The sequence below is a fragment of the Schistocerca americana genome, chromosome 6 (assembly GCF_021461395.2).
Source record: "Schistocerca americana isolate TAMUIC-IGC-003095 chromosome 6, iqSchAmer2.1, whole genome shotgun sequence".
NCBI classification, from domain to species: Eukaryota; Metazoa; Arthropoda; class Insecta; order Orthoptera; family Acrididae; genus Schistocerca; species Schistocerca americana.
Genome location: NC_060124.1, coordinates 320,478,278 through 320,705,035, shown reverse-complemented (window position 1 = coordinate 320,705,035; position 226,758 = coordinate 320,478,278). Strand labels below are relative to the sequence as shown.

At 43.2% G+C, this 226,758-nt stretch overlaps 1 protein-coding gene and 1 non-coding gene across 4 annotated transcripts; both read right to left on the bottom strand.

The window, feature by feature from the left end:
- Window positions 1-13,304: 13,304 nt before the first annotated feature.
- Window positions 13,305-225,325, bottom strand: LOC124619612 (sodium-coupled monocarboxylate transporter 1-like). Of its 3 annotated transcripts, none has more exons than XM_047146115.1 (15): window positions 225,208-225,325; window positions 168,905-169,173; window positions 156,105-156,264; window positions 151,766-151,831; window positions 140,467-140,518; window positions 123,961-124,028; window positions 115,258-115,412; window positions 92,316-92,456; window positions 88,201-88,309; window positions 66,991-67,100; window positions 64,607-64,796; window positions 52,164-52,250; window positions 39,421-39,605; window positions 34,521-34,719; window positions 13,305-13,675 (listed from the first exon to the last, which is right to left on the bottom strand). In XM_047146115.1, exons 2-15 carry the CDS (start codon window positions 169,093-169,095, stop codon window positions 13,613-13,615), a joined length of 1,776 nt encoding a protein of 591 aa, XP_047002071.1. In that variant the 5' UTR covers window positions 169,096-169,173; window positions 225,208-225,325; the 3' UTR covers window positions 13,305-13,612. The 3 variants fall into 3 exon arrangements, with proteins under 3 accessions (XP_047002071.1, XP_047002072.1, XP_047002073.1); XM_047146116.1 differs by having other exon boundaries at window positions 168,905-169,165; window positions 225,208-225,320; XM_047146117.1 differs by having other exon boundaries at window positions 168,905-169,130; window positions 225,208-225,240.
- On the bottom strand, window positions 175,539-175,613 carry Trnas-cga. The gene has a single exon. It is a non-coding gene; the product is annotated as a tRNA-Ser (tRNA).
- Window positions 225,326-226,758: the final 1,433 nt, after the last annotated feature.

The window sequence follows — 226,758 nt, the reverse complement described above, 5'->3', positions numbered from 1 at the left end:
ACTGCTGCAATCAGGGGAGTGGCCTGATCGGTTTATGCTAGCATAAAACGTTGTCCGAGAGGTTTCCACTCGAGTCTACATGCCGCGTTAGTCCACAGCACGTAGGTAGAGAGAGACCGATTCAGAGTCCAACACTCGTACGCTGTCACAGCATTCCAGGGTCCTAGGAGCGCTCTAATTGAAGTTACTGAAGCTTCTGATACAACCGGAAACTGCAGTTCCATGAGGCGGTTCAGCTTGCGTCAATGTCTCATTTACCACGGGATCAGATCACGTGATAAGAATAGAGCTCCGTCTGGTTGTGCCATGGCACTTCAGTTTCTCCGTTGTATCAATTAGTGTTCCGCTGCAGTGATTACCTCCGACTGGACGCCTTATGCCGAAAATCTTGTGAACTTCCGTCATTTCGCAATCAGCTTGCGAGTCGCTGTTACCTACGCTGGGTACAAGACCACCTGGTTAAAACAACGTCATTCGCTCTATCCTGTCAAATATTCAAAACGTCCAGCATTATTCTATGAAATTCTTACAGTTCTTGCTTTTTCCACGGACACAACAGAAGACCTTTGAACTAAACCCCTTCAGTCTGAACTCTTTCTCTTGAGGACCGAAAGGAGGTCAACACGTCTAGGTGACACAAGAAAGAATTTGTGACTAGGACACTCCTATTTATGTCATGTACTATCGTAGGAGACGATGAGTACATCGAATGTCAGCTAGAAGAAATGGAGGAAGTGGTCACTTAACTGGAGTACAGCTGGTCACTGGATGAAGTCAACTGACGAGTAAGTTTGAGTTTCTAACTGGTGCGTTCCCTTCGGCTATCTACAGCGCTATCACAGCAAAAAAGAGAAAGCTGAAAGGTGGAAGGAGTACACAGAGGGGAGATGAGGGCAATATTATAGAATGATGTTATGATTTAGATGAAGTTGACATAGGAGATATGACTCTACGAAAAGAATTTGACAGAGCATTCTACATCTACATCTACGTGATTACTCTGCTATTCACAATAAAGTGTCTGACAGAGAGTTCAATGAACCATCTTCAAGCTATCTCTACCGTTCCACTCTCGAACGGCACGCGGGGAAAACGAGCACTTAAATTTTTCTGTACGAGCCCTGATTTCTCTTATTTTATTATGATGATATTTTCTCCCTATGTAGGTGGGTGCCAACAGAATGTTTTAGCAATCCGAGGAGAAAACTGGTGACTGAAATTTCATGAGAAGATCCCGTCGCAACGAAAAACGCCTTTGTTTTAATGACTGCCACTCCAATTCACGTATCATGTCTGTGACACTATCTCCCATATTTCGCGCTAATACAAAACGAGCTGCCCTTCTTTGTACTTCTTCGATGTCATCCGTCAGTCAAACCTGACGCGGATCCCACACCGCACAGCAATACTCCAGAATAGGGCGGACAAGCGTGGTGTAAGCAGTCTCTTTAGTAGACCTGTTGCACCTTCTAAGTGTTCTGCCAATGAATCGCAGTCTTTGGTTTGCTCTACCCACAATATTATCTATGTGATCGTTCCAATTTAGGATATTTGTGATTGTAATCCCTAAGTATTTAGTTGAATTTACAGCATTCAGATTTGTGTGACTTATCGCGTAATCGAAATTTAGCTGATTTCTTTTAGTACTCATGTGAATAACTCCACACTTTTCCTTATTCAGAGTCAATTGCCACTTTTCGCAACATACAGATATCTTATCTAAATCATTTTGCAAGTCGTTTTGATCTTCTGATGACTTTACAAGACGGTAAATGGCAGCACCATCTGCAAACAATCTAAGACGGCTACTCAGATTATCTCCTATGTTGATAATATAGATCAGGAACAATAGAGGGTCTACAGCACTTCCTTGTGGAACGCCGGATATTACTTCTGTTTTACTCGATGACTTTCGTCTATTACTACGAACTGTGGTCTTTCTGACAGGATATCACGAATCCAGTCCCATAACTGAGGCAATGCTCCGCAGGCAAGCAGTTTGGTTAGAAGACGCTTGTGAGGAACGATGTCGAAAGCCTTCTGGAAATCTAAAAATATGGAATCAATTTGACATTCCATGTCGATAGCACTTATTACTTCATGAGTGTAAAGAGCTAGTTGTGTTTCACAAGAAAGATTTTTCTGAAGCCATGCTGACTATGTGTCAATCGTTTTCTTCGAGGTACTTCATAATGTTCCACTGCAGTATATTTTAAAAAACCCTACTACAAATCGACGTTAGTGATATAGGCCTGTAATTCAGAGAACTCCTTCTTCTCTTTTAGGGTATTGGTGTGACTTGAACAATTTTCCAGTCTTTAGGTACGGATCTTTCTGTGAGCGAGTGGTTGTATATAATTGCTAAATATGGAGCTATTTTATCAGCATACTCTGAGAGGAACCTGACTGGTATACAATCTGGACCGGAGGCCTTGCCTTTATTAAGTGATTTAAGCTGTTTCGTTACGCTGAGGATATCTATTTCTATGTTTCTCATCTTGGCTGTTGTTCTTGATTGGAATTCAGGAATACTTACTTCGTCTTCTTTGGTAAAGGAGTTTCCGAAATCTTGTTTAATAAGAATTAAATCGATACAAGGCCTCTGGAGTATACGACATTCCATTAGAAAAACTGATAGCCTTGGGAGAGGCAGCAGTGACAAAACTATTTCATCTGGTTCGGAATATGCATCAGACTTCAGACTTCAAGGAAAATGTAATAATTCCAGTTGCAAAGAAAGCAGGTGCTGGCAGGTGTGAATATTAGCGAACTACCACTTTAATAAGTCATGATTGCAAAGTACTATCACGAATATGTTACAGAAGAATGGAAAAGTCGGGGAAGGTCAGTTTGGATTCGGGAGGAGCGTAGGAACAAGAGAGGCAATACCGATATTACGGCTTCTCTTACAAAATGGGTTAAGGAAAGGCAAACCCAAATCTACAGCTTATGTATGCTAGCAGAAAGTTTTTGACAATGTTGACTGGAATACAATGTTTGAAATTCTGAAGGCAGCAGAAAAATAACTGATGATGGCTGAAGTCGAGAGGATATAAAATGTAGACTGACAATGGCAAGGAAAGCGTTTCTAAAGAAGAGAAATTTGCTAACGTCGAAGCCTACTTCAATGCAAAATTCTTTGATTTCGTCACGAAACTGAAAAATAAAATAAAATATAGTGGCCGATAGGCTATTTACAACTTATGCAGAAACTAGACGTCAGTTGCAAGACTCGAGGAGCACGAAGAGGAAGAAGTGGCAGGAAAGGGAGTGAGACAAAGTTGTAGCCTACTGCCGATGTTATTCTATCTGCACACTAAGCAAGCAATAAATGGAACGAAAGATAAATTGGGATTAGGAATTAAAGTTCACGGAGAGGAAATAAAAGCACTGAGCTTTGCTGATGTCGTTACAATTTTGTCAGAGATATTAAAGGCTTGGTAGAGCAGTTAAACGGAATGGTCAGTGCCTTGGCAGGAGGACATAAGATCATCATCAAAAAAAGCTACACAAGGCTAATGGAATGTAGACGAATCAAGGCAGATAATGATGGGGGAGTTAGATTAGGGAACGGAACACTAAAAGTAGTAGTGAAGTTTTACTATTTGGGCAGCAAAATATACTGATGGTGGCGGAAGAAGAGAGGATATAAAACGTAGACTGACTATGGCAAGAAAAGCGTTTTTAAAATCGAAGCCTATTTCAATGGAAATTTCCTTCGTTTCGGCACGAAACTGAAAATGCAAGTTGTACTCCATACTGATCTTGGAGTTTATCAAACGGAAAAGTGAATGGATGGTGTGAAGTAGCATCTCACTGATTTTATAAAATGTCATGATATGCATCTCTGTCAGCGCTTTGTACACATTTCGCTAGCCACTTATGTGACTGTTATTATGATAAAGAGAACAGGATGAGGCAATGTTCTTTTCTGATCTTTCTCATGACATTAATAGAATATCTAAAACAAACTTAAATTCAGACCTCAGACGATGCTGCTCTGCGCATGTCTGTTTCTTTCGTTGTGTGCCAGTGAGATGCGTATTGTAACCTCACCAGAGAAAATTGAAAGACAATAATTAAATGTTAACGAGAATAGAACCTAGTGTAACCTCCCAGTAAATAAAATAATTTATTGACAATGACAATTAAATGAGAAATAGCAATCTGAGCCAAATGTAAGCTGCCCACAAAGATGTAAGACAATTCAATGATAATGAAATCTCAGTGACAATGAAAACGCAAATAGACCGAAATGTCGATCTTAGGCCCTGTTCTTACCTCAGTAAAATTGCATCTGCTCTTATTTTTCGCCATAGCTTGGAGGAAATGCATCGCAAAAATTCTTTGAACTTAAGTAAATTTTTTCTTTAAGGAAATGCATGGGAAATTTTCTTTCAATAAAATGTTTGTTTTGTTAAAATGCTTGGTTTGAAAACAAAATTATTATTGGGGCGATTCTTGAACAAATTAATTACACTTAAGATGCATTACATTATCAGATGAGCGCAATGCTGCTTCATTACCTTATTTAAAACATATACCTCGTCCTGAATCTTGACCAGAGTCCCATGTCGACGCCCGTCGACTCCTCACACAGAACTGCGACTCTCTCTCGCGCGCTACTACATGCTCTCGCGACTCGCTACGTACAACTAAACTCTCTCGCAACTCGACCGCAACTGCAACTGCCGACTCCCTACATGCAACTGAACTCTCGCGCGGTCAAGCGCAGACTAGTAACGATAAATAACTCTCTGGTCAGAGATTCTGTCATGCCTCGCCATCGCTGTACTAAATACATACGCGTTTCAGTATTAAAATGCTTATTTTAAAAATTTCTTTATCTGAAGTTATATAATACCAGTAGATTTGCACAGCAAAAAAGACAAAAAATCCCTGTACCTATCCGCCATACTTCCGGCATGGTATGTGGCTGTATTACAAGGCCCAAGTCATGCTACATTGGTTTGAGGAAGTACATAGAGTATAGCACACTAAGGCATACAGCTATGACAATCGTGCAGTCCCCTACGTTAATGGGTGCCGTCGTATGTAGGGTGCAGCAGTTATGTATGAATAAAAAGATTTGCACATACACAAAATTGAATTATTTCAGCACAATATTCCCTGATTTCAACGAAAAATTTACTAATTTCGACACAGAATTGCGTGATTTCTATGCAGAATACTATGATTTCACCAGGAAATTTTCTGATTTCGATACAAACTCGTTCATTTCCATAAAAAATTCAATGTTTTCAAAGCGAGGTAAAACTGTTCGATGTCGAAACGAACATCGCCGATTTCGATTCTTAAGTCAATGATTTAATTGAAAAAATTGAAAAAAAGCAATCAAGTTGTACCAGCCCATTATCCTATTGAGAGATTCTGTCAGAGGATGAAGTGAACTACAACATTTCTTTGTCACATCTTCTATAACTGCAAGCAGCTTAGACAGAAGCCATGTCTTTCGTTACAATTTAAGGTAGGAATCACTTAAAATGTATGCCGAACACTAGATTGCTTTCTGTTTGGAGGATTGAGATTCAGAGTTTAACATAGTCTACATCAAGATCATTCGAGACAAAATGCTAGGTGACACTGATGAGAGTGTAAATCAGTAGTGATCTCGTTGAGGGAACCACACCAGTATTCGTCTTAAATGATTTAGAAATCCGATGTAAACGTTCGAGCTGGTGTACTTTCCTTGGAAGTATAAATTTGAATTCTGAGATTATACACTTTTATATAGACATACTGACCTGTTGTAATTCCAGTAGCCAGTCTGTAACTTCATTCGATAAATGCTATAATATATTTTTGATAATGGCAGCGAACCTGTGGGTGTGTGTTCTGGAATTGGTGGTATTGGCTTATATTTAGAGATGAATCACACTTTCCCAGTATCCTCCCAGTGTATGACATGTTTCAGTGCTTACTTCACGATGTTCTTATTAGAGTCGCGGGACGCCTCCATTTCACCAAAAAGAGAACTTGCCAGCAAACAGAACCTTACTCCACACTGGTCGATTACGAGCTCGAAAATCTTTTGCCGACAGAGGAGCAGAACATAAAACTCCCCTTTGATATGGCTACTGAGAAATGTCTTAATTTTTTCATAATGCGGGGCCGCAGTCACAATATATTTCTTTAAAGTCAGTACCGCCATTAGACTGTTTTTTACTTGCAGTGCTACATTTAGACGATCATGATTTCGGATTTAAAGTGCGAGTATGAAGTGTTTTAATGTTACACAGTGCCTAAGATGGCGTACTGTCGTATTTAAAATACACTGTGTCTAATAGTGTATTTTAAATACGACAGTATGCCATCTTAGGCACTGTATAACATTAAAACACTTGATAACGGCACTTGAAAGCCGAAATAATGACCGTGTAAACGTAACACTGCAAATAAAAAGCAGTCTAATGGCGGTACTGACTTTAAAGTGAGAAATTTCTATCGCACCAGAGCCTCCCTATGGAAAAAAAACCTTATTGGTTATAGAAACACATTTTCATATAACAGAAAGACTTGTTCATTGCAGTACAGCTAGTTGAATTAATCTATGAAGAGGTGTAGTACATCTGGGCGTCTGAGGAAGAATGCAGAGGATCAAATGGTTGAAATGGCTCTGAGCACTATGGGACTTAACATCTGAGGTCATCAGTCCCCTAGAACTTAGACCTACTTAAACCTAACTGACCTAAGGACATCACACACATCCCTGCCCGAGGTAGGATTTGAACCTGCAACCGTAGCGGTCGCGCGGTTCCAGACTGAAGCGCCTAGAACCGCTCGGCCACATCGGCCGGCAAGAATGCAGAGGAATGCGTCTACGGCGGCATGCTCGGTTGTGCCAGTGGCCAGCTGTCTAACGGTTTGCACAATCTGTAACGCCGCTTTCACACTATACGGTTTTGACCGTACGGCAAAAAGCCGTACGAGTTTTAGCCGTGCCTGTGTTGCTTTCACATTACACGGCTTTTTGACGTGACCAGTTGTTGGTGTCTATTCAGTTTGCTTATGTGTGTATCAAGATGAACCGTAAACGAGTTGTTGCTTTGTGGTTGCTTCATCGTCGCCGCAAAAGAAAAGGTCGTCTTTTGTGGGTACACCCCATTAACCAGAGAAGAGACGAAGTGGGTTTATTTTATACACTCTTTGAAGATTTGAGGAACGACGGAAATAAATTCTTTAACTATTTCCGAATGTCTATTACCTCGTTTGACGAATTACATAGAAAACTAAAGGATGTGTTACAACGACAAAACACACAATTCCGCAATTGCATCCAACCTGTTCAAATGCTGGCTATCACGTTAAGGTAATTTAATACATAAAAACTAGTTCTGTTTATTTACTTATTTATTTGTGTTTTACATTTTTATTACGCTCAGATTATGAAGTAGAAAAGTCAATATCAATATCAGCAGTTGAAACCAAAGAGTTTGTAGCAGGACTGACTGTACTGTCACTTTGTGGCGACAGGCTCTCTGCAAAAACGTTGTAGAACTGCGTTGTTGATGGTGGGCCTTCATGGCTACTTGTGGAAGGCGAAGGGTATGGTGGTGGCACTTTATTAATTCGTTGATAAGAACTGCGACCTTGAGAAGTCTGTAATGGTTGTTCGAGAAAAGTAGTTGGGTTTGGTGCAGCTGGAGGAGGACGAATCTGATGCGTATGGTAAGAGGATATTGGAGCAGCATTTTCCATAGGTGAATAAGAATAAGCTTGAAATCTATTATTATAGGGCATGGGAGGTGTGTAATGGGTAAATGGAGGAGGTTGAGCTGTCAATATATTTCTCCTTTCATATATATTTTCTATAACTTTGAGGACTCCCATCTGAAACTGAAGATAATCCTGTTCATCAAATTTTTCCAGATGAGGCTTCAGACTAAGTAAAAATGACATTTTGCTGCAAGGTTTGTCTTCTTCCAGAGCTCGTAATATTTTCATTTCGATTGCATCAGGTTTTCTATGTTTTCTGTTTGTATGGCACTCGCTTTTGGATGTTTGTTGTGTGGGTGCTGTATCAAATGGCCCAGAAACATTCTCAGTATTTTCGACGGAGCCCTGCGTTTCTATATCTTCTTCCAGTCTGGCGGTGCGTTCCGATTGAAAACTGTCCTCCGTCTCTCGAGCATCATACAGCTTTTTTAGAAACTGCAGCTGATCAGAATATACATACTTTTTCATTTTCTTTGCTGCTGAGCCACTTTTTTTCGCAGCTTGAATTTTTATGTTTGACTTCACAAAGGAGTCTCGTAGATTGGTCCACCTCCGTATTACTTCTATACCTACATCAAAAGAAAACAAAACTGTATGAAAACATTTTAATTTTGTATAGAAAAAAGCAAAACTGTAACAAAAAATGTCCACTGCAAACTAAATGTCACTGATTTTTTTTCGTTTTTTTCAGGTATCTGGCAAGCGGTTGTTCCTTCACTGACTTACATTTCCAGTACAGAATTGGGATTTCTACAGCAAGTAAAGTGGTTAATGATGTATGCACAGCAATTTGGTCATCACTGCGGGAAGAATGTATACAAAGACCGACCAAAGAGGTATGGGAATCAATAGCGGCTGGATTTGAACGTACTGCTAATTTCCCCCACTGCTTAGGAGCGGTGGATGGAAAACATATCCGTCTTACTGCCCCATTTAATAGCGGATCAATGTACTTCAATTACAAAGAATACTTTTCTGTGGTTCTGATGGCTGTAGCGGATTCCAACTACAGGTTCATTTATGTCGACGTAGGAAGTTATGGCAAAGACTGTGACTCTTCAGTGTTCAGACGGTCCAGTTTATGGAAGTCAATAGAAAGTAATTCCCTGGAATTTCCAGACGTCCAATGTCTGCCTGGTACGGAAGGTCCAAAAGTACCCTACTTCTTCGTGGGAGACGCAGCATTTGGCCTACACACGCATTTGCTCCGGCCTTTTGGGGGAACAAACTTGACAGTTGAGAAACGTGTATTTAATTACCGTTTGTGCAGAGCAAGGAGGTATGTGGAATGTGCTTTTGGCATCCTCACCAATAAGTGGCGGTTGTTTCACCGACCTTTAAATGTTCATCCAGATTTTGCAGTAAAAATGGTTAAAGCTTGCATTGTTTTACACAATTTTGTACGTCAGAGAGATGGATTTATAATTGAAGACACCACATCCTTCACTGGTTTGGAAGACTTAGCCCAAGATGCCAACATAAGAGGAGGACTGACAGCCAACGCCATAAGGAACACTCTTTGTAAATATTTTATGACAAATGCTGGAAGCGTGTCATGGCAGATGTCAAAGATATAAATTAACAAGCCTTTTCCTTTTTGTAGATTGTTTGTGAAAGCCTGCGACTGTATAGTAAATAGTTTTCTTTATAAATAAATTACTGCTACCACTCACGTTTTTAATCGTTTTGTTTATATTTTGTACGACGCGTTTCGGGAAATAATTCCGATCTTCAAGTGCGTTTTTTTCTCTAAGTTTTCATTATGTGTAGTGTTTTTTTATTTGTGAGGTCTTGTGCGTGTTTCTCTTATAAATTACAGTAAAGAAAACAGAATGCAAGACCTGACACATAAAAAGACACCACACATGATGAAAACTTAGAGAAAAACGCACTTAAGGATGGGAATTATTTCCCGAAACGCGTCGTGCAAAATATAAACAAAACAAAAAAAACGTGACTGGTAGCAGTAATTTACTTATAAACAAACGATTTACTTTTAGAATAAAATTTATAACGTTAAATAAAAACTGTTTAAAACGTATTAAATGTAATATTAATATATTAAATAAATACTTACCAAACGCATTTTTATCTTTGTCTTCCATCTCATCAAAATCTTGCTTCAGTGCTACGCAAACTTCCCGCCAAGCATTCTTTGTAGCAATACGATCTCTATACGCATCTAGAGTTTTGTCCCACAGAACAGGTCTTACTTCCACCAAGGTTATCAAAAGTTCAGTATCAATTTCATCCATTCTTCTACACTTTTCAGTAAACAAGAATAAACACAAATGAATAAAACGACACTACAACGAACTAGTCGACGCCGTACGGCTCAAAACCGTCCAGTGTGAAAGCATGCACTTAGTCACGTAGGCCACTGTTGTCGAACTTGCCGTACGGCGACCGTCTGTTGTAGTGGCAAGACACGGCTGCAGCACGGCACGGCAGCGGCATTTTGCCGTCGCCGTATAATGTGAAAGGCGCCATACATTTCTTCACACCTACAGCCGTACGGCTTTTTGCCGTACGGTCAAAACCGTATAGTGTGAAAGCGGCGTAACCCTCTGCAGTGAGATAGCGTCTGGGTATCGGCTGCTCGGATGTGCTGTGATCCTGCATTTGTGACATATTTCAATCTTAGGAGGCTGCAGAGGGCTAGGTTACAGACCGCTATTCTCATAGCAACACATTCTTTTTTCGTCGTCTCTTTTTGAAACTTATTTGATGGTGATGACTTAGCTGTCCGCTTCATATAAACACTTTTTTTTTCACAAATGGATGAGGTACATACCTGGTGCATGTAACTCTCGCGTGTTTTTACGATCTTGTGGCAGACTACTGACCATATCGGTTGGTGCTTGTTTAATAGCTGTTAAGCCATTCCGTACTTTAATTCCTGCTGACATTCAGCAGTTCAACTTCTCCCAGAGGACAGGGGTACTTGAATTTTTTGAATTTCCTTGAAAAACGTTTATGTGGGCCAGTGTGCAATTGACATAATTTTAACTTTAGGATACACTGAATGTCCCGCCATCTTCGATTTGGGTAAAAACAGAAGTGTGCTTCTTGCATTTTGAAAAATTCCCGCCATTTTGGCTTAGGTCTCAGCGGCTGCGATGTCAGAGTGGTTATGCAGGAGACAGCAGCGCCATCACAAATAGCACAGTGATGGCAAAAGATTGAACTACTAACTTGGCTTTTTGAAATTCCCACAATTTTTAACTTTTGGCAAGTGGGTTCGGGTTCTAAACTCTAGACTTGATGCCTTGGGTCAGTGGCAGGATGCCTGTTGTCTATGGCTAGCCTCCAACAAATGAGTAGCCCACTTACATTTTAAACTAGAATTTCCTACTAATTTATAATCGGCACAAGTAAACTCTTGGATTCTAAGCTTGTGACTAAGTTCTGATGGCTATGAATATGTGATGGTAGCTGGGAATTGTACGATGGTGTGCAGGTACAGTGACAGTGTGTGTACAAGGGTGGGCAGGTGGCATGGGGACTTTCCCACATTTGTCTAAAAAAACGATTGTTCCTGTCTCTGCCTACTGGAAATCTTTAAGCAGCACACCGTTTTAAACTTAAGTCAATTGGGCTCTTACCATAGGCATGTGGGGTAAGGAATGATTATTTAAACATGCAAGTTGTGTCAGAAAATCGTGTATCGGGTAGATGGAGGAAATTTTTTAAATTTGTGACAACAAGGCTACCACAATTGTAAACTGGGCTCTTGGATTTGATAAGTGACCTTGTTCCTCTGAGACATCGGGGGAAAATCTTGCGTTCTGAACTTAGCCAAGTGATAAGGCAGCCACATAGGCTGGCTTCATATCCCCTCGTCCGCCGTCTTGGATTCTATAATTAGAAAACGCAAACTACCAATTATACAGGCTGAACCTCCTGTCCATAGGTGACGTCAGAGGGATCAGGAAAGCCTTGTGACCATCTTGGTTTCTATATGTAGGACATGTGAGCTGGCAACAATACAGGTCTGCCATCTTTTATTTCCCACCACTGGGACAATTGTCCATGTTGGCTTTCTTTTAATTTCTCACTATTTTACACTTAGGACAAGCGGGCTCATAACACAAGTGGCCTGTGACATCATGGAAAACCATGGATTCTGTAATTTTCCTGTATTTTTTGAATTTACCACCAATTTGCACATAGGACAGTTGAGCGATGATGTCAAAGAAGGGGAGCAGGATTATGCAATTGTTGTATCTTTGATGTTGCCCCTCGTGCACTACCAGATTGCTGCTCTCTGCCTTCAAGTACTCTGTCACGTTATCTTTCAATAAGATAATGGAAAACCATGTGATACCTGTGTTGTCCTGATCTACTTTGGTATAGAGGCTGTTCGTCTGTTGCTCTGGTCAGCATCTTCTCCACGTTTCTCACCCGATGAAAATGTCTGGCTCCTGAGAGTCTTATGTGCTATCACCCGCCATTTTGATTCATGAACTCTTGCAGAGAGTTGAAGGAGTGTGAAATGTCGGAACTATATGTCATCCAAGCTCACGTCTGACACGTCGACCAACTACTTTAGAGCCATAGTTGCTGCCAGATCTGGGTACTATATTTTACACCCCGTATTTCCCACAATCATCTAAAAATTTAATTATGCATTCTTTCTACTATACTTTCTGACGCTGCAGTTTTGATGGACTGCACAGTATTTGTAGATGTAGATAATATTTTCGTCGCAGTTGTTTACAGGTATGATACTGGACACCGTATCATCCTATGATTCAGCGTGTATAGTGTGTTATTTGTTCGTTGTCAATCATATCACCTACTGAAACCGAGATTTCTATGCTCTTACGTCCAGTCCTTTAACATTTCGAATCAACAGAAACAATACACACAGACTTACGTTAAAATTGTTAGGTTTTTTAGGCAGTTAATAGAAATACGTTGCATATATGGGTTTACTTCTAGAGCCTGATTAGGCGAGAACCTCTGGGATATTGTTGCTCCAAGACGTAGCTCTAGATACCTTCGTGCCCTACATTTAATACATGTGAAAAGTCTCTTGGATTTACGTCACACGTAAGTGCTATGTTTACTTCCTGGACATTGCCCATTGTTTTATTTATAATGTTCTGTTAATAGAAGCTCAGTGACAGCCGCAAAAGCCTTGTCTGGCGATATCAAAATTGTACAATAAATTACCTTTTGTATAACTTCCTCAGTCCTGAGTTTAGATTTTAGGAATTAAAAGTTTGTACTGTAGTCAATTCACTGTTCTGGGACAAGATAAGACTACTATACCACATTTCAAAATTGATGTGGTACACCAGAATTTCGGGACATGAGCAAAGTGAATACTATTTGTGTTAAAAATTGCTGAATAAAGTGGAATGCTCAGAAAATTTAGTGTTAAATACCTAAAATTTTTGAAAACAATGCCACTGGAAAGTGCAACTCTAGGTCGTTGCCGAACCTAGTGCTACACTGAAAAAAAAAAATCACTATGTTGCTGTGATGAATTGAACACAATTATTTCATAGTGTAGGGTACCTCAGCATATTCTAAACACAAATTAGTTCAAAATTACTAAATACCATTAGAAATTACCTTTATTTCTTGAACACATGCTGACATTGCAACAATCAGCTTACTTCAAACAGATTTTGATACCCCATAAGAACATGACGGAACGAAAAGAAATGATGGACAGAAGACAAATGTTGTAAAGTATATGCCACAATCAGATACACAGAAAGTTTAGTTTATTCCCTGAGTTAGAAAAAAAAAGCTTGATGTGGCATATACTCTACATAAGGACACAGGAGGGTGATGGTGATGTTCTCGTTTGGGATAGCAAATATAAACACAGTACATTTCTAAGGAGATATAGCCCGTAACTTCATTCGACATGATTCGTTGTTCCCTTGTCTTCTTTCGCTTGTACTATCCGCAGCTCAACCACCTGGAAAAAAGAAAGATCGCTTTAACTCCACAATGAAAAGACGTGGGAAACTGGGTAAGAATACTCAAATGGTTGTTCCATCTCAAACTTTTGCATTGTCAAGTCACATTAATGTGAACGCCACCCATGTTCAACATCAACATGCAATAATCACTCATACAAAGCAAGTGGGAGCACTAGCAGTGGAGGGCACATGAAGAATGTCGGGGGGGATTCGCAAAACAGCGAAGTCGTTCTCATAACGCGGAAACGGAGCAATTTATCTGACGTCCAAATGGACATGACCATTGTCTTTTGAGCCAAGCATGGAAACATTTCCGGAACTACTAAGCTAGTAAACCGCTCACGTGCCGCCGTGGTTGAAGTACACCGTGGTGGGCAAAATGTTGCTATCCAAAACTCGCCCCAAGGCATCTGGTGCACCATGCGACATAGATGACAGGGGTGAACGACGGCTGTGGAGAAGTGTACGTGCGAGTAGACACGCAACTGGTGGGCAACAGATGGTCCAGATGAACCAAGAGGATACCTACACTGTCTCCTCAATAGTCTTTCAGTGAACAATGCTGCATGTGGGCCTCAGCAGCAGGTCCGTGTTTCTTGCTCTCATGCTGACTGTTGTTCACCAGTGGCGGAGGCTGGGATTTGCACGCCAATACCGCAGTTGGACGTCGACTGAGTGACGACAAGTGTCCTTTCAAGATGAATCACGTTTTATGCTCCATCAAACAGATGGCCGTTGGCATGTATGGCATGAAATGTCTGAATGCAACCGTAGGAAGGATTCAAGCTGGAAGACATTCCCTGTGTGATCTCCTCATTCCGAAGCAAATAATGTATCAAAGCCGGTATGCATCTATCCTTGAGGACCATGTCCACCCCTATATGCCATCTGCTTTTCCTCTGCATGTTGGCATCTACCAACAGGACAATGCAACCTAGCAGACGTCTCACAATGTACATGGGTGGTTCAGAGAGCACCAGGATGAAGTTTCCATACACCACCAGTCATCAGACTTCCCGGATTTAAATCCAGTCTAGAATCTGTGAGACCTTTTCGGCTGCATTGTTCGCACCATGGATCGTCAACCAAGAAACCTAGCGCAGCTGGTCATGGCATGGCTCCACAACCCTATTGGAGCTTTCCAGAACTTCACCAACTCTCTTCCTGCATGTCTCACAGCGGTCCGCGCTGTAGAAGGTAGTTATTGAGGTGTTTGAGAGGTGTTCATATTAATGTGGCTTGACACTGTACCAAGAAGACCGAGTAATGAATGCGAAGTTAACGATTCTCCTAGGTACACACATCTTTCTTTGAAATTTCCATCTCAAGCAATGATAGCGGAAATTAAGTTTCTTCTGGGAGACAGAAAAATGGTATTGTTATTTTTAATCGCTGTTGTATGTGTGAGTTGTTCCCAGTATGTTCCGTGTTTGATGTTCATTTTTCTCTGTAGGAACAATTTGCAATCAAGCGAATAGGCTTACAGTCAAAACGATAGACGTCAGCTCCGTGGACCAAGAACCTCAGGCTCCTGAGAAAGCAATGGATGTGGTAGCATTCAAAGCTCTCCCTGGGATCTCTGCTGTACCGCAACACAGCTAAGATTGGCGGCGACTGCTTTGCTACAAGCCAGCCACCGATAAATAAACATGGAATAGCTGACAGATGACTGTCGCTCCCACCGCTGGTACCATAAACATATTTATCGGTAGGCTTACAGAAAGTTCAGCACGACATGATGGCGCCAAAAGCGCCCTAGGAGACAACATGACCACAGAACTAATTTCCTACACTGATCACGAGCTATCTGGAAACTGATCGAGTAACCTTCCGCCAGGGAGGTAGTTATGCAGCCTCCAAGCACCTAGCTGGACACTTTCACCCAAAGCTGCCTCTGTCCTCCGACCAGCCAAGCCGTTGCCGAGCACCACTCACCACCGACCACTGGCTCGTCTAACTCAGCTTTTCAATGAACACATCAGAACTGAACACATCACTTTCACTGTGTGTTGATTGCGTGCGTTTATTGTACTTAGCATTGCCAGCTGTATCTGTGTGCTATTCGTTTCTGTTTAGTTTGTCCTGTGGTGGCTGTATGAACGAGGGCTATTCGGAAAATAAGGTCTGAAAGGTTGTGAAATGGAAACGACATTGAAAATCCGATTAAGCCTTGCACAGGTGTGTCTAATATTCCTCTTGATTGAGTCACGCCACTCTTTTCAGTTCTCAGCACACAGTGAGCACGTAAAGATGCCAAGAACAATAGTGTGCCGCGCCAAATATGATCGCCTGCTGCGAGGTTGTGCCTGATCTCATGCAGTTCCTTCTTCATGACAATTCTCAGCGGCGTACTGCGGAGGCAATAAGCATGTCCATGCAGCGTTATCAGTGGGAAGTGTTTGAACACCCACGATACAGCACAGACTTGCACCCTCTGATGTGCTACTGACATGAACCGCTGACTATGAAGGCATTTTGGCACAGACCTGCGTAGAGAAGTGGCGAAAAGCATAGGCGGCCGCCTCCTACGACGAAGGTGTTGAAAAGTTGAGCGCTAAAACAAATGTCTAAATCGGACTGGCAACTCTGTAGCGAAGTAGCTGGAAAGTGTGACAAACTATTCCAAATAAAATATTTTTGATTTTCACTGTGGTTTCCATTTCGCGGCCGATCGTACCTTACTTTACGAATAGTCTCGTTGTTTGATATTCGTTTCCTTGTTATGCGCAAAAGCTTGTAGTAGCAAAATAAAGTGAGCAAACTACGACCGGCAACCGAAGACCACGAGGCCGACGAGAACTAAGGACGAATAAAGAGAACACGAGTCACGAGACGTTGGTGTTCAACTGTTCTAAAAGTGAACTTTTGCGGCCAGGCGCCTGATTATCTGGCACAGTCAATAAGCCTCCCGTGAGACATGTTACGCTGCCGGCTACTTGCTAGAGCTGCGCAAGAAAGTGCAGCGTCGAAAGATGCTTATACACGTGCATAGTTCTTTGGATAGTGCTGGGGAGCGTCACGTTAATGTGCCAATGAAACTAGGTGAAAAGCAGACTCATTTCAAGGTCAATGTCAAGATACACATTTACGTTGCAAAAGTATAACAACAACAGCAATAAAAAGAAAATCGTGAAAGAATATGGTCATAAACACTTCTTTAAAATTCCATTTATGTCATCAAGCGTTCCAAATGGCCATCGCCGACTGCAGTACCCGTATGTAGTCACTGGTGGAAGGACTTCTCGACAGAGTGTTCAAAGCGGATAAATCTTAACTTCTTAGTGTTGTAATTTCTCCGAAGTGGGATTTGGACTCTATGTACAACTTCCTATTCGTTAGTTTTAGTGGCAACCTTCCCGTTGGACTTAATCGGTTAGTGATAGTTAACTACTCTGTGGAAACTGTCGAAACACTTGCCGTTTCATTTCCACTGTTGATCTCAGTTCAAGAATAATTTTGTACCTTGAATGATTCCTTATTACTGGCTTAAACTTAACTGTTGTTTGTGTTTGACTATACATTTAGTGACTTATAAAGTATTGTGGTTCCTTGCTGCCTGAGAATCTAAATTAAAGCGTGTTGCTCCCTTCGGTCCAACAAGTTTGCTATTTGCTTTTGTCGGAATATACGATAAAAATAGATGGTTTCCCTATAAACTACTGTCTTCATTATGTGGATGCAATAACATCCTAAATTTCATTGTAGTTGCATAAAACTTCTCAGCAAAAGCAACGAAATGAAAACAGATACTTCTGTGCTGCGACAACGACATCGCATGAAGAAAACAGGTTGGTGGAACTATTGTAACATTAATATGTCGTTCAAATGCGGGAAGATACAACAAGGCTCCTTATACGTTCTGCTGCCCCAGTGTAAAAGGAGATAGTTACGCCACCTTGACAAAGTTCCGAACACAAGCGAACGAGTAAAGAACGAGAGTTCTCTCTGGTGTAAGCGGTAGGCCAGTGCGAGCGAACTGCATTTAGTCGGTCCGCATTCGCTAGTGTCCGTTCGTATTGCACTGGCGATCAGTCTTCTAGCGAAACAGCAAAGGAAGTTCACGACTTCACAGCTTCGGCGCTACAGTACAGAATTCGCCGGTCAAATATCTTGTCTTGTTCACATGAGTTGGGTTTGGGTGAGCGATGGAATGGTGTGACCAGAATTCATCGTTGCTGGTAGTACAACATACACTGTCCAGTAGCATTAGTGGTGAGCTGTGGTAACATTTGCTGTTTTGAAGAGCGCGCTGCAGCACGTAGTGTAAAGCACTCGCCTTCCATTTCTGGCGGTGGCGCCACTGTGGCAATCGCAGCTTTGGTGACTCCCTCTGATGGGAAAGGTGAAAGGTTGCCTGTTCGCGTGCATTTAAGGGGCGCGATCAGCTCGCCGGTTTTGCCGTCTTGATCCCCCTCACCCCCTGATTGCTCCCCTCCTCTCCTGTCCCCTTCCCCTGCCACGCCTTCACTGTTGTGATCCTCCTACCCTCCATCTCCTTTCCCAAGGTGCTTCAGTCAACTCCCCCTCCTGGATGATGCCCTCTCTCCATCCATTTATCCCTCCTATCAACTCTCACCTAACCTCTCCATTCTCCCCCCCCCCCCCCCGAGTCCTTTTGTTTTCCTGCCCTCTGCCTTCCCCACTTCCTGTCGCATCTGCCCAGCACCCCCACCCCTCTTATGGGTCCTCATCCTCCATTGGCTCATTTCCCCCCTCCCCCCTTCGCTTTTCCTCATCTTAGCCCCTTTTTTATTTTCCCATCATCTGTCCAGTTCTCCCCCACCTGCTCCCGGCTGTGGTATGTCATATTTTCGTGCAGTGTTCCAGTGGATGTTCAGTATTGTTTCGTCTTTTCCCATGTTGCGAACAGAAACCATGCTGTCACTGGGTGTGTATTTTATGTCTTTTGCGAATAGAAACCAGACTGTCGCCGTGTTTGTTAATTGCCTGTCTATTATTTTACCTGTCTGCTTCATATGTATTTTATTCGTATCATCATCCCTTTGTTCTATGTTTTAAGTTCCACGATTTTTTTTCTCCGTGTTCCTATTTAAGTCTCCGATTTTATCGCCTGTTTTTGTTATTTATTCTCTTCATCTTTTTAAAACAAAGTCTGTAGGCTGAAGGGCGGCATACTAAGCTGCTGCCAGGCCGCCCCCTTTGGGGGGAATCGAAATTGAATAAAGAAAAAAAAACAAAAAAATTCACCGGTTGGTCAGTCGGAGTGACTCTGGGTTAGTCTGTCAGTCTCGGCGACTCTGGTTAGTTGGTCAGCCGGGTCAGTGTGAGGCAGTCAGTGTCTGTCTGTCGTCCGGAGTGCTAGTATGTGTTAGGCCGTAAGTCTGCTCGAGTTGATTCAGGCAATGGTCATTGGCGGTTGGATCGATCGGTTGGTCTGTCGCGCACTGGGACACAAGATGACTGGTCCGTCTTGAGCGTCGGCGCATGTGAGGTCGCCACTCCAGTCCAGTGGGCCGCGCCGTGTAGAGAGGGGTAGTGACTTCGCGGTCGACACGAGAGCAACAGGAGTCAAACCACGACATCGGTCTGGCCGCTGCAAGATACGACGCCGTGAGACAGGAGATCGGCGCACCTTCCTGCGTCCGTTGAAGCGGCTGGCAGCGGCCGGTTCTGGAGAGCGTTTTGGGGGTGCTACGCAGGTATTCGCCAGACATCGCAGTTTATTAGAAGTTAAGTGATTCGTGATATGTTGTTTCATTTCCTTGTTAAATTCTACTTGCTCTCTTGGTCAGTCTCTCGTCCCCAGCTTGCTCGTCTGTCTCCTGTCCGCATTTTGTTAGGCAGTTAGTGTCTGTCTGTCTGTCTGTCGGTCGGTCTGCCGTACGTTAATAGCTGCCTCTGTCATGTTTGTCAGACTCGGTGTTAACGAATTTATTGCTTAAGGTGTAAAGGCGGAATTCCTGAAAGATGTTTTTATCTTGCCTATCATCTTGCGAGGTGGTATATGTGTAATGTTGAGCATGTTTGTACATTTTATGTGAGACTGCATTTCATGGGTTTTTATTTAAATGGTCATTTTAGTATATAAAGATGCCACCCTTCCACCGTAAGAATTCTTTTAAAAACAAGTTGCACTTTCGGTGGCAAATAATTTTAATGTGAGTGTTTTGTACCATTTCTACCCCTCTTACGGGGTGCATAGTTTATGTGTTTGTGGGTTGTTAGATTTTTTAGTTTAAGGTAATCTGGTGTATTGCAGATTTGCACCAGTGTAGTCTTTCAGAGGTTGTTGTGAGCAGTCGTGACTACGTGTGTGTTAAAAGGGAGCAGCAAGGTTCTCAGCCCGGAAGCTCATACTTAAAAAAAAAAAAAAAACAAAAAAAAAAAAAAAAAAAAGTTATTTCTGCCTTCTGCCTCTGAATAAATTGTAACTTGATATTTACTGGGTGCTTTCTGATTATAGTTTTAAATCTGTTTCAAAAGAAAAAAAAAGAAAAGACGTTTAGGAATAAAATTTCCATTTATTAAAAAAAAATTAATTTGTTTCGTCAGTTACTATTGGCAACTGCTTCCAAGCTCACGTAGTGTGATTAAATGTGTTAATGTTCCTGATGAATCGCTAGTAAATAAAGTAAATTCTTAAGAAAAGGTTTTGAAAGTAAAATCACAGTTCATTACTGGACTTGTGGCCTAACACATACTCGCACTCCAGACGACAGACAGACAATAACTGCCCCACACTGACCTGGCTGACCAACTAACCAGAGTCGCCGAGACTGACCAACCGCCGAGCTGATAGCGCCCCTTAAATGCACGTGAACAGGCAACCTTTCCCCTTTCCCGCCAGAGGGAGGCACGAAAGCTGCGATTGCCACAGCGGCGCCACCGCCAGAAACGGAAGTCGAGTACTTTACACTACGCGCTGCGGCGAGCTCTTCAAAACAGCAAATTTTACCACAGCTCAAATGGTTCAAATGGCTCTAAGCGGTAAGGGACTCAATATCTGAGGTCATCAGTCCCCTAGAACTTAGTACTACTTAAACCTAACTAACCTAAAGGCATCCCACACATCCATGCCCGAGGCAGGATTCGAACCTGCGACCGTATCAACGGCGCGGTTCCGGACTGAAGCGCCTAGAACCGCTCGGCTGCAGCGGTCGGCAGTAGCTTTAATGTGGCCATCTGTCAAAAGCTTGAGTAACCACCTTTTACTGCGCGGACCCCTACCAGACTTACAGGAAGGGAGCCAATGAGGTTATGGACGGTGCCGAGAGCGATGTGGGGCCGTGCCCAGCTGCGCTAGGTTTTTCGGTTGAGGATGCGTGGCGCGAACAGTCATATGGGGGAGTCCTACAGATTCTTGATTGAGCTTAAATTTAGTAAGTTTGGTGGACAGGGGAGCACGGTAAACTCATCTTGGTGCTTTTCGAACCAAGAACGTACACTGTGAACTATGTGACACGTTGCATTGTCCTGCTGGTAGATGCCATCTTGCAGAGGAAACACAGACTGCATGCAGGGGTGGGCACGCTCCCCGAGAAGAGATGCATACTTGCGTTAATACACTGTGCCTTCCTGATGACAACATCGGCAGACCATATCGCATCTGTTTGCTTTCAGACGTTTCACGCTGTACACGTAAATGGCGATCTGTCCTATGAACCAGGCGCCTGCTGCAAAGGCCCATTCGCAGCAATGTACACTGAACTGTCGTTGAGGAGACACTGTACGTTCCCGTTGAGTCATCTGTGGAGTCAGGTGCTCAACAGCTGCGTATATGTCTAATCGCCCGTACACATCTCCGGAGTCATCATCCACCCTTCTCATCTATGGCCCTTGGTGCACCATAGTTGCCTCAGTGCCAGTTGGATTGCACGATTTTGCCATGCACGGTATACTTTTACCACGGCGGTACGCGGCCAGTTTACAAACTTAGCCGTTCAGGAAATGCTTCCACCCTTGACCCGAAAGACATGATCCTGTCCTTTCGGACGGCAGATAAATTGCTCCGTTTTCTTATTATGACAACGAATGCAGTGTTTCCTGTGTCCGCCCCTCCCCCCCTCCCGACTATTTTTACATACTCTCCACTGCTAGTGCCGCCAACTCCCGTCTGTGAGCGGTTATCGCACATTGACTTTAAAGATAGGCGGTGGTTACATTAATGTGGCTGGACCGTGCACGAACGGTGGTCAAAACCGTCCGGAAAGCTTGTGAGGTGTTGCACGGTAGTTTGTGCTAGGAAATACTATTTCAGGAAAAAATTCATACTTGCGCCGATTCCTACTTACTTAGCACTGTAGTTAGCCAATCAGTTCGCTGTGTACTCAAATTCGAGCAGCCTGCTAGATACAGTATCACCAAATTTGTTCTTCGTTTGCTTTCCTCAAACCGAATAATTCTAGCTTTTGCGCACCTAGCTTCATTTTATGACTACAGACAATGGCACATTTTAACTGGTGATGAGCCTTTGGACAAATAGCAACTTACGGAACCACAGATGTCTGTGCATTACCACATTTTAGTGCGAGCAAGTACTTGAATTTGAGCCTGAAGCCACCTGATTGGATAACGCAGATGATAATTACATCGGAAACCGCGCAAGGTGTCGAATTTTTTCTTAACAATTATTTCTTAGCACAACCTACCCTACAACACCCTTACAAGCTTTTCGCACTATTTCAGACCAACCTATATATCATAGGTGCTTCTGGTATCCAAGAGATCCACGCCACAAATTTCGAAGGAAAATAAATATGGAAAAATATGTATGTATTTTAATAATTAAATATGAAAACAAAGGACACACCTGATGATTTTCGTTGCTTTAGTTCATAGTAGGTGTAATTACGGTTGATGTCTCACAGTTGTAGCAGAGTTTTGATGGTAAATATGACTTACCCTGCCTTCTAGCAAACTATTAAGTAGCCGATGTCAGAGCTCCTATGTACCATATTTCACATTTCATTTTGTTGACATTACGCTGTTTAGACTTATTTTAATGAAACGCTTGACGTGTTTCGCACATGTCACTAGTGACATCGCTAAATATCTGAGACAGCAGCTATTGAAGTGCGAAATCATCACTGACGTAAACGTGTCCTGTTACTAAAAGCGGTAGTGTAAATAGTAGCCTTTTGTCAAGTTGAGTTGGTTGTTGGTACCAAAAGCAGTGATTTTAAATTTCTTTGTCAACTGTAATAAGAAGCCAGCGAAAAGCTTCGGTCGACGTATGTGCGGAAGACAGCTGTAGCTGCAATTCAGAGTTATGTGAACTAACTCTACGCATTTCACATTACGTACGAATTCAGACACATAAACTCTACTTTCGTATCCTATTTTGCTTACTTCGTTAAAAACTACCCGAAATATTCCTTTCTGTATTGTGCCACTAACATACAAGGTATTAGCTAATACGTGGGAAACCTCTGGGGAATGGATAGAGGACTTAAAAAGACGCAAAAAAAAAATCACTTGTGCATATGGTAAGTTCTTTTTACTTTGATAGTTACAGAACCTTTTTTGTTGTTACATTTTAGATTCGTTTCTGCCATTTTGTTTTCAAATTTCCAAGTGTATTCTACAGATCTTATTTCTTTTCAAATATTTTCTTCTGATGGCTAAACGAAAAGCTCAATAAGTCGACCAATAGCTTTAACACAGGCAACTAAACTCCGCAGCATGGAGTGATTGTCTTTCTGGTTCCCATATTTCAGGTGTCTGCTGTATCTGCTGCGATGCTTCTCGAATATGTTGACGAATGATGGCAACATTCGCAATAGGTCTTGAATATATTATGTGCTTTTAAAAGCTCCCAAAAATAAAAGTTCAATGCATTGAGAACAAGAGAACGAGCAGGCCTAGATGTTTCCGCACCACAGTAGAAATTATTAGTTTAAGTTTCGCTCTAGAGATAAAAATGAAAAAAATCCAAAGTAATGGTTATTAATCGCCAAATTCAACTTACAGGATGCTTAAAGGATGTGGAGGTAGTGAATGATTGTGTATATCTAGGGTCTCCGATCAATGACCCAAGAAAGTGTGATAAAGAAGTAAAACGAAGAATCGCATTTGGTCGATCTACAACGGTTTAACTCACTAATGTCTGGTAAAGCCGGGCAATAACGAAAACAACGAAGATGTACATGGTGGAGTCGTTGGTGTTTCCTGTGTTCTTGTACGGCTATGAGAACTGGACCGTGGAAGGTAGTAGCATCCAATTATCTGGGAAACGATTATTTAAAATTGTTTTTGCTTACAGAGAAAAGTGATGTAGTGCCCCATTGTGCATGAGCCACGTGTTCTGACGTAAGTGTAGTGGAATGTCTTCCAGCAGAACATTTAAACGTTCCATTAAAAATTCACTGTATAATGCTCCAGTCAGTGTCTTCTGGTAAATGAGAGGTCCAATTGAGCAGCCTCCAATTATGCAGGGTGCCATACATTAATGCTAAACTCAACATTTTTAATGTGTTTTCGTAGTTGCAAAAGAATTCTCACCTGCATATGTATGAGTGATTTGCCTACAGTCCTCGTAAATTTTGCATCATCTGTGGATAGCACAACAGTCGGAAAATTGTGATCTTGAGTATACATGACCCGTAACCAAGTACAAAAAGCTCGAAGTGGTACTCATCTCTGAAAATAGTTCACTAAAAATGAGATTCCAGACCGAAGAGGTGTCTGGGGACCCCCAGGACAGCGGTAGGATACCAGACTGACTGTCGCCCGCTATACGGCTCGACAACCAGGAGTGTTGGTCTGGGGCGCCATTTCCTTCATACCCGGACCCTATGGTTGTCATCCGCAGCACCCTCACAGCACAACAGTACGCCATCAGTACTCTACGCCCTGTTTTGTTGCCCTTCTATACAATCTATCGTCGATTTACATTTCAGCAAGATAATGGTCGCCCGCACACGGCGAGAGTGTTTACTACTGGTCTTTGTGCTTGCGAAATGCTTTCTTCAAAAAATGGTTCAAATGACTCTGAGCACTATGGGACTTAACATCTATGGTCATCAGCCCCCTAGAACTTAGAACTACTTAAACCTAACTAACCTAAGGACATCACACAACACCCAGTCCTCACGAGGCAGAGAAAATCCCTGACGCCGCCGGGAATCGAACCCGGGAACCCGGGCGCGGGAAGCGAGAACGCTACAGCACGACCACGAACTGCGGACGAAATGCTTTCTTGTTCAGTCCTATGTCTCGATAGTTCTGAAAGTTTGGAGGATTATGGGAAGGGCCCTCGAACCAGCAAGGGATTTTGAGGATCTAATGGCGCCCTTCAAGAGGACATCCAACAGCTCTATCAAACAATGCCAATCCGAATAACTGCTTGCATAAGAGCCAGTGCTGAACCAACACATCATTAACTTGCTCAATTTGTGAAGCTCTTTCTCTTGAATAAATCACCCAATCATTTGAATTTTCCTGGCAGATTAAAACTGTGTGCCGGACCGAGACTCGAACTTGATTGTACTGTGTAGTTAAATGACTAAAAATATATTTACTTGACAACAGGAACTCAACCAATGTTCATATCATTTAAGAAAATGAAGCCGAGCATCTGCTAGACCAGTACATGAAGTTGCATTCCAGACTCTTGTATGGACATGGATTGCGAAAATTCTTTATTTATATTCTACTACAGCTACCTCTCTCTGCATTGTGTCACTATTTCTGTGTACCATGTGTTTTGAAACCATGGCCAGATGCCCAAATTTAAACTTACTTCAAAATAACGAATCAGCTTTGGGTTGTAAGAGAGAGGTGATGGTTAGAATATGGGGCTCGTCCAGGATTTTCTGAAAGTAAAATGTGAATACTGTGTTTGACTATTTTTCTTGTTGCAGACTAAGAGTGTATATTTTGTGAAAATATTAAGTATGCAATTTATATGACCAATGAGCCAAGTATGAACCACAGCTGTAAAACAGCAACAATAATAGCTAAAGGAGATCACAATCAAGAAGAAAAACGGATTAAAAATAAAAAGTAGGGTGAACAGTTAAGAATGTCGACTTCCAACAACAAAATTAAGTACTGGAAATATATTTTTGTTTTCTTTCTCTTATTAGTCAAGTGTTTTATTGTGTAATCATTAACAATGACAGTTACTGAACGGGAACCTGCAACAGTGAGGGATAACACAGATATGGCAGACTTAAGTAGTGTCATAAAAGGACAGGAAAGCTTTATTGATGAAGCAGTGAAACAAGAAAAAGACCCTTATGAATTATGTAGACTATTAAAACAACAAGATAATAATATTGACATAAGTACCATATTGGTATTGTTAGTAAAAATGAATGCAGATAATAAAGTCCAGTTCGATCAAATTTATCAAATTATCAAAAGAAAATCGAAATTGTCAGCTCAAAAAATGTAAACAATAAAGTAAGGACCAATTCACAGAAATTGGTCATTAAAAAGGAGCTCGACTAAATGATATCAATCAAAAAATTGATAGGTTAGATGGTCCAGGAGAGTCTAATGTGTAGAAGATAAATCGAGCTTAAATGTAACACTGAAGTTAAGAATATCAAAGATGAAGTGCCTGAAGATATGGAAAAAGAAAACTCCTTTCGAAAAATTGTATTTGGAAATAAGTATTGTTGACAAAAACGTAAATAGTCGAATATTGACTTTGGTAACTAATGTTCATATTAAACTGGCAATTATTGAAAGTAGTTTTGTCAAACAGGTGAAGAGAATAGAGAATACAGTCACAGACAATGTAATATTAAGTAAGAACAAAACCAGCACCCTAAAATGAAGTGGTTCTCGTTCTTCACAAAAAAGGTGAAAAATTGTCCAGTGATGTGGTTAATAGAAATCTTGTTAACAATGTTGGTACCATGTTTTGCAACATTTCAGTGAAAAACTTTTCAGGTGAAGGTAGTTTACATCTTGTAAATATTCTGCAGCATTGCAGAGATAATTTTGTGTCTAATATGATTCATATTATGAAAATTAAGTTTGTTAAGAAATTTCTAAAAACTGAAACATTAAGTTGCACTATTCAGTGTACTAATGATGGTACAACCTATACATATTTTGAAAAGGATTTATATTTAGGTTTTGATCAGAGACTGAACAAACTAGAATAAAAATTGAATTTTTCAATGGACCAAATTACAGAGATGGAAATTTTAGCATGAAACACTTTTGCAAAAATCAGCTTACAAAATTATTTCATTTGAGCAAATCTTTTGATGAAATCACCAAAATAGATGCCTTAAAAAGGAAGTTACCAGCTGAGGTGCAGCGGGACCTAGTCTATGGGCCAAACAACATCATAGACTGATATTTGAAATATATGGGTAAATTTGAAAAAAAAACAGGGAAAAACAACCATAACAAGCACACAGATTTCGAAAGAGGCAGTGTTCAAAATTGGCACATTAATAGTCACAACAGGAGGGAACATAATAACCACAATGTTAACAATTATCAGCAGAAGGAACATAATAGAGCAGATGGCAATAATTTTCATTCTGGAGAGCAACATGGTAATAGTTGGAACAGAAATTGGAATAGAAACAATAACAACAATGCAACGAAACAGGATGGGGTATTAATTCACAAAACAGAAAACTAACATTGGCCCCACTGCCAGGCTGCAAGTCAGGGACTTATGTAACAAATAACAAATGGACGATAAATGTCATTAATACTGACACACAACAAAAATGCTCTAGTGAAGTGGTCAGTAGCTATTTTAAAGATGTGTGTGACTTGTTAACATTAGATCTCTTGAGAAAGAACTATGTTAACCAGGTAAGGCTAAACATGTAAGTAAGGTAGGTGAGCACAGAGAAACTGGGAAAGTGGGTACAGAAGTAATTAGTTTATCAGAATTCTATCATGTGGTAGTGACTTGTTATTTGTCAAATATTGAAGTAACTGATTTTTGTGATACTTTTGGAATTCAGAACCTAGTGGAAGAATGAGGTAAGAAAAAAATGAATACTGCATTAATTGACAACAAATTAAGTGAAACTGGGTATTTAAACAGTAATGCAGTAGGAAATGATGTTGGTAATACACGCTGTGATATTGATGATTTTTGTGGTAATATTGACGACAGTAAATATAATGAACTGAAAGCAAGTGATGGTGAGTATAGTAATGAAGAATAATAGTATTCTGTTTGTTTCAAAGAAGAATTGGGGTAACCTATTAGTGAGGAAATGTGCAGTAGTATCAACGCTGCTGTATAGGTACCCAAGGGCACTAATGGAAATATCACAGACAATGAAACTCTTGATTTAATAAATGATAAGGAGTCATATATAGATTATCATACTAATTTGGTTACCACTTAAGACATAGAAAAAGGCGTCATTTTGGAGCATTACATGCCTAGAGGGACCTCTGTCACCAGTGCATCATACACAAATCTCCTAAAAAATCATCTGCGGCCTGCAATCAAATCAAAACGACGTGGATTGCTGTCAGCAGGTGTCCTTTTGCAACATGACAATGCAAGGCCCCACACTGCCCTACAACAGTTGTAACACAGACCTGCATTTTGAGTGTCTTCCTCATCCACCATACTCACCAGACCTTGCCCCAAGTGATTTCCATATGTTTGGGCCACTCAAAGACGCAATGGAAGGAAAGAAGTTCCATTCTGATGAAGAGGTTCGCCACGCGGTGCATGAGTGGTTGCGCAGACTACCAAAAGAATTTTTTTCTAAACGAATTTATGAACTTTGTATGCGCTGGAGGACGTTAATAATATGAATGAAAGTGAATCTTTCTCATATAATGTATGGTTAAATAGTGATGCTATTGAGAAAGATGAAAGACTTAGAAAGATGATTAAAAATCTGTGTTCAACTTTATTTCTGACTAGTGGCATACAATTAAATATGTTATCATAAGACAACTTAAAGATAAGTGCTGTTCTATATGAAACAAGTATGTGTACTCGAATTGATGAAATTCTCAGTGACAGTGATAATGTCTGTATTAATTTAAGGGAAGTGTGCCAAGGTAGTCAAAATGGTAAGTGATTTGGAGGCTTTAGTTTTGAAGGGATAGAAGATGACATGTTATGTGAAGATGTTAAGACTCATTAAAGTATTGTTTGTTGTCCATTCCTTAAAGTTAGGATCATGGGAAGGTAGCCAAACATCAGCAGTGCCTGGATCCTTAAATAAAAATTAAAACATATTAAGTTACATGTATAAGTACCTTTAATTGAAGTATAGATTAAAGGTGCAACAGAGAAACCTAGTAAAGTGGTTAAAGTTAGGGTTTAATAACTTTCACAATCGAGGAAGTAACTTTTACACATGGATGCTTAATAATTCAAGTTCTCAGTGAGGATCTTATTCTCGACATGTCAAGGATAGCTGGTGTGAATGCAGATTATTGTATTGATTATCAATGTACCTTATGGAGATTTTATGTGTACTAATTTTATGAAGTCAACTGTATCTTATGAAAATGAATCGTATGCAATTGTTAAAAGACAGTGGATTTGTAGATAAAGATATGCCAGAATTAGACACAGATGAAGGAGAATTTAAAGGACTCGCAGACACTAAGCTTTCAGATGAAAAAGGGTTAACTGATAACCAGAAACATGCATTAGAACCTTTGTTGTGGGAGTATAGGAGTATAGCTATGCGTTTCGTAATATTCCAGGCAGATTGAGAGGATATCAGAGTACTTTACAACTAAAACCACTCCAGTTATTTTTCATAAAGCCATATTGTGTGCCCATAGCTAAGAGAGTTCCAGTTGACAAGGAGTAGCTTAAGACATCACTGAGACAAGTGTTACCCCATACAACAACCCATTAGTCATTGTTTCAAAAGGAGTGAAGGAGTCAGGTTGGTACTGATTTCTAGGCATCTCAACCAGTATTGTACTGAGGACCAGATCACTCTGAAAACAATGGTGAACTTTTACATAAATTTAAAAATATTCAGATTATGTCTAGTTTGGATTTAACTTCTGGATTTCATCAGGTACCTTTAGATCCTGAATCTCTTAAAAATACTGGCGCTCTTTAGAATGGTAGACGTTACCAATCTGTGTAGTACCTATTGATTTGAACTCATGTGTAGCTGAATTTACAAGAGCATCTGATTCTGTACTTGGTCCAGATTGGGTAGGGAAACTTATTGTTTATGTAGATGACGTTTTGGTAACTGGACAAAGTTTGGAAGGTTATTTTGAATTATAGAAGCAGGTATGTGAAAAACTTAGGCAAGAAAGAATGACTCTGAAACTCGAAAAATGTGAATTTGCTGAACCTGAATTAAAATTCTTTGATCATGTAATCACTAGGGAAGGAAACTCAGAACTTCCAGATATAATTAAAGCAACTTCAGATTTTCCATCACTATGTATCAGAAAACAATTGAAACCATTTTATGGATTCTGCAGATTTTATCGAAAATTTGTGAGTGGAAAAAATTTAAATGTATCCTGTTTAAGCAATTTACTTGAAAAGAATATTTCTTGGGTTTGGACCCAAAAATGTCAGGAGGCATTTGGAAACATTAAGAAAGAACTGAATCATGAAAATTTGTTACACAAACTGGCTTCCAGCCTACCATTTTGTTTACACACAGATAGCAGGAACTAAAGTTTGGGAGCTGAACTATTTCAGGAAAAAAAAATTAATGAGAACTCATACATTACACAATTCCTTTTACAAGTGTAATGCTGTTATAACATTAGAAATCTTACACAGTTACAGAAAAATATTTATAGCTGTTTACTGCACATTTACTAAATTCAGAACCTATTTGTTGGCACATAAAATATTTGTATATTGAGACCACAATGCATTAAGCTACCTACAGAAATGTACACTACATCAGAATAGACTTCCCAGATGATGAATGTATATGTAACAATATGATTATGGAATTAAATATTCTAAATGTTCAGAAAATGTTGTTGCAGCTGCTTTGTCAAGGATGCCACTGGATGGGAGTAATGAAAATTTTGATCAAAATGAGGAAAAAAGAGTTAAAAATCAGATATATGAAGGGTATACATAATGACAAAATTATTAGGGAATTGTGTAACAAAATTATGAGGAACCAAAACAATGGTTCAAACTGTAGGTTAGTAATGAATTGCTTAGGCAAAAGACATTATTAAAAATTGGACAGATATTACAAAGTATTTAAACACTTTTCAGGAGAACAGATGGGGCTCTGATGACTGGAAGTTACTGTTGGGCAGAAGAGGTAGCTGGGAACTTGACTAAGTATATACATGAGAGTTATGGAAAATGTGCTATTCAAAAATGTATACAAGATCTACAAGAAAGTATTTATTTCTGTAAGATAGCTAAAAATGTTAGGAAAGAACTGTCTACTTGTGACAAGTGTTGGAGGCTGAAGGTATGTAACATAACTTGTCAAGGTGAGATGCAAAATATAGTACTGGAGAAACCTATGTATTCAGTTGCTGTGGATTTTTATGGAAGTTTACCAGAAAGTAAAAACGGTTATTGTTATATTTTTGCTTTGGTTGATGTTGTCTCGAAATATATAAAATTATATCCTGTCAGAAAAGCTGGAAATATGGAGATAATTGCTGAAATTGAAAAGGATTACTTAAAAAATGTAGAAAAACCTAGAGTCATTCTGTCAGACAATGGATCAGTTTCTATCAAAGTTTTGGAAGTCATTCATAGAAAAATCTGAAATCAAACGCATTTTAATTTCAGTTTATGATCCTTCATCCAATACAGCAGAGAACATATGCGTGAAATTAGTCTTTATGTTGCACATACTGTAGCCACAACCATCCTACATGGAATGAACACATCAGTGAGAGGTGGGTGGAAGTGGTGGACAGTGAGGAGTGGGAGGAGGAGATCGACAGACAGAGAGGGGGATAGACAGAGATGGATACAGACAGGGGGAGAAGGAGATGGACAGAGAGGGGTGGGTGTAGGTGGTGTACAATGAGAAGGGGGAAGAGGAGATGGGTAGAGAGGGGGCAGGAGGAGATGGGTAGAGATGAGAGAGTAAGAGAGGGACAGAGACAGGGGGAGGAAGTGATGGATTAATAGAAGATTGAAATAAACATATAGCCAGACAGCACTGGGTACTCAGCTAGCATAAACATAAGAAGGCTTTTTCACTTCACAAAAAAAACAACATAGAAAAGAAAAATACCCATAGAACCAAGCTGAAAATCTGACAAGAAAAAGACAGAAATTAAATAAAAATGTAACAGCAAAAAGTCTGTACCTAAGAAAGTACGATGGTGAGTCAAATGAAAACCTTAAATATTTTTTAAAATATTATTTATTGTGCAGAAGTGGTACAAAGCTGTATCACTCTTGAACATAATCTCCCCCACGCTTAATGCAAGTCCTCCAGCGCATACAAAGTTCATAAATTCGTTTAGAAAAAAATTCTTTTGGTAGTCTGCGCAACCACTCATGCACCGCGTGGCGAACCTCTTCATCAGAACGGAACTTCTTTCCTTCCATTGCGTCTTTGAGTGGCCCAAACATATGGAAATCACTTGGGGCAAGGTCTGGTGAGTATGGTGGATGAGGAAGACACTCAAAATGCAGGTCTGTGTTACAACTGTTGTACGGGCAGCGTGGGGCCTTGCACTGTCATGTTGCAAAAGGACACCTACTGACAGCAATCCACGTCGTTTTGATTTGATTGCAGGCCGCAGATGATTTTTTAGGAGATTTGTGTATGATGCACTGGTGACAGAGGTCCCTCTAGGCATGTAATGCTCCAGAATGACGCCTTTTTCGTCCCAAAAGAGACTCAGCATAACCTTCCCTGCTGATGGTTCTGTGCGAAACTTCTTTGGTTTTGGTGATGAGAAATGGCGCCATTCCTTGCTCGCTCTCTTCGTTTCCGGTTGGTGGAAGTGAGCCCAGGTTTCGTCCCCAGTAACGATTCTTGCAAGGAAGCCATCACTTTCTCGTTCAAAGCACCGAAGAAGCTTCACAAGCATCAACACGTCGTTCTCTCATTTCAGGAGTCAGCAGCCGTGGCACCTATCTTGCAGACACTTTGTGAAACTGGAGCACATCATGCACAGTGTGCTGTGCTGACCCATGACTAATCTGTAAACATGCTGCAATGTCATTCAGTGTCACTCGTCGGGTTTCCTTCACTATTGATTCAACTGTGGAGTCACAACTCGTTGTGCCTGACCTGGACGAGGAGCATCCTCTACTGAAGTCACACCATTTGCGAACTTCCTACTCCATTCGTAGACTTGCTGCTGTGACAAACATGCATCACCGTATTGAACCTATATTCGTCGATGAATTTCAATAGATTTCACACCTTCACTAGGCAAAAACGGAATAAAAAAAAAATGGTTCAAATGGCCCTGAGCACTATGGGACTTAACATCTATGGTCATCAGTCCCCTAGAACTTAGAACTACTTAAACCTAACTAACCTAAGGACATCACACAACACCCAGTCATCACGAGAAAATCCCTGACCCCGCCGGGAATCGAACCCGGGAACCCAGGCGCGGGAAGCGAGAACGCTACCGCACGACCACGAGCTGCGGACACGGAATAACAGAATGCTGTTCTTCCCTGGCGCAAGTCGCAATTGGGGCGGCCATCTTTATACTGATACTGCGACGGTATGTGTGCATCTGCACTGTGCTGCCACCTACAGGCCATTCTGCACTGTTTGTAGCACTCTTACCAACTTACAGGAAAACGGCGCGAAATTTCGATTTGTTATTACAAATTTAAGGTTTTCATTTGATACACCCTCGTACAAAAAATTTACCACATGTATATATGAACGATTTCGATGCTTTTTAAGTATCTCTCCGTTCCACAGAGGTTTACTCCGTATTAGTCAACACCCTGATGTTGCATCATGAGTGCTGATTATTAGTGTAAGTAGACTATTTAGGTTATTATGTTCGTAACGCCACGTAGCGCTCTGTATGAAAATCACTGACTGTGCTGTGTGCAGTCTATGGCTGATTAGCATTGTTATAATATTCACTATTGTAGTGTTGGGCAGTTGGATGTTAACAGCGCGTAGCGTTCCGCAGTTGGAGGTGAGCCGTCAGCAGTGGTGGATGTGGGGAGATGGTGGATGTGGGGAGAGAGATGGCGGAGTTTTGAGAGCGGATGATCTGGACGTGTGTCCATCAGAGACAGTAAATTTGTAAGACTGGATGTCATGAACTGATATACATATTATGACTTTTGAACACTATTAAGGTAAATACATGGTTCGTTCTTTATCAAAATCTTTCATTTGCTAACTGTGCCTATCAGTAGTTAGTACCTTCAGTAGTTAGAATCGTTTATTTAGCTGGCAGTAGTGGCGCTCGCTGTATTGCAGTTGTTTGAGTAACGAAGATTTTTGTGAGGTAAGTGATTCATGAAAGGTTTAGGTTATTGTTAGTCAGGGCCATTCTTTTGTAGGGATTATTAAAAGTCAGATTGCGTTGCGCTAAAAATATTGTGTGTCAGTTTAGTGTTGATCGGAATAAGTAAAGAGAGTAATGTCTGAGTACGTTCAGTTTTGCTCAGCTGTTTGAAAAGCAAATAATGTAAGAAGTTTAATCAGCACAGTCATTCATAAATTTTTCTAAGGGGACGTTTCATTAGCACCAAAAGGACAATAACACAGCGTTCATAGGTTATGCTCGTTCTTTCGGTTCTCTTGCATTCTTTTCAGTGGCGAATTGTCTGTGGAGGCTCTTTCGCATATGTTTGCTTCCATTGGTTCCAGTATGCACCGGGCTTAAAGTGCTCTCCATGGTTATGCAGAGAATGGAAAGCCGCACTGCTACTTGTTAGCAGCACACAAAATCTTTAGTAGGATCCGGAACGTAGTAACGGGCGAGGTTAGAGGGGCGTTCAGCGCTCACCTTGTAGTCGCGGTGCGGTGGCCCTGCTGGCAGCCAGCGACGCACCAGCGGGCTGAGGAGGCGCGGCTGTGGCCAGTGGGCGCGGCTGCTGCCCCAGCCCCCGGTGGCGGCGCTCACCGCCAGAGACACGGCGAGCGCCAGCAGCCAGCCCAGCGCCGTGTACCACACGTGCGACACAGCGAACACCGGCCACACCCAGCTGTGGGCACGAGGCACCAGACTCCGTGACTATGCAGCCAAGCAGCAGGATCAGGGCGTGAGGGGGTGAGGTGACTGGGAACGTCAGATGCGGAACCAGGAGGAGGTCGGGGGTGTCGCAGTCAGGACCCTGCCTCTTCCCCCCAACCGCAAGCAATCGGCATTACTAATTGGCTGATGAAATCACTTGGTCACCTGACTCCAGATACAAGTTACAAACCTAACAGCGTCCAAAGGCAACAGAAATTTTATTTTTAGTACTTAATATGATTATTATGTATAATTTTACTTTAGATTAGATTTGCTTTCATTCCAATTGAACCGTAGTGAAGAGGTCCTCCAGGTTGTAGAACATGTCAGAAAAACAGCTCCATATGACAAATATTTACAACTCAAACAAATCAGCTAATGTACCATTCCACAGGTCCCAAGTGGAATGATCGTCATTTTTTAATGAACACTATATGAAAGGATCATTTTACAAATACTAATGCACTGGATTTAAAATAAAGTTTTTTTGAATATTTATAATGTAATAAACGTGTAATACAACTACTATAATACTTATTTACAATGAACACATTACTGCACTGAAATGGCGCAGAAGTTAGATTGTACTTACACACACACACACACACACACACACACACACACACACACACACACAAACACACTTATTTTCAATGAACACATTACTGCACTGAAATTGTGCAGAAGTTATATATATATATATATATATATATATATATATATATATATATGTGTGTGTGTGTGTAAGTACAATCTAACTTCTGCACCATTTCAGTGCAGTAATGTGTTCATTGTAAATAAGTATTATATATATATATATATATATATATATATATATATATATATATATATATCAGTTGGTTCTACTGAGAAATTCATCAATGAAGTAGAAGGAGTTGGCCACCAATAAATCTTTTAGGCTTCTCTTAAACTGAATTTCATTGGTTGTTAAGCCTTTTATGGCTGCTGGCAAGTTATTGAAAATGTGTGTTTCTGAATAATGCACACCTTTTAGTACAAGACTAAGTGACTTTAAATCCTTGTGAAGATTATTCTTATTTCTAGTCTTGATTCCATGACTTGAGATGATGGTTTGAAAAAGTGATATATTTTTAATGAAAAATTTCATTAAAGAATAAATGTATTGGGAAGCAGTAGTTAGTAGCCAATATGATTATTCTACTTAAAGTCTGTAACATTTCACCTGATTGTTATTAACAAGAATGAAGTTTAAGCCATTTTAACATTTCACCTGATTGTATAAACGAGTATGAAGTTTAAGCTGTTGTAACTTGTCAAAAATCGGGTTTATATGCCACCTGGAGTACATACACATGTATTCGACACCTCAAAACAAACACCTCCAAATCCTTTAAATAATTATTCTGTAATAATGTTGTTACGATGTATATTCCTTATACTTTGTGATTATGTCTTCTCTTCTGCTATACGAACCTTGCACCCAGCAGATTCCAAACGCCATATTTGTTTACAAATATGACAATATACACGTGATGTGTTACGACAGCGAAAGGAACATGTGACCACTTGAGGTACTCTATTTTACTTATTTTATGTTTACCGTTAGATATCAGTTTAATTTTTTGTCAGAAGAAACCCAAAACCGTGTTCTGAAATAATGTCTTGTTTCTCCACTAGACAGTGCCATAAGTTCCGCCAAAAAATCGTAACACAACACACACACAAATGTCATACTAACTAATATAAATCAACTCGATGATGGAAGTTTAAATCTTTGAAACGCGTCGTGGAAATAAATAAAACGGTGACTGGTAACAGTAAAGTTGTTGTTTCATTTAATGTCAATAACAGTCACGGTAAAGCCTAACCTAATCAGGCAATGACGCTAGGGGTGTAACACTACCACAGGCTACTGTAGACTGCCATAAGAATGTGTAGACTACGGTAGCTTTACTAATAGCTTAGGTCAGATAAGGTCATACACGTTACCTGTACGTTATGTGTGTTGCATATCTGTCAGGCATTATCTCATAACGATCGCTTTCTTTATATATGCGATCAGTGTCTTACTAGATATTCCTAAAAGCCAGAAACAGTGACCACCTAGAACCTGAGTGCGGATACATAAAAGGCCAGATAACCAAAGGAACATTCTCGTTCTACATAGTTATCTTACTGCTTGTTACTTAAATGTAACTAGTATTTGTAGCAAAATAGAATTGTAAATGTTTAATTCAGATTTTATTCGAAGTCTGTTAGTTTTTAACGTGAAACAGAGAATGCTATAGTAAAAATAAATAAAACAACACACACATACTATATAGCGCTTGAAAACGCTGTTCTCTCAGCAAAAATGTAAAATAAAAAGACACCATAAAACAAAAATATACCAAACACCGCTTCAATACTTCGTCAAAATTACGTAAAACATGATTCTGTTGTTTATACTCGTAAATAACAGGAACTCTTTACTTCGACCACGACCGTTATTTTTTATTCAGCAAAACCTTGATCATGATCAGTGTCAAGAGTTTCCTGTTATTATTGAAAAATGTGATTCAGTTTCTTTTCTGCAAGGATAGAAAATACACAATGAACTAATACTAAATGATGTACGATTGTAATTACGTGCAAAACAAATAACCAAACAAACAAAAAAAGAAAGAGAAGTCGTCGGCTCCCAGTTTCTCTATTACATATACATTTATGTTTCCCCTATCAATGCTATCATTACTGCCGGTAATCATACCATTTACTACGTTATTTGTGTAGTGTGCCAAAACCACCGAACTGAAATTTTGGCAGATCAACTCTAACTGACAAAATTTATTTGGAAAGGCGCAATTTCAGATTTGTTCATTTGGCTGCCTATCCGCAGGTGCAAAATACACTACTGGCCATTAAATTTGGTACACCAAGAAGAAATGCAGATGATAAACGGGTCTCCATTGGACAAATATATTATACTAGAACTGACATGTGATTACATTTTCACGCAATTTGGGTGCATAAATCCTGAGCAATCAGTCCCCAGAACAACCACCTCTGGCCGTAATAACGGCGTTGATACGCCTGGGCATTGAGTCAAACAGAGCTTGGATGGAGTGTAAGGTACAGCTACCCATACACCTTGAACATGATACCACAGTTCATCAGGAGTAGTGACTGGAGTATTGTGACGAGCCAGTTGCTCGGTCACCATTGACCAGACGTTTCCAATTGGTGCGGGATCTGGAGAATGTGCTGGCCATTTTCTGTATCCAGAAAGACCCGTACAGGACCTGCAACATGCGGTCGTGCATTATCCTGCTGAAATGTAGGGTTTCGCAGGGATCGAATGAAGGGCAGAGCCACGGGTCGTAACACACCTGAAATGTAACGTCCACTGTTCAAAGTGCCGGTTAAAGGCGCTTCAGTCTGGAACCGCGTGACTGCTATGGTCGCAGGTTCGAATCCTGCCTCGGGCATGGATGTGTGTGATGTCCTTAGGTTAGTTAGGTTTAATTAGTTCTAAGTTCTAGGCGACTGATGACCTCAGAAGTTAAGTCGCATAGTGCTCAGAACCATTTGAACCATTTTTTGTTCAAAGTGCCCTCAATGCGAACAAGATGTGAACGAGACGTGTAACCAATGGCACCCATACCATCACGCAGGGTGATACGCCAGTATGGTGATGACGAATACACGCTTCCAATGTGCGTTCACCGCGATGACGCCAAACACGGCTGCGACCATCATGACGCTGTAAACAGAACCTCGATTCATCCGAAAAAATGACATTTTGCCATTCGTGCACCCAGGTTCGTCGTTGAGTACACCATCGCAGGCACTCCTGTCTGTGATGCAACGTCAACGGTAACCGCAGCCATGGTCTCCTTGCTGATGGTCCATGCTGCTGCAAACGTCGTCGAACTGTTCGAGCAGATGGCTGGTGTCTTGCAAACATCCCCATCTGTTGACTCAGGGATCGAGACGTGGCTGCACGCCATGCGGATAAAATGCCTGTCATCTCGACTGCTAGTGATACGAGGCCGTTGAGATCCAGCACGGCGTTCCATATTACCCTCCTGAACCCACCGATTCCATATTCATCTAACAGTCATTGGATCTCGCCCAACGCGAGCAGCAAGGTCGCAATACGATAAACCGCAATCGCGATAGGCTACAATCCGACTTCTATCAAAGTCGGAAACGTGATGGTACGCATTTCTCCTCCTTACACAAGGCATCACAGCAACGTTTCACCAGGCAACGCCGGTCAACTGCTATTTGTGTATGAGAAATCGGTTGGAAACTTTCCTCATGTCAGAACGTTGTAGGTGTCGCCACCGGCTCAACCTTGTGTGAATGCTCTGAAAAGCTAATCATTTGCATATCACAGCATCTTCTTCCTGTCGGTTAAATTTCGCGTCTGTTGCACGTTATCTTCGTGGTGTAGCAATTTTAATGGCCAGTAGTGTAATTCGACTCGAGAACACGGAGCAGAGAGTTAACAAACGCGAAGACAGCACAATCTAGAGGCGCAGTCTAACCATTAACCGGCCTTCCTTTGCCAGTGAGAAATTGATATGTAGCAACAACATGCACGAAATTCCCTGTGGCTCTATGATTATCGTGGGAGACGCACGTTCCAATGCTAGGGAAGTGATTAGGAGTCTCTAAACGCAGTGGTTAGGAGACATGTTCTCACCTGCTGCGGTAATCCACAGGCACGGCGACGGAGCCGTTGTTGACGCGGTCGAACTCGTAGAGGCAGCCCTCGGTGGAGAAGGGCTTGGTGGCGAAGCGGATGTCCCCACTGGCCTGGTACGCCTGCGCGCCCAGGATCAGCCACGACATGAGTCCGGCACCACCCAACCCTCCCGCCAGCGCCCCCTGTGACAGACGATGCCCTTTCACTCATCGCGCACACATTCCGTCATCTTACTTCGACTCACATTCCGTTCAATAAACTAGTAAAGAAGTGGTGAGACAACGAGCACTTACCAACTTATTGTTAATTGTGATCCACCAACTAGTACCAACGCAACGTATTACACTCGAGGGCATTTGAAATGCACACTTACCAAGAGGCACCTAACACAGCCTTTGCCCTGAGGACCACAATGGAGCGTAATGGCATAGACTCAAAGAGAAACCCAAAATATTGCATCCATCCAGATCCATAACAGCTCATTGCACGCCCACAGCGACGATGCGTCCCTGTCTTATACACATCGCTGTAATGGCACAGATTCAATACTTAAAGGATCGAGTCTACTCTTAAGCTGTCGGTACATGGGAGGAGGCACTAACGTTGACGTGCACGCAGACGGGATGTCCAACGTCACGAGACACACCGCCGCCGGCACACGGGACGAGCTTGCTAACGTGATTTGGCACTGCCAGCGCTCTCTAGGCGAGCTGTCGGCTCTCAAACAATACAGTTTGTTCACGGAAATGGACGCCCGCAAAATTTGTACGTTAGCTCTATTAAAGCGCACGTCTCCTACCTTGTCCATATGCTAGTCGTGTTGTTCTGTGTGTAGTATACACAAATAAAAGCTTCAGTAATCTTGAACATGTAACAAGACGAAAAGGAAACATACATGTCCTGATCACTGGGGACTTCAGCTTATAAAAATTCACCAAATCTGACAAACTGACTGCTGAGAGAGAACGCACTAATACACTCCTGGAAATTGAAATAAGAACACCGTGAATTCATTGTCCCAGGAAGGGGAAACTTTATTGACACATTCCTGGGGTCAGATACATCACATGATCACACTGACAGAACCACAGGCACATAGACACATGCAACAGAGCATGCACAATGTCGGCACTAGTACAGTGTATATCCACCTTTCGCAGCAATGCAGGCTGCTATTCTCCCATGGAGACGATCGTAGAGATGCTGGATGTAGTCCTGTGGAACGGCTTGCCGTGCCATTTCCACCTGGCGCCTCAGTTGGACCAGCGTTCGTGCTGGACGTGCAGACCGCGTGAGACGACGCTTCATCCAGTCCCAAACACGCTCAATGGGGGACAGATCCGGAGATCTTGCTGGCCAGGGTAGTTGACTTACACCTTCTAGAGCACGTTGGGTGGCACGGGATACATGCGGACGTGCATTGTCCTGTTGGAACAGCAAGTTCCCTTGCCGGTCTAGGAATGGTAGAACGATGGGTTCGATGACGGTTTGGATGTACCGTGCACTATTCAGTGTCCCCTCGACGATCACCAGTGGTGTACGGCCAGTGTAGGAGATCGCTCCCCACACCATGATGCCGGGTGTTGGCCCTGTGTGCCTCGGTCGTATGCAGTCCTGATTGTGGCGCTCACCTGCACGGCGCCAAACACGCATACGACCATCATTGGCACCAAGGCAGAAGCGACTCTCATCGCTGAAGACGACACGTCTCCATTCGTCCCTCCATTCACGCCTGTCGCGACACCACTGGAGGCGGGCTGCACGATGTTGGGGCGTGAGCGGAAGACGGCCTAACGGTGTGCGGGACCGTAGCCCAGCTTCATGGAGACGGTTGCGAATGGTCCTCGCCGATACCCCAGGAGCAACAGTGTCCCTAATTTGCTGGGAAGTGGCGGTGCGGTCCCCTACGGCACTGCGTAGGATCCTACGGTCTTGGCGTGCATCCGTGCGTCGCTGCGGTCCGGTCCCAGGTCGACGGGCACGTGCACCTTCCGCCGACCACTGGCGACAACATCGATGTACTGTGGAGACCTCAAGCCCCACGTGTTGAGCAATTCGGCGGTACGTCCACCCGGCCTCCCGCATGCCCACTATACGCCCTCGCTCAAAGTCCGTCAACTGCACATACGGTTCACGTCCACGCTGTCGCGGTATGCTACCAGTGTTAAAGACTGCGATGGAGCTCCGTATGCCACGGCAAACTGGCTGACACTGACGGCGGCGGTGCACAAATGCTGCGCAGCTAGCGCCATTCGACGGCCAACACCGCGGTTCCTGGTGTGTCCGCTGTGCCGTGCGTGTGATCATTGCGTGTACAGCCCTCTCGCAGTGTCCGGAGCAAGTATGGTGGGTCTGACACACCGGTGTCAATGTGTTCTTTTTTCCATTTCCAGGAGTGTATTTACAAGTGGTTCAAATGGCTCTACGCACTATGGGACTTAACAAAAGGCCGGCCTGAGTGGCCGAGCGGATCTAGGCGCTACAGTCTGGAACCGAGCTTCCGCTACGGTTGCAGGTTCGAATCCTGCCTCGGGCATGGATGTGTGTGATGTCCTTAGGTTGGTTGGGTTTAAGTAGTTCTACGTTCTAGGGGACTGATGACCTTAGAAGTTAAGTCCAATAGTGCTCAGAGCCATTTGAACTATTTTTTGCGGAGGGAAGGGTTCAAATGGCTCTGAGCACTATGGGACTTAACTTCTGAGGTCATCAGTCCCCTAGAAATTAGAACTACTGAAACCTAACCAACCTAAGGACGTCACACACATCCATGCCCGAGGGAGGATTCGAACCTGCGACCGTAGAACCGCGTGGTTCCGGACTTAAGCGCCTAGAACCGCTCGGCCACCGCGGCCGGCCTGTTATTTACATAATGTTAAGTATTGCACAAATGATTTCTATTAATTTAGTAAGAAATTCCAACAACCTTTTCGAAAACGTAAGATGAAAAAGAAAAAATTAGATGTAACATAACCTGAACCTATATCGATCTAATCTCTGCACTACAATATAGGCTACGCTGTACCTCTGTCAGAAGAGACTTTGGAGTTTACTTATAGTCTCCTATAGGCTTTAGTCGACGTTTTGTTATCAACTTGCATTTATTTATAAGAATCATAAGAACCCATAAGAAGAACGACTCATTTTTCATAAACCTTTAATCTGCCGTTGCCTTAAAACTGCTTACTCTGGTAACACGCGAGTTATAACGTGATAATAACCAAATACGACAGTTTTTAAATCAGATTTCGCGTAGTCTCGTTACAACAAGTCGTACCAATAACGATTCGTTCTCGAGACATTTAGTGCGCTGGAGCTTAGAAACAGGGGATGTTAACGTGTGACACAGAAGCCACCGAATATGAGCTTCAACTGAACAAGACAAGTACAATATGGCGTCTTGCTTTCTGCGGGCATTAAGTTTTCTGCTTGTTACGTAGGGAGCGTTCTCGTTTCCTACTTGTTCTACTTTGCGTGACATTTCGCCGAAATATCGCAGAACTTACTTCGTGTTTCACGTGACGAAATGGCTTCTCAACTTGAACTGGAAGGCAGTGACGTCACAAAACTCGCAGAGCGTCACGTCAGCGTTAGCTAACTCGTCTCATGTGCCGACGGCCTTATGCTTCTTTCCCTCAGCGAAGCTACATCACCGACGGGGATGCCCCATTGTTCTAGAACGGTGCCTGGAGATGGTCTGTTGCGAAGGAGAGAGTCACTCAAACCGCTGCAAGGCAGATCCCTGGTGCTTGCGATTCCCGCAATCGCGTATAAAAGTGAAGTGTTTTTAGGAAAGATTGTACAAAGTCGCGCCAGACCCATCAAGCAAGTAGACGCATATGTGTGAGAACAAAGTGAGAATTTTGAAGCCCAGGATTAACTTCGTATCGTGTATCATGTATCGTGGCGATCGCACAGTAAAAAATCGGCAATTTAAACTCATACAAGCTCGCGACAGGTGAGTGACAGTAATTGTAATGTCAGTGCACTCGGAACAAGTAGGGACGTGACACTTGAATTTAAAGCGGAATAAATTAACTGTGCCATATGAAAATGTTCACATATTATAACCTCTTCATTACTATTGGAATATTTTGTAAAGGAATGAGTTATAGAACACTGTGGCACAAGGGACAGGGTATGTGTCGTAGTCTCGCGGTGAGGACCTTATTATCGGTGCATGTATCTTGGAAGTAAGTGCGTCATCGAAAATTGGTTGCTTATGACTGTCCCATGCTCAATTTTCCCAACAGCCAGATTATAGCAAGTAACAATCAACTAAAATTAATAAATAGAACGGGTGGCGGATTACACTGTCTGTTCAAAAAGTTCTGAGACTGATTTTTTACTTGGTGTATAAGGGACGTCAGAGCCGAATCACTTGCACAACTGTAAATAACAGCCGCGCGGGATTAGCCGAGCGGTCTGAGGCGCTTCAGTCATGGACTCTACCTCTGGTCCCAGCGGAGGTTCGAGTCCTCCCTCGGGCATGGGTGTGTGTGTTTGTCCTTAGGATAATTTAGGTTAAGTAGTGTGTAAGCTTAGGGACTGATGACCTTAGGAGTTAAGTCCCACAAGATTTCACACACATTTGAACATTTGTTTTGTAAGGAACAGACGTACGTTCGATTAAGCAAAGAAGGAAGATTTGAGTTTAACTATCCGTCGACATGGGGGTCATTAGAGTGGGAACACAAGCTCGAAATGTTTTAGGGATGGGAAAGGAAATCGGCCGTTCCTCTTCAGAGGAACCATCCCTGCACTTGACTGGAGCAATTTAGGGAAATGACGGGGAACCTAAATCTGGATGGCCGGACGCGGATTTGAACCTCGCCCTCTCGCGTGGGAGAGCAGTGTACTAATGACTGCGCCAACTCGCTCGGTCGTGGAGCTCAGCTGTTTTTTGGATTACAGTTCTCCGCGACCGCTGGCGCACTCTGTCGTCTTCGATCAGAACAAATCGTGGAGACGATGGGGTCCCTTGCATTGTCCGACTGGTTGCCACTGTCACGGTTCGTCAATCTTTCCGCCAGGCGTTTTTCCATAGATTCTTTATCAACGGAGAGCCAGAAAGATGCTGCTGTGGTCATAAGCATAGTTCCGCCATACTCCACCGAATGTTCAATTTAAGAGCTGTCTTTGGCAATAGCGGACTTGCTTGGTTGCAAAGGCAAGTGCAACGTTGATGAACAGTGCGGCCTTTTTTCACAGAGCATGTGGTCTGACCTCTGTAAGCCATACAATACTACAAGATATTTCGTAAATTCTGGCATTCCGCAATAACAAGTCGTCCTTCACTGATCTTAAAAGCTCTACAATTTCAGATGGTGGACGGAAAACAACTTTCGCCTGAAACTTACAGAGGATTCTTGCTACTTTAAACGACACGTGAACTTCCCCTTTGAAAATTATGAATGACTGTGCTGGTAAACTCCTACGTTATTTGATTTTCAAACAGCTGAGCGAAACTGAATGTAGACAGTTCTCACTTTACTTATTCTGATTATCACTAAACTGAGGCCGCCGGAGTGGCCGAGCGGTTCTGGGCGCTACAGTCTGGAACCGCGCGACCGCTACGGTCGCAGGTTCGAATCCTGCTTCGGGCATGGATGTGTCTGATGTCCTTAGCTTAGTTAGGTTTAAGTAGTTCTAACTTCTAGGGCACTGATGACCTCAGATTAAGTCCCATAGTGCTCAGAGCCATTTGAACCATTTGAACTAAACTGACACACAATATTTTTTAGCGCAACGCAATCTGACGTTCAATAACCCCTACAAAAGGAATGGCCCTAACAATAACCTGTACCTTTCATGAATCACTTACCTCACAAAAATCTTCGTTACTCGAACTACTGGTCCGCAGCTTGTGGTCTCGCGGTCGAGTTCTCGATTCCCGAGCCACAAGGTCCCGGGTTCGATTCCCGGCGGGGTCAGGGATTTTCACCTGCCTCTAGATGACTGGGTGTTTGTGTTGTCCTCATCATTTCATCATCATTCACGAAAGTGGCGAGTTTCGACTGAGCAAAGGTTGGGAATTTGTACGAACGCTGATAACCGCACAGTTGAGCGCCCCACAAACCAAACATCATCATCATAATCGAATTACTGCAATACAGCGACCGCCAATACTGCCACCTAAATAAAAAATGGCTCTGAGCACTATGCGACTTAACTTCTGAGGTTATCAGTCGCCTAGAACTTAGAACTAATTAAACCTAACTAACCTAAGGACATCACACACATCCATGCCCGAGGCAGGATTCGAACCTGCGACCGTAGTGGTCGCTCGGCTCCAGACTGTAGCGCCTAGAACCGGACGGCCACTCCGGCCGGCAGCTAAATAAAAGATCCTACCTACTGAAGGTACTAACTACTGATAGGCATAGTTAGCAAATGAAAGACTTTGATAGAGAACAAACAATGTATTTTATATATACAATTTTGTGACATCCAATTAAACAAATTTACTCTTTCTGGCGGACACACATCCAGATCGTTTGCTCAAAACTCTGGCATCTCTCTTCCCACATTCACCACTGCTGGCGGCTCACCTTCAACTGCCTGACACTAGGCGCTGTTCAACTCCAACTGCGCAACACTACACAATCGTATATACCAACAATGAGGCCAACCAGCCACATACTGCACACATCAGCGATTTTCATACAGACCATTACGTGGTGTTACCAACATAAAAAGCTAAACAGCCTACTTACACATTTTGCACACGAAATGAAGAAAAGCTAAAGATCTTGCCGGCATGTTCCCATTATTCACTTCGTGATTAATCACATCGACGAATATGCAAATGATTAGTGGTGCAATTCTCTGTGTCATATTCAACGGACACCAGAGTTAATTGGTGATATTCGTGTTTTTGTTGTTACCAAGCCTGGTAGGATAAATGCGCGGCATGGACTGCATCGGATTTTCAGTGGTCACTATGAAGGACACGGTAATACCGGGTACTAGTGTGGAACAGCACTATTAACACCTCACGTAGATAGAGAGGCGTCATTGTGGGTAGCTGGCAGGCTGGTCGAGTCGAGCAATATCCAGATATGTGGGGCATTCGGATGTGACAATGGCTCATTGTTGCACTGCATGAGAACGTGAGCTCAGGTTTCTTCAATTTTTCGGCGAATCACGTCGAACAACAAAATGAAGGATCGCGGTATTATGCACGAAGCTCATCAGAACCCCTTTACATCCACGCCTTTCATCCTCGACGAAGTAAGGGACTCCTTGCAACATTTCGTGCCATACCACACTATTGACTGAAGACCAGCACTAGCTAGAGAATAACCGTCCCACACGCAGGCTGTCGTTAACACGACAACACAAATGGCCGCTTTCAGAGTGTTGCCATGAACGGGAAGCATGGACTGCTGATGAACAGCGTCGCACTGTGCTCAGCAATGAATCACGGGTCTGGACTATACCGGGTGAGCATCTTCGGCGAGTATTTAGGCATTCAGGCGAAAGAGGTTCCATTCTTCCAATGCTTTGGCGTCATGGTGAAAGGAGCCGCCGTATATGACTTCAGGCTACGGCTGATAATGGTTGAGGGAATTTTCACAACATGTAAGGTGTCAGGCAAATCCAACACCTTCCATGAAAACCCTGACATGATAAGCAAATCCAGCAGTATGTCACATAGCTCCGAATAAATCGTGACATTAAATTAACCAAAGTAATACGAGTAACGAGTGAGCAAATGGAATACCACAGACTAACACAAGAATGCCTAAATGCAAGTCATTCCTTCCCACCGTGAGACAGACGCAGTTCCGAGGGGAGAAACGAGAACGGAAGCCGAGAGCAGAACCGTGTTAAGCTAGAAGGCCCTACGGTAAGAGACGGACACCCACGTCACCAGCCAGCCGCCAGGACCACCCGCCAGCCCATGTTAAATGATAGAGCCCTCCAGAAGAACAGTATAGATCTTACGATAACACGAAAAGGGCCACACCAGCTGCAAGTTTTAGCGTGAGACTTTTTCGCGTCTCTGTTACTTTGCAAACGTTAAAAACATTGCCCCACCACGAAAAGTATAACGTTTCTCATTGGATAGACAGAATTTTTGTAGGCAGAGCTTAAGGTTAACATTGAGACCCTGATTGGTCAGATGAAAACACAGCCAGATAGTTTTTTTTAAAACCAACTTCGGTAAATTGTAGTAAGGAAAAGTTAGGAGAGAGTCGCTTTCGAGACGGCGAGCTGTATGGAGCTGCGCCGCCCGCCGCTCCCTGACACTGCCTAACCAACGACAAGATAATGAACGCACGCGATGCCGCATAACAGCGCATAAAGCTTCACTCAGAACTGCAGAAGTCTCATCTGTTACACCCCCTTTTTGCGTAGTACTAGTGTCGATCGTCAATTAAAGCTCATGGTATTCACATTTGCTACGTAAGTTAAAATCTGAAACGCGATGATTTTTCTGTTATATAATTATTGAGAAGCCACATCAGCCACTGTAATTTACGACAAGTTATATAAGTAATTAAAGATAATTGAGGGTCACTGTAGACCATTTTGATAGTTTTCTCTTTTGTGAAACTTAATTTAAACCTAGATTATAGATGTGATATGGCATAGGTCATCCTTCGATCCATTGTAGAACTTGGAAACCCACTCAGGGAATATTCGTTCACATTTTTGTTGAACGCAGTTGGTTTTTATCGTCCTGTATCAAAATATTTCCTTTTATCAATAGTGCAATTTATAAACAATGTTTTGTGAGTAGAATAAAATTTCCAATGGTAAACGTAACTGCTTTTTCAACGTTATTTTACCAGCTAACTAAAAATAGGAAAGCCTTGAACTCCTTCCACTAAATTTAGTTAGTATTAAGATTCTAGCTAACTAAAAATAGGAAAGCCTTGAACCCCTTCCACTAAATTTAGTTAGTATTAAGATTCTTTTACAGGGAGTGCAGTGGAGCTGACGCTGAAATCATTAAGTATTTGATTATATCATCGCTAGTCTCACTGAACTCTTCTGAACTCTACATGTCATGTGTGGTCTGGCGTCTCCTTACCAGCAACAGGTCCCAGGTTCAAACTAGTCAATTCCCTAAAAAACACGCTCAGAGTGTCGTTGCGCGGAAGTGGTAGGGAGACACGACTTAGAAAAAATAGACACCAAGTAGAATGTTAGAAACACAACGGTGTGTTATGGACATCCTACATGTGCTATCTCTCAAGTGATATTATCGTGGTGCCATTTTCCAACATGACAATGCTTGTCCACACAGGACATGAATGAATGAAATGTCTACATGTTATTGAAGTATTCCCATAACAAGAACCCCAAATCTGTACCCAGTGGAACACATTGCAACCAGCTCGGACACCAACTTCGTCCCAGTGTCAGGATCCATCAAGGACCAGTCATCAAAGTCTTGGATCAGCTGGCAGAGGTACATTTCCCAGCCGAATTAGTGCATGAATATAGGCCAGAGGGGTTGCAACGTCATACTGATAAGTGTGCTGATACTGTCAATATGACTCGATTTTGCAATCAGTGAAATAACATCACGTACCCTCTCAACCCAAGAAAATTCATTGTTTTTCCTGCTCCCCTTCTGGTGCTTCACGTTTCTTCTCAGACATTCTGCAGTGGGTAACGGGTATAAGTACAGAATCAGGGTGTTGGTTGTTTTTCTCCACGTCGAACGGTCTTCCTGCAAACATGTCACATAATATAGTAGTGATGTTTTCACGCAATATACTACCTGGTGTTTCCTGCACGGTCATAACGCCTATTAGCATCCACACTTCAACACCTGACTTAGGGGAAAATAAAGATTATGGCTTGCTCTTGCCACACATACTTCGAGGTACTAACTAACCTAAAAGCATAGTACACCCAACAGCTGTAGTTATTAGTCTGCAAATTAAGTAAGTACTGATGTAATGTTCAGTACACCGTCCTCACTCATTTATAGAAATATCTGCACTTATACCTATCACAACATGTACATACATATCCGATCTTTGTCAAACGTTTTATTTCTGTGAACAGATTACAAAAATATAATGTAGCTGACTACTGTATTCGTATCTGTGCCCAATTTAGATTCATTAGAGGCAAGGGCAGATCATTTTTACTCCTGGTATTGCACTGGTGAATATCTCTATTACTCTTAAATTGCAGTGGATTGTTGACAACGCAATTTATAAGGTAATAAATATTCTGTAAGGTGTCTTCAATATTTTCAGTTGTTTAAATAGATATCTGGAAGATGTTTGTGTGCAAGCTGCGTGAATAATTGTAATTGGTTTCTTCTGGGTAATGAATACTTTTTGCCTAACTGATAAATTACCCAAGAATACTTTCCAGTGGGAGTGTAATGAGGCAAAATATGTAGAAAAGTCTAACGTACTGATTTCTAGCACCCTGCCATTGAGATGTATATATGTAAGTATATAGCTAACCATTAGAAGTGAGGTTTTTTGGTGATTCGAACGTGCAATTACAGAATTTCTGAGCTCGTGTAAATTCGCTCCAAGTATGAAAATCCAGCTAGGTTTGATAAGTGACTGACAAGGTAGTTTCCCTAGTCTGAAAACTGCCGGGGGCGTGTAGGAGAGCTTTCAGTGACGCCTGGCTTGTCTTACAATCCTCCTCAAATTCAATAAACAGTGCTACAAGTTTTTAAAGAAGTAAGTTTCCTATGTCAGACAATTTTTTTTTATTTTAAACAAAAATTAATTTCTATATACTTATATCGATATGACGTCTGTTCTTTCGGACATGACCTGCAACCATCTAAAAACGAAATTAGAATTATATGTTAATAACTTCAGCTGCTGACGGGTGTTGATATATATCAACGGGGACAGGTAAAATGTGTTCCCCGACCGGGACTCGAACGGATCTCCTGCTAACATGGGAGACGCTCTATCCATCTGAGGCACGGAGGGCACAGAGGATAGTACGACTGCAGGGACTATCTCGCGCATGCCTCCCGCGAGACCCATACTCTCATCTTACATGGCAACACACTACACTCGTAGTGTACCTACCCAACACACTCATTATTCGTGGAAGACATTCTTACCAAGTTCCGCGAGACGTTCTTCTTCTGTGCGGATGCCCACGTATTACCTGAACTCTTACGGGACTTGGTAAGAATGTCTTCCACGAGTAATGAATGTATAAGGTTCTCACCTTATAACCAGGTGGGTCTCGCGGGAGGCGTGCGCGAGATAGTCCCTGCAGTCGCACTATCCTCTGTGCCCTCGGTGGCTCAGATGGACTGCCGGTACGGTAGCTCAGCGTGTTCGGTCAGAGGGTTTAGCTATCCTCCGTAACAAAAAAAAAAAAAAACTGAGTGAACGGATCTACGAACAACCTCAACAAGTGTCATCGGACATCCGCCACGAATGAATTCAACGAACAATATAGAACAAAAAATAAGATCAACAAAAAAAGGTGGATAGAGCGTCTGCCATGTAAGCAGGAGATCCCGGGTTCAAGTACCGGTCGGGCACACATTTTCACCTGTCCCCGTTGATATATATCAAGGCCCGTCAGCAGCTGAAGGTATTAATATATAATTCTAAAAATTAATTTCAGTTGAAAATAGATAATTTTCCCCTCTGAGCGCTATCCGGTAACATTAAACAAAAACTAGTTCATACTTTTTCATTTGTTAGCATCTCATGGTCCGCACAGCATTGCGGAAGTGATCCACTTGCAGTGACGAAACAGCTTCTCCTCTCAACGGCGTAGTAACGTACAATCACAGATGTGAGGTTCCACATCTGGTATGAAAAACGAGCAACCTACCTAGTTGTTCCAAGAAGTTTGGGGGGTACATTACTAAAAAAATGGTTTTAACGGTTCACTTGGGTACAACGTCCAGAACGCTGGTATGACCCCTTCAAGCTGTCAGAAAAGAACATCTTTGGGATGTTGTTCAACTCACGCGTCATAATGGCTTCAATGTCGGTTATGTTGTCAAAGGGTTGACCCTTCATGTGGATTTCCGCAATTTGTTGTTTTGTATAGATTCGTATCATTCACACCACGTTTGTCTTGAACACTTGATTTAGAGATGTCGCTCCAATGCGATTCCTGGCACAATAACTACTGCCGCAAGTCTTTTTTTTAACGAAATTTCCTAAAAATAATTTTATAATTATTATGGTATTACAACAAAAATTAACACTTAGTAGTATAACACAAATTTTGTCTTATGAAGGATCTAGGGTTTCTTCCACCTCGTAAATGAAAACTCGACACTATGGAACACTACATTCTTAACCAGCTATTGTTCCAGCCTGCTAACTACAGCCTGGTCAAATGCATCCTCCCTTGTTTACAGCTGTTAGTTCAAGCTACCACCGCAGTTACTGCACTGAGGTCGCTTATACTCCCAGAGGAAGTCAGTCTCGGATCTTTACGGATGGTCGGTGTACTTACTGGTTTAGTCACCGTTCCAACACACGCAGCTCGTAGTACATTAAAGGTGGGCGGCATATGTTTGAAAATTTCAAAGCAGTACACGAAGTGGTTGACGACTACCATTTCAGGAACAGATCTGACTAAAAAGACTGCGTCTGTTTGCTCTTAGAAGACAGTGGACGCAGAAATAAAGCGAATTGAGTCAAGCTTTCAGCAGTCAGCTGTATGTGGTATTAAGACGAAAACTATTTGTATGTCTTGAATCAGGTGAACTACAAAGGCTTACTATCTGCTCTCATGTATAAAAATTTTTCATTTCTTCTTACCATCGTGTTAACCCATGGCAGGAACATCCCAGCGGTGAATAGTGCCAGTATTGGACCAGTGGTTATAGATCCAAATGAAATGGTGATCTGAAACAAAAAAGTAGGTGATTAAATTTAAAATTAAATAATACATGGATTAAACAAAGCAATATTTCGAGATACGTGTTTTCTAAGCGATACTGCATGCAGCTTTACTGTATGATTAAATGATGATGGCGTCCTCTTGGGTAAAATATTCTGGAGGTAAAATAGTCCCCATTCGGATCTCCAGGCGGGGACTACTCAAGAGGACGTCGTTGCCAGCAGAAAGAAAACTGGCACTCCACGGATCGGAGCGTGGAATGTCAGATCCCTTAATCGGGTAGGTAGGTTAGAAAATTTAAAAAGGGAAATGGATAGGTTAAAGTTAGATATAGTGGGAATTAGTGGCAGGAGGAACAAAACTTTTGGTCAGGTGAATACAGGGTTATGAATACAAAATCAAATAGGGGTAATGCAGGAGTAGGTTTAATAATGAATAAAAAAATAGGAGTGCGGGTAAGCTACTACAAATAGCATAGTGAACGCATTACTGTGGCCAAGACAGACACGAAGCCCACGCCTACTACAGTAGTACAAGTTTATATGCCAACTAGCTCTGCAGATGACGAAGTAATTGATGAAATGTATGATGAGATAGAAGAAATTATTCAGGTAGTGAAGGGAGACGAAAATTTAATAGTCGTGGCTGACTGGAATTCGATAGTAGGAAAAGAGAGAGAAGGAAACATAGTAGGTGAATATGGATTGGGGAGGAAGCCACCTGGTAGAATTTTGCACTGATCATAACTTAATCATAGCTAACACTTGGTTCAACAATCACGAAAGAAGGCTGTATACATGTATGAAGCCTGGAGATACTAGAAGGTATCAGATGGATTATATAATGGTAAGACAGAGATTTAGGAACCAGGTTTTAAATTGTAAGACATTTCCAGAGGCAGATGTGGACTCTGACCACAATCTCTTGGTTATGAACTGTAGATGGAAACTGAAGAAACTGCAAAAAGGTGGGAATTTAAGGAGATGGGACCTGGGTAAACTGACTAAATCAGAGGTTGTACAGAATTTCAGGGAGAGCATAAGGGAACAATTGACAGGAATGGGGGAAAGAAATACAGCAGAAGAAGAATGAGTAGCTTTGAGTGGTAAAGTAGTGAAGGCAGCAGAGGATCAAGTAGGTAAAAAGACGAGGGCTAGTAGAAATCCCTGGGTAACAGAAGATATATTGAATTTAATTGATGAAAGGAGAAAATATAAAAATGCAATAAATGAAGCAGGCAAAAAGGAATACAAACGTCTCAAAAATGAGATCCACAGGAAGTGCAAAATGGCTAAGCAGGGATGGCTAGAGGACAAATTTAAGGATGTATAGGATTATCCGACAAGGGGTAAGATAGATACTACCTACAGGAAAATTAAAGAGACCTTTGGAGAAAAGAGAACCACTTGTATGAATATCAAGATCTCAGATAGAAATCCAGTTCTAAGCAAAGAAGGGAAAGCAGAAAGGCGGAAGGAGTATATAGAGGGTCTATACAAGGGCGATGTTCTTGAGGACAATGTTGTCGAAATGGAAGAGAATGTAGATGAAGATGAAATAGGAGATCTGATACTGCGTGAAGAGTTTGACACAGCACTGAAAGAGGTGAGTAGAAACAAGGTCCCAGGAGTAGACAACATTCCATTAGAACTACTGACAGCCTTGGTAGAGCCAGCCCTGACAAATCTCTACCATCTGGTGAGCAAGATGTATGAGACAGGCGAAATACCCTCAGATTTCAATTAGAATATAATAATTCCAATCCCAAAGAAAGCAGGTGTTGACAGATGTGAAAATTACCGAACTACCAGTTTAATAAGTCACAGCTGCAAAATACTAAAGCGAATTCTTTACAGACGAATGGAAAAACTGGTAGAAGCCGACCTCGGGGAAGATCAGTTTGGATTCCGTAGAAATTTTGGAACACGTGAGGGAATACTGACCCTACGACGTATCTTAGAAGATAGATTAAGGAAAGGCAAACCTACGTTTCTAACATTTGTAGACTTAGAGAAAGCTTTTGACAATGTTGACTGGAATACTCTCTTTCAAATTCTGAAGGTGGCAGGGGTAAAATACAGGGAGCGAAAGGCTATTTACAATTTGTACAGAAACCAGATGGCAGTTGTAAGAGTCGAGTGGCATGAAAGGGAAGCAGTGGTCGGGAAGGGAGTGAGACAGGGTTGTAGCCTCTCCCTGATGTTATTCAATCTGTATATTGAGCAAGCAGTAAAGGAAACAAAAGAAAAATTCGGAGTAGGAATTAAAATTCATGAAGAAACAAAAACTTTGAGGTTCTCCGATGACATTGTAATTCCGTCAGAGACAGCAAAGGAGCAGTTGAGTAGCAAGAGCAGTTGAACGGAATGGACAGTGTCTTGAAAGGAGGATATAAGATGAACATCAACAAAAGCAAAACGAGGATAATGGGATGCAGTCGAATTAAGTCGGGTGATGTTGAGGGAATTAGTTTAGGAAATGAGACGCTTAAAGTAGTAAAGGAGTTTTGCTATTTGGGGAGCAAAATAACTGATGATCGAAGTAGAGAGGATATAAAATGTAGAGTGGCAATGGCAAGGAAAGCGTTTCTGAAGAAGAGAAATTTGTTAACGTTGACTATAGATTTAAGTGGCAGTAAGTCGTTTCTGAAAGTATTTGTATGGAGTGTAGCTATGTACGGAAGTGAAACATGGACGATAAATAGTTTAGACAAGAAGAAAATAGAAGCTTTCGAAATGTGGTGCTACAGAAGAATGCTGAAGATTGGATGGGTATATCACGTAACTAATGAGGAGGTATTGAATAGGGTTGGAGAGAAAGGGAGTTTGTGGTACAATTTGACTAGAAGAAGGAATCGGTTGGTAGGAGATGTTCTTAGGCATCAAGGGGTAACCAATTTAGTATTGGAGGGTAGCGTGGAGGGTAAAAATCGTAGAGGGAGACCAAGAGATGAATACACCAAGCAGATTCAGAAGGATGTAGGTTGCAGTAGATACTGGGAGATGAAGAGGGTTGCACAGGATGGAGTAGCATGGAGTGCTGCATGAAACCAGTCTCAGGACTGAAGACCACAACAACAACAACAAGCGATTCTGCATGTATGAGACATTGTCAAGAAACAAGGATATCAACGAACTGATGTACTGAAACTGGTGAGATGGTTCGTTTTACTTTCGTTAGTAAGGACTTGTTGCTGTCGACCAGTGTAGGCAGTTGAAATGTCTGCGCCAGTTAGAGCGGTGGTATATGTGATTGTGTTGGTTAATACATACCAGATTTTTTGAATGTAAGCCTTGTGATATTGTTTATCTGCTGAGTTTTATGCATAGAAGATTGAATTTATGCACAGAATAGATAACTAACCGACTATTGCATATTGGTATGCTTTTAACTGATAACAAAATATAATATTACATGAGGGAATTTTCGATTGTTCATAACAGACAATACTGACATCTTAACTTTACTTGTAATTTACGGATTTCAATGTTGCCAGACAGAATATATACATATACTCATGTGGATATAGCTGTAAAACAAATTGACATATATTTCCAGTTCTCTATTTTCAACACAGGGCAAATCGGACAAGTAATTGTCAAATATGTAAGCTGTGTACGTCTAACGCTATATTACGTTGGGGTTGTTTTGGGGGAGAAGACCAAACTGCGAGGTCATCGGTCTCATCGGATTAGGGAAGGATGGGTAAGGAAGTCGGCCGTGCCCTTTTCAAAGGAACTATCCCGTCATTTACCTGAAGAGATTTAGGGAAATCATGGAAAACCTCAATCAGGATGGCCGGACGCGGGATTGAACAGTCCAGTGTCTTGGCCACTGCGCCACCTCGCTCGGTGCTATATTATGCAAAACGGGCACAAGCTAAGACTAATATTTGCAACTATCGCAAGTAACTATTGAGCTCAAGATATTCCTGTAGTTGTGGCGTTTACTAGATTTATGACGCATTATGCATTAAAAATGTATTTTATCAGGACGCCGCAACGTGCCAAGCAGAGATTTGATCCTAGACAAGAAAAAAAGCACACACGTGAAGTAATTGTCGGGAGAATTAAACCTGATATGACAATCAATTGGCTGTGAAACAAGTAGAGAAACATGATTTCGCCCAACTACCATAAAGCCGATGTTACATTATTTTGCGGAATAAGAAGAGAGATAGACAAGACCATTTACAAGTAACGATCTTGAAACAAAGTGTCTTGTGGTTTGACTATGAGGTATTGCCGACCAAAATGTTATTCTATGTTTATTGCAGGTGAACTATGAAATGTCACTTGCTGTGTGATCTTAAGATATCACCACCTATAATTTGAAATAATTATGTAGCCACTTACATACAACAGCTGTCTTCCCTTATTCCCTTATTTTTTGGGGTAATTCATCACGCCAAGCTAAAGTTTTCCGGGCACAAAAACGTGCAGTAAGAGTTATATGTGGTGTGAACTCAAGAACATCCTGCAGAAGCCTGTTTAGGGAACTAGGGATACTAACTACTGCTTCCCAATATATTTACTCCTTAATGAAATTTGTCATTAAAAATATATCACTTTTTCAAACCAACAGCTCAATTCATGGAATCAATACTAGAAATAAGAATAATCTTCACAACGATTTAAAGTCACTTAGTCTTGTACAAAAAGGTGTATATTATTGAGGAACACACATTTTCAATAACTTGCCAGCAGCCATAAAAAGCTTAACAACCAATGAAATTCAGTTTAAGAGAAGCCTAAAGGATTTATTGGTGGCCAACTACTTCTACTCCATTGATGAATTTCTCAGTAAAATCAACTGATTTGTATATAAGTACAACATAACTTCTGCACAATTTCAGTGCAGTAATGTGTTCATTGAAAATTTGTTTGTGTGTGTGTGTGTGTGTGTGTGTGTGTGTGTGTGTGTGTGTGTGTAAGTATAATCTAACTTCTGCACCATTTCAGTGCAGTAATGTGTTCATTGTAAATAAGTATTACAGTAGTTGTATTACATGTTTATTACCTTATAAATAAATAAAAAACTTTTTTATTTTAAATTCAGTGCATTAGTATTTGTAAAATGACTCTTAGTGTTCATTAAAAAATGACGATCATTCATTGCGACCTGTGGAATGGTACATTAGCTTATTTGTTTTAGTTGTAAATATTTGTCACGTATTGTTGTTTTTCTGACATGTTCCACATCCTGGAGGACCTCCTCACTACGGATCAATTGGAATGAAGGTAAATCTAAACTAATCTAATCCCTCGTAGAATTTGATATTATTCATCAGATTTCAAATCGAAGTCCCAGCTATCAAGATGAAGTTTGTCAGGCAGTTTTTTTTTGTTTTGGTTTTTTGCTTTTGTGTTACTGTACTCTCCCCTTAACAAGGTTTCTACTGTTCCGAAATATCATGTTTTTCTGTCGCACATTTTGTCTTTTACGCCTCTCTCTTTCAAGTGGGATAAATTCAAGACATCTTGCTGCTCATATAACTCTTCTACAGATAGGAGTCACAGAAATATTTTGCAGACATTACTACAGCTAGAACTAATTATTACGTAAAAATAACGAAGTAACAGTTAGTTCCCCAGAAACACAACGAATGCTTCATTGGCTCATCAAATTACAGTAACTAGTATTTCAGTGCAGCAAGGCCCGAGTCACTTGTAGTAATGTGGCTACATCAGCCAGCAATTTTAGTCGTGGTTTTTTTTTGTGTCATGGGTAATCACATGTGTCGCGCATGTCATTCTTGCTTAATAATTCGTCCTTATTAATTTCGTTATTTTGTACATTGTGTATAACACCCAGCAAAGTATGATGGTTTTGCTGGAGCTTACCTGACGGCTTGTTATTAACGACTTGCTTGTCCATACTTGGTTCTCAACGCCAGGAAGTTCACTCCACTGTGCAATGTTTTCACATTTCTTCTAATACTTTAAATTTAACAAACGTTGTATGCGCTGTGGGGTCACATTGAAGTATGTCCGTGTGAATGCATGTACGCCGATGAATACTAGATAAAAACCTAAGAACTAAAAGCAAATTAAAATGGTTAGTGAAATATTGTTTTTTAAGGAAGGGCATTACATGGTTAAGGCGATATTGGATAAATGTTTCTGTTTAGCTCATATGCACCTTAGTAATATTGCTCCTTTTCCGTTTTTGACGTGGTTGGAAAGAAATTGGATGAGTGAATCAGTAGATAAGCAATGATCTTTAGATCACGGTTTGCTAATACATTTGCTAATCTTACGTGCATGAAAGTAAATGATCATAACAGACATGACATTAACTTAAAGCAACCCGTCAAAATCCAGTCAAATGCGTTGTTAAACAAATGACTCAAACATAATGTAAACCCTTCACTGAGCTCCTCCACATTAAGGTCGACATTGCACATTCAAAAGCAGCATTAGAGATTGCTAACCAGACAGTGGTAGCACGGAGTAGCTAACTTACAAAGGGTACCAACGTATCTGAATAGGTACTTTTGTTACACTATGCTACACATAATTTTCAATGAACACAACATTTATTGAAAATTGAAACACTGTAATTATCATCCGTGGTTGCGACTTATGTAATGTCTGCGCTTATGTCTAAGTTATTTGTCACAACTGTATCTATCACAATCGCTGTAAGATGCTTTCTGCGCAATTATCATTACTAACATACAAAGACAAGTCGTTGTTTAATGTTGTTATCAAAAATGTAGAAAAGTAATTGACCTGTTTACTTCAAATTTTTACACGATACTCTAATAAACGTTCGGACGGACATAGTCCACATATTTATCGCATTCCCAGAGAGAATTTCAAGCAATGCAGCTAGCAAATAAAGTGCTAATACACAAAAATTTCAGCTACACTAGACTTATTCGTATGTATTTTGCTGTTATGAATACAAATACAAGACTTTTCTCCTTAGTCCTCACATCCAATGTGTTTGTGGCCTCTGGTCCAAAGTCTAGCTTGATGCAGCGCTACAAGCACAGACGTTTTTTTAGAGAGAAATGCTCACTGTGATGGGAAAGGAAGGCTTATAACAAGTAATACAGTGAGGAAAACTGCTGAACTTCCGAAAGAATGTTCCAATTCCTCCTCACAAAAAGTAGCCTAACAGTTAGAGACGGCTCTACCTATCGGGGTATAGCATTAATATCGCATACCAGCTATGTCCTCCTGTACATAATGAATCAACACCTAAAGAAATTCCTTCAGTTTTAGATTTTTGGTAGAAGAAATAGGTATTGTTACAGGTTAAGGTATCCGAGAGGTAATCATGAAATTAAGACAGATATTTGAAAAAAAGGGAATTCTGTGTCTCTGCCTAGATTTGTTCCATAGATTATAAAAAGAACTTTGCGTCATGTGGGACAAGTTATGACATGTGCTCAATGAGTTTGAGGTTGCAAAACTCCTAGTATGACTACTAAAATGTCTTTATAACAGTCATGCTGCACCCATAAAAGTGGATAGTGAATATTCGGAGAGTTTTTCGATGCGGCAAATGGAGTCAGGCAAGCTTGTGTGCTGTCACCCCAGGTCTATAACACTTATGCAGAGCACATCATCAGGGATTCGCTGGATGGCCGGGATGGTGGAATTTCTGTTGGCGGCGAGAAACAACCTGTGCTTTGCAGATGATACTACGCTCATTGAAGGAAGTAAGGAAGAACATCTGGTTTCCACTAAGACCCCTCAGTTGAACCAATGAAAAGTGGTAGTTCAACTTTCGTTCTAGAGTAAAACATGGAAAAACCGAATTAATGGTTACTAATCGCCAACGTTTGGATCAAATCCAACTTACAGTATGCTTGAAGGATCTGAATACAGTGATGATTTTTTATATCTAGGATCTCCGATCAGTTACACAGAAAAGTACGGTGAAGGACCAAAACTACGAATCTTCCTTGGGAACGTTACAATGGTTGAACTCACTAAGATCTGCAGAAAATATAACAACGAAGATGGGATTGGTACAATTTGGCGTTGCCTCTATTCTTGTACGGCTGCAAAAAATAGTTCAAATGGCGCTGAGCACTATGGGACTTAACATCTGAGGTCATCAGTCCCCTAGAACTTAGAACTACTTAAACGTAACTAACCTAAGGACATCACACACATCCATACCCGAGGCAGGATTCGAACATGCGACCGTAGCAATCGCGTGGTTCCGGACTGAAGCGCCTAGAACCGCTCGGCCACCGCAGCCGGCGGCTGCGAAACCTGGACCGTGGAAAATAGTGACAAGAGCCTAATCGATGCCTTCGAGACGGAGGCAGAAGGTGTTATGCGTACCATGGACAGAAAGGAGAATCAATGCTTCCCTTATAGAAGATCTTATAGGCACATGAATGTGATCTTCGTGTGTCAGACGAAGATATTTCCAGTTCTTGGGGCATATTTTAAAAAGAGAAGTGGATAAGACCATCTTGCAAGCCAAAACCGAATGCAAAAGACCACGACGAAGATTACAGGCTTACCTCTTCAAATTATAATAAGAAGAGATGAAGATCACTGAGGATGGAGGCTTCTAGCCGAAGACTCAATTAGTTAAGAAATGAATGAAGTAACGAGGTCACGGCACTCAGCAGTGAGGAAACTGACTAATGGTGATGGTGATGACTGCCCACTGAACCTAACTGTGAATTCCACTATGCCATAGGAAGTGTCCTATCTACCGACTCCTTCCTTTAGTCAAGTTGCACCATGGATTTCTTTTCCCTTCAGCCAGATTCAGTACCTCCACGTTCATTATCCAATGAGCCTATGGAATATTTATAATTCTCGTGCAACACAACATTTTAAAAACTTATTCTTTTTCTGCCTGAACATTTTATCGTCCGCATTTACCTCCGTGCAAGGCTGCATTCCGTACCACCTTCAAACAAGTCTTCTGAACACTTCGACGTTACCAAATTTCTCCTTTTCAGAAACGCTTTTCTCGCTGTTGGCAGTCAGCAACTTTTATCCTCGCCCCTGCTCCCATCGTCAGTTATATTTCTGCCCAAATAAAACGACTCATATACTACTTACACTGTCTCGTTTCCTAATGCAATCCCCTCGGCACCGCCTGATTTAATTCGAATATTTTCCGTTACCGTTGTTTTACTTTTGTTGATGTTAATCTTATAACTTCTTTTCAAGTCCTACCAGTACACAATAATCCACCGACAGATCCTTCGAAATTTAGTATCCGTAAGTGTAAAATTTTCCTAGAGCGAAAATACTCGACAACAACTGTAGGCATACTTGCTCTCCTTCGACCAGCATCTGCCAAGGTTTGTTCAGGTTGCTGTAATACTACGGTACGGTAGGCAGAAGACAATAGTGTGGGATGGCTTTACATAATACTTTAAGATTTTAGCTCCAGTGACTTAATGAGCGAAACAGATAAGATTGAGCCATCAACTAACAGACACTTGTCATCCACGGTAACTAATTACAGAGCAAATAAAAACAGACGAGGACAAAAATATTTTGCGTATGATTTGTTTTCCCCTTGCATGAACTGTCAGTTACTTTTTCATCTACAGCTGTACCGCTCAAGCCACCTCATGGCGTATGAGAGAGGGTGTTTGTGGTATCAATGTCATTTCCCCCCATTTCTGTTCCATTTGGGAATAACGCGTGGGAATAACAACTGTCGATTTACCTATGTGTGCATTATTAGTTCCCAGATTTTCCCGCCGTGATGAATTTGAGATATGTATTTGAGAGGAAATAACTCACTATCCGATCAAGATCCCGGACACTTGTTAGTGGATCCTTCACTTTTACGACGGCTTGAAGGCTTCTGGGGACACTTTCAGTGAGACGTCCGAATGAAACTTTCTGGTAATCCGTGAGCTGAACCGAGAATCGAACTTGGGACCTTTGCCTTTCGCTGGCAAGTGTGTTACGGAAGCAAATTTCTCGGCCTGTCCTCATAGCTTTACGTCCACCAGTACCTCATCTCCTATCTTCCATGCTTCACGGAAATTCTCCTGGAACTTTGCAAGACAAGTGCTCCTGGAAGAAAGGATATTGGGGATTCATGGTTTAGCCACAGTCTGGTGAATGTTTCCAGAATGAAATTTTCACTCTGCAGCGGAGTGTGCGCTGACAGAGAACTTTCTAGCAGATAATAACTGTGTGCGGGGTCCGAGGTTCAAACTCTGGTCATTAAGGGCCCGCACACGGACTCCCCTAACCGCGAGATTTAGGACGAGCCACACAGTTCCGAGCGCAAGAACGCCTGTGTGAACGCAGTGTTATTAAAGAGTCAGGTGTTTGATCAAGCCTCCGGCCAGATGGCTCCCGTGCCTGCCCGCCAGCGCATTTAGACGTACACGCCCGCTGTGCGCTCTGTCGCAGATTCTTCTGTCAACTGCCTACAGTATGCTACACGACGACACGACTGTCGTGGACTCTTGGAGTCTTGCCAGTAATTTGCAGTGTGCGACACGGTCATAACGGATTCCCGTCGCTAGACCAAAGACCTTTCGACGGAATTTATATATCTGTACAAAGAAGAACAGTGCTTGTTGAAAGTGAGATCTAAAAACTATATAAATAAGAATTTAAAATCCGGGGCTTATGATAAACTGGCTACGTTTTTCAAAACAGTATTCCTCGTAGTGAACCGAGACTTTGTTTGAAACAATTACAGTGCTTATGGGGGTTCATTTAGAAAGGAACTGAAGAATGTATGCGACATTAAGGGCAGTGGCAGGTCACCTGATGGCACGGATGTACCAACTTTGTGGTACCACGAGTAGCTGTTATTTACTGCCGATCCAAAGGTGCAAAGTGCGAGTTGTTTGAAGATAGCTGTTTCCGTGGATGTGGGAAAAAATACTGTCTGACTGTGAGGATGATGACAGTGAAGCTGGTGGTACAATGGATGGTAGTAGTCAATACACTGAAGGGTAGTAAGTAGACAGCTATGTATTGCTCTTAGATATGTTATGGTTACAGCTTCCAGTGATTTTTCTCAAGCACTGGAAATGAAAATTAATAGATCTTATCAACTACCTATACATAATACATTTTATTTATTTGTGTGCTCTCCGTGTATTGTGTATTAAACCAGGGACCTAGAAACACAGAGAGGCTTCGTCCCGCCGTAGCTCTCAGTGGTTCACAACCCCACAACAGGCCACAGCAGTCCAAACACCCCACCGCCGACCCACACCGAACCCAGGGTTATTGTGCGGTTCGGTCCCCAGTGGACCGCCCCCCCCCCCCCTCTCCCCCCGGAACGTCTCATACCAGACGAGTGTAACCCCAAATGTTTGTGTGGTGGAGTAATTAGGGTGTACGCATATGTGGAGACAGTGCTTGCGCAGCAATCGCCGACATAGTGTACTTGAGTCGGAATAAGGAGAACCACCCCGCATTCGCCGAGGCTGATGGAAAACCTTCTTAAAAAACCATCCACAGACTAGCCGGCACACCGGACCTCGACACTAATCCGCTGGGCGGATTAGTGCCGGGGACCGGCATGCCTTCGTGCTCGGGAAGCAACGCGTTAGACCGCGCGGCTAGCCGGGCAGGCGTGCTCTCCATACACATCCAATTCTACTTCTCCCTGTGCTCTGACATCTAGTGAAGACCTTTCCTTTAGTACGTTCTTGTCACTCAGATATGGCTTTCGACAGTACGAAAGGCAAATGTATCCGCGCCCATCAGTCATGCTGAAGCACATCCATTTTAATTCCCGCCGGTCGGTGATACGGAAATAGAGCACATATGCGGTCAGTTCTCATGCGCCTACGGAGCTCTGAATTATTACTCGACAAAGCGAACTGTACACTTTGCCAGAGCAGGAACTTAGTCATGTGACTAGGTAGAGCCACGCTCCGCTTATAGTTAATGCAAGCACGGAAAGCGATCGCGGGTTCATACACATCACAGTGTGGATGAACACTGGTAAAATGACACTGGATGAAGTTGCCAGTCAAATTGTTGTGCATAGGTTTCGTTCCGAATTCACTGTTTGTGTTTGGCTCTAGAAGCAAAAGTTTTTGCAGTTTTCAGAGAGACTGAACAGCAGCAGCGTCCTCCTGAAGATGGTGGAGAAATGGATCGCCGAAATATTGAATCACGTTGATTTTAGGATGCGGCGGCGAAGGAGATTTGGAATGAGTACTCTCTTTTCCTTATTGTGGATCGCTGCTTTTCTACATGAACTATTTCGAATGTTTACGAATAACGCATTCCTGTTTAGCGACATGTTCTATATTCTTGAGAATCTCCTCATTATGGATCCATGGCGCAAAACGTATATCTGATCGAATCTGAGAGTTGACGGTTCCTAATTTTGCTTGATTTGCTATCACCACGCCTCCTTTTGTAGGAGCAGAGCGTACCTGCAGGACGGAGGCTCCGAGCCTCTCCACGGCGAACACGAGGCCGGTGCAGACGGCTCCCATCACGACGACCACCGCCTTCATCAGCAGGTCGGTCTGCCGCTCCGACAGCCGGCGGGACGGGAAGAAAGTTTTGAAGAAGTCCTCCAGCACCACAGCAGCCGTGGAATTCAGCGCCGTCGACATGGAACTGCGGGTACACCAAGTCATTTGTGTTACAGTAATGTCTCAAAGCAGAGGAAAGGCCGAAAGTAAGGCAAACCAATACGGCAGGCAGCCGTCAGATGCAAAGTTAATAACCACATACTACACTACGAGGCATTCCCCTCAGGCAGATGTAGTCCCACAACATACCCAAGGTTGACCTAGATGCAAAACAATACAGAAAATAGTCAACATATCAGAAAGCGTCACGTCGGAAAAATGAGAAATCATGAAATTGGGGAAAACCTTCTCTAACGAAACAGATTCCTGTGGTTTCCAACCTTCCTGAGATCAACACTTCTGTGAAAAATTAGACGCTAGCTAGTAACCCCACCACCAGCAACATCAACGCCTAACAGAACATTAGAATGAAGAGGAACTTTCTTAGAACATTTTAATTTTTAATATGACTAAAGATAAATGACATTTTGTTTATGTTGGTGTGTTAAGCCACGAGCTAATGAGTCAGTGAGAGATTTGGTACTGGTTATTTCTAACAGTATTCCTTTACAGAAAGACGAAGCAATTCTCAATGTACTGCGAGTGTCACCTGCAACAACTTCTCAGAAAACAAAGCTAACTGTGCACAGCGAGGGTGGTCACATCCCTCTGCAACACTTTCCCCCCACATGACGCCTCCTTCATCCACACTCTGCACACCCATTGAAAATTGACCAAGTTAAAATATGTAAACTATAATGACTACTTGTAATTCACTTGCCTGCTGGCTGCCTTACTTCTGAACTCAGAGAAACTGGAAGACTCCAAGCTGTAAATAATTTGTTTCTAGGGCCAGTTCGAGACACACAGGCGACTTATCATTTGGCTCTCCCTCTCCTCCTTCCCTCCCACCGAACCCTTTCACACTTCCAACCATGTCAGTTTTCGGTACTGAATGTAATATGCACTGTATAGATATGTAGCACTTCAGTGCCCTGGCACCTCTCTTAGATTGGCGCCACTAGTGGCTCCTAGTAAAAGTGATACATTCGGTATAGAAATATCACTGTTGTGGCACATCTGGTGTCCCTCTCAGTCACAGCTCAAAGTGGCAGCTTATATCTCAGAGTGTATATGTATGGGGTATCTTCCCAAGCCTCTGTTTTTGTACCGAAACAGCATGCCTCTCAAGTATAGGAGCAGGCATATGGGCAAACAGGTGTCTTTACAGCCCCTGGCCCTGAGGCTGCCCTGCATGACAGGCGTGTTGTGTTGGAACAGTATCATGCTGTAAATTCAACCAGCTTTGCAGGGAAGCCTACACGTCAGGGGCAAGACACAGTTTTCTGGGTTCTGACATGTAAGCTGCCGTATATGACAGATGTTTTATGTTGGAGTAATATCAGCTTGCTTTATCGACCTGCTTTGCATGGCAGCTTGTACATCAGAAGCAATAAATGATTTTCAGGAAGGAATGATGGGCAGTAGCAATATAAGAGAGAGAGAGAGAGAGAGAGAGAGAGAGAGAGAGAGAGAGAGAGAGTGAGAGGGAGGGAGGGAGACAATGACAGTGAGTGGTGACAGTATTAGTAGGAAAGAGCGAAGGAGACGGTTGCTGTGAGACAGGACACAATGACAGATAAACAGACACAAAGAGATAACGAGAATGGATTGGGCTGTGAGTGAATAAGTGAGAATGGGCAAGTAGGAGTGGATGGACATGAGCGACTTACAGCGGTGGACCAGCAGGAAGGAGCGTGTTACAGTTAGGGGAGATTGTGGGAGTGGGAGGTAAATTGCATGTTAAAAAGTACATGAATATGTTTGCATGCTAAAATTTTGGGAAAATTTTTAAAGACGGTGAGGAAGGTATTAAGAGGCAGTAGGTACCCCTTTTTTGAGTCTGAGTCTTTTAATAAACAGGAGCATATTCGCCTTCTCTGTGCTTTTTTCCGCTAGTATGAATATGTTTAAAGACTGAGTTTAGTTTCAAATACGTGGGCTACAGTAAAATTTAATTTGTATCTTCATAAAGATAACTATTTTAATTTACAAATTGGTTACTATTTTTAATGGATCAGATGACAACCGTTAGTTTAGCTGTCAGAATATCAGCGCAGCAGTGTCTCTAGGTTAATATTTACAATGTTTCTGTGGTTTCCCCAGTAGCGATGAGTTGTGACGCTCTGAAGTGGCAGAAGCCGTCAATCACAGGGGAGAACACGCGGCAGTGCACTTACCTGAGCGCCGCACTGAAGACGCTGGCCACGAACAGGCCCGGTAACCCTGGCAGGCCGCCCAAGGAGTCCACCACCAGCAGCGGCAGCAGCTGGTCCTTGGCGCTCGCCATCTGCACACACGGCACATGATAACGCTAAATACTGTACAATACGAGGAAAACTGGTGAATATCTAGTTTACTCAAAACAATAATCACCAATGTTCGGACACTTTGGCGTTAGCTGTGTCAGCCAAGCTGTACGCTGAAATTGCGGTTCTCTCTCTTTTGTTGCTCCCTCTAGCTCTGCCGCTAAAGCAGAATGTAACAGTTAACGTTCTTTAGTTCGTTTAAAGCCCACACCAACTACCAGCTATAAAGAATGGGAAAAAATTGTTTGTTTAGGAACGCCACACTCTACATACACTGCCCCATCATATTAATGTGACCCTCTGTGAGAAGCCCGTATAACCACCTTTTGCAGCGCGCACCACTGTGAGATGTGCAGGAAGAGGGTCAGTAATGTTCTGTAAGGTACCGACAGAGATGCACAGTCATATCGACTGCAGTGCTATGGCCAGCTGCGATACGTTTCTTGGCTGAGGATCCATTGCGAGAACAGCCCGATCGAGATCCCACAGATTCTCGATTGGGTTTATATACGGGGGGGTTTAGTGGCCAGGGGATTGCAGTAAACACGCTCAGGTGCTCTTCGAACCAAGTTCGTACATTGTGAACCGTGGGGCACATTGTCTTGCTGGTACATACCATGGTGGCGAGGAGAAGACAAACTGTACATGATCCCCAAAGATAGATGAATATATTACTTTCACAAGTTTCAGTGACCCTTGGCGCATAAAACGTGATTCATGTAAAAAGGCCACCTGTCACCACACAGGAGACGCAAATTCCCGCCTTCGTCGCCGATAAACAGCAGTCAGCATGCTGCAGAGGCCCATACTGAGCAACTTTCACTCAACGATCGTTGCGGAGACGCTGTCGGTAAGCTGTCGGTTCATCTGTGGGATGTCTTCCTCTTCCGTACACATCCCCCCAGTCATAATTCACTCCTGCCGTCTATGGCCCATGGTGCATCACAGTTGCCTCGGTGCACCAGTTTGCCATGAACCGTATACCTTAACCACAGTGGCACGACCGGCCGCTGTGGCCGAGCGGACCTAGGCGCTTCAGTCCGGAACCGCGCTGCTGCTACGATGGCAGGTTCGAATCCTGCCTCGGGCATGTATGTGTATGTTGTCCTTAGGTTAGTTAGGTTTAAGTAGTTCTATGTCTAGGGGACTGATGACCTCAGATGTTAAGTCCCAAGGTGCTTAGACCCATTTCAACCACAGTGGCACGCACAGTTAAACAACTTAGCCGATTCCGGAATGCTTCCTCCTTGGCAAAAAAGCCCTTTTGGATTCCAGATAAATCGTTCCGATCCTACATTACGACAATGACTGCGCTGTTATTCGAGTCCCTGGCACGCCTTATATGCCCTCCACTCCTAGTCCTGCCACATGTCGTCTATGACTATTGCACTTTAACGTCGAACACAGGCAGTAGTAACACTGATGTGACTGGGCTGTGTACCCGCACTGCACATAAAAAAAACCAGCATGTCCATGAGTGTTAAAAGGAAATCAGCAACCCGTGTATTTTCAGCAACAGCTGCAATATGTACCCTGACATTCACAGCACGATAAGAAAAAAAAGATTATTATGGGTGAAAAGATGTCTTTTACAGAGCCAATACTTTTTTCAAAATTTTCGAAGAATGAGTCAGGACACCTACTGATTCATACTGGATCTGTCAGAATTTAAGATGTACGGCACGATTCGTGGCAAGAATAATTTTGGTGTATAAACATCCACATTTCCAGCACCGTTTCTCTCTGGGGCTTCATGGGCACGTCTTTCTCGGCAGTATTAGGAATGGAGAGTTTCCATTTTCTTTTGAGAAGATGTGGACGTGAAAATGACTAAAAAATCGAATTTTTCTTCTATGTTCCATGAGATTAAGCAATTTCTTCACATTTCAAAAATGTATAGTATTCTAAAATTTCCACAGGTTGCTTGGTCTAGAAGAGGCATTGAATAAAAGACTATGCATGGGCCATGGCCATCTCAATTGAGCGATGACGCATGGAAAGAGTAAAAATTGATGTGTCTTGATTTCTGCCAGTCACATTGTCAGAATGTATTTACAGCTGAAGTCATAAACAGCAATAGACTTTATATAAGTCCTATTTTATTTTTTTATGTTATGAGTTAAAATCCGTTTGCATACGTCGGCCAAGCGCGACTTCGCTGTTCTCTGTTCGTAGTGTTCAAATTGCAATGAGTAAAGATATTTCATATTAAAGAAGGGTCTGTTGGTCCAGTGGCAAAGGGTGTGCATTGAAACCGAAAGATTACGGATTCGAATCCCGTTGGGAGCACATGACATTACAGACTGACTTTAATCTGGTCTTCACCTCTCAACAACGTGAAAATTCGCCAGAAATGACAAGTGGTACGGATTCCATTGTAGGCCCCATTGTCTGGTATGATTACTGGAGGTGGGTTAGGACACGCAAGTCACTGAGGACTTGCATCAGCCTACTGAACTACATGGAATTATTATTATTAAAACTGAACTTGAGTCTTAAATGAATCAATTTAAAATTGCATCATTTACCATGGACCTAATGGAAGATTTATTTCAGCGACAACACAAACACCCGGCAGTGCTTCCAAACGTAGCATTTTTACACTTGAAGAATGTTAAGACCGTGCCAGTATACGCTGACCAGCCAGAAAATTATGATTACCTACTTAATAGTCGGTATGTCAACCTTTGGCATGGATAACAGCGGTGATGCGTCGTGACGTGGAAGCAACGAGGCCTTGGTAGGTTGCTGGAGGGAGTTGGCACCACATCTGCACACACAAGTCCCTATTTCTCGTAAATTCCGGGGAGGGGGGCGATGAGCAGTCACGCCACGTTAAATCACATCCCAAATGTGTTCGATCGAGTTCAGGTATGCCGAGCTGGGGGGAAAGGGGGGGGGGGCACATCAATTGAAACTCGCCATTGTGTTACATGCACTACTCCATCACACTCATAGCCTTGTGACATCGCGCGTGCCACTGTCGTCGGAAACATGATCGTCAGGAAGGGAACTATATGGTCTGCAACCAGTTTACGATACTCCTTGGTCGTCATGGTGCCTTGCACGAGTTCCGCTGGAGCGTTGGTCGCCCACGCGTATGTTCCCTAGAGTATAATAAAGACGCCGCCAGTTTGTCTCCACCCCGCAGTATAGGTGTCACGAAGGTGTTGCCCTGGAACACGACGGATTCGCGCCATCCCATTGTCGTGATGATGAAGGTATTGGGATTCATCAGACCATGAAATGCTCTGCCACTGCGCCAAACGTTCAGTGCCGATGGTCACGTGCCTATTTCAGTCATAGTTGCCTATGTCGTGGTGTTAACACAGGCACATGCACGGGGGGAGGTCCATCATTATGGGTTGCACTGTGCACTGTGTTTTCAGATACACTTATACTCTGCGCAGAATTGAAGTCTGATGTTAGTTCCTCCACAGTTCGCCGCCTGTCTGTTCTACCTGTCTGCCAAGTCTATTCCGGCAGGCATCTTTATAAGGGGAGGCCGTCGAACTCCACGACGTCTGGTTTCAGCCTGGTTTCGCCACGTGTTGAAGACAGTCACCACAGCACTTCTCAAATACCCGAGAAATGGTGCAGTTTGCGAAATGCTTATACCGAGCCTCCGGGCCATCACAATCTGCCTTCGGTAAACCTTAGATAGATCGCGCGCCTTCCCTATTCTACACACGGACGGCCCGCTCGCTGATACTACGTACATGCACCGTGCATGTGTCTGACTAGCAGTAACTCCTCGCCAGGTGATGCTGCTATCGCCTGGACGTATCGATAGTAAGTCAGTGATCATAATGTTCCGGCTGGTCAGTGTATACAGTCCAGTCACATTAATGTGACCACCGTCAATAGTTGGTAGCACCAGTGGTGGTCCATTGATCGTGACCAGGACAAATAGCGTCAAAAGCATCAAACGAAAAAACTACAAAGAACGAAACTTGGCTAGCTTGAAGGGGGAAAGTAGATGGCGCTATGGTTGGCCCGCTAGATGGCGCTGCCATAGGTCAAACGGATATCAACTGCGTTTTATTTAAATGGGAAACCCCACTTTCATTACATATTCGTGTAGTACGTAAAGAAATATGAATGTTGGACACTTTTTTCGCTTTGTGATAGACGGCACTGTAATAGTCACAAACATATCGCTCACAATTTTAGACGAACAGTTGGTAACAGGTAGGTTTTTTAAAATTAAAATACAGAACGTAGGCACATTTGAACATTTTATTTCGGTTGTTCCAATGTGATAGATGTACCTTTGTGAACTTATCATTTCTGAGAACGCAGGCTGTTGCAGCGTGATTACCTGTAAATACCACATTAATGCAATTAATACTCAAAATGAAGTCCGTCTACCTCAATGCGTTTGGTAATACGTGTAACGACAATCACGATTGCAAATATCCTCCAACTTTCCCCACAGAAAGAAATCCGGGAACGTCAGATCGGGTGAACGTGCTGGCTTCGACGACCAATCTACCTGTTTTGAAATATGCTATACAATACCGCTTCAACCGCACTCGAGCTATGTGCCGTACATCCATCATGTAGTAACATCGGTAGAACATTACGTAGGAAAGCAGCAAACTTTGCACCATTTAGATTGCCATCGATAAAATGGGGGCCAATTATCCTTCCTCCCATAATGCAGCACCATACATTAACCCGACAAGGGGGCTGATGTTCCACTTGTCGCAGCCATTGTGGATTTTCCGTTGCCCAATAGTGTTATATTATGCCGGTTTACGTTACCGCTGTTGGTGAATGACGCTTCGTCGCTAAATAGAACGCGTACAAAAAATCTGTCATCGTCCCGTAATTTCTCTTGTGCCCAGTGGTAGAACTGTACACGACGTTCAAAGTCGTCGCCATGCAATTACTGGTGCGCAGAAATATGGTACGGGTGCAATCGATGTTGATGTAGCATTCTCAACACCGACGTTTTTGAGATTCCCGATTCTCGCGCAATTTGTCTGCTACTGATGTGCGGATTAGCCGCGAGAGCAGCTAAATCACCTACTTGCAGGTCGTGGTTGACGTTTCACATGTGGCTGAACACTTCCTGTTTCCTTAAATAACGTAACTATCCGGCGAACGCTCCGGACACCTGGATGATGTCGTCCAGGATACCGAGCAGCATACATAGCACACGCCCGTTGGGCATTTTGATCACAATAGCCATACATTAACGATATCGACCTTTTCCGCAATTGGTAAACGATCCATTTTAACACGGGTAATGTATCACGAAGCAAATACCGTCCGCACTGGCGGAATGTTACGTAACTTATACGTTTGCGACTATTACAGCGCCATCTATCACAAAGCGAAAAAAGCGGTCCAACTAAAACATTCACATTTCTTTACATACTATACGAATATTTAATAAAAAATGGGGGTTCCTATTTAAAAAAAAACGCAGTTGATATCCGTTCGACCTATGACAGCGCCATCTAGCGAGCCAACCACAGCGCCATCTGGTTTCCCCCTTCAAGCTAGAAGAGTTTCCTGATTTGCAGTTTTTTCGTTTGATTCCTATTTCGTGAGATATTTGGCCCGGTCACTATCAATGGACCACTTTGTATAAAGCGTGTCGGGGGCTCAGGATGAGAAGAGTCGTAATGCGGAACCGGAGTGATTTATCTGGCGTTCTACAGGGCATTGAGCTGTGCGTTGCTCGTGTTCGTGCCATCTCTTATTTAACACCCTCGTTATGTCAATTTTCAATTGCTGGTGTTACTGAGTTGCTACCTTGGCTGCCCGTGAGCGGCAGCAGCAGTGCTTATCCATATAGGCACTGCGGTATTATCTTTGCTGGACTGCTATTACTTCCTGGTTGTCGCGTGTCGTCCAACGGGTTGTAGGGCGCCAACTCTGCAGTTCGGACCGAGCAATGAAGGGGGTTGGAACGCGCCAGCAGTGGAGTTCGGACTTGGCAGTCGGACAGTTTGAACGTGGCAGAAATTCGGTCGCGTTGAGCGGCAGTGAGGTTCGGATAGCCGTGACTCGCCCGACCATTGCCGGCACACATGGCTTCAGTGGGTACGGTCTTGGTTGATCGTCGGTTGGTCGTCTTACCGGACGACGTGTATTTGCTCGCCGATTGCTTTTAGGTCGGCGGTGTGTGTCTCAACTTGGTTCGTCCTTGCGTTTGCACAGTCACTGCTGTAGCATTGATCGCATTCTTCGTCCAAGTGTTTGTGAAATGGTGTGTAGCCTGTGATGTCGATTGCCCAGTTATTTTAGTGTTGTCTCCGTGCTGATGTGTAGCAGTTGGTCTATTGGTGCAGTCACGTCGTAGCACCAGTGGGGCATGCAGCGCCTGGGAGGCGCGGATAGCCATCACTCGCCGATGATTACCAACACACGTGATTTGAGTGGGGGACGACTTTGGTTGATCGTCGGACGGTCGTCTTGTCGGACAACTTGTATTTGGCTGGCGATCGCTTATTTGTTGACTGTGTGTGCCGACTCATGATTCGTTCTTGTTACTGCACAGTCCCTGCCGTTGGCATCGTCTAGTTCTTCGTGAGAGTGTTCGTGAAACTGTGTGTAGTTTATGTGGTTTTGACTAACAAGTTAATTCAAATGTTGTCGGCGTACCGGCTCTGAATTGGCGGTTGGAGTGGAGTAGCGAGGAAGGACAGGATAGCCACCACTCGCCCGACGATTGCCGATACTCACATTTGAGTGGCAACGACCTTTCTTGGCCGTTTGGTCAATCTTCTGATTAGACAACGTATATTTAGGTCGTCCACCGCTTATTGATTGTCTGTTATCCGTTCTTGTTGTTGTTCGAGTCTCCGTTGTAAGCATCGTTTGAGTTTTGTTGCAAGTGTGGAGCGGAACTTGATCATAGGTCTGTTGACTATTTGTCGGTTGGGTTGCCGTCGGATTGAGAATGGTTGGCCCGGCTGCCTGTCTCACCTAAGCAAGCGTTAGCGTTTGAATTCCAGGCCGACCCTCGACCACATGAGCGCCGTTGGGTGTACTGCCCTTTTTTTTTTTAAATTTGTGCTTGTTGTTTGTACTTCTATGGCTTCTAGCCGATTTTTTTAAAAATGAAGTTTGTTTTGCTCTTCAGGCGTAAGATTCTTTAGGCCTTCAGCCTAATTTAAAGAACTGTTTCACGTAAGATCTTTGTCATTTTAAAGGTTTTAATCTTATTGAATTTTAAGTGTTGGGACTTCAGCCGATTTTGAGTTTGAGTAGTTTTGCTTTTAAGACCTTCAGCCTAGTTCAAGGAACTGTTTTACGTAATGCCTTTGGTATTTAAAAAAATTAATGTTAATGAATTTTAAGTGTTAGGCCTTCAGCCGATTTGAATTTAACTTTGCTCTTGAAGTGTCTGATTCTTTGGACCTTCAGCCTAACTAAGGAACTGTTTTAAGATAAGGCTTTGCCTTTTAAATTTCTGTTTTGCTTAAGTTTTACCTAATTAAGGACTGTTTTACGGAAGGTCTTGTTTTTTTTAAGAAATTTTTTTAAATGTTGTTTAGCCTTAAGACTTGGGCTTTCAGTCGATTTTGAATTCAAATTGTTTGCTCTGAAAATTTCAGATTATTTTGGGCCTGCAGCCTAAATAAACAACTGTTGTAAGATATGACTTGCCTTTTAAATTTCTGATATTGGCTTTCAGCCGTTTTTAAATTAAAGTGCCTTTTAAATTTCTGTCAGCACCTTATTTTGGCCCCTTTCCCGCGGGTATAGCGGGGCGTCTCAGGCATCATTGTTCACTTTTGGACCAAGGGTGGAAGCATTTCCGAAACGGCTAAGTTTGTAAACTGTTCCCTTGCTCCTGTGGTTAAAGTCTACTTTGCATGACGAAATCACGCTAGCCAAAAACGGCGCCGAGGTAACTGTGATGCAAAACGGGGTGAACGATGACTGCAGAGATGTGTGCGGCCGACAGATATGCAACTGTTGAGCAACTGATCGCCCAAGTGAACTAAGGGGCTACCAACAGTGTCTCCTCAACGACCATTCAGTGAACGTAGCAGCGAATGGGCCTCTGCAGCAGGCGTCTGGTTCACGTGCTCGTGCTGCCTGCTGTTCACCGGCGACGAAGACGGAAATTTTGACGCCAGTACCGCAACTGGACGTCCACTGAGTGGCGACAGGTCGCCTTTTAGATGAATCACATTTTATGTTCCATTGGACAGATGTCCGTTGGCGTGTACTGCGTGAAACGTCTGAAAACGGACTCTTGCAACAATCGTCGGAAGGGTCCATGCTGGAGGGAATTCCCTAGGTGATGTCGTCATTCTGGAAGGGACAATGGATCAACACAAGCATGCGTATATCCTTCGGGACGCATTACTTAACGTTTCTGGCATCACACCAGGTTACATTGAATCAATGAATACCGTGAATTGGTTGATGTGCAGCAAGCTACCAACATTAGTTAGTATTTTAAGTATGTGTCACCCTGATCACACCAGAGTGAGGAGGTGGACGTTCGGTGGGCCGCTAAGGTGCCGATAACAATAACTTCAGAGACTGATATGATTCCCATTAGTATATCTCTTTATCGGTATGCAAACCAGGCTTTTATATAGTTAATACTCGTACTAAGATCCACATAGTTTTTCCACTTGTTCCTGACTGTCACGTGTTTAAATAAAACGGAAACGCTAACCACCTGGACCACTAAAGACAGCCCTTCGTGGGCAGGACGGAAGATCCTACTTCACATCCTCTCTTAAGAATCAATATATCTCACAGGAGCGTGTCCAGCCGCTTGACAGTTTGAACCTACCGGCTGTATCAGGAGCTAGGATAGTGACAGCTATTTATGTCGTGGGTCGCTGATAATTTTAGTTTGAGTGTCATCTCACTAGTATTCAACACTTGTACTAGAAGTAAAAGCACTCTGTCTTCAGGCCACAAGTGGTCCATCTGGACCATCCGACCGCCGTGTCATCCTCAGATGAGAATGTGGATAGGAGGAGTGTGTGGTCAGCACACAATTCTCCCAGTCGCTATGATGGTTTTCTTTGACCGGAGCCGCTACTATTCGGTCGAGTACCTCCTCAATTAGAATCACGAGGCTGAATGCACCCCAAAAAATGGCAACAGCGCATGACGGCTAGGATGGTCACCCATCCAAGTGCCAGCCACGCCCGACAGCACTTAACTTCGGTGATCTGACGGGAACCGATGTACCAACTGCGGAAAGGCCGTTGCCTTGTACTAGCCGTAGCAGCTAGAATATTAATTTAAATGTAAGACAAATAGAAGCTGGCTATGATGTGACTGATGACATTTCTTTTATAGGTACACTAGACAAGTACCTGGTATTGCCTGGTTATGTGTTTATTCCAATCTTCTATTAGTCTACTTTTCTTTCCCCCCCTCTCTGTCCATCTCCTTCCCCTCTCTTTGTCTACCTCCTCCATCCTCCACCGCCCCTGTCTCCATCTCCTACTGCTCCCCTCTCTGTCTATGTACTCCTACTCCTCCCTCTATCTGCTCTCCCCCCCAACCCCTCTGTTGATCTGATGCTCCCCTGTCTGTCCATTTGCTCCTTCCCCCTCTGTCAATCTCCTTCTCCCCCACCTAGTCCACTTCCTCCTCCTCCCACTGTCCTCTCTCCTTTCCTCCCTCTTTCCTTTCTCTGTCCATCTCCTCCTCTCCTCTGTCTCTGTCCACTACCTCCTCTTTCCTTTCTCTGTCTGTTTCCCCCTGCCCTCCCTCTGTCCACCTCCTCCTTCTCCTATCTGCGTCCATCTTCTCTTTCCCCATCTTTGTCTATCCATCTCCTCCTAATCCTTCCCTCTCCATGTCATCACCCCCACCACAGTAGGAGGCTGGTGGTTCTTACCCTCACAGTATTTCTTTCCTGGATGGTAACTAATATCTGTACCAAATAAGGCTGATATCGTTGCAGGGGTTTAGGATAAGTTTTTTACTCGTCGATTTTCTCATCTACTCACATCTCAAATATACTTCACTTAGACTGAACATATTTCACACGTATTTGTACCCATATTTTCACCTGAACCTTAGCGGATTTGCCCCTGCACTTTCATAGTTCATGTAGTTCAATGTTTATGGCGTCGTATCCCCTGAACTATGTGTTGTACAAAGATATAATTTTGGAGGTCCAAACAGTGGTACACGTGACTACTGTACGCGTAATGCTTTGTGAATAGAGTTTGTCGTAGAGAACTAATAAATTGAAACGTCACACATAATGCTGCAGTTTTTCACGCCTGTCAGTTTTGACTTCTTATCTCCTGAATTATGTGTCTTACAATGATATAATTTTGCTGGTGCGTACAGTGGTATACGTGAATAGTCTGTAAAATGTATCGGAAATGCAGTTGGTACTAAAGAAGTAAAAAATTATAACGTCATGTTTCATGCGGCAATTATACTGCATGATCAACTAGAATATTGTAAGCGATACACTTTTTTCCTTTCATCATGTTGTGGGGGTTTTCAGTGAGAAAAAGTTTCGCAAGGTTTGATATTATGTGTAAAGTATGTTGCAAGTCCCTAAGTGCTTTTATTCTTAAATACTGGGTAAATAAAGTATGGATATTGGCGCGTCGTGTGCTATATTGCATTTCGATCTCCGCCACTTTGTTAGCTAGATAGGTCGTTCTTCCTATCACAGGGACTCTCTGCTGACAGTAAGTGAGATGTGTACCAAGTATGGTTGAAATCAGTCCAGTGGTTTAGGAGGAGATGTGGAACATATATACCCACACGAATACATACATAATACATACATACATTTTTAGAATATTTATTGATTGTTAATTCAGTACTATTGGGCATTGTGGACCAGTGTGGAAACAATAGTTTTAATAATATCCAAAGCAGAAAGAAACTTAGAGGTGCAGGTGACAGTGGTTAAAAGCTTAATTAAAGCAGGGCTATAATCACAGATAACAAAGGAACGAATTTTATAATTTCTGAAATGAGAGTGTCAAATTTAAGGCCACCACTTGTTTGCTATTCCCGTGCAGTAATATCCACAGCTAAAAATCATGAAAATCGATAGTGACCTTTACAACAACACTCACTTCATTCCCAATCGGGATTTTATTGAAAGAACTGGTGATAATCTTGCGATATCGTACTGGATATTAGATTTTTTGAAATAGCAGTTCGAAGCACCGAATTCTGCTAGAAAGACAAGCTTACTTATTAATTCTGATCAGCCGAGATAATAAATGCACTCAAGAGTGGTTAGCCATCTCAACAGTAATGGGATACTTAGTAAATCACAGTTCGAATTTCAGAAATGCTGTTCCACTGAGGCAGCAAATTTCACTGTCCACATAATAGAGTCTTTAAATAGTAAAATGTCACGAGTAGGAATATTCTGTGACATATCCAAAGCATTTGATTGTGTGAACCATGACATTATGTTAGAGAAATTACAATTCTATGGTATAAATGGAACAGCATATGAGTGGTTTAAGTCATATCTACAGAACAGGAAGCAAAAAGTCTCTTTATATGCTTCAAGTGATTCAAAGGAGTTTGCCACTTCATCTAACTGGGGTGAAATTACATTAGGTGTTCCACAAGGTTCGATCATGGGTCCCCTCCTGTTCTTGATATATGTGAATGACCTCCCTTCTTACGTGAAACAAGATGCTGAACTGACACTGTTTGCTGATGATACAAGCATAATTATTAATCCAGTAAAAGAAAGTCTGATAGAAAATTATACAAATAAGGTCTTTGGAAAAGTTATTAATTGGTTTTGTGCTAATGTGCTTGCTCTGAACTTTGAAAAAACACACTACATCCAATTTTCTGCTGCAAAAAGTATTCCTACAATAAACATAACACATCAAAAGAAGTCAGTAGCCTGGGTAGAGCATACTAAGTTTTTGGGTGTACATATTGATGAGAGTCTTAATAGGAAAATTCATATTTTGGATCTCGTGAAGCGATTAGGTTCAGCAAGTTCTGCAGTCAGAATAATTGCCAATTTTGAGGATGTAGAAATTAGTAAGCTAATATACTTTGCATACTTCCACTCTCTGATGTCATACAAAATAATATTCTGGGACAACTCAACACTTAAGCAAAAGGTATTCACTGCTCAAAAGAAAGTAGTTAGAATAATGTGTGGGGTTCATAGGTATCTGTCTAAAAAGTAAGGAATTCTTACAACTGTTTCACAGTATATTTACTCAGTAATGAAATTTGTTCTCAACAACATGGACCCGTTTAAAATCAACAGCGACATTCATGATTAGAATACCAGAAAAAATAAAAACGTACACTATCCTTTACTTAACCTATCTTTGGCACAGAAAGGGGTAAATATGATGCTATAAAACTTTTTGATAAATTACCAGATGAAATAAAATGTCTGACATACAGCAGTAATAGTTTCAAAAACAAATTGACAACTCCTTCTATACCACAGATGAATTCTTGAATATGAGTAAATAAATCTGGAGATATAATATATGCATTTTGTGCCATTTAAGGGAATGGGATAGATAATAGAAATATGGGATACATAATAGAAACACTCCCCCCCCCCCCTCCACCCATGAACCATGGACCTTGCCGTTTGTGGGGAGGCTTGCGTACAGATAGCCGTAGCGTAGGTGCAACCACAACGGAGGGGTATCTGTTGAGAGGCCAGACAAACGTGTGGTTCCTGAAGAGGGGCAGCAGCCTTTTCAGTAGTTGCAGGGGCAACAGTCTGGATGACTGACTGATCTGGCCTTGCAACACTAACCAAAACGGCCTTGCTGTGCCGGTACTGCGAACGGCTGAAAGCAAGGGGAAACTACAGCTGTAATTTTTCCCGAGGGCATGCAGCTTTACTGTACGGTTAAATGGTGATGGCGTTCTCTTGGGCACAATATTCCGGAGGTAAAGTAGTCCACCATTCGGATCTCTGGGCGGGGACTACTCAGGAGGACGTCGTTATCAGGAGAAAGAAAACTGGCACTCTACGGATCGGAGCTTGGAATGTCAGATCCCTTAATCGGGCAGGTAGGTTAGAAAATTTAAAAAGGGAAATGGATAGGTTAAAGTTAGATATAGTGGGAATTAGTGAAGTTCGGTGGCAGGAGGAACAAGACTTCTGGTCAGGTGAATACAGGGTTATAAATACAAAATCAAATAGGGATAATGCAGGAGTAGGTTTAATAATGAATAAAAAAATAGGAGTGCGGGTAAGCTACTACAAACAGCATAGTGACCGTATTACAGTGGCCAAGATACACACGAAGCCCATCCCTACTACAGTAGTACAAGTTTATATGCCAACTAGCTCTGCAGATGACGAAGAAATTGAAGAAATGTATGACGAGATAAAAGAAATTATTCAGGTATTGAAGGGAGACGAAAATTTAATAGTCATGGGTGACTGGAATTCGAGAGTAGGAAAAGGGAGAGAAGGAAACATAGTAGGTGAATATGGATTGGGGCTAAGAAATGAAAGAGGAAGCCGTCTGGTAGAATTTTGCACAGAGCATAAATTAATCATAGCTAACACTTGGTTCAAGAATCATAAAAGAAGGTTGTATACATGGAAGAACCCAGGAGATACTAAAAGGTATCAGATAGATCATATAATGGTAAGACAGAGATTTAGGAACCAGGTTTTAAATTGTAGGACATTTCCAGGGGCAGATGTGGACTCTGACCACAATCTATTGCTTATGAACTGTAGATTAAAACTGAAGAAATTGCAAAAAGGTGGGAATTTAAGGAGATGGGACCTGGATAAACTGACTAAACCAGAGGTTGTACAGAGATTCAGGGAGAGCATAAGGGAACAATTGACAGGAAGGGGAAAGAAATACAGTAGAAGACGAATGGGTAGATCTGAGGGATGAAGTAGTGAAGCCAGCAGAGGATCAAGTAGGTAAAAAGACGAGGGCTAGTAGAAATCCTTGGGTAACAGAAGAAATATTGAATTTAACTGATGAAAGGAGAAAATATAAAAATGCAGTAAATGAAGCAAGCAAAAAGGAATACAAACGTCTCAAAAATGATATTGACAGGAAGTGCAAAATGGCTACGCAGGCATGGCTAGAGGACAAATGTAAGGATGTAGTGGCTTATTTCTCTAGGGGTAAGATAGATACTGCCTACAGGAAAATTAAAGAGACCTTTGGAGAAATGAGAGCCACTTGAATGAATATCAAGAGCTCAGATGGTACCCAGTTCTAAGCAAAGAGGGGAAAGCAGGAAGGTGGAAGGAGTATATAGAGGGTCTATACAAGGGCGATGTACTTGAGGACAATATTATGGAAATGGAAGAGGATGTCAATGAAGATGAAATGGGAGATACGATACTGCGTGAAGAGTTTCACAGAGCACTGAAAGGCCTGAGTCGAAACAGGGCCCCGGGAGTAGACAACATTCCATTAGAACTACTGACGGCCTTGGGAGAGCCAGTCCTGACAAAGCTCTACCATCTGGTGAGCAAGATGTACGAGACAGGCGAAATACCCTCAGTCTTCAAGAAGAATATAATAATTCCAATCCCAAAGAAAGCAGGTGTTGACAGATGTGAAAATTACCGAACTGTCAGTTTAATAAGTCACAGCTGCAAAATTCTAACGAGAATTATTTGCAGACGAATGGAAAAACTGGAAGAAGTCGACCTCGGGGAAGATCAGTTTGGATTCCGTAGAAATGTTGGAACACGTGAGGCAATACTGACCTTACGACTTATCATAGAAGGAACATTAAGGAAAGGCAAACCTACGTTTCTAGCATTTGTAGACTTAGACAAAGGTTTTGACAATGTTGACTAGAATACTCTCTTTCAAATTCTAAAGTTGGCAGGGGTAAAACACAGGGAGCGAAAGGCTATTTACAATTTGTACAGAAACCAGATGGCAGTTATAAGAGTCGAGGGGCATGAAAGGGAAGCAGCGGTTGGGAAGGGAGTGAGACAGGGTTGTAGCCTCTCCCCCATGTTATTCAATCTGTATATTGAGCAAGCAGTATAGGAAACAAAAGAAAAATTTGGAGTAGGTCTTGAAATCCAGGTAGAAGGAATAAAAACTTTGAGGTTTGCCCATGACATTGTAATTCTGTCAGAGACAGCGAAGGACTTGGAAGAGCAGTTGAACGAAATGGGCAGTGTCTTGAAAGGAGGATATAAGATGAACATCAACAAAAGAGAGACGAGGATAATGGAATGTAGTCGAATTAAGTCGGGTGATGCTGAGGGAATTAGATTAGGAAATGAGACACTTAAAGTAGTAAAGGAGTTTTGCTATTTGGGGAGCAAAATAACTTATGATTGTCGAAGTAGAGAGGCTGTAAAATGTAGACTGGCAATGGCAAGGGAATCGTTTCTGAAGAAGAGAAATTTGTTAACGTCGAGTATAGATTTAAGTGTCGGTAAGTCGTTTCTGAAAGTATTTGTATGGAGTGTAGCTATGTACGGAAGTGAAACATGGACGATAAATAGTTTAGACAAGAAGAGAATAGAAACTTTCGAAATGTGGTGCTACAGAAGAATGCTGAAGATTAGATGGGTAGATCACGTAACTAATGAGGAGGTATTGAATAGGATTGGGGAGAAGAGGAGTTTGTGGCACAACTTGACTAGAAGAAGGGACCGGTTGCTAGGACATGTTCTGAGGCATCAAGGGGTCACAGATTTAGCATTGGAGAGCACCGTGGAGGGTAAAAATCGTAGAGGGAGACCAAGAGATGAATACACTAAGCAGGTTCAGAAGGATGTAGGTTGCAGTAGGTACTGGGAGATGAAGGAGCTTGCACAGGATAGATTAGCATGAAGAGCTGCATCAAACCAGTCTCAGGACTGAAGACCACAACAACAACAACAATAGAACTACTTAGATATAACACTATAATGAAAAAAAGCCTCGTTTCCTGTGCGCATTTCTTGTGCATTTGACACGTTCCACATCATAACGGTTTTCCGTGCTATTGATCAATGGAACACGTAACTAAGTAACATACAAATTTCCACCATTCGTGATCCGCCCTTATCACGACTATGTTGTATTTTTATATATTGCGCATTATGATTTTGTGATCACAAAGGAAAACGCATATCTAATGTTAATACTACTAAAGGATCGAAAGATCTACGAATAAATTATTATGATCATTGACTGTGGTGTTGTGTAACCTTCAGAGAATCTGGAAACTAAGAAAAGCAGCAGAGAACTGTGTAGCACCAAACGACTTTCTCAAAGCCATCTGTTCCGAAACATAATGATTTTTTAAATTTCTTATATTTAGATAGTAAGACGAAAACCAAATTTCCTGTGTATGAGTTTCTATTTGTTTCGACATCGGCCTCTGTCATGGTCTAATCTAAACCGACTTGAGTCCACGTAGCAGCGGGAGACATCATGTTTAGCTGGGAACCCGAACAACGGTCGAACACAGTGCTGTCTATTTGGCTTTACCAGAGGTGAAAGGCGTCTTTCAGCGTGTCAGGAGAGAATCTAAGGCGAAAGATTCAGAAACAGTGCGAGAATCAGTCTGCCAGACCACCCTCACCCACAAAAAAGGATACTATTTTGCAGTGTTGCTGTTTACAATGTACTACGCGATGTCCTTAAACACGCATGCAGACCTGTTGGAACAGACACTGCTACGATCTGCACCTTTGTGAAACAAGTAGGATTGGATTTCAGCTGCGCAGTTTATCAGTAACATATGAAAATCTGTGCCGGCTCGGACTTGGAACCGGATATCCTGCTTTACTCGAGCGGTTACATTAACAACTTCGGCTATTCGAGCACGCCTCCCGAACCGACTGAAACCCCCATATGTCGCGTTGTGTCTACGACCCGTACTCGCGCAGTTGCTCCGATTCCCGCACAGGGAGAGACTTGTACATTTCTGTTGCGGCCTATCCCCGTATGTAATACTATTTTGAAGTGTCTGTGTTTTACCGTGTACTATGCAATGTCCTTCAGAGATACATGTATTGTTTGAAGGAACAGACTCTGCTACAATTGAGCAGTGCGCGGCTCGCGGTCATGTCGTTTATTGCTCGTCATCTTGTTTTTGTGGTTCCGTCGCCTCGTTTTTCCTTTTAATTCGATTTGCTGGCGTCACTAGGTTGCTGGTTTGCTTGCCCGTGTGTGGCAGCAGCAGCGGTTTCGATGTGTGCACTGTCGTACCATCCCTGGAGTGACCGCTAGTACAGGGTGTTTCAAAAATGACCGGTATATTTGAAACGGCAATACACGAGCAGCGATAGAAATACACCGTTTGTTGCAATATGCTTGGGACAACAGTACATTTTCAGGCGGACAAACTTTCGAAATTACAGTAGTTACAATTTTCAACAACAGATGGCGCTGCAAGCGATGTGAAAGATATAGAAGACAACGCAGTCTGTGGGTGCGCCATTCTGTACGTCGTCTTTCTGCTGTAAGCGTGTGCTGTTCACAACGTGCAAGTGTGCTGTAGACAACATGGTTTATTCCTTAGAACAGAGGATTTTTCTGGTGTTGGAATTCCACCGCCTAGAACACAGTGTTGTTGCAACAAGACGAAGTTTTCAACGGAGGTTTAATGTAACCAAAGGACCGAAAAGCGATACAATAAAGGATCTGTTTGAAAAATTTCAACGGACTGGGAACGTGACGGATGAACGTGCTGGAAAGGTAGGGCGACTGCGTACGGCAACCACAGAGGGCAACGCGCAGCTAGTGCAGCAGGTGATCCAACAGCGGCATCCGGTTTCCGTTCGCCGTGTTGCAGCTGCGGTCCAAATGACGCCAACGTCCACGTATCGTCTCATGTGCCAGAGTTTACACCTCTATCCATACAAAATTCAAACGCGGCAACCCCTCAGCGCCGCTACCATTGCTGCACGAGAGACATTCGCTAACGATATAGTGCACAGGATTGATGACAGCGATATCCATGTGGGCAGCATTTGGTTTACTGACGAAGCTTATTTTTACCTGGACGGCTTCGTCAATAAACAGACCTGGCGCATATGGGGAACCGAAAAGCCCCATGTTGCGGTCCCATCGTCCCTGCATCCTCAAAAAGTACTGGTCTGGGCCGCCATTTCTTCCAAAGGAATCATTGGCCCATTTTTCAGATCCGAAACGATTACTGCATCTCGCTATCTGGACATTCTTCGTGAATTTGTGGCGGTACAAACTGCCTTAGACGACACTGCGAACACCTCGTGGTTTATGCAAGATGGTGCCCGGCCACATCGCATGGCCGACGTCTTTAATTTCCTGAATGAATATTTCGATGATCGTGTGATTGCTTTGGGCTATCCGAAACATACAGGAGGCGGCGTGGATTGGCCTCCCTATTCGCCAGACATGAACCCCTGTGACTTCTTTATGTGGGGACACGTGAAAGACCAGGTGTACCGCCAGAATCCAGAAACAACTGAACAGCTGAAGCAGTACATCTCATCTGCATGTGACACGTTGTCAAAGGTTTCGGGTAATTTCATTCAGAGACTACGCCATATTATTGCTACGCATGGTGGATATGTGGAAAATATCGTACTATAGAGTTTCCCAGACCGCAGCGCCATCTGTTGTTGAAAATTGTAACTACTGTAATTTCGAAAGTTTGTCTGCCTGAAAATGTACTGTTGTCCCAAGCATATTGCAACAAACGGTGTATTTCTATCGCTGTTCGTTTAGTTTGTATTGCCGTTTCAAATATACCGGTCATTTTTGAAACACCCTGTATTTCCGGGTCGTCGTCTGTGAGAGTTCCGTCCGGACGCAGCAGCAGTGAAGTCGGGGACGGAGCGCCAGTGTGGTGCGGCCGGCCGCTGGCGACACACATGAACTGTCCGACGGATGGAGACTGGAGCGGGACGACCGTTGGTCGGTCGTTCGGTTGGTCGTCTCATCGGGCGACGTGTATTGGGTCTTTTGACCGCTTCTGGGCCTCTACACTTGTTCATCCTGCCGGGCGTGGGTCGGTTCCTTCCTTGTGCAGAGATGTCGTGACCAATGGGCAAGAGTTACCTCTGAAAGGATGGGATCGAGCCAGGGTGCCCGGGTCGCCGTGTCTCCGAGTTCCGAACGGACATCGAGTTGAGTCGGGCTGGAGCTGCAGTCAGAGTCGGACAGCCAAGACTCGCCCGACCGATGCCGACACGCGTAACTTGAGTGGGAACGACCTGGGTTGGTCGTTCGGTCGGTCGTCTCACCAGACGATGTGTATTTGGTCGCCGACCGATTGTGGAAACTCTCTGTGCGTCGAATTGATTCTGTTATGTCCTAGCCAGTAATGCCACCCGAGCCCGCTGCCAAAAGGTTGGCAGCATCAAAGTCCGGACGCCGTCCGCATAAGCAGCGCCAGCGATACAGGAAATCGCCGCAAGTCTGCGCGCGCCGCCGCTGGCTTCTGGCTTCTTAAGCGCTGGAGTCGCGAGCGCTAGGACAGTTCTGGATTCGCCGCTCAGTTGTATACTCGCCACCGAATTGTGTACTTGCTAGGACAGTTCTGTATTCGCCGCTCAGTTGTATACTCGCCACCGAATTGTGTACTTGTTAGTCAGTTGTGTGTTCATCGCAGCAGAGTTGTTGTTTGTCGTCAGCCGACGCTGACCTAGCCGCTCCGACTCGAACTAGACAGATCTCTGTAGACGCAGAGTTCACTACTGTGTTTCTGTATCTTCATAAATAAAGATAAGTACCGACTTTTATTTAATCTGAGTGTTTGGGCTTTCATCTTTCTGTTCACTGTTCCAGCGGACCGGTCGGCCCGCTATTAAAAGTGTGGCGGTGACTTCGTAAGCCATTTCTACAGCCAAGTGTTTGTCGCTACGAACACCGCCACAAAAGATTCGTCCTTGTTGTTCCACAGTGATTGCTTTTACGATTGTTCAATTTCTTGTGTAAGTGTGTTTACGTGGAACTGCGCGTAGCTTCTGTGATTTCCACTTAGCAGATGAATGCTGTCTGCGTACTGAAATCCGCAGTTGGTCGGTTGCGGCAGAGGGAATCGATTAAGTTGTTGGTTGGTTGTTCAGCCGTCCCTAGGTCGTGTTGCAACCCGATTGTTTAGTGTTACGCTTGGCTGCCTGTCTCACCTAAACTGTGGTTAGAGTTTCCTGTCCAGTCCGACCCTTGGAACACTTCTGAGCACCACTGTTTGTTGTTTGTGATTGTCATTTTATTTGGTTGCAGGTACTGTGCCAGGCCTTCAGCCGTGCGTTAATACTCTCTGTTTTATGTTTAGTATACGGCCTTCAGCCGAATTTCATAATAACTTAAGATTAGGCCTTTAGCCGTGTTTCATTTAAAATTCTTGTTGCTCTGTATTTAGGCCTTCGGCCGCGTATGTTACAGAATCCGTGCCTTTAATATGTAAATCTTTTTCTGTAAGGTTTTTCTTTAATTATCTTGAATTCTTGGAACGCCTTCAGCCGTGTTCTGTAAATGTTTGTCTTCAGGTTAACTTTAATTATTCTTGAGTAATTGTTTGGGCCTTCAGCCGACAAGATGCCTCAAGTTTCTTAAGATGTTTTTCTGTTGTACAGTGCAAAAGCTTATTTTAAACCCTCTCTTTTATTATGTAAAGAAATTTTTTTATTTAGCTTTCAGCTGAAGAATTAACTTGAATTTTCCTTAATATGGCCTTTAGCCGGGATTTGTAAATGCTTGGCTTTTAAAGAATTTCCTTAGCTGTTCTGAAATATTATTTCGGCCTTTAGCCGAGAAGATATTGTAATTTTACTTAAGTAAGGCCTTCAGCCGTTACTCTGGTGTTTTAAAAGCAGTCATTTAAACTTATGCTAGAGAAGTTACTTGGGCCCTCAGCCGTGAACTGATCTTAGTTGTTTTTAAAGAGAAAACTGTGCATTGGTTTGAGGAATAAAGTTGTGTGTGTTCTTGACCTTAGCCCCTCTCCACAACCTGATCCGCTTTGTCCTGCGAAACCAGATTTCAACAATATACAGCTGTATGAAACAGAAGAAATGTGTTAGCAATTGCGAATACGATTAGACTTCAGCGGCACAGTTGATTGGTGACATATTAAAATTTGTGCCAAACTGGGACTGGAACCTGGATTCCCCGCTTGCCATGCGAAAAAAATGCGTAAATAAAGAAACAGAAGCAGATTTGTTGCTCATACCTTGGTGGTGAGTGGGTCGCAGTCGTAGTATCTGGCGAAGATGAGGAGGCCACTGTAAGTGCTTAGCAGGACCAAGCTCATGACTCCCACAGTGAAGACGGACAGAGCTCTGAAAGGAAACCAACTTACGAAAGTAGCTGAAACTCTAAATGAGACATTCAAGATTATGTAACACGAGACGAAATGTTTTAACATCCCAAATGGACACAAACTGATCGAGTGTCGGCCCAGTCACTATGACAAGACCGCTCCTTTACTGGCTGGTCGGAACCGAGCTGTGCTTGTAAGAAAGACCCAATACGATCTGGTGCAGATTACTCGTGAGTTTACCTCCAGTGTGTTTACGTTGTTACTTCTTTGACGTCCACTGTATTTCCTACTGGACATCGAGCTAGATTTTAGAAACCTTACTTCCAGATACTAGCCATTAGTGTGAGAACTATTACATGGGTCCATAACTGTGGTTACTCGTCAATTTGTTTGCGCTAACGAGCACTGTCCATGAAAGCCTTTCGTTGCCGTCAATTTGCCTTCTCATTAATTCTTTTCTTTTCATATACGTTGCCAGGATCAAGCTGGCCAACTGGGAGTTGGACTCGCGGCGTGAGAGTTCCATACAAATTATGTATACGTGCAGTTCATCCATACCAGCAATCGAAAATCTCGACGATTTTTGTCTGATATCGATACTGATACTGGCAAGATACCGGTCCCATGAACTCCAACACATCAAACGAGTTTTAAGTTTAATTTTTTTGGCGTAATTTAGTATTAGCTTTTGTAATTTTTGGTAGTTCAGCCAATTGGCTACGACATATTTGTAAATTGTACACATAAAATTTCCTCGTAAACAGTCTACTATTAAGAAAACCTTTACCAAGATCTGTACGGTAGTTACTGAGACTAGCACTGACATTCAAAAAGGAGCGAGCAGGGGTCTACCGTTTTGTGTGTGGAGAGGGAATATTTAATAATTTTATTTACTTACTAAAACATGGATACAACTTATATTTTATGTTTACTTGAAGGAATATTTCGCTGTTATGCTTTTGACGGATGATTAATACAATGTATGTTCTAATGCGAAATGATTTTTTAATTTGATATAGTTAAAATTTAACAGTTTTCGGTATTTTTTCCGTTATTTGAACTGTAAAACTTTGCTGCTTGCCAAATTTTATGATGCTACCTCAACGGGGAGTACCCTCTAGGCTTTAACGAGTGAGTTTTCGAATGTCAAAACATGTGACATAATCTTTTGGTCGCATTGGCTTTGTAAATTAAATATTTGACGCCGTGAATAGAGCGTAGACCTTAGTATGTGACATTAATTTGGACTTGATACGTCTACCTGTTACTGAAAAAAAAAAATTGGTCTTAACAGGCGACAGACAAACAGACGGGTAACAAATGTCAAAAAGAATTTTTTGTTGTATAATTATAAATAAACAATTTTCGAATTTCATCCTTTACTTTTACTGTCAAACCTTGCTTCTTGCCAAATTTCATAATTCTGGTGGAAGTGCCCTATAGCTTTCTATGAGGGAGTTTGCGAGTATCAAAATATGTAACATAAATGGCCTTATCTTTTGACTGAATTGACTTACAAGCTTGAATTTCTAACTCCGCCAAGGGTCCGTGGACCTTAGTATCTGACATAATTTTCAACTTTATACACCTACTAGCTCCTGAGAAAAAGGGGTCTTTACAGTCAGAGAGAGAGAGACAGAGAGACAGACGCACGACAATGTAATCCTTTGAGAGCACCATTTTTACCGACTGAGGGTAACGAGCAGATGAAGGCATTTTATGTACATACAGACAGCAGATCAGTTACTTTCTATGCTTATTGTGTACTATGAATAAATTGCTGTTAAGTGACTCATTGGAATTACTAATGTGAAGTTAATGAATGCCCGCCAGATTAGCCAAGAGCGCTAATGCGCTGCTTCCTGAACTCTGGTAGGACTGCCAGCCCGGTGGATTAACGACGAGGGTCAGTGTGCCGGCCAGCCTGGATGTGGTTTTTAGGCGGTTTTCCACATCCCACTAGGTGAATACCGAGCTGGTCCCCACGTCCTGCCTCAGTTACACGACTCGCAGATATCTGAAAAACGTTCGCACTGTTTCATGGCTTACACTAGATGCAACAGCAGGGGTACACTAATTTCCGTCCCAGGGGGTGCGGGTTGGTTACAGAATGGCCATCTGGACACCCTCTCACGCTATCATTGCCAAATTCTTAATAACAAGGCGGACCCCGCTTTGAAGTGGGATGAAAGCTCTAAGAAAATGGTGACTGTCAGGTTAACGAACATCTCCGTACTTATTAAATATGGTGCAAACCTAAGAATTCGAGAGATGCGCGGCTATAAGTCCATAGGCTATCACATGGCTTTTACGCGAAAAACTTACTCACCTACGCCTAGAGTAAGCAGCAGCAGCAGAGTCCTGGAGATCCAGTAAAATAAAGTTAGCTTTGAGCTCCTTTTTAATAAACTGCTTTTCCATATCACCCTTGGTGCTCAAAGCACATGAGACCTTAGACAAGAGCAGGCTGTTTGACCGAGTTACTCCAGTTGCTAGCTCTATTCCGTTAATAACGGCGACATTAAAATAGAACTCTGCAATACCGTCCAGTCGCATTGTTGTAACCGCCTGTCAAAAGCCTGATTAACCAACTTTTGCAATGAAGACCGCTGTGAGACGTGCAGCAAGAGAGTCAGTGAAGTTCAGAGGCAACCATTTTATCTCGAACGGTATACTTTAACCACGGCAGCATCCGAACAGTTTACAATCTTAGCCATTTCGGAAATGCTTCCACTCTCGGCCCGAAAGCCAATGATTGTGCCTCTTTGTACGTCGCGTAACTCGCTATGTTTCCTGATATGATAATGACTTCAGCGTTTTCTGTGTCCACCTGACACACTTTATATACCCTCCACTGCTAGTGTTGCCGCCTGCCGTCAGTGAGATATTACTGCACTTTAATATCAGACAAAAGCGGTGGTCTCATTAATGTGTCTGGACCTGTAAAGGGATGGTTTAATCCTAACAGGAACAGCAAGTGTGGCAGGTCGATATCATTCAATGTACAGAAATGGATTGTTATCTGATCTTATATCACTTGACCACTGCCACAGTTAGCGCGATATTTCAATCTGAAGTATATTTGTAACAAGCCCGCCCGGCTAGCCCTAGGTCTAAAGTGCTGCTTCCCGAGCGGGAAGGCGTGCCGATCCTCGGCACGAATCGCCTGGTGGATTAGTTTCGAGGTGTGGTGTGCCGGCCGGCCTGTGGATGGTTTTTAAGGCGGTTTTCCATCTGTCTCGGCGAATGCGAAAGGGTTCCCCTTATTCCGCATCTGTTACACCATGTCGACGACTGCTGCACAACCAGTCTTCATGTACGCATACACCATAATTACTCTACACTCCTCTGGTATGAGACGTTACCTCCTGTTCCCAGGGAGGGGGGGGGGGGGGGGGGGGTGGAAACTGTGCACAGTAACACTGGGTTCGGTGTGGGGCGGCGGTGAGTTGAGTGGACTGCTATAGCCTGTTGTCGGGTTGTGAACCACTGAGGGCTACGGCAGGGACGAAGCCTCTCCATCGTTTCTAGGTCCCCCGGTTCAATACACAATATTTGTAAGAGATTGAGATCGCCAGTTCTTTGATTTTTTGCGAACTTGTTGGATGTGGGCGTGACACGTAGAAAAAAGAATCTTGTTTTCGAGTATTCTAACAAATTCATCTTTTCCAAAATGGGCGCTGCGTCATGACCTTTGACCTCCATTGTTTTGGAAAATGGAAGAGAATGTACATAACTATTTCACATTATTTACTCTCGAGTGACTACCAACTGGCAGGATTAAGTTAGTGGAAATCAGTGCGTCGCAGCGTCTAGCCTCCCCTTGTAGACTGAAAACCTCCCTGACTACCTCGTTTCACAGCAAGAACTGCCGTCCCGCTGACGTATGGACAGTTGTCGCCAATACAGAGGAAGCAAGCGGATCATAGTGCATGCGGTATGTTTGCAACACTGCTGTAATGGAAAGGTTGTTAACTTCCTACTCAGCGATATAACTGGCCTGGAGAAAGGTGTGGCGTACTCACAGCCTGGCCCTGGCGAGCGTGGGCAGCGACAGGTAGCGCTGCATCATCATCTGGTCGACGCTGGCGATGGCCATCAAGTGCACGGTGCCGCCCACCAGCACGCTGGCCAGAGACAGCCGCGCCGTCGGGTTCCAGTCCAGCCTGCGGGCGAGAGCCACGCGTCATCAGCCGCATGTAGCGTCGCAGCCGATCGAAGCAACGCTGGATTCCGTTGCATTACATCATGTGTTTTATCATTGTCAAAAAAATGGCTCTGAGCACTATGGGACTTAACATCTGAGATCATCAGTCCCCTAGAACTTAGAACTACTTAAACCTAACTAACCTAAGTACATCACACACATCCATGCCCGAGGCAGGATTCGAACCTGCGACCGTAGTGGTCGCGCGGTTCCAGACTGAAGCGCCTAAAACCGCTCGGTCACAGCGGCCGGCTGTCATTGTCACAATGACAAGAATATTTAACAGTGTTTAATGTTGCGTTATACCGGTTTTATGAACTTACAAAATATAAGAATGATAATGTGATATTTTAGTTTGAGGAGTTCATTAATTTGGTACAACATACCAATGGGAGTAATAAAAGCTGTATTGACAATAGATGTAGCCACTGTTACTAAAACTACTATTTGATCATAACGTCCTGAACGAGGGTATCCCGACTATGGACTTGCAGAAGCCAACAGAAGTCAGCCGACTTTGGCCTACAGCACTAGGTGGCGGTGGCGGTGGCGGAAGTGTGGCTTTTTTCTACCCGTCCTTCTCCTACCGCCTCCCCCCCCCCCCCCAAGTTGCCAATGTTTTGGGAGTCAATGGGTGTACTCTGATTCCTCTCCTCCCCGCACCTCCCTTAGAATTCGTTCAGAATATTGTGAACAAATTGTATGAAAAGACTTCGTTGGCATTTGCGTGGATCTGGAGTCTTTACCTGGACATTCGCACAACTAGTGAGCAGGTGAGGGGAATCTGTGCGTTACCATATGTCTGTTTCTCTATTGTTAGGGACCCATGTGATTATAATTAAATGACAGTGTTCAGAGCGCTGCAGTGCAAGATATATGCATCGCAGAACACTGAAACATCATAGGTACGATCATTAATTGGTGCGCTGTCAGTGTATGGCGAAAAGCAATAGTTCCACTTCCTGCCACCACGTGAAAAATGGCGCTATAACAGAATGTGAAATGTGACTGTAGGCTTTCCCTGCGTAACCTATTGATGAAGAGTTCTCGGGTCTCCAGCCGGGTGGTAGAGTTGATATCTAGCGACGTTTCGGGAAGTGTCATACTACCCATCTTCTGGCGCCAGAAGATAGGTAGTATGACACTTCCCGAATCGTCGCAGGATATCAACGCTAGCACCCGGCTGGAGCCCCTAGAAATCTTCATCAAGAATGTGATATGTTTCCTGTTTCGACATCAGTATGCTTCTTGTTGCTTGGCGATTCATGTTGATTTCTTTTGTGAAGTGAGTGTCGGTGTAAAGGGTTTAGAAGGTTGAAGTTCTCCGTGTGAAATGCAATGGCTATTGAGAAGAAAGACCGTGTACTGCTGGTAAAGGTGCTTCATCCGAAAGGCAGCAGTAGTAGCACTGCATTGTGGGAGTGTCGCTGGTAGAAACAACTGCGAAGAGGACCCATGTCAATAAGTAGATTAAAGAATATGATCAAACAATTTGAAGAAACAGATGAATTAAATGATGTATCAGGGAGAGGGACGCGGCCCATTCCCACGGCAGTTGTTAATGAAGTTCCTGTTGTTACAGCCGAATGTGCATGATATTCCGCAAATTCTGCAGCCAGTGCTCGAGTCATGTCACGGGAATTGTCTCTCCCTTCGTCAACAGTTCAAAAGATTTTGCAGCGCATTTTACACTGGTATCCCTACAAGATTCAGAATGTGCACCAAATGAAGCCACAAGATAGGCTACAAAGCCTTGACTTTTCCCTTCGTTTTCTGGCGTGCATGGAAATGGATGAAACGTGGCCAGAGAATAATGGACGAGTATCGTTTTACTCTACACGGTGTTGCAAAAGCACAGGACTGTCATGTATGGGGCTCCTCTCTGCCACGGGTAGTGCAGGAACATCAGCTGCCCTCAGATTATGTGACTGTGTCGTGTGGATTCACAAGTTCCTTCATTTTCTATCCGTTTTTCTTCGAGGAGAGATGACACTTTGCGGGTCTGGTAGATGCACAGAGACATCTCCACATTATAAGGACCTCCTTGATGGGGCCACACAAAAAAAATCTATACGTGTCACTTTTCCTGCAGGAGACCCACGTTGTTTCCGTACCATGGTCTGCATTTAGCACTCTGGTTCAAAATGATAAAATCGTGTTTCATCTCTAGTGATGATCCATTACAATAAATTCTCCTTCATTAGCATGACGGCCCAGTAGCTGCTGGCAGATGCACTAGTGCTCTTCGTCGAGCTGTTTTCGGATCCGTCTTTCACCGATCTTATGATAGTTGAGCTCGATGACATCATATGCAGAACCACGGCTGAAATGCATTCGGTATGCCACTTCAACAGTCACTCGTCAGTTATTGAAGATCAGATCACGGCTTGTTAATATTGACATCAATAATGGATGTAATTGTAGGTCCTTCTCTTAGCTCTGCCATTACGCTTTTGAGCTGTTCAGTTTATTGCTAAGGACATGGCCGCGAGGAAACATTACCCTCGTCTTTGGTGAATTTCAGCTCCAGGTTCAACTTTAGACTACAAAATACGGATTACTAAACACTGTTCTTCATTGGCGCAAATCGAAAGTAGTTCAGCCACCTTTACGTCGCAAAACAGTGAAGAAAACTTATGTGACAACACTGAGACCCGTCACAAGTGATGAGAATGGCGCAATTTAGCGGCTGGCCAGCTCACGAAGCCATACTGCCAAACTAAAGGCGATTAGGACGAAAGTGCGTGTCAGTTAATAAAATAAACAGCCAATCAGTTGCCGGAAGTTTATTTATTTAAATTTCACCTAGGTTTCGATACTACTAGGAGTATCTTCCTCTTCTGTGTTACTCGATTACATTACATAAAAAGTGTTCGATGTTTTCCTTCATTCAAAAGCAACAGGTACTTCACTCTTACAATTTCAATGGACATTTTGGTTATAATTACTGTATGTGACTTCATGTGGTTCGTTTGTGATTAATGTAATAAGTTTTAATAAATGTGACCAAGTAGCACGACGTACTTCTTAAGAAGATACTCATAGCGTTATCAAAAGCTAAGTCGAGTTTATTTATTTAAACTTGCAGCAACTGATTAGCTGTTTACTTTATTAATCGAAGCTTACTTACAGTTGATGTTCGTACCACGTTCAAGATTGGGAAAGTGCTTATATTTGTTGACGTACCCTCACAGAACATCCAGTGAGCAGAAAACGAAAGAGTAATCGGCTTTTATCGCATACCTCCCCCCTTCCTCACTGTTGTGTTCTAACATTCTTGGCATATGAAACAAAAATTCCCCACCTGCAGCGGGTATTATGTTTAGTTTGATTTATTTTCCACGAAATGTGATTTATCAAAGTACGGAAGCGTGCTGAAAAGTAATGCCTCCTACCTTTCTTTAAGTGAAAATTCTTAAAGAAAGCAAATGTTGAAACTTTCTGGCAAATTAAAACTGTGTGACGGACCGAGACTCAAACTCGGGGCTTCTGCCTTTCGCGGGCAAGTGTTTTACCATCAGAGCTCTTCAAGCACGAGTCACGACCCGTCCTCACAGCTTCACTTCCACCAGTACCTCGTCTCCCACCTTCAAAACTTCACAGAAGTTCTCCTGCGAAATTTGCAGAACTAACACTCCTGGAAGAAAGGATATTGCGGAGACATGGTTTTGCCACGGCCTGGGAGATATTTCCAGAATAAGATTTTCACTCTGAAGCGGAGTGTGCGCTGATATGAAACTTCCTGGCAGATTAAAGCTGCGTGCTGAACCGAAACTCGAACTCGGGACCTTTGCCTTTCGCGGGCAAGTTCTCTACCATCGCAAAGGTCCCGAATTCGAGTCTCGATCCGGCACACAGCATTAATCTGCCAGGAAGTTTCATATCAGCGCACACTCCGCTGCAGAGTGAAAACTTCATTCTGAAAACAAACGTTATTAGCATTTTACATCTTTATTCTTCATGTCCTCATAATTGCAGCCCTTTGCTGCTAGAGGACTCCGGATTCAACCGTGCAACATGGCGGTATGTAACGTAATTACTCCGATGCGTGGGAATAGCGTGCTGTAATCAATTTTTGAATTCAAAGGGTTCATCCATACATTGTGCATCCTCTCCTTCAGCAGTAAAACGCCAGACCATGCACAAGTACTGCGACATCAGCGAGAATCCGACGTCTTGGTTTCACTGTCTTAGATCAACCCCAATACAGACCCGACTTGGGTCCATCCGACTTTCATATTTTTCCAAAACTTAAAGAACTTCTTCGAGGACTTCAATTTGATACTGATGAATCGGTGCAAGGAGAGGTCAGGATGTGGTCCTGTCAACGAAGTCAAACGTTCTACAATGACGGTATCATCATACTGAACTCTTGTTGGGAGCAATGTGTTCGCCGCCAGGGAGATTACGTTGAGAAATAAATATGTACATATGAACACTCAAGTTTGTTTTATTTAAAATGTTTTAAGGGTTTGCACATAAAAAATTTAGGACACTGCTTTCCAACACGTCCTCATGTTTATCAGAAATATTATAAAGTCTCGTTTACCAACGTTAAGCGTTTATTTTCATTTCTAGAGGAGAATGCTGGCTGTTTTGTGTGCTACGGATGTCAGTACATAACATTAGGTTAGTATTCGCATCATTTTACACAAAATTATGCCTTCTTTTTCTTCTTCTTCTTATTCTTCACTTCACGTATTAGGTAAACTGCCTGTTACGGTACTCTCTCTCTCGTATGGTCTTCCTACATTTCTTTTTCCAGTGCATTTATAACTGATAGCCTTTACCGGGAATCTTTCTCCACCAATACGATCTACATGCTCCTTCCATTTACCCTATTTTCTTTTATTTTTGTTTAGGTTATATATTCCTAAACCTTTCCTTTCATCTTCATTTCCTTTTCGATCTTTCATTGTACAGCTTTCCTCTCTTCTTAGAAGTTCCATTTCTTGGGCCTGTATTCTACTTTCTTGGCGTCTTATTGTTGCCCATGCTTCACTGCCACAAATAGGTGTTGGTACTGCTATTGTTTTACAAAAGCTTCAGCTTGGTTCCTTCTCTGGATTTATTCTACAAACTTTTTGCAATGGTTCCACATATGGAAGTAAATTTATTTAATTTTTGGTTCATGTCATGGTTATATTCGTAATTGATGTCGCATCCTAGATATTTAAAATATTTAACTTCCCCCAAGATTTAATGATTCGAGACTATTTTAGATTTTCTGACTATCTGCCACGAAATGCCATGACTTTCATTTTATCTACCGACAATGTTATGTTGTAATCTGAGGCTACCTGGTGCAACTCACTGACTCCCGTCTGGAGGTCATCTTCATTCTCTGTAATTAGAACTAGGTCTTCTGCGTGTAGAATAACATTTAGTCTATTGGCACGATCTAAAAGAATTCAATTTTTGTTTCAAAATTTTCCATTTGCTGATAACTTCATATGTATACAGGATGTTCAAAAACTACACTGATAAGCTACGAGGGGACGTAGAAGTCGTCTTCAGGAACAGTATGAGGATAGGAACCCGTTCCCGGAAACGTCATCCGAAGACGGTACAAAGTGTCGAAATTAAAGGCACCGGCGCCTGTGTAAGTATGTGTACACAGGACGATTGCACGATGATGATAAAGACTTCCAGGGATAATGGAGAAGAATAAATTCATCAATTTGAGGTAAGTGACTCTGGTCGGAAACGAAGTAGTCGAAAGTTATAAGCGAAAAACCTTCTGAAACTTCTGACGGTGGAGTATATGCACTGGTGCTATTGTTGCTAAGATTGTGGTGTAGACAACTTTCAGAGGTGGTAGTATGGACCGAGAAAAAAATGGATACTGTAAGGGTTGTGAGAACATATTCATTTCACTACAGTGAAACACCCGCCTTATTGAACAAGTATTACTTTCAAGATATGTATTGTAGAGCCCAAGTTTACTGGACATTTTTTGCTTCTTTGAGTCCATACAACCTCCACCCAAAATGTGGAACGCGGAAATTGTTGTAGAAGATCTTTCCACAGGCGCCGGCACGAATTACTTCGACGCTTTGTGGAGTCGTTGGATATTTCCGGATATTAGTTCCTAACCTCATTTTGTTCCTCAAGACACGTGCTACAGCTCCTTGAAGTTTGTCAGGTTGTTAATGTAATTTTGAAACACCCATTTCGTCTGTGTTAATCGGGTTTGTTGTTATATATTCCCATACATACAACAATTTTGATGTTTTTGCATATAGGCTTTTAATAGCATTTACAAGATGAAATGGATAGCCTCGTTCCTCCATAATATTGCACAGCATTTCAATATTCGCATTATCGACTGCTTGCTCAAAATCCACAAAAGTATGATGGGTTTTCACATCGAACTCTCGTGTCTTTTCTATAACCTGTTGCAGTGTAAAAACATTGTCAATAGTTCCTCGTCCTTTCCTGGAAACCTGATTACCCTTCAGACATTAGCTTTTCCATGATATTTTTAAATCCTGATTTCAAGATCTTGGCATTTCATTTATAGGCTGCATTCAGAAGGCTTATGTTTCGATTGTTATTACATTTATTTTTATCGTCCTTTTTAAAGATAGAAATTGCTTCGGATCTTAGCCAGTCTTTTGATACCCTCTTATTTTTCCAACATAGACTGAAAATTTGAAGAAGACTTACATGTAACAACAACTCTCTGTATTTCCACAGTTTCGTAGTAATACCATCTGAATCAGTGACTTTCCTATTTTTTTTTGTAGCTTTCAGAATTTCTGTCATTTCTTTCATATGTACAGTCTTAGACATAAAACCTGGCCGCCAGCCGGCCGCCACAGAGAGTGAGTACGAGTCGTTCACTTAAGGTGGCCAATAAAACTGACCGCCCCTGACAACTCTAAGTCCGGCCATCTGCACAATTCTGGCAACGCTGTAAGATGGGGAAGAGTCAAGAGGAAGTGTTGTCTACTTCCGAGGTGTTGTCGGATTGTGTGAGCCCGTGGTCTAAGTCGGCTCACAGCCGTGATACCGTGCGGACGGGCTCGGCGCGCCGGGCAGTGCTCCGCAGGTGGTGTTGTTTACCCGCTAGCGCGCGGTCGCGTCGTTGTATTGCCTTATAGTACCTGTACCGACCCGCCATGGCGTTCTCATATCGAAAAGCTACTATCAAACTAACGTTCAACGCATCATACACAAGACCGAAGGCCCATGAAATTGAACGGTTTCTACGAGACATCATGCACATAGAACCACAAGAACTGATAGGCATTCATCTGTCTATTGTAACCAGCACAGTGAGCCTCAAACTGATTGACGAAGCGGCCTGCAACAGATTACTCCAACGATCTGCAAACGGCTTTCGCTTCTGTCACGCAGACGGTAACGTGAGCGTGGTAGGAGTTGACCATGCTGGTCTGGGGGTGCGTACCGTGCGCATCTTTGAACTACCGTTCGAAGATCCTGCCAACCTAGTCGTTGATGCGCTACGGCCATACGGCACAGTTCTGAGCCACACAGAGGAGAAATGGAACACATTCGAAACATACCCTGTCCTTAACGGGGTACGACAAGTGCGCGTAGAACTTAAGAAGCACGTTCCATCATATATTTTCGTTGGTGGCTGCCGCGCAATTGTTATATATGATGGACAACCGAGGACCTGATCGGGCTGCGGCCAAGAGGGCCATGTTAGAACTGAGTGTCTGCAGCGCCGCCTCGTTCAGGTGCCCCGCAATGAACTTCCCCAACGATCCACTATGACCTCTCTCCCGCTAACATATGTGGAGGCGGCACGACATGATGTGATGGATGATCAAAACCTGCTACCTCCTCAAGCCGCTGCCAGCTCCGTTGGAGAGTCAGCGCCGTCGACGACGCCACAGCCCAACGGTGCAGAGGTTCCTACAGCCTCTACCCACCGCAGCGTCGTGGGCATCCAACCACCGTCACTGTCGGGATCGGACACAGGGGTTCCTAGCGACCGAGACTGTGTCGAACCCCGCCCTCCAGTGTATGTCGAATCTCGGACCCGAAAGCAAAAATCACAACAAGCAACACAAGAAGAGGCGATTGTCAGTTGAAGAACAGGACAGGGATGTGACGCCGGTGGAAGACATCGACTTCGTTGACTCGTCCACAACTGCAACGGACTCCAGTGGCATCATTCACCAGAAGGTGCCTGAAGACAAGGAACACTCTCCTAAATTTGGTGGCCCAGAAAACGAGGCGCATGGTGTCGACTCCCAAAATGTGGGCTCCTGTGAAAGCGACCAGCCACCAATGGCATCACAATCGTCTCTTGGTGATTGGGCAGACGATATGGAGGCAAATGATTCACAGCAAACATCGATATCTCCACCAGAGCCCATGGCTGACATTGAGCCCGAAGGAGTCTGCCAGTCAGGGACTCATACGGCACAGTAAAGCACAGCACTGTGGGCTTGCACCGGCACACTGCCTCCGCCACTTGATATGTCTCAGTCATACCGTGTGGGAACAGTCAATGTAAATGGTGTCCACTCCACTGTCAGGACCCGCATGTTACACGACATGATCAGAGCGGCAGACTTGGACATTGCCCTTCTCCAGGAGGTCCGTCCCGAGCTGCGTTTAGACCTATATGGCTACACCACCTACAGCCTACCCTTAGGTGATGGTGCAGGAGGAACGGCCATCCTTCTCCGAGATGGCATAGACGCGACGGACGCGACGTACTTGCCGAACGGGCGAGGCATCGCACTCACACTTGGCGCAGTGCGCCTCATTAACGTCTACGCTCCCTCCGGTAATTCGCACCGTGGTGACAGGCATGTCTTCTATTCGGAGGAGGTAGCCCCACTTTTGCAAGGCAATATGGACCATTACATAGTGGGCGGCGATTTTAACAGTGTTCTGCGGCCCGAGGACCATATACCGCATTACGTCCCATGCCCGGCTCTACAAGCATTGATACGTGACCTCGCGCTCCACGACACATGGCCCTTACATCATGGGACCCAGAGTGGATATACGCACTTTACCAGCCACTCTGCCAGTCATCTGGACCGGATATAAGTCTCGCGTGGCCTCCGCACATCAACCTGTGATGCAGAACTCTGGCCGACGGCCTTCACGGACCATCTCGCGTACATCTGCACTGTCACCTTACCTCGACAACTCACAAGACGCAGCAAGGGCCCGTGGACGCTGAACGTCTCCCTCCTTCGCGAGGAAGCGTGTCGGCGAGAAGTCACTGACACGTGGCGTCGATGTATCAGGCGCCTGCCCATGTATGCTTCCATGTTGCTGTGGTGGCTGGGATGTGTCAAACCTGCACTCCGAAAGACCTTGATGGCCTACGGGCGTGACAGATCGAACTGGTAAAGGGCAACATCGGAATTTTACTATACAGCGTTACGTGAGCTGGCGACGCAACCGCCGTCTCCCGAACGTCAGATGTCCGTACAACGCATCAAAGCTCGTCTACTCCGCATCAGGACAGAGCAGCTAGAAGGTGTCCGCATCCGTGCGCTAGTGCAAGACTGTATCCCCAACGAAACGGCATCAGTGTATCACATTGTGCGCGAGAGGCGCCACCGCAAACGTCAGCTCATTACGGCGGTAAACACGGAGGACGGCAGCCGCGCAGTGACACAAACGGACATCGCGCACACGTTTGCCAGACACTATGGGACCTTGTACATGGAAGATCCGCGAAATGTACGTGATTATGACGAGCTGTTGCACGATTTTCCCGCCCCTCGGGACGTGGCACCCGATGATAGTCTGCTGTTGCCCATTACACCCGAAGAGCTGACATCGGCCTTGGCACGTAGACCACCGAACAAGTCGCCTGGACCGGACGGTTTACCCCTGGAATTCTACCGCACTTTTTACGACCTTACGGGCGACAAGTGGCTCCAAATGTTTCAAGACCTGATCCGACCTGATTTCACTGTCCCCACAGAATTCACAGAAGGCATCTTGATCCCAGTGCCGAAACCGAATGGTGGTTGTAGGTGGCAGGACTTTCGTCCACTCACACTCCTCAACAACGACTACAAGATCTTCGCCCGTATCCTCCGCGCGCGTCTCCACACCGCTATCGGGAAAGCCATCCACACCGATCTGACATGTTTAGGTGGTGTCAGCAACATTCATACGGCGTTAGGAGCACACCGCGACGTAATTGCTTTGACGGCGGCCTGCAAAATACGAGGCGCCCTTGTCACCGTAGATTTTGACCACGCATTCGACCGCGTCAACCACGGCTTCTTACGAGCAGTTTTGCAACACATGGGCCTCTCTCCGGAGTCTGCACAGGTGGTCCTACGACTGGTCCATGGAGCGCGCTCCCGCATGATGGTCAACGGTTATCAGTCTGGTCACATTGTTGTTGGACGGTCAGTGCGACAAGGGTGCCCCCTGTCGGGTATATTATTTGCTGCAGCGCTTGAACCAGCTTTACATGGTCTACGGCAGCGATTAACTGGTATCTCCTTGCGGGTCGTGACCTTTCGTTGTGGTGCATTCGCCGATGACGTGGTGTTCCTGGCCAGATCAGAGGATGAAATGCATATGGCGCTTCAGTGGCTACGCCAGTACGGGGCGGTCGCTGGGAGCGTCATTAACGTAAAGAAGACAAAATACATGGAGGTCGGAGGGGGGCTTTCCCCCACAACGGTGGTGCCCTTTGACAAGGTGCCAGTACTCCAGTGTTTAGGAGTACAATTCTATAGCAATGTCCGCCGCACTGCGGCGGCTACGTACCGCCGGCTCCTACACCAGACACGCGCTCTGCTGCAGGACAACAAACTGCGTCGCTTGGCTATGCTCCTCAGAACACGTTATGTCAACACCTACCTTGTCTCAAAACTGAACTATTTTGCGCTTATCCTTCCCTTGACGGCTACGATGGCCGACAGATTTCAAGCAGCATATGGACATTTCATAAGCACCGGTCTGGTTTTTAAAGTCCAATACGCCACCCTGACACTGCCGCAGCGGGCGGGCGGTATCGGTTTAATTAATGTATATAACCGTGCGCGATCGCTTTATCTCAACACTATGCTTCGCAAGTGGACCTCTGCCCACGCCACTCTGACGGGCACCCTGATAGCGGCAGTGGCACCACACTCTCTGCATACCTCGGTTTCTGTAGGACACATTTCACCGGCACTCACCCACATCAATGAGTTCTTGACTGACCTCAGCTACTTACGGTCAGAACTTCCGACGACACGGAAGCCCAGCACGAAAGACTATTATCGCCTCTATCAACAGCAGCAACCTGTAAATACGGTCGCCCACAGACATCCTGCGGTTGCCTGGAACACGGAGTGGCGAGCGGTACACACGCCTTTTCTACCTACGACGGTGCGTTCATTGTGGTACGTGGTTGTGAATGGGAAGTTCGCTACTCGTCAGAGGCTACATTCCATACATCTGACAGACGATCCCTTGTGCCCGACATGCTCAGTCGTTGACTCGGATGCACACCGTCTGACTTGTGCCGCGACCAGCGAGTGCTGGTTACTGACGCAGCGCATGCTGGCGTTACTCTTGCGGCAATTGCCGGAGTCTATCTTCCCAGATGAGGTATTGCGCCCCGACGGCGTATACTTTCCATCAACCAGAACGAACGCCGTTAACTGGCTAAAAGGCATGGCCGTTTACTACATATTTTGCGATGCTCCCAAAGGCAAACTCGATTTTTGGTCCCTATTGATGACGACACATGCAGCTTTCAGCCGCCACCCGAAGTACAGAACTCGTTTCGCAAATTATTTAGGTTCATTATTTGCGGATCCTCCTGCTCACTGGGGCGTTCCGGGTATGAGACGCTGAAAATGAAGAAGAATCCTGGAGCATATTGATCCTCTATGGACGGAATAGGGGGGGAAACCCTCCCAACAGACGAGAAGACGACTCGGACGCTCGGCTACGGCAGTTGCAGGATCTTTCTTTGTAATGAAACACAAATAAATCTATAAATACAATACAAAATGAAAATTAAAAAAAAAGAAAATTCAAAATGTAGTAAAACTTAAATAAATAAAACAACATCGGCAAACCCACTACATCCCCTTCCTGATCCTTCGATCCTCGGAAAAAAAAGTGGAAACCGTCGTGCATTCTAAACTTATGGTCGCCTGTTCGCGTCCAACTGTATTTTCTTTTTTTTCTTTTTTTTTTTTTTTTACGTTTCGGCCCTCACCTAAAGTTATGAGTCTGATTGAACATCGAACATAATTCGCTTCACATTCTACCCACCAGTAACAACAAGAACTTCTACAAACAATTCCACAGGACAGCTCATGGCTCCGACGTGATCAGAACAGCTTACACTCGAGCGTTTCCTCGCTGTGCAACGGCTACCGGCCACCGGCCAGACGCCACCCGCCGCCTGAAATCCGGCGCCGTTCAGGTGAACGCGGCGCGACGCTGTCAGCGTATGTGTCAACTGTCATTTTCGAATTTGAAGCTCTAGTTATCATCTTACAGTTAAGCATTGGATTTTGCATACCTGAAAATCATGAACTACGGTTAAGCATTGTAAAATTGAGTCGCAAGTGGAAAAAGGTGTATTATCTGCAACACGATATATACTTTTGGTATAACAGAGGGGTGAATGCAGAGGAGACAGCTAGCAAGATTTGACTGTGTGTGGAGCGAGTGCTTTTGGGAAAAATACGCCAAAAAAGATATTCTTGTTTCAACAAAGATCGTTCTGGCATGAATGATTTTCCACATTAAGGAAGTCTCGACTACTGATATATGTGATGGTTTACCACTTAACCATGATGCGACATTTGCATTCAACAGGAAAAGTTCAGAAGTCCGGTGTAGGAGTACTGCCTGCTCTAATTCGAAACAAAAATCACCGGAGTGACTATTACTGAACGTCATCAGGTCGCTCATTGAGCATTCCTATGCAGTACTGTTACTGGTAACGAGTTATGATGCCTTTACCGTTAACTTTCTAAGCAGAAATGAAAGGCTGAGCCCCACCAAAAGACAAACTCGAGCAAAGGGTAGTGTGAACATAATAGTTTACATCTGATGGCACCAAAAATGTGTTTTGGGCTACGAATTCTGCTCCAAGAAGTGTGTGCATCACAGCAGGAATTTGTTGCCAACAACTGAGACACCTTTTGGTCGCAGTGTATGAAAATCGACCGACAAAACTACATAACCTGTCCTACTGTACGATAACGCACTATGTTGATTTGAGAAACAAAACTATGCAGGAGATTGATAGGAAAGTCGTCTTTCAAGCACTTGTATTGATAGGGAAGTCATCTCTCAAGCAGTTGTCCCTCTCGTCATATACTCGTAGAATTTTACGTTTCCCGCTCTTGATCGATCAACCGTCAAGAGAATTCATTTCTAGACGAAAATACTCTTCAAACCACACTGGTTTAATAACATCGTTGGAAGCAGTAGGTTTCCACGGGCGTGGAATTTGTAAACTACTTTAGCATTGTCAGATTGTTTTAGATATCGAGAAAGAAAATTCTGCTGCTGATTAATTTCTCTTTGATGATTACTGTTGCGTTCAGTAAACTAATGGAAAACGCAATTAAAATATTCACTGTACTAACACAAATTAAATTCAGCTCACTGCAGAAACATCACGACGGCAGTCTATCATAATAAAGCATCAAGTATCTGTAAGACGATTGCGCCTATTTTAACACTAATTAGTAGGATATTACCGACTTTTGACTTCAAAAAGGTCTGTATTTACTTCATTTTCTGTACCATTCCCCAGTATTATGAAAATGTGGTAGTTCATAGATAAAATTATGTATTCACAACAAAACGTATAATAACGGGTTCTTTTGCCTGTCGGAATACTCATATGGAAATTATCAGAGTGTACTTGCTAGAACGCTCAACTACCTTAATAACACGTCATTCTGGATCGAATACAACTCGGAAAGTGTCGTAAATTGGAAAGTGTCGTAAATTTGACGTTTCCGTCCATCTCCTGACGTCTTACTGAATGAAGTCTGAACTGCACGCACAGCTGTCTTGCCTGCCGCATGGATTCTGTGAAATGTTGTGGCAGTTGGCAGTCATTGCTGAATACAGACATGTGCAAATATCCTCACTGCTCTAGGGAAACTCGCCTTTGTTGCATTTTTCCCATACTGTAATTAGCACAATAACATAAGGCTTAGTCTGCTGAAGAACTTGATGCCCACAAGTCCTTAAATAAGAATCTCCGAGCGGTAGTAATGCATGAAAAGAAACATATTGTTGGACAAAAAAATGGACAGCACCCTGATTTTTGCTTTTCCCATAGCGCCTACGATAAGAATCTGGTGTCATATTATGCTTCAGAACCCTAAACTGTTTATTTTTACTTTATACTAAAACAAAAGCTATGATATGAGATGAGGAAATGACTTATATGCTTCCAGGAATTTTAGTTTTTCGTGTTTATTTTCTCACTTCATAATAAAACAAGGGCGTTGTTATGAGAAGAGGAAATGAAATATACGCTTCCAAAACATAATATTTCCTTATGTGCTACTACTGCGTGCATGGAAGCTCTGCAGTTAATTTTTGCGTCTTAGATAAATTTTGGTATCATCTCACATTACTTTGTGAGAATGTTCCCATATTTTTGTGATTCAAATAGAGTGGACATTTCATCACTGGTAAATATTCTGATGATACCCGTTGCAATTCCTCCATGGATCATGTGAGTAGAGTCTCACGTTTGCTACTATAAGAACATGGAGGTAGTGATGTCCGCTCACTGCAATCTGTGCCATGGTGATTTCTTTCTGTTTATGGCGAAGTGTCTGCTGCAGTGTCCACGCTCAGCCAACATAAACAAATCGCGGCAGCATTGGGCACTGCTAGTAGCTGCACTTACTCTAATGTTAATAGTATTGATTCAGATTGCGCGTAAACACGAAATCACACACACACACACACACACACACACACACACACACACACACACACACAAACAGTCATTGATTCCAGTGAGGGTGACGACTACTGTGTGTTGAACAACATTTGCTCCAATCAATTCCTCAGTTGGCGTCGAGTGGATGAGATTTTTCAATTACCTTGCATTGCAAGAATTGTAAGGAGGAGACTGAAAAGAAATGGATTTGTATGCTAAAGAGCTGCGACAAAACAAAACTTGACCGATTATCAGATAATTGCCCACATGGGTATTGTGGACAAGTATACTTTTAGTAACCAACCCACCCACCATCATTACCTAAGATGTATCGAAGGCGTAGGGGCATTGATTTCATTAAGTCATCGATAGTGTAGCGTCTTGGTTTACTTCCCACCATACGTTTTCTATATTCGTCCAAAGGTTGCTTGCATTTGTAGGTCCACATGACAATGACCTTGTTACCTCTGCCCACATATTCTCTATCTGGTTGATGTTCGGTGATCGTGTAACAAACGACAACAGATTGATCCTCTCTTGGCCCTGGAACCAATCTTGCACTGCTCTGGTATGATAGATTGGGCACTGTTCCTGTAAATAAACTGTTCTCTCGTTACTTCATATATTTATATTCAAATAACGTATTTGTAATAAGCACATTGTATTAGTATTTTCCATAGTGTTTAAGGATTCAGGCCCTGTCATAGATAAGTGATCGAGATTCAACAGTCCGATTAAGAATGTGGTTTACCCAGTCTATCGTGTATGATGAGAGCCGTAGTCGGATATCCACATTAAGACTAACTGGCTGATTCCGATTAGAACGATCTGGTATCGAAATGAAATTACAGAAATCGGAAAATTTGAACGTCTGCAATGCAACAATGATGGCACATAATTCCTTTGATGGAGTAACATTTAGCAACCGTCTAAGAAAAAGTGAGAAATATGTCCACTAGCAGCAATGCAACGTAATTATAACCCACATTTATGCGATGGAAATATTGAATCGAACAATACACGTCTACTTCAGTGATGGGAAGATACACCATATCCGATTTGCTGATGACATGATGATGATGATGATGATGATTATGGTAATCCTGTGTGGCGGATAGGGGAAAGCCTCCCACATATGGGTGGTAGCGAGGAAATCAAATACTTGGGCTGAACCAAATACTATCACAATTCTAAACGGCTACTCTATCCGTTGAAAACAAAATCCAGACACGTCTTGACTGAAAATCGCCGGTACTCTGGTCACCGTCTGTTAGCTCAATGAGCTCAGCTGAAAATATTTTCTTCCAAAAGGCTTCAGCACCCTCTGGTCCTGTCTGGTCCTGGTATCACCCAGGCCATACCAATGAAACAGAAACAAATATGAACTGTTCAAGCAAAGTCAACTTTACCCCAGGTGGTACACAACCCGCCCGTCGAAAGGCGGCAGCTGGATTTTCGCATTCTGGGGAGTCCAGGATAGCACGGCAGAGAATATCGGAGATCTCTGGTAAATTTCCCTACAAGCAGAAAACATGCATTTACAAACTAAACATCGATACATTGATCCAAACACGAAAACTATATAATCTCACATAGAAAAACGACCGACAAAAAATTCTCATGCTTGCTCTTCGAGAACAAAGACTAACTGACTTGCATTACGGGAACCATCGCATCTTGAAGAGCAAAACACAACAAAAGATAGCGAAATGCGCACCAATCTTCAGCATGGCATTTCTCGAACACAGATCTATCATCACCTCTGTCAAAGAAATCACACCCATCAACAATTGACTTATGACTATGCTCATTCAGAGCCCCAATAAAAAATATACACTCATCAATGCACATGCCCAGACGAATATCGAAAATAAGAAAAACACCGAAAATGTCGAAAAATTCTGTAACACACTCGAAAAACTATGAGCAAAATTCACCAAGAGACATGAAAATACTAATCTACATCTACATTTATACTCCGCAAGCCACCCAGTGGTGTGTGGCGTAAGGCACTTTACGTGACACTGTCTTTACCTCCCTTTCCTCCCAGCCCGCATCTCGTGGTCGTGCGGTAGCGTTCTCGCTTCCCACGCCCGGGTTCCCGGGTTCGATTCCCGGCGGGGTCAGGGATTTTCTCTGCCTCGTGATGGCTGGGTGTTGTGTGCTGTCCTTAGGTTAGTTAGGTTTAAGTACACTCCTGGAAATTGAAATAAGAACACCGTGAATTCATTGTCCCAGGAAGGGGAAACTTTATTGACACATTCCTGGGGTCAGATACATCACATGATCACACTGACAGAACCACAGGCACATAGACACAGGCAACAGAGCATGCACAATGTCGGCACTAGTACAGTGTATATCCACCTTTCGCAGCAATGCAGGCAGCTATTCTCCCATGGAGACGATCGTAGAGATGCTGGATGTAGTCCTGTGGAACGGCTTGCCATGCCATTTCCACCTGGCGCCTCAGTTGGACCAGCGTTCGTGCTGGACGTGCAGACCGCGTGAGACGACGCTTCATCCAGTCCCAAACATGCTCAATGGGGGACAGATCCGGAGATCTTGCTGGCCAGGGTAGTTGACTTACACCTTCTAGAGCACGTTGGGTGGCACGGGATACATGCGGACGTGCATTGTCCTGTTGGAACAGCAAGTTCCCTTGCCGGTCTAGGAATGGTAGAACGATGGGTTCGATGACGATTTGGATGTACCGTGCACTATTCAGTGTCCCCTCGACTATCACCAGTGGTGTACGGCCAGTGTAGGAGATCGCTCCCCACACCATGATGCCGGGTGTTGGCCCTGTGTGCCTCGGTCGTATGCAGTCCTGATTGTGGCGCTCACCTGCACGGCGCCAAACTCGCATACGACCATCATTGGCACCAAGGCAGAAGCGACTCTCATCGCTGAAGACGACACGTCTCCATTCGTCCCTCCATTCACGCCTGTCGCGACACCACTGGAGGTGGGCTGCACGATGTTGGGGCGTGAGCGGAAGACGGCCTAACGGTGTGCGGAACCGTAGCCCAGCTTCATGGAGACGGTTGCGAATGGTCCTCGCCGATACCCCAGGAGCAAAGGTGTCCCTAATTTGCTGGGAAGTGGCGGTGCGGTCCCCTACGGCACTGCGTAGGATCCTACGGTCTTGGCGTGCATCCGTGCGTCGCTGCGGTCCGGTCCCAGGTCGACGGGCACGTGCACCTTCCGCCGACCACTGGCGACAACATCGATGTACTGTGGAGACCTCACGCCCCACGTGCTGAGCAATTCGGCTGTACGTCCACCCGGCCTCCTGCATGCCCACTATACGCCCTCGCTCAAAGTCCGTCAACTGCACATACGGTTCACGTCCACGCTGTCGCGGCATGCTACCAGTGTTAAAGACTGCGATGGAGCTCCGTATGCCACGGCAAACTGGCTGACACTGACGGCGGCGGTGCACAAATGCTGCGCAGCTAGCGCCATTCGACGGCCAACACCGCGGTTCCTGGTGTGTCCGCTGTGCCGTGCGTGTGATCATTGCTTGTACAGCCTTCTCGCAGTGTCCGGAGCAAGTATGGTGGGTCTGACACACCGGTGTCAATGTGTTCTTTTTTCCATTTCCAGGAGTGTAGTTCTAAGTTCTAGGGGACTGATGACCATCGATGTTAAGTCCCATAGTGCTCAGATCCATTTGAACCTCCCTTTCCTGTTCCAGTCGCGTATGGTTCGCGGGAAGAACGACTGCCGGAAAGCCTCCGTGCGCGCTCGAATCTCTCTAATTTTACATTCGTGATCTCCTCGGGAGGTATAAGTAGGGGGAAGCAATATATTCGATACCCCATCCAGAAACGCACCCTCTCGAAACCTGGACAGCAAGCTACACCGCGATGCAGAGCGCCTCTCTTTCAGTCTTTCCGACTTGAGTTTGCTAAACATCTCCGTAACGCTATCACGCCTACCAAATAACCCTGTGACGAAACGCGCCGCGCCGCGCCGTTGCACCCGCCTTACCAACAATTAATTTTATATGATCATTCTACTTCAAATCGTTCCGCACGCATACTCCCAGATATTTTACAGAAGTAACTGCTACCAGTGTTTGTTCTGCTAACATATAATGATACAATAAAGGATCCTTCTTTCTATGAATTCGCAATACATTACATTTATCTACGTTAAGGGTCAGTTGCCACTCCCTGCACCAAGTGCCTATCCGCTGCAGATCTTCCTGCATTTCGCTACAATTTGCTAATGCTGCAACTTCTCTGTATACTACAGCATCATCCGCGAAAAGCCGCATGGAACATCCGACACTATTTACTAGGTCATTTATATATATTGTGAAAAGCAATGGTCCCATAACACTCCCCTGTGGCACGCCAAAGGTTACTGTAACGTCTGTAGACGTCTCTCCATTGAGAATAATATGCTGTGTTCTGTTTGCTAAAAACTGTTCAATCCAGCCACACAGCTGATCTGATATTCCGTAGGCTCTTTATTCGTTTATCAGGCGACAGTGCGGAACTGTATCGGACGCCTTCCGGAAGTCAAGGAAAATGGCATCTACCTGGGAGCCTGTATCTAATATTTTCTAGATCTCATGAGCAAATAAAGCGAGTTGGGTCTCACACGATCGCTGTTTCCAGAATCCATGTTGATTCCTACAGAGTAGATTCCGGGTTTCCAGAAATGACATGATACGCGAGCAGAAATCATGTTCTAAAATTCTACAACAGATCGATGCCAGAGATATAGGTCTATAGTTTTGCGCATCTGCTCGACGGCCCTTCTTGAAGACTGGGACTACCTGTGCTCTTTTCCAATCATTTGAAACCTTCCGTTCCTCTAGAGACTTGCGGTACACGGCTGTTATAAGGGAGGCAAGTTCTTTCGCGTACTCTGTGTAGAATCGAATTGGTATCCCGTCAGGTCCAGTGGACTTTCCTCTGTTGGGTGATTTTAGTTGCTTTTCTATTCCTTGGACACTTATTTCGATGTCAGCCATTTTTTCGTTTGTGCGAGGATTTAGAGAAGGAACTGCAATGCGGTCTTCCTCTGTAACACAGCTTGAGAGACTTCAACTCTGTATTTGGGACAGAAAACCCCTATAGAAAAATCATTGGTACAAATTCAACACACCGAAACACTTACACCAACGGCATATGTCTGACTGACATTTGCCAGCAATTCAACCTCAAAATGTTGTCTACCCACTTTAGGAAAAAAAACAGTTCTCAGGTAACATGCTTGGCTACCAGGTGCAAGCTGCTTTCGTTCGCCTTTCGAGACTCGCTTGGAAGCCAGATTTTTAATTCTTTTGTAGCAGAGCTACAAGCAGGCAGATACAAACTCAATAAGGGAATTGTAAGACAACGCTCGAGCAAAATTCGTCTTGCTACTTTTAGTACCTCTTAGTGTCAGAGAGAAAACCTTATGGTACTGCAAACTTCATAATGCCACTTTTGTTTTCAGCCGACATATTTTTTGTTGTGAATACATAATTTTATCTATGAACTACCACATTTTCATAATACTGGGGAATGGTACAGAAAATGAAGTAAATACAGACCTTTTTGAAGTCAAAAGTCGGTAATATCCTACTAATTAGTGTTAAAATAGGCGCAATCGTCTTACAGATACTTGATGCTTTATTATGATAGACTGCCGTCGTGATGTTTCTGCAGTGAGCTGAATTTAATTTGTGTTAGTACAGTGAATATTTTAATTGCGTTTTCCATTAGTTTACTGAACGCAACAGTAATCATCAAAGAGAAATTAATCAGCAGCAGAATTTTCTTTCTCGATATCTAAAACAATCTGACAATGCTAAAGTAGTTTACAAATTCCACGCCCGTGGAAACCTACTGCTTCCAACGATGTTATTAAACCAGTGTGGTTTGAAGAGTATTTTCGTCTAGAAATGAATTCTCTTGACGGTTGATCGATCAAGAGCGGGAAACGTAAAATTCTACGAGTATATGACGAGAGGGACAACTGCTTGAGAGATGACTTCCCTATCAATACAAGTGCTTGAAAGACGACTTTCCTATCAATCTCCTGCATAGTTTTGTTTCTCAAATCAACATAGTGCGTTATCGTACAGTAGGACAGGTTATGTAGTTTTGTCGGTCGATTTTCATACACTGCGACCAAAAGGTGTCTCAGTTGTTGGCAACAAATTCCTGCTGTGATGCACACACTTCTTGGAGCAGAATTCGTAGCCCAAAACACATTTTTGGTGCCATCAGATGTAAACTATTATGTTCACACTACCCTTTGCTCGAGTTTGTCTTTTGGTGGGGCTCAGCCTTTCATTTCTGCTTAGAAAGTTAACGGTAAAGGCATCATAACTCGTTACCAGTAACAGTACTGCATAGGAATGCTCAATGAGCGACCTGATGACGTTCAGTAATAGTCACTCCGGTGATTTTTGTTTCGAATTAGAGCAGGCAGTACTCCTACGCCGGACTTCTGAACTTTTCCTGTTGAATGCAAATGTCGCATCATGGTTAAGTGGTAAACCATCACATATATCAGTAGTCGAGACTTCCTTAATGTGGAAAATCATTCATGCCAGAACGATCTTTGTTGAAACAAGAATATCTTTTTTGGCGTATTTTTCCCAAAAGCACTCGCTCCACACACAGTCAAATCTTGCTAGCTGTCTCCTCTGCATTCACCCCTCTGTTATACCAAAAGTATATATCGTGTTGCAGATAATACACCTTTTTCCACTTGCGACTCAATTTTACAATGCTTAACCGTAGTTCATGATTTTCAGGTATGCAAAATCCAATGCTTAACTGTAAGATGATAACTAGAGCTTCAAATTCGAAAATGACAGTTGACACATACGCTGACAGCGTCGCGCCGCGTTCACCTGAACGGCGCCGGATTTCAGGCGGCGGGTGGCGTCTGGCCGGTGGCCGGTAGCCGTTGCACAGCGAGGAAACGCTCGAGTGTAAGCTGTTCTGATCACGTCGGAGCCATGAGCTGTCCTGCGGAATTGTTTGTAGAAGTTCTTGTTGTTACTGGTGGGTAGAATGTGAAGCGAATTATGATCGATGTTCAATCAGACTCATAACTTTAGGTGAGGGCCGAAACGTAAAAAAAAAAAAAAAAAAAAAAAAAAAAAAAAAAAAAAAAAAAAAAGAAAAGAAAATACAGTTGGACGCGAACAGGCGACCATAAGTTTAGAATGGACGACGGTTTCCACTTTTTTTTGCATTTTGTTCGTTATTGATCGTTGTGTTCGGTCGTTGCTGACGTCGCAAGACATCCTGTTCAAGTTCGGTGGTTGATACTTCCACTCAGTTTTTTATTACAGAGGCCAATCGGCTCTCTGACCGAACACGCTGAGCTACCGTGCCGGCTCCACTAGACCACGGGCTCACATAATCCGACAACACCTCGGAAGTAGATAACACTTCCTCTTGTCACTTCCCCATCTTACAGTGTTGCCTGATTGTGCAGATGGCCGGACTTAGTTGTCAGGGGCGGTCAGTTTTATTGGCCACCTTAAGTGAACGACTCGGACTTAATCTCTGTGGCGGCCGGCCGGCGGCCAGTTTTTAAGTCTAAGACTGTACAAACATAACTGTGGCACAACGGAATTAACAGCAATAAACGAGAAACATCATGCAGGCAGTCAGTGTGTTTTTTACTTTTATCACGTACATTGGATATGTTGTGTCAGTGCTAAGAGTGTCAATATAAGTAGACATTCATTTTAGTTTATTCAAGCTCAGTAAATGAACCATGATTGAATCAATATGGAATCTGCAATATGAGACTTCTAAATGTAGAGCGTACTGTGTGGGCAGTGTGGTAGCGATATGTGTCGTGTTCACTAGACGTGGTGGGGCAGAGGAGTCGACGTACTCACAGCGGCGGCTCGATGCGGCCAGAGTCCACGTTTCGGCTCCAGACGACGCCAAAGCCGCCGACGTCGAGCGTGCCCTTGACGACCACCAGCACCACCCCGCCGAACATGACCAGCGTCTGCACCGCGTCCGTCCACACCACCGCCCTCAGACCTCCCTGCAATGCCGTACCACCTTGTGTACCATATACCATATACTGGATCTCATATCTACATGTACTTCTACATCTACAGGGGCTGAACAAAAATATGGAAACTCCAAAAACGCAATACATTACTATGTCTAATACAGTGTAGGAAAACCGTTGGCATTTAAAGCCATTCTATTCGTCTCGGACGGGATAAATAGAGGTCCTGTACGGTTCTCAAGGGTCTCTTATATCATTCTTCCTGAAAAATAGTGACGAGTTCAGGTAACGATGCTGAGGCGGATAGCGATCATGCCTCCTTCTCTCCAAAGTAGCCGCGTGGGATTAGCCGAGGATCTTTGTCGCTGCAGTCGTGGACTGTACGGCTGGTCCCGGCGGAGGTTCGAGTCCTCCCTCGGGCATGGATGTGTGTGTTTGTCCTTAGGATAGTTTAGGTTAAGTAGTGTGTAAGCTTAGGGACTGATGACCTTAGCAGTTAAGTCCCTTAGGATTTCACACAAATTTAAATTTTCCAAAGTAGACCACAAAGGTTCATTAACATCTGGTGACCATCGTGTCCAGGGGAGGGGTGACAAATCGTCCTCGTGGTCACAAAGCCTATCCTGGACGATGTGATGTGTGTGGACAGGGGCCCTGTGTTCTTGGAACACAACATCATTATTGGGGAATAAACATTGTACCGTGGGATGGACCTGGTCAGTCAGACTGGTAGCATAATCCATGGCAGTAATGTAATGCAGCCCATGTAATACCTCGATACGGCTGCCGTAATCACCACCAATCTACCTCCCCCCCCCCCCCCCCCCCCAGGTATCACTCTTGGGATATAAACTCGACCAGACGTTGGAAACAGATCGAAGCAAGGTTCATCCGACCAAATGACTTTCTTTCATCGCTCCACAGTCCAGGTTTTATGGCTGCGGCATAACATTTCCCTGTCACTAGCATTTGTATCACTGATGAGTGGGCCGGCCGGTGTGGCCGTGCGGTTCTAGGCGCTTAAGTCCGGAACCACGTGGCTTCGACGGTCACAGGTTCGAATCCTGCCTCGGGCATGGATGTGTGTGATGTCCTTAGGTTAGTTAGGTTTAAATAGTTCTACGTTCTAGGGGACTGATGACCATAGATGTTAAGTCCCGTAGTGCTCAGAGCCATTAGAGCCAACTGATGAGTGGTTTTGGAATTCCATCTCGGGCTGCAGTTCCGTGCTTACAGGGGTCCCTTTATGTTGTTTAGGTGCTGGCAAGGTCGCGAGTGCTACTTTCACTTGTGCACTGACTTTTTCAGTTCTCTTTATCATATTTTTCCTCGGAATCCTCTTCAATCACCGTCAGTCACGGTCATTCATCACACATTTCTGTCCGCGTTGAGACTTAGCGGATGATGTTTTTCTTCTTTCCCTGTATGTGGTTAAATATTCGAGAGGGTACTGCTTGGAACACCAAACAGCTCGGCTCCCTTTGTTATAGAAGCACCCACCACACGAGAACCAACGATGCACTCACGTTTAAGTTCACTTAGTTGCGAATAAAAGCACTCGCACTTACACAGAACGTTGTTCTGACCACGTTTCACGCTTATGTCGTGCTGAGGGTGTTGCACAGGTGCTGTTCGTTGTAAAATACAACAACGCAACCTGGAGGCTTGGCTATCATCTGCATTTACCTTAGGGGAATGGTTCCTTTGAAAGAGCACGGCCGACTTCCTTCCCCGTTCTTCCCTAAGATGCATTTACCTTAAATCACGCATTTCTTGCGGTGTTTTCATATTTCTTTTTTTGCAACCCCTGTACATGTGAATCTACTTATTCCACAAGCAAATGCACAGTGTGTAACACAGGACACTTAAGACCACTACTAGTCATTTTCCATCCTGGTCGATTCCACAATGAGCGGGAATGCTTACTTGAATACCAATTTACGAACCATAATTCCGCTTATTTCGTTCTTACAGATTAACTTTGGAGGCATCAGAACCTTTAAGTATTCTGTGGCGAGTGCCGCTTCTAAAATCTTCGTCAATAACATTTTCGAATGATCGTCTTCTTCTGAAGACGACATCATGGAGCATTTACTTTACACTTCCTTCCAGATGGAGCCGACCAGTAACAACTCTGACCTCCTGGGGATGCCAAAAACTCCTGCAGTACACAAGAATGGCTCACACGAGTTTTCTGTGCATGATCTCCGACGTGTGTTGTTTACAGTTTCTCAGATCTTTCCCCATAAATTGCATCTGCCATTCGCGTTCTCTGTAACTAATCTTAAGGGCTCGTTCCATTACATGTCCTTTCGTGACGTTACGATTTGATGGTTAATCGATGTGACTGTGCCCGTCAGCATACAACTAATACTGCAATCGAACACGTACAGGAATTCTTCTGCTGCCAGTCCACACGACCTTACACTCTTCTACATTTAGAGTTAGTTGTCATTCACCACGCAATATAAGAATACCAAGTTATCCTCATCATCTACGGTCACGCAACGATGTAACGTTGCAGTACACAACAGCACCATGAATAAATGGCCTCAAATAGCTGTCCACACTATCCTACACAATGCTTGTGCACGTGGTGCAGGGGGAGCGGTCTTATCACACTTCCCTGACACCCTACAGATACCACCGTCTCTGAGGAAAACTCATCGTCTAGGACAAAATACCTGTATTTCTTACTGAAAAAGTCTTCGAGCAACTCAAATTTCTGAATAAATTCCTTCCGAATAGGCCATGAAAGCCCAACGGTACCGACCAGCCGCCGTATCATCCTCAGCCCATAGGTGTCACTGGATGCGGATATGGAGGGGCATGTGGTCAGCACACTGCTCTCCCGGCAGTATTTGAATTTCTGAGACCGGAGCCGCTACTTCACAGTCAAGTAGCTCCTCAGTTTGCCCCACAAGGGCTGAGTGCACCCCGATTGCCAACAGCGCTCGCCCATCCAAGTGCTAGCACAGCCCGACAGCGCTTAACTCTGGTAATCTGACGGGAATCAGTGTACCACTGCGGCAAGGCCGTTGACATCAATCTTTAGTAAGGCTCATATTAATGTGTTATGTCAACAATTACACTACTGGCCATTAAAATTGCTACACTAAGAAGAAATGCATATGATGAACGGGTATTCATTGGACAAATATATTATACTAGAAATGAACGTGATTATATTTTCACGCAATTTGGGCGCATAGATCCTGAGAAATCAGTACCCAGAACAACCACCTCTTGTCGTAATAACGGTCTTGATACGCCTGGGCATTGAGTCAAACAGAGCTTGGATGGCGTGTACAGGTACAGCTGCCCCTGCAGCTTCAACACGATACCACAGTTCATCAAGAGTAGTGACTGGCGTATTGTGACGAGCCAGTTGCTCGGCCACCATTGACCAGACGTTTTCAGTTGATGAGAGATCTGGAGAATGTGCTGGCCAGGGCAGCAGTTGAACATTTTCTGTATCCAGAAAGGCCCATACAGGATCTCCAACATGCGGTCGTGCATTATCCTGCTGAAATGTAGGGTTTCGCATGGATCGAATGAGGGGAAGAGCCACGGGTCGTAACACATCTGAAATCTAACGTCCACTGTGCAAGATGCCATCAGTGCGAACAAGAGGTGACCGAGACGTGTAACCAATGGCAACTCATACCATCACACCGGGTGATACACCAGTATGGCGATGACGAATACACGCTTCCAATGTGCGTTAACCGCGATGTCGCCAAACACGGATGCGACCATCATGATGCCGTAAACAGAACCCGGATTCATCTGAAAAAATGACGTTTTGCCATTCGTGCACCCAGGTTCGTCGTTGAGTACACCATCGCAGGCGGTCCTGTCTGTGATGCAGCGTCAAGGGTAACCGCAGCCATGGTCTCCGAGCTGATAGTCCATGCTGCTGCAAACGTCGTCGAACTGTTCGTGCAGATGGTTTTCGTCTTGCAAACGTCTCTATCTGTTGACTCAGGGATCGAGACGTGGCTGCACGATCCGTTCCAGCCATGCGGATAAGATGCCTGTCATCTCGACTGCTAGTGATACGAGGCCGTTGGGATCCAGCACGGCGTTCCGTATTACCCTCCTGAACCCACCGATTCCATATTCTACTAACAGTCATTGGGTCTCGACCAACGCGAGCAGCAATGTCGCGATACGGTAAACCGCAATCGCGATAGGCTACAATCCGACCTTTATCAAAGTCAGAAACGTGATGGTACGCATTTCTGCTCCTTACACGAGGCATCACAACAACATTTCACCAGGCAACGCCGGTCAACTGCTGTTTGTGTATGAGAAATCGGTTGGAAACTTTCCTCACGTCAGCACGTTGTAGGTGTCGCCACCGGTGTCAACGTTGTATGAATGCTCTGAAAAGCTAATCATATGCATATCACAGCTTCTCTTTCCTGTCGGTTAAATTTCGCGTCTGTAGCACGCCATCTTGGTGGTGTAGTAATTTTAATGGCCAGTAGTGTATGACAGGAAGGATATTAGTTGCTAATGACACACCATGTGCATCAGGAGGGTGACAGAAAATGAGAGTGCGGAGGTGCAGTGAGCAGCCTTCTAAGCGATGTAATTATATATTACACTTCATAATATGGACATCGCCGACATTTAAGAAATGTTCGAAACAGATCATTAACGCCGAATGAAAAATGGAACGAAACAGTGATGACAAAGGTTCGCACCATCAAGATTGAAAGCGAATTCCTTGTGAGCTTCAAACCGTGCAGGACGTTCAGCTAGGTATTCGTTCTTAAGGAATACGTATAGAATCATATTTGAAAACGGGAGGATAAGAACTGACGGAATGTGATGGTACGCAACTGAATAAGAAACAGTCTGTCGCAGAGATTATCGTGAAACTGGCTATCCCTCAAGGTGTAGCTGCAGATAGTGCGATAAAATGTGCGACAAGAGAAACGAACATCAGGAGACTAAATTTGTCCATTGGTTTCAGTTGATATGAACTGCAATGTCACACACTTTTCAAGAGGGACAGTTTGCTATAAACAAGTATCATTTTGATACGCAAGCCAGTAATCAAGCAAAAGCAAGTTATTTTGACATGCTATTGACCAAGAACAGTGCTCACGCCAGAGTTGTAGTTCTCTTACACCCGTTTCCCCACTCTTGCTTACTGTGACGTAACTATTCCTTCCTGCACTTGCGAGATCATGCACACGAAAAAGAATCGTAGTGGGAAGAGCACCTCCAACTTCTCGCAGCACAGGAAATAACTTTCCGGCCAATTTACCGTCCAAATTAACAGTCGGCATAATTGTATACAAATGCGTTAAGGCATTGATGTTGGTCTGTTTTGATACAACTCTCTTGGTATCTTTAGTTTCTAGGATTCCTTTCATGTGCATTCGCTCTTCACATCCCTATTTGTCGGAGTTAAACACAAATTCCTTACTAAACGATGGGACAGGTTTGTTTATCTCATCTACAAATTTTCGGACCGATTCCACACTTTGCTGTGCATCGTCAAGTTAATGCTTTATTTGAAGTTTCGTTGTCTTGCGTCTTCCAATTGTGTAGCACTGTTTGAAGTTATGCAACCTTCCACTGCTTCCCTTCAAATCACTGTAATCTATGTCGCACTCAATTTGATGTGCATAACGTAGTAGATCAATATCACACACATGCTCTAAATTGTATGGAGCATCCTTGAACTATGCAAACACCAGTTTTTGTAACAAGTGCTCCTTGTCCTCCCTTGTATATCCGTAGTTTTACTTGTGCGCTGCATGGTCATATTACTGCAGACTTATTCGAAATCTGTTCCTAAGTATTATTTCACTACCCTGCGGACGATCTTCCGTGTATGCGACTATGTTTAGTACCTGTTCCTTGGACGACGATTGTCCTCTAGTATGTTTAACTGGAGACGGGATTTGAGGCTCCCAGTCCGACAAGGACGGTGAGCTACATGGCTAGATACCTGCTTCAGTACCACTTTCATTTGTTAAGCACGTATCGTCATCATTGTATTAATATACGTTGTCTGCACACGTCGCCACACATTCGATTGTCTCATCTTGCAGAATAGCTAGTATTTTAACTGCCACTTCTTACTCTTTGCGTGAAATTTCTTGGGTTCCTTCCTGACGAAACCTCAACTCCGGCATGTTATTGTAGATACAATGCAATGTTTACTTTGTTCACAGACGCGTTTGCTCAGCTTTGTATCAACACCACTAGCTCTGAAGCGTTTCTGTGAGGTACTCATCGACTATGCAGTTCAAATGGTTCAAATGGCTCTGAGCACTATGAGACTTAACATCTGAGGTCATCAGTCCCCTAGAACTACTTAAACCTAACTAACCCAAGGACATCACACAATCCATGCGTTCGCGCGGTTCCAGACTGAAGCGCCTAGAACCGCTCGGCCACATCGGCCGGCTATGCAGTTCATGCTCCGTAGCCTCATGTTTTGCTCGCCATTGGATACCCCCACTTCCCTCTCCTGTTGTGATTCGTAGCCAGTATTGTGGCTGCATGGTAGACAATACGTGGGGCGTGGAATGTCGTAAACACCACTGGCCTTTTACGACCTTTCACTCAAGGGATTCCTTATGAGAACCTGTTCCGTATGTAAGGACTATTCATAACACAGTACAGAGTTGTAATGAGTTTAAAGCGTTCTGGGACTCCAGAAATATGGAATGTACCTGTTGGTCCTGTGCTCATGGTTCTCAGAACATCGTGTGCGGAAACGGGACTATGTGTTTCGCACAAGTAATGCTTTCCTACTTGCTTCTTACACGCAGAAGCATTCCATTATTTTTTCCACTTGTTTGGTCCGTCCCGATAGCTGTATGGTCAGGTGACGGACTGCCGTCCTAAGGGTCCCGGGTTCGATGACCGGCTGTGTCGGGGATTTTCTCCGCTCAGGGACTGGGTCTTGTCTTCATCATCATTTCACCCCCTTTCCGCGCGGCGACTGCCACATGTGGCTTCGAATGTAATAAGACCTGCGGCCGGACCTGTAGCGTGAGGGGCCTCCCGGCCAATGACGCCAAACGCTCATTTCCATTTTCCAGTTGCTTGTAACATGTTCTGATTGTAAGAGTTTCACCGCAAATCTGAGCTAAGAAAGGGGAAAATGCCGCAGAGTACTATTTTAGTGAAACCGGTCTGGAATCCCATCAGGACTTAGAGCATTTATTGTTCTCGCCTTGGTTCAGTTATTTTTTAATTTCAAGAATGCTTATTCCTATGCCAGCCACATGAGAATTTATGCGGTGATTAAACGATGGTAAGTCTGAACAATATTCCTGAGTGAATCTGATATGCACTAACCGCCTTAAATCCAGGTCTCCGCTATGGCCTATGTAGGCAGTTTGCAGAACTAAAATTCGTGATCAGTTATTTCAGAAACTGTTAAAGGTAGATGCTCTAGACAGTGGACAGCCAATTTAATTACTTTTACTAGTCTATTTTGTTAAGATGTACGTTATAGGAAATGAAATATTAGTTTTTAAAACAATGCTTAATTTTTACTTTATTTATATGTTTTGGTTTCTTAGACTGGAGCTGTACCAAATATATTTGTTATTCTAGATCAACAGGTTTCTATGAAACTTAGTTGCAACTACCAGAAACAGCTAAAATGAACGACCCATCATTTTAGTAATTATTATCTACTACACTGTCCAGATTTAACATACATATATTCAGAGATCTTTCCTCCTTGGTCCGATATTTAGTTTCTTTATCTCTGCTTGTGGTATACTCTGATTTTCCCAATCCTCAAGATCTTTACTTCTAATGTTCCCAGAATTTATGGTTCAAATGGCTCTAAGCACTATGGGACTTTACTTCTGAGGTCATCAGTCCCCTAGAACTTAGAACTACTTAAACCTAACTAACCTAAGGACATCACACACATCCATGCCCGAGGCAGGATTCGAAACTGCGACCGTAGCGGTCGCGCGGTTCCAGACTATAGCGCCTAGAATCGCTTGGCCAGACCGGCCGACCCAGAATTTATATTTTTTATTTATTTACATCACTAAAGTACTGATAGCATCATTTACCACAGACGTGAGTGCCTGATATCCAGCAAAAACGGTTTTGGATGTAATGACAAAATAACATTGCTGAAAGACTAATTGACATTTTTAGTTTTTACAGTTCACCAAAATCAATAAATTGACTTTATTACCTCTAAAGTAGCATTAGAAAAACTTTTTGTGAATGACCTGAACTCGAATTTCCATTTTCTAGGCTATTTCTATTTACACCCTCTACGTAGCATACTACGTCAATAGTACGCTTATCATTAGAACCTCTGTCAATATACACTCACCAGACAAATTATTAGCCCTACTCTCGGAATAAAGGGAGTAAGAAAGTGTTTACAGAATGTGGACTACGTTGAGTTCGTGTGTCTAACACTAAGAGACGGATCGGAACTATAACTCGGTCCCTGCCGTTCGCAGCAATATGTTCCAGTTATGCTGACCCAGTATGTGTCACGGTGCTACAACATAGGACTAGGTTTTCTCCATACCATCCAATATAATTATTACCATCTGATACTCACCACACACGTGTAGAAGATGCACACGAGGCAGACCACAGAGGACACGATGTGCATGTTCACACCAGTAACTGCAACATGAAATATGAAAACTGACATTTACTTCTGTGTGACACACAGTATAATTAATATAACATACCCTACACATGTTCATTCTTGCTGTATCTCGTACAGGATCGGTCTTAAAATAGAAAATATTGTGCTACATAAAAATAGTTCAATTCTGATCATTAATATGTGAAAGTCAATTTGAGGCAAATAATTTGACCGGCAATAACTACTGAAATGCTAGCTTATGAGAGGCAGTGAAATAAAAACCGAACACCAGCCACTACGGGACAATGGAATGGTCACCACCCGTCTTAAAACGTGTATCCCACTGGCAGAGGAGACTATCAACTCCTGTTTCGTAGAAAGCGGTCGGCCACTGAAGGATCCACACCGACTGAAACCGACGTCCACACATGTCTTTCTTGGGGTCGCCAAAAATGTGAAAATCACACGGTGACAGACCTGGGCTGTGTGGAGGATGTTGCAGTGTTTCCCAACCAAATCGCTGAAATGTTGCCTTCGTCAGATTGGCGGTGTGGGAGCGGGTGCTATCGTACAATAGAATGATTCCGCCCGACAGCATTCCGACAGTCCGAGGGCAAATGGCAAAGTCAGCAGCGGGATCGTCCCATGTCTCCCCACCAAAGAGATCCAAAGCTGTTCACAATATGGTTCGAATGGCTCTGAGCACTATGGGACTTAACATCTGAGGTCATCAGTCCCCTAGAACTTAGAATTACTTAAACGTAACTAACCTAAGGACATCACACACATCCATGCCCAAGGCAGGATTCGAACCTCCGACCGTAGCGGTCGCGCGGTTCCAGACTGAAGCGCCTAGAACCGCTCGGCCACACCGGATGGCTAAGCTGTTCACAAACGTTCCGCTAAGGTCATGATGACCTCCTCCTTTGACTGGAGTTCCTCAATCAATGCGCAGCCCTATGAAGTCATTTTTCAGAAACTGCGACGTGCCATACAGTCAAAACGCCCGGGAATGTTGTTGGACGGAATCTTCCTGTTGCATCATAACGCGCGACCCCGCACCGCCAGTAGGACGAAAGCTAGACTTAAGCGATTTGGTTCGAAACACTAGAACATCCTCCGTACAAGCCGGATTTTCCACCATGTGATTTTCACGTCGTTGGTGGCCTGAAGAAAGACATGCGCGGACGTCGGTTTCACTTGGACGAGTAGATGCAAGATGGTGTGCTGTTGTTAATCCATCAGTGGTCGACCGCCTTCTACGAAACAGGAACTGATTGTCTGTTCTGTCGGTGGGATACTTTAATGCGTGTGTTCATTACTTTTGAATGGAACCACTCCATGGAACCGTTGAGGCAGGTGTTCGGTTTTCATTTGACTACCGCTTACACATCAGCGATAAGCATTGCTGAAAGATAGGTCACTTCATTTTCCGCAGACGTTTACTTTCTATCCCAATACAGAGAATCGAATACCATTCGCAACCATGCAACGTGGTGTTAGAGTGCTGCTCGTAGAAAAGATCCTAAACGACAGGAACTAGACCCGAGTTGGAGGCAATCGGTTTCAAATCCAACAGGAATCGATCATGTAAGTGAATACAGGTCCGTATCAAACAGTTTCCGAGCGAACTAATAATTTAGATCATTTAGGTGTCTAGTTGCTGACATTAACAGTTGCAGCTGAGAAAATCTACCTGTTCATGAGGAACAAAATGGGTTGCCACGAACGACAGATGCACACACACACACACACACACACACACACACACGTACTTACACATACATGTACGAGTATACGCACAAAACACGAAAATACGAAACATAAATGCCGAAATCACAGTCTGTATATATATGTATTGTCTGATCCATGACTCCACTTTCTCCTTCATCTTTTTTGTTTTGTTTTTTTGTCCTTTTACTAAGGGGAGCTGTTGAGTTGGTAGAGCAAATGTTGCAATAGCATTTTTGCATCTTTAGTGGTAGCAAAGTGGATAAGTGTTGCCTGGTAGAATGAATCACGTTTCTTGTTCCTCCACGTCGATTTTCGTATCAGCATCTGCTCGAAACATCTGCAATCCAGGCAAACATCTGCTCGAAACATGCACCCGCCATGCCAGGCAGGTGGGGGCAGTATTACGCTGTGTTGGGACTACAGTTGCGCTCTACCGAAACTACGTGTCGGCAGAGTGCGTGAATGACGCAGTGAATGATAGGATTTCTTGCAGTATTGCTAACATTGGGAGGGGAACTGAGAGCCGTCCACTTCTCTTTGTCTTTCTTTGTTTTGCACGTAATTAGAACCGCAAATCATTCAGTTTCCTTACAAAGCATAAATTGCATTTTATAAGTAATAAAAATTATGTGCTCACGTTACTTCCAGCGTTTTTATGTCACCAAAACAATTACGTTTGATGCACCTACAGTCTATATGCACAAACACAAAAAGGTATAGAATTATTGCTGAAGAAGTATTGAAGTGATGTTTGATACTATCTTTAACTTTTGTTGAGGAAACTGCATTTTCTAGCGCTATATGAAAAATCTGTACTGTTTTCTTTTCCATTTGTACTACAACGTCCCTCTATTTTACGTTACAAATCAACAATTTTCCAATTAAACCTGATTTAAACATTAACAATTTCAGTTTTGCTGTAGACATTGTTTATTTATAAGTAACAGACAGCAGGATAACTATGTAGAACCAAAATGTTCCATACGTTACGTGGTCCTTTATACATCCTCACACAGTTTCTAAATGGTTCATTGCATCTGTTTTCTAGAGGAATCTATTAAGACACCTATCACATACATAAACAAAGGGATCGAAAAGAGGTAGCGCTCGACAGGTATCCACCATATCTAATGTACAGGTAAAGTGGATGCGATCTAAACTGATAGAGCAACTAGGGAAACTACCGTAGTCTCCACTTACGATACCCTACCGTAGTGTACAGTAGTTTAACAACTATGCATGCGGCGTTCACTTGGGTTTCCATGGCACCTGCGGCAGTAATCGAGGGCAATAGGGCAGCTGTGGACTAGGTATCATTGCTAATCATCTGCATCCTTTCATACCTGATGTCTTCCCCAATGGCGATGGCATCTTCCAGCATGATAATAGCCCGTATCAGAAGGCCAACATGTTGCCACGATGTTATGAGGAGCGTGATAGCAAATCTCACGGATGTGTTGGCTACCAAATTTTACTCATCTGAATCTTGTGGAATACATCTGGGGTGCTGTCGAGCGCCGGCGTCAGATCGACAAACCGTGGCCCATAATTTACGGGAACTGCGGGACCTGTGCAGTGCTACATACCTCTGCAACTTTACAAGAGCTTCTCGAATCCACACAACGTACAATCGCTGCTGTATTGCATTCCAAAGGTTTTCAACATGCTATTCAACAGATGGTCATAATATTTTGGCTCACATGTGCATGTCTTCAATCCCTATTCCTCTGATGTACACCAATGAGCCAAAATATTATGACCGCATGTTTAATAGTATGTTGTTCCACTTTTCAAACACAGTACAACATAGATTCTGCTGGATTGGATTTTATAAGTCCCGGGATTTCCCGCAAATTACGGGATAGTGGTTTAAGAGCATGCAGCTGGCGACCGATATGTGTTCCAATGAATACAGATCAGGCACGTTTGCTGGCAAAGACATCCATGTGAGTTCACTATAATCCTCCTCAAACGACGGTTGCACGATTCTGATCTTGCAGCACGCACAGTTACCCTGCTGGAAGATGACACCGCCGTAGGGGGAGACTTCAAGCATGAAGTAATGCAGGTGGTCCGCAACAACATTCACGTAGCTCACTGCAGTCATGATGCCTGCCATTACCACCCACAGCATAATTCTGCCCTCACTGGACTGCATATGTGGCGCGGTGCATGTTTTATGCAGCTGTTCAGATGGATAACAACGTGTAAGGACCAAACCATCGACCTAGCGTAACAAGAAATCAGATTCACTCGACATGCGACGTGCTTCTATTGATACTCGGTGAAAAGTCAGTGATGCTGTGCCTACTGCAATCATAACTGATGATGTCGTTGAATAGCACAGGAACATGTGGTGTGGATCTCCTGTTCAACAATGGCCTTTGAACGGTGTGCTCTGAAACACTTGCGCTCAATTTGTGATGTTATTTCTCTTGAATAAGTCATCCAATTTGCTGAAATTGTAATCATTTGTTTGTTTGTACGCTTACCTCATTCCATCCCATTAGGATAATTCCTTGGTGGTACGTCTCGTTTTTTTTTTTTTTTTTTTTTTTTTTTTTTTGTCTGAGGGGTGACATAGCAAACAACAGCTAAATGCTTTACAAAACATACAACAGAACGTGCAGCCCAAGCAATAATAGTAATATGGGACATCAAAAACATCTGACTACTGAGTCTAGAAACGGCCGTGAAATTATTCAACGCAGAAATCTTGCCAATCCTGGCCTACAGGATTGAGGTTACATGTGATCACCTGACAGAAAAAATTTAGAAACACTAGGAAAGGTAAAATCGACTTATCTAAATAGAGCACTAGATCTCTCAAAGACAACATGATCTAGACTAGTGTACCTGCTAGCGAGAGAGACATTCATTACCGGAGACATCAAACTTCGATATATGATGCCACACACGAAGGCTTCCACAAATTAACTGAAGATCATGAAGTATAAACGAGAACTGCAACATGTCATAACTAGATTGTCTATTCTCCTCTTCCATCATCTAATTTGCATTAACAAAAATTATCATCACGTAAACACAACATGTGCGACCGAACTGTGTAACGAAGTCTTTGAACGATATCACATAGAACTGTGCAGTAAAAAGGTGAAATATATGAATGAATATGCAAAAATGTAAAATGTAATATGTTAAGGAATGTAACTCTATATATGGCTATTTGGCTACAATTTTGTTAAATAAAAAAATAATTCTCATAAATTATAATTTGGCTGATGAAATGTTTGTAAAAACTTAATGATATCTTCTTTGACAGACAATTGTTAATTCCTGCATTTAAACCTAATTCTGAATTTGGTGGTCCAATAAATTATGAACCAAATCACCCTATAATTATTCCAATTTTTGATGCTATTCGAAATTTAGAAATAACTATAACTGATGAAAATGATACATTAATTTACTTTAATTGTGCTAATGTAACAGTAATTTTAAAAATGAATAATAAATTTTTCCCTTAATAGTTCATGAACCAAGTCAAAATTTACCAATTTTACTCATTTCCTGTTAATGAGAAAACAAAAAATAATTTAAATCTTCCTAACAAGGAAACCGAAATTTATATTAATATACTGATGTTGGATTCATCACTACTTTATATGACTTCCAATGTTATTCACACAGATGGAATTGATTATTTTGGATGTGTTGGAAAATCAATTATTGAAGTAATTGATAATTATGTTTGAAAATTGCATGATGTTATAAATAAAAAAGAAAATAATATTTTATCTAGAATAGATAATCTATTTATTACTTTTTCTGCTCTTATTCATTTAACTTCTTCGCTTTTGAGTGAATTAAATATAGGACATATTCTTAACAATGGAAAAATGAAAACCAAACAAATTGAAGTTCTGTACCCATTTTTTAAAGATTATAAAGATATTATGTTTGAAGGTGATGTAGCTGTAATTTTTACTATAGCTCGGGAAAAGTTCAAGAAGATCCAATTCTTTGTCAGACTACAGAAACTGAAATGCAACACTTCCAAAAGAAGGTAAAATTTTTGTAAAAAGTATGGATATTCGTGTTCCTGTTGTTAAACATGAAGCAGAATATTCACTTGAATTAGAAGAGGAAGGGAAAAAAATCCAAAAATTCCAATTTTTTTTCGAATTCCGAACAACTGCATTTGCTGGTTTACAAGGAAAAAGAAATTCTGAACTACATATTACTAATTTTGCAGGGAACACATAGTGCGTAGTGGGGCAATCACTCTGTTGTAGAAATAATTCAAAAGCCAAGATTGCTTAAATACTGTTTACTGGATAACCAGTTTCAACACACTAAAGGTGCCATCATCGGGTCTGTGAATATATATCATGACAGGTTTGAGGGAGGGCTTATATGAGTTACACTGTATACATTACTATTAGTACAGTACAACATACCTGAATGTAGATGCCCAGACAGGTAAAGCCCAGCATACAGGTTTTAATAACTCATCACATTGTATCTACGTCGTGTTATGAACAGTGTACTATGTGTATATTGCTGACTTCCATAGATGAATAAGGGTAAATTATAATATATAGTTATGTATGGCGCTAATATGGATAATGCCTGTGCTTCAGATGTTTTTACTCTGTGAGTGATGTACTTTATAGTAAGTATAGTATGTACAGTATGTATAGTATGCATAGCATATATAGTATGTACAGGAAGTGTATGCAAAAATGTTCTTTGCATGGGTATTTGATTAGCAGTAATAGTAAAGTTGAATTGTAGTAGTAATGAGTGGTTATACTGTGGGGCTGTTTGTGCACTGTTTGGACAGTGCTATCTAGCGGCCAGTTACAAACCACTAGAATCACAGGAGGTAAACCTGCGCAGAATATAGCAGTGTGATGCCGACTGTTCTTAGTTCAGTAGCAATCATGCACCAAATAGTTTTATTTTGTGACTTTGGTTTTTCCATATCTTATAGAAAAGAATGACCATGAGAGCAGTTGTTTTTTATTTTTTGTGACAATGATTTTATATCAGCTGGTCTGCCTCATGTATCATTACATCCAAATGGTTTATAAATGTTAATCTACGTTCAGGTATATGGTACTGAACTAATGGTAATGTATATAGTGTAACTCATGTAAGCCCTCCCTCAAACTTGTCATGTTATATCTTCACAGATCCAAGGATGGAACCTTTAATTTGTTGGAACTGGTTATCCAGTACACAGTATTTCAGCGATCATCCCTTTTGAATTATTTCTAAATATTACTAATTATTATAATTCTGCCAAATTTGATATGCCTTGCTTTATCGTCACTGTTTTCAAAACCAATCGAAAAAATAAACAATTACTTGATTCTTCTTTGTTTGATCACGTTAAATTTTTAGTATCTATTTTAAAACTGGAAGAAATGATGTTTTTCCACAAAAAATATAGAATCTTAAACCACCAAATAACTTCTTCAAACTTATGCTTCTCTAGAGATTTTAAAAGAATAACTCAATCAAATAACGATGTAAATGTAAGTCCATTCAGTTTTATTCAAAATTATCCAATTTATGTAATTAATATGTCTTGAAGAATGAATCTTCTAACTACTCAAAAACAACAATTAAATTATGTGCTTTCTTTAATAAAAATATCTTCAATTGATACAATTGAAAATGTTATTATGTATGGTAAAAAGGAAATTAACTTATGATTCATAACATAGATTGCTAACTGAAAACTTCTAATTATATAAATGAATGAAAAACTAGAAAAAATTAAAGAACCTTAACTTCATGTTTTTATTTCCTTTTGAATACTTCCAGAAAACTAGAGAAGATAAAAAATGAAAACTTTAGTTTTCCAAAAACTGAAATGTTCTCCAAACGTCTTCCAAACACTTTGATTCTTTAAACTTTTTTCCATGCAGATGAAAATGGACATGAATGTTAGCACCGACAGTTTTTTAACTGAACTTGACAATTATAGTAATGGTTGTTCAGAACTATTCATTAAATTATCAGAACTTAAAAATCTCAAATCTTATGTTGTTTTAAAAGCTGAATGTTTGCCTACTAAATTTGGAGATAAAGTTTTATCACTTTTAGATGATAAATATAAAATTACTTTTTGAGATCAATAAACTAAAATCTTTACAAATGATGGTAAATTAGATAAAACATTTTATTTATCGAGGTAAAGAAACAAGTCATGGTCATGCAATTCATGTTAATGATTTTGAATAAATTTTAGAGTTTTATGTAGTTTTCTTTTAATTAAATTATAATTTTCTTTACTATAATTTTTTAAGTTCTTAAATAACTCAACTTTGTTGGTCATTTTGTTTTTGTTGTATTTATGTGGAATTTGTTTGGGGAAAACTGCCAAATTAGATTCCAGGTTTACAATCTGGAATCTCTATTCGAAAATGTTCTTTGAGTCAGAACTCTCATCAATATACTACTGATGCTCACAAACACAACATTTTACCATAACCATATGACCTTGGAAGCAAAGAAGGAATCTGAAGACGTGGTTGATTAACATGCAGCAATACAGATGATCCAAAAGATTATGACCAACTGCTTAGTAGTATGTTGACTTTTCTTTTGGACACAAACAGCGACATTATAGCGAGGCATGTTCCAGAAAAGCCATTCATTTGTTTCTGGACATATGTGGTACCAAATCGATACAACATTCGCATAAATTTCGAGCACCAAGAGGGGTTCTGACAAAACACATGGTAACCTCAAAGAGTTGGAGAGTGGTCGTCAGTGAAATGTATTACAGAGACAGCAACACAGATCGCAGACCAGGAATAAGGTAGTAGTTATTGTTCTGGCAGGTGACTGCGATCTTCATTCAGTTATCATGTTAAGAGTGTCTTAGTCAGATGTGAAGGAGTCAGGAGAATGGATCACATTTCAGGATCATTTTAACCAGTGGAACGACATCAACGAACATCAGTTCTGAGTCTGACAGCTTGGAAGCTAAGAGATCATTTAATAACAGTACACAACACATGCAAAAACTCACAGCTCCATCCTGCAGCCCTTCACACAATTTAACCACGCCATAGAGGCCCACACTATCCAGAAGCCACTCCATCGCTAATTAATCGTTTTTAAACCTCTGGAATACGATGTTTTGTTGAAGTTACCACCATCTGTAGCGGAACAGAATTTTTAACAAACAATACAAAGAAGGATTTAGACTGCACTACAATGAGCGTCAAGTAAATCTAGTCTACAGGTTTCCGCAAGAGCTGTAGGATGAGCCACATCCGGTCCACAGCACTAACACAGCGTTCACCTGGTATGGGCTTGTTAATAGATGCAATGTCATAGCTCCCAGCCACATCATAGCAAGTCAAGTCAAATGACACACTGATGTCAGACAGTGACTGTGGTAGGTGGGATGAGAAATGAGGAAATGTGTTAGATCTGAATATTTATAGGAGTAGCAGCGAATTATATTAGGATTTCACTTGTTTAGTAATAGTTCATATCAACTACACTGTTTTTACATATTTTGAACAAGCTCTTAGTTTTAACCACTTGTCATTTGTCAACATCTGTTATCGGTTGTACTTACACTACGGGCCATTAAAATTGCTACACCACGAAGATGACGTCCTACAGACGCGAAATTTAACCGACAGGAAGAAGATGCTGTGATATGCAAATGATTAGCTTTTCAGAGCATTCACGAAATGTTGGCGCCGGTGGCGACACCCACAACGTGCTGACGTGAGGAAAGTTTCCAACCGATTTCTCATACACAAACAGCAGTTGACCGGCGTTGCCTGGTGAAACGTTATTGTCAAGCCTCACCAATTGAAAACGTCTGGTCAATGGTGGCCGAGCAACTAGCTCGTCACAATACGCCAGTCACTACTCTTGATGAACTGTGGTATCGTGTTGAAGCTGCATGGGCAGCTGTACCTGTACACGCCATTCAAGGTCTGTTTGACTCAATGCCCAGGCATATCAAGGCCATTATTACGGCCAGAGATGGTTGTTCTGGGTACTGATTTCTCAGGATCTATGCACCCAAATTGCGTGAAAATATAATCACATGTCAGTCCTAGTATAATGTATTTGTCCAATGAATACCCGTTTATCATCTGCATTTCTTCTTGGTGTAGCAATTTTAATGGCGAGTAGTGTATAAAATCCGTCTATTATTAGTCCTTATTGATAAAATTGCTGACCAAAACGATGAATGTGAGCTCCCTGGAAAGAATAGACGAGCCCAGGACAGTGACTTTTGACGTCTGAACTGAACAGTACACTTCAGGCATTTCCTACGTCATGAACAATAACGGAACTCAAGCTCATCCCGATCTGTCGAGCAAGTGGTTAGGTAAACTTGCGCACAGTGCTGACAGAATACCACAGTTTCTATCATAGTATCCAAATGGCTACTATTAGGGAGCTAAAAGTTTCACAAATAATTATAGAGGTTAGGTAAAGTAATACCTTTTCACTGGAGTGTAAATTCTGATTGCCTGTTACGCACAGACTTGGTCCTGTAGCTGTCAGTGCGTCCGCTACTGCTATGATGGGGTTAATAATCTGTAATATTAGACTTAGAATGAGGGCTAACTGTCAATAAGACAGGAGAGAATCATAAATGTTGAATGTTATAATACTGCGTCTACTGTTATAGTGACATTTCCCCAATGTCATCTGGTAAATGTAATACAGGAAAAATAAATAAGTTTATTTATGGACCTGGGTCTGAAGCAAAGAAGATTACGACTGATCCATGTCATGAAAGTGACCATTATGCTTAACATACATTCAGAGAACGAAAACAATGGGGGAGAAATTGAAGAAACCGTACATTCGTGGTAGTGCTAGTGCTGGTATTGCTAGACCTCTTATGAACCGGGCATATACTAAGAGAATGCCTCAATATCACTACAAGAATGTATGTCTGAGATAGGTTTGACGACTGAGATGTCGAAACAATACGTCTTCCCAGACTTGAGAAACGATCAGATGTGAATATTAACGAGCTATTCTGGTGTGCAATGTAATAGTAATGACTATTCTAACCATTTCTAAAGCAACTGGGATAGTTCCTTCACATGCAATGGTAAAAAAAATCAACATACAGCTAAGATCATTTCGAGCTCAATATTAGCTGTTCTATCTGCCACAGTTGGCTCTGCAGTTTATTGTGTAGGGGTTAATTTCATATTCTCCAACCATCATATATGCACTGTGTAAGGCTGATGTGTGTAATTTACAGTAAAAGGCAGTTTAAAATCGAATAGGATAGTTGAGTGGTATTTATTACATCCAGGAACAAAAAGTTTTAAGTTCGACTCCTGGAACACATCATCTCGTACTGGATGATCCCTCTCTAATGCTTCATTGCACATCTCCAGGTCGTAAAGACATTTCTATAATAGACATCAAACGATACATTAATTTTATTCGAGCTAAGGATCGTATCATTTTTTATGAAGCTGGTTGTTATCAGTATCAAAAACAAGAATGTTCATGTGCTTTATGACTGATAACAGGTTTCTCTGTTGCTAGTTGCTAAATGTCGAAACAACCACATTTATGTACAATTTGACCATGCTTTTTTTAAGCAGATCCAAAGGAAAATGGAGATGCATAACCAGAATTTTCGTAATGTAGTAATCGTCCTTGGATCCATTGTTTTTTTCGCTGATACTCCAATGTATGTCCAATTTTCATCAGTGTTTTACAGTAAATGCTGACACGTCAGTTATGTAACATCGGTAGTCAAATGGAGTATCATGAAAAATTAGAGAAGGGACTATCTGTCATGTTAAACAAGGAAATTATGTCGTGCATTTAACAGCTATCTAGGTGGTAAATTCTACAAGTTCATCTCTGTGAGAGACACCATGGAGGGAGAAACACCATTTCTCATACATGGGAGTGGCAGTGACAACAAGATAAACACTGGGTAAAGTCGGCAAGAAAGTATCTACAAACGCTCTGACTATACCATATAAAGTGGAATTACCTGCTGATGAAAAGGGCGTTCTGATGGGGCAACAATCAAGAATATCACAGTAGCTCTTGGTTCATTGATGTACAGGGTGAACTTTTCGGTAGCAGGATTACATATTTATCTTACCCTGTTTTAATCCGAGCACTTCTCTCTTGGACTTACATTCTTATGATTCTCTTTGGGTTCTTCTATGTGTTATTTATTACCAATATTTCCCTACAGCCTGTGCTTGTTTTTCTTAGAACTTCAAACATGTATTTGCTACCTCACTGGATATTCTACTCTCTTGATACCCGAATGTGTTGCGGACTTCTCTGACCATTGCATGAATGCTATAGAAGATGTCCGATAATGGTCAAATACTGGATGAAATATATGAAGCTGTAGCAGAAAATCTATGTCATACTTATTGTTTCAAGACCACACGCCGGCCATTGGTGGCCGTGTGGTTCTAGGCGCTTCAGTCTGGAGCCGCGCGACCTCTACGGTCGCAGGTTCGAATCCTGTCTCGGGCATGGATGTGTGTGGCGGGCTTAGGTTAGTTAGGTTTAAGTAGTTCTAAGTTATAGGGGACTGATGATCTGAGATGTTAAGTCCCATAGTGCTCAGAGCCATTTGAACTATTTTTGAACCAAGACCATACATATACTTCAACAGTTCTGGGTGTTCTTTATCAAAATTCTTAAAGATTTGTTCAATCACAGTACGAGACATGAATGGCAAAACACAGTTCTAGTTTACATGTTAGATTGCACTTGCAGATAACTAACATATGCTGTCATACAGTGGGAACTACGTAACAATATGATGAAACAGCATGCTGAACACTAGTAATGCATGTTTGTATAGGTAGGAAATCAGTATTGTCATACATTCAACTAACCACATTCAACTACTTTGCAGAGTCACCATAATGTTATAATGTCCCCATGCTAGGGTATTCATTTTATCTAGGTGTACAAAACTTTTGTGATGGTCTGCTGAGTTTGCTACCTTAATCGAACACACAGTGATGACTACATGACTGTTGTCCCCCTTCCCCAATACATTAACAGTTACAGCGAAATTGTAACTAACTGCCCGTGTTACAGCAAAACTGTAATAGAATGTCCCTGTTTCAGTAAAACCGTAACAAATTACTCCATGTTACAGCGAAATTTTGACAAATACCATTGATATGGGAAAAATCCTATAATCAAAAGTGTCAGACTCTCCCCAACACTGCAGGAATGCCACAGAAGAATACTCAACAATGTTCAGCTGTTGGATGAAAATGTGGGAAGGTGTACCAGAAAATCTATCTCTTGAAGCTTTCAGTTCATGGCCAAAGATTTACCACAACACTTTTGAGTTTTATTTATCTATTGGTGTAAATGCGATTATTTGTTCTGTATCATTACAAAAAACACACAGTGGTACTATTCATTTAACTTACTGGTTAAAGTGTACTTGACTAGAACAGAATCATGCTGTAGCATAGTGGAAACTATACAAAACTCTGATGAAATAGCGTGCTGATGGCTAATAATTCACACTTGTATTTGTCATAAATGAGGGTTGCTACGTTTTCAACTACACGTTTTCAAAGTAACCCAAACATTATAGTGACTCCTTGTTATGGTATTAGCTTTATATTGTAGAACAAAACATTTGTCATATTCTGCTGACAATTCTAACTTATGTAATTGCACCATTGTGACTACATGAGTCTCCCCACTCCACACAATATCATGTTACGAAAATTTGTTACTAAGTTCTCCATACATTTCTATGATACAACTGAACTGTAACAAATTGCCCCATGTTACAGCCACATTCCACATATCTTCTATACATCACTGTATACTGTCTGCAGTTCCTGTCCCAGAGTTTTCATTGACACCAACCTCTACATGCATTTCAAGCATATCTGACACGTTCAAAGCACGTAGGACAAAAGAAGAGTCGTAAATTTGGAGTAAACTTCACTGTATATACTGGGTGCGAACTGGGTATGGCAATTTTGTTTCGGTTGGATGTCTCGCTCCTGCAGGTGGTGTCTTCACATCCCTTTACCCAGCATAGATTACTAGAAGTACGAGGTGCATTCAAGTTCTAAGGCCTCCGATTTTTTTTTCTAATTAACTACTCACCCGAAATCGATGAAACTGACGTCACTTCTCGCCGTAATCGCCCTGCAGACGTATACATTTTTCACAACGCTGACGCCATGATTCCATGGCAGCGGCGAAGGCTTCTTTAGGAGTCTGTTTTGACCACTGAAAAATCGCTGAGGCAATAGCAGCACGGCTGGTGAATGTGCGGCCACGTAGAGTGTCTTTCATTGTTGGAAAAAGCCAAAAGTCACTAGGAGCCAGGTCAGGTGAGTAGGGAGCATGAGGAATCACTTCAAAGTTGTTATCGCGAAGAAACTGTTGCGTAACGTTAGCTCGAAGTGCGGGTGCATTGCCTTGGTGAAACAGCACACGCGCAGCTCTTCCCGGACGTTTTTGTTGCAGTGCAGGAAGGAATTTGTTCTTCTAGGATGCACCTGTTACCGTAGTCCCCTTTGGAACGTAATGGGTAAGGATTACGCCCTCGCTGTCCCAGAACATGGACACCATCATTTTTTCAGCACTGGCGGTTACCCGAAATTTTTTTGGTGGCGGTGAATCTGTGTGCTTCCATTGAGCTGACTGGCGCTTTGTTTCTGGATTGAAAAATGGCATCCACGTCTCATCCATTGTCACAACCGACAAAAAGAAAGTCCCATTCGTGCTGTCGTTGTGCGTCAACATTGCTTGGCAACATGCCACACGGGCAGCCATGTGGTCATCCGTCAGCATTCGTGGCACCCACCTGGATGACACTTTTCGCATTTTCAGGTCGTCATGCAGGATTGTGTGCACAGAACCCACAGAAATGCCAACTCTGGAGGCGATCTGTTCAACAGTCATTCGGCGATCCTCCAAAACAATTCTCTCCACTTTCTCGATCATGTCGTCAGACCGGCTTGTGTGAGCCCGTGGTTGTTTCGGTTTGTTGTCACATGATGTTCTGCCTTCATTAAACTATCGCACCCACGAACGCACTTTCGACCCATCCGTAACTCCATCACCACATGTCTCCTTCAACTGTCGATGAATTTCAATTGGTTTCACACCACGCAAATTCATAAAACGAATGATTGCACGCTGTCCAAGTAAGGGAAACGTCGGCATTTTAAGTATTTAAAACAGTTCTCATTCTCGCCGCTGGCGGTAAAATTCCATCTGCCGTACGGTGCTGCCATCTCTGGGATGTATTGACAATGAACGCGGCCTCATTTTAAAACAATGCGCATGTTTCTATCTCTTTCCAGTCCGGAGAAAAAAAATCGGAGGTCTTAGAACTTGAACGCACCTCGTACATCATCATTCTTCCCTGAAGTTTTGTTTAAATTCGCCGAGTTTTTCTTTTATAATTTTGTATTGGGCTGTGTTACGCCATTACTATACTGTTTGTCCTTGGTTTTATACAATTACTTACGATTCCCTGATGATGATGATGCTCTCCTTTTCACAATGACATTGTTACCTAACAAACCAATTATGGAACCGATCCCTCTAGAAGTGGAGGGGAAGGGGTAATGTGGCAACTGTGCATTTTGACACCATGGATGATATCATCGGAAATGTGGTAACAATGCAGCTTACTACTTACGTCTGTATTCCAAAGGCCCGTTTACAGTGTCTGGCAGAGGACAATTCTGGTACCTTACCACTAACATTTCTCTCCTTTTCCGTTGCATCAAACATCGTGTTTGGAAAGAACAGCTGACTGTGGGTCTCCGTATGAGCTCTAATTTATCACACTTTTCCGTTGTGTTAATTTCGTGTGATGGACGTATGAGGAAGCGATATGTTGACGTGCTCTTTTTGGAACGTATGCTCTCGAAATTTGAAGAGTAATCTACTCCACTGTGAATTACGTCTGTGTTGCAGCGATTATGAACTGAGTTTGTTGATTATCTTAGAAGCCCTCTTGTGCTTTCTAAACGAACCCACGATGAAATGCGCCCCTTTTTTTTGGTCTTGTCTCCCTTCTCGGATAATACGAGGTGTCAAGGACTCCACATTAACAATCAGTACTAATGAACTGGTCTAACGGATGTTTTATTTGTCACATCTTCTGCTAATTATTTATATTTTCTTAGAATACTCTAAATGAACCTCAGATTGCATGCGCTACTCCTAAACCTAGTTTTAAGCATCTTTCCGCGTTAGGTCGTGTCTGACATGGCGACATTAGGATGAGGTATTAATGTTGCTTGTGAATTCATTGAGTTGGTTAGCAACCTAAATTTGGCGTCCTTCTTGAGAATGAGGCTATGATAAAACAGGAATATTTAGACGCATATCTCACCATTTTCACAAGGTATTTTGACAGAAACCATGGAAAGATCAACTGCAGCACTCATATAACATATGGACACTGGAAACTATGTGGAACTACCATTTAAGTACAAGCTATCCACGTTATGTTGCTATTATACGTCCTGTTTCCTCTGAGTCTTCTGAGGCGAAGGATATGCCAGAAGAAGACAGAAGTCTATTGCGAATGAGGAAAGATTTATAAAAGTCTATATGTACATTTTGGGATCGAATTTAGGAAATTAAGAAATTTTGCGCTACGTACATGGTATGAAGGCAGAAACTGTGCGTTTCAACTGAAATCCATGTCATCCCTCCCCTATCTACTTTCACAGAACATTCCTTCTGAAATAAATAGATAGAACTATTCCATACCTTGGTTAAACGCTATCGCAGGAACGTAGACGACTATAGGAATCCAGGACGTCTGAAATAAAGAAAGAACTTGTTTTAGCTTATCAAAATTTGTGATTATATGAGTAATGTTAGTGCAAATTATTTCTTACATACGATAGAAGTGTTGATGAAGTAATGTATATTTTGGAATGTGATCGGATTACTACAGGGATACATGATCATCATCCTATTTGCTCAAATACTAACGCCACCTTTCGAAATTGGGGCGGTTGTTTCTCCATTTTAAATCCCTTCAGTTGATCCTTCGAGACAGGATGGAGACGTATCAGTCTAACCAGCAAAAAAGAATCTCTGGTGATACCAGATATCAAAAACACTCCTCCGAGAACGTACTCAGACAGTCTGATCCTCATAGAGGCGAACTAGAAAGACAAAGCAGGTTCGTTAAACGCAGTTCTATGGATAGCAGAGATACTTTTAATAGTAAGGACAATTGTTATTGTAATTACAGGTCAACTAACTTCTCTTACTACACTAAACAGAATACACAAAACAAACCGAAATAGTAATGAATTTTCATTAGAGGAGACTGATATAAAAATTTTGGTACCTTCATTTGACTGAATAAAGAGTGAACGACGTGGATAATGGTTGAAACTGTAGTTTTACACTTCATGATGATGATGTTAAATGTGGGGTGCTCAACAGCGTGGTCATCAGCGCCCTCAGGAGGCTCGTTGTGATGACTGGAAGAGGGAGAGGGGGGGGGGGGGGGATGGCTGTCCCCACAGGCAGAGTTGCTTCTAATGCATTAACATCTTTCTTTGTGAACGTGTGGGCATGTGTGTGCGTACGTGCGTGAGTGTGTGTCAGTGTCATGACTGCTTTGATGCAAATTGGTTCAAATGGCTCTGAGCACTGTGGGACTTAACATCTGTGGTCATCAGTCCCCTAGAACTGAGAACTACTTAAACCTAACTAACCTAAGGACATCACACACATCCATGCCCGAGGCAGGATTCGAACCTGCGACCGTAGCGGTCACGCGGTTCCAGACTGAAGCGCCTAGAACCGCACGCGCCTAGAACCTGCTTTGATGCAGCTCGCCACGAATTCCTCTCCTGTGACACCCTTTTCATCTTACAGTAGCGCTTTCACCCCGTGTCCTTAATTACTTATTCGATATACGTAGGTTGCCCAGAAAGTAATCACCGCATTTTTGTCTCCAACAATTCCTTATTGAACATAATCTACATCTACATTTATACTCCGCAAGCCACCCAACGGTGTCTGGTGGAGGGCACTTTACGTGCCACTGTCATTACCTCCCTTTTCTGTTCCAGTCGCGTACGGTTCGCGGGAAGAACGACTGTCTGAAAGCCTCCGTGCGCGCTCGAATCTCTCTAATTTTACATTCGTGATCTCCTCGGGAGGTGTAAGTAGGGGGAAGCAATATATTCGATACCTCATCCAGAAACGCACCCTCTCGAAACCTGGCGAGCAAGCTACACCGCGATGGAGAGCGCTTGTCTTGCAGAGTCTGCCACTTGAGTTTGCTAAACATCTCTGTAACGCTATCACGGTTACCAAATAACCCTGTGACGAAACGCGCCGCTCTTCTTTGGATCTTCTCTATCTCTTCCGTCAATCCGATCTGGTACGGATCCCACACTGATGAGCAATACTCAAGTATAGGTCGAACGAGTGTTTTGTAAGCCACATCCTTTGTTGATGGACTACATTTTCTAAGGACTCTCCCAATGAATCTCACCCTGGTACCCGCCTTACCAACAATTAATTTTATATGATCATTCCACTTCAAATCGTTCCGCACGCATACTCCCAGATATTTTAGAGAAGTAACTGCTACCAGTGTTTGTTCTGCTATCATGTAATCATACAATAAAGGATCCTTCTGTCTATGTATTCGCAATACATTACATTACATTTCATAATGAGAAGGACACAAACAAAAGAATGGTGTTTTATCCACAGACTCTATTTTCCACGTATTCTCCATCCCATTCTAACACCTACCTCCTTACAGCGCGAAATAAGGGCGTGCATGCCCTGTCGGTACCAATCCTTGTCTTGGTGGCGGAACCAGTGCTTCATTGTGTGAATCACCTCCTCATCGTCCTCAAAATGTCTTCCACGAATTGCACAAACACTTGAAAGTCCTGGGGGATTACGCCAGGGTTGTGGGGTGGATGGGGTAACAATGTCCAACCCTGTTTTGCAATGTGTTCAGGAGTCCTCAGACTTGTGTGGGGCCAAGTGTTATCGTGTTGCAGCAAAACATCTCCTGTGTTGCTGTGGCACCGAAGTCGCTGGAAGCGTCTTGAGTTTTGTTAATTTGTTGATACACTCCTGGAAATGGAAAAAAGAACACATTGACACCGGTGTGTCAGACCCACCATACTTGCTCCGGACACTGCGAGAGGGCTGTACAAGCAATGATCACACGCACGGCACAGCGGACACACCAGGAACCGCGGTGTTGGCCGTCGAATGGCGCTAGCTGCGCAGCATTTGTGCACCGCCGCCGTCAGTGTCAGCCAGTTTGCCGTGGCATACGGAGCTTCATCGCAGTCTTTAACACTGGTAGCATGCCGCGACAGCGTGGACGTGAACCGTATGTGCAGTTGATGGACTTTGAGCGAGGGCGTATGGTGGGCATGCGGGAGGCCGGGTGGACGTACCGCTGAATTGCTCAACACGTGGGGCGTGAGGTCTCCACAGTACATCGATGTTGTCGCCAGTGGTCGGCGGAAGGTGCACGTGCCCGTTGACCTGGGACCGGACCGCAGCGACACACGGATGCACGCCAAGACCGTAGGATCCTGCGCAGTGCCGTAGGGGACCGCACCGCCACTTCCCAGCAAATTAGGGACACTGTTGCTCCTGGGGTATCGGCGAGGACCATTCGCAACCGTCTCCATGAAGCTGGGCTACGGTCCCGCACACCGTTAGGCCGTCTTCCGCTCACGCCCCAACATCGTGCAGCCCGCCTCCAGTGGTGTCGCGACAGGCGTGAATGGAGGGACGAATGGAGACGTGTCGTCTTCAGCGATGAGAGTCACTTCTGCCTTGGTGCCAATGATGGTCGTATGCGTGTTTGGCGCCGTGCAGGTGAGCGCCACAATTAGGACTGCATACGACCGAGGCACTCAGGGCCAACACCCGGCATCATGGTGTGGGGAGCGATCTCCCACACTGGCCGTACACCACTGGTGATCGTCGAGGGGACACTGAATAGTGCACGGTACATCCAAACCGTCATCAAACCCATCGTTCTACCATTCCTAGACCGGCAAGGGAACTTGCTGTTCCAACAGGTCAATGCACATCCGCATGTATCCCGTGCCACCCAACATGCTCTAGAAGGTGTAAGTCAACTACGCTGGCCAGCAAGATCTCTGGATCTGTCCCCCATTGAGCATGTTTGGGACTGGATGAAGCTTCGTCTCGCGCGGTCTGCACGTCCAGCACGAACGCTGGTCCAACTGAGGCACCAGGTGGAAATGGCATGGCAAGCCGTTCCACAGGACCACATCCAGCATCTCTACGATCGTCTCCATGGGAGAATAGCAGCCTGCATTGCTGCGAAAGGTGGATATACACTGTACTAGTGCCGACATTGTGCATGCTCTGTTGCCTGTGTCTATGTGCCTGTGATTCTGTCAGTGTGATCATGTGATGTATCTGACCCCAGGAATGTGTCAATAAAGTTTCCCCTTCCTGGGACAATGAATTCACGGTGTTCTTATTTCAATTTCCAGGAGTGTATATGCTTCTGAATTAATGGTACCACCTCTCGGAACCACATCAATGATAATCACACCTTCGCAGTCCCAGAACACGGTGACCTTACTGGCGGAAGCAGTTGCTTTGAATTTTTTCTTCTGTGGGGAGTGGGAATGGCACCATTTCATCGACTGTCGTTTTGTTTCCAGCTCAAAATGCTGAACCCTGGTTTCATCACCTGTCACAATCTGTGCGATTTGTGATCTACCGTTAGACACTGCAGGACCCATCTTGCACACACTTTTCAATACCGAGGAGTGCAGATAATTGCATCCACACTGACTTTGCTGATTGACAGATGTAGGGCCAACTGCCGAATTGTAATGCGCCTGTCCTCGCGAATGATAACGTTAGCTCGCTGCAACATGTCAGGTATGACAGCCGCAGATGGTCTCCCGCTTCACCGATCCGCCTTCTGATGACCTCACCCTCCGTGCTCAGCAACTAACTGCACTTCTAAACGGTTCACTATCGGACTTAACATCTGAGATCATCAGTCCCCTAGAACTTAGAACAAACCTAATTAACCTAAGGACATCATACACATCCATGCCCGAGGCAGGATTCTAACCTGCGACAGTAGCGGTAGCGAGCTTCCAGACTGAAGCGCCTAGAACCGCTCCGGCACAACCGCCGGCAAACTGTAATTCTTTCGACAGCAGATTCTCCATAGATTTTGCACAAGCGGTTATGAATATTCCCCACAGTTTCATTCTCTGCAGTGAGAAATTCTATGACGGTACGTTGCTTGTAACGTACATCACCTAGGGACGCCATTTTGAAACTGTCCTGCAGCTACGCTATCTGTCGGAAGTTAAGAGAACTTGGCGGGCCCACTCAGGATTTAGGTTTTCCGTGATTTCCCTAAATCGCTCCAGGTAAATGCAGGAATGGTTCCTTTCAAAGGGCACGGCCGACTTCCTTCCCCGTCCGTCTCTAATCCGATGAGACCGATATGACTTCGCTGTCTGGTCTCCTCCCCCAAAACAACCGAACTTATCTCTATTTCTCCCTTCCTCCTTTCTGTTAAAAAATAAAAAATCGAAATGGAAACTGCTTAAAGAAAGCATGCAACCAAAAGGCGACGTTTCAAATCTCGAATGTACATTCTATAATTGTAGAATGGACAGTAACTAGTTGTTTGTCTTTTAAAATATAGAGTGCACCTCACTATAAAACCTTACCAGATGATTGTAGAGTACAACTGGTCGTCGCTGATAGAAAAATTCGTACAAATTTTTAGTTTTCTGAACATAGGTGATTAAAATCTTGTGAGTGTTCAATACTAGATTGGCAATGATCGTTAATAATTCATATTCTCATCCTGCAGTGTTTCACACTACAGCTAAACTCTCACAAACCCTGCAGACTTGCGATCGGGGCTTTGATGCCACCCAATAACTCTCATTTACTCGTGAAGGAAGACAGATATCAGTGTCACTACCATTTCAAACACTCTTTTGTACTTTTAGCTGTATTTCATTAACAGCTATGTATCGAACTGTAAGTTACACAGAGTCAGACTTTCTCAATATAATATTCGTATATCGAGTGCACGTGCTTGAGAAATAGCGATATTCCACAAAGGAATTATGAAAAGGTCAATGGTTTATTAAGAAGCAAAAATGCTACACTACCATCCGTACAAAAATCAGTTTCTTTAAACATACACATTCTGTAAAACCGACTGAGGAGCGTTTCAGAACTAAACAATCATGCGAAATGAAAAGCAGGCGTTTTATTTTTTTACAAAGAAAGTAAAGTTTCAAGATAAGCATAAAATGATGTGGCTTAGTCTTGTGTAACGTAAACAGCTTTTACAATGTGAAAATCGTAGAAGCGTATTTCACCCCTCCTCTCCGTCACGGCCCAGTATGCTCCGGACGGCAGCTTGGCCGCCTAGGCGAAGACCAGGCCAGTACATCCCAGACCTGCCCTTCCCGCCGTAGAGTGTAAATCGAAGCCTACCTCTCACTCTGTGTGGTTTTTTAGTTCCGTTACGCTTCTCAGTTGATATATAAGAAATTATATTCTTAAAAAATCTGATTTTTGTACTTGCGATAGTGTATCATCTTAACTTCTTATTAATCCAATGACTTTTTCATAATTCTCAACAGTCATTGTGAAATCAAGCTATTTGTCAAGAATGTGCACTTCAAATACAAATCTTGTATTGAAAAAGTCTGACAGGATGTGGCTTACTGTTCGGCACGTTTTAGACTATAAATCATTGCGAGTGAAATATAGCTAAAAATACAAAAGAAATTTGGAAAGGATAGCAACACGTAATTTTGTCTCTGTTCACAAGTAATTGTGAGTTATTGAGAGGATTCAATCCTGCGATCACAACCCCACAGTGTTGGTGTGGGTTTCTCATAGTGTGAAACACTGCAGGAAAGAAAAACTGATTACTAGCGATCGACGCAGGCCTAGTATCGGTCCCTCATCATCCATGTTTAGAAGACTCCAAAAATATACGGATATCTCTCTCGGCGATGATCGACTACACTGGTCAATCATTTGGTACTTTTTTACAACGGGCCACACTTAATATGACAAAAAAACAAGAAATTATTTATTGCCCACATTTTACAATTTGTGGAATCTACATTTTGTATTTGGAACTGGAAAGAAGGATAAACTAATCCAAGATGAAACTTTGCTGTTAATGGATTGGAGCCATGCGCGGCTCGTGTTCGTGCCGTTTATTGCTTGACATCTTGTCTTTGTGGTACTGCCGTCCGGTTTCTTATTCGATTTACTGGCGTCACTAAGTTGCTGGCCTGCCTGCCCATGAGTGGCAGCAGCAGCGCTATCGATAAGAGCACTGTCGTACTATCTTTGGGGCGACCGCGAGTATTCCCGGGTCGTGGTGTGCTGTGAGTTCAGTCGCGATGGAGCTCCAGTAAGATCTGCACAGCCAGTAGTTGCCCGACCGCTGGGGACACATATGCACTGTCCGACGGAAGGAGACTTGAGTAGGGTCCACCGTTGGTTGGTCGTTCGGTTGGCCGTCTCATCGGGCGACGTGTATTTGGTCTTTCGATCGCTTCTGGGCCCCTTCAATTGATCATCTTGCGGGACTTTGGTCGGTTCCTTCCTCGTGCAGAGGTGTCGGGTGGCCAATGGGCCGGTGTTCCCTCTGCATGGTTGGGTACGAGCTAGTGTCTCCGGAACGTGGTCCGTCCGAAGGGAGTCTCGACGGAGCAGCAGTGACGTGCGGACAGCGAAGACTCGGCCGATCGTTGCCGACACACATGATTTGAGTGTGAACGACCTGGGTTGGTCGTTCGGTCGGACGCCTCACCGGACGACGTGTATTTGGTCGCCGACCGTTTCTGGGTTCTCTGTGTGTGTCGACTTGGGATTCGTCCTTGTTGTTCCACAGTGACTGGTTTTAGTATTGTTCGAGTTGTTTGTGGAAGTGTTTTCGCGGAACGGTGTGTGGCTAGTGTGGTTTGACTGAGCAGTTATTTGAATGTTGTTTGTGTGCTAGTCGGTTGGTTGGGAGGCGCGGGGTCAGACCGAGGCTGTTGGCGGCGTGCAGGCGTGGTCGGATTTGTGAGGCGCTACCTGCGAGAGCTACAAAGTTCGTCGCCCACCGAATCTGGAGACTGAAATTGAGTGATCAGTTAACCTGTTATGAAACCTCAACAGCTGTGACATCTCTTCGTTCATTGCCGGTTGTTGCTTTCTGGGCCGCTCCCACATGCAGCAACGTATGATGTGTTGAAGTCGGCGAAATTTCGCAGCCATCTTCCTGTATGGTGTTTAACTGTTGAATTGGTTGATACTTATTAGTGAAATGCACCAGCGGTATCTTCTGCCTTGTGGTCGTTAACGTTCCAGTTACCTGCCCTGGTCGTTAGCGTAGTTTTCCGGCAGTGTGTTTTCCTCTCCGTGTTGTGCTGCCCGGCACGGCGAGTTGTTCGAAAGTCTTTGGTGTTGTTCATATTTTTGAGTGGTTATTGTGTCTTGACTGTGTTTAGACGCCAATTTTCAAGACATAATGCTCCTGGTATCTTCGTCCCCACTGATTTTTCCGTTGCCGTGCTCTTATTTTTCCGTTGCCGTGCTGTTGGTCGGGCAGAAGGGAATTGATTAGGTTGTTGGTCGGTCCTTCAGTCGTCCCTGGGTCGGGTTGCCATCCGATTATTTAGTATTAAGCTTGGCTGCCCGTCTCACCTAAACTTATGTTAGAGTTACCTTCTCAGGCCGACCCTTGGAGCACTTGTGAGCACCACTGTCCTGTTGTTTTGGATTGTGATTTTCTTTTAGTGTCAGGTACTGTGCGAGGCCTTCAGCCGTCTATTAATTTAGTTTGTTTTAATGTTAACACAAGGCCTTCAGCCGTCTTAAATTAAAATTTGAAAACTCACCTTTTTTAAAACATTGAAAATATTTTTCTCTATCTGAAATTCTTGTTATCCAGGCCTTAAGCCTTCAGCTCTTCTATCTCCAGTGTGTGGCCTTTAGCCGAGTTTTTTATGTAAAATTTTGTAACTAAGGCCTTCAGCCGTATGTATTCCTTAATGCAATTTTAATAACTTGTTTTCGGGCCTTGTGTTTCTGAATGCTTTTAAGGGCATGTGTGAGTAAGTGCTTTAGGAAATTACAGTTTGTATGTTTTGTGCAACTGACAGTAACTGATTTTGGCCCCTTTCCACAAATATTACGTGATCCGCTCTGTCCTGCGAAACCCGATTTCAGGACTGTAATAGAAACTTGCAACATTATACTTAATAGCTTTCTAGCTGGAGACACAAACGGCGGATGGCAAGCAGTAGAATTGTATTTATGGATTTATAGATTGTGGTGTGAAGGATATTCACCGGCCCAGCGGCTGGGCTGTATGCACAAGGCGGAGGGGTGGGGGGTCCCAGTTCGATTCCGGGCAGGCAGTGTCGGCCATATCGCGCCAGGCATCATGCAAGCGCGACCTGCGGGCCACGTGTAGGCCGATGTTCAGCCTGTCAGCCTGTCTCTGTTTTACTGGGGACTTTTTTTTTTTAATGGTTCAAATAGCTCTGAGCACTATGGGACTTAACATCTGAGGTCATCAGTCCCCTAGAACTTAGAACTACTTAAACCTAACTAACCTAAGGACATCACACACATCCACGCCCGAGGCAAGATTCAAACCTGCGACCGTAGCGGTCGCGCGGTTCCAGACTGAAACGCCTAGAACCGCTCGGCCACAACGGCCGGCCTGGGGACTTTCTCTGAAATACTCGGTACACCGCAACATTTCGTTTAACACTGCGGTGCGGCACCTTTTGTTCGGCACTTTCTTCAGTTCCGCAGAATTGTGGTGTCAGCGCTGACAGTGGAATAATGCCTGCCACTTCAGAAAATTTGCTATTCGTACCACCAATTTCATCACGTACTCCATGTCTCTAAAAGTAGCACGAAGTGCTTCTCGATGTACAGAACACTTAATCCCGTCTGTGGATCATTGTTATTCTTCGCTCTTTCACCGTCAATTAAGTTTTTAAATCCTTCCTGCATGGTGTTGTAATGCCGTTTGATAACAGATTTGTTACCCGTCAACAAGACGATAGTATATCGCATAATAAGTGTTGAGAATTCCTATCCTTCTCTTCTGTCTTCCCCATCTATTTTAAAAGCTTGTGACGATAGATCGCCAGACTGGTTCTTCTTCTGCATGCAGATACTCTTTCTTCAAAAAAAAAAAAAAAAAAAAAAAATGGTTCAAATGGCTCTGAGCACTATGGGACTTAACAGCTGTGGTCATCAGTCCCCTAGAACTTAGAACTACTTAAACCTAACTAACCTAAGGACATCACACACATCCATGCCCGAGGCAGGATTCGAACCTGCGACCGTAGCAATCGCGCGGCTCCGGACTGAGCGCCTAGAACCGCTAGACCACCGCGGCCGGCTTTCTTCACTGACACCCATTACTGAGCCACGGAAGAAGAAGCATGCTTGTGGAGTGATGCTAGATTTGAAGGTAGCCAGTTGGAGACCTGATATTGAATACATTTTCGTCGCCAGCAATTGACAGCAGGCGGGAGGATGTTGTGTTAGATTGTTATTGATCACCATATTTCGCACTAAAGTCTTGCGTTAAGTATCAAATACCTCCACAGGGTAGTCAAGTGCCATTGTTAATGATAACCCGCGTGTCGGATGGGACGTTAAGCTCGGCAGCCTCATTTGCGTTATTTTAGAACCGTCATCTATAAAATTAAAGCAATAACAGCCCTCGGTCGGAAAAATGAAGTCTTTTTGACCTAGGTTTCGGCCGCTACTAAGAGTGCCTTCATCAGAAATAAAACGTTTAAACTGGCCTATAACATAAGTACAAGAAGAAGCATGCTTGTGGAGTGATGCTAGAAGCTGATCACGATATCAACATTTTGCACACTGAGAAGAAAGGGCATAGATTAGATGTTCTCGAAGAATTAGAAATTTTTAAGCTTCTCGAAACGATGGTCTCATTCTTAATGAGCAGCTACAATTACGTAATAGAAGCTTATTAAGCGGTATAAAGCCATTACTTGATATTTGATTTCGTGTTCCCTCGTGCAGTTACCGAAATATTTTTTCTATCTAAGTCGATTCATAATTTTTTGTTCATTAAATGATTTATATTAACTACATTTCATGTTATACTGTTTTTCTAGTCGCTGAGTTATTCAGCTCCCTTTTTAATTCTGTAATGGCGTTTTCAGCCTTTAAACTGTTTCTTCTAAGTTCGTATGTAGACAAATTGTTACCAACAAGACTGAGAGCATCAGGAGACCTGCTCTTCGTGTTTATGTGAGACAGTCCATATCCGTCACTGTACTTCATCTGCTGTGGTCAAGTAGAACGACATTTAGAAGAGCTTGTCTAAAGAAACTAGTTTGGATTAGTGTGTTCTGTACTGTATGGTGATAGACCCCCACAAAACTTTTTGTTTGTAAATTTGTGTAACATTTTCCAGATTTTATTTTTCCACCGAAATGTTCTCGAAACACGTTAATGGGAAACTATCATTCAGGTCGATGGTGCGCGCCAGGAACACTGAGGCTGCTCAGATTGCCGCGGTCATCTGTTTTAACACCGAAGAGTCTCCCGTTGTATGGATACGTTAGCTATGTAGCACACGCTCTCACTTTGGAACATTAACTGACCGATTTTGATAAACAGCAACTTAGGTGTAGAGGAACGGATGAGGTGCCTGTGGTATGAAATCGTCTACGTTCTACACATTTTCAGTGATACCAAGAGTGCTTATGTGCAATATTTAAAAATCTATATGAACAGTATCAGTGTTCTGATGGCGAAAAAAAGCTAAATACACAGAAAAGTATTGTTTTCCAAAATAGTAACAGCGAACTTGTGAAGGTTGTTATCGTGGACAGTGTATCTTCTATGGATAATAGTAAATCAGCTTTATTTTTGCATAATACTTTTTAAACAAGACTATTTTATCAGTTTTCTGCATGGTGTACTTATAGATTATGCAGCACGTGTTACTAGAAAGGAAATCTGTACTCACCACACCAACCATAAAGAAGAAAGAGCCCAGCAGTCTCACACTCTTGCCAAACCGCATCTCCAAATACTGAGGAAGAAAAAAACGAGTGTGCTAGAGAAATACTGAGTTAATTGATTTATTAGAGAGAAATTTTATCAAATAAGTAAGGAGTCCTTAGATTATTATCAAGTTGGGTGAAACGGGTGAGGTTTAATATTTTTCTTGCTGTATTAACGGTGGCGATTTTATTTTTCGGCTACCTACAAGCGTGCCATGTGTTGTGTCTAACTTGCAACAAAGCAATAGAAAGAAATAAGAAAACACTACACCTTGCCAGTACATACACGCTTCTATTAAATTTTGTTCAGCAGGCTGTGGATAATGACGTGGGGTTGTAATTACAAATCCTCTTCATGACGAAAAAACGATTTTGAACGAAAATACCAATTCTTATTCGTAACAATCCAATACACAGTTGTCAGAATCCTAACTCCCTATCAGTTGAAGAATGAAAATCTCTGAAGTTTCTAAGACGTTTGCTCGCTGTGAAACGCTAACGATTGTAAGTATCCGAAATTTGTTGGTACTGAGACGCAGTTTTTATAGCACGGAACGGAATCCATGCGAAATGTTGCGAGTTGCACGCATGCAGTGTCAGTCACAATTATTTAAAATCCCGACTCGATGTGCCTGTAGAAAATTCGAAGTCAAGCACACCGACGAAAGTTTAAATTTTTCAGCGTAGTTCGCACAGAAAAACTGAATGCACTGTACTACTTTCCAAAACCAAAGTCCGAAATGCGCCATAAACTTGTAAAGTCTTTTCCTATACGTCATTGTTTGGCCTAAAAAATTTAATTCTGCACTTTTATCACTTTGTAATGTTCAAAAAATCAAGCGAGGTGTTTCGGCGTAACTGTACTGCCGCCTAAATCGACCCATAGACTGTCAATTATATCGACAGTACAGGATGTACATTAAGTCTGATAACACTTTCAATTATTTATTGCATAAGAACTAAACATAGTACAGATGTCATACATATTGCATTTTGGAGAGAAACTCTGAAAGTTCTTTTTTCAAACATTCGATATACGAACCATGGGTGACCTGGCAGACGTCAATACGGTAATCGAATTGTTGCCATATCCGTCCCAGCGTGGGATCGTCGACTGTGGCAGTTGCTTCCCGTATTCTCTCCCGGAGGTCTGCTACATCACGTGGTAGAGGCGGTACATACACCAGATCTTTAATGTGTCCCTACAGAAAAAAAGTCGCACGGAGTGACATCTGGTGATCGGTGTGATCCAACACACAAAAAGCTCGCTCCGCACCTGAACTCGCCATGTTTGCGACTAGCGCTGACTATCGGCAAATTAACAAACTACGCTGTGGCGGTATACATGAAAATTAACTTTCAGGGTTTCTCTTCAAAATGACATATGTACAATATCTGTACAATGTTTGGTTCTTGTGCAATAAATAATTGAAAGTGTTCCCAGACTTTATGTGATCCTTGTATTTCCCAGATGCGCTACAATATTGACAGTCTAGAAGTAAGATTCGCAGGCTGCGCAATAATATTAAGAATATTAAACATTTGGAAATATATTGTGCTGTCTGGAAATACTGTGCCGTCTGTGGGCAGTGTTGGTAATATTCTTGACAATCTGTTGCATACTACGCAGATCAAGGTATTTAAGTTAGGTTTGTGCATCGAAATACCGGTATATAAGTCATTGCCGGCACTGTGGGCTGTTAAGGTACATGAGTACAAAAACAGAAGTATTAAGTGTCATGAATCGTACGATTTGTTGCTCCGAAAATATAAGGAACGACCAAGAAGGAAGTTGTTTTTAAAAAAATTTAACTGATGCAAAATTATGAATAAAAGTTAATGTAGATGATTTTCTTTGTGCATACATTACTTAGCTGAATATAATTCTTTAATGCACGTATTATTGCATGACACGTTTGCATATCTATGTCTCAAATACTGTAAGGTGAATATGCATTTGTAAATTTTAAGTCTTCGAAAGAACTGCTAGCAGGAAGGTGTCGCAGCGTAATAGATAAGCGCTGACTTAATGGAACTGCGTCTCTGATCGTATTATTTTGTTGTTTGGTAATGGGGATTTGGGGTCCGCAGAGAACCCGTGGAGGTCGACAAAGTGACTATATTTTGACGCCAATGTATGGAGGGGACCCATTTACAGCTATGTATCAACTTTGGACCATCAGTACAAAAAAGGTATGATAATTTTTTTCTCATTCAACTCTAGTTCCCTCATTACGTTTTCACGATTGATCTCTGACGCTTCTTGTTCCAATTTTTCAGCCACCTTTTCTTTTCCCTTACAATAAAGTAGAACAATTATCACAGCAGCAGCATCTTATCGTCCATCAGTCCGAAGCACTGTGTTATTGCACAATATTACTGATCAGTCTAGGGAGACAATATTGCACAGTATTATTGTCGAACATAATGACCGTCCGGAGGCCAGTTTATTCTCCAAGGCGAGGCACAATCTGAACGGTCCGCGACCCATGTCGTTAAATAACGGGAACAGTAAAGTCTCATTCCTTAGATCTGAGCGAAAATGAGGGTTTACAAGACGTCAGGAGTATTGTGATTTGGTGTTGAGATTCTGATTGCGGTGTCGAGGGATTGAGGAACTTTAGAAGTCAAATGACGGTCCAGTACGATCCTGGGAATTTGTTTCGGGGATCTCGAGGGAATTGTCCACTTTACAATAGTGAAGAAGCCTGTAATATTCAACAACCAAAACACACTACACTGAGTAATGCAATGTTCTTCAGAGATGCAAAATTACTGCGATATGTTTACCGCCGCTGCTGTAACACCTCAGTGTAGCGTCTGTGTGCTGCTCTACCATTGGATTCAGTGAACTCCTACACAAAAAGTGTATCGGCCTACTATTCATCAGTAAACTAATCAGGTAGTAATACCGTCGAAATCTGTACCTTTGTGCACTATTTTCAGTGCAATACAGATACAAAGCTAATTGGGGCAAGAAACCAAGTGCAAGTATAACCTGATGTAAACTGTACTTTGTGACACATGGGCTTCCAACTACTGGCTACATGTGGTAATATTTATGTCCGCTTGTCACATGTTTCTCCTGACGGTACATCCAAAACTGTTCATAGTCATCATTAATGACAAGATGTGCTACACTTGTAAAACTTTTTATTTACTAGAGGATAAGCACAAGCCGGTTTCGGGACTTGTGTCCCATTTTCAGGTACATCTGCAAAGCTATAAGTAAATAAAACTCCGTCCGAACAGGCCATGAAGGCCCAACGGTACCGACCGGCCGCTGTGTCATCCTTAGCCCACAGGCATCACTGGATGCGGATACAGAGGGGCATGTGGTCAGCACAGCGCTCTCCCGGCCGTTGTCAGTTTTCGTGACCGGAAGCGCTACGTCTCAATCAAGTAGTTCCTCAGTTTGTGTCACAAGGGTTGAGTGCAGCCCGCTTGCCAACAGCACTGGACAGACCGGATGGTCACTCATCCAAGTGCTAGCCCAGCCCGACAGCGCTTAACTTCGGTGATCTGACGGGAACCGGTGTTACCATTTCGGCGAGACCGTTGGCTAGTAGTAAATAAAGTGAGCATTAAAAAAAAACTAAAACCGAAGTTATACTAAAATTTAAAAGAACAAACCCCCTATATGTATATAAAATGTGAGTCCATATAATTCGAATAACAGAAGTTAAATTAAGTTGAAATAGTGCATAAAACAAGAAATCCTCTCAATTCCTAGGACTGCCAAACAGTCTCTCGCAGAGAAGGATTCCAAATTAAAAGAGCAGAACCGTCACAAATAAAATCAAAATGTAAACTATTATACGATCCAAGATACCATATCCCCATTCCAGAACTTACGAAGATCCTGACTTGAGGGAGCGTCAAACATGGATCCGCATCAAGTTATACAGGTGGTCTTTCAATGAACAAAATAACATTACGATAACAGTCTCTTCCACCAGTATGTAAGAACAAAAAATTTTCCCATTCAACAGTTAACGAAAACACACCGAGGAAGGCCATTTGCAACAGTGGCCGAAACGTCTGAGAATTTTACACATTGACGATGCGGTCAGAAGCCAAGTAGAATTTTATTAACTGTGAAACGACTGCGGAAGCCTACGCTTGAATTGTTTTAAATATTTGGGTCAACTTTCTTTGTTATTTGGCTTCGCACGAGCGGTAACGTTCGTGTTGAGACACGTTGAGAGGCTGACTTGAACTGTAGTGTCACTGTGTCACCAATGATGGGAACAAAGAAAAAATGTCATGAAATGACTTAAGCTGCGGTGTCCTGTGACGTACCTCGTAGGCGGAAGTTATGCCCAGGTCGTGGAAGACGGGCAGGAAGGCGAAGGCGCTCACCACTCCACTGAGTAGCACCGCCAGGCAGATGTAGCTGTACTGGACGCCGTACAGGTAGGACTCCGTGGCCATTCCCAGCAGCGTGATGCCCGAGATGAAGCTACCAAGGGGAACCAGGTTAGTCTAAACCTCACATGCTGCTATTCAACTTTATTTATTTATTTAATTTATTTAATCTAAGAAGGGCCATATGGTTCTTTCTTACATCAGACCAGCTGTAGTGTCGCAAGTTGTTCCAAGCGAATGTTTGTTTTAGCATAGCTTGCTGTATGTAACTTCGGGGACTGACATCTAGCGGCCTACCCGGGAGACACACGTGCATCTGTCACTGCCTGCCATGGGAAAGCTATTCAGTGTCTCTTACTTAACGCGTACCAGATATAAGGCTCTAAATAAAGGATAGTAGCTTTTATTTATTTATTTAATCACTTTCAAAATTTGTATACTGCACTTTGTTATTAATAGAAAGGTGGTGTGAAAATCTCAGCTTTTTATTGGGCATATTTTCGGAGATAAAGAAAAATTTAAAGTTAGAAAAACTACACTTAAGAAAGGAAATTAACCCGGAAACATTTATGACTTGTTTCTGGTTGTCAATTGAAATACTCACCTGAAGTACCATAGTACAGAATTATTTAACTGAAATTTAATTTAAAAATTTCAAATACCTTAAATTTTCTAAGTATGAAATCTAGAAGAAGTTCAGAAGGAACTATTAAAATCAATATTTATTTTATTATGTGTTATGTGAGCCTGTGAGTAAATGAGAGTGTGCATGTGGGACATTCGTCAAATTTCAATATTGCATTATATACCGTCTTAAGTTGGTTGGTTGGTTTGTGGGATTGAAGGGACGAGACTACTAGGGCCATCAGTCCCTCCATCTTAAGTAACGTGCAAGAGTTACACATGCCTGTCGTGGAAAAATTATCCTAGGGGATTTACCCACTTTGCTGATGATGTATGTCTAGGTGTGTTTGCTGTTTTAACAGAGCAGCCATAAAACCAGCTGGAGTAAAATCTGTATCTAAAAAATATTTCCAGAATTACTGTCTTTTCGTTTTCGTTTATTAAACATTATTATAATATTTGCATGTCAGACTGACGTAAATGCGTCTGTGTATAAGGCTTGGTGCAGGCCAGTTTTGGCGTGAGTTTGATCATCAGCGAGCATTCTGATTGGCAGTCAGTATGGTCAGCCAATCAGAATTGAAACGGTTCCCACTCGTTACCTGATAATTATACCGGGAGAGAGGCTGGAAGAAGGATGTCGCTTGCTACCTTTGAACGCGGACAGTCATGTTACTAGTGCCAGTAAAAATAATGTTTAAGATGAAGAATTACTTAGTGTTTGAGTTATTGGTGAGCTAAGTCGATAGCAGTTGTTGTTGAGGACTGCTTGGCGAAATTTCAGAGTTTTTGACTAAACTTGACTTGGACAGATATTCGCGTGTGAAATATTGGCCTCCATGGAATCTACGTGCAGCATTTTTGGCGAGTAGTTTAGTTTTCAGAAATCCACAAGAAGGACCGAATGTAATAACTCATATTAGTGGTGAAATTAATGACTGTGAAAACGTTGTTTCATTTTGGGTCGGATTTGGACAGATTTCTGACTGCTGTGCATATGAAATGTGTGTATGAATCGTGAACTGGAAGTAAATAGCCAATAGTTTAAATGTGGACTGAACAGTACCTTTTCTTTGGTTATCAGGGACAAAATAAACATTATGGTGTGGATATTTCGGACATTATTTTTCAGAAGCCAATCCATTTTCTTACTCCCCGATAAAACTGGATGACAGTATTTATACAGAACTTTTTTTCATAACTAGAGTTGCGTGGCCCCAGTAATTGTAGATATTAGGTGGTGTTTTTATCAACGCTGCTTTTACATCAACTTGTAAGTATCTACGTTGCCGAGTGAAGGGACATTGAGCAGACGCCGTTCTGAGGTTGGTGAGTTTTAATTTTCAGCCTGCACAGTGACAACGACGGATAGATACGAGAAATTAAAGCCCGACCCACCGTACAGGGACTGACACATACAGTACCGTTTTACATCAAACTTCCGAAGAAATAGCAAGTTTAATATGACAAATAGAATTAAAGTCATTTGAATGATTGAAGTGGCAAAGAGAGAAAATAATACTGTCGATGCACTAATAAAGTTAATGCTGTGTAAATTGAGGATAGATAGGGAGAAAGGAAGGGACTGCTGACATCAGCTGCATCGGGATTATATGCAGAATTAGCGACGAGGAGTAAAATTGTGTGCCGGATCGAGATTCGTGCCTAGTCTCCTGTTTAATAGTTACCTGAGTTAACCACTGCTTCATCGAGGCACAGTGTTTATCGCAGTTGCGCGGACTATCTCGGCCGACCCACGTTTCCACATAGCGCCAACTATCCACAGTCCCCGTCCATGCCCTCTATGCTTGCTATTTTGAGATGTCCGGAAGAACAGACATCACGCATTCATGTAGTTCGTATAAAGTTAATGCTGGTTGCACTTGTACTACTGCAGATGCTGCCACCAATAGTGTTAATAGTACCAACAATAACAAAGACAATAGTAACTTTACTGACAGTAGCAGGTGTAAAAAGAATTTATAGATGTTTAAGATAGATGTTTTCCGATATAGTGAGTTCCGGGGAAAGGAAATTCAAAGAGACAGCACCACCTAAGAATACGGGGGAAGGGGGAAGATCTGCATAACGAGCGCGTCCGGGGACAATGATAACCCTTAGTATTGCTTCAGCAGATATGTCAGTCTTCTGAAGCTGATGATATTATTCCAAGTTGTGTTCCTGATACTGAGGACATATTCAACCCTAATGTAAACAAACGCCGCCTGCTCAGCACGAACAGTCATTGGTTGTCAGGCATTGTACATCTATTCCACATGCTGTGATGCAACTAGAGATAGGCCATAGTTATGCATCAGTTCTTTCGTTGATTCGATGCGAATCGGTCGACAGCCTTCATGTAATTAATAAACTTGTTTTTTTCCGCTCATGGATGTCAAATAATTTATTAACAAAATGGTTCAAATGGCTCTGAGCACTATGGGACGTAACATCTGACGTCATCAGTCCCCTAAAACTTAGAACTACTTAAACCTAACTAACCTAAGGACATCACACACATCCATGCCCGAGGCAGGACTAGAACCAGCGACCGTAGCGTCGCGCGGTTCCAGACTGAAGCCTCTCTAACCGCTCGGCCACACCGGCCGGCTAATTTATTAACTATTGACTCTTGTTTGTCCGTTTGGTGCTGGAGAGCCGCTCGGTCTAGGGCGCTGTGCCACGGTTCGCGCGGCCGCTCCCTCGGAGGTTCGAGTCCTCCCTCGGGTATGGGTGTGTGTGGTCCTTAGCGTAAGTTAGTTTAAGTTAGATTAAGTAGTGTGTAAGCCTACAGACCGATGGCTTCAGCAATTTGGTCCGATAGAAACATACTGCAAATTTCCAATCCACAAATGTTGATTTTAAACTAATTTCCTGATGAGCTAGAGACTTCAAATTTTAAACACAGCTCTGAAGTAGATGACAATGGAATATTATCTTGCTTTCTTGTAGATCTGTTCTGAGGGGTTAGGGGTGAGACAAAGTTCGTTAATGTCAGACATCTCAGCTGCTCTGCAGGATCAGTGAGCTGTGCAGACAGAACTGGAGTTTGTTCCAGGTAGTATGTGAGTGGATGGAGACAGCTGAGCAGACAGGGGGAGGGGGGTGAAGATATGAACGCAGAGAAGGGGAGGAGGAGATGCGTGCAATATATGTGAATACACGGACACAGGCGCAAGTCTACGTAAAAAGGTAGTGTACACGTATATAATTATTGAAATAAAAATATAACCTCATTAAAATATTTGAAATCGTTTGAGAAATTAGACATTAATAAGACTAAAAAGCAGAAAATAACTATTTATAAATATTTTTTTTTAACATAAAATGTTTTGGAATGAGACTAAATTTCTCTTAGCCCCATACAGATTCCTAAAGCCATAAATATATCACTGAAAATTTGTGCTTGCGAGTTTTTTTTTATAGATCTGACAATACTTCTAATATTTATAATGTGAAACGTGCACAAGGAATAGATAAAGTTAGGATGTGACCTATTCGCGCATCGGTTTCTCTGGAGTATCTGTTTGGGGTTGGATCTTTATAAGGCCAGGGGCAAATATTATATACATTTTAGTCCGATTTAAAAACGTGTTGAATTAAAAATTTATTTTTATCTGCATAATTATTTCTCATTTATTTGCAATTTCGAATATTACTCCTCATCTTTAGGCAGCTGGGAGCATACCACAAATCAGCCCATATGTCAGTTCACAAAAATTAGCGTTTGTTCTATATAAAATACAAAATCTGTGTGTAAGCTATATTTCAGTCTCAAATACATGTATCTATGCTGCCGCTGGTGATTATTCGAGTATCTTATGATATATGAATATAAGAAGTTGTGGGTATTTGCGGTTGAGACAAGTAGTGCTGGCGTGCAATTTTTTGCATTTTACACACAACAAACGCTTGTTTTTGTGAACTATCACATGAATTAATTTGTTGTATGTTTTCAGTTGCCTGAAAAAGTAATATTCGAAGCCGTAGTCGCAATAAACAAAAAATAAATTATTTAACACCTATAAGCAGAAATAAACAGGTTTAGTGGTAATGATTCTAGTATGAATGACGTAATCAGGCACAATAAGACATTCGAAGTCATCGGTATTTTCTCGGCCAGCATTTTAAATGTTTAATTCGTGTAGTGCTTGTTTCAAGTCTCAACGGACAGTCGATTTCTCTGTCCCGCGAGTTGTGCTCTTGTGGTACTTTCATTTGCGTGCACTGTGAAAACATGTGAAGTTCTTCGAGTTCTGCAGTGAATCATAGGCGCTGAAGGTTAAAAATAGGTGAGCGGCAGATTTTGCTTAGTGCCTTAGTGCCTAGTTTATAGAAATAATCCGTCGCTGCCGATACAGCAGTTTTCAGAAATCACAGCTGTGTTTTTAGCAGAGTCGAGTGTATTAGGTGCATACAAAGAAAAGCAGAGCAAAGCTAAACTGTCTAGTCCTGGTAAGACGAGAATCTCTTTCCAAGCATTTATCCCGACTTGCGGGTTCTGCTTTATAAGTACCGATTTGGCATGGATGCCCTTCCTGCCACCACCCCATAACCCCTGGGACGGAAACAGTGAACGCAAGCGTCTAGTGTAAATCATGTAACAGTGCGAATGTGTTTCGAATGTCTGTGAGTCGTGTAACTGAGGTGGGACGTGGGGACCAGCCCGGTCTTCACCTAGTACGATGTGGAAAACCGCCTAAAAACCACATCGAGGCTGGCCAGCACACTAGCCCTCGTCGTTAATCCGCTGGGAGAATTCGATCCGGGGCCAGCGCGCCTACCCGAGTCCAGGAAGCAGCGCGTTAGCGCTCTCAGCTACCCTGGCGGTTCCTAGCAAGACGAGAATGTGGGAATCTAAAAATATGACGGTTTTGTGCAAGACGCTGTACGGTCAAAGTTTCAGGCGTTTTTGTTCAGAACTAAAAGCCTACAATAAACAGGGTTCTTCAAGTGGTGATCTTAGAAATTGCATTAAGTGAAATTCGAAGTTATACTGTTCGCTTGCTGTACATCGTTTTTACAAGTTACATAATCAACGCCGACACGACTTCAAATTTCCTAACTGCCATCACGAAAATTTCAGCGAGCCTTCTTTCGTAACAACACAATGCACGAAGTGATTTAGGCTGCCGGCCGGAGTGGCCGAGCGGTTCTAGGCGCTACAGTCTGGAACCGCGCGACCGCTGCAGTCGCAGGTTCGAATCCTGCCTCGGGGATGGGTGTTTGTGATGTCCTTAGGTTAGTTAGGTTTAAGTAGTTCTAAGTTCTAGGGGACTGATGACCACAGCAATTAAGTCCCATAGTGCTCAGAGCCATTTGAATCATTTTTTGATTTAGGCTGTTCATTTCCTGGTGAATACATAAATGAGAGACCGTTTATACTTACAAAAATTTCTATTAGTCGTCTTTTTAACAAATAATTTGTAATGAAGTTGTAATTTTTGGTGCACAAGCAGTCAGAGCATAGCATCGCTCCGCTGGTCGAACGTCAGTTGCAAAAAGGCGACTACGAAATTATGGCTCCGTGTGCCACCTGCAGAGCATCCACTACTATTTTGGCACTACTGTGAAAATAACAGCTCTGCCTCAGCAGTTGTGAGAAGTGTTAAGCAGGTGGGAGCAGAAACACCGTCATGGCAGTTACGGAAACTGACCTGTGTATGCACCGCGAACTGAAACAGGTCGAGCATCGCCATACCAACGGCACAGCACAGCGATTTGTCTGTTCTGGGACTGGATGACCCGTTTTCTCACTTTCGAGCGACGGAATTCCCATAGCATGTATGCTTAGAAGCGGTACATCACCATAACAAATGAGCACCTCACCTGTAAACACTGAGGTGACAGGAGTCATGGGATGCCTCCTAATATCGTGTCGGACCTATGTTTTGCAAGGCGTAGTGCAGCAGCTCGATCTGGCATGGACTCAACAAATCGTTGGAAGTCCCAGGCAGAAATACGGAGCCAAGCTGCCTCTAAAGGCGTTCATAATTGCGAAAGTGTTGCCGGCGCAGAATTTTGTTCACGAACTGGTCTCTCTCTATTATGTCCCATAAATGTTCGATGGGGTTCATATGGCTAAATCATTCGCTCGAATTGTCCAGACCAATCGCGAGCAACGGTAGTGGCCTGGTGAAGTGGCGCATTGTCACCGGTAATAATTCCATCGTTGTTTGAGAAGATGAAGTCCATAAATGGCTGCAAATGGTCTCAAAGTAGTGAATGATCGGTCCAGCTGGACCAGAGGATCCAGTCCACCACCAGTTTACACAGCACTTTGTTGACAACTTGGGAGCGTGGCTTCGTGGAGCTAGAGCCGCACTCTGATCCTGCCATCAGCTTTTATAAACTAAAATACGGGTGCACCTGATCAGGCCACGGTTTTCCAGCCGTCTATGGTCCGGAATTTAAAAGAGCTTTGGAGGACTTCCGCCGGCCGAAGTGGCCGCGCGGTTCTGGCGCTGCAGTCTGGAACCGCGAGACCGCTACGGTCGCAGGTTCGAATCCTGCCTCGGGCGTGGATGTGTGTTATGTCCTTTGGTTAGTTAGGTTTAAGTAGTTCTAAGTTCTAGGGGACTAATGACCTCAGCAGTTGAGTCCCATAGTGCTCAGAGCCATTTGAACCATTTTTGAGGACTTACGGTCAAATAAGGCAGAAGGGATGGATAACATTCCATCAGAATTTCTAAAATCATTGGGGGAAGTGGCAACAGAACGACTATTCACGTTGGTGTGTAGAATATATGAGTCTGGCGATATACCATCTGACTTTCGGAAAAGCATCATCCACACAATTCCGAAGACGGCAAGAGCTGACAAGTGCGAGAATTATCGCACAATCAGCTTAACAGCTCATGCATCGAAGCTGCTTACAAGAATAATATACAGAAGAATGGAAAAGAAAATTGAGAATGCGCTAGGTGACGATCAGTTTGGCTTTAGGAAAAACTTAATGGACGAGAGAGGCAATTCTGACGTTACGGCTAATAATGGAAGCAAGGCTAAAGAAAAATCAAGACACTTTCATAGGATTTGTCGAACTGGAAAAAGCGTTCGACAATATAAAATGGTGCAAGCTGTTCGAGATTCTGAAAAAAGTAGGGGTAAGCTATAGGGAGAGACGGGTCATATACATTATGTACAACAACCGAGAGGGAATAATAAGAGTGGACGATCAAGAACGAAGTGCTCGTAATAAGGCTGTAGCCGTTCGCCCCTACTCTTCAATCTGTACATCGAGGAAGCAATGATGGAAATAAAAGAAAGGTTCACGAGTGGAATTAAAATACACTCCTGGAAATTGAAATAAGAACACCGTGAATTCATTGTCCAAGGAAGGGGAAACTTTATTGACACATTCCTGGGGTCAGATACATCACATGATCACACTGACAGAACCACAGGCACATAGACACAGGCAACAGAGCATGCACAATGTCGGCACTAGTACAGTGTATATCCACCTTTCGCAGCAATGCAGGCTGCTATTCTCCCATGGAGACGATCGTAGAGATGCTGGATGTAGTCCTGTGAAACGGCTTGCCATGCCATTCCCACCTGGCGCCTCAGTTGGACCAGCGTTCGTGCTGGACGTGCAGACCGCGTGAGACGACGCTTCATCCAGTCCCAAACATGCTCAATGGGGGACAGATCCGGAGATCTTGCTGGCCAGGGTAGTTGACTTACACCTTCTAGAGCACGTTGGGTGGCATGGGATACATGCGGACGTGCATTGTCCTGTTGGAACAGCAAGTTCCCTTGCCGGTCTAGGAATGGTAGAACGATGGGTTCGATGACGGTTTGGATGTACCGTGCACTATTCAGTGTCCCCTCGACGATCACCAGTGGTGTACGGCCAGTGTAGGAGATCGCTCCCCACACCATGATGCCGGGTGTTGGCCCTGTGTGCCTCGGTCGTATGCAGTCCTGATTGTGGCGCTCACCTGCACGGCGCCAAACACGCATACGACCATCATTGGCACCAAGGCAGAAGCGACTCTCATCGCTGAAGACGACACGTCTCCATTCGTCCCTCCATTCACGCCTGTCGCGACACCACTGGAGGCGGGCTGCACGATGTTGGGGCGTGAGCGGAAGACGGCCTAACGGTGTGCGGGACCGTAGCCCAGCTTCATGGAGACGGTTGCGAATGGTCCTCGCCGATACCCCAGGAGCAAAGGTGTCCCTAATTTGCTGGGAAGTGGCGGTGCGGTCCCCTACGGCACTGCGTAGGATCCTACGGTCTTGGCGTGCATCCGTGCGTCGCTGCGGTCCGGTCCCAGGTCGACGGGCACGTGCACCTTCCGCCGACCACTGGCGACAACATCGGTGTACTGTGGAGACCTCACGCCCCACGTGTTGAGCAATTCGGCGGTACGTCCACCCGGCCTCCCGCATGCCCACTATACGCCCTCGCTCAAAGTCCGTCAACTGCACATACGGTTCACGTCCACGCTGTCGCGGCATGCTACCAGTGTTAAAGACTGCGATGGAGCTCTGTATGCCACGGCAAACTGGCTGACACTGACGGCGGCGGTGCACAAATGCTGCGCAGCTAGCGCCATTCGACGGCCAACACCGCGGTTCCTGGTGTGTCCGCTGTGCCGTGCGTGTGATCATTGCTTGTACAGCCCTCTCGCAGTGTCCGGAGCAAGTATGGTGGGTCTGACACACCGGTGTCAATGTGTTCTTTTTTCCATTTCCAGGAGTGTACAAGGTGAAAGGATATCAATGATACGATTCGCTGATGACATTGCTATCCTGAGTGAAAGTGAAGAAGAATTAAATGATCTGCTAAACGGAATGAACAGTCTAATGAGTACACAGTATGGTTTGAGAGTAAATCGGAGAAAGACGAAGGTAATGAGAAGTAGTAGAAATGAGAACAGCGAGAAACTTAACATCAGGATTGATGGTCACGAAGTCAATGAAGTTAAGGAATTCTGCTACCTAGACAGTAAAATAACCAATGACGGACGGAGCAAGGAGGACATCAAAAGCAGACTCGCTATGGCAAAAAAGGCATTTCTGGCCAAGAGAAGTCTACTAATATCAAATACCGGCCTTAATTTGAGGAAGAAATTTCTGAGGATGTACGTCTGGAGTACAGCATTGTATGGTAGTGAAACATAGACTGTGGGAAAACCGGAACAGAAGAGAATCGAAGCATTTGAGATGTGGTGCTATAGACGAATGTTGAAAATTAGGTGGACTGATAAGGTAAGGAATGAGGAGGTTCTACGCAGAATCGGAGAGGAAAGGAATAAGTGGAAAACACTGATAAGGAGAAGGGACAGGATGATAGGACATCTGCTAAGACATGAGGGAATGACTTCCATGGTACTAGAGGGAGCTGCAGAGGGCAAAAACTGTAGAGGAAGACAGAGATTGGAATACGTCAAGCAAATAATTGAGGACGTAGGTTGCAAGTGCTACTCTGAGATGAAGAAGTTAGCACAGGAAAGGAATTCGTGGCGGCCCGCATCAAACCAGTCAGTAGACTGATGACCAAGAAAAAAAAATGGTCCGGCCGATTTGGTTACGAGCCCAGGAGAGACGCTGCAGGCAATGTCGTGATGTCAGCAATGGCACTCGGCTAGGTCGTCTGCTGCCATAGCCCCATTAAAGCCAAATTTCGTCACACTGTCCTAATGGATACATTAATCTCACACTGATTTGTGGGGTTATTTCACGCAGTGTTGCTTATACGTTAGTACTGAAAGCCCTACGCAAACGCCGCTGATGTCGGTCATTAAGTGTAGCCCGTCGGCCACTGCGTTGTCCGTGGTGAAAGAGAATGCCTGGAACGTATTTTCGACACACTCTTGACACGATGGATATCGGAATATTGAATTCCCTAACGACTTCCGAAACGTTATGTCCCATGCGTATAGCTCCAACTACCATTCCGCGTTCAAAGCCTGTTAATTCCCGTCGTGCGCCCTTAATCACCTCGGAAACCTTTTCACACGAATCACCTGAGTACAAATGACAGCTCCGTGAATGCAGTGTTGTTTCATATTTCGTGTACGCAATACTTCTGACGTCAGGATATGTGCGTGTCGCTATCGCATGACTTTCTCAGTGTATAAATACCCGTCATTAGGAGGGCTACACCAAGCAACGGGACTATATGGATCTGCTAGTACCTGTCACAATTTTGGGCCTTTACCATAATTTGGTAGGCGCCTTTATGCCAACTGACGTACCGCCAGTGACGCGATCCTATGCTCTAACTGCTTGTGCACCAAAACTTACAACTTCATTACACATTATTTGTTAAAAAGACGACAAATAGAAAATTTTGTAAGTATAAACGCTGTCTCATTTATGTAGTCACCAGGAAATGAACAGCCTGAATCGCTTCGTGCATTGTGTTGTTACGAAATTATCATCATGGCAGTTAGGAAATTTGAAGACGTGTAGGCACTGATTATGTGACTTCGAGAAACGATGTACAGCAAGCAAACAGTATAACTTCGAATTTCACTTAATGCTATTTCTAAGACGCCGATTGTTTTCAAAGTGGCGAAGTCGTCGGCGTTATTCACCACTTGAAGTACCCTGTTTATTGTAGGCTTTCAGTTCTCAATAAAAACGCATGCACAAAATCGTCACATTTTCATATTGTCACATTCTCGTCTTGCCAGGACCTGCCAGGGTAACTGAGAGCGCTAATGCGCTGCTTCCTGGACTCGGGTAGGTGCGCCGGCCCCAGATCGAATCTGCCCAGCGGATTAACGACGAGGGCTGGTGTGCCAGCCAGCCTGCCTGGGTGTCGTTTTTAGGTGGTTTTCCACATCCCATTAGGTGCATACTGGGCTGGTCCCCACGTCCCGCCTCAGTTACACGACTTGCAGACATGTGAAACACATTTGCATTATTACATGACGCCGCAGACGTTGACACTGAAACATCACCTTTGGAAAATTAATGAATTACTGTGCTGGTAAACCCCTTACGTTATTTGATTTTCAAACAGCTGAGCAGAACCGAACGTACTCAGACATTTCGCTCTTTTCTTATTCTGATCAACACTAAACTGACACACAATATTTTTAGCGCAACGCAATCTGACTTTCAATAATCCCTACAAAAGAATGGCCCTTACTAACAATGACCTATACCTTTCATGAATCACTTACCTCTACCGAGCGAGGTGGCGCAGTGGTTAGACACTGGACTCGCATTCGGGAGGACGACGGTTCAATCCCGCGTCCGGCCATCCTGATTTAGGTTTTCCGTGATTTCCCTAAATCATTCCAGGCAAATGCCGGGATGGTTCCTCTGAAAGGGCACGGCCGACTTTCTTCCCTAATCCGATGAGACCGATGACCACGCTGTCTGGTCTCCTTCCCCAAACAACCAACCAACCAATCACTTACCTCACAAATCTTCGTTACTCGAACTACTGCAATACAGCGAGCGCACATACTGCAAGCTAAATAAAAGATTCTAACTACTGAAGGCACTAACTACTGATAGGCATAGTTAGCAAATGAAAGGTTTTGATAGGGAACAAACAATGTATTTACCTTAATAGTGTTCAAAAGTCATATATATATATATATATATATATATATATATATATATATATATATATATATATATATAATCAGTTCATGACATCCAGTCTTACAAATTTACTCTCTCTGATGGACACACGTCCAGATCATCCGCTCTCAAAACTCCTCAATCTCTCTCCCCACATCCACCACTGCCGGCGACTCACCTCCAACTGCGCATCGCTACGCGCTGTTCACATCCAACTGCCCAACACTACTATAGCGAATATTTCAACAATGCCAACCTGCCACAGAGTGCACACAGCACAGCCAGTGATTTTCATACAGAGCGCTACGTGACGATACCAATATAAAAACCTAAACAGCCTACTTACAACACCATCTGCGAGAGCACTACGTAATTTCCAACCAATGAGAAGCCGTCTATGGGCTATATAAGGCCGCCACAGCAGCAGTGTTGACAGTCAAATGCTTCTGACGAAGACGATGGAGGTAATCGTCGAAAGCTCGAGGCTTTACTTTGAAGTGGCGCGGCAAAATATACGACAAGAAGTGCTTCTACGAGACGTCTAATGGACTGACCTGGCGATGAGTGACAGGGACACGGGGATGGTGCTCATGGAGCGGCCGCCCACCAGGTAGGCGTCGGCGCCGGAGGAGCGCGCGAAGAAGCCGTAGTAGACGCCGATGGCGGCGCTCACCAGCAGCATGCCGCCGAACACCGCGTAGTCCACCGCGCCCAGCACCGGCGCCGAACCCGTCGCCGCGTCCATCCTGGGCCGCGGTGCTCCGTCTTCTGATTCCTGGGCTGGCGTCGAAAACGGGCCGCACTGGTTGAGGTGCCTGGAGGACTTGGGAATAACGTTACGCGCGTGCGACTTTGAACATGGCTGACGTTTGCGGCAACCGTATACACAAATTTGAACAATATGTAAAAATCTGCCAACAGGTTGCATAGGTTTTCTATATACCTTGACCGGGTTTCGTCACCTCTAAGGATGACTTCATCAGAAGGTAAGGTAATTACATGAAGAACATATCGTCAATGATGTACAGTGATTTAAGAGCTGAGTTGCTCAAGTCATTCATTAAAATATAAGACATAATGTTCCTCACACCACACCGGCGTTACTTATGTATTGATGTTTGACTTTTTGAAGAACATTATGTCTTATATTTTAATGTATGACTTGAGCAACTCAGCTCTTAAATCACTGTACATCTTTGACGATATGTTCTTCATGTAATTACCTTACCTTCTGGTGGAGTCACCCATAGAGGTGACGAAACCTGGTCAAGGTATATAGAAAACCTATGCAACCGGTTGGCAGATTTTTACATATTAAAAAAAAAAATGTTACGCTCGAGATTTCTTTAAGCCTCAATCTTACGACAGGGAACTAGCACATACATACATCAAAAAAGGTTCTGCGTCACCTCAGTTAAATGTAGACCAGATGTGGCTCAAATTCAAAGATACAGTATCGACAGCAATAGTTAGTTTCATACCGGATAAATTAATAAGAGGCGAGACTGATCCACCATGGTACACAAAACACGTCAGAACGCTGTTGCAGAAGCAACGAAAAAAGCATGAAAAGTTCAGAAGAACACAAAATCCCCAAGACTAGCTAAGTTTCACGGAAGCTCGAAATTTAGTTTCCACAATGAAATATTGTCTCAAAATATGGTACAAAACCCAAAGAGATTGTGGTCGTATGTAAAGTACACCAGTGGCAAAAAACAGTCAATACCGTCACTGCGTGATAGCGATGAAAGTCTTACTGATGATGGTCCCACTAAAGTGGAGTTACTAAAAACAGTTTTCCGTAATTCCCTCGCGAAAGAAGATGAAGTAAATATTCCAGTATTCGAAACCAGAACAGCGGTTAGCACGAGTGACATAAAAGTAGATACCTTAGGTGTTGCGAAACAACTCAAATCACTTAAAGGCAAGTCTTCCGGTCCAGATGGTATACCAATCAGGTTACTTTTTTAGAGTATGCAGACACAATAGCGCCTTTCTTATCAATCATATACAAAAGTTCACTTGACGAAAGGTCTGTTCCTAAAGGCTGGTAAGTAGCACAGGTCACACCAATATTCAAGAAAGGAAATAGGAGTAACCCACTGAATTACAGACCCATATCACAGACCTCAATTTGCAGTAGGATTTTGGAGCATATACTGTACTCGAACATTATGGTTCAAATGGCTCTGAGCACTATGGGACTTAACATCTGTGGTCATCAGTCCCCTAGAACTTAGAACTACTTAAACCTAACTAACCTAAGGACATCACACACATCCATGCCCGAGGCAGGATTCGAACCTGCGACCGTAGCGGTCTTGTGGTTCCGGACTGAGCGCCTAGAACCGCTAGACCACCGCGGCCGTCACTCGAACATTATGAATCACCTCTATGAAAATGACTTATTGATTCATAACCAACATAGATTCAGAAAATATCGTTCTTGTGCAACACAGCTAGCTCTTTATTCCCAGAAGTAATGAGTGCTGTCGACAAGGGATCTCAGATCGATTCCATATTCCTAGATTTTGCAGAAGGTTTTTCACACCGTTCGCCGGCCGGAGTGGCCGAGCGGTTCTAAGCGCTTCAGTCTGGAACCGCGCGACCTCTACGGTAGCAGGTTCGAATCGTGCCTCTGCCATGGATGTGTGTGATGTCCTTAGGTTAGTTAGGTTTAAGTAGTTCTAAGTTCTAGGGGACTGATGACCGCAGATGTTAAATCCCATAGTGCTCAGAGCCATTTGAACAATTTTTTGATACCGTTCCTCACAAGCGACTATTAATCAAATTGCATACATCTGGAGTATCGTCTGATTTGTGTGACTGGATTCGTAATTTCCTCTCAGAAAGGTCACACTTCGAAGTGATAGACGGTAAATCATCGAGTAGAACAGAAGTGATATCTGGTGTTCCGCAAGATAGATTCATAGGCCCTCTGCTGTTCCTGATTTACATAAATGGTCTAGGTGATAATATGAGTAGCCCCCTTACATTGCTTGCAGATGACGCTGTAATTTACCGTCCAGTAAAATCATCAGATCAATTCCAATTACAAAATGATCTAGAGAGAATTTCTGTATGGTACGAAAAGTGGCAATTAGCACTAAACAAAGAAAAGTGCGGGGTCATCCATAAGGGTACTAAAGGAAATCCGATAAATTTTGGCTATATGATAAATCGCACGAATCTAAGGGCTGTCAATTCGACTAAATACCTAGGAATTATAATTACGAGCCACTCAAATTGGAAAGACCACATAGATAATATTGTGGGGAAGGCGAAACAAAGACTGCGCTTTGTTGGCCGAACACTTAGAAGATGCGACAAACCCACTAAAGAGACAGTCTACATTACACTTGTCCGTCCTCTGCTGGAATATTGCTGCGCGATATGGGATCCTTACCAGGTAGGATTGACGGAAGACATCGAGTAAGTGCAAAGAAGGGCAGCTTGTTCGTGTTATCGCGCCATAGGGGAGAGAGTGTCACTGATATACGCGAGTTGGGGTGGCAGTCACTGAAACAAAGACGGTTTTCTTTGCGGCAAGATCTATTTACGAAATTTCAATCACCAACTTTCTCTTCCGAATGGGACAATATTTTTTTGACGCCCATCTACGTAGGGAGGAATGATCATCATAATAAAATAAGAGAAATCAGAGCTCGAACGGAAAGATTTAGGTTTTCCTTTTTCCCACGTCCCATTCGAGAGTGGAATGGTAAAGAAATAGTATGAAAATGGTTCGATGAACCCTCTGCCAGGCACTTAAGTGTGAATTACAGAGTAACCATATAGATGTAGATGTAGTTCCAGGAGTTACGGAACCTGTACAGAAAACTGGAATAGAGATCAACATAAACATCATTTCCAACCTTTTTATTGCTGATGGAAACCACACATTACATGTCTTACCACCATACAGCGAGACCTTCAGAGATGATCCAGACTCTCTACACACCGGTACCTCTAATACCCAGTAGCCTGAATTCGTCGTGGCATGCTATCCACAAGCTCATCAAGGCACTGTTGGTCCGGATTGTCCCACTCCTCAACGGCGATTCGGCGTAGATCCCTTAGATTGGTTGGTGGGTCTCGTCGTCCATAACCAGCCCTTTTCAATCTATCCCACGCATGTGAGACCTGAGTTTCTCCTGGCGTATACAACTTTCAAATAACTTCCGGGAATTCAGCCAGGTAACACTTTCAGCGACCGCCGATATTTCGGCGGGAGAACACCCCGCCATTTTCAAGACAAACTGCAACGGACAGGCGGCGTACATGCAAATTTAAAACCTCGGTTCTCGGACTGAAGCAGGAAAGATAACACACAGTCCGAGAACCGAGGTTTTAAATTTGCATGTACGCCTCCTGTCCGTTGCAGTTTGCCTTGAAAATGGCGGGGTCTTCTCCCGCCGAAATATTGGCGGTCGCGAAAGTGTTACCTGGCTGAATTCCCGGAAGTTATTTGAATATCCTACGCATGTTCAATAGGATTCAAGTCTGTAGAACATCTGGCCACTCTAGTCGGGCGATGTCGTCATCCTGAGGGAAGTCATTCACAAGTTGTGCACGATGGGGGCGCGAATCGTCCTCCATGAAAACGAATGCCTCGTCAATATGCTGCCGATATGGTTGCTCTATCCGTTGGATGATGACATTCACTTATCGTACAGCCGCTACGGCGTCTTCAGTGATCACCAGCGGCGTAAGTTGGCCCCACATAATGCCACCCCAAAACAGCAGGGAACCTCCACCTTGCTGCATTCGCTGGACAATGTGACTAAGGCGTACAGCCTGACCGGGTTTCCTCCATATACGTCTCCAAAGATTGGTTGAAGGCATATGCGACATTCATCGGTGAGAGAACGTGATTCCAATCCTGAGCGGTCCATTCGGCATGTTGTTGGGCTCATCTGTACTGCGCTGCATTGGTGTCGAGGTTGCAAAGATGGACCTCGGCATGGACGTCGGGAGTGAAGTTGCGCATCATGCAGTCTACTGCGCACTGTTTGAGTCGTAACACGACGTCCTGTGGCTGCACGAAAAGCGTTATTCAAAATGTTGGCGTTGCCGTCAGGGTTCCTCCGAGCCATAATCCGTAGGTAGCGGTCATCAGCTGCAGTAGTAGCCCTTGGGCGTTCTAAGCGAGGCATGTCTTCAACAGTTCCAGGATCTCTGTATCTCCTGAACGTCCGAACAACAAATGTTTTTGTTCACTCCAAGACGTCTGGACACTTCGCTTGCTGCGCGGTGGCCATGCGGTTCTAGGCGCTGTAGTCCGGAACCGCGCGACTGCTACGGTCGCAGGTTCGAATCCTGCCTCGGGCATGGATGTGTGTGATGTCCTTAGGTTAGTTAGGTTTAAGTAGTTCTAAGTTCTAGGGGACTGATGATCTCAGATGTTAAGTCCCTTAGTGCTCAGAGCCATTTTAACCATTTTGAACTTCACTTGTTGAGAGCCCTTCCTGTCACAAAGTAACAATGCGGACGCGATCGAACCACGGTATTGACAGTCTAAGCATGGCTGAACTAGAGACAACACGAGCCGTGCACCTCCTTCCTGGTGGAGTGACTGGAACTGATCGGCTGTCGGACCCCCTCCGTCTAATAGGTGCTGCTTATGCATGGTTATTTACATCTTTGGGCAGTTTTAGTGACATCTCTGAACAGTCAAAGGGACTGTGTCTGTGATACAATATCCACAGTCAACGTCTATATTCAGGAGTTCTGGGAACTGGGGTGATGCAAAACTTGTTTTGTTGTGTGTAATACATACTGGATATCCGTATTATTAGACGGCTAATAAGGTCACACAGTCCCACTTGCAGATTGCAGCTCGCTATTATCAGATAATAGGGAGTTCATAATTAATCATTCATTCCTATAACTTTTTCTAAGACTGCTGTAAATCTATTTTTGATTTATCACCATTTGGAGACTACAGTCTCATGTCCCGTTTTCTTGCGCTTTGAATGACAATTGGCACAAGACTGCAGAAAAGTTGGGTGTTAGATCTACATTCATATTTTTTGGAGATAATGACACGAAGTACACACACAGCTTGTAAAAGAGTGCCTCCTCTATTGCTGACCTAATCAATAGCGCCGCATTATGTTCAGCGATGAATCACGGTCCTGCACTACCATGAGTGACCATCATCGGTGAGTATGGCAATCGGCGCTACCATGCACGCCAGGCTGTCGTTTGTGTTGTGGTGTTAACTGCAGCCTCCGCATGAGATGGTAATTCCGTAGTCGGACTGCTGCTTTTATGCGCTGTGTTTTGGAACATATTACTAACAGACTAACCTAATTCATGGTTCATGGTTCATAGATCGTCCGCTGAGGTGGCCGAGCTGTTCTAGGCGCTACAGTCTGGAACCGCGAGACCGCTACGATCACAGGTTCGAATCCTGCCTCGGGCATCGACGAGTGTGATGTCCTTAGGTTAGTTAGGTTTAAGTAGTTCTAAGTTATAGGGGACTGATGACCTCAGAAATTAAGTCCCATGGTGCTCAGAGCCATTTTCGGTTCATCGATCGTGAACTCAGTTGCAGATTGCCTATCTAATGGCTTCCAGGAGCAACAAAAATTTTATTTTCAGTATTTCCTGTAATTCGTGATTGAGTATAAATACTGTGATAATCCTATCATTAAGAAATGTAACGTTACATTAAAGGTTTCAACGCAATAATACATGTATCACAGTTAGAAAGTGTGTACAAGTCATGAGGAATTCTAGCTCACTGCAAGCAAATGATGCTGGGTATATTCATTCAGTATTTGGGAAGAGTGACTTCCAACAAACTTTAAACGCGATTTCAGAACTGTATGAACCCTTGCCGGCCGAAGTGGCCGTGCGGTTAAAGGCGCTGCAGTCTGGAACCGCAAGACCGCTACGGTCGCAGGTTCGAATCCTGCCTCGGGCATGGATGTCTGTGATGTCCTTAGGTTGGTTAGGTTTAACTAGTTCTAAGTTCTAGGGGACTAATGACCTCAGCAGTTGAGTCTTATAGTGCTCAGAGCCAATTTGTATGAACCTTTTCCTCGCTGACACCCCATGTGGTAAACGCCTCCCTCAGGAAGCATTTCCTTCCGTTAAAAAAAAAAAAAAAAAGAAAAAAAAAAAAGAAGGAAAAGCTCCAGAGTGAGATTTTCACTCTGCAGCGGAGTGTGTGCGCAGTGTGTGCCGGACCGAGACTTGAACTCGGGACCTTTGCCTTTCGAGGGCAAGTGCTCTACCAACTGAGCTACCCAAGCACGACTCACGCCCGTCCTCACAGCTTTACTTCTGCCAGTACCTCGTCTCCAACCTTCCACAGGTCCCGAGTTCGAGTCTCGGTCCGGTACACAGCTTTAATCTGCCAGGAAGTTTTATATCAGCACACACTCCGCTGCAGAGTGAAAATCTCATTCTGGAAACATCCCCAAGGCTATGGCTAAGCCATGTCTCCGCAATATCCTTTCTTTCAAGAATGCTAGTTCTGCAAGGGGAACTTCTGTAAAGTTTGGAATGTGGGAGACGAGGTAATGGCGGAAGTAAAGCTGTGAGAACGGGGCGTGAGTCGTGCTTGGGTAGCTCAGTTGGCATTCGCTGCTCGGCCGCCGAGCTGGACGGACGTGTGGCGGCAGCGCTAGGAGGGCTGGCGTAAACAGCGGCTGTGTGGCTGTTACGAAGGCCAGTAGAGCGCTTTCTTTACTTTGCATCTTTCAGTGATTTAAAATGACAGAATGAACGAAATTAACTGTGAAAGAAGAGATACGGTTAGATTCACTTTTGATTGGACCTGTAAAAGACTAAAGACTTTTGAGATAAAAAGGTAGCTTCCAGAAACAGTTAAGATCACAGGAGACGAAATTATTGGCGTTCATCTTTCTTTTGTTTCCAATTCTGTCTTTTTGAAATTGATTTCCTCTGATTTGTGCTCCTCGATAGTTGACAAATGTGGTGGCAAAATGAAATTTAATCATACAGACTGAACCGTTAGTGACGTTCTTGTTTCCCATGCTGGGCTAAGCATTCGAACAGTGAGAGTTTTCGAACTGCCGTTCGAGGTCCCTGCCGGAGCAATCAATGCTGCTCCTCAGCCCTATGGTAGGGTTATATCTAATATTGCAGAAAAATGGTCGGAGCAATATATGTTTCCGGTTTTGAATGGAGTTAGACAGATTAAGATTGAGCTCTTACCACATATCCCTTCTTACTTGAATATCTGTGGCCATCGCGCTCTCATAATGTATGATGGGCAGCCACGGACTTGTGCGTTATGTAACGCCACAGGGCACGTCAGAAGTGAGTGCAGTAGAAGGCGTGTTCCTCAGTTACCGACTAACGAGGCGGCTGTCCCAGGAGAAGTTGTAAGCATGCAAGTGACGTACGCTGCCGCGGCAGCTGGCCGGTCCCCCTATCAACAGGCGGGACCTTCCGACGCGCGCACGGAAACGGGAAGCACCGCGGAGTTGACTAACGATGACAATCAGAAACTGGCCAGTAATGACGTCACTGAGGGCGCACCGCACTTGCCTTCTGACAACTCTTCCCACGAGCGACAAGCTTCATCGATAATACCTGATGTAGACATGGTAGAGTACGAAGCGGTAGTTACACATGCATGGGCCAACATCCCAGAGGGAACTACAGTGGATTGACATAAAGAGGAAGTGATGCAACAAATAACTGACGACCACACAGATGACAGGACACTACAGATAGGTTCAGGAAACGTCAAAGGAAAATGGGGGGCGCAAGAAGACGAACAAATGACACCACCCATCTCACGTGTCGTAGAAACAGCAGCAACGGCTGACTCCGAAATTAACGGAGCTAAAAAATCTTCCACCACGAAGGCGGGACAGGTGACTTCTCCTCGACCTTCCATGGAATCGCCAGTAAGTTCACCACAGGTTTCACCGACGATTTCACCAAAATCATCAAAAAATAGAAAGAGACGAAAGCACATCAAGCTGCAGGGAACTTGGCCCCTACTTTAAGAGAGCGGCTGAGGAAGATACAGGAGACCGAAAAGAAGGACGAATATACACAAAAGGCAGCCGGTCGGCGAGTGTTCGGATGGGCACAAGAGAAAAAGAACGGACTGAAACGCCACACGGAACATTTGAACCCTTACATGACAATACGACATCAGCTATGGACAATGAAACCCGACTTGGACAAGGACATGGACACATCACCGCGACACGATTTAACTGTGCGGACGAAAAGGAGGATCAGACCGATGCAATGGAGGCGGAAGGTGCATTTGAGGAAGAATTTTTTTATTAAAAATTGTCACACTGAGCTCTAAGAAGAAAGAACAAAAAAAAGGAAAACCGTCATTGGAATAAAAGTAAAATGAAATAAACTATATGTATCTAAACAGAAGTTATTGTACGCGGCTCCAATAACGTGTCCTCTACTTACTGTCTTGTAGCGTCTCACAGTGGAACATACATATAACGTGACCACCCTAAACATAAATAAAATTCAGAGTCAAGCAAAGGCAGCTGCACTGAAGGACTTTCTGTATCAGTCAGATACAGATATCGCCTTGCTGCAGGAAGTTAATGTCAGAGAGTTGTATGTTTCAGGGAACAAAGAGGTGTTGAATGTGGCTCCAGAAAACGCGTGTGGGACAGCCATCCTAGCTATAGAAGGGATCGAGATGACAAACGTGTGTCTTTTAGAGTCGGGGAGGGGAATTAGCTGCAAAATTTTTAACACCACTTTTATAAACCTATACGCACCATCAGCCAACAATGCGAGACGAGAGAGGACAGCCTTTTTTAAAAGTGACATTTTATTTCTACTCCAAGAAAACCCCGCAGAAATTGTCATTGGTGGAAATTTTTATTGCGTTTTAAATAAAAAGGATCAGCCTCCAAATTTTAACTTCTCCTAAGAACTGCAGGGGTTGGTCACCAACATGAAGTGGTTTTTTTGATGCGTGGGAAATAAAATATCCGACGCTGGTTCGCTTCACATATATCACTGGTGCTACACGGAGTAGAATCGACAGAATATATGTCACCCCCAATTTAGACACCAAAGTCAGTAGTATCGAGGTGATACCAGCTGCCTTCTCTGACCACCTCGGAGTGAGGTGCAGCATCAAATTAACCAGGCAAGAGACATATTGGGGTCGCCCACTATGGAAGTTAGGTATCAATACCCTCTCTGAAAACGCTCTATCTTTAGAGATGCAAGAAACTAGGCAGTCAGTTTTAAGGATGCGTACTAAATATAGAAGGTACCCGTGGTCTAGGGGTAGCGTCTTTGATTCGTAATCAAAACGTCTTCGGTCCCGGGTTCGATCCCCGCCACTGCCTAAATTTTGATAAATAATCAGCATTGGCGGCCAAAGACTTCCAGCATAAGAAGTCAGCCTCATTCTGCCAACGGCCTTGTCAAAGAGGGTGGAGGAGCGGATAGAGGTTCAGGACACTCTCTTGTCCTAGGTGTGGGAAATTGCCCCTAAAGGCGGAAGAATCAGCAATGATCAACGACATGTGGATACAGAAGGCAATGGAAACCACTGCATTAAAGACACGTAACGTGTATCCACAGGACATGTGGCCTGTAATTGAAGAAGTGTCATGATGATCCCTCCATTGGCAAAAGATTCGGAATAGTCCCCCATTCGGATCCCCGGGAGGGGACTGCCAAGGGGGAGGTTACCATGAGAAAAAGATTGAATAATCGACGAAAGGATAACGTTCTAAGAGTCGGGGCATGGAATGTCAGAAGCTTGAAAGTGGTAGGGAAACTAGAAAATCTGAAAGTGGAAATGCAAAGGCTCAATCTAGATATAGTAGGGGTCAGTGAAGTGAAGTGGAACGAAGACAAGGATTTCTGGTCAGATGAGTATCGGGTAATATCAACAGCAGCAGAAAATGGTATAACAGGTGTAGGATTCGTTATGAATAGGAAGGTAGGGCAGAGGGTGTGTTACTGTGAACAGTTCAGTGACCGGTTTGTTCTGATCAGAATCGACAACAGACCAACACCGGCAACGATAGTTCAGGTATACATGCCGACGTCGCAAGCTGAAGATGAACAGATAGAGAAAGTGTATGAGGAAATTGAAAGGGTAATGCAGTATGTAAAGGGGGGCGAAAATCTAATAGTCATGGGCAACTGGAATGCAGTTGTAGGGGAAGGAGTAGAAGAAAAGGTTACAGGAGAATATGGGCTTGGGACAAGGAATGAAAGAGGAGAAAGACTAATTGAGTTCTGTAACAAGTTTCAGCTAGTAATAGCGAATACCCTGTCCAAGAATCACAAGAGGAGGAGGTATACTTGGAAAAGGCCGCGAGATACGGGAAGAATTCAATTACATTACATCATGGTCAGGCAGAGATTCCGACATCAGATACTGGATTGTAAGGCGTACCCAGGAGCAGATATAAACTCAGCTCACAATATAGTAGTGATGAAGAGTAGGCTGAAGTTCAAAACATTAGTCAGGAAGAATCAATACGCAAAGAAGTGGGATACGGAAGTACTAAGGAATGACGAGATACGTTTGAAGTTCTCTAACGCTATAGATACAGCAATAAGGAACAGCGCAATAGGCAGTACAGTTGAAGAGGAATGGACATCTCTAAAAAGGGCCATCACAGAAGTTGGGAAGGGAAACATAGGTACAAAAAAGGTAGCTGCGAAGAAACCATGGGTAACAGAAGAAATACTTCAGTTGATTGATGAAAGGAGGAAGTACAAACAACGTCCGGGAAAATCAGGAATACAGAAATACAAATCGCTGAGGAATGAAATAAATAGGAAGTGCAGGGAAGCTAAGACGAAATGGCTGCAGGAAAAATGTGAAGACATCGAAAAAGATATGATTGTTGGAAGGACAGACTCAGCATACAGGAAAGTCAAAACAACCTTTGGTGACATTAAAAGCAACGGTGGTAACATTAAGAGTGCAACGGGAATTCCACTGTTAAATGCTGAGGAGAGAGCAGATAGGTGGAAAGAATACATTGAAAGCCTCTATGAGGGTGAAGATTTGTCTGATGTGATAGAAGAAGAAACAGGAGTCGATTTAGAAGAGATAGGGGATCCAGTATTAGAATCGGAATTTAAAAGAGCTTTGGAGGACTTACGGTCAAATAAGGCAGAAGGGATAGATAACATTCAATCAGAATTTCTAAAATCATTGGGGGAAGTGGCAACAAAACGACTATTCACGTTGGTGTGTAGAATATATGAGTCTGGCGATATACTATCTGACTTTCGGAAAAGCATCATCCACACAATTCCGAAGACGGCAAGAGCTGACAAGTGCGAGAATTATCGCACAATCAGCTTAACAGCCCATGCATCGAAGCTGATTACAAGAATAATATACAGAAGAATGGAAAAGAAAATTGTGAATGCGCTAGGTGACGATCAGTTTGGCTTTAGGAAGTAAAGGGACGAGAGAGGCAATTCTGACGTTACGGCTAATAATGGAAGCAAGGCTAAAGAAAAATCAAGACACTTTCATAGGATTTGTCGACCTGGAAAAAGCGTTCGACAACATAAAATAGTGCAAGCTGTTCGATATTCTGAAAAAAGTAGGGGTAAGCTATAAGAAGAGACGGGTCATATACAATATGTACAACAACCGAGAGGGAATAATAAGAGTGGACGATCAAGAACGAAGTGCTCGTATTAAGAAGGGTGTAAAACAAGGCTGTAGCCTTTCGCCCCTACTCTTCAATCTGTACATCGAGGAAGCAATGATGGAAATAAAAGAAAGGTTCACGAGTGGAATTAAAATACAATGTGAAAGGATATCAGTGATACGATTCGCTGATGACATTGCTATCCTGAGTGAAAGTGAAGAAGAATTAAATGATCTGCTGAACGTAATGAACAGTCTAATGAGTACACAGTATGTTTTGGGAGTAAATCGGAGAAAAACGAAGGTAATGAGAAGTAGTAGAAATGAGAACAGCGAGAAACTTAACATCAGGATTGATGGTCACGAAGTCAATGAAGTTAAGGAATTCTGCTACCTAGGCAGTAAAATAACCAATGACGGACGGAGCAAGGAGGACATCAAAAGCAGACTCGCTATGGCAAAAAAGGCGTTTCTGGCCAAGAGAAGTCTACTAATATCAAATACCGGCCTTAATTTGAGGAAGAAATTTCTGAGGATGTACGTGTGGAGTACAGCGTTGTATGGTAGTGAAACATGGACTGTGGGAAAACCGGAACAGAAGAGAATCGAAGCATTTGAGATGTGGTGCTATAGACGAATGTTGAAAATTAGGTGGACTCATAACGTAAGGAATGAGGAGGTTCTACGCAGAATCGGAGAGGAAAGGAATATGTGGAAAACACTGATAAGGAGAAGGGACAGGATGATAGGACATCTGCTAAGACATGAGGGAATGACTTCCATGGTACTAGAGGTAGCTGTAGAGGGCAAAAACTGTAGATGAAGACAGAGATTGGAATACGTCAAGCAAATAACTGAGGACGTAGGTTGCAAGTGCTACTATGAGATGAAGAGGTTAGCACAGGAAAGGAATTCGTGGCGGGACGCATCAAACCAGTCAGTAGACTGATGACCAAAAAAAAAACTAAATATAGAACAACTATTGAATGGTGGACTATGGCCGCTAAGAAAAAGATAAGAGCAGCGCTGATATGTTACGCCAAAGAAAGGGCAATGTGGTGAGGACACACAATGGAGTTTTACTACTCTTGCGTAAGAGACCTTTACATCCAACCAATGTATCAAGACGTCTTTATCAATATTAAAAACGTTAAAGCCAAAATGATAAATATAAAGAGGGTACATTTGGAGGGATTACAAATCAAATCACACATAGAACGACGGTGGAGGCAGAAAACACCTCCATCTACCACTTGATACAACACACAAAAAACAGAAGAAGAAATTTTATTTCCAGCCTCAGAACGGAAGATAACAGAGTCCTAACAGAAAAAAGGGATATCTTAAATGAAGCACATAGATTTTTTCAGCAATTATATTCTGGAAATGCTACTGACGAAAACTCAGTACAAGAGTTTTTACAGAACTCCGGAATAGAGGCAGTTGTTGCAGAGGAGGAGAACAGATGTTTAACGTTGGAAATTACGAATGACGAGGTTTTTGATATACTCAAATCTTCACCTTCACGGAAGTCTCCCGACCCAGGCGTCCTGCCTGTGGAGTTTTATAGGACCTTTTGGCACCTAATAGGTTCCCAGTTCACGGAAGTAGTTAATGACGTCTTGAGGGGAGAGGATATTCCTGCTGCTTTCAAGGAAAGTGTAACTGTACTACTTCCAAAGGGAAGGAGTACGGACGCGAAAAATATTACTAAAATGAGGCCGATCAGTCTAATGAACTCAGATTACAAGGTAGTTGCACGTGTAATTAAAGAACGAATGGGACCGATTTTAGAAAAAGTCATTGGATGCCACCAGACGTGTCTCCCTCGACGTACCATTTTTAAGACTGTATGTGAATATCGAGACATTATTTCTATTTTCTCATCATCGTCAGCGAATGGAAGCATGGCCTTCATTGATTTTGCTAAAGCGTTTGACAGAGTCAACTATGGATATATGTTCCGAACCTTGAAACACACGGGTTTCAATGAAGGCAACTTAGCGGTTTTAATGAACATCGTCAGAGGCATACGAACCAAAATCTCGATGAATGGACAATATACTAATGAAGTATTGATATCTAGTGGAGTTCCTCAGGGAAGTCCCCTGGCCGTGTTGTTTTATGTGGTTTCTCTGGAACCCCTTTTACGGCTTTTGAACACAACCTTAGAAGGCATAACAATAGCTGGGCTGAAGACGGTTACAAATGCATACGCTGACGATGTGGGAGTTCTAGTAAGGAGCGATTATGACTGTGGCCAGCTAACGGACAAGTTATTGCTTTATAGCAGGGTAACTGGTGCGAGGATAAATGAAACGAAAAGTTTCTTTATAAATTTACAGGGTCTGGACAATGCGCAGCTACCGTGGGCAAACAGGATGGGCCGTCACACTGCTTTGGGCATAACTTTTTACAGTTGCCCATTAAGAAAAACGGCTGCTAATTGGAAACAGGTGTTAGGAAAAATCAGAGGCAGCTTAATACTGCATAAAACAAGAGACTTAAATATCAAGCAAAGAACTAAACTAATAAACTGTGCAGTTCTTTCGAAGACTGCATATGTCTCTCAGATTTTACCAACACCTCCAGACATAGTGAAATCTATAATGAGCACAATCTATCAATACGTCTGGAAAGGCCATATTTTTAGAGTAGCAGTAGGAACGACTACATCGAGACCCAAAAACGAAGGCCTAGGGCCGACAGACCTTCGGAGGAAAAACACTGCCCTTTTCATCAAAAGAACGCTAAAACTTACAGAGACGCAGCCGAACGGCATAACTGCCGCTCTATTTGACCTTCTTAAACCCGGAAGCATACAGCCGTCAGTAGATGTTCACAACATAAATTACAACCTAAAGCATATTAAGGATTTTTATGTAGAATTAAGCTACTTGACATGCATTTTAACTGACAAAAATAAGAGGACAAGTAAATATATACTAGGGAAGTTACAATCATGCGAAAACCAAAATAAAATGGAGCTGAAGTATCCCAACAAAACCTAGAAAAAAATATGGATTAATATAAATAACAAAACACTGACTACGGAAGTGCAAGCGTCATGGTACAGAGTTGTCAACAACATAATTAGCACCAACGAAAAACTGTATTCAATAGGACTACATGCAACCAATGTGTGCCAAAAATATCACAATTTGGACTCCTTAAAGCACCGCTTTATCTGTAATGGATACAAGAATATTTGGAATGACATTGTATTGCAAGTCGTTTTTCTCAAACGGACCGATGGGAGAGAAATCACACTACACGATATACTCTTCCCGGAAGAAGTTTCCTTTCCACCACAAAAAAACAATGTCATCTTGTGGCTATTCGGAAATTTTGTCAATTATGTTGTCAACAACAAAGGCAATGACAATCTACAAGAATATTGAGAATATATGAAAGACGAATACTTCAAAATATACCGATACAAAGACCATAAAAAGAAGTTCGGAAATATGATGCAAATTTTGTTTCAGAAACAAGGCATCGGTTAATACCTAAATAATATGAAATCGACGGAACAAGATAGACTGCCAAAGTAGGGGATTGCTGTTGAGGGTGAAGTACGGTGGTGACCTCGTGTGCCCCGAGGCCGATACGGTAGCTGTGAAGGCCTCAACAGAACCCCGAGAAAGTAAGTTTTACCAAAAAGTAACAGGAGTCATGCCACAGCACAAGAATAGTAGGGAAAAATTATTCTAATGCATAAGACGTGCATCACTGAAGAAGTTTAATTTCCTCTCTTAATTTTTACTTTTGCTTGTCTCACATTTTTGTTTCAATTCTAATGGAAGAATATTTTGCGTTCCGTTAATGCAGTCAACAGTATTATAGAGAGAGTTATTTTCACGGTAATCCATTCGGATTACAATTTTCTAACATTGTCTTCAAGATGCAATTCAGTTTCATAACCCATTAAAAAAAAGTGGCATTGAAGCTCGCCGAAGAAGGCGCATGAAGGAGAGCGAATGGAAGGGCTAGAAGGGGAGATGGGAGGCCCTTTAAAAAAAAAAAAAAAAGGGTTGGTAGAGCACTTTCCCGCAAAAGGCAAAGGTCCTGAGTTCGAGTCTCGGTCCGGCACACAGTTTTAATCTGTCAGGAAGTTGAAAAAAAAAGCTGTTTCAATAACTCGCTTAATATAATATTTAATGTTACTTTTTAAGTAATTGAAATTTTTACAGTCTAAGAAAGAACCAGTATTCTGATTCTATGCTTTTTGAAATTTTCACCTTGAGGAGAAAAGATAAAATGTGTAATAGTTAATGAAGTGTACGTTAGTGTTTACACTTTATGTAGTTACTAAAGGAAATATGATGCAATTTGGTGATACAGCAGGAGAAAATTGGGAGAACTGTTCTACTACTGCCTTTGGATTTCTTTCTTTCCGTTTCTCTCTTCTCATGTTTTTGTACGCATCATATAGGGTTCGCTCTGTATGCTGATTCAGCTGAATAATTACTATTCATGGGTGATACGAGAGTGCCGTGTGAGTTATTTCAATTCTATCGTCTATTGAGATCCTTCTCAAGCAGATATTATTCATTGTGGTTTCAGAGTTTTATTTCAGGCTTCAAATATGAGAGGCTGGTGACGGACTGTTGTACGGCGAACGATCGAAGGTCAGTCGCGTCCTCTCGTTGCTTATTTCTTTAAATGAAACTAAGGCGTTCCTGAGAAATATTGAACCGATAATTCTTCAATAGCTTACGCAATATTTTCCGTAAGAATTGTAGTAAGTTGATCGGTTACTCGCCGTCAAACGAGGTGTCAACCAGTTCGTTCACTGGTCTGATACATAGGAATCAGAAGAGGAAGGCTTTGAGGTAAAAATTATTAGATGAAAGTTATTTACCTCTTTCGTGCTGCACTGTAAGGTGTACTAAATAATATTCTGACCTCATCTTTATTGAGATTATTTTTTGTGTTGCAAGGAGTAGTTTAGTAAAGTCAGTTATCTCCGAAAATGCTGGTTCGGTTTGTGAGAGACTTCATTCATCAACACTTCTTTTCAGAAAGTAAACAAATATTTCAAAAGAGACCAAAAATGAGATACCGCGCCCCAGAAGTTAAGAACATTACCAACTAAATAAGTACCGCCTTCCGTACTATCACGGAGCGAGGTGGCACAATGGTTAGCAGACTGGACTTGCATTCGAGCCGACTGTTCAAATCCGAGTTCAGTCATCAAGATTCAAATTTTCCGTGATTTCCTTAAATCGCTCCAGGTAAATCATAGATGGTTCTTTTGAAAGGGAATATCCGAAAGAGCTGTTGACGATACACAGATGCACGAAATATTTTCGAAAATAATTCGCAGATTGAGTATTCCTTGACGTCAGCTGTATTAGGTACAGATCTATGATCTAATAGTGAGATCCGAATTTTTTTTAGAGATCTTGGGAGGCACACGACGAAATCAACATTGGTCTCGACTCCTAGTTGTTTAATTCTCTCCGTTGCGGGAATCCAAGTAATTTTGCGAGCGTTAGGTGACGAATTTAGTGGACTACGATATCAGGATGTAGACAGAGTGACCTCGGGGACGGTTAGGGGAGCGCGCCCAGATAGCCGAAGTGGCAGAGGCGACCACTTGCAATAAACAGGAAATCCGGGTTCGATTCCAGGTCCGACACGAATTTTCAGATGTCACTATTAGGTAGCAGATCTGCACCTAAAACAGCTGATGTCAAGAAATACTGTCAGTGAATTAATTCGGGGAATGAAGGAGGTTTTGGTGCTACAAAACAAGATCACACATTTAATTAAGTGGTTCAGTATCGAATAGAGGAGGAAAGTGCGTCAAGGCAAAACTTGACTATAAAAGGAAATCAGTTGATTGTGACACATGAGGATGCATCAAGGAATCATAAGTTTAATTATGGAGTGAAGTACGCTGACGAGAAGGGGAGACGGTGTGGGGAGGAGGGAGGCAGCGAATATGACTCGGCTTCAGTACAGTGAGTGAGTTCGAGTAGATATAGCTTGCAGTAGGTACGCGGAGATGAGGAGACTTACACAGAATAGACTAGAAAGGGGAGATGCATCGTACTAGTCTTCGGGCTTACATTCATCCGATAATCACTGTTAAACAGCAGTCCTCTCAACACTTCTCCATGCACACCAGTCTTCATCTATTCGCTTTCATATTTCCTTCTTTTTTTTAATCCACCAAAGATCTTCCTTGGTCTACCAACCGCACCTTAGCCTTTCTAAGTACCCTGCCGACGTCCACTTATTTTCCGTTAAAGCCGTAATTAGGTCTTCCTCTCGAGTTTGTGCTCTGATCAAGTATTATGCTAGTTCATGAAATGGTGAGATGGACAATCAACAAAAGATCTACAGTAAAATGGCCTGGTCAGCTACCGAAAAGCTAAACAGAGATTACAAACCAAAATTAGTCTGAAACCAAAGCACGATCTTTCAGTGCAAAAACTGCCCAACAACTAATCTCCCCTAGCCATGAAAAGATGGAGAATTTGGGAATTTCCGAGGCAGTCGGGAAAACACAAAACTGGATCACGGTACAAACTAGAGTACAAGGCGCTGATGTGCCAAACATTATGACCATCTGCTTAGTGCCGTGCTTGTCTACCACTGAAACGCAATGCAATAGCGACTTTCCAGTGCCTGGTAGGTTTCCGGAGCTGTGTGGTACCAGAGGCCACGCGACTGACGTACATTGTGGGTATAGAGCTGGCTCCCAGCAGCGCCGAGATGTCTTCCACAGGGTTCAGATCAGGCGAAATTTGTGACCAAGGCATAAAATTGAGTTCTTATCATGCTCCTCAAGCCACTGTAGCGTGATCCTTAGCTTGTGACAGGAAAAGTTATCTTGCTGCAATATGCTAATGCAGTCGGGGAGAACATCATGAATGGATGCAACTGGTCTGCAATAATACTCACGCAGGCTACAGCTGTCATGGTGCTCTCGATTACCACAGGTCCAATGGAAGCCAAGGCGAAATCCTCCATAGCACACACTGAGGTGACAGAAGTCATGGAATAGCGATACGCACACATTCAGATGACTGTACTATCGCAAACACAAGGTATAAAAGGGCAGCGCATTGGCGGAGCTGTCATTTGTCCTCAGGTGATTCACGTGAAAAGGATTCTGGTGCGATCATAACCGCAAGACGGAAATTAACACACTTTGAACACGGAATGGCAGTTGGAGCTAGACGCAAGGGTCATTCCATTTCGGAAATCGTTAGAGAATTCAATATTCCAAGGTCCACAATGTCCAGAGCGTACCAAGAATACCAAATTTCTGGCATTACCTCTAATCACGGACAATGCAGTGGCTGACGGCCTTCACTTAACGACTGAGAGGAGCGGCGTTTGCGTACAGTTTCAACGCTAACAAACAAGCAACACTGCGTGATATAACGCAGAAACCAATGTGGGACGTATGACGAACGCATCCGTTAGGACAGTGCGGCGAAATTTGGGATTAATGGTCTATGGCAGCAGACAATTTTCTGTGCTCGTGACCCTACCGGCTTGACCCTAGATGACTGGTAAACCGTGGCCTGGTCAGATGAGTCCCGATTTCAGTTATTAAGTGACGATGGTAGGGTTCGAGTATGGCGCAGACTTCACGAAGGCATAGATCCAAGTTTTCAACAAAGGAGTGCGGAAGTTGGTGGTGGCTCCATAATGGTGTGGGCTGTGTATACATGGAATGGACTGAGTCCTCTATTCCAACGGAAACGATCATTGTCTGGGAGTGGTTAGATTCAGGTAATTTATTGACTTCATGCTTCCAAACAACGATGGAATTTTTATGGCTGATAAGCTCTGTGGGCCGCGCGGGGTAGCCGCGCTGTCTGAGGCGTCTTTTCACAGTCCGCTTGGCTACCCCCCGTCCGAGGCTCGAGTCCTCCCTAGGGCATGAGTGTGTGTGTCGTCTTTAGCGTAAGTTAGTTTAAGTTAGATTCATTAATGTGTAAGCTTAGGGACCGATGACCTCAGCAGTTTGGTCCCATAAGGCCTTACCAAAAATTTCCAAATTTCCAGTGCGCTGTTCCACTGGGTCACAGCTATCCGCAATTGATTGGAAGAAGAATCCGGACAATTCGAGCGAATGATTTGGCCATTCAGATCGCCCTACATGAATCACATTGACTATGTGTTGGGAAATGCACCGGCAATAATTTTGCAATTATAGACGCCTATACAGGCAGCTTGGCTTATTATTTATGCAGCGGACTTCCAATGACTTGTTGAGTCCATGCGACGTCAAGTTTGCTGCACTACGCCAGGCAAAAGGAGCTCTGACACAAGATTAAGAGGTGCCCCATGGCTTTCATCACCTCAGTGTATACTTCGCTTAGCACATCGCGTGCCCACAATGCCCCCAGGCGACATTTAATTACGCGGCTGGTAGTGGTCATAGCGCTTAGGGTCAATAGTTTATCTGTGACAAAAACAAAACAAATGTTGGTGGATAGTGCATATAGCTAGGAGGATGGATGGTACATGGACCAAGGAGGTTGTCGTCTGTATTCCTAGAAATAGGAAAAGACCCAGAACGTGGCCTAATGGAAAGTGGGAAGATGACATGAAAAGAAAACAGAGGAGAGTTGATCATTCTGTGTGAAGAACGGTATGTGTGGAGAAAGATAAATCTAGAGGAGGCTTTCATCCAGCAGCGAATATGTAGTGGGTGATGAGGATAATGGTAATGACGATGATTACGATGATGATGAGGACAAATCAATGTTCGATGTGCACTTCACCGGCATGTATGAGAGAGATAGTGAACGTAGATACATGATCTAAAGGATTGTAGCGTTTTGTATATGCAGTCTTGGCCTAAATACGATTATATGACGTGAGAATCTTGACGAATAGAAGTATCTATGAAGACAGCGCGTGCATTCATTAGCTACGGCAAGGTAAGCCAGCGAGATGTCCTCGTAAGACGCGAGTGCTACTGCTATCTCAAGGGCTTGTAGAGTAATCAGCAAGGAGCTTCATTTATCATTTGCAGACACGAAGGAGAGGATGAAGGCAAAGTCGGATGGTGCTGTTATTTGGGAAATCCCTTTAAGCAGCCGACTTTTGCAGTTGCAGGCGTCAGTGATATCTTATCTCCTCTGCAAGGTGTGCGTATAGAGTGGTCAGAAACACTCTGAAAAGTTTGTAAGGGTGTTGCAGGCAGATTTTGTTGAGAAATAATTGTTAAGAAAAAATTCCATACGTTGCGCCCTTTCAGAGCTAATTGGCATTGAAGTTAGCCAGTTAGGCCGTTGTGCGCGCAGATTCGAAGTTGTTCTCATAACGAACATGGCAGTGCACGAGACTGCTTTGCCTTTGGCTCGCGTTCCATCCTCACTCTCGTCCATTGTCCAATTTTTGTATAGCTCTCTTCTTCAGTTTTAGGAAATCAAACGAAGCACATATTTAGCGACACAGTCTCTGGCCAGTCGTTTGAATTAATCTATATCTACATCATACACCGCATGTCCCCTAACGGTATGTGGTGGAGAGTACTTCTGTATCACTAACTGCTCCCCGCCCCCCCCCCCACCCCCCACCCCTCCATCACCTTTCTCTGTTCCGTTTGCGAATGGCGCGTGGCAAGAATGATTGTCGGTAAGCCTCTGTGTTAGCTCTAATTTCTCGAATTTTCTCGTCTTTGTCATTTCGTGAGATGTACTGTATGTCAGAGGAAGTAATGGTATGGTAAACCTCTCCGTTATGCACAACGCCTATTTTGAGACGTTTGCCACTGGAGGTTTTTGAGCATCTCTGACTGACAAATCAGGTGACGAAACACGCCGCTCTTCGTTGGATCTTCTCTATCTCCTCTATCAATTCTATCTGGTAAGGAACCCAGATAAATTAACAATAAGTATCGGTCCAATAAGCTTGGCATAGAAACATTTCCTTAAGATTGTTCCTATGAATGTCAGTTTAGCATTTGCTTTTCCCACTATTTATTTTATTACTCATTCCACTTAAAACTGCCACGGATAGTTGCTCCGAGACTGTTCCAGCAATCTCTCATCGGTAGTGTAGCTGGGCAGTAGTGGATTTCTTTCCTATGTATTTACAGTATGTTAATTTATTTACGTTTAGGGTCAATTGTCAGAGCCTGCACCATTCATCAATCTGATTTTGTTTGTTAAGAGCGACGTGTTAAGTTCTATCTACAAGGAAGTTGCAGTGTCAAATACCTTCCTGAAGTCAAGGATCACGGAATCAACGGAATCCATGCTGATTTTTATACAAGAGATCTTCCGTTATCCAAAAACGTCATCATTCTTGAGCATAAAATATGTTCTATATTTCTACAACAGATTGTCAACGATATTTACCCGTGCAACAGCTTCATTGGCTAACTTAAATACCAGTTAACACGAAATGGCTCAAGGTATCGAATTTTTTCTTAACAGTTATTTCTCAGGACAATTTGCCCTGCGACACCCTTAGAAATTTTTCAGAATGTTTCTGTGTATCCTCTATATGGAGTTGGTGATAAAGGACACCCTCGGCTGAATTACTGTGTGATTCTTTTAATTACTGTATGTAACTGATATTGTTATCCAGAACGCCTTAAGTGTAAGGTAAACAGTTTGTAAAGGAATTCGTTCACGTAAGTGCACACACTTTCTGTTTGATCTAGTTTTTTCCAGGAAAACAATTTTGCCCTACCTGTTTCGGCAGTATTTCTTGTACCTCCAGGTCCCCCCGTTTTCTGTCAGACGTGCTGTCTGTCACAGACGTAAGAATTTCGTCCGCCAGAAAAAGTTAATTTGAAGTAATTTTTGTCAGTCAAATTGTACATTATTAGAGGAAAACTAAAACCTATGCTATCTGGGAGTATACATTCCATTTGTGGGTAGTCTGCCCATAATGTTTCTGCTGTTTCTGAGTTTTTGTTGACTTATGTCATCCACATGCATTCCACTTCAGACACTGCAATTAACGATATATTTATTATTATAGTTTGATTAGTTTATTCTAGACTGTATATTCAGGTTCATATACTGAACTACATCAATCCTCTTCAAAAAACGGAATGTCCCAGAAATATTTCCGTCTCAGTTCCATTATTGTAGTATGGGACCTAGTGCCATGGATGGTACTATAGTTGTATGGAATTAACGCATTTTTTCTGAACTGGATGAGAGATACTTCCAGCCCATTGTACATTTCCACGTTAAACCGTATTACAATAATTCTTAAATAAAAGGAGAATTGAAGACAAGGCAATACTCGAAAGCTAAGCCTCAAACTATTTGCACTAGTATATGAAGATGGTACTTGTTCTTTCGGACATTGGTGATCGTGCAGCTCTCGAATACGGAAATTACAATGACGTCCAGACTAATAGCTGCTTACAGGCATTGATAAATGTCAACGAGGACAGCTGAAAATGTGTGACCCGACCGGGACTCGAACGCGGGATTTCCTTCTTACATGACAGACGGTCTATCCGACTGAGTCATTTCTTTTTTTTAATTGTTATCACAGTGACTTGGTACTATCATGAAAGTTCAGTAGAGCATACTCAGATAATCATGTAATATAAGCTGCAAATGGGAGAACAAACTAATTATGATAACAAAACAATAATAAAAGGAGAAAGGAAAAAAACCATAACATAGCCAAAAAACCACCACCAAGCACTCGTGATATGAATAAACAAATTTTATAGGTTTTTTATATTTGTTAAGTTTTTAATTTTTATTTATTTTGTATTATATAGAATCCAAAAGCAGAAAGACAACAAATCATATTCTAAATAGCAAACTAAAAAAAATTCAATATGATTTCAAGGATTGTATACATTCATACATATACAGGGTGATCCATTGATAGTGACCAGGCCAAATATCTCACGAAATAAGCATCAAACGAAAAAACTACAAAGAACGAAACTCGTCTAGCTTGAAGGGGAAACCAGATGGCGCTATGGTTGGCCCGCTAGATGGCGCTGCAATAGGTCAGACGGATATCAAATGCGTTTTTTTTTAATAAGAACAGCCATTTTTTTATTACATATTCGTGTAGTACGTAAAGAAATATGAATGTTTTAGTTGGACCACTTTTTCCGCTTTGTAATAGATGGTGCTGTAATAGTAACAAACGTGTAAGTATGTCGTATCACGTAACAATCCGCCAGTGCGGACGGTATTTGCTTCGTGATACATTACCGGTGTTAAATGGACCGTTTACCAACTGCGGAAAAGGTCGATATCGTTTTGATCTATGGCTATTGTGATCAAAATGCCCAACGAGCATGTGCTATGTATGCTACTCGGTATCCTGGCCGACATCACCCAAGTGACCGGACCGTTCGCCAGATAGTTACGTTATTTAAGGAAACAGGAAGACCAGTTGGGATGGCCGAGCGGTTCTATGCGCTACAGCCTGGAACCGCTCGACCGCTACGGTCGCAGATTCGAATCCTGCCTCAGGCATGGATGTGTGTGATGTCCTTAGGTTAGTTAGGTTTAAGTAGTTCTAAGTTATATGGGACTGATGACCTCAGAAGTTAAGTCCCATAGTGCTCAGAGCCATTTGAACCATTTTTGAAACAGGAAGTGTTCAGCCACATGTGAAACGTCAACACAACTTGCAACAAATGATGATGCCCAAGTAAGTGTTTTCTCCGCTGTCGCTGCTAATCCGCACATCAGTAGCAGACAAATTGCGCAAGAATCGGGAATCTCAAAAACGTCGGTGTTGAGAATGCTACATCAACATCGATTGCACCCGTACCATATTTCTATGCACCAGGAATTGCATGGCGACGACTTTGAACGTCGTGTACAGATCTGCCACTGCGCACAAGTGAAATTACAGGATGATGACAGATGTTTTGCACGCGTTATATTTAGCGACGAACCTTCATTCACCAACAGTGGTCCCCCCAGGGGGTCCACAACTCTTTTGTGGATACGTGCGTAGTGAGCACGGGGCTCCGAGCTAATGCGGTCCTCCTTCATTTCCTAGCTGCATACCTTCCTTTCCACATTCTTCCCCACCACCCATCTTCGTCCTCCCCCCCTCAGCTGCGCCTGTTTCCTTCCCTTTCTCCCCCTCTGGGAGTAAGTTTAGTGCCTACGTCCGGAGACGGACGCTCGAAACTGTACCACAGTCTCTCTTCTTCGCTTTCTATGCTGGCAAATCTTTGTCCTTCCTTTGTCCATCTCTTTTTCTTACCTCTTTTCTTTCCCTTTTCTCCGCTGCGGCGTTTGAGACCTCTCTTCTTTCCTTTCCCTTTCTTTGTTCCTCCTTTTCTCTTTTTTTCCTCCCTGTGCGTGTCTCAAGGCCGACCCACGCATTCCCATGCATAGCCGGTGACTGGGAAACTCGTAATTCCCCGCCGCGGGTAGACAGGTAGGACACGTACGTACCCCCTGGTAACGGCCAGGCCCAGGCAGGGGTGACTACCTGAGCTAATACCTTCCGAAAGTGCCGATTGATCCCTCCGTCCGTTTCTCGGGAGGTGTGACCTGAGGTGTGAACAATCACCTAAGGCGGGAGTGCCCTCAGAGAGAGCCCCCCCAAGGAAGGAGCGCGCCGTCGGAGACGCCGGTAATCATGGAGGATACTTCCACAATGGTTTCCTCATCATCTACTATGTCTGTTCACAAGCGTAAGTTGAATGAGTCTCAGCCACGGACATTTCTTCCATCGTTGCCACAGTTCCTTGTTGTTTCTCGGTCGGACGAAGGTCGACTTCTCCACGATCACCCCTTTCATTATTCAGAATGGTGTCGACGCAATTGCAGGTCCTGTAAAGTCTTGTTCCCGATTACAAAATGGCACCTTGTTGCTAGAAACAGTCAGTGTCCTCCAGGCACAAAAATTGCTGCGTACTTCACTGCTACACACCAGGGCGTAACGGTTGTTCATTGAGTCATGAAAAGGGTTGACACGAACATCGTTCCAACCCGTACTGTCTTCTTAACATTTGACAGAGTTCAACTCCCATCGAACATAAAAGCGGGCTATGAGATAATTTCCGTTCGCCCTTACATCCCGAACCCTACGTGTTGCTATCGGTGTCAGCAGTTCAATCATACTAGCCAGTCCTGTTCCAATCTGGCCAAATGCCTGACGTGTGGCAAGGATGCCCATGAGGGTGCTTGTCCACATCCATCCTCTCGTTGCATCAAAAATGGCTCTGAGCACTATGGGACTCAACTTCTGAGGTCGTTAGTCCCCTAGAACTTAGAACTAGTTAAACCTAACTAACCTAAGGACATCACACACATCCATGCCCGAGGCAGGATTCGAACTTGCGACCGGAGCGGTCTCACGGTTCCAGACTGCAGCGCCTAGAACCGCACGGCCACTTCGGCCGGCTCTCGTTGCATCAACTGTATGGGTGACCACGCTGCTTCCTCTAGAGATTGCGCCATTTTTTAAAGACGAACGGCTCATTCAGGAAATCAGAGTGAAGGAAAAGGTGTCGACCTTTGCTGCTCGAAAGCTATTCACCAGTCGAAAGCCCACTGTGCCTCACTTCCATCACTGTCCTTGCCTCTCCTCGGCCAACAAGAGACACAGCCACGCCGACTTGTGATTTTTTAGCGCCACGGTTGTCAGATCGGCCAGCGCAAAGATCGCCTGTTCAACCTCCCCACTCTCACTTGCTCACTCTATGGCTCACCCTTCATCAGGTTCTGCTAAATCTCGAGCACCAAAATCAGACACCCGGACTTCCTAAAAATGAGCCTACTCGTGAAGATTTTTTACGTATCCCGACCTCACAACCATCGATTCCTCCTTCCTCTCAACATCCTGTTTCCAAGAAGGCTAATAATAAACCCGGTTCCTCTCCTTCTCCGCCACGGCGTGTCTCATATACAGCACCATCTGGCGGTAACTGCCCTCGGCCGTCTTCTGTGTCGCCGAGGCGCACTGCTGGCGGCCGATCGACCGGCCGATCGCTGGTGGCAGGACCTGCTCCTGAACAACCTATGGATCAGGATCTTCTGCCTTCGGCTGAATGCCGTTCCACGATGTCAGTCGCAATCTCTGAGCAGTCGCTGAGTAGAGGGCAACCTTGCTCACATTTTTCCATTTTCTGTCCACCCTATGTCCATTATCCATTGGAATATCCGCGGCATTCGAGCCAATCGGGATGAATTGTCGATCCTCTTAAGATCCTACTCGCTGGTCATCTGTCTTCAGGAAACAAAGCTGCGTCCCCACAATCACTCGGTTTTCCCTCATTTTCAGTCAGTCCGATTTGATCTCTGTTGAAGGCACTCCAGCACATGGAGGACTCATGATACTTCTCCATGATACTCTCCATTATCACCCAATACCCTTACACACTTCCTTCCAAGCTGTCACTGTCCGTCTTTCCCTCTCTGGATACACCTTCTCTCTTTGTACTGTATACATTCCATTGTCCACACCAATGGCACGAGCTGATCTCCTTCATCTTCTTGGTCAGCTTCCGCCGCCCTGTTTGCTGGGTGGGGACTTCAATGCTCACCACCCACTTTGGGGATCTCCACATCCTTGTTCGCACGGCTCACTATTGGTAGACGTCTTCCACCAAGCGGATCTTGTTTGCCTCAACACTGGGGACCCTACATTTTTGTCTGCCTCCACAACAAATTTCTCTTATTTGGACCTTTCGGTCGGTACTGTTCCGCTAGCTCGGCCTTCGAATGGATCGCCCTTGCTGATACACACTCGAGTGGCCACTTTCCATGTGCCCTTCGATTGCAGCCACAACTGCCATACATGCGCCCGAGACGCTGGAAGTTTGCCCAAGCCGATTGGACACTTTTTTCGTCTCTAGCGACTTTCGATGACCGTCAATTTCCTAGCGTCGACGATGAGGTCACTAATATTACAGAAGCTATTCTTACAGCTGTGGAACGTTCAGTACCTCGCACCTCCGAATTGCCCCGGCGCCCCCAGTTCCTTGGTGGAACGAGGCATGCCGTGACGCAATAAATACATGAGCGGCGACGTGCTCTTCGCGTTTTCAGACACCATCCTACTTTGGCCAACTGTATCCGCTATAAGCAGTTCCGTGCTGCGATAGCAAGAAGGCAAGCTGGGACTTCTTTACTAGCTCATTTAACACCTTCACTCCCTCCTCGGAAGTTTGAAGTCGGATTCGACGGTTATCTGGCGCGCCTAGTTTCTCCCCGGTCTCTGGGCCCACTGTCGCGTATGATAAATTAGTGGACCACGTCGCAATTTCTAACTCATTGGGTCAACACTTTGCTGAGATTTCGAGCTCTTCAAATTACCCGCCAGCGTTTCTCCCGAAGAAACGTGCAGTGGAAGTGCAACCTCTTGCTTTCTCCTCTCAAAATCGCGAAAGCTATAATACTGTTTTCTCCATGTGGGAACTCCAACATGCACTCTCTTCTTCTCGCTCTCCCGCCCCAGGACCGGATGGTATCCATATCCAAATGTTACTGCATTTATCATACCATAGTCTACGTTACCTCCATCGCCTTTATAATCGACTTTGGACCGACAGTACTTTTCCCAGACGATGGCGGGAAGTTATCGTCGTTCCTGTTCCAGAACCTGGAAAGGACAAACATCTTCCCTCTAGCTATCGCCCCATTTCTCTCACGAGTAGTGTATGTAAGGTTTTGGAGCGTATGGTGAATTACCGTTTAGCCTGGTGGCTTGTGTCCCGCAGTGTTTTAACACCTGCCCAATGCGGTTTCCGAAAGCATCGTTCTGCAGTTGACCATCTTGTTGCTCTCTCCACTTATATCATGAACAATTTTCTCCGGAAATGCAAAACAGTAGCAGTATTTTTTGATCTGGAGAGAGCATACGATACCTGTTGGAGTACGGGCATCCTCCGCACACTGTTCTCTTGGGGCTTTCGAGGTCTGCTGGCCCTTTTTCTTCCTGAATTTATGGCAGAGCGCACATTTAAAGTGCGGGTGAACACTACTCTCTCCCTTACTTACTCCCAAGAAAACGCGGTACTCCAGGGCTCCGTGCTAAGTGTTGTAATGTTTGCCATTGCTATAAATCCTATTATGGATTGTCCCCTTCCTGATGTCTCGGGCTCCCTCTTTGTGGACGATTTTGCGATCTACTACAGCTCTCAACGGACCAGTCTTCTTGAACGACGTCTTCAAGGATGTCTCGATCGCCTCCACTCTTGGAGCATCGCAACCTGCTTCCGCTTTTCTCCTAGTAAGACGTTTGTGTTAATTTTTTGCTGTCGTACGGAGTTTCTTCCACCTTTCTTACATCTAGGACCTGCCAACCTTCCGTTCGCAGACGTCGCTAAATTCTTGGGTCTTATGTTTGACAGAAAATTGTGCTGGTCCTCCTACGTTTCCTATCTGTCGGCTCGCTTCCTGCAATCCCTCAACACCCTCCGTGTCCTGAATGGCACCTCCTGGGGAGCAGACAGAGTGGTTCTTCTCTGCCTCTTTTTTTTTGGTCATCAGCCTACTGACTGGTTTTATGCGTCCCGCCACGAATTCCTTTCCTGTGCTAACCTCTTCATCTCATAGTAGCACTTGCAACCTACGTCCTCAATTATTTGCTTCACGTATTCCAATCTCTGTCTTCCTCTACAGTTTTTGCCCTCTACAGCTCCCTCTAGTACCATGGAAGTCATTCCCCCATGTCTTAGCAGATGTCCTATCATCCTGTCCCGTCTCCTTATCAGTGTTTTCCACATATTCCTTTCCTCTCCGATTCTGCGTAGAACCTCCTCATTCCTTACCTTATCAGTCCACCTAATTTTCAACATTCGTCTGTAGCACATCATCTCAAATGCTTCGATTCTCTTCTGTTCCGGTTTTCCCACAGTCTATGTTTCACTACCATACAATGCTGTACTCCAGACGTACATCCTCAGAAATTTCTTCCTCAAATTAAGGAGCCGGCCGAAGTGGCCGAGCGGTTCTAGGCGCTTCAGTCTGGAACCGCGCGACCGCTACGGTCGCAGGTTCGAATCCTGCCTCGGGCGTGGATGTGTGTGTCGTCTTTAGGTTAGTTAGGTTTAAGTAGTTCTACGTTCTAGGGGACTGATGACCTCAGATGTTAAGTCCCATAGTGTTCAGAGCCATTTTAATCAAATTAAGGCCGGTATTTGATATTAGTAGACTTCTGTTGGCCAGAAATGCCTTTTTTGCCATAGCGAGTCTGCTTTTGATGTCCTCCTTGCTCCGTCCATCATTGGTTATTTTACTGCCTAGGTAGCAGAATTCCTTAACTTCATTGACTTCGTGGCCATCAATCCTGATGTTAAGTTTCTCGCTGTTCTCATTTCTACTACTTCTCATTACCTTCGTCTTTCTCCGATTTACTCCCAAAACATACTGTGTACTCATTAGACTGTTCATTACGTTCAGCATATCATCAATGTCTTCAGCGAATCGTATCATTGATATCCTATCACCTTGTATTTTAATTCCACTCCTGAACCTTTCTTTTATTTCCATCATTGCTTCCTCGATGTACAGATTGAAGAGTAGGGGCGAAAGGCTACAGCCTTGTCTTACACCCTTCTGAATACGAGCACTTCGTTCTTGATCGTCCACTCTTATTATTCCCTCTCGGTTGTTGTACATATTGTATATGACCCGTCTCTCCCTATAGCTTACCCCTACTTTTTTCAGAATGTCGAACAGCTTGCACCATTTTATATTGTCGAACGCTTTTTCCAGGTCGACAAATCCTAAGAAAGTGTCTTGATTTTTCTTTAGCCTTGCTTCCATTATTAGCCGTAACGTCAGAATTGCCTCTCTCGTCCCTTTACTTTTCCTAAAGCCAAACTGATCGTCACCGAGCGCATTCTCAATTTTCCATTCTTCTGTATATTATTCTTGTAAGCAGCTTCGATGCATGAGCTGTTATGCTGATTGTGCGATAATTCTCGCACTTGTCAGCTCTTGCCGTCTTCGGAATTGTGTGGATGATGCTTTTCCGAAAGTCAGATGGTATATCGCCAGACTCATATATTCTACACACCAACGTGAATAGTCGTTTTGTTGCCACTTCCCCCAATGATTTTAGAAATTCTGATTGAATGTTATCTATCCCTTCTGCCTTATTTGACCGTAAGTCCTCCAAAGCTCTTTTAAATTCCGATTCTAATACTGGATCCCTTATCTCTTCTAAATCGACTCCTGTTTTTTCTTCTGTCACATCAGACAAATCTTCACCCTTATAGAGGTTTTCAATGTATTCTTTCCACCTATCTGCTCTCTCCTCTGCATTTAACAGTGGAATTCCCGTTGCACTTTTAATGTTACCACCGTTGCTTTTAATGACACCAAATGGTTGTTTTGACTTTCCTGTATGCTGAGTCTGTCCTTCCGACAATCATATCTTTTTCGATGTCTTCACATTTTTCCTGCAGCCATTTCGTCTTAGCTTACCTGCACTTCCTATTTATTTCATTCCTCAGCGATTTGTCTTTCTGTATTCCTGATTTTCCCGGACATTGTTTGTACTTCCTCCTTTCATCAATCAACTGAAGTATTTCTTCTGTTACCCATGGTTTCTTCGCAGCTACCTTCTTTGTACCTATGTTTTCCTTCCCAACTTCTGTGATGGCCCTTTTTAGAGATGTCCATTCCTCTTCAACTGTACTGCCTATTGCGCTGTTCCATATTGCTGTATCTATAGCGTTAGAGAACTTCAAACGTATCTCGTCATTCCTTAGTACTTCCATATCCCACCCTCTGCCCTACTTTCCTATTCATAACGAATCCTACACCTGTTATACCATTCTCTGCTGCTGTTGATATTACCCGATACTCATCTGGCCAGAAATTCTTGTCTTCCTTCCACTTCACTTCACTGACCCCTACTATATCTAGATAGAGCCTTTGCATTTCCCTTTTCAGATTTTGTAGTTTCCCTACCACGTTCAAGTTTCTGACATTCCACGCCCCGACTCGTAGAACGTTATCCTTTCGTTGATTATTCAATCTTTTTCTCATGGTAACCTCCCCCTTGGCAGTGCCCTCCCGGAGATCCGAATGGGGGACTATTGCGGAATCTCTTGCCAATGGAGAGATCATCATGACACTTCTTCAATTACAGGCCACATGTCCTGTGGATACACGTTACGTGTCTTTAATGCAGTGGTTTCCATTGCCTTCTGCATCCTCATGTCGTTGATCATTGCTGATTCTTCCGCCTTTATGGGCAGTTTCCCACCCCTAGGACAAGAGAGTGCCCTGAACATCCATCCGCTCCTCCGCCCTCTTTGACAAGGCCGTTGGCAGAATGAGGGTGACTTCTTATGCCGGAAGTCTTCGGCCGCCAATGCTGATTATTTATCAAAATTTAGGCAGTGGCGGGGATCGAACCAGGGACCGAAGACGTTTTGATTATGAATCAAAGACGCTACCCCTAGGCCTCTATTGCACCTTAGTGCGCTCGAAATTGGACTATGGAAGCATAGTTTACTCCTCTGCTCGGCCGTCTATTCTTCGGCGTCTCGCCTCTATCCACCACCGTGGATTTCGTTTAGTGTCTGGAGCTTTTTACACCAGCCCTTTATGCTGAGACATGTGAAGCTCCGGTGTCCAATCGGCGAGCTGTCCTTCTGAGTCTGTTTTCCATGCCTGATAATCCGGCCCATGACATTTTCTTCGGCGGCTCCTTGGATTTAGGGAATGCAGGCCGCTCTTCCTCCCTACTACCACCGGGAGTCCGCTTCCGTCAACTGCTCCATTCTCTTTCCTTCCGCTTTCCTAAAACTTTCTTGACGACTTGGGGTAGAGCACCGCCTTGGCTCCGTCCCCGGACCTGCCTGCTCCGTGACCTTTGTCAGTTTCCCAAGGATGGTACCCCTTCTCTCGTTTATCGTCGGGCATCTGCAGCTCTATGCGCACAAATGAAGGACGCCACATTTATTTACACTGATGGCTCAAAAACATCGTTTGGTGTTGAGAGTGCGTATATTGTTGGCGACACCCCCAATCGATTTCGGTTTATACTGCGGAGCTTTACGCTGTTCTCCGGGCTGTCCAATACATCCGTCGCCATCAGCGGTTACAGTATGTTATCTGTTCAGATTCTCTCAGCTCTCTCCTCAGTCTCCAAGCTCTCTATCCTGTCCACCCTCTCGTCCACCGGATTCAGGACTGCCTCCACTTGCTCCACTTGGGGGGCGTCTCTGTGGAGTTCCTCTGGATCCCAGGACATGTTGGCATCTGTGGAAATGAGGCGGCCGATATAGCGGCCAAGGCTGCAGTCTCTCTTCTTCAGCCAGCTATTCGCATGATTTTCTTCACCGATCTGCGGAGTGTTTTATGTCGTCGTGTTGCTCTTTTATGGCACGCACATTGGTCGACACTTCCCAGTAATAAATTGCGGGACGTGAAAGCTCTTCCTTGTGCTTGGACCTCTTCCTCCCGAACGCGTCGTCGGAGGAGGTAATTTTAACTAGACTCCGGATAGGGCACTGTCTTTTTAGCCATAGAGATCTTTTAAGTGACGATCCTCCCTCACTCTGTCCCCACTGCTCTCAACTGTGGACGGTGAGACACCCTTTACTTGAATACCCCTATTTTACTCCGTTACGCGCCCGTCTATAGCTGCCGCCTGATATATCTTCCATTTTAGCAGATGACACGCGCTCAGCCGATCGCGTTCTTGAGTTCATTAGTGCCAGTGAGATGACGTCAGTCATTTGAAACTCTTTTTGGGGACAAACAACCCCCCTTCTATAGTGGTTTTTTAAGCTTTCCTTCTGTTTTTAGTTTCCCCAATTTTTGAGTTTCGCTCCCATTGCTGCTGGTTTCCAGTTTCGCGTTCTTTTTACCTTTTCCTAAGTTACAGACCGGGCGCTAATGACCGTAGCACTTTTGCGCCCTAAAACCATAACAAAAAAAAAAACCAACAGCGGTAATGTAAACTGTCATAATATGCACTATTGGGCAACGGAAAAACCGTGATGGCTGCGACAAATGGAACATCAGCGACCTTGGCGAGTTAATGTATGGCGCGGCATTATTGGAGAAAGGACAATTGGCCCCCATTTTATCGATGGCAATCTATTCATTTCATACGTAATGTTCTACCGATGTTACTACTAGATGTTTCACTGCATGACAGAATGGCGATGTACTTCCAACATGATGGATGTCCGGCACGTAGTTCGCGTGCGGTTGAAGCGGTATTGAATAGCATATTTCATGACAGGTGGATTGGTCGTCGAAACACCATACCATGGCCCGCACGTTCACTGGATCTGACGGCCCCGGATTTCTTTCTATGGGGAAAGTTGAAGGATATTTGCTATCGTGATCCACCGACAAAGCCTGACAACATGCGTCAGCACATTGTCAATGCATGTGCGAACATTACGGAAGGCGAACTACTCGCTGTTGAGAGGAATGTCGTTACACGTATTGCCAAATGCATTGAGATTGACGGACATCATTTTGAGCATTTATTGCATTAATGTGGTATTTACAGGTAATCACCCTGTAACAGCATTAGTTCTCAGAAATGATAAGTTCACAAAGGTACATGTATGACACTGGAACAACCGAAATAAAATGTTCAAACGTACATACGTTATGTATTTTAATTTAAAAAACCTACCAGTTACCAACTGTTCGTCTAAAATTGTGAGCCATATGTTTGTGACTATTACAGGGCCATCTATCACAAAGCGAAAAATGTGGTCCAACTAAAACATTCATATTTCTTTACGTACTACACGAATATTTTTTAAAAAAATGGGGGTTCCTATTTAAAAAAACGCAATTGATATCCGTTTGACCTATGGCAGCGCCATCTAGCAGGCCAATCATAGCGCCAGCTGGTCTCCCCTTTCAAGCTAGACAAGTTTCGTTCTTTGTAGTTTTTTCGTTTGACGCTTATTTCGTGAGGTATTTGGCACTGTCACGTACAATGGACCACCCTGTATATACTTCATCTATACTCATTTTACTATAGAACTGAAGCGATATTGAGTCAAAACACTAAACAAATTGAACAGGGAAACTAGGAGAGCACAAACCGAAGCAAATCAGATGGGAAACATACATAACAAGGAAAACACCTATCATTAGAATACTGAAATTAACCAAAACCTTGCCGACAAAAAAACAAGATTCAACATGTTGGCGAAGAGGTCTCGATATCGATGCATTCGCAAGCATGTCCAATTGGCCATGATCATATAGGGGCCTAGTGCGTGACGTTCACGTGATCTTCCCCTTGGCCTTGTACAACATAGTGAACGAAGTGTCCCAGTAACTACGGTATGGGTTTTCGACCGTGGAAAGAAGGAAGAATCCGGTCGCAATATGATGTCCGTAGTATTCAAGGTCTCAGAAGATCGAGTAAATGCAAATGTAAATGTAAATGTAAATGTCGTGTTACTAGAGCCTCCCGTGGGGTACACGGTTCGCCGGCCGGCCGCTGTGGCCGAGCGGTTCTATGCGATTCAGTCTTGAACCACACAACCGCTACGGTCGCAGGTTCGAATCCGGCCTCGGGCATGGATGTGTGTGATGACCTTAGGTTAGTTAGGTTTGAGTAGTTCTAATTTCTAGGGGACTGATGACCTCAGATGTTAAGTCCCATAGTGCTCAGAGCCATTTGAACAATTTGAACCGCTCGCCGGGTGCAAGTCTTCCGATTTGACGCCACTTCGATGACTTGCGCGTCGATAGGGATGAAGTGATGATGATTAGGACAACACAACACCCAGGCCCTGAGCGAGAAAATCTCCGACCTAGCCGGGAATCGAACCCGGGCTCTTAGGATTGACATTCTATCGCGCTGACCACTCAGTTACCGGGGGCTGACAGAAGATCGAGTAAGTAAGGCCAATTGCGTCCTAATCCGAGACGAATTTGCCATTTGACCTCCACAAGTGAAGAGATGTCGTATCGTATCTTTAGACGTACAGCGATTGCATAAATCCGTGTCGCTAAGCCAAATACGGAAAAATCGCTCGTTCGTTGCAATCAAGTTATTTACTACCTTATACCAAGAGGACTCTACCCGCATCGGCACTGTCGGAAGACTCATATTGCACCAAACTGTCGCCCAGTTTGTTTGCGGCAGTCCTCTTTAAACAAGGTTCGGTAAAGGGACTGTTTTCCAACGACTCCGTAGGAACTGCATGGTGAGGACGGGTCTCCATAAAATGTCAGCCCCTAAATAGCTCACCGCAACACGGAAGTCACGAATGTGTTTTAAGTTATAATTTATCTGACCAACATCAATAGCGGGTTCAAGACTAGCAGGACGGACACAGAGAAATAAAAGTATGTGTGAGTTTCTTGAGTTATCATTCAAACAGTACGTCGCAGAAGAAGCATGTGCATCTTCCTTCGTATGTCCGCCATGCCCAACCCCCCAAAGGAACGATTCTTTGTAACCACCTCATACCGTAAGCGAAGAATATGTCTTTTCCATTAGAAACGACCAGACTGTTGCCGTAGTTTATTCGCCATCATCGAGGGAAGCGGATAAACTTGTGCTACGTAATACGCTTTGCATAAAACATATGTATCCAGTATTCGGACTTTCTGGAGCAGAGTAAGAGAACGCCTTTCATGTTCTAGTATTGCTCCCTGAACTTTTTCTGGAACAGACTTCCAGTTGAGCGTCGCCATTTTGAGTGGACAACGATCAATGATGATAACGAGAGACGTATGCCAATCCACCACAGTAGCCCATGGAACAACTGCGTAATCAAATCCTCGTAAAGTAAGAAGCCTGTATTTTTCTTAATTAAGTAGTGCACCTGAACTCCCACAATAATCATCGATTATAGCTTTCAGTCGAGGTATCTCCGCAGAACTGCAGTGTAGAACCATCACATCATCCGCGTATGCAAGAACGGCTGCAGTCCCTCCGGAAAGCGTCCAACCGTTCAGCTGGGATGCTAACATCCGAAGTAGGGGCTCCAGAGACAACACAAACAAAGTCATTGACAGAGGGCTTCCTTGAGGCACTCCCCGATGGATATTTATTGGGGGCGTCAGTTGGCCATTAACTACCACTGAAGCTGAAATACCTGTAAACAGATTTGAGAGCACTCGCTGTGTGCCAACAGTAAAACCAACTGCCTCCAGAATCCGAAGCAAGAAGTCGTGATTAACGCTATCAAATGCCATATAAAAGTCCAAGAAAGCAAGGCCACAAGGGACGAACGTTACAACAGCAACCAAAACCGTTTCACGACACTAGAATGGTAAGACCAGGTACGCAGCTTTGATGTTTGGCAACAATCATTCCCATTAGAGGTGACATCCTACTATTAACTGCCCTCGCCACAGTATTATAATCGAAGTTTAACAAAGTAACTGGGCGAAAGATATCAGGGGAAGCTGGTCCAGAGCATTTCAGGATTAAAACAATTTTTCTCACTTTGAACGAGGTCGGCACTACTCTACGCTGTAACACTTCATTTGAAACAGTTGCCAAAAGCGCACGTAAAATTCCTTGGAAAGACTCAGAGATTTTTGGAAGGCGATCCCATAATAAGTTTGTAAACTGAAATGCAGCTAAGATCACTTCATTACGTCCAGGTATAATTGTCGTATCGAAGATACTGACTAGTGGGTTGTAAGGCATTGCGATGGACTCTTCGATGTGATAGATGTCTACATATTATTGGTGTAAGACACGCACTATATCAGCTTGCTCCGATACGATACGTACGTTATTTCTCGTGAGAGAATGAATTTCGACTTTTGGTGGGAATTTCTTTGTCAGAACGTTTTGCTGACATACCAGCAACCCCCCCCCCCCACCCCCTCCGGGAACTGACAGGAAATTAAATTTGGCAGTACCCTTTCTGGGACTCGAACCCTGGTACTCCTGGGCGGAAGACACAAGTGTACCCCCCTAACACAATGAAACCACCAGAGGCACTTGGAATTGACAGGAAATTAAACATGGCTGTGCCATTTCCAGGACTCGAACCTTGATTCTACTGGATGGAAAGCCCAAGTGTACCCCATAACATATGGAAACAGTCCATATGCGGGAGAGGAAGGGTAGGTTAGTGTGCTTTATTTATTTTGGTCGGGAAACTGACGCAAAGATTGGTCCTAATTAAGTAATTAATCACAAACTTCAGGCCTAATTACACAACTATGTGCATGGTGCTACACAAGGACGGCATAAAAGCGCAATACAGCTCAAAAACTGACGATACCACACAACTGGTGTTATCCTGCTGGGAAAAAATTCGCAGTACCACTCGAAACTAGCGACAGATACAATCAAACCCAACTCTACACCTACAATCTGGCAGGAGAAAGGCAGGGGTGTAAGGTACTATCTTTATTCTTTTTGGCAGTACAATGTTCAACAGACAAGATGCTGGTGTTGACCGGGAGGAGTTTAAAAAGTGCATTACCTGTAAGCATACAGTATCTGTCGTTATTTGATGTCAGAGTTCGCTACAGACGCCTGCTCAAAAACCACCTACAGCCTACGTAACCGATTCCAAAACACTATACCACAACTGATGGAAAAAATTGCGTCACAGTTTTAATTACACGTCGAAATTGTTGTGAAACAACCCTCACTCATTATGAACGGGTCATAATGCAGCACATGCACTGGGGAATATCGTCATCATGAAGGACTGCAGAGGGGCCGGTAGTTGAAAATGCGTTCTCCTCGATAGGCGTCCACAAACTGCCGAAAATGGAGGCCCTCTTCAGTCCCCCTCTACTCCTCCCTCCCTCCATTCACCTATTGCGGGGGGGGGGGGGGGGGGCGGCACAGGCTTCCTGAAACGGCCAGCTGCTATGCCGAGCACCCTTGCTGCCCGTCCTTTGCTGTCAAAGGAAGGCTCTGAGCACTATGGGACTTAACATCGGAGGTCATCAGTCCCCTAGAACTTAGAACTGCTTAAACCTAACTAACCTAAGGACATCACACACATTCATGCTCGAGGCAGGTTGCGAACCTGAGACCGTAGCGGTAGCGCCGTTCCAAACTGAAGATTCTAGAACCTCTCGGCCACACCGGCCGGCTTTGCTGCCAAGCAGCACATATTTGATATCAATTTGTTAGGCTAATTAATTAAATTGATCATGGGAGTCACTTTGTATGGCAAGTATTTTTTTTCAGCAGTCGGATTACACTTTCCAAGTAGGACAACTGGAGATCCATGGAGGGAACACGATGTTCTTTTCAAGGAACACTATTGAGAAATGACATCTGAAGCTGACCAAAGAGAGATTCAACAACCCACAACATACATTTCGTGTAAGGACCGCGCTATTAAAAACAGTGTTACCATCATCCTGCATAAAAAGCGGTCTTGCGTCTACAGGCACACACGATGTCTGATAGTGTTACACTTTTAGGCAGAAATGCTGTCCGAAATGCTGTCCGCAATTTGGAATCAAGTCTATTCATTCAATCACATATTTGCTTTGGATCATGTAGAGACGTCTTTTAATGATTACAGTCACTGGTGAATAATATTATTGCCACTCTCGTACCTCAAAACGAGTCACCTTTTTTCCAACGTATCTGCTAAGGATCCCATATACCAAGAACTCCAGCGCTGTTTTTAGACACTCACTCTGCATCTTGTAACTGCTCCTAAGTCTCTGCCCCGCCCTCCCTACAGCCTTATCTACGTGATCGTCCCAATTTAAGCCTGACCTGTACGGAAATCAGAGAGCTCTATATTTTTGACCTCCTGCATCCTGTGGGGAAACGGGCTGATCTGAGTAAATGCGACATGAGCGCATTTGACCACTCGGTTGAAATGGGAACATACTGCCATAGCTCCGCCAACCGTGCACAGTGTGTAAGGCCAGCACCAAACGAAGCTTCCCCCGCAACACGAGGTAATAGAAGAGATAGAGCAGTTATGGTGGTTTCTCTTGTTGGGAAAATTAGGAAGATTACACAACATACGTGGCACGGAGTAAGGACAAAGAGTTTGCTACTGCATTTTGACACATCTCAAAACTACATACAGGTACTACATTCCGAAGATCTGTGTCTCTCATGGTGCATTCATGTCAATCACCCAAACATATGTGGAGATCCTATTAAATATACAGGTATTGATTCATTGGAGCTGGTTGTTCGTGATCGGAGTCGCTTCCACAGACCGGTGTAAAGTTTCATCACCTGTACTGTAGGATGACCATATCCAACAGACCATCAATCACACGAGAGGGTTCCTGTACTGTTCCTTCATAAGCAGTTTAATACATCGTTTTTTCGGTTGTAACTCACCCAATAAGTGTACACAGCCATACACTTTGTGTTTTCTACCATGACTTTTAGATCCGTGTCAGCTGTTGCTAAACGACATTAACACGGTTCGATCCTCTGGCTCTCACAGAACACTGAACATCACATGGTTTAATCTCTACAGCTACCACAACACAGGCTGGTAAAAATAAAACACAAAGGCGATGTTTCTAATTGACAAAAACGTGGAAACTGGAAGAGTTTGCGGTATTGTAGAGAGCTTCCAAAAGCTACTCCAAAGTGATGACCCGTACACGTAATCTCATCTAATCATCGAGAGGGTAGTGGATGTCTCGGTGCTCCGTTTCGAAAAGCATTGTTCCTTCATTTTGCAGTCATATACATGATTACTAATATGGTGTTCACTATCGCCAGAAGATGCTGTTTACAACATGCATGAGGTAGTACAAATAAATAGTGGTACTATTATCTTACTGATGAAAAATAAAAATAAAAACATGTGGAGGGCGTCGCAGCATATGGAAATAGGACTTGTCTGTACCAATGAAAAAATGTGTGTGAAATCTTATGGGACTTAACTGCTAAGGTTATCAGTCCCTAAGCTTACACACTACTTAACCGAAATTGTCCTAAGGACAAACACACACACCCATGCCCGAGGGAGGACTCGAACCTCTGCCGGGACCAGCCGCACAGTCCACGACTTCAGCGCATGAGACCGCTCGGCTAATCCCGCGCGGCCTATACCAATGAGATACGCTTCCAAACAACTGTATTAAGGTGATGACCTCTACATTTAATCCCACGTTCCACAGTGACAAATAACAGACATCCAGTGTTCCGCCAAGGTTCCCTCCATCTCAACGGAGTGGTGTCAGTCAATCATTATGTGGTAATCAACAGTGTACCCAGTGGATGGTCGGGGTGGGAAAAACGCCATTGATATGGAGCGATGTACTTTAATACACACTGCAGTTGATAGCGAGATAAATTTCAGCAATTTTACCCTTAAGTCGGAGAGAGAAATATCTACCACATTCTGCAACCTGTGTAGAAACAGAGCAAGCAGAGTTAATGCTATAGGAGCGTGTTTTGACCACTCGATGGAAGTGGGAACATTTTTCATAGCTCTGTCACCCATTTACAATGCGCAGGGTCAGCGCCAAATGAAGCCTGCTCCTGCAACACAATGTAGTACAAAACACAGTACAAACATTTACGGTGGTGTTTCTTATTGTGAAAATTAGGAAGACTAGACATCGAAAGAGATCCGCGTCCCTCAGGATCCATTCACGTCTCTCACCCAAACATTCTATCATCGTCATTCTGTGCCATCCACCAGAGAAAAGCTACGAACTATAAAAGCTCCATTACTTCCATCTGATAAATTTTTACTGCATCTCTGTCTTCCAATATATCGAAAACGAATACCATCTATGTGCCGGCATCTAGAATATGGAGCGACCCTATTAAATATTTATCCATTGGAGCAGGTGGCCAGCGATTGACATTCCTTGCACACACCGGTGTAAATTTTCATCGCCTGTACAGTACGACAACCTTCCCCCACATGTTATCAGTCGCAGGAGAGGGTCCCTGTTTCGTTGTTTGATACATTGCTTTTTCTTCTCTAACATACTTTGTACACTGCCTCGCATCAGTCCTATATAAAATGATCGTTAGTAACGGGGAATTCCTCTTACAAAAAAAAGGGACAAACGCATTGCAGTGGTGTTTGACATGTGAAATTACACGCCATTTCGCCACCAGCTCCATAAGCAGGACATCTGTCAAGCAGATGTATACACGGGGACTGTAATACCTCACAAACACCGGTAACTAACTTAGAATCATCATATTTATGAAATTGAAGACTCGATTTTATGCCCGAGATTCTGCAGGGGAATGGAGTACGTCGCATAAATCTTCGTTCGTCTAGAGCAATGTGTCGAAACGGGATGGGGATCCTCTGATGACAGAGAGGTTTGCAGATAATGATCGCAAGTAGACAGTGCTCTACGTCACACACAGAACATGCAATTGTATGCGAGTCGAAAGCAGGTTATGTCACACAACAGATGCATCCCGACAGAGCAACGGGCCGAGAAAAACACATGATGTCATCTGGGGGTGGGGGTGGGCGTGGTCAGGAGCGGGGGTGGGCCTGTGTGGGCGAGGATCGGCGGGGGTGGGCAGGGCAGGGCTGATGAATTGATCAGTTTAATTAATTTGCATATCAATTTGATATCAAAATTGTGCTCGTAACCCCACTAGCCTACTACTGACGTCTTACAGGCGTAAGGAGTAGACTAATTCATTGTATTCGCGACAGAAATTAAAATTTGGAGATTGATCTGCAGGACGCAATACACAGTTAAAATCACTACCCAACAGAATACCCGGAGGACTCTTATGCAACAGATAAACAATATCCTCTTTATAAAAACGCGAAAGATCCGCTGTGCAACCAGTGCCAGAAGGAGCATATAAAAGAATCAAGATTAAAAAGTTGATAACATATTTCCCTGCCAGAATTCAACATTTCCACCTCAGCAATAGGAATGCCTTCGTGAAAGAATAAGGCGGTCCCTGTAGAATATTTCTGTGCTATATAATAGATCACACGAAAACCAGGTAAGGAGATATGCCTAAATAGCACCTCCTGTAAGAGGACTATGTCAGCACATGAGTTGTAAATGAACTGACGCAACGAAGCCAATTGCAATTGTGATTCCACACGATTAACGTTTAAGGAAAGGAACGTGTAGGCTTGGGTCATTGATCACAGCTATACAGGGATGTACGGAACATCTGAATTAGGTAGACAGCTGAGAATCAAAGCTCACTGCGGAATCCATAGAGGAAGCAGACATCGGGGAACCAGAACTCCCGCCATCACAGCCTTTTTTCTTAGATTTTTTGCGTGTCACCACACAATCGGTTGTATACGCTGCTTCTGTCTGCTACGTGGGATGGCGGCCTCTGCAGATGGAGGTGTGGGAGGGGTCGTAGGCACAGCTTCCTGCCCCTCAGAACTAGGGTCATGTAATGTAGTTCCAGTCACCAAAGGGGAAGCATTCTGTGGAACTGCCAATGCGACAGGTGATACTTGGTCGCTGATTTTATACTCCTCAGGAGTTGCTATAGTCGGAAAATGTAGGAAACCGTCGGCGGCTGAAGAAGGAGCAAGAGGACATTGCGTCATCTCAGACTGTAACTGAGGACACAAAGACGAAGGGGGGGACTCCGCTCCCTCTCCACTCAGGCAGCTCAGAAGGAGGCACTTTGCGAGCAGGAGGGATGCTGGAGATAACTTCCTCGCCACTCGCAGTTCCACGGACTGGAGGTATCGTAGCATCATGAGGTGCACGGGACATAATCGAAGCGGAGGACGTTAGCGCAGAAGGCACAGCCAAATCCTCACCATGACCGTCCTGGGTGCGAAGCTGCTTGTTTGTCGCCGTTACAGGTTCTATCCTGGAGCCAATAGGATTCTGAACCTGTCGCAGAGGTAAGGGCGGAAATTAATTGACACGATCATCAGAACTGACTGTTAGTTCATTATAATCCGAGGCGGAAGAAGGTCAGATGGCGGGATTGGAAGGAACAAGATCAGCAACCATCAATTTGCGACGCAGCACTAATGACGGCTTTAATACAAAAACCCTCTGCGGACAATTAGACCGAACGTGTTCAATTTCATTACATAGGAAGCACGTTCCCTTGACCAGTACACATGACACGGACGAGGTAACCACACAATTGTAAATGTGATGGAATATTGCATATGACATGCATTTCCATGAAAGGAATTCCACTGTAAGACTGTAATCTGCGCTGTGTAGACCAGCGTTCACGAACGACTTTTTTACGTTACCATAAGGAGTCAATATGACCTTTAGGAAGTTGTCATCAACTTCCGGCGGGAGGTTGAACACTCGAACATTGGTATATTCGATTTCAGCGTGTGCGAGTGACACCATACTAACGGGATTATTGCGATGCTTGAACGGGACTTGAGAATCATGCCAGGACAGTAATCTTTCAACGTGAAGGGGATCCATAAATTTCACATAAAACACGTACTAGTCTGCATTAAAATAAGCGCTGTGGACCTGATCAGAGTTGACATGAATTGTATCGACAAGTCAATCGTGGATTTCTAGTGACCCAGGCTGCACGTGTCGCATTGTTTCATCGAAAGTAAAGCTCGCAGTACCTTCCCGTGGAATACATGTGGAAACCATGGAAGTCATAGCGGAGCGGCCGACGCCGCTGTAAGTAGACGAACACAGACAGACACTAAGGCGGAGCAGAGGAGCTACGATTCATTCCGCAGAGAGAACAACACTATCGAGGAAAACGCCACACAAGCGACGCTGCGGCAAGTGCAGTAAACAGGAACCTTTCCGCTCGAAGCGGAACTATAGCCTTCGAGGACACAGAAGATAGTGCGACTGCAGAGAATTATCTCTGGCACCCTCCCTGTGAGACCCAAACTTCCAACTTACTGTCCACACTCTGCATTTGTGCTACCCCTACCCACTATACTCATTACTCGTGGCAGTCAATCTACTGATTCCCGTAAAGAGTTTGAGAAATGTGAGTGCATCCGCACTGATGAAGGTCATTGACTGGTAAGCTTTATCTATATGACGATCGTATCTGTTCTTTCGGACATCTCCTCTGTGTCCTTGATGGCCCAGTCGGGTAGAGCGTCTACCATGTAAGTAGGAGATCCTGGGTTCGAGTCCCGGTTGGGACACACATTTTCAACTGTCCCCCTTGATATTTATCAACGCCTGTAAGCAGCTAATGGTTTGGATTTCATTGTAATTTCATTCTTCGAGAGCTGCAAGATAACCAATGGTATCTGTTCTTTCGGACATCAGGGGCTACATTATCTTACAGGTTGTGCTTTGTACTCGCATTCGGTGGCAGGCGACAACGTCCGCGCCCGACAGCTGCCGCCGCGGAGTGGCGCGGCCTTGCTTTGCAACGTCCTGGAGAACTGTGGCCCCTCTATTGGATGATGGAGGCACAATGACACTGACTGGCATATCTAGAGCTCCCGTGGCGTTAGGACCAGCCTGACTGCTTGCTCACCCATGCCTCACTTCCTGCACTGTGTGACCAGTGACAAGACTATGTATCATGTATCGAGCAATGCTACTGAATATACTGTATTTTCTGTGTATCTCTTACGCATCTGTTTCATACGATAACGTAAAAAAATCTTAAGGGACTACCATTGGACGTAATCAAACATTGTTTGTTTTGCTTTTATTACTGTGCGGTTTCAAACGACTGTGTAGCATAATAACCCATGAAACTGAACGTAAATGAATTAAAGTTAAAGCACTCATAAAATTCCACAGTGTTAAGAACATTCTCACACTTCTTAGTGTATGCTGTAAATTATTGTTCGAGATACACACTCGTAAGTGAGAAGTCCGGCCAAGCCCCTACATTTTTACTGCTATGTGATTTGATGAGAGTTCCGAATTTTTCTCAGGTCTGTTCAATTGCGGCTTCACAGCCGAAACTTGCAGCAATAAAAGCAAAGTAAAAAAAAAAAAAAAAAACATTTCAAACCAGTCAGTGACAGATGGTATGGTAAAATGTTTTCATTTAGACCATTCGTGGCGGCTGTGAACCCTGTTACAACTAAAATTCTTACAGTTTCTCTGTTCACCGTGAAAGCGTATTTATAACTATCGTTTGAAATCCATAAATACACAAAAATCTCCACAAATGAAGAAGAAGGATTATAATTTGAAATGGTCATAGGTGTGTAAGTTTTGTTTTGATGATATGGAATTTTTTGTTCACTGTAAGACAAAAATAACGACTCAACACTAAGGAATTTATCTGAATAAAACGGAAATCTGTAGATATGATCTACATGTTCAGTCAAACAAATTATTACAATCTTAGAACAAATCGATGATTTTTTCATGAGAAGAGCTTTACAAATTGAGCAATTCAGTGAAATGTTGGTCCACCTCTCTCGCTTATAAAAGCAGTTACTCGGCTTGTTATCGACTGATAGAATTGTTGGTTGTCCTCCTGAGGGATACCGTGCCAAATTTCGTCCAATTGGCGAGTTAGATCTTAAAAAATCCCTAGTTGGTTGGGAGACAGCGCCCACAATGCTCCTTAAGTTCCCAATTGGGGAGAGATACGGCGCCCTTGCTGGCCAAGGTAGGGTTTGTTTAGCAGCAAGAGAAGCAGTGAAAATTCTCAACGTGTGCAGACGAGCGTTATCTTGCTGATACGTAAGCCCAGGATGACTTGCTATGAAGGGCAACGAAACGAGAGTAGAATATCTTTGATATAGCGCTGTGCATTCCACTGTGCTGGTCAGGAATGCAGAAATACAAGTCACTGAAGAATGAAATACATAGCAATTACAAGGAATCTAAGGCGAAACGGCTACATGAAACATGCGAAGAAATCGAAACTGATATGATTGACTCAGCATATAGAAAATTCAAAACAACCTTCGCTGAAATTAAAAGCTAGGGCGGTAATATTAAGAGTGCAATGGTAATTCCACTGTTAAATGCAGAGAAGAGAGCGGATGGATGGAAAGAGTACATTGAGGACTTCTATGAAGGGGAGGACATGTCTGATGATGCGATAGAAGAAACAGAAGTCGGTACGGAGTAGATAGTGGACCCAGTATTGGAGTTAGAATTTAAAAGAGCGCTGGAAGACTTAAAATTAAATAAGGCAAAGAGATAGATACACTCCATCTGAATTTCTAATATCACTGGGGAACGTGCGAGAATTATCGCCCAGTTAGCTTAAAAACTGACGTATACAAGTTGCTTTAAAAGCTCACGTACCCAAGTTGCTGACAACAATAGTGTACACAAGAATGGAAACGAAAATTGGGGCTCTGTTACAAGACGATCAGTTTGGCTTTAGCAAAGGTAAAGGCACCCGAGAGGCAATTCTGACGTTGCAGATGATGATGGAAGCAACGCTGAAGAAAAAACGTTCGACGATGTAAAATAGTGAAAGGTGTTCGAAATTCTGAGAAAAGTTGGGGTAAGCTATAGGGAAAGACGTAATATACAACATGAACAAGAGCCAAGAGGGAACAAGAAGAGTGGAAGACCAAGAACTAAGTGCACGGATTTAAAACAGTGTAAGACAGGGACCTAGTCTTTTACCCCTGTTGTTCAAACTATACGTCGAAGCAGCAATGACGGAAATAAAAGAAGGATTCAAGATTGTAATTAAAATTCACGGTGAAAGGATATCATTGCTAAGATTCACTGATAACATTGCTATTACATTACATTTTAGATTACATTTATCGTCTTCCATGGATCCCTTGGCGAGGAGTCTCTGGGATGTGGAAAGAGGCAAAGGTTTTTTTTAATGCTCAAATACATGGATATTGTACAATCCTAATGCAGACAGAGTTATGATCTGTAATCCTTGTGAAGATATTCATCGATGGAGTAGAAGGAGTTGGCCAACAGGAAGTTCTTTAATTCACTTACAAGGCCTTTGATATGCTCTAGTAAGTTATCGAATATATGAGTACCCATGTTTTTGACTCCTTTTTGTAGTAATATTAAACTTTTGTAGTCCTTATACAGATTGTTTTTGGTTCTGGTGTTATAATCATGTTTTTCATTATTTTGTGTAAAAAGAGAAACGTTGGAAATGACAAAGGACATCAATGAGTATATGTACTGAGAAGTAGTAGTTAGAATACCAAGTTTCTTAAAGAGGTCTCCACATGATGATCTAAGACTGACACCAGATATAATTGTAATGACTCGTTTCTGAATTTTGAAAATGTTCTATTTGTGAGAGGAGTTTACCCAAAAGGTGATTCCATAACTCATTAGTGAATGGAAGTAGGCCGCATAAACCAACGTCTTCATTTTTAAATCACCTATATCTGCTATCGTGCGTACTGCAAATGTAGCTGAACTAAGGCGTTTCATTTAGTATAGAGTGTGAGTTTTCCAATTTAGGTTGTAGTCAATTTTATTGTTTGAATACATTATACTTATAGGGTCAGGTATTTTTTGTGAGGTACTAAACTGTATGTACCTAAAATAGAGCCCTGGGGCACCCCTTGTCTGATGTTTCATATTTTGAATGACTGTTGTTACGTGGTAAGCCTGATACAGACAACACTGTTTTCTTTTAAAAAGATGAGATGAGAACCATGAGCCTACTACTCCTGTTACCCCATAATATTTTAACTTTTGTTTGAGGATATCATGCTTAACAGAATCAAAAGCTATCCTCAGGAAAACTGGAGAACAAATACAGGATCTGCTAACTGGAATGGACAATCTAATGAGTATACAGAATATGAATTGAGAGTAAATCAAAGAAAGGCGAAAGCAATGAGAAGTAGCAGAAATGAGAACAGTGAGAAACTTAACATCATAATTAGTGATCACGAAATTAAAACACCCTGCAACGAGTGTATAAAAAGCAGAGTATCACTAACAAAAAAGTCATTCCTGACCAGGAGAGGTCCTCCCAGCGTTAGACATGGGTCTTAATTTGAGAATGTACGTTTGGAGCACAACATTATATGGAGTGTGGGAAAATCAAAACAGCAAATAGAAGCATTTGACATGTGGTGTAACAGAAGAATGTTAAAAATTTGGTGGACTGATAAGGTTAAATAATGAGGAGGTTCTCCGTAGAATCGTCGCGCAAAGGAGTATATGAGAAACACATATTAAGACATCAGGGAATATCTTCCATGGTACTAGAGGGAGCTGTAGAGGGTAAAAGCTGAAGACGAAGACGGAGACTGGTATATATGCAGCAAATAATTGTGAACATAGGTTGCATGTGCTACACTGAGATAAAAAGAAGGAGAAAGAAAGAAAGTAAAAAAAAGCAAAGAGATAAAAATGACTGTTATTGATTTCTACTTTCTGCTCCAAGTCACATTTTTATTTTATGTTTAACCTAACATAATAAAACGCGTTTCTAAAGTGTTCTGTTCATCTTCAGTCGTTTATACATACATACACACGTACAGTGAAATGTTACTTGGAAAGAAACAGCCTTAAACTAGATTCATCTAGAACTCCTTTTCATTGTTTGTTACTGTAGCGGCTGGTGTGGCATTTGGGCGGGGGGGGGGGGGGGGGGGAGGAGAGGGGCAGTGTATGGCTAGAAATCGATATCCGTGATGTCTTCTGCAGGTTTTCTTCCTTGTGGTTGACTATGTATGATATCACAGCCTGTATAGGATGCTTGTAGACTTGAATCAGTTGTTATGTGTTACGAAAATAGTGTGAAAGGCTTTTATATAACAGTTGATCACTTACGATTTCATCATCTTGTTGCTTCACTTGCATCACTGGTGTAATGGCGGAGCTGTTGATTGACATTACACTATTGCACATTGTATTTGTCACTGATTGCCAACGTAATTCACTGCACAAATTGCGTCGACATACATGTAAACAATATGCACGTAACACAAGATGGCGGACTGTATCTTGTGAGTCTGTATCGATTATCGAGGTTTTGTATCGAGATTCTTGGTACTGACAGATTTGTAGTCACTTATTTACATTGACATATCTTGAATCTATTGAGTTAGGACTGGCTTAAGACTGTTGAAGAATTTTGTGTTTTTGAATTCGGTTATTTCTTTAAGAATGTTATCTCCACGCTTTGTATTATGTACGAAAATGTCCATTTCTTCCATGATATCCATACTTTTACTTTTTCCTATTGTGGGTAAAATTTCAGGGTTGTCTTCGATTTTCAAAGGGTGGCCTGTGTCTTTAATGTGAGTTGCTACTGCTGATTTGTTGCATTAATCAAGCCTGTAGCAGTCTATTCTTTGAATCGGGTTCTGAAATTCCTGCCTATTTGACCGATATAATGTTTATTACATCGGCAGAAATTAGAAATCAATAATTATCCCACACAGTCACGGTTCACAAACATAGCCATTATGGTTGAAAATAATAATAAAAAACACTGTGCCTAGGGTGTCGAGGATGACAACTCGAGGATGACAACCAAAGGGGTTCTGCTATGAGAAGAAACGGTACCGCAGGACACCACTCCTGGTCGTTTGACAGTATGGCGGGCAACAGTCGGGTTAGTATCCTACCGCTGTTCAGGGCGTCTCCTGAGACGTCTTCGATGTCATCGGGCTCATCACTGAAAACAATTCTGCTGCAGTCAATGAGATTCCAGGCCGAGAAAATGTTTTTGAAACCATAATTCAGTTCTGTAAATGGATTATATTGTATCGTGTGCATTGTTAAATGGCAGTCGTGACAATGACCAGTTGCTCAGGGTCTTAGTTGTAGCCGTATGGTGCGGAAGGGTTACTGTTACACCATATTTCATTTCAGAGAAGAGACTAATATCTCATGTGAGAAACAAACAAGAAACAATACTGTACGTTTATCATTAACACCAAAGAGCGTGTAACTTATTTATTCCAATCAGAAACTAAATATTCAAGTTTCTGTATGTGCTGTTAATATTAAAGTATTTAGCTTACGATCCTCTACTACGAAGGTGTGACGAAAAATAAGCCTCCGAATTTTTTTATATCAATACTTTTAATGCTTTTAAAATAACAGTTATTAACATTCTACATCTTTACTCTTCGTGTCTACATATTTGCAGCCCGTTACTGCTAGAGGTCTCCGAATTGTAGCGTGCAGCATGGTGATGTGTACCGTCACTACACAATGTGATCAAAAGTAGCCGGAAACCCCCCAAAATTTACGTTTTTCATATTAGCTGCATTGTGCTGCCACTTCCTGCCAGATACTCCATATCAGCGACCTCAGTAGTCATTAGACATCGTGAGAGAGCAGAATAAGGCGCTCCGCGGAACTCACGGACTTCGAACGTGGTCAAGTGATTGGGTGTCACTTGTGTCATAAGTCTGCACGCGACATTCCCACACTCCTAAACATCCCTAGGTCCATTGTTTCCGATGTGATGGTGAAGTGGAAACGTGAAGTGACACGAACAACACAAAAGCGTACAGGCCGGCCTCGTCTGTTGACTGAGAGGGACCGCCGACAGTTGAAGAGAGTGTAATGTGTAATAGGCAGACATCTATCCAGACCGTCACACAGGAATTCCAAACTGCATCAGGATCCACTGCAAGTACTATGACAGTTACGTGGGAGGTGAAAAAACTTGGATTTCGTGGTTGAGCGGCTGCCCATCACGCCGGTAAATGCCAAACGTCATTTCGCCCGGTGTAAGGAGCTTAAACATTGGACGATTGAACAATGGGAAAACATTGCATGGAATGACGAATCACGGTACACAATGTGGCGATCCGATGGCAGGGTGTGGGTACGGCGAATGCCCAGTGAACGTCATCTGCCAGCGTCAGTAGTGCCAACAGTACAATTAGGAGGCGGTGGAGTTAAGGTGTGGTCGTGTTTTTCGTGGAGGGGTCTTGCACTCCTTGTTTTTTGCGTGACACTATCACAGCACAGGCCTACATTGATGTTTTAAGCACCTTCTTGCTTCCCACTGTTGAAGAGCAATCAGAGGATGGCGACTGCATCTTTCAACACGATCGAGCACCTGTTCACAATCTACGGCCTTTGGCGGAGTGGTTACACAACAACGGCAGGAAGGGCATCCGGCCATCCCTAACACTAACACTGCCAAATCCGTTGTAACCACGCCGACCCTGCGATCGCTGCGGAACTATGGTGTAAGCGAAAGAAAAAAAGAAGAATGGACTGACCTGCACAGAGTCCTGACCTGAATCCTAAAGAACACCTCTGGGATGTTTTGGATCGCCCACTTCGTGCCAGGCCTCACCGACCGACATCGATATCTCTCCTCAGTGCAGAAGTCCGTGAAGAATGGTCTGCCATTCCCGGAGAAACCTTCCAGCACCTAATTGAACGTATGCTTCGAGAGTGGAAGCTGTCATCAAGGATAAGGGTGGACCAGCAACATATTGAATTCCACCATTACCGATGGATGGCGACAAGAACTTGTAAGTCGTTTTCAGCAAGGTGTCCGGATTTCTTTTGATCACATAGTGTATGTCGGTGCGTGAGAAAGGACGTGTTGTAACTGAGTTTAGAATTCAAAGATTTCTTCCACGTACGGAGCACTCTCTCCTTCAGCATGACAATGACGGACCACACATGAGAGCTACTACAGCTGTAAAAGTCTGACGCCTTGGTTTCACTGTCATCAATGAACCTCTATACATTCCCGACTTCATCTGTTTCCAAAACTTAAGGAGAACATAACTTTGATAGTCACGAAGCGTTGCCATCAAAGGCGATGTTGTAACTCCGTCAGCAAAGTCAAACATTCTACAGGGACGGAAACAAGACACTGATCTCTCATAGGGAGATACGTGTTCTTCACTAGACTGACTATGTTGAGAAATAAATATTTAGACATGAAGAATAAATACGCAGAATGTTAAAAACGTTTGTTTTATTTAAAATATTTTAAGAGTTTTCACATAAAAAATCGGAGACTTAGTTTGCAGCACTCCCTCTTATCTGTACATTTTTAACGCTGACGGTCGGGAATAGCTAAGCGTCTACAAAAATCACCCGATCTCATTTGCAGATTGCCTGTCTAACGACTTCTAGGGAGAACAAAAATTTTACTCTCGGTATTTCTTATAAACAAGGACGGGTTTTAAAAATGTTAAATGCTGTCCTAATCTATTCGTTAAGAGGTATACTCTTTCGTTACAGATTTAACACAATAAGTCAAGTAAATTAGAAACTATCAATATCTCAGCATTCAAATTACCCACATTATATTCATCCCGCATTTGTGCAAGAGAGCACTTTGTGACTTCCCACAATCTTTATGTAAAATTTGAAATCTCTTCTCGTCAACACCGCCGCCAACAAAATATTAAAAAGAAATAAGTTTATAGCGAACCACATTTTCACTGGTCATGCGGTAAAAGGTCAGCATCAGTGTTATAACATGTTACTTCTCTGCTACTAACTCTATTCACAATATATTTTGTAGTAAGTACCCACATATACCACTGAATGTACCTGCAAGTTTACATTACTGTATGACCCATCATTCAGGAGATATCATAAACATTGAGATATGTGAAAACTAACTTTTCTTACAATGGGGCTATTTTAATGGGTGTTCGATTCGTCACGGAATTGGTATAGGTCGGTTACTGGTACTATATATTTTACTTTAGCGAACAAACTAACATCTTGTATGAGAAAGTTGTATCATCATTAGAGAAATAAACAAGGAACGGTGCTCTACGCATATCAACAAGACTTTCTGACATTCCTTCTCCTGGCTCAACGGTTTTCTACTGTGAGGGCACTTAACGTGCCTTTGACCTCGTTAACGCACGTGTGAGGCACACTGACGCTTCACTACTGTTTGAATTCCTCGTGGAATTAAGCGACACAAGAAGATAGCGTTCCACCAGCTTACGAAACAGTCTCTGAAGTCAGCAGTCGCGTGTAACAACTAACTTGTTTCTTTTGTGCTCTATAAAAGGTGGCACGTGGTAAAGATAATTATACCGAACAGTTCCTTTCGAATACAAACGGAAGAAGGAAGCTTAGGATTTAACATCCCATGGACAACGATGTCATCAGGAACGATGCGTAAGTTCTACAGGGCAAGGGCGAAGTGGGAAACTGTCCCTGTCTTTTTCAAAAGGTATCATACTGATATTAATCGATACAAGGAAACCATGGATAAATCTGGGTAGTTTGAGTCCCGTCCTGCCGAACGCGTCATTAAGATGCCTATCGCTGCACCCTGACACTCGGTGTGAAGGAAAAGAAAGTCACATATCGACTTCCTGTGAAAGTCGAAATCAGAGATGCAGAGTATTCGTCGATTATACCTACCCAAACGTCAACAGAACTTCACTTATCTTCCTTTCGTCACAATGTATTACTAAGGAGCTCTGTAACGGATTTACTATAACAGTGAAGCAACCGACAACACGGAACACCTCATAGTGTTTCAGAACCCAGAGTAGTCATTGGAAAGATTGATGGAGGCAAGTCACGATGAAAAATTTATGCCAGGAATGTACATGGAACGATGTATAATAATAAAATTCGGCTTATCTTAGAGCTCCACGAAGAAAAAGTAAACGTTAAGATTGGAAAAATAAAGGACAAGGACACACCCTGCAAGATTTTAATGAGGAAGACTTAAGTATTTTATCATTTTATTTACGAGGGATCGTTTAAAGATACAGCCTATTCTATACTCTCAGAGTATTAAATTAACCTACTGCGGACTAGCATTGGCAAGAATGGCATCCCTGACCAAGAGAAGTCTACTAGTATCAAATATAAGCCTTAATTTTAGGAAGATAGAAAGCTGCGTTACTCGACTGAACTCCTTGACGAAGGTAGGAAGATGAAGTAATGTTTGAAAAATCCCGCAGAAATATTTAATCAGACTTTTTTTCAGTATTTGGAAGTGATGCAAAGATTGGCCACTTGCTTGAAACGTACCGTAAGTAAAATCAAGAATTTCACGAAATGGAAAAGCGTAGTATCCAATGACTGCAGTATCAATGATTCTCAGTTATAACTAGTCATCTCATATTAATACCTATGATATGAAGTGGACTGATAACATAGACTCAGTTGTACAGAAGGTAGGTGGCAGCCTTCGCTTCGTTGTCAGGGTACTGGGAAAATACAATCTATTTCAACTAAATACGACTGCCCGCTCCCGAGCAAAAGCGTTCTTATCAGTCTCACGGACAGACAGACAAACAGACAGTCAGATAGACGAAAGGGTTCTGTTTTTCCGATTGAGGTACGGAACCCTAAAAATTAAGAGGCGCTCATTCCTCAGCTCAATACTTAAAGCTCCCGTAGTGAACACGAAGACAAAATTAGACTAATTACTCTACGCACAGAGATTCTGGTGGTAGAAAAAAATTTCCATCTGACGCATGGGGACGTTAAGCTTGGAGCTATTTTCGAGGAGAGGGCTATGTGCTGCCACCAGAAATAGCCTTCTCCTTTCTCTCATCATCATCATCATCATCATACAACAAAAACATTATAAAAAAATGGTTCAAATGGGTCTGAGCACTATGGGACTTAACTTCTGAGGTGCCCTAGAGCTTAGAACTACTTAAACCTAACTAACTTAAGGACATCACACACACCCATGCCCGAGGCAGGATTCGAACCTGCGACCGTAACGGTCGCGCGGTTCCAGACTGTAGCGCCTAGAACCGCTCGGCCACCACGGCCGGCAAAAACATTATACTACACTCCAACCTCCCCTCCCCCCCCAAATCCTCCCTACACACACACACACCTACACATACATAATACATGCATGTAGTATAACAAATACTGTAACGGAGCACGTTGAAAAAAGTAAAATAAACGTAAATGTCGTGTAACAGATTTACTATAACAGTGAAGCAACCGACAACACGGAACACCTCATAGTGTTTCAGAACCCGGAGTAGTCATTGGAAAGATTGAGGGAGGAAAGTCACTCAGCTACCGGGGGCGGACGTTGAAAATAAATAAAAAGAAAGTACTTCACACAGAAACATTTAACCAGTCATTATTTCCGCACTCCATACGCTATTTGATCAAAACGATACTCTAACATGAGGCATTGCGCTAAGCACCCTCCGCCATGCAATTTACAGTGGTTTGCAGAATATATGTGTATATGTAGACGTAGAGATTAGAAACTGATGTCCTGGTGACGTTAGATTGATAAGTGACGATGTACTAGGTCGGATGGACTAGGACGGCTACTTCAGAAAAACTGTTCAAATTAAATTTCTTCAAATTAGGTACCCTAGTGGCGTTTGCTCTCTCCCCCAACACGTTATTTCCTGAATTGAGACAACTATGGAATTTTTATAACAAGAAGGAAGATGTTCCTCCTGAAAAAATAAATAAATAAAAATATTTAACCTGTTGTAGTTGCGTCGGGTTATTGGTTTTACTCGCGGAACAATCGGCACTGCATTTGTAACGAAGTCTCTAATCTTCTGCACCTGCTAAATTACGATAGTGCAAAGCTGAAGCGAAGTATTTTCGCTGAATACCGTACCTGTGAGGCCGATGTTAAGCAAAGTTTCTGCGGTCGAAGCAGTGATGTACACCGGTCCGCCGTTGGCGAGTCGTTGGTTTCCAGAGGCGAACAGGCTTAAGCACGAGAGCGCATGCGCATTCTGACCCCTACGTTTCCTGTCCTGTACCACAGCGGCCCGCCAATCTGCAGCCCCCACCACGCATCCTGTTGCTAGCTACCGTCGCCGCCTTCTCACTCCGCGCGCTTAAGAACGACAAGCAATGTCTCTCTCTCTCTTTCTCTGTCTTTGTGTGTGTGAGCATAAGCACAGTTTTATAGTCACCCATGCATACGAGTGACACCAGTAAAACCGACTTTGCGGCGTTACTCATTGTTCATCACCAAAGAGATGGTGCTACGATTACACTACTGGATTCGTATGGAGGAGCCATCTAAGCTGTCTATCCTGGTACAAATTTTACTTGTTTTCACCAAATGCTGAATGTCGGTACGTTTCCATCCACCTTTGCCCAACTGAACCAAACTGCCTGACAAAAGGGAAACGTCATGGAAGGGAGGAGAAAAGAAATGAAACTTCGGGCAGTATCGGCCCAGTCAGAACATGACAAGAAACAAAAGAGTGCATATATGAAGAAATGTCGAGGGGATAAGGAAGAAACAAGCAGTTCAATCGACAAGTTTAAAGGGGGTGTTTGAACTGAAAAAAAAAAAGAAATAAAAGAGAAACAGGTCACTTGTCTTCCCGTTCATCTCAGCAAACACCGCTACATGCTACTGGGAGTATTTTCCGAATATACTTATCTTAATTTTCTGTGACATTTCGGTCGCTCGAGACTAGAACGGTTTATTTGTATTAAATGTGATACGGAATTACTGCATCTGAAGTGTCGCTGCAAACCCTCATTTCACGTGGTGCATGCTAGTATATATTCCTCTTCTTTTACCTTCCAGAAAAATCAGTCCTTATCCCGAGTGCTTTCGAATCTTATCAGAACACGAAATGCCCTTTGGAAGAATTTTAACTGTAGTAGAATTGTGGTTCTTGTTGCAATAGGGCAGAGTTACTGAAACGGTAGAATTCCTTGGGGATCACTCGAGAGTTCCGCGAAATTTACATCTCTTTTTTTTTGCAACACTGAAGAAAGTGCCTTAAAAAATTAACACTGCCACAAAACTCTCGCTTTCGCCAACTAATTTGAGTAGTCGTTACGAATGTGACACGGACAGCGAGTAAGGCTGTATTTATCACCTGGCCACAATAGACCAGATGCAGAGGGAACTGCAGGTGCATGTGAAAAGTGGTCCCCAGTGTATGTGTCGACAAAAAATAAGTACCACAACAGACTTGATAGCAGAATCAATAGTGAGAATTCAACTTCCATTACTAAAACCTAATATTACGTTAATATGCGAAAATAACAAAGAGTACGACATCTCTTTGAGATTTAAATTACTGTAAGAAATTTTAAATTAATTTTTTATTATATTTTTAACCAAATAAATATTTGAAATAATAGTTATTTTTGTTTAAAAATAATTCATTTCGAGAATATTGTGCTAAAAAAACTG

Coding starts and splice junctions, on each gene's coding strand:
- LOC124619612 (XM_047146115.1), bottom strand. CDS start 169,095: ATGGACGCGGCGACGGGTTCGGCGCCGGTGCTGGGCGCGGTGGACTAC. Junction 92,457..115,257: donor GGCCGCATCGAGCCGCCGCT/GTGAGTACGTCG, acceptor TCTCGCCCGCAG/GCTGGACTGGAACCCGACGG. Junction 67,101..88,200: donor GCGACCCACTCACCACCAAG/GTATGAGCAACA, acceptor CCGTGTGTGCAG/ATGGCGAGCGCCAAGGACCA.